The 283,294-nt window shown below is 46.3% G+C and overlaps 13 protein-coding genes across 29 annotated transcripts; 7 read left to right on the top strand and 6 right to left on the bottom strand.

Annotated features, from left to right (window-relative positions):
* Window positions 1-17,824: 17,824 nt before the first annotated feature.
* On the top strand, window positions 17,825-37,464 carry CD5 (CD5 molecule; the record flags this gene model as incomplete). The annotated part of the gene is made up of 11 exons (XM_080913198.1): window positions 17,825-17,876; window positions 26,018-26,056; window positions 29,601-29,903; window positions 30,278-30,340; window positions 30,807-31,148; window positions 32,832-33,119; window positions 33,984-34,109; window positions 34,733-34,786; window positions 35,658-35,777; window positions 36,353-36,444; window positions 37,361-37,464. 10 exons carry the CDS (start codon window positions 17,825-17,827, stop codon window positions 36,439-36,441), a joined length of 1,476 nt encoding a protein of 491 aa, XP_080769324.1. The 3' UTR covers window positions 36,442-36,444; window positions 37,361-37,464.
* Window positions 37,465-40,820: 3,356 nt separating this feature from the next.
* Window positions 40,821-65,503, bottom strand: VPS37C (VPS37C subunit of ESCRT-I). 6 transcript variants are annotated; one of them, XM_080912692.1, is made up of 6 exons: window positions 65,378-65,503; window positions 50,936-51,146; window positions 48,087-48,185; window positions 44,807-44,978; window positions 43,978-44,060; window positions 40,821-42,858 (listed from the first exon to the last, which is right to left on the bottom strand). In XM_080912692.1, the coding sequence occupies exons 3-6, from the start codon at window positions 48,177-48,179 to the stop codon at window positions 42,163-42,165; spliced, it is 1,044 nt and encodes a 347-aa protein (XP_080768818.1). In that variant the 5' UTR covers window positions 48,180-48,185; window positions 50,936-51,146; window positions 65,378-65,503; the 3' UTR covers window positions 40,821-42,162. The 6 variants fall into 6 exon arrangements, with proteins under 6 accessions (XP_080768818.1, XP_080768819.1, XP_080768820.1 ...); XM_080912693.1 differs by having other exon boundaries at window positions 50,936-51,116; window positions 65,378-65,486; XM_080912694.1 differs by having other exon boundaries at window positions 65,311-65,417.
* Window positions 65,504-73,735: 8,232 nt separating this feature from the next.
* LOC308417217 (pepsin A-5) lies at window positions 73,736-82,928 on the top strand (the record flags this gene model as incomplete). Its single annotated transcript, XM_080912375.1, has 9 exons — window positions 73,736-73,794; window positions 74,932-75,091; window positions 76,524-76,641; window positions 76,739-76,857; window positions 78,026-78,225; window positions 79,615-79,731; window positions 81,459-81,603; window positions 81,678-81,776; window positions 82,776-82,928. Exons 1-9 carry the CDS (start codon window positions 73,742-73,744, stop codon window positions 82,926-82,928), a joined length of 1,164 nt encoding a protein of 387 aa, XP_080768501.1. The 5' UTR covers window positions 73,736-73,741.
* A 3,473-nt stretch (window positions 82,929-86,401) lies between these two features.
* VWCE (von Willebrand factor C and EGF domains) lies at window positions 86,402-115,187 on the bottom strand (the record flags this gene model as incomplete). Its single annotated transcript, XM_080912882.1, has 20 exons — window positions 86,402-87,018; window positions 90,885-90,948; window positions 91,254-91,336; window positions 91,413-91,503; window positions 92,455-92,537; window positions 93,900-93,996; window positions 95,087-95,172; window positions 96,237-96,354; window positions 97,496-97,581; window positions 99,725-99,812; window positions 102,029-102,111; window positions 103,264-103,357; window positions 103,437-103,858; window positions 105,164-105,292; window positions 106,052-106,168; window positions 108,365-108,481; window positions 111,670-111,798; window positions 112,435-112,524; window positions 112,627-112,721; window positions 115,078-115,187. The coding sequence occupies 20 exons, from the start codon at window positions 115,185-115,187 to the stop codon at window positions 86,402-86,404; spliced, it is 2,799 nt and encodes a 932-aa protein (XP_080769008.1).
* A 3,769-nt stretch (window positions 115,188-118,956) lies between these two features.
* On the bottom strand, window positions 118,957-143,123 carry DDB1 (damage specific DNA binding protein 1). Its single transcript, XM_080912669.1, has 27 exons — window positions 142,954-143,123; window positions 141,735-141,883; window positions 140,847-140,963; window positions 140,323-140,544; window positions 137,980-138,094; window positions 137,131-137,228; window positions 135,842-136,000; window positions 134,738-134,821; window positions 134,078-134,194; window positions 133,420-133,522; window positions 130,105-130,180; window positions 129,895-130,003; window positions 126,892-127,070; window positions 126,629-126,792; window positions 126,447-126,554; window positions 126,132-126,339; window positions 125,205-125,300; window positions 125,001-125,112; window positions 123,801-123,924; window positions 123,370-123,534; window positions 122,897-122,991; window positions 121,966-122,136; window positions 121,517-121,626; window positions 121,094-121,263; window positions 120,889-120,991; window positions 120,207-120,330; window positions 118,957-119,677 (listed from the first exon to the last, which is right to left on the bottom strand). Exons 1-27 carry the CDS (start codon window positions 143,012-143,014, stop codon window positions 119,594-119,596), a joined length of 3,423 nt encoding a protein of 1,140 aa, XP_080768795.1. The 5' UTR covers window positions 143,015-143,123; the 3' UTR covers window positions 118,957-119,593.
* Window positions 143,124-143,263: 140 nt separating this feature from the next.
* TKFC (triokinase and FMN cyclase) lies at window positions 143,264-156,681 on the top strand. The gene is made up of 18 exons (XM_080911324.1): window positions 143,264-143,308; window positions 144,424-144,523; window positions 147,814-148,003; window positions 149,131-149,241; window positions 149,327-149,508; window positions 151,649-151,727; window positions 152,026-152,115; window positions 152,645-152,679; window positions 152,755-152,839; window positions 152,935-153,024; window positions 153,645-153,761; window positions 154,122-154,241; window positions 154,346-154,483; window positions 155,157-155,263; window positions 155,366-155,469; window positions 155,572-155,605; window positions 155,711-155,800; window positions 156,157-156,681. Exons 2-18 carry the CDS (start codon window positions 144,521-144,523, stop codon window positions 156,316-156,318), a joined length of 1,737 nt encoding a protein of 578 aa, XP_080767450.1. The 5' UTR covers window positions 143,264-143,308; window positions 144,424-144,520; the 3' UTR covers window positions 156,319-156,681.
* A 1,888-nt stretch (window positions 156,682-158,569) lies between these two features.
* Window positions 158,570-169,412, bottom strand: CYB561A3 (cytochrome b561 family member A3). Of its 4 annotated transcripts, none has more exons than XM_080911326.1 (7): window positions 169,294-169,412; window positions 166,315-166,398; window positions 164,418-164,616; window positions 161,971-162,179; window positions 161,213-161,367; window positions 160,249-160,405; window positions 158,570-159,839 (listed from the first exon to the last, which is right to left on the bottom strand). In XM_080911326.1, exons 3-7 carry the CDS (start codon window positions 164,599-164,601, stop codon window positions 159,816-159,818), a joined length of 729 nt encoding a protein of 242 aa, XP_080767452.1. In that variant the 5' UTR covers window positions 164,602-164,616; window positions 166,315-166,398; window positions 169,294-169,412; the 3' UTR covers window positions 158,570-159,815. The 4 variants fall into 4 exon arrangements, with proteins under 4 accessions (XP_080767452.1, XP_080767451.1, XP_080767454.1 ...); XM_080911325.1 differs by having other exon boundaries at window positions 169,316-169,410; XM_080911328.1 differs by having other exon boundaries at window positions 158,570-159,235; window positions 168,824-169,393.
* A 460-nt stretch (window positions 169,413-169,872) lies between these two features.
* On the top strand, window positions 169,873-176,547 carry TMEM138 (transmembrane protein 138). Its single transcript, XM_080911671.1, has 5 exons — window positions 169,873-169,913; window positions 171,372-171,643; window positions 171,865-172,036; window positions 175,597-175,672; window positions 175,927-176,547. Exons 2-5 carry the CDS (start codon window positions 171,516-171,518, stop codon window positions 176,037-176,039), a joined length of 489 nt encoding a protein of 162 aa, XP_080767797.1. The 5' UTR covers window positions 169,873-169,913; window positions 171,372-171,515; the 3' UTR covers window positions 176,040-176,547.
* Window positions 176,548-185,617: 9,070 nt separating this feature from the next.
* Window positions 185,618-186,329, bottom strand: LOC308417321 (PRELI domain-containing protein 1, mitochondrial-like; the record flags this gene model as incomplete). The annotated part of the gene is made up of 1 exon (XM_080912547.1): window positions 185,618-186,329. One exon carries the CDS (start codon window positions 186,327-186,329, stop codon window positions 185,679-185,681), a length of 651 nt encoding a protein of 216 aa, XP_080768673.1. The 3' UTR covers window positions 185,618-185,678.
* Window positions 186,330-194,123: 7,794 nt separating this feature from the next.
* TMEM216 (transmembrane protein 216) lies at window positions 194,124-198,999 on the top strand. 2 transcript variants are annotated; one of them, XM_080911431.1, is made up of 5 exons: window positions 194,124-194,216; window positions 194,763-194,864; window positions 195,278-195,370; window positions 197,551-197,752; window positions 198,461-198,999. In XM_080911431.1, the coding sequence occupies exons 3-5, from the start codon at window positions 195,325-195,327 to the stop codon at window positions 198,474-198,476; spliced, it is 264 nt and encodes an 87-aa protein (XP_080767557.1). In that variant the 5' UTR covers window positions 194,124-194,216; window positions 194,763-194,864; window positions 195,278-195,324; the 3' UTR covers window positions 198,477-198,999. The 2 variants fall into 2 exon arrangements, with proteins under 2 accessions (XP_080767557.1, XP_080767558.1); XM_080911432.1 differs by having other exon boundaries at window positions 194,175-194,202.
* A 3,377-nt stretch (window positions 199,000-202,376) lies between these two features.
* On the bottom strand, window positions 202,377-224,235 carry CPSF7 (cleavage and polyadenylation specific factor 7). Of its 4 annotated transcripts, XM_080912685.1 has the most exons (10): window positions 224,171-224,235; window positions 223,445-223,553; window positions 218,208-218,426; window positions 217,286-217,389; window positions 216,748-216,920; window positions 214,206-214,620; window positions 212,836-212,954; window positions 210,003-210,171; window positions 208,945-209,112; window positions 202,377-204,288 (listed from the first exon to the last, which is right to left on the bottom strand). In XM_080912685.1, the coding sequence occupies exons 2-9, from the start codon at window positions 223,496-223,498 to the stop codon at window positions 208,950-208,952; spliced, it is 1,416 nt and encodes a 471-aa protein (XP_080768811.1). In that variant the 5' UTR covers window positions 223,499-223,553; window positions 224,171-224,235; the 3' UTR covers window positions 202,377-204,288; window positions 208,945-208,949. The 4 variants fall into 4 exon arrangements, with proteins under 4 accessions (XP_080768811.1, XP_080768812.1, XP_080768810.1 ...); XM_080912686.1 differs by lacking the exon at window positions 224,171-224,235 and having other exon boundaries at window positions 216,775-216,920; window positions 223,445-223,646; XM_080912684.1 differs by lacking the exon at window positions 224,171-224,235 and having other exon boundaries at window positions 223,445-223,646.
* Window positions 224,236-224,332: 97 nt separating this feature from the next.
* On the top strand, window positions 224,333-248,114 carry SDHAF2 (succinate dehydrogenase complex assembly factor 2). 5 transcript variants are annotated; one of them, XR_013974926.1, is made up of 6 exons: window positions 224,333-224,438; window positions 230,293-230,510; window positions 230,590-230,699; window positions 243,673-245,351; window positions 247,693-247,798; window positions 247,965-248,114. XR_013974926.1 is itself a non-coding variant. In XM_080911605.1 (5 exons), exons 1-4 carry the CDS (start codon window positions 224,403-224,405, stop codon window positions 238,876-238,878), a joined length of 447 nt encoding a protein of 148 aa, XP_080767731.1. In that variant the 5' UTR covers window positions 224,333-224,402; the 3' UTR covers window positions 243,673-243,749. The 5 variants fall into 5 exon arrangements, 2 of the variants coding, with proteins under 2 accessions (XP_080767731.1, XP_080767730.1); XR_013974924.1 differs by having other exon boundaries at window positions 243,673-247,798; XR_013974925.1 differs by having other exon boundaries at window positions 247,693-248,114.
* An 18,343-nt stretch (window positions 248,115-266,457) lies between these two features.
* Window positions 266,458-273,650, top strand: SAXO4 (stabilizer of axonemal microtubules 4; the record flags this gene model as incomplete). The annotated part of the gene is made up of 12 exons (XM_080911762.1): window positions 266,458-266,566; window positions 266,947-267,064; window positions 267,332-267,485; window positions 268,999-269,127; window positions 269,638-269,701; window positions 270,025-270,137; window positions 270,544-270,603; window positions 270,707-270,793; window positions 271,005-271,118; window positions 271,199-271,293; window positions 273,052-273,216; window positions 273,581-273,650. The coding sequence occupies 12 exons, from the start codon at window positions 266,458-266,460 to the stop codon at window positions 273,648-273,650; spliced, it is 1,278 nt and encodes a 425-aa protein (XP_080767888.1).
* Between the last annotated feature and the right edge of the window lie 9,644 nt (window positions 273,651-283,294).

The raw sequence follows: 283,294 nt of genomic DNA on the forward strand, positions 1-283,294 counted from the left end.
CAAGCATTAATATTCATTTTAGACTTTTTTGTTTTATTTTATTTTTAGGCATGATCTAACTATGTAGACCAGACCAGGAAGGCTGGCTTTGAACCTATATAGATCTGACTGCCTCTGCTCCAGGAAAGCTGGGATTGAAGGTGGGTGTCACCACACCAGGCAAGAATATTAACTATAGAAAGACACCAAAAAGAGAACTATGGACAAGGTGTTTATATTACAGATGCCACCATAATTTCATTTTTACTAAATTTATTTTACTTTTAAAAATACCTATTCTTTTTTCACTACAAATAATAAACAGCCAGATGGTATATGAATCTAAAACCAATGCTTGGTAGGTTGAGGCAGAATAGTAAGTTCAAGGTTAACTGAGGCTACATTTCGAGACTTCCCCCGACCAACACACACACACACATACACACACACACATACACACACACACACACACACACAGTGAATTTTTTTGACCTATACAAACATGCCAACAGTGCCATTTACCCAACAGTGTCGTTTACCCAGCTAGCGCTGAAGCTTCCTTCACACGTGTAGTTAGTTGTAAACCCACTTCTGCACACAAACCTGGAACACATCCAAAAGGTGTTTCTTCCCTAGTCCTGATCCAAGCTAGACCTTCGCTCTGCATGAAAAGCCCCTTGAGCGTTGTGGGATGCATGTTGCTTGTCTGTTACCCAGTATCCTGTATGCTTTTCAGTCCTAGAACAGTGATTACTCATACGTTGATGCTGTTTTCCAAATAGAACTCGGAATCTAACCTGGCCTCCTCTTACCAGTGAGGCAGGAGAAGGGCAGAGGCCCCGAGCCCAAAGTTTTAGCCAAATATCAGATCCTAATTGCAGAGGCTCAGTACTGAGGCCGAGTCTCGTCAGGCCAATCCATAATTCGTGTAGATGTCCACCTCACTTTAATGTGTCCTGGTATTTTAATAATTGGGTGTATTTCAGCAGCTACTGCTGCTCATTCATGCACATGTGCACATTCGTGTGCACATAACACACACACACTGGGCACCTGTGAAGTGATAGGCCTGCTAACTTGTTTATGACCATTTATTTTACTATTTGTATGTGTCTCATGATCTCATGGTGTACACCTTAAAGATTCGCAATAAAATATAGTTGGAGCTAGAGAGATGGCTCGGTGGGTAAACGTGTCTGCCACCAAGCCTGACAACCTAAGTTCCATTCCCAGGAACTACACAGTAGACAGAACTGGCTCTTGGGTTTTTTTTTCTTGTTGTTTGTTTTGTTTTTGTTGTTTGTTTTGTTGCTGTTTTGAGAATCATTTCTTCAGGCTGTTCTCTGTTCTCCACTTGACAAATACACACACACTCACACACACACACACACACACACACACACACACACACACAATATAATTTAAAACTCGAAGATATATTCTTGCTATAAATGAAAATAAATCCAGGGGAATTTTGCATAGTCAGAAGAGATGGTAATTTTCTGTTGAAATGGATGATACTAAGCCAGGATAATGTCCCTCTACAGTATCAAGAATGTAGTTAAATTTAAAAGTTTACAGAAGCTAAAACTGTGGCCACCATTTTAGGAACAGGTTATTTAATAAAAGAAAGATTCCAGAAGAGAAAATTCCCACATTTATAAGGAGTTCAGTGATGGAATGGAACACCCCCACCTCTCTCCCAAACCTCTCACCTCACCCCAGTACCCCTGATCGAGCCTAAGGCCTTGTACCTGTTAGCCTGCATTATGTCACTGAGCTGTACTCCAGCCTTGTGTGATCCATTTCTAATCAACAGGGGAAAAGAAATGTTCAAAAAATGGGTTTGAAGCAATTGTTCTTCTCCTTAGAAAAATTTAAAATCTCAAAGATGGTTTGATATAATTAAACCAAGCCACATCCCACACCACTCTAAAGACAAAATGCAACTAGATTTAATATTGATCCATAAAAATGCTGGGGAAAATATTTCTTAATGTGAAGGCGGCCATCCCAAGCATGTTACAAAATGTAAAAGTCAGGGTGGTGGGAAGGCTCTTAGCTTAATACCTCACGAACCTGACTTCAGTCCCTAGAATCTGAGTAAAGTTGGGAGGAGAAAACCAGTTCTTAAAGATTGCCTTTGACCTCCACACATATACCATACCCTGGCACACATGCACACTTACAGGATAATACTAAAAGGCAACCACACACATACCATACCCTGGCACACATGCACACTTACAGAATGTAAAAAATTTCAAATGTAAAAATCATAAAGTTGAAAAAAATGACCAGTTAAAATTTAAAACCTATAAGCCATAAAAGTAAATTGTTGCAAACAAATCAGCAGGCATAATGGGGTGCTTGTGAGCACAAAAAACAAAATACCCATTATATAAAGAGCACCTGGAAATCAACTAAGATAACAAAAATGACACAAAATATAGACAGGGAGAAAATGGAACATAGACCCAACAAGGGAAAAAGCAACTCTCAATGCTTAAAAAGGTCTGAGCTCCTTTCCAGCTAAAGAAATTCAGGTTTAAAATACAGTTATATACGTTAGACCTGTACTACTAGTAAAAGTTAAAAACAGGTAGCACCCAGAATTGAGATGGGGCCAAGGGTCTCCTACACTGGTTCCATTTTCTTTTAATTAAAGAACTACTTAGAAGTGGGCTTTTGGAGCTCTCGGTGCTCATTTCCTCCAGCAAGTGTACAAGTGGGCTCCACCCTAGACACTCAAGGCTCTGAACACTGCTTAAAGTCTCATTCCCCTGCCTCTGCTCAGACCAGGAGGGCAGTCACAGTAAGAGTGGGAGGAGGACAAACAAGCCACCATGGGTTCCATCTGTGGACAGTCACTCTGGTCCTAAAGAAGACCCATCCTCCGGTGCAATCAAGAAAGGCCACTCACAACTGATCAGAAAGCAGAGGAGAGTATGACGCTCACATAGTAATATCTAAGACACAATGCTTTACAAGACTAGAAAAGGAACAAAACCTAGACTAAGCTGGATGTGTTTAACAGGGGTGAGCAGGACATGATGAGACACGGGAAGACACGGCTTCTAAAACTCTGTGCCATTATTCTTCAAGTATGCTTTGATGGAGCATGCATTTCTAAATACATATCCTGTATCTGTGCCCGCATGATTAAACACATGGCTCAAAGCAAAGCTGTGACTATTTTTATTTTTAAAATGAGAAGACAATCCTGGGTTGTACTACTTACCCAAGAAACTCACACCCTGTGAGCAGCAAAGAAGGGGCCCAGTGTCATTCCAGACCCACCACGGCCCACCCTCCCTATATGAAGAATGTGGCCACATGAAGTCACCCTGCCTGCCTAGGTGGTGAAGGGCCATGGGAAGCTAGAGACAGCAAGCCAGGCTCTGTACATAAGAACGTTTCTGACTGATTATGCCAGAACTTTAACTGTACATACACACAGTATTGCTAAGAAACAGGACTGAAGGGATAGTGAATGCCTTGGGGTAATCCCTATTAATAATTTGAAATTTTTCTGTTAATAGTTTTGTTACTTAGGACTCCCCCCACTGTGTGTGTGTGTGTGTGTGTGTGTGTGCACGCTCCTGCATGTGTGAGTGTGTGCACTCACACTCACTTTACTGGAAATTGAACCCAAGGCTTTATTCATGCCAGACAAGAACAGACCATGGAGCTATGGCTACAGCCCATTTGCATCTCTAAACACATTTAATGATGTAAGTTCTTATATTTGAAAATTACAGTGGACACTTTCTTAGCTCGCTAAACTGAAGTTTCCCTTCCCTCCTCACCCCTAGTCCCTTTCCCACCCTCCCTCCTCCCCCACCCCCATTCCCAATCCACTCCTCCTCCATTATCCTTCAGAACCCACAAAGGCGAAGAGAAGTCACTCCTTGAAAGTTATCCTCTTGGGGCACACACACTCTGTGGCACTTGTGCATGCACACACACAGACAAACTCAAAATAAATGAATAAAATGTAAAAATACTTTCGATCTTTATAAATACTAAAATGTAAAGGTATAGCAGGGCGGTGGTGTCATGCGCCTCTAATCCCAGCACTCGGGAGGCAGAAGCAGGCTCATCTCTGCATTTGAGGCCAGCCTGGTCCACAGAGCAGATTTCAGGACACTGAGATGCCCTCTCTCATTAAAAAAAAAAAAAAGTAAGTAAATAAAGAAATAAAACTTAAAGCTATATCATTCTTTAATGGTAGTATTTTATGTGCTGTTACATTCTGTTCACCTTTGATGTACCTGCTCACTGAACCAAAGCATCCCATCTATGGTAAAGCCATGGAGTCCCTCACCTCTGAGACACCGAGAAGCCTGACACAGGCGTGTCACACAGAGAAACTAATTCTGGGTGGATTAAAGGGCTGAAGGAGGTTAAAAGACTCACAGAAAGACTTGCAGAAAGTTGGTGAAAGCCTTCACCCAACCCTTTCTTTCTGCCAGGGAAGCCTTTCTAACTCTAACCTGCATCAGAAACCACAACAAATAGAAGGAAAAAAAAAAGATAACTTGATTTGGATGCCTAACATTTTGAAGTAAAGGTCAAACAGCAACCTGGGGAAAATATTTGTGACAGTTGTGACAAAAGATGGATATCCATAGTACAGAGCTCATACCGATCAATAATAATCATCCACTGAGACCCCAGTGTGCAAGGAAAAAACAAACAAAAAACAAAAAAACAAAAAACAAAAGAACAGAAAAACAAAACAAAACAAACAAACAAAACAAAAAAAAAACAAAAAACAAAAAACAAAAAAAAAAAACAAAAAAAAAACCAAAAAAACAAAAAACAAAAGAACAGAAAAAAAAAAAAAAAAAACAAACCTTAATATCCAAGACAACAACTGCAGCCACAGTGGAACAGCTAACTGGTAGCGACTGGATTTTCAGTATACTATCAAGTTTGATGTAAAAGCAGTTTTAGGTAACTCAGCCAGAGCGGTCACAAAGGCATCTACTCAACACTTGCAGACATTCAATTCACAAGCAACTGAGAATGCAAATGATCGTCTAATTCAGGGTGAACCAAGTGCTGCTAAGCTAAAGCACAGAGACGGAGAAATCAGCAATCAGTGCACACAGAGAGCTGCACGAACTCACAGGGTGAGCTAACACGGCCTTTAATATCAGCGCTTGTGGCAGAGGCAGGTAGATCTTCAAGTGAGGCCAAGTTGGTCTCTACAGCAAGTTCTGAGCCAGCTGGGAGTGGGGAACTCCCAGACTGGGAATCCAGAACAAACTTATAGAAGCAGTCATATTCAGGAGCTGGTTTAATATTTGAATTATTTATATATGATTTATAGATTCAGAAACCACTTCTGAAACTGAAAGTCCAACCCCAAGGAAGTGTGATAGTCATTAAAGTCAATAGGTGATCAATAAACTTGTATTGCCCCAAATGTGTACGCATGCACCCCCCACACACATATGCACAAGTGGGGCCGGATCATTCAGGCCTCCTCATCTGCAGGCTCAACATGCAATACCTACCTCACTAGGCCATGAGCCGTTTCCATTACCCAAGGCCTGCAAAGATCCTGGTCTATGCACACAGCAGCCCTTCTGGGAGATATGAGAACTGCTGTTTTCATCAACATGGGAATGCTTGTGTTGCACAGTTGCATAGCAAACCTGGGCCCAGAATCCTTTGCATAGTAGGCTCTTGACAGAGGGAGAAGACATGCTTTTTAAAACCTCCAAAAAGGACAGGAGGAAGCGGTTCCAACCTTCAAACAGTGGTTTACGCAGGGAGGTGGAAAGAGAAGTTTCCTTTTTTAGCTTAAAGAAACAAGAAAAGATCTTGCCCAAGGAACATACAACCTTGCCACCTTTGCAAAAAAAAAAAAAAAAAAAAAAAAAAAAAAAAAAGAAAGGAAGGAAGGAAGGAAGGAAGGAAGGAAGAAAAAAGAGACAAAGAGAAAGACGGAGAAAGAAAGAGACAAAGAGAAAAACAGAGAAAGAAAGAAAGAGACAAAGAGAAAGACAGAGAAAAAAAGAGACAAAGAGAAAGAAAGAGACACAGACAGAAAGACAAAGAAAGAAAGAAAGAAAGAAAGAGACACAAATAGAAAGACAGAGAAAGAAGGAGAGAGATACAGACAGACAGTCAGAGAAAGAAAGGAAAAAAAAGAAAGAAAGAAAGAAAGAAAGAAAGGAAGGAAGGAAGGAAGGAAGGAAGGAAAAAGAAAGGAAGGAAGAAAGAAAGAAAGGAGAGAGAGAAAGGAAGGAAGGAAGGAAGGGGGAAGGAAAGGAAAGAAGAGAGAGAAGAAGGGTAAAACGTTAAAGTAGAGTGAAGTTAAAGTGACAATCGATGCTGTAGTTAAGAGTGGCCATGGGGCCTTCTGGATATTGGAAGTCTAAGCGCAGTTCATTTTCTTGCCCATTAATTGTATGTAGTTTTCAAACTTTGCCCAAGGGTTAGTGAGCAATTTTAGAAGAAAAAAAAAATGGCATAAGAAAACCAACCTTGGATTGGCATATAGTGGCTCACACCTTTAATCCTAGCACTTAGAGAGGCAGAAGCAGAGAGATCTCTGGGTTTGAGGCCTGCCTGCTCTAGTCTACCGAATGAGTTAGTTCAGAGACAACCAGGGTTAAACATCGAAAAACTGCCTCAAGAAAGTAAAATAAGAGGGAGAGAAAATAAAGGGAAGGAGAGGAGGGGAACTGAACTTGAAGGATATGGTGCAACATGAAATCCCAGTGCCCAGGACACATGAGCCAAAGAATCTAGAGCTCAAGGTTATCCTACACAAACCTGGATCGCATGAACCCTGCCTCAAAAGAAAAACAAAGAAAGCAAACTAAACTCCAGGTCCTTGGATCTATGAGGGAAACTGAGTCTAATACAGACAGGAACTGACGGTTAGGGTTTATCGTTGTCAAAGAAGGTCACAGGAAGATGGGGCAGTGGGCAAGGGAGAATTCAGGCAGCCTGTAGATCTCTCCAATTCCCACTTGAGCCTCACTGTCCACTATCCAGTCTACGACCTGTTCTTTTCTAACCTTCTAATCAACCATCAATGGATTGTTTCTCACAGTCAGAGCAAAGAGGAGAGCAGTATGCTCTGCAGTGTGTGGCTGAGAAGTGCATGGCATTTATCTGACACTTGTAGATCGGCTGTTTCCTCTGAGAAACTGGGCCGTTTGCCCCACCCACCCCCCTCTGCCTGTCCACAGCAGACCCAAGAATTCAGTCTGGTCAAGCAAGACTAGTTCCAAAGCCCCTAGGTCCTATAGACCCTTGAGACAAAGAAAAAGCATTAAACACCAAAAGAGAGCCACAGCCACCCCAGGTTTGGTGACACAGGCCCGTAATCCCAGCACTGAGGAGCCAACATAGGACAACCATGTGTTCGAGACCAGACTGAGCCACAGAGTTCAAAACCTGCCTGGGGTAGGTAGTGAACCTCTGTCTCCAGATAAAGTGTAAACAAATAAAGAGCTGGGAATGAGGCTCAGTTATAGAGTCTATGAGGATCTGAGTTCAATCCCCAGTACCACAAAAGGAGTCCCACCTTAAGGGGAAGAAACACTTCTCAGAATGGATTGAGCCATCCCTCAGGCAGACCAAACTGTGGTCCTAATTCCCCTTATCGCTTGCCTCCTCAAATTCTCTAGTACCTCCGGCTTCTTTGTCATCAAGCTGGAGCAGGGTGTGGGGATAGCCATCAATACCCATTGTGTTTGGTCACTCTTTGGGGAGCTGGAGGTAGGTCTTGGCGTGGCACAGAAGTAGTCTATCCAAGGAGTCTGAGATGATGGTGCAGAAACATGGCTGGGGCTATAACTCAGCTGGTAGAGAGCTTGTCTAGAGCACATGGAGCCCCGAATCAGACTCTGAACCAGGCAAGTGGTGCATTTCTGTAATCCCAGTGCCCAGGATTCGGAGGCAGAAAGATTAGGAGTTCAAAGTCCCTCTTGACTACAGAACAACTTGAAAGCCAGCCTAGGAATACATGAGACTCTGTCTCAAATAAAAATAATTTCCCCCATGGGAACAAGATGAGCCAGAGAGGTGCATACACTCTGGGGTCAGACAATGAAGTTGCCACACACAGTCAAGATCTCCTGTGCATTCAAGGGTTGTGGGGAACTATAGGCTAAGTGACCACTGCCAGGAAAGTGCTAGAAAATATTAACTTCCTCTGGCTCTTTTGTTATTGTTGTTGTTGTTGCCACAGCAACAAAGAAGGCTGAGTTTGGGGGACAATAGGAAGAAAGGACCCAGAGGCTGAATCTGACTTCCCAGCCACCATCCTTTCTCCAGGCACTTGACCTTGGAGTTTCTTCACAGCAACCCTGAACAGGAATAAAACAGGCCCCAGTGGCTAGACCAAGGGATGCTTCAAGGCAACACTGGGGAGGGGACAAAAGAGCAGGCCTATGTCACCTCAGGGAGAACAAGTGGCAGCTCACAGGGCTTGGCAGTTTCTTGAGTGGAGAGCAAATGTGCTTTCTGCAGCAAACCAAGAAAACAGAAAACCACTCCCCCTCACAGAACATTTGCTGGTGTGAGAAAAGCACGGCTCTCAGACTCACAGTCTAGGCCTTCCATGTAGAAAAATGCCCCAGTGCACACACAGACTGCTAGGCAACTGGGGGAACCACAGAAAGCATGTCATGGCTGAGGGAAACCTGGAACTGTCCCTGGCCTGAGGCAGCTCTCAGAGGAAGCAGAAAAGAGCTGTGGGCCAGGCCAGGCGGTTCCCAACAGTCAACCCTGTCCTGGTTGATATCACCCCGACTCCTACAGGTCCCCAAACCCTGCACAATACAAAAACAGTTCTTCCACTAGTTCCAACAGCCTCACAATTAGAAGTTGATGGATAATGGACACCCCCCCACACACACACAACAAAAGCAGTTTTCTACCCTTAAGACCACTGAGCTCCCTTCAGTCTGAAGAATCCTCCAAGGAGTGGTTCCTGGTGCCTCCACCTCATTCAGAGAGGAGCTGCTTGCAAAGAAACAGCTTGGGAGTGGGTAAAGCCTATGACCTCAAAGGGCATCTGAACTCTAGAGCAAGCCTATCCTGAGGACCTCCATCAATACTCAGCATCCCCACCTCCACCCTCCTCACATGGCCCTGTCCTACAGAGGGCCAGACAAAGGAGCCAATGGCTCTCGCTGACCTGACCATCCTTGCTGTGTGTTTATAATCCGCATGTCCCCCTACGTGGATGGGCCCTCCTAACCTATGCCTTATGCCTCAAGACCGCAGGGTTGGGTGTGTCCTCACAAAGACTTCCTCTAGCGGGCAGTGCCCAGTGTGGCGCCCTTAGGTTCAGAATCAGTATCTTGGACCCCTGTTGGTTCCTTACCCTGTCACATGACAACAGAAAAGCTGTCTCGCTGTAACAACCAAGGCAGTTATGAAAGTCAGATTGACTAGAGAGGCCGAGGTTATAATTCACCGTCAGAGAGCCCCACCCTCAAGGCCACTAGGCCTCAGAAAAGTGGCTCTCTCAGTCACTGTGGCTTTGTGTGTTTTACACCCTCCCCAGTCACCAGCTCTCTGAAAGTCCTCTTCACTCTGTGATGTACAGATATCTGTGGGTGGCAGCAGAGACTCAAGGTTAAAACTGCGTGCTTTGTACAACACACGCACCCATCTTGGTAGAGCGTACCAATCAACTTTATCGTTTGACCATGCATCAAAATACTATGCAGCCATGAAGTACACAGCCAGTGAACAGTCTCTACACAGAATACTACAGGTAAGTTCAGAAGAGAAAGGATACAAGCTGTGTGATACCATTTAGAGAGACTCCAAGAACAGGTAAAACTAACCAACGACAAGAAAAGTGAGGATACCTGAGCGGAAGCAGCAAGAGGAAGCAGGGTGTATTTGGCTTGTGACGTCACCTGCTCAGTACAGTACACGAACATCTCTGGGAGCATCCTATATTTCAAGTTGTTTTCTCCTAACCTGAGCACTGTGTTCAAGTTTCAGCTCTATGGCTTGGCTGCACACGATCTCGGGTGTATGAAATGCTAAGTTCCTGCTCTGGGCTCTGTAAGACGCACAACAGTGCTGCTGGATGGTCAGAGATTCAGTCAGTAGAATTCGCGTTTCTACTCATGTCTCCTAGTTAGTGTTCTAATGCTCTAATCAACTCAGTGGAATCACAGTCTAAATAAACCAAATTAAAACTCTCCTTAACAACAAAAAAAACTGTTTGTTTTGTTTTTTTCTTTGAGAGATCTCCTGTAGTCAAGGCTGACCTATAACCAAGAATGTTATCTAACTCTTAATCCTCCTGCCTCATTTCTAAAGTGCCAGGACTCTGCCACCTTGCCTGACTTAAAAACAAAGCTTTCTATCACTTTCTATGCACAAATCATGGCTTTGGTATGTTGATTATTTGGGTTTTGGTGTATTGAATTAAGACAAATTAAAACAAAGTAATAAATACTAAGATTAAAATGTCCACTTATGAGATACCTCAAGCCATCTTGGAACTCCTAACACCACACGAGCCATTGTCACTGCCACAGTCACCAAGAGCATCATCACTGACATCATCGTTACCATCATCACCACCATTTTCAGCGTATTGTTCTCTGGACATCATTGCCTATGATGCTGTCTCCACCACCACCACCACCACCAGCAGCAGCAGCATGAATATCACACATGTAAAAGCAATGGATGAAAACTTCTGCACCATCCTTTAGGTCCAGCCAGGCATGCCCCTGAACTCCACAGAGATTAAAGAGTCAACAACACAGAACCTCCCGGAAGGACTGGAGCTGTGGAGAGTGCACATCCCGGTGAGGGCTCTGAGCAGAGAGGAAGGCAGAGTCCATTTTTAGGCCATGTTTGAGCCCCTCGCCCTCCCCAAGGCCAAGGCAAAGGCTCCTCTCAGATTTCACTCTGTTGACAGACCATGGCCTCAACCTTCAGAAAAGAATGCATAGTCTTCCAGGGAGCATCCAGACAGTACATCACCGAAAAGGTCTTCCTTCCTTCCTTCCTTCCTTCCTTCCTTCTTTGTTTTAATCCCAGCATACTGATTTTTTTTCTACTATTTTAAGATAGGGTCTCCACTTAGAAGGCAGAGGCAGGTAGATCTCTGAAGTGAGTTCAAGGCCAGCCTGGTCCAGTCTACAGAGTGAGTTTGAGGAGAGCCAGGGTTACACAGAGAAACCCTGCCTCAAAAAAAAAAATCATACACACACACACACACACACACACACACACACACACACACACAAACACACACACATACACACGGGGGGGGGGGGAGTCACTGTGGTGTCCAGGCTTGCCTTACCCTTATTTTGTAGCCCAGGCAGGCCTTGAACTTGTGATCTTCCTACAACAGCCCCCTGAGTGGCTGGGATAACAGGCTTTGTTGAAAGTTGTCCCCCAAATAGGCCCCTCCCTCACCGTCCTATGGAACCCTGCAATGATCCACACAAACCTCCTCAGGTCGTCCCTTTGAAAATAAACCAAGCAGATGAGCATTCATATCACATATAAAAATCATCAGATACTTTGACTCAAATGCTGTCATTTAAGGGAAATAACGATCTATTGGAACAAATGATGATCATGCAAAAAATAGCACAGGTATTTTAAGCACAAAAGAATAAACACAAATGTCCAATAATAAGGATCACTTCTATATGGGGTTGTGCATCAGCCATACAGACACGCACAGCCATTTGTATCTCAGAGGTATGGATGGACTGGGAATAAATCTCAATGGCGGCGTGTGTGAATTCTGGGTGTGTGTGTGTGCACAAGATTCATGCTAGCAGGGTGGCTCAGCAGGTAAAAATCACTTGTGACTCAACCCTGACTATCCAAACTGTATCCCTAGAACCCGCATCAAAAACCAAAATCAGATGGAGTCTGCAATGCCAGCCCTCTACAGTGAGGGGATGTGGAGACAGGAGAGTCCGTGGCAGCTTGCCAGACCTGCCAGCCTGTCGTGGGGGCGCACCCCTGGGATTCCTGCACTCAGAAGACTGAGGCAGGTGGATGTCTGGAAGCCTTAAGCTAGTCACGAATACACAGTGAAGAGCTTGTCTCAAAATCAATAAATAACAGAGACTCTTTCTCTACAAGGTGGAAAATGAAAATGGATTCCCAGAAGTTACTCTCTGTCTGTTACACTGGTGCTGAGGCATGCCTGCATTCACACACAAATATAAATAAATAAGGGCTGGACTATAGCTCAGAAGTAGAGTATTTGCTTAGCATATATAAGGTCCTGGCTTCATCTCCAGCACTAGAAAAATATGTATTTATATATACTTTCACATATATATATGATACAAGTATAAAAGATTATGTTACCTTTTATATATGCTGTCTGCTTTAAAATACAACATAACTGCCGTAATTAGGAACAGAAAAGAGAAAAACTAAAGCTTACATAAGGCCTACGATATTCGCCATGGTTATACCAGACAGTAGGACCGTGGGCAGTTTCACTTACGTTTTTCTTTGTGAGCCACTGTGTTCGCTGACTTTTCTCAATCAGTATAAATTAATCTTATTAGCAAGGAGGACCACATTGAAAAGATCTCAGATGTTTCGGACACAAACATACTGAACTGCTTTTCTTTAGGGGTTTTCTGCAAACCCCTTGGAAGTTGTCTCTAAACGACAGCTAGAGAATATACGTGCATATTTTTGAAAATAACTAAATGTCGGCAACACCCATCCGTGGAAACAAAAGCCTACCCACACTCTGCTAGCTTGCAGATCGTTCAAGCCCATCCCACTATTAATCTATCATCCTGAATTCAAACTTCTGCAAACTCCTTTATGTGGACATAGACACCCTATTTACTTCATGCATGTTTTATTCAAATGGATGGCGATGTGTAAGCTACAGTGGCATTTGCTTACCTCCACATCAGAGCCCTGGGGAGCATCCTTCAGATTTTCCTTTGCTCAATGAAAGGAGAGCATTGACCTCCATCAGGCAAATGCTCAACCACTGAGCTACATCCCCAGTCTTCACTTCACTTTTTATTTAAATACAAATATGTATGGGCTAGCCTTGAACTCACTTTGTAGTCTGGGAAGGCCTTGAGTTTACGATCCTCCTGCCTGAACCTCCTGAACAGCTGGGGTGCATCAGACCTGCTGTCCCCTCTGTGTGGGCTCTGTAGTGGGAGAGACTGGAGTTCCCTTGCCTTTCTCCTCCTCTTTCCTTCCACGCTGGGGGGCGGAAATAACTTACACAGGACTCATCTCCTGCCCAGAAGTCTCTCTAAGAAGACATTTTGAGTGAGCTTCCTATTTTTTAAGAACTATTAATTCTTATTAAGTCTCCCGTTTATTGTATGTTTGGGGTGTGTGTGTGTGTGTGTGTGTGTGTGTGTGTGTGTGTGTGTCAGTGCACAGGCATGGAGGTCAGAGGACAACTTGCAGGAGTCATCCACACATGCACCGTGTGGGTTTCAGAGATCAAATTCAGGGTGTCAGGCTTGGTGGTAAGGGCGTTTACCTGCTAGGCCCCTCAGTGGCCCTGTGTGTGAGTTTTCTAAAGAGGGTCATGGCTTTCATCATCTGGTCCTTTTAGGAAAACTTTCATGGATTACTCAGGTCCTGACCAATTTTCTAAAGGACACCCTGACCCCATGAGGTCACAGACTGAGGACTCTCAGTGACCATCTGGAGAAGGCTCTTTATATCACAGGGAAACTAGAGTCTAGGGAAGAGCCTCCATCTCAAACACACAGTGACAATGACTGAGCCAGGACTCATGTCCCAAGCTTCAACTCTGTACCCTTCTCACTTGTCCTAGACAAGCTACTACCTTGCAGGACCCAGAAGCCTTTGTGTTGACTCTTCCTTCAACCAAGAAAACTCATCCTGCCAGTAACTGGGAAACTACTCTTCTTCCAGGGCCCTACCCTCCTTGACTTCCTCACAAGATGCAATGGCTTCTGTCCAGTCTCCTCTCAGGCTGGCCCTTCCCACATCCTGTCCTAATGTCCCTTGAGAGACTGCCTTATGCTCTCAAGGAAAACAGGCCTGGGCTGGGTGATCAAAAAGGCAGGCAGCTTTGGGAGCAACTCTGTTCTACACACTGGGATTATCCACTGCTCTAAGAGGAAGGAACCCTGCCTCGGCTCTCTCAGAGGACCCATGACGTACATTCCTACAGGTGCCTTTGTCCACCTCACCACTCAGACTCTGCGTGTCTACCTGCTTTCCAGGTGGCAGCCAGACCAAAGTCATAGCAGGATCTGTGGCCTCATGGTCCCTGTGTCTCTAACCCACAAGAATTCCTTTTGGACAAATGGATGCAGCCATCTGAAGTAAGAGACAGGTGGCATGTAAGAAAAGGGACATCTACCTGCCGGGAGACCTGGAGGCACAAACCTCACTGTTGGTGAGCTGTGCAGCTCGGGAAATTCACCTAACCTCAGCGATCTTCAGGTGGTTCATCAGAAAAATGGGCTCAGTTATCACGAGTCCTGAGGCAGCCTTGTTTTCTCACGTTTACCCTGTGGTCAAACAGGCTCAGTGTCACTCACAAGAGCAACAGAAAAGAAAGCGTGAGTCGGAACTGTGGGCTGGCTATAGGGAGAAACAGCGGTGGTGGGGAAAGCTTGTCACTTCATTTGAGAGCCTCCACAAAACTTAACAGCCCTTGTGGGAAAGCATGAACCAAGCCTGGAAGACTGGTCTCACACTAGGGGCAGTCTGTACTGCACAAGCCCCTCATGTCGCCATCACGGCAGCTTCCAGAAGCCCTGAGATGCAGGAAGATGAATCTCAGAATAGGGAAGTAACTTGCCTAAGATTCCCTCTCAGGATTTAAGTCAACTTCTAGGCTCCGAGTTGTTTCTACCCAACTATGACAGTTGTCATTGGAAGCTAACAACCATGGATTCTAAAACCTTCCCTCTGAGCCAGCATTGGTTCTAATACTCCATGAGGAATGTCACAAGGTAGCTTTCTTAAACACATCCCACAGGGGAGTTTGGGTTATTTGCTTCATTAAGTGACTCAGTTTCACCGCCTGTATGAGCAGCTGCTGCTGTCCCGAGGGAGGCAATAGGGAACCTGCTGAGGACCTTCTGGTGCTCAGGGTAAGTGCCCTGGACGCCTCAGACCTCTGCTTCCCCCAAGAGTTCCAGCTGATGTCCTCCCAGCAAGAGCCAAATCCTTTAGGTCCCAAAGCAGAGAAAGTCCCTCCTCTGGAGGCACCTGGCACACCCTTCCCTCTACAGTCTCCATGGGTGGGCAGGTATCTGGAAGAGAGCTGCCCTGGGGTCATCCAACTTCCCTATGCTACACTGGAACCAGCTTAGGACCCCAGCTCAGTGACAAGAAGAGACTCACTTAAGGTCACAGAGCAAAGGCTGAATTCAAAGGGCAGGTGCTGGAGGGCCAGCACCCTCCTCTACTCAGACAGTCCCTTCAGCAGACAAGAGGTCTTCCCTCCCCCCATCCACGCAGGGAAGGAACAAAGCGAAGTCAGGGGTGCACTCCCTAAGCTGGATATGGAAGATAGAAAGCCGGCCTGAGCTGGCCTTGCTCAAGGCTACCAGTATAGAAATGTATCCTATATCTGATGGATATTCTACAGATTTCATTCAGTCATTCAGTGTTGATCTCCTGCTAAATGCTCTCGCGTTCCTCAGCCCCCTCCCTGCCCTCCTCCTGTCTTCAGCCCCCTGCCCCCTCCCCCTGCACCCCCTGCCCCGCCTCCTTGTGGCTCCTTTGCTGCCTTCTCCCCTATCCACATACAAAAGATCAAGGGTTAGAATCACTGAGGAATGACCCAAACCAGAAAAGTAGAGTACGACAACTCTCCAGAGGTTACCTGGTGTCGCCAAGGTAATAGGGCATGAGCCTGTCCCTCGGAGGCCGCCAAGGTTCTGACACCGGCCTAGGGGGCTCATTCCCCCCTCCCCCACCTTTGCCTTCACCAAGCAGCGGCATGGAAAACCCAGCCAGCTCAGCTGACTTCCTCTTGTGTCATGGAAAGTTCGGGTGATAGGACAGGAAACAGTCGCCTAGGGTCTGGGGTCCTGAGCAGGCACAGGGCCTGAGGCTTAGTGGGATGGGAGTCGGCGGCAGGGGAGGAGCCTGTGGACCTGGAGCACAGGGACCCCACCACTAGGGTTCCAGCAGGTACACAGCCAGTAACTGAGATAACACTTTCAGTCTTATACAAAGGATGGAACACATAGTGGAAGCCACCTCGTAGGTGACACTCAGGCCTGTGAAGGTGAAATAAGTCTAAAGCTCCGGGTTTGGACTGCTTTTGATAAAGAAGTGAGTCTAGAGGGTTTTGGAAGGGGGTGTCAGTTTTCTCGTGGGGTGGGGGGTGCATGCATATTCGTGCACACATTACTAGAAGCTGCATTCGGTTCCCATCCCTCCTGGCTGGGGTCAGTGGACAGTGAAGCTGAGTTCTTCCCAGTTCTCTATAAACTGGGAGGAAATAGGCTATGAGGGGCACTCAAGATAGGGGGCCGGAGATATGGCTCAGCAGCACTGCCTGTTCCTCCCAAGGTCCTGGGTTCAAATCCCAGCAACCATGTGGTGATTCATAGCCATCTGTAATATACTCATAAAAATAAATAAACATTTTTTAAAAAAAAGAAATAGAAAGGGATGCTAGAAATATAGTTCTGTTGATAGAGTGTTTGTTTGCCTTGTAAGCATGAGATAATGGGTTCCATCCCCAGTACTAGCAAAAAAAAAATAACTGAAGCACCAGGTAGGGACTGTCCCCACCACCCTATCCCCCACCCCAACTGACACACCAGACAGTTTCTATATGTAACAGCCCTGGCTGTTCTGGAACTCACTTTGTAGACCAGGCTGGCCTCAAACTCACAGAGATCACCCTGCCCCTGTCTCCCGAATGCTGAGATTAAAGGCATGTACCACCATGCCAACTGCATTTCTAGTTCTTGCATGGTGTCAATAATGTTCAATGAATGAATGAATGAATGAATGCATGAATGAATGAATTGAGATTCATAGACCATACAACATGGAGATCTCACACCTATCATGGAAATCACCCGACTCAACACACACACACACACACACACACACACACACACACACACACACACGTCAATTTAGATGAAGACCCTCCTCTCTGTACTTGCTGGTAAAATATCACTCCTGGACTCCTAAGCACAGTAGCTCACACTTCTAATTCTAACATTTGTGAGACTGAGGCAGGAGGATTACCACAGAATCAAGACTAGCACAGACTACCTAGCACGGCCCTGTTTTGTTTCGTTTCTTTGCTTAATTCCCCATAGGGATTCAACTCAGATTGCAGACTTCCGGTCCACCATCAGGAGTGAGCAGGGCTTGTGTCTTAGTTTTCCTCGATGATCCGCAGTAAGACCTGAAGTGCTCACCCGCACAGCCTCAGCCCCACAAAGAATCCTCTCTGAAAACTCCTGTCTCGGGCCCTTGCCCTTTCACCTCAGTGAGCTCTCCTGAGAGTAGGACGACCTCTCTTTGGGGTTCCCAGCCTCTCTGCCCCATAGTCCCATGCCACGAGGACACCCGGTTGTGCCCAGGCACAAGAATGGCCGCACTACCCCAGTTCCAGCCACCTCACACAGGAAGCTGACAGACTCAGGCCTCCATTCTAATTGGGGCAGGTGGTTTCACAGGGAGGAAGTTGACAGTTCAACTTCAAACAGGGTTGGCAGTGACACAGGCCCACACTGCCTGCTTCCCCTTCCAACCCCTGCTTATGCCCCCTCCCTCCAAGAGAGTAAGACACTGAGCCAGACACCTTTACTGGCCGGCCAGCTGAGCTCACTGGGACTGAGGCAGCAGAAGGCCATTATCCATGGACTCTCACCGAGCGCTGCTGGCTGCTACGTACCTGCTGGGAACACTGGGTGAGTCTCTGCTGGTACTGCCAGGCAGAATACCTGGGCACACTGGGCACAAGGGGATCTCAGTTCTTCCCAGGTCTGACTGTGGGCCCATGCGCAATATCAAGGAGGTTGAGGGTCACAGAGGCTAGGTCAACTCCCCATTCTCCGCTGGGCTGTGTCCGAACATTGCCACGCTGGATTCTCTGTCTCAGTCTACTACTAGAAGTCAGTGTGCACTTAGTTCCCAACCTATGCACTCATCTTCTCCAGTGTACCACCCAGAAATGCTTGGCCTTTATTTGGTCACCTCCAGGGAGGTAGAAACCTGATATTGAGGATGCTCCAGGCAGCGCAGGCATCCTTTATAAAGATGCAGAAGAACAGATAGATGCCATGCTCAAACAGCAGTCCTGAGTTAGTCCTAAAGGAGTCCCCAGCTCATGAGCCTTGCTCTAAACCTGAGACCCTGCTGGTGTGACATCAGAAAAGAAGGAGCTTCTTGACTAGCCAGGGGTATGCTGTGGGAGTTAGACCTGGAGGACCAAGCCCTGGGCTCCAAATTTGATCAGGAGATCTTTCCGTTCCCAGCATGTGCACATATCAGAGCAGAGGTGTAAACTGGTGTAGCAGGGTAAGGGCCGCTGGATGCCAGTGTGATGAAGAAGAAATGGCTTCCTACTTCACAGAGAAGGGCCTGGGGCTTCAGATACCCTCTCCACACTGACAAGAGCTAGTGAGTGCGTGAGTGTGGGAATGTGTGAACTTGGATATGGACGGGGTGTGTTTTGAATGTATGTATATATGAGAACTGTGTGTGCCCTCTCCTGGACACTATATAACCTCTTCATTCATGTTACCATGGCTCCGATGCCCATGCACACACCCCTTGTGCATAAGACAGCAAAAGGTACACCATGCCTGCTTGACAAATTTTGGCTTGCTTCCTGGACCCTACCAGGACACGAATGTGGCCCTTTTGGTCCTAAGAATTTCAGAAGCCAAGTCTCTAGCCCCTGCCCCAATCCAGCCCTTCTCTGCAGCCTTAGACCCACACACAGGGAGACAAGGACACGTCCATGCTCCCCACTGGGCATGGAGTGGGCTCCTACAGGACTGGCAAGTACCCCAGTCCCACGGGACCCAGAAGAGTCCCATAGTCCAGAAGAGATGGAAACAAACCCTTACCCCCAGTAGAAGTATCATTTGGAGGCCTAGGAGCACACAGTCTCTGTACGCTGCTAGATCGTTATAGGTAGAAAGCAGTTCCATGGTTGGAGGGGGAACAGTTCACACTTTTATTTTTATTTTTATGCTCCTATAATTGAACCCAGGACCTCACACATGCTAGGAAAGCTATGACTGAGCTACATCCTGCCAGTTTTTACTTTAAAAAATGCTTTTAGACATTTGTGTGTGCTTGCATGTGTGTACACACACACGTGTGTACCAAGCCTTTATGCCCAGTCCCCAACCAGCCTTGAGTGTATTATGCAGGAATGTCACTGGGTCAGGGGACAATTTGCAAAAGTCAGTTCTGTCCTGTGGGTTGCAGAGATGGAATCTGGCTCATCAGTTTTGGTAGAGAAAGCCTTTACCCACTTAGCCATCTTGCTGACCCCCGGCTTTTTGAGGTATGGTCTCCATAAATGACCAGCTGGCCTTGAACTCACTCCATATCTCAGGAGTGCCTTCAACTTCCAATCTTCCTGCCTTAGCCTCTCCAGTAGCTGGGATTACAGGCCTGTGCCACCAGACCTGATTTCCATGAAATTCTTCTAAATTCATTTTTTTTCTGTTAGAAATATAAATAGTGCAAAATGTATGTGGAGCCATCATCCCATTTCATAGTGAGGGAAAACTGAGGCCCAGGAGTGGCAAGCCCATAGTGGAACAGATGGTATACAGCATGGAGAGCCTGACCCACATTTTTACCCTCATACAGCCCAATGCCTCTGTAAGTGTAATAGGTCCCCAAAGCCATTCTCACACGGCAGAGCACGGCCGTAGGAGAAGTCTCCATCAGCAGACACACGAACACACATAGCACTGGGAATAGCCCAGGACCTGAGGAATGATGATCTTCACAACCTGGCTGTGTTGGAGTGTCAGCCAGGGGTTCCCACACTGTCTCCTCTTACCATTTTTCTGAGCCTCAGTCATTGAAGTGCACTGGGGACATGGCTCAGGCACCACCACAGTAACTCCAAAAAACAATTTGAGTTCCACCCTGCCACTTTTGGGTAGGTAACCCTGGGCTGTTTGGTAATCCTCCGTCTCCTTCACTGTAGGTGGAGAATAACAGTCCCCCATGGATGTTAATGGCAATGAAATGAACTGACTCATGTAGGTCTAGCCTATATGTGGAGATAGTGCTCAGTAGACATTAGGGTCATCCAGAAGCAAGGCAAGGCAGGATAGAGTCGGGAGGCATCTTACCAAGCGCTCACCACACCACAGCTCTCCCCCATTCTTCTACACAGGCTATCCATCCATTCATTCACTTATGCACTCACTCATTCATTCATTTACTCATTCATTCATCTAAAAATTTGTTTTGATCACGGGCTACTTAGCTCTTTACAGCAGCAGGAGCATCGAGAGCCAAGGCAGGCATTTTGGCCCTGGGCCTGCCCAGCTCACAGAGACCCAACAAATGAAGTATGGAAGCCAGCATCTGAATCCTCATGTGTCTGGAAGCCTGAGCACATCAGAGGGCCCCTACTCGGCATACAGACCTGGGAATGCCATGTCCTCTGTCGTCCCGAGCCCTGGTTGACGAAGAGCCAGCTAGGGCAAGGAGGGAGAAGGTACTGGGTAGAGGAGGCCACAGGGTAAATGCCACAAGGACAAGACAGGCTGGGTATGTGTGAGTTAAGAGCAGGCTGTGAGCTGCTGTCCCGGGATACGTAGCTGAGGTTTTCTTTGGCTCTAAGCACAAAGGAAAAGAATCCTGACTGAGCCACAGTTCCTGGAAGCCAGGGGTTGCTGTATTAGCTGTATGACCTCTCAGCATGGCTCCACCAAGGGGTCAGATGGTCTCCCTACAGTGACCAGGACAAGAATTCAGGGAGAGCTGATAGAGAGCCAAGAGCACCAATCCTCTGTGTGTATATGCATGTATGTGTGTAGTTAGTATGCAGTGCCGGCTGGGAGTTTCTCATTTGGTTTCTTCTTAGTCACCCTTAGTAACAAGAATGTCTCTGGCCCTTGGTCTCCTCATCCATCAAATGGTCTGGGTGTAATGGTAATCCCAGAACTAGGTAACCCAAGATAGGAAAATCACAAATTCCAGGGCAGCCTGTATTACACAGTGAGTAACCAGTCTTAAAAAAAAAAAATCAACCAAACAAAACAGACTATCAGAAGCCTAGAGCTGAGCTTCAAAAGACAACGTAGTAGTTTCTGTGGATCCATCCAGACAACAAGCACTGATTGAGTACCTACTATGTGCTGGACATATACAGAGAACAAAGAGACGAGGTCTTTGCCCTGGGAGGTCTGACCCAGCAATGAGAGTGAAGGGTGACAGAGGAGATAAAGACAGTGAGTCTGTGAGTGCTAGAACGTCACTCATGAGTTGGCAATCAATAAGGGAGGGCTGGGTGGGGATGTGGGACGAGCTGTTTTTATATGGGACGGGTCTTACAAAAAGGAGAAAATCTCACACCTAGGTGTGGGTAGTGAGCCAAATCTGCCACTGAGTGCCTGGAGAATGCCAGCCCAGGGGCCTTTGGCTCAGCAGCTCCAAAGGAGGGAGGCAGAGAGGGAGCCCATAGAGCCTCCTAGAGGACTGGAGCTCCCTTCCTATGAACGGGAAAATGGCACAGTGCAGAAGGCTTTCCTCTAGCCTCTCCAGATATCCTCAGCCAGATATCTACCCAGACATGTGCTGGAATCCAGATGTTTTCCAAATGTAGACGGTTCATTTTAAAGAGCTGCATGGTCCTCACAGTCTCATCTCAGGGCGGCACTGGGTTGCAGAACAGAACACATCTCCACTTCCACAGTGACAACTGGGCTATGGGGGACCCAGAGGAACATGCTATGTCAGATGGTAAGTGTGAGGCGCAACGCTGCTTACCTCCAGCTACATCTGGCACCATGGCCAAGTCATTATCCCCTTCGGTTTTCACATCTGAAGACGGAGGCAAACACAGTTTATATAGGCCTCTGATGGCAAGAACAGGCTGCAGCACCAAGCTTTGCAGTAAGTGAAGGTCTGCACATCTGTACTCACAACACTTGAGAGATGGAGGTCAGAGGACCGAGGAGTCTCACGGTCATCCTCCGGCACAATGCCTTCTAGGCTTACCTGGGCTATATAAAACCCTGTCATAAGAAAGAAAGGAATAAAGAACAAAAGAACAAACAGAAGGAAGGAAGGAAGGAAGGAAGAAAGGAAGGAAGGAAGGAAGGAAGGAAGGAAGGGGAAAAAAGAAAGTTGGGGTTTCTGGAACTTTCCAAATTAGCCAATGGAGAGGAGATGAAGGGAAAATAACCTAGAGTCCCACCCACCCCAAATCTGGCAGCCTCCAATGAAATGGGGAGTTCCATGAACTGTCACAGCGTCAATTGTTTATGGAGTAAAGAGGCCACCTGGTCTCTAAGTTACATGAAATGATTGTGGAGGGTGGTCTTTATGGAGCAAGATCTTCATTTGAGATGTTAAGCAAGAAATGGGCCTTTATGAGAGAGTCTTACTACTAGGGGCCTTAGCACTAGCAACTGTAACTATTCCCAAGGGTCCAGACCTTGCCTCTGACCCCAAGAGTCTACGAAATACTAAGCCAGTCTTACCTAACATATCCAGGCTGCAAATGAGCAGGTCAGAGGCAGAGGATTGAGTTTGGCTCTGCTGTCAGCTGCCCTGAGCCAGGTTCTGTCCTGCAGAGAACCTATGCCTGTGGACGGCCACAACCTGGCTACTGGTGAAGAAACCCGTGGCAGAGGATCATGAACATTTTCAGCCATTCCAAAATCCATAAAATACTTAAAATTCCTGGCAAACAGGTCTGGTGCAAAATGGCAACTTGAAGTCACAGGAGGCTATTTATAATCCTGATGCATCTCTTCAGGGTGGGAATGTGTGTGCTTCATGTGCCTTAAGCCTGGCAGGGCTCTCAGGGAAGAAGCAGGGCCCCTTGGCTCTGGCAAAGGAAAAGATAAAAAGTGTAGACTGCTGGCTGAGGCCCTGGTGATGGGGACACAGCCCACAGCCAGATTCCCTGATTTTCAAAACCACCCTTTCATTTGGATTTATTTCAAAAGAAAAAAATAAAGTCTCCAAATAGGTGGGTTTCTATCAGTGTGGAGACAAGGGACTGGAGCCACGGACGGTGGCTTCTTTGCTGAGATCTTTCTCTGGCTTGCTCAGTCCAAGCTGTGATTTCCAGAGCTTGGAGGATGCTGTAAGGGAAGGACAAGGCCTTAGAATCCTTCGATGCCGTCCAGCAGGAAGAGGAGAGGTATGGGTGGAGGAGAAGGAAATGGTGTAACACTTCCATGCCCCATGTCCCTGTAGCCTTCAGGGTCTCCAAGCGGAGTCCTGGGCTGGGATTGGCTGGGAGTTTCAGAAAGCACTGGGCATGGGTGAAGTGTGGCTCCGGAGGAGGTCAGGGAGCTTCTGAGCACCGCCTGCAGGGGCTCAAGACTCATGGTGCCTGTGAGAAGCGGGAGAAGCAACAAAATGAATGAAGACAGGTTGTGGACAAAGAAAGCCTGAGAGTACCCTCAGATAAGCGAAGAGGCAGCGTCAGTCTGGCTCGGCCAGACACTAAGACTCGTCAGAAACACAGGCCGGAGATTAGGCATGTTTAGGCCAAGAGGATCATGAAACTGAGCTTCAGCTCTTTACAGACCAGACAGTGTGAACAAGTTACCAACATCACACAATAGATTCAGCGCCACGTCTACCCATGATGTATTTGTTTTGTCCTGACTGCTGGAAATACACAGGAACTAATGTAGCACAGAGCACAGGAGACAGCTTGGCCCAGTGGGAAGGGCACAGCCTCTGTGCCCACCTCTCCGTTTCCTCTGTCAAAGAGCAATAATATCTATCAAGGGGCGTGGTAGAGAAAACTTAGAGGCTTAAACTAAGAATTCCCACAAGAGTGAAAAATAAAAATGGCGAATGTGACGGTGGCAGAGATGAAGGCAGTAGTAACGATGGGCAAGCGAGGTGGTGGCAGCAGCGCTGGTGGTGGCGGCGGTGACGGAGGTGATGTGAGAACAACGACCATGGTGATGTTGGACATGGTAACTGAGGATACTGGTGACAGGGATGATGATGGTGGTGAGATGGCTGTGATGCTGAGGATGGTGGTGGTGGTGGTAGTGATGGTGACGATGGCGATGAAGGTGGTAACGGTGGCGACGGTACTGAGGATGATGGCCGCAGTGGTGCTGGCACAGATAGAGGTGGTAGTTGTGAGAATAATAGTGATAGCATCAATACTGATGCTAACGGTAGTCATGTTGGTGATGGTTATAGTGACGGTGATGGAGAGAAAGGAAATACTACGGTTCATCTGAGGACCAGACAGGATGAGCCACACCCTGGAATGTACAGCCATCTCTCAGCAGATCACCTTCCTTTTAAAATGTATTATTATTATTGGTGTGTGTGTGTGTGTGTGTGAGAGAGAGAGAGAGAGAGAGAGAGAGAGAGAGAGAGAGAGAGAATTCAGAAGACAACTTTTGGGAGTCGATTATTTCCTTCCACTTTACGGCGGCAACGTCTCTCGCTTCTGCTGCTGCACTGTGAACTCCGGGCGAGCCGAACCTTGAGCTCTGAGCAATTCTGCCTCTGCGGCTCTTGCAGTGGGTGTGCTGGCGCTGCAGATGAACACGCCGCACCTGACTTCACAATGTAGGTTCTGGGACGGCACTCACCAGGCTTGCGTGGCGAACACTTTGACCTTACTTCCCTTTAGAATGGCAATTTGTGTTCATTGTTCAGTCTTCCCTAAGGAAATTCTCTGAGCGGGCTGCTCTGTGAGATGTCTACACACAGGACCTGGGATCATCAAACGCAGGCCCTTCTGTCTTTCCCTCCTTCCTTCCTTCCCTTTCTTTCCTGTCTGTCTGTCTGCCTGCCTGCCTGCCTTTTTGAACTAACTATATTGTACACGATGACCCTGATTCATGACTTTTCTGCTTCCACCTCCCCAGAGCTAGGACTGTAAAGAATGCACCAATCCATCCAATTTATGTGGTGTTAGGGATAGAACTTAGGGCCTTGTGGATGCTAAGCAAGCACTCTGCCAACTGAACTACATTCCTAGACCCTGACATTGCTATTTAAAAAAAAAAAAAAAAAAAAAAAAAAAAAGTGCTTCCTTGTGCATGGCATACCATAGCACGTGTGTGTGAGATCAGAGAACAACTCCTTTCAGCATATGGGACCCAGGGATTGAATTCAGGTCACGGGGCTTGGCAGCAAGCACCTGTCCCTGAGGACTTCTCTCAGAGCCCCCACTTTATTTTTGAGACAATACTTCTTACTGGCCCGGAACTTGCCTTTGTAGGCCAAGCTGGCTGTCCAGGGTCCCCAGGTATCTGCCTTACTCTAGCTACCAGAATTAGGATTAGGGTTACAAGTACATGCAAAATGTCTGATTTTTACACGAGCTATGGGAAATGTCTTCACGCCTGCAAGACAAACGCTTTCCTGACAGAGCCATCTCCTCGTCAGCACTGCCCCTCCAAACACCTCATGCCCTCCCCGTGCCAGCATGGCGCATCATCCTTTATTCTGCTCCATTTCCCTCTTACCAAGAGGAATGCTTGCATCACTACACAGGGACAGACAGAGGGAGGAGTCCCTGTGGGCAATAAGGCTGTGTGCATCTTATTGTGATGGAGGTCGTGCGTGTGGCATGTGTTAACATTCACGGAATTCAGCACTAAAGAAAAATCGATTCTACTTGTGTATCCGTTGAGAAAATACATTTTAAGAAGAGAGAGAACTGATAGCTGTAGCCCACTAAATGGATTCCATAACCATTTTGGGTTCTAAGCTACAGCATGAAAATCCTGCCCTGGAATCTCCTTGACAGTGGGGTGAGGAGACAGTCAGCCAGGGCCACGGCTGCCCCTCAGAGCAGAGGGAAATGGGGAGGGGAGCTTCACATTCTAATCTACTTCTCCCTTTCCCACAGCTGCTGTCTGCCATGGACAGTCTGGAAGGGACGGCCTAGGTAAGAAGGAACATGAGGAAGGAAGTGGCTTCCTAGGCTATGTGTTAAAAACCCGCCTCCTCCATCAATGTGAATCCCGCCTCTTGCAAACACGTCAGTCAGACCAGCACATGTGCAGACAGCACCTTTATCATCACTACGGGAATGGTACCTAGCATGCCCCCCACCCTATTCTGTGGGCAGGAAACATACCCACCCACAAATGCACCTCACAAAGCCTTGTTTCCTCTCTGGTCCTCTGTCATGGACATGTGCAGATAGGCTGTGAGAAAGGTTGTGTCAGATTGCAAAGAGCACCCCAGTCTTAGAAGCCACCGTTTCTCATGAGGTCGGCCACAGAGCATCTCCTACTGGAGACTGACAGTGTACAGTGGCTTAGTGAAGGCTCTGAGATGCCCACCTGTTGATTTAGTTCTCCACGCTTGGGATGACCCCAGGAGCCTTGTGAGTGCTGGGCAACTGATCTACAGCTGAGGTACGTTCCCAGGCCTAAACATCATTTAAGTTGACAGTCTCCACGTCCATTTAACCTGGACAATGCTGTGCTGAATGTATCTGGAGAGAGATGAGGGTCTTGTAAAAAATAAAACACCATACAGCCCCAGGGGCCTTAATAGGCCCTGGGTCAGGACTGGAGTCCTTGGATGATGTCCCAGCCTCGGGCTCTAGTAAGTCACTTGTTGTCTGAACCTCACTTGCCCACCTACAGAAGAGGAGGAAATACCTTTCTTTGAAGGACTCCGTGAGGTGTTTACCAAACCAGGAGCATGTGAAGCATCTACATTGATTAGACGTGGGGCCAGTCTTCTTCATCCAGCTAGTGGGTGACCTTGCTTAGCTACAGCCCTGCTCCCTGTGCTCTATACATCCCCATATGCAGGAAGAAAAAGAAAAGCAGCCTGGCCAGTGGCTCTCAGCCAAGGACAAATCTGAGAAGCCTTTTCATTTTTAAACGTGTTTCTTGAGTGAGCAATAAATCTGCTCAGCTCAAAGCTTCTTATGACAAGATCTGCTGCTGAATTCGCTTCTGTCTCTGCCCCTCACCTGCCCTTCCTGTCCTCACCCAATACCCCAGGTAATGACTGTATTACATATCTTCCCAGAATCTCTTTGTATATACACACACACACACACACAGAGAGAGAGAGAGAGAGAGAGAGAGACAGACAGACAGACAGACAGACAGACAGACAGACAGACAGAGACAGATAGAGATAGACAGAGACAGAGAGCACACTTCTGTGGCTTCAAACAAGTTAAGATAAAAAGTGAGACAGGATCTGGAGAGATGGCTCCATGTAGAATACTTGCTTTGCAAACAAGAGGAAGCAAGTGTGGTTCCAGAACTCAGAAACAAAACCCAGACACCATGGGGCAGAGGCAGGCAGGTTCCTGGGACACTCACTAGCCAGCTTCAGAGCACTGGAAAACATTGTCTCAAAAAATGTAAACAGTTCCTGAGGAACAACACACACACACACACACACACACACACACACACACACACACAAATGTAATGTAGTCATGCCTGGACTCATATAAATGCCTTTCTTGTTGATGTTCCCCCAACTGTAAAGAATCATAATCATTTACACAGTTTTTCACTGTGCTAGAATTCTAAGTCACCTAGAGATGACAGCATACAGAGGATGTGTAGATCAGATGCAGACGCTTTGCCATCTTGTTTGTTGTTACAAGGTTGGGTATGTAAAACTGTGAGCATGGGCCTTGAGCATGTTAAACACATACTCTTCTGCTGAGCTACATCTCCAGCTCCTTCCCACTTTGGGGTGGGGTGTGGCTTGCTTGTTTGCTTGTTGTTTGTTTGTTTGAGAGCTGTGTGGTCCAGATTGGTCTCAAACTTACCAAGGATGACTTTGAACTCCTGGTCCTCCATCTATCAGCTTCTGGGTGCTGGGCAGGCATGTGCCATCTTGCCTGGTCCTAGACCATATGACATGAGGAACTTGAGCACCTGTGGATTCTAGTAACTTGCAAGAGGTCCCAGAAGCATTTTCAATGGGTCCTGAGGGTTAGTTATCTCTACACATTATACAGTCTCCTCATCACTGAGCTTTATAAAGTCACAAAACCATAAGACTGCCTATAACCTTGGAATTTCTCTTTAAGGTGTTTACTCAAGAGAAATGGAAATATGGGCCTACGTGCTGACCTGCACATGTAAATTTATAAGCATTTTGATACATGGTGGGCAAACCCCAAAACAACCCACATGATGATGCATAGAAAATAAAGAACATTCACACAACGGAATATTATTATTCCACAGTAATTTTTTTAAGAAGACACAAACTACTGATCTACCAAGGAACACACATAAACCTCAAATAAACGTAGAGGGCAAGAGGCCATAGCAAACAATGCTCTGTGATTCAATTCGATTATGTGACCCTGTAGAAGAGCGGGGACTAATCTTTCATGGCAGAGAGCAGGTCAGTCCTTCCCTGAGGCTGGAGCCAGGGAAACGAACTGGCTGTTGAGGAGCAGGCAGGATGTGTCTAGATGACAGACAGGCTCTGTATCTAGATTACAGAAGAGCCATGTACTTGTAGATGTTCATCAACTTCCACCGAACAGAGTCCTTAAAATGAGTGTATCTCACCGCATGAAAAGTGTGCCTCCGTACAATGTCCCATGTCTTGTTTCATTGAGACAGGGTCTCCCATACCTCAGGCTATCCTCAAACTTGATTTGTTGCTGAGGGTGACCTTGAACTCCTATTTCTCCTTCCTCCACTGCCCGGTCCTAGGATTGCAGACATGTACACCACACCCAGCTAATACTTTTAAGATAAAAAGATCCTAGGAGAAGAGCCAGGGAGAAGGCTCAGTCCAGTAAAGACCTTGTGCATGAGGACCTGAGTTCAATCCTCAAGCCCACATTAAAAAAATAATAAAGATTAAAAAAGAAAAAAGGTGGCAGTGGTGGCACATGCCTTTAATCCCAGCACTCAGGAGACAGAGGCAGGCAGAGCTGTGAGTTCAAGGCCAGTCTGGTCTACAGAGTCAGTTTCAGGACAGTGAGGAGTACGCAGAGAGATCTTGACTTGAAAAACAAAACAAAAAAGCAGGATATGATGGCACACTTGTAATCCTATGCTAGGTAGGGAGAGATGGGCAGAGCTCCCTGGCCAGCAGACCTAACTGAATTGTTATGTCCAAGTCCTAGTGAGAGAGTGTGTCTCAAAAGGGAAGATGAACATCTAGCTACTGAGGAATGGCACTCAGAACTGACTTCTGGCACACATGTGCACACACATCTGCGTGCAGGCCTATTGAAACAGAACTTCCAAGGTTGGGGGGATTTTGTTGGACAGAAGGTGCAGGACACCTTGTCCACAGCCCCAAGGTTTCCTCTAGCTCAGAATCCTAAGCATAGGCAGCACAGAGACAACACAGTGGCTGCCTGAGTTCCTGAGAAGCCTCAGCAGTGCCCTAAAGGGGGGCAGGACTCAGAAGGGGACATGAGAGCCGAGCTCTTCCTTCATCACCTGATGCCTCTCACCAACTCTTTTGATGCTCAGGTGTTCAGGTGACGCTAATTGACTCCAACTCCAAGTGTCAGGGTCAACTGGAGGTCCAGATGGGAAACAAGAGAAAAACGGTGTGCAGTTCCAGTTGGAGGTTGAGTGAGGACCGCTGGAAAAACGCCGCCATGGCCTCTGTTATGTGCCAGCAGCTGGGATGTGGTGGCCCACTGGCCTTTGGCCATTTGGTTTTATGGAACAAACCTAAGAACCACATCGTCTGCCAAGGACCCCCATGGTCTTTCTCCAACTGCACAAGTTCACCAGCCCAGTGCCCTCCGCTGAGCCTGATCTGCCAAGGTGGGTGATGGTGTGTGACAGACACCCTGGGCTGAGACCTAGGAGGGTAAGTGGGTAGAAAGGGGCTTCACAGTTACAGAGCCCTGACCACAGACAGGTAAGCCAAAGGATGCTATATCCATCTGCCAAGATTGAAAAGTAAGACCTGACTCTACCAAATGCCAACTTTGCTGTTCTTTGAGCTTCCATATTTCTGTCTGTGATGTGTGGAACTGCCATCTCTTAGGGAGTTGAGAAGCAGCATGGGGGCAGGGGTCAAGTCAGCTTACTGACAAGTGGCACCAAGGTCATGAGCCCTGTCTTCACTTTGTCCCCAGCTCCCTTCCTCCCCTCTGCTCCCCACGTCCCACCTCTGTCTGTGTGTTTCACTGCAGAGCCCCAGAGGACAACACTTCCACCCACGACCACCCCACCCACCACCATGCCAGAGCCCACAGGTAAGAGGGTGCTTGGGCCTCATGGAGGAAAAGCCAGAGGATGGACTGATGCCAGCAATAAAGACCCAAGGACAAGGAATGACGTAACCACTGCACTCTTGAACTCTCAGGAGCTGTGTTTATCAGTGCAGATGAGGCTTGTCAACATTCCTTAACCAAGGGAGGAAGGGCTCATGAGACCTCACCCCTCCTTGAGAAAATAGACAGTTAATGGCTGTGGGGACAGAGAGACATTTTATTCAGTGCTGTAGCCACTGGTAAGGTACCCATGTTCCTGTAAATAGTCCAAATTAGGTTCACTCAATCACCAAAACAAACAAAAACTAAGAGGCCCAGTTACATCTGAAGGTCAGTAGAAAGGCTCAGGTATGTCCTATGTAGTGTTTGGGACCCTCACCTTCCCGAGCACTCAGTGGCAAGGAATTCTGGAAGGTATCCACACTCAGGCATGCCTTCCCCTCTCCAGCTCCTCCCAGATTGCAGCTGGTACCAGGACCCGAGGGCCTGAGGTGCACGGGTGTGGTGGAATTCTACAATGGCAGCAGGGGTGGCACCATCCTCTACAAGGCAGAGAACAGGCCCCTGGGCCTGGGGAACGTCATCTGTAAGTCTCTGCAGTGTGGATCTTTCTTGACACATCTGTCCGGGACAGAGGCAGCAGGAACACCAGCTCCTACAGAACTGAGGGACCCCCGGCCCTTGCCAATTCGATGGGAGGCTCAGAATGGGAGCTGTGCCTCATTACAGCAGTGCTTCCAGAAAACAACAACCCAGGAGGGCGGACAGGCGCTCGCTGTCATCTGTTCCGGTAAGCTAGAAGCTGACCATCAGGCTTTCTGTTCCGAGTAAGGATGTGGGATCTCCTGATCAGAGCTTTGTGAGAAACCTGGTGGAGATGAAAGAGGAGTGGAGGTCGAGCCTGTGGCCTCTAAATGATATAACAAGCGAGATGAGTTGGTGACACAGAGCGACTCCTGCCTAGCCCAAAGGAGCCACCATCTGGAGAAATGGAGTCAGCTGGGATCTCAGCAGGAAGAAGATAAAGGGAAACTGAGACTTGGGTAAAGGCTACGGGTACTTGGAGAGGTGGCCTTTGCCAATGGGGAGTTTTTGAATCTTCAGAAAGGAGGCTGGGGGATGGTAAGATTTGGGAGATCCCTAAGGCCTGGCTCAGAGCACAGCTATTTATAGAGGCAGCCCCTAAAGAGATGCTCTACCTGGGTCGTGAGCTACAAGAGACCAGCAATGCTGGCACAGTTGAAATGGGGAGAAGGGGATAGCTAAACATATGGGTCTCTATGGGGCCCAAACCAGGACTGGGTACAGATGGGAAGAAACCACAGTTCAAAGTAAGGCAGAATAACCACCAAGCCTAGGAAAGAGTAGGCAGGCCCATTTTGCTGGAGGTGCCCTTGGTGCATTCTGGATTCTGTTCCCAACAGACTGGTGCTAGCATCCTTCAGTTTTCATCCCCACCTTGGGGGTGGGAACTACTGTTGCCCTCTTCTTTAATGGGGAAGCCAGGACTCAAAGAAGCTCCACTTCCAGAATCACAGAGCTCGATCTGAGACTTGCCCTCAAGCAGTGTCAATCCAGAGCCTGTTGTCTAACCCTGGACTACTCAAGGTGTGGTCCCAGACAGGATTAGTGTCACCTGAAACAGTCTTACTCCTCAACACCCCACACCTCTAACAAGAGCCACTTTCAGCAGGTCCCCAGGATTCCTACACAAATAGAGAATGCATGGCTCAGCACTATAAGGTCCACAGCAGGGCAGCCTCCACTGGAGACCTGATATAGATTGGTCTTTCAGGCAGTAGCGGCCTCAAGGTTCTCAGAGGAGAGGCTCAGGCTGGCTCTAGCCCCACCCACTCCTCAAACTCCCATGCAGGCTACAAACCTACAAAGCCATGCCCGGGGTCTTGCTTTGAAGTTCTTCTTCCTAATAGAAGATTCACTAGGGCTTTGAAGGTGGGCGTTGCCATGGTAACCCGCCAAAGCTGGTAAGCTCACTATTGACTCAACCAAGCATAGTAGCTTCTGCCACAGATTCCCAAGCCTCACCCTGATTAGCAGATATAAATACTTCTCTAGGTACCTGGCCTCATGGCAAAAAGCCTAATCCACCAGGCTAGCCCTCCCTCCCACTCCCCTACCCACCCACCTCTGCCCACAGCAGAATTCCTAGGTTCTGATCCACCAGCTCTTTCCAGTCCCCAGGCCTCAGCTTCCTCTTCTAAAAAGCCCTCCTCTTCCTAAGCAAGAGGAGAAGAAGGCATGGCCATCAGTCCAGCTCCTTTGCCACTGTTGTCTTGAGATAGCTGTCACCAGATGCCCAGTGGTCCCAGGGACCAGACAAAGCTTGGTCAGAGAAGTGCTAGAGAGGGTGGGGTTGGGGGTGCTTGAAAGGGCAGCACCTACCCTGAAGTGCTCAACTCTGCCAGGGCCCCAAGGCCAGGCCTGCTGCCTCACCATCACTTCCTCTCTGCAGGTTTCCAGCCCAAGGTTCAGAGCCGCCTGGTGGGGGGCAGCAGTGTGTGTGAGGGTGTCGCTGAAGTGCGCCAGAGATCACAGTGGGCTTCCCTGTGTGACAGTTCTGCAGCCAGGGGTCGGGGACGGTGGCAGGAGCTATGTCAGGAGCAGCAATGTGGCGACCTCATCTCCTTCCACACGATGGATGCTGACAGGACCTCCCCTGGGCTCCTCTGTACCCAGGAGAAGCTGTCTCAGTGTTACCAGCTTCAGAAAAGAACCCACTGCAAGAGGGTATTTGTCACATGTGAGTCGGACTGCAACTCTTGGTGGGGGGAGGACAGTTAGAGCCTTTTCCTGTGGGACCTAGTCAGTGAGCATCTCTAAAGAGCAGACTTGAAAGGTAGAAAGCAGTTCTGGGAAAAGGACAGTAAATGAAGTTCTGGGAGCAAAAATCAGTAATGATGAATAGAGTAGGCAAGGCCTAAGTGGATCACGGCCAAGCTACCAGTAGATGCCAGAACTCTCCCTTCCCTCCTGTCTACTGCTTTCCCATAATTCAGGTTATAAAATTGGGGAGCAGTGGCGGTGTGACATGGAATGAAGGTAGATGGGTGTCTGGGTAGATGGGTGAATATATAGATGATTGTATAAACAGATAGATGGATGGGTCAGTAATACACAGATGAATAAATGGAGATAGATAGATAGATAGATAGATAGATAGATAGATAGATAGATAGATAGATAGATAGATGGATGGATGGATGGATGGATGGATGGATGGATGGATGGATGGATGGACAGACAGACAGATGGGTGACAGGTGGCTAAATTAGTAGAAGATTGTCTGGTTCTTGATATGTGGTCATGTATGGTTGTCTTCCTGACAGTAGGGAATGGGAAGTTGATTAGTCTAAGTAGTGAAGATAGAAAGTTAATAGCTGATAACAAGAATGGCAAACAGTAGCTGGATGGTCACTGAAGGTGATAAATGGTGGACAAATGGAAAGCAAAGACTCCTAGAGATGGCCAGAGAGACAGGCAGATAGACAGCTGAACACACTGGTGGGTGGGTAGGAAGTGCCAAGGTACCAGGGAAATCGAAGCAGTTGCTGCCCTCTGAGTTTCTTCCCAGGGCTGGGCTTGATTTAAGACTCTCCCTGTCCAGGTCAAAACCCAAACCCAGTGGGCCTGGCCGCAGGCACTGTGGCAAGCATCATTCTGACCCTTGTACTCCTGTTAGTGCTGCTGGTCATGTGCGGTCCTCTGGTCTACAAGAAGCTGGTGAAGAAATGTAGGTGCCAAACCCCAAGCCTTTCTCCCTTACCACCCATTCCCACCCCTGCTGTCCACTAGCCTTTCACTGTCAAAAGTATTAGAAAGTTAGGACAAATGGTACCCTCTGATTTGCCCTTGTCTGGACTTGGCAAAAGCCAACGGCAGTTGATAAAAGCCATGGCCACATGACATCAGCACAGCCTCTGATGTCATAAGATGTGGCCCAAGGCCAGCTCCATGGGTACCAATGACCGCTGACTGTGCTGGTACCTCCATCAGCCTCAGTTTCCCTGTTTACTGAAAGCTGCATACCTTATGAACAAGGAGGCTTGTCTACCTTGCCTTGCAACCCTTAGAGAAATTACCCAGAGGTGAAGGAAGGAAGGTAAAGAACAGAGGCAGTAGTGTTGGGTCCCTGGTGCTCTCTGAGGTTATCCATTCTGGTTCTAAATAAACCCTTGGTCATTTCTATGGGAACTCAATGGTTTCAATCTCTCTCCCTAGTCAGTTAGAAAATGAGGCAGTAGGCCTAGAGTGCTAGACCCCATTAGTCCTGCCTCCAGAGCATCTGTGCCTCCCCTCCCCCAACCTTCCCCTTCACTACCATCTGGCCTCACGAGCTTTCTGTCTGTTGCCCAGTTCGTCAGAAGAAGCAGCGTCAGTGGATTGGTCCCACAGGAGTAAACCAGAACAGTAAGTGTTCCCAGAAGCGGGTGTCCCTCAGCCCCCAGACTCAAGCCAAAGCAGAGTCAAGGTGTCTGCTGATCCAGCAAACCAGTGGCTGCTAATGGCCTCTGGTCTCCACCACATTTCACTAAGGTGTGACTGAAGTCAACAGATGTCCCCACACCAAAGAGGGGTGAAGCTTCTTTTAGGGGCAAGTGGTTCTGTAAAATTGACTTCTTAGCCTCAGACACTCCCGTCTCTTGCCTTGTGGCTGGCACGGCCCTTTCTTCCATGGTCAAAGAGCTCTAAGCAAAGCTCTGCACAGTCGTCTAGTTCAGGGCTAACCAGAGCCCTTTATGGCTCTTCTTCAAAGTAGGAAGGCACCACAAAGGACTGGCCAAGCTCGTTTTAGCACAGGACAGCTTCAGAGGTCGTTTTAAAATACGCTGACCCTGCCAGCCCTCCCTCTCCCCTACCCTGGCTCTCCCACCCACAGTCAGGGCTACACTAACGGATGGAAGCAAGGCTCTATTTCTCTCCCCTTTCCATGTGCAGGCCCAAACCTTTCTAGAAGATTCTCAGTTTTATTTCGTTTTAAAGACTGCAAAGGCCCTCAGCTCCTGATGAGCAGGACCATCTCCCTAGCACTTGTGTTCCTGCTTCCTGCTTGGGAAAAGCTTGGTGGCTGAGGGAGCAACTGGAGGCCCTCACCAGGCCAATCGGATTGCTGTGCACGCCCGAGGCTGACCCCTGGGGCCTCCGCATCTCCCCAGAGAGAAAGGAAGGGGAAATGCACCACCCTCTCCCATGACCTAATGGAAACAGGAAGCTAAGCTATGGGATCGTGCTTGGGAAGGACAGATTCTAACAATGCCACTGGTCTCCTGTGTCTGCTCAGTGTCCTTCCATCGAAGCCACACAGCAACTGTACGATCCCAGGTTGAGAACCCAACATCCTCTCACGTGGACAATGAATACAGCCAGCCTCCCAGGACCTCTCACCTGTCTGCTTATCCAGGTGAGAGGCGGGGCTGCTGGGCAGCCTGGTGGGAGAGGGGGCAGGGCTGAGTGCTGACCTTCAAGTGTTATGCTTTTCCAAAGAGGGAAAGGGAGGCTCCAGGGGGCGGAGGATGAGACTGCCTGCTCGACAGCTGGTCCCAGCAGGGCGGTGGCAGGGATGCAGCCTTCACAGGCCTCTGCTGTCCCTTGGAGACCTTGAAACCCTCATCTAGAGAGAAGAATGCAGTTGGATGGATGCCATTAACCCCAGCCTTGCTGTGACCTAATGGGCCTGTTTGCCTGCAGGCCTTGAGGGGCGAGATGATAAATGAGCTCCTCAGATCTCTCTGAGCCAGGACAGAGCCATTAAGTGGTCCACGGGAGCCTCCAATACTTGGCTCCTCAGAGGCACTCACAATTAAGTCCCAGGGGGCCTGAAGTTCAGCATCATTAGTGAACACTTGGTCAGTCTGATCAAAACTGGTACAGGGCTGTCACCATCTCAGAAAACCTCTGTGATCTTGCAACCCACTCATCTCCTGGGGCCTTGTGCAGCCTCCGGGACTTCTGTAATAGGCAATCTTTTCTCTCTAGCTCTGGAAGGGGCCCTACACCGCTCTTCCACACAACCTGACAACTCCTCTGACAGTGACTATGACCTGCAAGTGGCTCAGAGACTGTAATAGGTGAGCCCATCCCTGCCTGGTGCTTGACACTCAGGACCTACCTCCAGCCCAGGGGACCCAGCATGTCCACTGTCCATAATAGACAGAGGCCCTTATAATCTTCACATAAAGGGGGAGAATGAACCAGTCTGTCATCCCAACATTTAGGAAGAGTCACAAGTTTAAGGTGAATCTAGTCTACATAATCTAGTCTACACAGCCACCAGCCAGAGATACATAGCAAGCAGCCTGTGTTTCAAAAAATTATATATATATATATCACCAATTTCGACGATGGAGACACACGGTCAAATGTCATCATGAAAAGCCACTGAGAACAACAGTAAGAGAGTTGGGGAGAGCTGTCAGCAAAGAAGTGGCTTACAAGCAGGACAACCCAAGTGTGAAACCCTAAACCCATATTTAAAAAAAAAAAAAAAAAGCTAGGTATCATGGCATATATTTTGTAATCCCAGCCATGGTGTGATGGGAGACAGAGACGGACCATGTAAGTGTGCTAGCTTAGCCTATGTGGCCAAATTACAGGCCAGTGGCAGACCTTGTCTTCAACAGAAAGTAGAAGAGGCTTTCAATATAATACCCAAGGCTGTCCCCTAAACTCCACGTGCAAGTGCACCTATATGTACTCCCTTCACACACACACACACACACACACACACACACACACACACACAAACTCACACACACACACACACAAACTCACACACACACACACACACACACACACACACACACCCCTCTAAGGGTTCATGAGAAATCACAGCCTTCAGATCCACTATGCCTCGAAAAAGGAGAACTCCCTAGCACCACAACAACAGCTCAAACAGAGCCCAAAGCAAAAGCCCATGTCCCACCTTGGGTTCCCCTCCACAGAGCCAGTATCTGTGTTCTGATACGTGTCCTTTGCACCTCACAGAACTGAGGCCAGCAACAAAGGCCAAGCACAGCCTGAGGAAGCATTTACCACTCCGAGTGCTGCCCACTTCCACTTCAGCCAGAACTTGGGACAGAAGCCAAGGTCCTTTGGACAAGATCCTGGGCCCTGCAGTGGCAGGTCAGCTCCTATATGCCCTATGGCCACGACAGCCTGGCTGCTTCATCCAAGAGCCAACACTCAGCAGACAGAGCCTACAAGCAACCAATCCTTGCCATCAGACTTAAATATCCAGAGGAGTTCCAATCCTTTGGGGAGCAATGACCAGTGGGGTTGGCTTTCTCCTTGGACTCTTGACACCTGATGAGGCGATACGCCCAAGTGGGATACTTACAAGTACTTATTTCTCGAGTGTATTTTTAATATATTCTTTGTAGATAATGTTTTTTCTACATCTCAAGAACTTGAGTACTCCGGGCAGCTCTGTTCAGGGCCCTACCCTCCAGACCTTCTAATAAGCCCATAGTCACAGCTGCACACCTGCGCCAAGGAGAGGCTCATTTTCCCCGCCCTCCAGAGCACACGGCCTGATGGCCAGCAAGGGCACTGGTACCCTGCCCCCCCTCCCCAGAGCCCAGCATAAAGGGACACGCAGGCAATCCTCACCCATGAGTTTCTTACTCCTCACAATAGTTAGAAATCCCCAGAGCAAACACTGTCTGCTAACCTTCAAATCAAGGGGTGGTAGAGCGGGGATGGGTGTGTTCCTAGAGTCTAAATAATTCCCTTCAACTAAAACAGTCTCCTCCAGCATTCAGACATCCCTGACTATGGGCTAGGGGAAGACATCGACCCTACAGGCCCCACACCTATACTACCCTGTTCCCTGGTCTAACCCAGGGATATGTTGTGCCTCGGCCATGAAGCTTTGAGGCACAGTTTTCAGTGATCCGCACACAGCGGCCAACTCTGGGAGATGAGGAGTTACTAGAAGATGGGAGTGGGGAACGGCAGGGGGTAGGGGGCAGAGAATTGGGGAGCTAGGCGTCTGCTCATTATTTTGCCCCTGCCCTTCCTACAACACCCTCTACCCACCCAAGCCTCAATTCTTTTAATTTCTAGTTATGTGTGAGCGGGTCTTTGAGAATAGATGTGCAGAGTCAGATCCCCTGAAGCTGGGCTGTCACCTGATAAGGGTGTTGGGAATTGAACTCTGGTCGTCCTCAACTGCAGTATTCACTCATAATTACTGAGTTGTCTCTCCAGCCCTAGGTCTCCGTTCTAACTGCCCAGGTCACATATCTGCCATTAGTCACACTAGAAACCCAGCAACAGGGTCTACCACACGCCTGCTCATCCCTAATGGGGTGAAGGGGCCCCGTGAAAGGGAATTAAAAGGTTGCTACTAGAAAGAAGCAGGATCCAAGGCAGCTACTGCCTCCCATAGGTGTTTCTCTTGTAGTTCTTTTTGTCTACTGGTGGTTTCAAAGCTCCCATAACCTATTTAATAGAAAGATATGCCAAAATGCTTAGCAGAAAAAGAATCTAGAAAACTGTTTGTGGGGCTGGAGAGAAAATTCAGTCAGCAAAATGCTTGCATTGAAATCATGAGGACCTGAGTTCAGATCCCCAGCAGCCACATCAAAAGGCTGGGCATAGCAGCAAGCACGGAAAATCCCAGCCCTGGGGAGGCAGAAACAGGCTGAGCCCCGCAGTTCCCCGTCAGTGAGCTCAGGTGCAGTGGGAGACCCTGTCTAGGTGGAGGACTGAGGAAAAACTCCATATAGAGTACACAAAACACTCTCAAGCCATGTGGGCCTGGGAGATACGTCCCAACAAGACCTGCCAGGTCACACAGCCCAGGAGGAACAATGTCATTCGTTGACAGCTCTTGCCAAGTTCTAGGCTCAGATGCAGGGTCAGGTCCCCAGCCAGCACTGTTCCTCCCCTGGGAAGTTCGTGGTACACATCTCCTTCAGCCACCAAGGTTGCCCTGTTGTGACCTGGGCGGCCTTGGGGTCTCTATTTTACATCACTGGACCAGAGTAGGAACTGACCCTGTTCCTGGGTGCCCTACCTTCCTGCCGACTTCCCTGTCACTGGGCGACCTCTGAAGGCACCTGGATACAAATAATTTTAGTGCCTTCTCCTCAGAGGTCAGAGAAACGGAAAGCCTAACAGGAAGCTCCCTTAGATCACTAGGCAGCAGTTTGCCTCAGAGCTGGAGGACACTTCAGGACTCTCTCCAGCAAGTAGCTGCTGAGCTAGATCTCTTAGCTCCATTCCGGACCCAGGGCCTGCCACTGCTGAAGGGCAGCAAGAGGCCTACATGATCTGGTAACTATTTCAGGGGAGCGAGAAAGGATCTCTGCCAGTGTGTGCTGCCATGTTAGCAATGCAGCCGGAAGAAAGGCAGAGGGAGCCTCATGCAGCCCACGTGGCTCTCCAAGTCCTTTCTTAGAATGTCCTATGTCCCTGCAACCACTCTGGCATAACCCAAGGCAGGTGACTTAACTGCTGCAGGAAGAGCTACAATCTATTCTGACTGATCTCTCCTGTGCCCAGCCCGGGACTCCTGCCAGGCAACTCAAGTACAGCTGGGAGTGAAGGCGATGAACACCGAACTGAAGCTGGCTACGTTTGCTTGTGTTCTCGGGACTTCTAAGCACCACGGTGCATGGTACAGGAACCCCACAGCCCTGGGACTCTGTGGATCAAAACCCGAGTCCTATCTCCATGTGTGAGTTGGTCACTGTTGCACCGAAACAGGCCTGCCTCCTGTTTAAACCTGGGGCAAGGCAGGCTAGGAAGGCTGTGGAGAGGACTCTAGGAGACACATTCCATAATCCTGGTGATATTTAGCATCTCTGGGCATCCATCACAGGCAACCTACCTCTCTCACCTTGCCAGGAAGAAAGGGCAGAGAGCTGACTAGAGAAAACCGTCAGGAACCTGGTCTCCCTTCTAGGCTTCAGGACAACCATTCTGCAACAGTGCTTGAAGGAATGTTGTGGAGAACACAGCCAAGCCCACAGCAGGCTACTCAGTACCAGAGACAACAGACACACACGCACAAATTCACATTCTCTCATATCCCTCACCTCAGCTTCCCTGTGTGTGTCTGTCTCTCTCCCCCTCTCCCTCTTTCCCCCTCTCCCACTTTCCCCCTCTCCCTTTCTCTCTCTCTCTCTCTCTCCTGGTTTAGAAAATGGATAGACCATAACCATGCTCACCAGGTGACAGGAAGACTTACCTCCCAACCTGTACTGAGGCACTGGTGCCCCCTGGTGGAACAGAGTGGCTATGCATGTAGCCTAGAACAAAGCAAGCACTGTAGGCTCCAATAGAACGAGCCAAACCTTAGAAGTGGGGGAATCAGGAGGTGGCCACAGATGGACTCTATAGACTAAGGCTGCAGATGTCACTGCCCCACAAGTAGGCACATCTGCTCTCAAACTTATCAGAGACGACACACACCACGGAACTCATCAGCATTTATTATGGCAATTGCACAAACCAATGGGCGGTCATCATCCAGTTCAGCAGCAGTCTACCACAGACTCCATTAGTGATTCCACGTTATAAATAACTTAGGAGAAGCAAGCAGATTGGTAACGCACCGTGGCCTGTGGGCAGAGTGGCACCAGAAGATGGGGTTCCTCCTTGACCCCCAGCACCCTGGCCCATCAGAGGCTGGGTATCCAGGCAGGGGATGTTTCAAGGCACATACAATTTCCTAACCCATAGCAGCTCCATGGTCCACCCTGAGACCTGGTTCACATCTGGCCCAGCCACACATGCATCATCTGCTGCAACAATTAGTATAGTGTAGTCACTTTTATTACTGCACAGGCTTCGGCCCCATTCAGTGCTGGGGCTACACTCACAGTCCCTACCCTTTACATTCTGAAAGTGAGAGAGTGTAGAGAAACCACCCCCAATGTAGTGATGATGTCTGGGAAGCACCATGGGGACGTTCTTTAGGGTAGATCTGGTGTCTGTTCTGCAGGGACACTGGAAGAAGGAAGGAAGTACACAAGATAAAGAGGCTGCCAGCAAATAAAATTCAAGGCACTAAAGGAGTGGAGGAGTGGGTGACCCTCAGAAGAGCCAGAAGTGGGGGGCCCCAGGAGTGAAAAGTGGCTGGGAGGTAACCCTGGTCCTCCACTCCTGCGAGGGGCTGCAGGGTGACCCCAGGACATCCAACCATACAACTTGAGGCCTGGGTCTCCCTTGGCAACCCCAGCTCTCTCACCATACCACTGCTGCTGTGGTCCCTGCCAGCACATAGGACACACTTGCTTGACATTGGCACAGCAGCTATAATAAGGCTCTCAGGGTGCGAAGTCCCGGTTTTTCCTACAACCCAACTGTGGTAAATAAGATAGACCGTCCTTACTGGACAGACAGAGCTCTGTCATCACTTGGCATGTGGTTCCTCATCACACACACCAAGTTCCAAGGGACAGCCTGGATGAGCAGGTCTGAGACCCAGGGCCACCCTGCCATCAACATCCTCCTGCGCTGGCTCAGCCGTCAGGGATCAGGCACAGGAAGCTGTGCAGACACGAACACACCCGTTCATGCAGACACAGAGAGCCCTGGGCTCCCACCAGGCCTGGGATGTGCTGAGCCAGTCCCTGGCAGAAGGAGCTCCCAGAAGGACTCGTGCTGATCTGTTCAGGGCCTTTCAGGAGGCCTGTGTGCTTCCAACTAGAGGCTCCTGTGTGTCCCAAGGTTTGAGGACGCATCACCTCCACGTCCAGTGTTAACCTCAAATCTCAGTAAATGGAGGCCAAAGACTGTGGTGCAGGTAGAAGGAAGAAGGTGGACACAGACCAGGACTAATATCTAGGCCAGGCATGTCCTGGAGGGTGAAAGCCATAGGGAGGGGTTGTCCCAGGAGGATATGGAGGTTGAGGGGGCACTGGGAAGCCTGGGAGCTGAGGTTGTGTTGGGTAGGGAGGTTTGCTTCCTGATGGGAGGTAGGGGGACTGTTGAGGATAACCAGGACCCGGAGTTCGGCTTCCCATTAAGGGATATCCTGGACCAGAGGTGCTAGGTGGAGCCATAGGGTAGCCCGGCCGGGGCGGGCCACTCCTCTGTGGAGACCAAGAGTAACCTGCCATGGCCCTGGGTCCTGGCTGAGGTGATGGATAAGAAGGACCCAGAGGCCCACCATAGGAGGAAGGTTGGGCCACCACAGGGAAGGGGGCTGGCTGCAGGGCTCCCTGGGCTGTAGGGCCCACAGGCAAGCCTGGGGATGGGCTGTAGGGCAAAGGGTACGGAGGCACTCCAGAGGGCTGTGGAGTCTGTTCTTCAGTCTCTGGGGGTGTTGCCTGGGGCACTGGGCGTGGGGGTGGTGGGCGCTTTGGAGGGGCATCTCCAGCTAGTTCCGGCAAAGCTCGAGGCCGCCTCACCACATCCTGGAGCTTCTCTACGCGGACTCGACGCAGGTGCAGCAGTGTCCTCATGGAAGAAAAGGACTCTAAGAACGTTTCCAGGGGCACCTCACCTTCCAGGAATTTCTCAGCCATGGCCTACAGGACACAAGAACTGTTGACAACAGAGGCCTTCCATAGCCTTCCCTGGCCCCCATTCAGAGTGACTCCCTCACCAGAATGGCAGCTCTTTAACGGCAGGACCATGTCTTCCATAGTCACACTGCCTCTCTACCCAGCACTGTGCCAGGTTCTTGGTGGTCACAAGTCTGTCTGTTCTACACCTGGGCCTATGCTAGTGACCTGTATGCTGGCCCCTGTGCTGCACCCAAACCTCTGTTCACTGAGATAAAAGGCACCTCCAGAGGGAGGAGACAGCAGAGAGGGCCCAGGAGCAGGGACCTAGCTCTGTACCACCCCCCATCTGGGTGTGTGAGTTCCCTGGGGCTTCCTGTCAGTCACCCATTCCTGATTCAACTGGGTTCCTGGGGTAGTAAAGCCCCTTAACCATTATTTCAGATACTAGAGATTCTCTGATGATCCAAAAATACTGCATGGAAAATTCTAGAAATAATCTGTAAGCTTTAAGTAACTTTCGATATAAAATGTTATAACTGTTCTATTATTCCTTACTGTTCATTTGTGTGTGTGTTTGCATGTGTGAATACACATGAGTAAGGGTGAACACGCACACAGGTACATCTGGAGTTGACAGACCAGCCTCAGGTGCCACTCCTTGGGCACTGATCACCGTATTTCCTAGACCGTCTCTGTTACAAGCTCACCAGTTCAGCTAGACCGCCTGGGGTCTGCCTGTCTCTTCCTCCAGCACTGGAAAGACAAGCACTGGCTTTTTATATGGTGTGGGGATCAAACTCAGGTTGGCATGCTTGTGCAGCAAGCACTTACCAGCTGAGCCACCTCCCCAGCCTGTGGTCACTGTTCTTAAGTTCCCACTGAGCCTGCTTTATACATTATGGATTGTCATAGACGTTATGGACAGGAAAAACAGTACCGTCTACAGAAGCGAGAGCTTCTGAGGTTTCAAGTGTGTACCAGTGGCTCCGACTGAGTTCCTATACTGTGCTGCAACCAAAGTATGTCCACCACTGCTCCCCCGCCATCTACTCAGGCTACGCTCCGAACCCTCTCCCCTGAGCTCTGGCTCCAAGGGCCACTACCCTGCTCAAGGGATTAGGATGCCACTCCCCACCTCACCTCAGACTCCTCCTCAATCTTCATGCCTTCGATCTGCAGAAGGTCCAACAAGGTCCCAGGCTGCAGTGCTGAGGAGAATTTCTCTGGAAGGAGAGAGGTTGACATTTCAAAAGTGCTGCTTTAATTAAAGCCGAGGATGCTGATTTCAGGAAAGACATGTGACATGCCCTGTGTGCTTGGGGCCTAGTCACACCAGGGCCACTTTAGAGTCCCTGCAGCTGGTTCTGTGGGGTCCTTTTGGTTCATGCGGATATTCACCATCTTGAGTAGAGAAGCTCAAGGACAGAGCTCAGGTCTTGGCCAAGCAGCTCCCCGTGGGCACTGCCATCCAGGAAGCCTTCCTACCTCTACAGGCCTAGGCCAGCTGTGCAAGGCTCAGGGATAAATTGGCAGAGGCAGTGAAAGGTCCTGGCTGCCTACAATCAAATCCCAATTCCAGGCAGGAGAGATGCTCAGCTGTTAAAGGTAAACTTGCAAATTCCATCTCCACCCAACTCTAGTGGCATGACCTCAGGCAAGCCCTTGAGCCGCTCCAGCCTTGTTTTCCCCTTCTGTAGAAATAGTAAATTCAGGCCATTTTTAATACTATAAACAATATCACCAGGGTATACAATACAACATAAATACTCAAACATGCAGACTAACATAGTACCTACACCTTTGCTTATTGTCACATAAAACCACACAAAGTACGCTGCCCACAGCAGGAAGCACAGTGGCCACAATGGCTGCTGGCCCTTTCCTCTTCTGGGTATCATCCTCCCTGAACAGAAGTGTCAGTCAGCAGGGGAGGTGGCCAGAGTGCTTGTCTGTGCTCAGCCGTCCTTACCCAGCTTGGCTTTCTGCTCCTGACACCGCTCCACAAGCTTCCGCAGCTCCTGGTACTTGTCTGAGAGGTTAGAGCGACTGATTTCCAGTGGACCTTGGAACTCCAGGTTCTGCTCTGCAAGGCTCCGGTTGGTGGCCAGTGCCATCTCACGTTCTAATTGCAGATCCTGGACCTAAGGAAAGCAGGACAAGAGACAATAAGCTTATGTGTAACTGGTCAGCCTCCAGCAGGGGGCGCTCCTGGCCCAGCCCTCATCCAGTCACAGGAGCCTGGGTTTAAAGGCTACGCAGGGCAGGCATTGTGACCCAGTGCCTCACCTCATCCTGATCAAGAGAGCCTGTGAGAATGGCACATGGGGAGCAGGCACCAAAGCTAACCAACAACCCAAAGCTTCCCAACAGACAAGCACCTGCAAGTGGTTCTGTGCTGTGCAGGCCACAGGTGAGGGAGAAGATCCACTCTAGAGAGAGGGATGAAACCCAGAGTCCCCATCATTAGCCCCAAGTGCAAAGGACATGTGAACACACACAGTATGCATGCGTCCACATGAAAGGCTGCTAGGGAGAACACGGGCTGCCCAGGTCAGACCAGAAGCTAGAAATGTCATGGTAGGCAGGGTCCTGGGGTAGCTCAAGACACTGGAGCAGGACAAACACAGACCACAGAGCTATAGATAGTCCATCAATGCCCTCTGCTGAGGATGCTTCCCTAGCCAGCACTACTGAGCCCTCATTCAGGCCCCTATTTAACTGCCAGTCAGTCAAAAAAAAAAAAAAAAAAAAAAAAAAAAAGACAATGTTAAAAAAGTAAAGAAAAAAAGCCAAGGGCACTTGTGTGGCCAACTGTTAGTATGGGGCCTGTCCTTCCTGGCCACATACCCTTAGGCATCCTTACATATATGTCTATGGCTTTTCCCTGCATCTGAAGCATGACATCCATGCTGTACCATCCTCTGAGGCTTGTCTACACAGTTCCACTTCTCCCAGCCCTTGAGCCCATGTCTTACGAACACCCTTATAGGCCAGTGAGTCCCACAGCTCCCTGGACTCCCCACGCTGTAGACCCTGTGCTCATTCTCCACACAGATGAACACTCCCAACCACCTTTCTCTTCTGCCGGCTATCCTCACGGCCCCACAGTGACACAAACTGCCTTACCACTGTGACAGCCAGCCAGCCAAAGACTTTCTGAAAGACTAAGTCGTCCTACTTGGTTTCTGTCTGTCCCACAGTATTTTCACCTCCGAGAATTCAACTCAACTGCTCAGACATGGTTACACCAGAAGGTCCAATCTGTCCTTTGGCCAGGAAGCTGCATCCCTTACATTTACAGGGGTTATGCTTTTCCACAGGGCTGACGACTTGCTCAGCTTGGAAGCAGTGAACGAGAGCTGGGTACGAACTTGGTTTTGCTGAGCTCCACTCCCTTCAGGAACAAGCTTGGGAATCCCCTTAATATTCTGTTGCTCATTGCTGACTGGAGAAATACTTGGGGCTAACAAGATGGCTCAGTAGGTAAAGGTGCTTGCTGCTAAGCCTGACTGACATGTGTTTGAACCCTTGGCCCCAAATGGTAGGAGAGAACTAACTCCTGAAAGTTATCCTTTGACTTCCACACTTGTGATGTGGCATGCATGCACATGTATGTGTGTGCACAGAGATAGGACACAATAAAAAGAAGAGACCCATGGAGTTTAATGGCAAACATCCAACAACACAAAATCTTAAGAAGCAGACACCTCTCAGTGACACTCTTGTTCTGGATTTCAGAATGTCTCCGAATTCATGTTTTCTTTGTAGTAGTAGTAGTAAAACTATGCAAATTATTTCAAGATCCAAGACACATGAAATCTGAAATACTTACATCCCAAGAATCTGGGATAAGGGACACTCAGACTGTACGTGACTTTACTCCTGTGTCACTGAAACAAGGTCACCTTTCCTCAGGATTCTGAGATGAGTCACACAAAGACCTCTCCTACTCCCTGCCTGCAAGGAGGTCTTTCTACCCCAACCCTGAGTCATGGCCAATCCAGCAGAGAAGCCTGAAGCAGGGATGACTGCGATGTCACTGAACAACATCCTGTTAACACGGTGCATTCAGAGAACACATGCCACATCTGCCCCTCAGGAAAAAGGGCACACATGAGTGGCAATCAGAGGACCCCAGTATTACCTGTCCTCCCTTCCCTCCCTCAAACAGACGCTTCCAGGACAATGACCAGCTACAGATACTCTGGGGGCACCTGTGGGTATTTCTAACTGGGTGACCACATTGAGCCACCTGACCTCCAGCTCACAGGAAGGTCACGGGAAATAGTGACAGTGACGGCCAAGTCAAGCTCTGTAAAGACAGCGGGATGGTGCTTACTCCTGTAAGGACCCAGTGATTGGAAGCTGAGAGGTGGGGGGCTGGCTGCAGTGGGAAACATGAGTGAGAATATCACAGGTGGGAAAGATGGGCACCCCCAGCCCCTCTCTCTAATGCACCAGAGAGCTCTCTCTAGACCCACGCTGGAACAATGTGAAGATTCCTGAGCCATTTGGGTGCCTGGCTGTCCTAGTCCAAGATGGACCCAGCACTCCTATCATTCCCTGGGCTCCCAGAGGACCCAGGCCCTGGCTTGAAACCTCAGGGCTCCTCTAGTAAAAGCCAAGGTAAAATTCACTGCACAAGGTGAATCTGGCTCAAGCTCTTGCTAAGCACGAATTCTTGACAAGTGGTTGCAGGGTGGGTGGGATGGCTCAGTGGGTAAGGGCCCTTGCCACCAAGCTGACAACATAAGCTCAATCTCTGGGGCCCTAATGGTAGAAAGAAATAATCATTTCTTGCGAGTTATACCTGGCACACACAGACAGACACACACACACACACACACACAAACTACATGCAAACACACTTAAATAAATGTAATAAAATTTAAAAGACCTTAAGTGAAGCTGGAGATATGGCTTAGCAGTTAAAAGTACTGATTGCTCTTACAGAGGACCAGGGTTCAATTCCTAGCACCCACACAGCGGCTCACAGTAGCAATTCAAGTTCCAGGGAGTCCTTCTTCTGATGACCTCTCTGAGTTCCTGTATACACCCGGTGCACATTCATACATACGTCTCTCTCTCTCACACACACCCAAACACACACAAAGTAAAATAAATAAATTTGTTAAGGGTCTTAAGTGACTAATTACTTAAAAAGAGAGAGAGAGAGAGAGAGAAAGAGGAGGAGGAAGAAGAGGAGGAGAAAAAAGAAGCAGCAACAGCGTCTGCCAGCCTCCCTGTACCTCAGGAGATTCCAAGGCCAGCCGGGCAATGGCTTCTGGATCATTCTGCATTTCCTCCAGCTCCTGCAGGGTCTTGTCTTTCAGCCCCTCCATCTTTTCCTGCAAACACAAAGCAATACCCAGTTTAAGAAAAAGTCACCTGGAGTCCCTCCACAGGAGACATGAGGGTCCCTGGAAACACAGTGATGAAGCCCCAGCCATTTCTGCCCCCCAAAACCCTAAGACAGATGAGAAATCTGTAAACCTAGTTGGCAGCCACAGCACTAGATGTCATGGAGCAGACTGGAAAAGATGAGAGGGGCCAGGCTGCAGGGATACAGACTAAATTTGGCCCTGGACCTTGGTACATGACTACTTTTGTCTGAACCTGATCTAAACACCCATCCCCATCCCCCACCAAAGGGCTTTACAGGCCTCAACTGCATAGGCCCAGCTACGTCCCTGCTTGTTATACTTAGTGTTCTATGACCTCAAGTCTCCCCAGGTAACCTGCAACGGCAGTCCTCACCATATGTCACAGAAGGCAACTGTCACATCTATGCCCTCGCTCGAACAGGAAATGAAATCATCATGGGCAGTCAGAAGAGGAAAAAAACAACTGATCCAGGCAGAAAGTTGCTCTGACAGGGCAGGGGTCAGCAGTCTTCCCCCAGTCACTGTCCCAAAGGCCATTTGTCATCTGTGTAACAAGTCACAGACAAGCCTGGGAGCAGCCAGCAGGAAGCAAACACACCAGGAATGGCCTTTCTGCTGACAGAACCTTCCATGCTTATGTTCTCTCATCCTTCCTAGATGTGTTTTAGAGCATTCGTGCTGAGTGTTCTTATTGTAAAGGTTGCTAGTTTCCAGAAGGTTCTAGCTCTGCAAGATTAAGGGCCCTCTACCCTTGTTAGAGCTTGCCTGGGAGCCATGGTGATGACTCGGCCTAGAAGGCCTTTGGGAACTAAGAGCCAGGTGACAGACAGAAGCCACCTTCTCTGGGCCTCAGTTTCTCCATCTGTCATGGTAAGAGACTGCCATCCCTGGGTGAAAAGAAAAGGTAATGAGCAATAATGACAAGCTCCCTTTGCTGAGGTCTTCATCCTGGCTTAGGCCTGGCCTGTCTCCTTTCATGTTCCAAGAATCCTGGTTTAAAGAACAAGCAGTGTGGCTACCTGCTAATGAGGAGCTACTTAAAGTGGGGAGCACCGCCAGCCATCATCCCTTGAAGGCTCCACACTGCCCAGCCTCTAAATAAGCTTAGCAAGGCATCATGAGGTGCAAGCCCACCCCACTTGAGCCTCAGCACCAATAGGCTGAGACTGAGCCCAGAAACCCAGGTCTAAGAAAGGAAATAACTCCACACCTGTTACATCGTGCAGGACCAACAGATTCTAGGCATCATACTACAGTGTAACCTACACTGTTCTCCCAGACACCATGCAAATTCAGGCTCAGCATGGCTGCTGACCTCTAAGGCCAGTGCTCTAAAGATAAGAGTCAGGGGATGTAGGAGCCAGCTGGAGTCAGACTAGCCCACTGTGGTGAGCATTGGGTTAAACAGAGAGGTAGAGAGTGATAAAGGAAGACTTAACATCAACCTTGGACCCACATATGCATGCATGCACATGTCTATGAATCTGTACATATATGAACACCGCTCCCTCCCCCCCCCTCTCTCTCTCTCACACACACACACACACACAATTAAGTCAGAGGAAGGAAGGAAATTCTTAGAGAGAAATTCTTCATAATGAAAAGACCCAAAAGGAAGGAAACCAAACTCCCACCCTTCACTGTCTACACCTCACACTGCTACTCCAAACTCAGGTCTAGAAGTCAGAACAGAGGAGAAGAGACCCTGTGTTGGACCAAACCTCTGAGAAACAATATTGTTCCACCTAAACCCGACTGTAACTGTGGCAAACAGGACCCGCTATACCCTTAATCCCAACACTTGAAAGACTGACATTAGGAGTTCCAGGCTAGCCGGGCTCTATGAGTGCTGCCTTAATAAATAAGTAAGTAAATAAGTAAATAAATAAATAAATAAATAAATAAAAATCACAAAAGGCCCGAGAATGTAACTCAGTTTGTAGAGTGCCTATCTGCCGATCAAGAATGTAACCCTGGTTTCATCCCTGGCACAGTACAGGGATGAAATCTGAAATCCCAGGACTCCAGAGAAGTAGGAGCCAGAGGATGGTAGTTCAAGGCTAGCATGGGCTACATAGTTCAAGTCAGTCTCAAAAATATAGAAGATTTTAAAATACCCAAACGCACGGAGTCCAGGCTTAGTAACGCAGATCCAGCACAGCCCAGGTCTGCCACCTTGTCACCACTATGTCCTCACCCAAGTGGAAGCTCCCGGAGCCATAGGTTCATCTAGGAGATGGACCAAATGGCAGCACCTCCCTCACAGGCTCAGTGACACAACGCACGAGTTCAGCACAAGAACAAATGCTGGCCAAAGATTTCAACACCACAGAAATTATGCAGGATCATGGTGGCTTCTAGTGTGGCTGAGCCAAGAACTTGCTGGGCCACAACAGCACTGGGCATAGCCCCACCCACCAAGCCTGGTGCCTGCTGTTCTTGCATTTGGAGCCAAGTGCAGGAGACACTGGCAGCCTGGTAGGATGGTACCTGGCTAATCACACACAACTGGGTAGCAGCACCGTGTGTAGCAACCCCAGCAGTGCCAGGACCTCTCCCCACAGAGAAATCCATACAGCACGCCCTGAGCGGAGCTGAGAGTCCCTGGGGCAGCCTTCTGATGTTTTCCTCTGACACTTTCTCTGCCCCAAGAGTGTAATGAAGACCAAGCCATAAGGGAGAGATCACAAGCCCACAAAACAGTACAGGCTTACCTGAGTGGCTGCTGTTCCTGCCTCTTGGCTAGTGGGAGTTCCTAGTAGCAGTAGTACATCCCTTGTCCAAGCAGGCACAGGCTGTTCTGTGACAACTCTCACAGCATCACCCACTGGATGTTACAGGAGCTGGTCTCTCACAAGTCAGATATCACCTGCTTTTCAGAGCCACCCAGAGAGGCTGAAAGCAATAAGCACTTGTTCAGGGCCACTGTTTGGGAAGGTGAGAAAGAAAAACTTAAAACCGTGGCCCTGTGGCTGGGCCTCTGCTGCTACCAACTTCTAACTCCCAACAACCAGTCAACATGGTAGAATGACCAGGGGTGTCATAGGGGTATCACAGGGGTGGGGGTGGGGAGCAGGGCTTATGACACATTATTTAGGGACCAAGTCCTTAGGCTTTTGTTTCTAGAGGGCTGGCAAGTCCAATTTCCTCAGGCCTTGGTGCCAGGGCTCTGATAGACTTCCCTTCCCATGACCACTGTGGCACTGAGATGCTGGATGGTTCCCTGAGGACAGTGGAGTGGCTGCTGGGGGAAGGGAAGTGGGAGATGTGAGAACGGGTAAAGCCCTGGGCATTCACAGACCTGCTCAGAGGCAACTCAGAAATTGCCAAGCAAGGGTGGAGGAAGAGAAGAGAGACACCAGGCCAGCCAGGACAAGTTCAACAAGGTGCAGAAGCAGAACATCCCAGCTTCCCACCCACTCAAGCCTTCCTTCATGTCCATCATCTCTTTAAGGTACAGACATTTGTTGAGCAATTACTGTATACCAAGACCAATGCTGTCCCATATCATGGGGCAGAGAGAAATATATAAACAAAAAAAACTATCTTCTCCCTCTTCTGGAACTCCGTTTGTTTCTAAAACGCCTTTTTTTAAAAAAAAAGCAGTAAGTCCTCAGAAACGCATGAACACAGGTAAAGGAGAGGCATGAGGTGCAGACCAGTGAAGAAGCCAGTGGCAGGGAGGTGGGGGACCAGAGCTCAGAGCAGCAAAGGCCAGTGCTCATGCTGGGCGGGTCCTGTGGGGCACTGCAGAATCTTGGAGGGGAGCTGGGAGCTGGTGAGGCAGCTTCGGTGTCACAGGTACAACAGGATAACAGGTCTCCCAGAGGTGACACCGACACCTCTGCAGAGATGATCAGAAAGTAACAGCGCCTTCGCAGTAGGGGTTGAAAATGGGCTCCTGTAGCCTGCACTGACCTTTTATTTGTTTAACTTTTGCCTCCTCTGCAGTCTTCACCTTCACTAGAGGTCTCAACTACAGTCATGGGTGAAGGCCAGGCCCACAAGTCAGAGGCCAAGCATGGAATGAGGTCCGGGAACCCTTTTAAAGCCATGGACCCTGGCCCCACACTAGACTCAAATGCAGAAGAGTGGGGGCTTGCAGGCTTGCCAGCTCCCTGGGAAAGCTGCAATGCTCAGTTTACAAGCTGGTCCCACTTGGGGTGGGACACAAAACCCAGGGGCTGTGGTCTGTAACCTAAAACTGACACCATGCCCTTTGGTGACCATGAACAAAAGTTTATAAAGGAGGGAGACCCAAGCCATGCCACATGCTCTGATGCTCCGGTGGGGGTGGGATGGGAACACAGTGACAAAATGATGGCCTAGGTCTTGTCGACTGCTGCCGTCCACGCTGTTGCTGGCTTCACCTTCTTTTCATGACTTCATATCTTGACAAACCATTCCACAGGCTCTGAATAACGGCAGCACAATATGACCCAGATAGTGAGGCCGTAAACCAGATTAGAACCAGTGGATTTAAGCCAACTGGAGTGTTATTTCTGGCCACACACCAGCCCCCAGCAGAGGCAACTGAAGAACTGCTCAGGGAGAAGGCACAAGAATACCAAATCCTAACATCCCTGTGACGAGGCTCATCCTCCCCTCACCACAGCAGCCATCCCTCACTTGCCAGCCTAATACCACACTGCAAGAGGTGATGCCCCTCAGTTTCTCATAAAGCCCTCCATCTACTAAGAGCATGGGAAGAAGCTGCTACCATAGCAACCTACAAAGTGCATGCTCCAGGGAACTAGGTCTGACCTACCCCTAATAGCAAGAATACCTGCTGTTGCCTTGGAAACGTTCCTAATCCTGGTGCTTAATGCAGAAACGCTGGTTCACCTGCTCCACTTCTTGTTCCTAGAATGACGCCAGCCATGGCCCCAAGTATAAGAGTCCCGGGGGAGACCCAGCATCATGGAACTGATCTTCCCAGTGATTTGAAAAGTTGGAATATAAGCCATAGAAGAGATACTCTGGGGGAAGGGCTTTAGTTATCATTGCCATTTCTACCGTGGTGAGGATGGGACCAAAGGCCTCACCCCAATTAGGTGTGTTAGTTATGTCACCACTGAAACCAATACCTGACACCACACTTCAGGAAGGAGGGCTCCTGGCTCACACTCCATAGTCCATGTGGGTAGGAAGGTATGCTGGCAAGAGCATGAGGCATCCACACCAAGGACCACGAGATGGGACTACCGCATTTAGGATGTATCTTCCCAGCTCAATTAACCTCATCTAAATAGTTCCTCACAGACAAACCCAAAAATTTGTTCCTGGGACAATTCTAAATCCCATCAGAATGAAAACCAAAATGAATCATCAAGTTAGGAAAGAGCTTGACTTCTGAGACACCCCCAACCTAATCTTCATTGCTTTTTTTTTTTTAACTTTATTATTAGTGTAAATAAATTAGTGCAAGTGGGAGAGTGGTCAGACGACAACTTCCTGGAGTGTCATTCTTATGTGTGTCCCAGGGAACAAATAGGTCACCAGGTTTGTGCAACAAACCTGCTGGACCCCACCCTGCCTGCCCAGATTTTCACTCTTTTCTAGGCAATGCTAGGATCGGGGCAGGAGGCTCCTCCCCACCCTCAAGTGTGAAGGGTCCCCAAAAGAGATCAGAGCAAAACACATCTAAACTTGAATCCGCTGAACTTTTCTGGTGACTTACTCAGCTGTTCCTTTCTGATGCTGCCATCAACACGAGGCTGGAAGGATTTAATGAGAATGAAACTATTTCTAAAGGCGCTAGTCAGGACACAGTAACTTCAACACACAACACGTTCACACCCAGGGTTACAAATGCTGCCTGTCAGCCTTGCCAGGCCCCCAGCTAGGTCGCATCAGAGCAGAGCAACCAGGTGTGGCTTCCTCGAACTGGCTCCACATCAATTCGAACTAAGTCCACAAGAACAAGTCTGCAAATAAAAGCATGTAGACACATCAGGCATGGAATGTAATTGCTCAGGATAAGGCTTTGTGAAAGATACTGCGCCTTCCATGTAAATATTTACACAATTAGCCCACTGTTCTTTATGCCTACTGACAACTCCCCTACTTAGCCTGAAGCAGGGCCCAGCGTAGGGCATTGCTGGAGGGAGCGAGCAGCTCCCCGAGCCAAGTGTGGGGCCTCCAGAATGACCTCTGGTATCACCCAGGTTTGCCCATACCTGGGCTGTCACTAGCTGGCTGGGCACCCCACCAAAAAGGCAAGCTCCAGAGGCTAAGTCCCTGGCAGACTCCTTACTTTCCACTGATGGCCCAGCCTGTGTGCTAGTGAGATCTCTCCCAAACCTGCTGGATCCTCCTGCACTGCTGAGACACCCAACCCAAGGTTCTCTCTCCCTCCAGCAACTACTATTTACATCAGTTTCTCAAAGTCATCCCCAATACCTCACTCAGTAGGCCACTTCAGGCCAGAAATGGGCCTCACTTTCAACGCCCAACCACCAAGTTTGCTTCCTTCAGTTGGGGTGGTTCTGGGTCTCTGAAGAGCATCATCCAACCTCTGCTGCCTTGCCACAGGCTCTAAGATGATTTTCCACCTCCAGAGCCTCCTCCCCGCCATCACTGTTCAGGCCCTCTGGATGGATCTTTCTCTAAGCCTTCTGGGTTCCTCTGGCTTCTCTGGAGCCAGTTACCACTTCCCTTCTCTTGCCTGAAGCTGGAAGAAGCCTGGAGACTTGTCCTAAGTTCCTCCATCTGCTGACACTGACCTGCACTACCCCAAGCCCCACTCTTCTACTTCCTTTTGGCTGTGGTATCTTCAGTAGGACAAAGAGGGGTCCACACCAGGCTAAGCACATATGTCTTGGTTCCATGACTGTAAACCAGTGTCTGGCTCTGGGAAGAAACTTAATAAAGAATGGTTTACTTACTATAAAGTGCAGTGCCTGTTAGAGTATGTCAAAACCCAACAGAACACAAACTGTAGCAAGCCCAATATAAAGCCTGCAATGCTTTACCAGTGCTGAGGCTAAAGCCACAGTCAGGGCCGACTTTAGCGCCACATCACCCGGAGCCATTCCTCACCCAGATCTCAGCTCCGTGGGGTAGACATAACATCTGGGAAGCTAACAGCCTTTACTGGCTGGGGAGTCTGGGCAGGGAATGCAATCTCCCTGTGCCATAGTTTCTTCCCTTAGAGGGGGCTTTAGAAAGAATGAAATACGTTGGACCTGAAAGGTCTACCGCCCTGCTACTGGACAAGGCTCACCATGGCTAGGCTGGCACAGTGCTCAGTCATACGGTCACACAATCATACCTCTACCACTCAGCACTTCCCAAGTTCCTCTAAAAGCAGGCACTTGGACTCCTCCAGAGACATCATCTGTCAACAGTGATGGAACCGGATGACTGGATCTGACCAGATCAATAGCATTCATCATCAATCAATAGAACTGCCATAAAACAGATGTCTGAATAGACAGCCAGGCCTTCAGACTTTCTGAATGAGACACCCAGCCACTTGGCAGGGCCTCTTCCTTCTCTTCCTTCCTTAACTTGTGGCTCAGAGTTGAAAGAAAATTGTGCTCAATGACCACACACAGGCTTCCTTCCTTCCTTTCTGCTATGTCCTAACCACTGTCTCTAAAAGCTGTGAAGGTGGCTGTCCATCCTCCCATCCCTCACCTCTAGGCTACACAGAGCAAGCTGAGCAGACAGTCTATCATCCCTTACAGAAAGAGTAAGATGGAGGTCAGGCCTGGGTCACAAGGTACCTCTGTTCCAAGTCCACAACAACAGGATGGTGGTAGGTGGCTATCCCAGGCTGAAAAGATATGCAGTGGCTGCAAAACCTGCTCTCTGGTGCCAAGACCAGCCCCAGGAACTTCTGGGATGAGCAGAGTCATAAAAAGGCAGACCGGTCCACTAAGGACAACAGGAGAGGGAGGCACAGAAAACAAGAAGCAGTGTGAAAGCTTCCTCATACCCACCTGGCTCTGGAAGGACCACGAAGGCCATCATCAAAGCTAGAAGGTGGCAAATGTCACGAGCCAGCCTCTCCAGAAGCTCCTCCCTGGGTTCCAAAGGACTCAGCCCTCTTCCACCTCAAAAACCCCAGGGGGATACTCTAGTTCTCAATCCCCTGCTATGAAACTTCCCATGGCTCCCTAGTGCCCTGCTGTTTCAAACCTGTGCCCCTTAGCTTGACATATGATGGTCCGTTGACCCTGAACTTCCCTTTCCTTCTAGCCCTGGGTCCTCCAGCACCCACGGGCTGCTCTGCTCACCCCAACTCTCCATGCTTAACCTTCTCCCAGCACAGAAACACACTTCTAGTCACTCGGTAAATAATATTAGCCCTCAAGGAATTCACAGTATGTGTGGCCCTGCTTTTTTTTCCTACTTATCCCTCAAATATCACACTTCTATAAAGTTTTTCCTTGATCATTCCTAAAGAATCCAAGCCCTTTTATGGTTCTATGTAAACACCATGCTGCATTTACTGTGACAAAACAGCTCAGTTCCCCAGTAAGAAACTGAGCTCTCTGCCTCTCCTCACAGCTGCATCCCCAAATGCAGAACCAGACACCAACGAGTACCTAAGGGGTTTCAACTTTCAGAGTAGTTCCCCTACCATAACACACACACACACACTCTCTCTCTCTCTCTCTCTCTCTCTCTCTCTCTCTCTCTCTCTCTCTCTCTCTCTCTCTCTCTCTCTCTCTCTCTCATGACCTCAAAGAACTAAAAGGCTAGATAACATAAATGCTGAATCACTTTTAAATACTGGCTATTGGGAAGCCTAGAAGAATGATGCTCAGGGAAGCAGGACAAAGTGAGTTCTAGAGTTACCCCCAGCTTTCTTATTCTTACAGACTTCAAGATGGCATAGGGAGTTGGGAAGAGGGATTGAGAGTCCAGAAAACCAAGGGTGCCAGCATTCATAGGACAGAGAACCATGGGGATAGGAGTTACATAGAAAGAAACCCCAAAAATGCACAGGATCCCCAGGTCCCACCCAGCCCCACTCAAGAGAATCAGTGTTAGTGTGGCTGGCATATGTGGGAAGACCTTGTGTTTACAGCCTATTGGAGCACCACAGAAGACATTACCTCTGGATGTGTAATGAGTGGGGAAAACCTAGCTCTGCTGTAAGAGCTGTCTGATCTCAGTTAACAAAGCTTAGAAGCAGGCTTTCAAGGTTCTGTTTCTAGTAACAATATACATACCCCCAACCAACCCTAAGACATAAGACAAATGCATATAAATAAAATATCCAACAAGGTAAAACTTACATCTGATCTCCAATCAGAACTTAACACAGAAAGACTAAAACAGGATATATAGCAACCAATAAAAATGGACTCATAGGGCTGGAGAGATGGCTCAGTGGTTAAGAGCACTGACTGCTCTTCCAGAGGTCCTGAGTTTGAATTCCAGCAACTACATGGTGGCTCACAATCATCTGTAATGATATCTGATGCTCTCTTCTGGTGTGTCTGAAGACAGCAACCGTGTACTTACATATAATAAATAAATAAATCCTTTTAAAAAGATTTATAAAAATAGACCCATAAAATATATAGGTAACAGAATTAGCAAGCAAAGATATTAACACAGCAACCATATTTCATGTGATACACAATTTATGTTTGGTATGCTCAAGAAGAATGGGTTCTAAAAGGTTGAGTACAGGAAATATAGATTTGAACTGTAAATGCGAAGAGAAAAGGTGATTTCTACAGCAAAAATCAACACTGTATGAGATTAAATTATATCGAACTAGACATTAGATTAGATTCTGCAGGAAAAAAAAAAAAAAAAACAATGCAAACGGAAACTACTGAAATGAACCGTGAAGAGGAAATAAGAGAGAAAGAACAGGAATTCTGAGGGATACCTGGAAGCATTCAGTGCATATAATGGAAGCCCCCAAAGAGAGAAAGGGATAGGGATGAAACGACAGTTTTAAGAATTAATGGCTGGAAATAAAAGCTTTAAGCCACAGATCCAGAAAAACACAATGAATCCCAAATGAGAACCATGAAGAAAAGTAGGCTGAACACAATACAATTAAATTGCTGCACGAGGACTCGCTCAGTGGTAGAATGCTTGCCTAGTGTATGTGAACCCAAAGTTCAATGCCTGGTACCTCAAACATCTATACAATAACTGAAAAATAAACTGCTGAAGCCTAGTGACAAGAAATCAGCCAGAGGTGGGGAAGGAAACATCAAGAACAAAAGAACAGAAGACTGGCGGCAAACAGCGCCTATGAAGCAATGGAGCAGCTTCTGTAAAGAGCTGAGAGGCCCGGCCTGGGGAGGCTTCTTGAAAAAACAAAGGCTTCCCTTAGCCATCCGAAAGCTGAAAGAATCCATCAAGTGACAGTCTACAAGCAATGTTCAAAGAAATCCACAAGACAGAAGGAGCACACAAGGAGATGGAGCTCCAGGTCAGCATAGAGGAACACAGAATAGCAAAAAAAAAAAAAAAAACAAACAAAAAACAGAAGATTAGTCCTTTCTGTTTTATGTTCCTCACAATGCAACTGTGCAAAGCACTATGGGACTTGTAGCATGAAGCAGGATGGGAGGGAGGATGGGAGGGTGGGGGAAGGACCAACAGGGACACAGACACAGGCAAGGTTCAAGCCTGAAGGTAGAGGCACAGGGCCCTTGAGACAAGCTGTGACAAATGAAAAGCACACACTGTATAAGCTTTAAAGCAACTGCTAAAAAGAAGTGTTCCTGTGTCATAAGCCAACACAGAAGCACAAGGAGGCTGTGAGAACTACTCAGCGCCTAAGAAATCACAAAAATGGGAGAGAAGAGCAAAGACTGTGGGGTTGGTGGGAAAGAAGCAGCAAGAATCTATCTCACAGGAATGTGGTCTAAACACCCCAATTAAAAGGCAACTTCAAGGGTGGAAGACATGGCTCAATGGTTAAGAGGTTCAGTTCCTGGCACCCCCGCGGCAGCTCACTGCCATCTGTAACTCTAGGCCCAGGTAACTCTCGCACCCAGCACACAAGCAGTATATAGATAAACATGCAGGTAAAATATCCACACACATAAAATAAATTTTTTTTAAAAATTTAAAGGCAATAATTCTGAGACTTATTTTTTTAAAGACACACCCTTCTGTGTGCTGCCTGTAATAAATCCATTTTCAATATTAAAAGTTTGTAAGATTTTAAAGTCATGCCATAAGTTTCCATCTTTAATTGTAATATTTATAAAACCTATCATTTTGTCATTTTAATTTTTTTCATTCATTTATAATATGTGGATGCATATGGGTGCATGGGTGCCACATCACATGTGTTAAAAACCAGAGGACAACTTGCCAGAGTTGTTCTCTCTTCCCAACAAGTAGATCCTGGGAATTAAACTCAGGTCATCATTAAACTCGGAGGCAAATGCCTTTACCCATTAAGCCAATGGTTCTCAACCTGTGGGTCGGGACCCCTTTAACATTTACATTATAACTCATAACAGTAGCAAAATTATAGTTATACAGTAAGAGTCACCACAATATGAGGAACTGTGTCAAATGGTCACAGCATTAGGAAGGTTGAGAACCACTGCACTAAGCCATTTTGAAGTGTGCAGTTTTTGCCATTTAGATACATTTACTTGGTGATACAACCATCGCTATCCATCTGTCTCCAGAACTTCCCATGACCCCACGTCAATACACCTGCACCATTAAATACTAACACCTCTTTTCCCTGTCCTGACCCTGGCTACCACCAATGAACCTGACTAGTCTAGTCAGGTGTGACGGCTCATGCCTGGAGTCCCAGGGCTCTGGGAAGCTGAGGTAGACATTGCAGCCTGGAAACACAGTGAGACCCTGTTTCAAAACCAAAACAAAACAAAATGTTGTTCTTCCCTAGGCATCAGAGTACACACAGCACGTTGTCTCTGAGCTGCAACCATGTAAGACTGTGGGACTCTGGTTCTTCATTCGTGTCACTCTCCTTCCTGTTCATGAACACTGTGCAAGGGGCACGGCGCTGCTATGTTCATGCACAGATGGCTGCCTGAGTGCCTGCTTTCATTTCTTCTGCGCAGATACAGAAACAGAACTGCTGTGTCATACAGTGATCGGCTGCGGGATCACTGTGCTGCACATTCCCACAAAACACACACAGCCTTCGGTCCTCCACATTCTCACTAACACTTGTTTCCTAGTTTTATTTAATGTGTGACTCATGTGCGTGTGTATGGTGAGTGCAATGTATATTCCTATTGGTGTGCATATGTGTGTGAGTATATGATAAATGTGATATGTATTCTTATTAGTGTGTGCGTGTGTATGTGTACACGCCAAAGGTTGACTAGGGCATCTTCTTTCTATTCATCTTTGTTTTTTGTGACAGGCTCTCTCAGTAAACTTGAAGCTAACTGATTTGGCTAGATGGGCTGACCAATGAGCTTCAGAGAGTCTCCTGACTCCATCTTACCAGCAAAGGCTTATGCTACTATGCTGAGCCTTTACATGGGTTCTGGGGATCTTAACTCAGGTCCTCATGCTTGCTAAGTGAGGCACTTGACTGACTGAGCCACCACCCAGGCTTTTTTCCTATGTTTACTGGTCATCCAGCAAGTAAACCAGTGTGATACTAGGATTTTAATTTGCATTTTCCTGATGACTAATGATATACACATATCTTTTTAGGAACTTTTAGCATTCAGATATTCTTTGGAGAAATACTGCTTAAGTACTCTGTCCACTTTCTAAACGTCAGCTTTTGTCACTGAGTTGCAGGCTTCCTTGGCAGTCTTGGTCAACTACACTAACCCCTAACTTCAAACACAAAACTTGTGAGCATGGTGGGAGACTCCTTTAATCCCAGCATCTAAGAGACAGAGGCAGAGGCAGATAGATAGCTATGAGTTCAAGAACAGCCTGATCTACATAGTGAGTTCCAGGATGGCCAGGGCTATGTAGATACCCTGTCTCAAAAAAGAAAAATCAGTAAATAGAATCTTATAAGAGATCTTTATTAGAAGTGTCATTTTCCCCCTTTAAATTATAGAAGCTGTCAGACATAAGTAGGATTTAATTGGCCACCACTAGACCCTTCTTCCCAGCACTTCCAGATGCAATTGCCCAGAGTGGTACTTAAACAACTTGCCCTAAGTTGGACAAGGACAGAGATGGAAATCTTCCCTGACTCCCAGACTGAGAAGAGAGTTGTCAAGAACACTGTGGCCTCCTCCACTAGCCAGCTTAAGCAACCCCCATTTTCATAAAAATTGCATAAGCTGCCAATCTATTAGCCACGGATCCTACAATTCTGTAAACTGTCAATCAAGCTGTTAAAAACCCCTCTGGCTGCTAAGACTTCAATCTCCCAGAGGAAACCCAAGCCAGACACAGTCACTCCCCAAGGACTTTGCTCTGGCCAAAGGGAACCATACAACTGTCAAGGCCACTACCCAACAAAGGCTTTACTTGGAGGATTTGGTTTCTTGAAGCTACGTCAGCACAAGGATGCTCTTCAGATAGCAAAGACCATGGTTACTACTCTAGACTTCAAAATCCTCAACGTAGTCAGGGAGGAGCTCTGTCTCAACCTGGGACAGCTAGTGAGTTTGTAAGACTGACTGGCCAGCTAAGACTCTCTAGCTCCCTGTACTGTCCCTGAATGCTGAAGCACAGGTCCCAAGAAAACTTCCTTGCAGCACTCTTGATTGCCCAAGAGTAGAGGGAGCTGAGCTGACTGCTCGAAGAACAAGTAACTCCCAGGGCTGCCAGCTTCCCACACCCAACAGCAGCTATCAGGTGGCCAGGAACAGAGACTGAGAACAAAGATGGACGTGCTGGGCAGGTGGCACTGGAGAGCAGATTGCAGAAGGTGAAGAGTTGTGAAGAGCAAGATGAACAGAAACTACAAAAGGCAAGAGACACAGGGAGCTGGGACAGTGGAAGAGCAAGAGCTGCTAGTTAGTGGCCTCTGCTGAGAAGCAGCTCAGAGAGATAATGCTGAGAGCTAAGGGTCCCTCCCTATACCCTGACAAGAGCTGTAAGACAAGACACTGGGCACTAGGCCTCTTATCTAAAGCTATAATCCTAAGAATAAAGAATACCAGGGCCCCAAGCTCAGAGCAGTTCACACAAAGCGAGCTAGTTAGATTGGCTCATTCTTAGTCTCCATCTACACAGAGAAAAAAGAGCCCTCGCTTCAACAGACTGGTAACAGGTGCAACTGCCCTCCCTCAATGACAAGAGAAAGACAGTAAGGGCACAGAAAACAAGTGACTAGCACTACTCCCAACAGACTGGACTTGACCACTGAAATTTATAGAATGTTCCACGCAACCGCAGGACACACTTTTTTCCTGAAGTTTCCCTAAAACATTTGCCAAGATATACCACATCCTGAGACACAACACGAGCCATGGCAAATTTAAAAGTTTAAATTAAGGCCTGGCTCCGTTGGTAAAGTGCTCATTCCCACGCACTACATTAAGTCAGGTGTGGTGAGACACCTGTAACCCCAGCACTTGGGTGGTGGAAGCAGGAAAGTGAAGTTCAAGGTTCCTCTGTTACAGAGCAAGTCAAAGCCAGTCTGGCCTACATTAAGGCCCCGTCTAATGATAATAAAATAAAAAGTAGCCTTGGTGGTTTGACAATGAGACAGGTTCTTTCATCACCTAGGAGACCAGCCCCTCAGCAGGTCTGTGAGGGATTATGGAGAGGCACTTAATCGAAGGAGGCCTTCCTACCTCAGCTGTGGGCAGCATCGAAGGCTGAGGCCCTGGACTGAACAAAAGGAGAGCCTGAGCTGAGCAGCAGTGTCCTCGGCCCTCTGATTGAGGACAACGATGCAGTAAGATCAGCCACCTCAAGCTCCGGCCACCACTGCTCCCTCCCACAACGGTCTGTCCGGAACTGTGAACCAGGATAATGTCCTTCACCTTTTGATGGACTGTGAACAGGTATTTCTACCACTGCAACAAGAAAAGTATGCAGCACATTAGGTCCTCGGTTCACACAAATATTAAATGCAAAGCTGTTGCTTATGGGGCAGGAAATTAAAGTAACAGCCCAATCCTAGCCTGCTCCCTCTGCTGCTCGTGAACCTGGTGAGGAGATGCCTCGCTGTGGGAGTTAAAACGTTCACAGGTCTTCAAAGAGGCCTGTCTAGCTGAAGTTACCTTGAGGTTCACAGTGGAGACTCCCTTCTGTAGCCCATCCTAAGCCCCAGGGCCTCAACTCCAGCTCAATCAAGGCAAACCTGTTTGATATCTACCTTCTTCCAGACAGCCAGGGAGGGCAGGAAGGGAGAGAGTGAAGGGAGGGATTTACGGAACAAGATGCCAGAGCCTGCACAACTAAAGACTGTGGCCATCACTGAAACCTGAGTCACAGGGCAAGCTGGGTAGGGGCAGTTACGAACCTTCCAGGAACTCCAGATCCCAAGAGGAAACTTCTAACACCCCCCATCCCCCACGGTCAATCCAACTGCCCTAATACAGGTCCTCAATGACCTCATTGGTCAGTCTGGAAAAACCCCACTACTACGAGCCAAAAGTGTCCAGGAATGAGTCATACGGCTACTTATCTCAAAGCCCTTTTAATGGCACATTAACACATGTCAAAGCAGTAAGCAAAAGGCAATAAGAATCTTGAGTGGTAACCACCTCATGTCCAAGCTCCTGTGGCCCAGCAAAGCTACACATTCACATTAAGATCTGAATCCCCCAGTCAGTGTGTGTGTTAAAAACAAACTCCCCCGGCTCTGGCCAGAAAACATCACAAGACTTCCCAGAGATGGGGGCTCTGTATTTTTAACCAGAACTACCATAGGTAATTCTTAAGCTCCAACACATTAGGACCACTGCGGCATCTGGAAGGCAGTATTAGAGTTAAAGGCACATTTGCTTTGAAAAGAGACAAGAGGGTTAAAAGTCCTAACAGCCACTCACTAGTTGATACTAGCCAATTCTATAAACTGGGGTCACCAGTCACCAAGAGGAGTTCTCAGTATCCAGTATCCAGTATCCAGTTCAAAACACTCCAAAACAGTACTCAGCACAAGACAGCCACAGTTGCAGTCAGAACTACCTCTTGGCAAAACAGCAACAGCAAACAGCCCCACTGAAGCACTCCACCATGTTTTCTACTTAATGGAAATTACAAAGGCACTGGTCCAGATTTCCAAGCCGGTCTCACGAAAAAGGCTTTTCTAGGCACTATGACAGCCAAGAACAAAGACTCATTTCAGAGTACCCTATTTCACCCAGAAGCCCTCAGCTCCACATTCCCCAGATCAGGTCCCTCCCTGGGCCCCAAGCAAAGAAGAGGCTTGCCCTTCTAAGTCCCAATATCACCACCATTTCTAGCTGCAGGGCTGACAGTCACTGAATATAGAGTGACACACTATAGGTAGAGACACCTGGATAATAGGCAGGGAGCAATGAAGAGACCATTGTACTCTGTGAGGCTCCTTGGCTGAACGTGAACAGCCCAAATCTGATTGACAAGGTATAGGCTGGACTCAAGAAATGTGACCCTGATTATAGTCAACTCTACCAGTAACTCAAACACATCTGCTGGAATGTCTTGACCCACCCAAAAAAAAAAAAAAAGGGTGAAAGAACACCCCTAACAGGCTGAGAGGGGAGAAACAAAGCAGAACCAGACACATGCTGGGACCATACACTGCTGTCCTTTACACCTGGAAGGCCCAGAAATAAGGATGGCTCAGCCATGCTAGACAGTCGGGATCCAGAAGAAAGGGGAAGACCCCCTGACTATTGCTAACCTGGGAAAAACACAGGCCAGCAAGACAAAAATCAGAGTCCCTCCAACTCCACTATATCGCTGGGGCAAATCAGAAAACACACAGGCCTCAGTTTCCCAAACCGTACAAGGGGTAAAAAGGCCCTTAATAACACAGTGACCACAAGGTACTCCTACAGAAGGTGAAGGGTTGCGTGGCGTTAGCGGATAGGTGGGAGGGGGCGGAGCTGAGGCGACCGGCTAGGACAGCCCCCCACCCTCCATCCCTCCCACCTTGCTATAGGGGCGCAGGCCCGCGGGGAGTCACGCGCTTATTGCGCCCAATAGCTGGCCTCGGCCAGGAAACCGGCCGGCGGAGGGCCGCTGAGCTCACCGGCAACGCCCCCTGTAGGGGCCGCCGCTGCCCGCCGCCGCCCGAGACCCTCCGGAGGGGCGCTCACCTACGGGGGCCGCCGCCAGCGCGGGCAATCAGCCGCCGCCCACACTTCCGGGATCCACGAGCCCCGCCTCTTCCTCCCGCGTCCAGCCGGGAGCGTGCCGCACTGTCCCTCCGCCGCGCCCCGGGCGTCCTGCCTTGTGGATCTCGGAGTGGCCACGATTCCAGCACTCATACGCTGGTGGCTTCAGGTCCCGCGGAAGGCCACTCGGCCCCGCCCGCGCGGAAAAGGCCACACCCCTAACTCCGCCCCCGCCGTAGGACTCCGCCCATTGCGAGTGCGTCTGCGCAGACTTGCTTGCTTGTCTTTATTTGATAAGTCTCTGAGTGTCCTAAGAAACAAGCATGGAATCTCAAAAGGGAGGGTCCAAATGAGCTAGTCTTACACCACGGTATCCCTGGCCTGCTGCGCACACTCCTTTTTAGTTTGACCCCAGAACTAGAATGGCTGCGGTCCTGAGTGTCCCCTTCAGACCCTGCTAACAGCTCTGTGTCGGTCTCCTGTAAGTCACCCTTTGTCAGGACCCTAGATTGCACTTAGTCATCTGTAGTTGGGTAGTTCTGTGTAAGCGTCAGACCTGATCCGTCTTCATTCTCCCCAGAGTGACAAGCCCCAGGAAGGGATGGGAACAAACCAGCCCTGAGAGGTGAACGCCCGCCATTCCCCTTTGGCCACAGTGGTTATGGGGATGCTGGGAGATGAGCTTCCAGCCTAAGAAAACCATGCCAATGTTTTATCTTAGTAATGTTATACATTCTTTATTAATGTTATGCACTAGAACTTGTGTTGCTAGTGGCAGAGACCAGCACAAATTGGCCTCTGCAAAATAGTAATTGCTGGGTCATACAAGGAGAAGTCTAGAGACCCTAGTGACACCAGGCTCAGTGTCATGCAAGGCCTCCTCCTTCACTTGACTCTGACTTCTGTCCACACAAAGCAGCTCTCATCTCAACGGGAATGAGAGACACTTTGTTCTGAGCCAAGTAAGAGTGGCCATAACATGGGACACAGATTCAGGTTGCCTTAAATAAGCTGTTCCAATGTAGAAGTGCTTCTGCGAAATTTGTAAAGTAGCAGAACAAGGCAAACACAGGGCATTCTTCAGATACATTTCTGGGACCATCAGGTCAATAGGTAGTGAGAAATTAGGAGAAATCTCTGCTTGGGTCTGAGATACTATTTGATTACATTTTAGCTTTGGGGTCAGGTGCATCCCAAAGGTTTGCCTGAGAATCACACTGATATGAGGGAAAGCACGAAAGTGAGCAACGGTTATGAAGGAGACTAACAATAATTATGAGACAGTCTGACCCTGTATCTGCAACATCCCGATTCTCCACAATCAAGTTCTAATTAGTCCTCAGCCTTATAAACAGAGTCAGATGGGTTTTGGGGGGAGTGGGGGGTCTTCTGCTTCATGAGTTTCTCGTTTTGGGTCATTGAATTTTTCTAATTCATGTTCTAGATCTAAAATGATCATCATAGTTCCCATTGGTCAGAACTCCCTCCCCTTTACTACTTCATGTGTTACCTGATTTTTTTTTTTTTTTTTTTTGAGACAAGGTTCTCGGGTGGCCTGTGCTGTCCTAGAACTCTCGGAGGAGTCAAGGGTAGCCTCCCACCTCTGCCTGCCAAGTACAGTGTCATGCCATGCAGGAGAGAGACCCCAGGGCCGCACACATGCTAGACCAGCACACTAGCAGCTCACCCACATCCCCGATCTTGAGCACAGTTTCCACAGAAGGGATCTGGACAGAAGACAGCTATGCACACAGATGACTTGCTTGAGGTCCTACCTACCAACTCTCTGGGTGGCAGCCAACATGACTGAGCTCAATGCTGTTTGTTCTGCAAATATTTCATTTTGCAAGGATGCAAAGTCAGAGTGAGGACAGCAGCTTCCAGAAAGCCTGCTTGACGCTGTTTCTCCATGGTTGGGAGAGCCAGCCGGGGCAGTTTCTGTCATTTCTTATGTGTGTGATTTTTTTTTTTTTTTTTTTTTTTTTTTTTAGCTGACAAGCAGACTCCATTTTGCGCATCATTATATGCAGATGCTGGAAACTTTTAAAGCTAGAGCCTAAACAACCAGAACGAGAGAAACTGACAGAAGTCTGCTGCAAACCAAACACTGGGTCAGTCAGTATCAAGCTGTGGTGGTAAACCTTTGGAATAACCAAACTTGGAGCATGATAGGAGGGAGGGAGAGCAGTGACAGGACATGGCCTCTTGTGAAGGAGGTACTAGGAAGGATGCCTTGACTTGGCTTCACAGAATCCCCAAAGCAGCCCCAGCACTAATTGGAGGTCAAGAGACCTCTGGATCCACAAGTTGGGCCAGGAGACCACAAAGCTAACCTTTCAACTCTTGGGCTGGCCACTCCCAGCTACTAGACCCCACAGCTGGAAGACACTTTGCCAGGACTCGACCTGGGACTTTCCAGTTCCAAGTCCAAATTCATTCTGTGCCACTAAACAACACTGACCTTGGCCAAATCCCTTCTGTTTCCTGGCACATAGTTCCCCATGTGTAATGCCAAGGAGAGACCCAGAACTCATCCTCTGTCAAGATACTCCATGATGGGGCTAGAAATACAAACACCAGCTAAGTGTTTGTATTTCTCTCAAAGGGAACCCAAGTTTAGTTCTTAGCACCCAGGTCAGGTAACCCATAACTTCCTGTAACTCCAGCTCCAGAGGATCAGATTGCACCTCCCCTTTATGGCCTCTTCATGGATATGCACACACATGAGCGCACACTCGCACATGCACACACACACACACACTTAAAAATAATAAAACTAAAATATTTCAAGAAAGAAAAGAAACCATAACTGAAAGAGCATTCCAAAAAAGGGGAGTTTGCAATTGCAAGGACCTGAGGTATTCAAGCTCAATAAATGCCTGCTTGCCCATCTCTAGTCTTCCCTCTGTACTTGAATCCAACACTGTCACCCAGGGGACCTCTGTACCCCATTACCCCTCGTGACCTCAAGGCCTCATTCATACTTGATTCCTGGGCTCAGAGTGAATGACTGTCTGTGATCCAGGCTGTCAACAAAGCCAAGTTTACTCTGGGTTCAGGCCACATACATGGATAAGCTCCCGATCTCTGTGTCTACCTGTAACAATGGCTCTGCCCTCTTGGTTTGCTTTTGTCTACCCTCTCTAGTTTTCCTCGAAGGCATACCCAGCCTTTGATAGAGCTAGGGAGAGTGTAAACACTCTTGTCTAATCTTCCCCAATGTGACCATGTGGCACCCAGTGATGGCCCCACCCTTGGTAGATCCTGCTTCCTACATTCCTCTCAGTAGGTGAACAGGAACTTAGCATCAGTACCCGTCGCAAGGCCTATGCCTGGCAGTCACTAGGACAGAGAAGTGCCTGGCTTTCCCAGTGACCTGTCCTATTTCCCAGCTAGATCCCTGTAACAAGAACCTCAGGAAGAGCATGTATGGTCTCCTCCCCTCTCCAAGGCCCTCTATACTCTGAGGATGCTCTTGAGCAGCAGGGCAAAATGTCCTGAATTTCAGCCTCATCTGAACTGCTCAACTCAACCATGGGTTCCCTAAAGAAAGAACAAAATGTGTCTCCAACCCTAAAACATGATGTCACTTCGAAGTTCACATTCAAGAACTGTTCAATAACAACAACAACAAAACAAGTCTCATAATATTTTGAGTAAGTTCAAACTTCTGCATTGGGCTACACACATTCTTAGTTATCCCAGGGTGTGTGCGGACCATGGGGTAGACATGGCTCATTCAACATCTAGTCCTAGTTGGCAAAGTCCGAGTAGAAGGTTCTTGTGATTTTTATGAGCCATTGCCATGCTAACAAAGGAGAGGAGAAAACTCTGTGGGCTGCCAAGCTGGGCACAGTCCAGCGCTAACCTGTAGCACCACCTGCAGCTTCCTGCTGCCAGTTCAACTGCGACTGCTCCTATGGACCCTGCCTCCTTCTGCTCCAAGGCTGTGGGTCTGGCGAGCTGTGGAGACAGGCAAAGAACTTCAATGTGTGGCAACTGCAAACCTCTGAAAGCTGCCCACACCGTTGAACATCTCTGTCTCAGGAGTGCTGGGATCAACTGGTGATGTCTGCTTGGCACTCAGGATGGAGAGGGCAGACCAGGTGCTACCTACTCAAGTCACAACCCACCTCCCACCAATAACCAGAGGACTCATGTGTCCATAGGACGCTCTACCACTGGATTCTGTAAAATGTCATAAAGCAGAAGTCACCAACAGGAAAGCTGAGGACTCTTCAATAGAAACCTGATCCAGGGGGACGAGTCGCCTTCCTTATGGATGGAAAACAGGAAGAGGACTTTGGGTCCCAGTCATGGCAGCAGGGGACAGGTAAGTTTTAAAGTGAAAGATGTTCTAGGTGTTTGGAGCTTGGCTCTCTTCCCCCTATGCAGATATTTTCCCTCACCCTGCAGATGGTCCCAATGACAAGAAAGCCAGAGAGAAGGGAAGAACCTTCTTGAGAATTTGAGGAGAGTTACTTCTTAAAATTGCTCCATCTCTCCTACTTCAGAGTCCTTCCCTAAACACATCAAAGTTGTGAACTGGGTTAGATAACCCAGGAGGTGATGAAGCAGGGCACACAGAGCAACTTGGCCAGTACCAGCTGCCCAAGTCTGTCCTTCCTGCACCTCTGGGCATATCACTGAGGATAAAGACTTCAAGATGGACGCATTAACAGATGTGATAGCACACTTGTGTAATACCAACACTTGGGAGACAGAGGCAGGAGGGCCATCGCAAAGTCTGAGGCCAGCCTGGCCTACATGGCAACTTCCAGCCCAGCCAACAGAACCCTATCTCAAACAAAATTAAAGTAAAACCTAAAAACAGGAAGCATTTCGACTTATAACAAAAGTCATTTTAAATGTACAAATTGATCTTAATAGCATCCCATGACTCAGCAACAGGAATAGGGACAGTGCTCAAACTTTCAGCTACACCTTTTCTTTTTCTAGACAGCCCCATTTAACTCAGTTGGCCTCTAATTCCCAGTGTGGCCAAGAATGACTTTGAAATTCTGCTCCTCTGCCTTTACCTCTTAAGCTCTAGGATCACAGGTGTGTGCCACCACATGTTTTTGTTTTTGTTTTCTGAGGGGGTGTTTTGGATTTTTCAGTTCAGTCCTGGAGCTCCAACCTAGTGTTTCATGTGTGTTCTGCCAACTCAGGTATATCCCAAGCCCCCATGTTCCCCTTTTTAAAAGTTTATCTTTTATTTATTTTCATTGAGCTTTTTTTTTTTTTTTTTTTGCAGGAGTGTTATTTTTACTGTAAATGCCTCTGTACATCTTGAGGACCTAGGAACTTTTAAAATGCTTATACATAAGTCCCAATACTCTTTGCTTAAAGATTTATTTATGTATTTATTTATGTATTTTATTTATTTATTTATTTATTTATTTATTTATTTATTTATTATGTGTTTGTATACTGTAGCTGTCTTCAGACACACCAGAAGAGGGCATCAGATCCCATTACAGATGGTTGTGAGCCACCATGTAGTTGCTGGGAATTGAAACTCAGGACCTATGAAAAAGCAGTCAATGCTCTTAACTGCTGAGCCATCTCTCCAGTCCCCCTCCCCATACTCTTTTATTTTAAATAAATTTACTCTTTATTTGGGAGGATTATTATTTGTTGCTTGTTTTGCCTTTTAACTGGGGAAAGGGTTGGCAGGGACTCACTGCATAGCTTAGATTGACCCAAAACTTACCATGGAGCCCAGGTTGACCACAAACTCCTGCCTCTGCCTCCCTAAAGCTAGGAACACAAACCACCAACCTAGCTTCAAATATTCTTTGTTTGGTTGTTCCTCTGTCTTGAGAAAAGTTCTTATACAATCAAAGTTGGCCTCAAATTGGCTTTGTAATCAAGCCTGGTCTCGAACTCCTGATCCTCCACATTCCCTTTCCCAACCTCTGGTCTTCCATATCACACCTGGTTCATGTGGTACCAGACACGAGTGCAGTGAGTGCTAGGCAAGCACTGTACCAACAGCTCCAGTCCCAACCCCAAACGACTGCCTTTAACATCACTCAGTATCCATTCCCTGTTAGAGTTTCCTTGATTCTAAAATTCTCTTAAAGGGCTATGCTGTAGCTCAAAGGCACAGTGCCTGACAGCATGTGTGAGGCCCTGGACTTAATCCCAAGCACTACAAATAAAGTGGTTTTTAATCATTCAAATTGTGAATTGGGCTCTAGTGTACGCCCATATCCACTACATATGTTTTCTGGTTCCTAAGACATTTTCTAGGTAAGTCTCCCTTTTATGCCATGTCAGAGGTGGTCTAGTGGTTAAGAGCACTGGCTGTTCTTAAAGAGAAGCAAGTTCAATTTCCAACACCCACATGGTGACTCAAAGACATCTGTAACTCCAATTCTGGAGACCCAATATTCTCTTCAAAATCCATAGTACCAGTGGAAGCACATGAGGCAAGGACATGGGACCACAATGGCCCTCATTAGTGACCAGCAATGGATGGATTAGCATAGCCACTTGGGAAGATGGCTTGACAGGTCAATGTGCAAAAGGGAGACATAAGAAGCAGGGCTCCAATTCCACAAGCACCCAAGCCTTGAGGTCAGACCACGCTGCCTGTTGTCCCCAGGATGAGTAAAGAGAACAGGGATTCTGACCTCCTGGCGGGGAGGAGAGTATTATTCTGTATTCTATGCTGTAGTACCAGTTCTAGGAGGTAAACATGGGTATCTCAGGCCAAAGGCTCCCAGGGGTGTTTGCCTGACAAGATGCTTAAAAAGAATAACTATCTGCATGTCTGGATGGGCAGGCAAACACCGGTCCTATCAGGGGAGCTGTAATGGGTGCTCATCAAGTAAGAATTTTGTTTTAAGTCATTGCTTGGTGTCACCTGGAGGCTGCCTCAGGTGACACAGCTAGGCTCAGCCCCTAGACTGCAACATGCTCTAGATATCAGCCCACAGCTGCATGCTGCATTCTTCATGCCTCTTCCCCAGCTGGATAGAAGTCAGGGTTGCTGAGAACTGGATCATTTGTTTGAGTGGCTCAGATCTTGGGGGAACATTTCCATTATGGTTGTTCACTCATTTGCTGTGGGGGCCGGGGGTTGGGCTGGAGAGATGGCTCAGCTGTTCACTGCTCTTCTAGAGAGACCAGAAGAGAGTATTGGAGCACTGAATCCCCTGGAAATGGTGGGCTTCTGAGTCTGCAATGATATAGGGACCTACACCAGTCGGTAAGTTCCCCATCCTCAAACTCTGTCCATTTGCTTTCTAAGGAGACTTTGTCACAGTTGCCTCAACAAGAATGTCAAAATGTAACAGAACAGAAAGGGTAAAAGCCAAGGTTAGCAGATCCTCCATGGTGCCCTGCTGCACCCTCTGGGATGTCTTCTCACTTGCAGGGAGGAACTTAGGAGCCAGGGACAGTTTATGAAAACCAAAGTACATACATCATAATATCCCAGATGCTAACATTTAAAGAGTAGGAATTTCACATTAAAAAATCTAGGTTCTGACTCCTCTTGAAAATGTGGCCAACTTGGCACCATGGCTTCCTTCCAGGCTGGCACTGGCAAGTCAGAGCTGACCCGAGACTGCCTCCCTGTGGTAAGACAATGTGGCATCATACCCACCATGCCCCCCAAACTACTACCCACTCTGCCCCCTAGGTCCATCTTGGCCCAGACTGCAAACTCCATAAAGGCAAGGGCCAACTGCCTATCCTTTGGTTTTTGAAGATGAAACTTTTTAAAAAGTCTTCCATTAATCACTGATACATTTTACATTAACTGTTATATTTGTCTGTGTTTTATGTGGGTGAGCAGGTGGGAGGGTGGGGGCCTCTGAACCACCACAGAGGTGTATGCAGGTTAAAAATTGCTTAAGGAAGTCAACTCTATCTTCCCACCAAGTGGGCCCCAGATAGCAAACTCAGGTTATCAGACCAGGCCCTTCAATACCTCCCAGCAGCCCACTCTCTAATGGAGACAGTAGAGTACACAGTCACAGGCCAGTTAGTAACTGGTGGGATCTGACCAGCAGAGAGGCACCTCGAGCTTACCTTTGTCACTTTATCCAGTGTCTTTATCACCAAGATAGCAAGAGTCTCCCCACTCTGTGAAATCAGGTGACTTGGTTCACATTCTCAGCCACGAAAACTCCCTAGATTCTGAGAAATTTTAGCCCTTTCCCCTCCTGACTAGGGTAAAGATGTTATCGGGGAAGTTTGCATTTCTTATCAGAGCCCATTGGTGGCCCTCCGGGGCCTGATTAGAGCAGGTCAGACGTACTTAATAAGCAGCTCTCCACACAGCCCCAGGCCCAGAACTTCTCCCTAGCACCTTAAGCCTGGGAAGGGATTATGAAGTGGCTTTGGGTCCTCGGGCTTGTGGCTCTCTCAGAGTGCTTGGTCAAGTAAGTATAAACCGAGTGCTATCCTCTGTCCCCGGCCTCTTTATTTTTTATTTATTTATTTTTTGCTCATGTAAAACTCTCTGACCCTCTTATCCCATACCTACCCTGCACCTGGCCTTCATAACCTTCAGGTGTCTATTTATCGGAGATAACTTGCCAGGAACACTGGAAGGCCCAGAAGTCTCGGGGCAAGAGTGCAGGGTCACCCAACTCAAGAACACAAGTCACAGTATGGGCTGTGTGGACATCTCTCACCAGAATTCTTCAGTGCATAACTCATGCAGCTTTAGGGGCATAGCTTCTACATTGTCTTTTAGATCTCAGCATGTCTGTCTGTCTGTCCCTATAGATACACACACACACACCTCTGAGAGTCTGTGTCGATAAACCTCTATTTCCCTCTCTTTGGGCTCAGACCTCATCGTTTCTCACTTCAGCTCCCAGGCATTTCCCATTTTTCTCTCATCCCTCACTTCTGATTGAAACAAGGTGGGTTTGAGGGCTGTGTCCACCTGCGTGCAGTGGGATGGGCCTATAATTTCAGCTTTTGAGAAATAAGAGACCAGATGATAAGAAATGTAAGGTCATCCTCAGTTATCAAGTTTAATGCCAGCCTAGAACACATAAAACCCTGTCTCAAAAAGAAAAGTCAGAGGGGAAAGGGGCTATTTCCTAGGCCTAACTTTGATGGTAACCATCATGGTGACCAAAGCTGAATCACAAGAAACGGGGTTTGGGATATAATGTCCCATTTCCATCCTTCCTCACAGGCTACTTTGAGAAAGACAATACACTGGGAAAAGTGTTAGGACAGATAGTAGGTGTTCACCGTCCCTTATCCTCACCCTCAACAGTCTACGAGAAGCGGGTTACTATCCCATCTTCCTTACAGAAAGGGAAGCTGAAAAGTTCAGACCGGTCCCATGGCTTTGCTGGAGAATGAATACCAGAGCCTGGACCAGGCACTCTGCCATGGTCTTCTCACTGTGTTCTGTGGCCCTTTCCAGTAATTGTCTTCTGTGGAAAACCCACCGTGCAGTTGCAAAGCAAGGTGTGGTGGTCCCCCCCAACCCCCGCCCGGGGTTGCCTCTAGGCTCCCGCTGTCTCACTTAATTTCCTTCGGATGCTCATTTAAAGAATCCCTCTGATGAAGATTAAGTCCATGCGAGAAAACCTGCGGGAAAGCCACGTGCTGAAGGATTACCTGGAGACTTACCCTCGCAGCCGCGCCCACGTGCTTCTTGAGCAGCGCAGGAACCCAGCGGTAACTTATGAACCTATGAGGAACTACTTAGACGTAAGTGTGACCGGAACTGGGGCTCCCGAGCGCCCCCTAGGGCTTTTGCCCAGCGAAGTGGCCCCTCTGAAGAATACTGAACGAAGGCTGAGGTTCCTAAAGTCAGAAAGGGTAGGGAGCAGGAGCTGAGATGGCTCAGCAATTAAGAGCACTTGCTGCTCAAATGTGAGAACCTCGGTTCAAATCCCTAACATTCACATAAAATATAAGCAGGACGCAGCCACACACACATCTGACCCCAGCTGTGGGAGCAGAAACAGTAGAGTAGCTGGGGTTTGTAGCCTGCCAGTCTGGCTCCGTACTCAGTGAGATCTGATCTCAAAAGAATAAGGTGAAGAGTCACGGATAAGGATGCCCAGAGTCCTCCTCTGACCTCCACACATACACACACATACATGAAAGAAAAAGATTTAATGTGTGAGGAACAGGGACCTGTGTCCCCCATTGTTCCTCATCCCTACTCCTTCTGGAGCAGTGCAGGCTGGTTGAACTGAGCAATGGCCAGTTACTACCACACAGACATCCTGTTCTAAGCCGGTGGAAGTCACTGAGTTCCTAGACTTTTGTTCCTTTCCACTGAGGTGAATCCCTGGACCCCCAAACAAGGGTGAGCTGTGTCTAACCCAAGGCCAGCAAATCCAATTGCAAGTGAAGTTAGGTATCTCAGGCTTCCCACCCAGCAGACTCAGATTTCAACCAATGAGCAGCTAGTGAGCTCTGAGCTGGCCAGATGCTGGGCCAACCAGCAAGATGCTGTCATGTCTGAGGAGCAGAACCTAGTTTCTTTCTTTCTTTGGGCTTTTTTCAAGAGAGTTCTCAATGTGTAATTCTAGCTGGCCTGGAATTTGCTATGTGGACCAGGCTGTCCTCTGACTCACAGAGATCCACCTGCCTCTACCTCCTGAATGTGTGTTTCAAGGGTGTGCACCTGACTAAGCCTAGCTTCTTACAGGGAGCCAGAAAAACAGCCAAAGAACAAATTCCGCTGGGCATGGTAGTGCCTGCCTATAATCCAATCAATCAGGAGACTGAGGCAGGAGAATCGTGAGTCTGAGGCTAGCCTGAGCTACATAGTGAGACCCATCAAAAAGAAAGGGGAAGGAGAGGAGGGAGGAAAAGGCAGTGGGGGGGTGCAAACAAATGCCCAGTGAAAGGCCTGGGTGAGTGGTCTTGATAGTAACTACTTTGACTTTGTAGAAAGCAAAGAGCTCAGGGACCTGGAGTGACCCAGAAGGACTGCCTGGTGGAGGCACTCAGGCTAGACCCTCTCGGGTGGAAAGAATTTAAGACCTTTGGGAGAGGATGGACTGTTCCTAAAAGGTTTGAGCAGAGGCTTAGCATCATGGACAGTGCTCTGGAGACAGGCACCTCACAATCCAGGGGACAGGCAAGGCAGCTAGGCTGGCCCTAGCCACAACCCTTTTTCCTGCAGCTGGTCTACATTGGCATCATCAGCATTGGCACACCCCCTCAGGAGTTTAAGGTTGTCTTGGATACTGGTTCTTCACACCTGTGGGTACCATCCATCTATTGCTCCAGCCCAGCCTGTGGTGAGCATTCTGGTCTGACCTACCCCACCCCTGCACTGCCTTTCATTACCTCATATCTCAGCACACCGAAGGGTCACCTCCTGACTGTGTCCTGCAGCTCATCACAAAGTCTTCAACCCTCTTCGGTCTTCCACCTTCCTGGTCTCAGGCCGACCTGTGAATGTTGCCTATGGCTCAGGAGAGATGTCCGGATTTCTTGCCTATGACACTGTTAAGGTAAGCTGGGAAGCAGAGGCTGCCATGGGGCTGGCTCTGGGTGAGGACACTGCTGAAGGGTCAGCTGGGAGCTCCCTTCTGCTCCAGCTCACCGCACACCTTGTGGACCCTCCACAACTGAGTCCTTCCAGCTACAGGTGCCCAAGGCTCAGATCTGCAGCTCCTTCCCCAAGGGAAGCACAGGTTGATCCTGCTAGAAGGAAAAAGAAAGAGGTGTACAAAAAATAAGCCACTTGTATACTCCACCTTGTTCCAGACAGTAGACTGTGCACATTCTTCAGAATAACTCCATTAGTTTTCTCAATAAGCCCGAGGCAGATATTACTAGACCTTCATTCCACAGGCAAGTGGACAGAAAGAGCCAGGGCTTGTCTAAGGTCACACAGCTGGTAAGACAAAGAAAGAGCTAGGGAGTGACTTAGAATAAGTTCGCAAGTGGGAAGTGCTCTCAGTGCCTGTGGTTTAGGCCTCTGGGAGCAACCAGGGGGCCTAGAGCTCCCAAGCTGGAAAAGCAGAGCACAGGTTCAGGAGAGCCATGTTTCATCAAAAGACTGTTACCTAAAAGGCCTTGGCGGCTTTTGAGAATTAACAAAACCCCTGAGAATGCACGTGCATGAACACGCACACACACACACACACATACTTTTCCTAGTCTGAATATTTCTAAGAACCCTGGTAGCTTAATCAGGCATGGGGGTCTTTGATCCCAGCATTCCAGAAGGTAGAGGCAGGCAGAGCTCTGTGAATTTCAAGCCAGCCTGGTCCACATAGCAAGTTCCAGGCCAGCTAAGGACACTTAGTGATCCCAGTCTTAAAAACTAAACTCAACTGAACACCAGAACCTAAACAATGGAAACATCTGGGCTCCCACCTCCCATGGGTGCAGAAAAGACAACCATGGATGATGCCCTAAAGGAGATGATGTTCTCTCCACTCATCTTCAAAGGGATCCCTTTGGTCACTCTCAGCATCAGTATAAAGTCAAATGACTTTGGGAGTATAGAGATATAACCCTTAGCACCACAGGGGAGCTGCCTGTCCACTCCTGCCTGGGATTCACATCCAAGCAGCCTACAGCAGGGTGCTTGTGGGTCAGACCATCTCCCTACCCACAACCCAAGACCAACCATAGTACAGCCCTGGTTTCAGAACCCCTCTTCTCTCACAGATTGGGGACCTCACAGTTATGGCCCAGGCATTTGGCCTGAGCCTGGAAGAACTTGGAAGTTTCATGAAATACACTGTCTTTGATGGTATTTTGGGGCTGGGATACCCTGACCTTGGACTTCCGGGAATCACGCCTGTCTTTGACAACCTGTGGCTACAAGGCCTCATCCCCCAGAATCTCTTTGCCTTCTACTTGAGCAGGTGAGCCTGTGCCAGATCAGCCCTTTTTCTAGGCTGTTGGCTGCATTAAAAATTGTTGACCCTCAGATCTTGAAGGTTCCTTAGACATAGTCTAGTCTAGGTGTGTGCTGGCTATGGCCTGGACAACAAATCTGGCCCATCGTCTGCTTCTGTAAATAAAGTTTCATTGGTGCGTTTGTTTCCATCTTGCCTGAGGCTGATTTCGCACCACACCATTGAGCCAATCGGTAAAGAGGAATGTCTCCCAGTGTGCACAGTCTCCAGCGCTGACAGTCAGATCCTCTAGGGAGAACTTGCTGACCCTTTAGTCCCATCTCTTCAATCAGAGATAAGGAAAGCAAGGCTCGGAGAAGGGCTTTGCCCAAGATGGCCCAGTCTAGTGCTGAGAAAAGCAGGACTCAAGCTCAGCCCTCGGGATCCTTCCCCTTGATGGCCACCACTCCATCATCTCTTCGGCTACACTGAGATGCTGAGGGACTGAGGATCTGGAGGACAAGGGAAAAGGCAAAGCACAGGTGACAGGGTCCTGTTGAAACTTGTCTCTTCCCCACCAAAGTGAGAGTTGATCCCACATGTGAGAGTGGGGTCTGTCTGTGTCTCTGTCTGTGTCTGTCTGTGTCTGTCTATGGCTCTGAGCTCTTCGGGAACCTGAGTTCTAGGAATCCCAGCACTCTAGCATGACCAAGCAGCTCTAGCATTAAGCAAGTGGTTCAGTCTTTCTCTGGCCCTCGGGAACAGTTGCGTCTGCTCCACAATGGTTCCTTCAACTGCTTCTTATTAAACACCTGTTAAACACTCGGTGCCACTCTGTATACAGTTTGTGCGACACTACACCAAAAGGGGGTGTGTGTGCAAAAGACAAGAAGGTAGTAAACAAAGGAAAAGAGACCTCAGCTAGTAACTGTGTCTGTGACAGCAATCAGGCAGAAAAGAGAACCAATAGGCCTGAGGTGGGGCAGGGCTCCCTGTGATGAAGCTAGCCCAGGATAAGCTGGAAAACACATCCTTGGCTACCCTAGGCCTCAGTATTCTGGAAAATGACCGTCTAGACAGGTGGAAGTCACACCCTTCTGGACAAAACTCATGAAGTTGCTACAGTTTCCAGAGGGTTCCAAGTGTTTCACAGAATGGTGGGGTGTCCAGAGTCCAGCCCTGTAGCCAATTATCCACATTTGGATCCCAGCTTTGCCACTCATGAGCTGTGTAACATGGCCCTTCTTGCCTCAACTTCCCTGTCCATGAATAATGGTTCTCCTAAGGAGGGCTGCTAGGCAGGGCTGTGTGGGTGTGGCTGGGTACACCAGAAGCACTAAACAGTGCTGGCAGGTTCAGGAATGCTGATCTGTGTCCACCGGGCAGTAAGCCCCTTCCTCCTCTTCTTCACTACAGCAAGGATGAAAAGGGCAGCATGCTGATGCTAGGTGGAGTGGACCCCTCCTATTTCCATGGAGAGCTTCACTGGGTACCAGTGTCCAAACCCAGCTACTGGCAGTTAACTGTGGACAGGTAAGCACATGCCTGATTCCTGCCCCTGGATGCTAATTCCAACATGCGCACTCACACACACACACACATACACACACACACACAAACACACGGAATAACATAAACCCATGTTTATATATGACAGCATCTACACATACAGTCACACACAAGATGTTACAAGACAGTCACACAGAAACACATCTACATATGATATGTACAGTCATGGAGACACACGGTGCCACATACTGACACATACAGACATCCATTCTCTGACACCATAGACATACCCCTGGAGGCTATACCTGTAACCCCTCAAGGTCACCTCAGCAGAATCGCCACCAGAGAAGGTCAGGCCTGGGTCTCCAGTGCTAACTGAAGGGCAGGGCATCTGCAGACCTGGATGGTCAGGAGTCTCTGGAAAAGGCCCATGTAGGATGGATGGGAAGTATGGTCTGTAAACCCTAAAGTGAGATTAGGCCAGTTCTACCAGACTGAACAGAGGCATTTCAAGTGAGCACTATCCTGGTTTGCCCAGGACTTGGGGCTTCCTGTCCAAAGCAGGTAAAGTCCTAGGCCCACAGTAAGATCATCACATCAGAGAACAGACAGAAGCAGACACAAGCCTCCATCTGCTGATCTGAAAGCCACAAATATGTCTCAGCCAGGCAGCAGGCTAAGAGGCAGGAATAGAGACCCTGGGAACCTGGAATACCTAAACACATGAGGCTAAAAATTGAACAGACTCTGCAGAGTCACCAGATGGAAGCTTAAGCTTCCTTCAAGGACATCAGCAGCCTGGCCATCTGTGTGGGCTTCCTGAGGTGCTGCCTAGACAGGAGCATCAACACAGAGGCAGTCTGCTAGAGAGACGGCCTCCTCTGTAGCAAATGGCTGCTTTTCTCCATACTGTGGAGTGTCAGGCACAAGTGTCCCTTGTTCATTTCATTCCCCAGTTCGTTCATTCGTTCATTCATTCATTCATTCATACACACATTTGCTGAGGATCACTGTATGAGGTACATGAAGGAGGCACTACTGTGTCTAGTAGTGTATACACGGATACACAACCAGAGAGTCCTAGAACGAGTCACCACCTCACTGCTTGCTAAAAATGAGTAAAGGAACCAAGAGAGGGAGTGAATTGAATCTGTGTCTGGAAAAGGTGACAATTAGGCTGGAACTTAGGAGATGAGAAACCAATCAGGCAAAAGGTAATGTGCAAAGGCCCTGAGGCTAGGAACAGCTCAGGTCATTCAGTTACTGAAGGGAAGGTGCTGGGGACATAGCCCGGTTTGTAGAAGGCTTGACTAGTATTGGGAAACCCTGGGTTTGATCTCCAGCATCAAATAAAGCAGGTGTGACGGAGCACACCTCTAATCTCAGCACTTGAGAAGCAACGGCAGGAGGATCAGAAGTACAAGGTCATCCTTGAGTAGAAATGAATTTGAGGCTAGCCTGGGCTATGTAAGACCTGTCTCAAAACAAACAAACAGGAAGGAAAGCTAAACATGGTGGTCTCCAGCTGTAGTCCTAGCTTCTAGGGAGGTTGAAACAGAGGGGTCATCTGAGCTCAAACATTGGAGACCAGCTCAGAAAACATGCTAAGGACCTTTAGTCTAAACAAATAAATGAGAAAGGGGAAAGCGACCATGCAGGAGGGTGGGTGTGGAGAGCTGGCTGGCTGTTTGAAGTCAGGGGAGTGTATTACAGCGTGGTAATCCTGGTCTACTTTGGCTCCTGGCTCTCAGCATCTCCATGAATGGGGATGTCATTGCCTGTGATGGTGGCTGTCAAGGTATTATGGACACAGGGACCTCCTTACTGACCGGCCCTCGAAGCTCAATCCTTAACATCCAGAATCTCATTGGTGCCAAGGCTTCTGGTGATGGCGAGGTAAAGGGTCATACGGGAGGGCCACTCTGGGCTTTCCACACAGTACTAACCTCCAGCCAACCCCTCTTTGACAGTACTTCCTCAAGTGTGACACCATCAACACCCTACCTGATATTGTCTTCATCATCGACAGTGTAACCTACCCAGTGCCAGCCAGTGCCTACGTCCGAAAGGTGAGGAGTCCTGCAGTGGATGTTCTTTACCAGGCTTGGGCTTCTGTGGGAGAGGAAGGCACACCCCTGGTGGGGAGGATGTGCAATTATAGGGCTGATTCTACCAACAGGGCAAGCGGGGCCCACACAACCATCTTCAAAATCCAGTGTGGTGTTTCTTCCTCCTCCCATATTGAGGGATCAGCAAGGCACTGCTGTTTGCCATGTTGCAGAGGAAAGATGAGGGTAGTTTGAATTGCAGAGTGGTCTAGATGGACCTGGTAGCCCTTGCAGAGACTGCTAGATGGATCTGCAGATAAGGGACATGGAGGGGAGTGTGCCAGCAGGCAAGTGAATGGAACTAGAAAATACCATCCTGAGTGAGGTAACCCAGACCTAAAAGGGTGGATTCTTGACTCTCACTGAGAAGGGGAAATAGAAGAGCCATTGGAGGTAGATGGAGGGAGGGAGTTGGGTGGGAAAGGGGTGCAGAGGGGTGGAGAGGGGCATGGGTTGGTAGAGGGATCAGGCATGGTAAAAGTTGTGGAGAGAAGACCAAAGAGAATGAATGGGAATCAGTGGCTGTGTGGGAGGACTCTCTAGGATGTGCCAGAGACCTGGGATGGGCCAGGCTCCAGGGAGTCTATGAGGGTGACTCTGAGACTCCTAGCTGTGGGGGCAACACGTAGCCCTTATCCCAGCCATGCAAGCCACTTCTGCAGCAGCCAGAAAGAGCCATACAGTTCCATGGAAGGAGGACACAAACCCTAGTGGCAGCCCAGGGGACGCAGCGCAGTTGTTAGAATGCTTGCCTAGAATATATATAGGAAGGCCTGAGCACTACATAAAGTATTCTGCACACTTGGGGGGCTGAGATAGAAAGATCAGGAATTCAAGGTCACTCTCAGCTACAGAGGAAGTGTGAAGACACTGGGCAAGAACGACACCCTGGCTCGAAAGGGAAGGGGGAAGAAGCTGAGCATGTGGCTGCTGAGCTCATTCGTCACCCTTCTTCTCCAGGGTCATTCACACAATTGCCGGAGCAACTTCGAGGAAGGCACGGATGACCCGTCAGACCCTGAGATGTGGGTGCTGGGGGATGTTTTCCTAAGGCTCTATTTCACCGTGTTCGATCGGGAAAATAACAGGATTGGTCTGGCTCCTGCTGCATGAATGCCGGGCCTCCTGGGAATGGCCGGGCACACCCTTCAACACAGACTTGAGTACACACAGGTCATTTCACCCGGGGGGCTGACCCAGGCTATGGGGAGCTCTGCAAAGCCCTGTGTGTATAGGAAATAAAGATTTTATTCACAAAGCCACTGATGCTAACGTCTGCCCCCCTCCTCTCTCTCTCTCTCTCTGAGTTAATGAGATATGTTGAAATTAGTTTGGGTTTAGTTTAGTTTTTGAGACAGGGTCTCTCACTCTGTAGCTAAGACTAGCCTAGGACTCACTACTGTAGTCCAGGTAGATCTCAAACTTTCAGCACACCTCCTGCCTCAGTCTCCAGAATGTTGGGAAGCATGATTCCACCATGAAGTCTCCATGGTAAGAGAAGACGAGTCCAGCCAGCATACATGAGGAGAAAGCCTTTAGGATTTATTCAAGGAAGGTGCCGAAGAGAACAGCCATGGGCTTGAAAGCCAACACGTGTACGGCCCTACTCTCTTCCCCTTTGATTCCCTCCCTCTCCACTTCTTTCTCTTGTACTTTGAGGTCAACACTTTTACTGATCCCAGTACCAGGATTTTACATCCAAAGGGACCTGATCAGGAAAGACACAGATGACTTAAAAAAATCCTAGCACAGCAAGAGGACTCTTGGTTGATGTGGTGTGTCCATATGAGCCACATATCTTGGGCATCAGAGAAATAGAGTCTGTGATTGGCTCTGCTTGGTCACATGGTCTCATCTGTGACCTGGAGGTAGATTGACAGTTTTCTTTATAACCATGGGGCTGGGATAAAGAGTAGTTACTGATAAAAGTGGTACCCAATTGTGCTTCCCAGGTTGCAGAGGAAAGATGAGGGTAGCTTGAATTGCAACCCCATTAACCCAACACTGGATGTTGGGCCCCGTGGCACAGACCAGTAATCTCAGCACCTGGAGAGGCTGAGGCAGGAGGATCCACAAGCTCAAGGCCTGGCTGGGCTACATAGTGAGTTCGAGGCCTGCATGAGTAACTTAATGATAACCTGGCCGGCTTACTATTCTATCGGAAGACCAGAATTCAGAACCAGATCCCAGCACACAAACAACTGCGTTCCACCTCCTTGGGATCTGATACCCACTTCTGGCCTCCATTAGTACCCTCACATGTGTGCATGCACACACACACACACACACACACACACACACACACACACACAAATAAAACCTTTAAAAACAAAGGTAGAAGGAGGACTGGAGCTATAGCTCAGTGGTAGAACACTTGGCTGGGATAAGCAAAGCACTAGGTTCAATCCCCAGTCCCTGACCCAAATAAAGAAAAAGCTTGTTAGTGTTTTGAGGGCACAGCTATTAGAACACTTGATTTGGATTGTCAACTTTTGAAATATTTATGGGCTAGAGAGATGGCCCAGTAGTGAAGAGCCCTTGTTGCTTTTACAGAGGGCCTGAATTTGGTTCCCAGCACCCATGTGATAGCTCACAACCATCTGTAACTCAAATTCCTGAGCATCCAATATCTTCCTCTGACCTCTGTGGGCACCATGTGCGTATATGGTATGTATAAAAATCTTTTTTTTAAACAAAAGAGGATATGTTTGGTTTGGAATAGCTTTTCCTACTAGCCCAGGATGGGCAGAGAACAGAAAGAGCAAGAAGAGTGAAGTCCCAGTCCGAGCCCGTTACATCACACTGCAAAAGCTGCAGCTGCAGCGTCAGCTCGTGCCGTTCATAGTTACTGGGCATCCACATGTCAAGCCTGCAGTGCACCCTGGGTAGAGGCCTCCCTGGGAGCTTGCCTGTGAGTCACAGAGACAGATCAAGAAACAGGTACAGGGGAGACTAAACCAAGAGGGATGACACTGAAAGATACTGAGGTGGGGAAGAATGGGCTTCCAGGTCACACAGTGTGCATAGAGGCTACAAGTTCTGAAAGGACAACCCAAAAGGGCCACCCGGTTCCATGTTCTGCCTCCCTATGATGGTCCAGAGATCATCTGACCTTTGCCCCTATTTCCCACTTCCAGTGTCCCTCACAATGACAGCGGGTGGCCATCACAGGAGAGTTATTATCCTCCACTCTTATGTGAAGATGGTAAATTAATCATCCACAACCTTCAGGACACAGCCTGTCAGGTAGCATGAAGTATTGCTATTTAAAACCAACACCTGACAGACGGTGACTCTCAGCGTGTGGCAGGGATTCCAGAGAAGGCAGACCAGGCTGGCCTACTACTTACAGAGATCCACCTGCTTCTGCCTCCCAACCTAGGCTCTAAAGGTGTGTACCATTACACCTAGTCTTGTAGATACTTGTAGCCCAGGATGGCCTTGAACTCCTGATCATCCAACCTAGGCATCCTCAGTTCTCCAATTACAGGTAAGAGCCACCAGACCCTGATTAACGTTACTTAACAAAAGATAAAGATCTCTAATAGGAAGGAAACCTTACCTTTGCTGAGCTCTTTCTGGATTGAATTGCTCTTCTTAGAGACAGCCAGCCACGGGTGCGGGTCAGCTGAGTGCTGACACCTGCTGGCCACTGTGGGTGCTACACACAAACACTTACCTCTCCATCTTGTCTTACCCACTTCTACTTGAGCAGTTATTTGGCAACCCAAAGCCACTGTCCCATAACTTCCCTGCTTTTGGACCCATGAATCCCACTGTGAGAAATATATTTATTTACTTATTTATTAGCTATAAATTATTTGTTGACTGTAATGATTTCCCCAGGGAATCTACCTATAACAACCCCCACCCTAACCCAGATTCTAAAAGTAGGGAAAGGGGAAGGCATCTACTGCTATAAAAGTAGTAAGTGTGGGCTACATAGAAAACACTAGAGAGCAAGCTCTGGTCCTCCCTCTCCCGTCCCTGTCCCCACCTTCACTGGCCTCTCACATCCCTACTTCGCATTCAAAAGTGCACTTGTCTTCTGAGTTCCTGTCCCCTGCCCTGGGCTGTGAACTTGTGAGGAGTGAGGTTTAGCATCCCAGAGTTTAAATTAGAGATGGGGATATAACACATGCTCTGAACACATCTTGGGATGAATATTACATGACATCAGTGTTGGAAACAAAGCAGCGTGACAGATAACAGACCCTCCAAAACCATTCCTAGGACGGACGTCATATGGGGTCAATGTCAAGAGTGTGCACTGACAGGGTCACCCTAGGCATAGGTCTGCCTGAGTGAGGTGGGCACTGCTGACTTGGTGTGCCAGGGACAGTGGAGCCAACACAGACAAGGACAGGGACAAACCGCAACATGTTCTCACAGTTTTGGAGACTAAAGTCCAAAGCCAGGGGGTGTTTGGATTATTTCTTCTGCTGCCTCTCTCTGTGATTTCTAGATGGACCATCTGATTCTAATGTCTTCTCTGCACACCCCACCAATTTTACCCCTGCAATCACACACATACTAGGCCATCAGCAGAGAGTCCTATCTGGCATGTCCCAGGCACTGTGACCCACTCAGATGGTAGAGTCCTCCTTCTCTGAGGTGTCTGTTGTGGACTGTTGGGGAATAGGGTTAGGGTTAGTGGTGTCCAGAAGAGCTTCAGAGAGTCTTTGAGGCCTTGAGGACGTGGTGAAGGTCTCTGAGAGGTCAGCATCGGTCACTGAAGATGTTTCTGCCTCAGTCAAGTGGGTGGCAGAAAGAGGCCACTGGAATGCTGTCTGAGCCCCAAAGGTTGAAGAAGAGCTTTCTGGAGTGACAGGTGACGAAGGAGTCCCTGGAATGGCTGGAGGTAGAGTGGGCGGTCCAGGAGAGACAGGTGACCCTGCTGAGGGCTCAGGGGGCTGGGAGGTCCTAGGCTTCCCAAGGAGCGTGCTCTCTGTGTCCAACAGGAGTGAGGATGAGGTCTGGGCTACTGGAGGGCCTGAGGGTGCAGACTGTACATTAGACAGGTTTGTTCTAAAAAGCAGCTGCAGGAGCTGGAACATAGGCCTTGCAGGTGGTGTTGATGGAGGCCCTGGGCAGGAGCTACAGTTGACAGGGTCTTCAGTGTCTCCACGGGGGTTCCGAGCAGTTTTATCAAGATCTTCAGGAGGGGAGGATTGCTTCTTTTCTTCTGGAGGGAACAGGGAATCTGGACAGAGGTGGGGAAACAGTCACAAAGGTTCCTTCTAGTTGAAACGAGTCATTCTGGGGATAAACATCATACTCTATCCTCAGAGGAAACTTGACACACTAGGTAAGAACTATTGTGAGCTGCCTCCAGCCTCCAAGGACAGAAGGCTGAAAAGAGGCCATGGATGGAAGAGGGCAGTTCACCAACGGCCCTCCCAGGAACTTGCAGTGACTGTTGAAATGCACATGGGTTTTAGTTCCCCATATAGAGGAATACCAGGGAGCAATGGATATGGAAAGAGTCTAGTGCCGGGCCTCTGCTTTCCCATCTGCAAAATGGGCATCCCAACAGAGTTGAGGGTCAGAAGCAGGACTGCACAGGATGATTTAGCCTAAACCCTCAGGCCAGCAGGCATCAATGACAGGTCACTGTGAGTGCACCAATAACCACACATGTATATCACCGCACTGTGGCACGTTGCTAGTGGGAGAAATGGATGTGTGGAATCAGAAAGCAGAGGAACACTGTATATTCCATTCAATTTTACTGTAAATCTAACACTATCTAAAAATATACAATATATTTAGGTAAAAAATGGTATTCCATATGGTTAAGTCTAGCTTCAAACTCACTAGATAGCCAATGATGACTTGATTCTTTATTATTTATTTATTTTGGAGACACGACCTCTCTATGTAACTTTGGCTGTCCTAGAACTTGAAAGGAGAATCATTGGCTCAGGACCCCAAGACCAAGTTCTCAACACAAAGGAGATTTATTTGCCCAAGAGGAACAGTGGGAAGGCAATAAGAGTCAGACAGGAGATAGAGGATGAGGAAAAGAGGAAGGGAACAAGGGAGAGGGGAAAGAGGTATTTGTCCTGGACGGCAAAGGATGGCCTCTGGGCAGAGAAGAGACAAACTTGGCATATAGGAAAATGACTGTTTATAAAGGTAAAGGGGGAAGCCTGAGTTAGAATAGGGTATTTAATTTTAATTGGGCATGTTAATCGGATGAGCCAAAGGAGGCTTTTCATTGCTGAACTTCACTACTTTGATAGCTGGATCTTAGTAGTCAGCCTCAGGAGGAGGAATTGGCCAAATAAGGGAATAGCCTTAGTGGTTATAAGGAATATAATCTAATGGTTTTCAGCAAGGCAGAGGGAATTGAGGAGGTGGCCTGCCAGATCCACGCTTGCCACACTCAGGCTGGCCAGAGTCCCTTCAGAACTTAGTATGTTAGCCTGGCTGGCCTTGAACTCACAGCGCTCTGCTTGCCTGCTGGGTTAAAGGCTGGTGCCACCTAGCCCAGTAGACTTGAACTTTACATCCTCCTGCTCCAGGACTATAGGCAAGCACCACTGCACCTCATTTATGTGGTGCTGGGGACTGACCCTGGCATCGTGCACACAAGACAAGCGCAGTGAACTAGGTGCAATCCACCAGCTCCAAATGAATAATAGTCCAGACTACCACCTCTCACACTGTAAGGCTGTGGTTCAACGGAGGGGCGGAAGGAAGCTGAGCACAAAGAAAAGAGCTGGTGGAAAGCAAAGGAGAAATGAGCATAAGAAAGGGCCACTGCCATGCCCTCCTCCAGAGGACAGCTGCACATAGCTAAAAGTCATCAAGTCACATGCAGTATGTGAACCGGGTGGTATATGAACTGTGTCTAAAAAAATCAATTTTATTACATCGTGCGCGTGCGTGCGTGCACGCGCACGCGCATGTGTGTACGTGCCACAGCATACTTGTGGAAATCAGAGGACAAATTTCAAGATGCCAAAGGGGAGGGCATCTACCTGCCTCAGGAGACCCCTTCCTGATCTTTTCTCCTTTGCCTTCCACCAGCTCGTTCCTTTGTGCTTAGTTTTTCCCCTGTGAACTACACCCTTATGTATTTTCTGGACAACAAACTTGTGTCATCAGTCTTTGTGTCATCAATCTTTGTGTCATCAATCTTTGAAGCAAGTGCCTTATGCCACCTGTCCCTTCTGGGTTTTGGTGGTGGTGGTGGTGGTGATCTTTTTTTTTTTTTTTTTTGAGTTTGGGATTAAAGGGTGCACCACCACCAACAACAACACCAACAACCGGTTCTATGTAGTATTTGTAAGTCTTCAGATGGAAGCATTTCCCATTCTCTTTGGATGGAATGGTGGTATCCCGTTAATTTATTTATTTAATGTGTAAGTGTTCCTTCTGCATGTGGACCTGCATGCCAGGTCCTATCTAGATGGCTGTGAGGCACTGTGTTGTTGCCAGGAATTGAACTCAAGACCTCTAAAGGACGGCCAGTGATCTTAACCACTGAGCCATCTCTCCAGCCTGGTGGTATTCCTTTTCCAGAGGGCTATGCGTGGGGGGAATAGGGTGTGGTGAGCAGAGCTGAGGCACTGTTTCTGGCTCAGCATGTGTCCACTTTGGGTCTTAATCTTTGCACATGGAGGAGTGCCAGAGAGCAAAGGATAAGGAAAGAGAGGGCCTGTCTAATACCACCCAGGCCCCACGACCCCATCTGGGAAACCAAGATAACACCCTTGAGCCCAAGCATTCCGGCTGAGCTGTCAATGAGTGTTCCGGGCAAATGCTTAGTGGCTGTTGGGTGCACTGGTAACAGTTTCTGGAAACCTGAGGACATAATATCTATCCGTTGTAGAGGAGCCTGTGGTGGGCAGAAGGAGCCATTGATCCTCTAAGTCCCCAGTGGTCCCCAGCACTGTTCCCAGCCCTGTACTTCCCCAGAGCAGACCAGATCTCGGAGTGTCCTCGGAAGGTCAAAGATGTAAAACAAACACTTCCCAGGAATCTAGATGTTGAGAGCATATAAAGGAAACACATCTGTGCAATGAGTAAACTGGAAAAATTAGAAATGTAAACAGTTTTGGGGACTGTCCTGACGAGGACCACAAGTTCTGAAAAAAAACAAACATTGCCCCAGGATTTTCCCACAGGAGGTACATCACAGGTGTGTGGAAGGAAGGGAAAGAGATATGGAGAAGGGGAAGAAAGGTGGCCCAGGGAGATAGGAATACGAGGAAAAAAGAAGGGAGGGACGCAGGGACAGAGGGAGGGAGCTTGATGTAAGAAAATCTGCCCAAGAGAATAGGGTAGTTCCCCTTAACCAACATTGTGTTTTCTGCCACTGCAGTTAGCATGAGCAATTGCTGTTTTCAGAATTAAACAACTCACACACCATCCACCCTGTCCTGCGCAGGTGGGACTCACTTTGTCCAGTGCACCCATATGTCTGTGCCACCAGTCAGCCACCTAGAAAGCTCTCTGCTGTTGCCTTGTCAGTCCTTCCATATAGGGTTCAGTTCCAGCCAATTTTCAGACACATGTTGAGGTCTCACAGATAACGGGAAGCTTTCCTGGATAACCAGCTGTGGTCCACATTGAGACTTCGGTATACTACAGACCATTGGGTCCTGTGTTTAACTGTGCAATAAAGAACCATGTGGACTGGCCAAGTTTGGCAGCACATGACTGCAGTCTCAGCACTTGCTAGGCTGATGCAGGAGATTGCTTTAATCAAGAGTTTAAGGGCAACAGAAAACTCCCATCTCAGAAAAGGGGTGAGGAAGAGACGAAGCTGGGGATAGTTCAGGGCACAGCCCTAGCGTAGCCTTTGGTTCAGGAGTCTGAGCTTGATCCATAACACCACAGACAGACAAAAAGGGAGGAGGATGGATAGAGGGGTCAGGCAACACAGCACACTGTGTTATTTCCTACTAAACAGCTCAGAACTAGCAGCCCACCACACCTTTGTGACCTTCGGGACTCTGTCTGAGCCTGGGCTGTCTGGAAGCCCAGCTAAGGCTTCTGTTTATGACAAGTTTTGCAGTGGAAGATGACAACAAAAGCTCAGGCTCATGGCTTGCTTACCTGGGCAGGAGGGGTCAGTACAGCCTGGCTGGCAGGGGACCAACTCACAGCTCACCTCTCCCAGCTGAAGATGCAGAAAGACACCGGTGAGGAAACCCAACGGACAGTAGCGAAGCTTGCCAGGGCCTCTTGTGCCAGTAGTGGGACACACAGAAAAGTGTTGGGTAGAAGCCCAAACACCTGGGCACTGGTCTGGAGGACAGACAATGCCAGCCAGCAAGACACCTTCATCTGAACTCCCAAAGAGGGATGGGTGGCCAGAGACAGTGCATAAAACATGAACAGCAGAAAGATGGGCAGATTACCTCGGGGGCCCCATGTGTGACGTGCAGGCCTAGCAGGCAGCCCCAGGCCCTCAAGCCAGCTCACCTGGCAGATGCACCGGGTACAAGGCTCATCATCCAAGGTGAACATCTGACCATTCACCACCTTTCTCCCTTCGAAGTTACAGTCTACAGAGACAGAGACGGGATGATGAGACCCATGTCCACCCAGAAGACTTGGGCTCAGGTGGTTTCTCCCACTCACCGTGGCATACAGGGCAGCATTCGCCATCTGGGTGGAAAGGGTAGGTACAGGTGATGGGACAATCCACAGGTGAACAGGCCACCGAGCCCAGCTGTAGGACACAGAACACACACGCTCCTGAGGAGACCTAGTACAACGCTAGGGAAGGCACGAGGCAGACTCATCTAGAGAGCACCATCGGCCATCCATGGTGGGATGGGGATACAGGGGTGACACTTTCTTAGTTAGGGTCCTTCCTAACTTCTCAAGAACAAGGCCTGACTTTATCCAAGAGGTCACGTGGCAATGGTGATTCATTGACCAGAAAAGCTCAGCAGCAAAAAATGGGGGAGAGAGCTGGGGTACAGCTCAGTGGTACCTGCCCCCAGGTTCCATCTCCAGGATCATTAAAAAAAAAAGGAAGGAAGGAAGGAAGGAAAGAAGGAAAGGAAAGAAGGAAGGAAAGACCCAGAAACATTTCCTAAAGCAGGTGACTGAGAATATACAGAGTCAGTGGGCAGTGGGTCACTCGGAGACCAAAGAGGTATTTATCCTGCATTTCTCGATCCTTGTGTTGACCTTGTCCTTTTCCACACATAACTAGGGCTGAGGCTCACTGACACCCCAAAGACATACTGCCACTATACACAGCAGCTCCTACCAAGCATCAACTATGTCAGCATAAGTAATGAGACTTGGTCCTTTATTTTTTAAATATGAAAATCCAGTATGTACTAACCTAACACTATTTTTAGACTGGATCCAGGAAGTATGTATATACTAAGGCTCGGGGCCTAGCACTTTAACTAGCCATGAAGTCAGGAGCAAATGACTTGGTCACTGCTGGCTAGTTCTCTCAGAGACATGGTGAAATTCACTGAGTTCAGCAACCCAAAAGCAGAGATACTGAACCAGCCGGTGTTTTCAAATGATTCCCTGATCCTGGCTAAAGAATCCTGCTAGACAGGGCAGGGAGATGGTTTCCATCAGGACCGGGAATGACCCTTCTCTGAAGTTCAGGAGCTGATGCTGGGGGATTGGGGTCAGGGTGGGTGGTGCATACCAGGCAGATGCAACTCAGACAGGGGTCGAGCACTGACAGGAAGGTTTCGTTGTTGTAGAAGATTCTGCCTGTGTAGGTGCAGCCTGCCAAACAGAGCATGTGGTAAGCAGCAGCCAGAAGGGTGGCTGGTGGTGGCCGGGTGCCTGGCCAGGGCAAAGGTTGAAAGTTTATCTGGATAGCAAAGGTCAGGCCCAGCACCTCCCCAAGCAGCTCAGAGGTTAGGTAAGCAATAAGCATCCTTGGAATGGGTGCTGGCTGCTTTCTGTGGCTGGATTGAGCAAGAACATTGCAGTCTTGCTTTGGTGTCTTCATACCATGGGGTAGGGGTGTCACTGAGAACCTTGGGGGTAGGACAGGCAGATGGCTCATTGAAGCTCAAGGTAGTGCTGGAGACACACAAGATTTCTGTCCCTCTCTAGTTAGTCAACAACAAACTCCATCTGTGCACACCAGTCCCATCCCCCCCCACTAGCTCTGCCCTAGCCCTTGCCATGGCACATACCCCCAATCCCTGATGTCCCCAGAGACTCTGTGTAAATAAAACCACTTTGATGAAATTCTTCACAAACTGGTAACGACAAAAGCACATGGTGGCACAAGCCTGTGAATTCCAATATTCAAGAGCTGAGGCAGGAGCATGGAATTCCAGAACAGCTTTGACTCAAAGGGAAAAAAGTATTTTTTATACATATAGTATATATATTTACATATATATAATAAAATCGGGTAGGTGAGAGAGTAGGAAATTATTTTAACATTTATTTTATCTGTTCTGCTGTTGGTTGTCTGTATTTGAAGTGCCAGGGATGGTGCTCAGAGTCTCATGCATTCTAAGCAATCAGTCTCCCACTGAACTACACACCCTTCAACTTAATACAGTTGGTACTGTTTGTCTCATCTTATTTTTTGAGACTCAGTCTTGCTATCTGGCCCAGGCTTGATCCTCCTGCCTCTTTCTCCCAAGTGCATGTGCCAAAAAGCCCAGCCCTTAAGAAAAGATTTTTTTTTTAAATAACAAAATGCTCATAACACACATATATCAAAAGCTGTGCATGCAAAAAACAGAGATGGGCCTTTTTAATGCACAGCTTTCCAAGGACAAACTTACTTTTTAAATTGTGGAAAAGGTCAAAATAACTACGGGGGGGGGGGGGGGGACCCTAGCCTCATTTGTATCTCCTCTCACTTGCCCAGTTTTCCATGTCTGGTTTCTATGTCACCCCACAAGGACTGTGACCTCAGGATTTGCATATGTGAGTCTAGCTAGCATAGAGGCCCTGCCTCAGGCAAGCCACTTCTCTGAGCTGTGTGTGCTGTGCCGGGAGAGGGTGGGAAATGAGATTCCAGTGGTGCTCAGGGCTGAGGGGCCTGAGGCAAGGCAGGCCGGGACTCCAGGAGCCCTGAGAATTGCTTCAGAGGGTGAGGTGGGGCCTGGCCCTGGTTACCTGCTGAACAGTCAGGACAGCACTGTCCAGGGATCCGGATGGGGTGAGGGCAAGAGTCGACGCAGTCTGTCCTCTTGCAGCTCACGGAGCCATCTGCCTAAAGGAAGAAGAATTTCACCAAGACTTGGGACAGTAGTAGTACCTGCTTCTCCACACCACAGGAAAGACTACGCGGCCTGCTGTCTGAGGCTTGCCCTCAAGGATGACAGGATGAGGCCGTGATGTGGTGTCCTCCCCAACCCTCCCCCACTACAATGAAGACCAGCTGCTCAGCACAGGTGACAGAATCCTCGGGAAGGTTTAGGCCATCAGGAGGGGGAAGTCAGAGCTGGGTTTGTGCCTTGTCTGCTTCCTAGCCTATCTTTCAGCAGCAGCAACGGCCACACCATCACCCCCTCCACATTCTTCTCGCATTTCCCTGGAACCCTGGCTTACCCCAAACCTATGGAGAACAATAAAATCCTATTTTTATAGAAAACTATTCCACCGGAAATGCCTATTTCAGAAGGCCAAAATGCCATACGAGGTTTCTCTCTGTCTCCCCCCCTTCTTAAGAATTTGAACGTTTATGGCCTCTTATTTCACTCTCTTGTAAAATGAAGGCCAGAGTCAGTCACGAAGGAGGGGATGAGCAGAGGGTGGCTTTTACTCTCCCGTCTCCCTGCAGCGAACAAGCTCAAGTTGGCTTCTCACAAAGCCCCCCAAACATCTCTAGATTAATATGTGAGGTCAAAGGGTCCCTGATGATACCCCAGCCCCACCCTGCTTCATTGGATAAATACAGCCCTCAGGGACCCAAATACTCAGAGGGAAAAGGGAAGCACTATCCAGTTTCTTAATAACCCATATTTGACTTTTAAGCGCACACTCTTACTTAGCTATGACAAGGTGCAGGTCAAGATGAGACACCATATAAGATGGAAAAGGCATACCAGTTCCCTGAGCTAGCCTCCCGAGGCCCCAGGCAGACCCTCATGGCAGCAGCTCCCTGCCCGAGCAGAGTCACCCATGGTATCCAAGGCCACTAAGCTCTACCCTTCTCAGTCACCCACTGAAAGCAGAACAAGTGGGTCCCAACCCTGCCTAGGAGGGAGACTGAGGCCAGGCTGCCAGGGGTCCTGCCTCTGTCAGGGAGGCAGATGGGACAGCCCAGTAAAGCAGCTGAAGGCGAGCAGGTTGTCATTCACCTGGCAGACGCATAACTCACAGGGATCACCAGGCGACCAGATCTGTCCAATCGGAAACTCAACCCCATTGTCATCGAGAGAGCAGCCTGGCAAGAGAGGGTAGCAAAAGGAAAAGAACGCTTGGCAGAGAGCCGGGATGGAGCTCAATGGTAAGGCATGCTCAGTGGAGCCACAACAGCACAAAAGCAAACAAGCAAACAAACAAACAAACACAACAGGCGGGAGTGCCCCACCAGAACTACAGCACCACACTTCTAAAGATGAAACCCCAAGCTCATACACACCACACACACCACACAGTCAGGTGTGTGCTTAAAATATACGCATACTGTTAAAGCTGGCTGTGGTGACACTCTACTTTTATCCCAACACTCGGGAGGCAGAGGCAGGAGGATCTCTGGGAATTAGAGTCCAACCTGGCCTACATAGTGAATTCCAGGCCGACCAGTGCTACACAGTGAGCTCCAGCCCAAAAAATAAATGTATACAAACTTGTACACAAAGTTAACAGACAGACAGACACAGACACACATTCCCAAAAAATGACCTATACTCAGTCATATACTTAGGTACACACATACTTAAACACAAACTTATACTAACAAAACGAAGCCCACAGTCATACACAAAATACAAATGTATATTTGCATATATACAAATGGATACACACATACATCACACACAGGCATACTCACAGACACACTCACAGACACACTCACAGACCACAGAGATGCACACACACAATCAAACACAGAAATTCACTTGCACAAAAATATATACATCAAATTACACACATATCACAGGGAACTGGCACAAACCCACAGAGACGTGCATTTGCAGATGTATCACATAAAACACAGGCACATTCATACACAGATATTATTCATACACCAACACTTAAAGGCATATACAGCTATGCACACCTACAGGAACGCTGTTATAAAGCACCCTTCAAAGTGAGGACACACACAAACGTATATACTTACATAGTCACAACTCATACACAATACTATAAAAAACACATATGCTCATATCAGGAACACACACACACATACACACACACACCCCCACAAACACACACACACACACACACACCATCATTCCAAGTGCACTTGAGCCCTATGTTGGGGGCCACATAGCTGGACCTCACCTGTGGTGGGTGTGGACTCCCGACAGGTAAAACAGCACTGTCCTGGGCCCAGCAACCACTCCTCTCGGGGGCACTCCAGTTCTGGACAAGGTGCGAAGGAACATTCTACCTCCCCGTTCTGGATGAGAGGGAAGAGCATGCATCAGTGAAAGTGGCTCCCCAGCTCTGGGTCACTGAGAGCTGAACAGAAGGCTGGTGGGCAGCTATCCTCCAAACCCTCAAGTAAAAGTGGCAAAGAAATGTCCAGGGAGACAGAGAAGCAGAGAAGGGTGGGTCCTTTCAGGAAGCTAAAAGAAGGTCCTGGACTGTTCCTCATGTCCTAGCTGGGTCTCTACCATCTCTCGTCCTCCCTCTGAAATGTAGCTTCATGGAGACTCAATCCTACCACCATCCACTCCCATCCCTCTAATCTACTCTGCTCCATATTAGGAAACTGCCAGGCATCAATCAAGCTTATCTTGCCATCCACCACTCCAAGCCTTAGCAGCTTAGCCTAGTCCACAGAGTCTGCTGTTTGGAAGCCCTTCCCACATGTCAGTCACAGATACCCTCCTGAGACAGCAAGAGTGCTTGGCGCCTGGTGCCCAGGCATGTCTGATGCACATCTGTGAGAGCCCAGCTCCCTCCTCTAAACTAGTACTCTCTCCACAGTACAGAGCAGTCCATGGGATGAGATGAAAAAATGTCTTCCTAGAATCCTTTCTGTCTTCTGCTACTTCCCATTTCTCCTGAGGACACTCACAAGCTAGTATATTACTGTATAATGACCACCTCTCCCAGCCTGCTCCCTGGGGACCCCTCCCAAGACACATTCCAAAAAAGCCCACCTGCCTCTAGTCTTCTCTGCTCCACCCAGAGGACACAGCACCCTCAGAATTTCACCTGACTGGTCCTAGTCACCCCTCCACTGTCCCTCTCTCCTCCCAATAAGGCATGAGGATCCTGTGCCCAGCCATGACCACCTAAGCCATTGGCTGTCAGTCAGAGGGGACGGGCGCTCTCCTGGGCTGAGGATGTGTGTTCCCAGATCACAGTAAGTGCTGTGCCAATACAAAGCTGAAGACAAATGACTGGACCTCATGGAGACTGTGGTAAAGCATGGGAGATTCCTTACAGGGACTACTGCTTCAATCTCCCCCGTTTGCTACACAGCAGGTTATCTTTTCCACAGCAAAGCATCCTGGGTAAATTCCTATGCTGCCCACCCAACCCTTTTCCCACCTTCAACTGAGTCAACAGGTGCAGGAACCTCACCTTACCTGGCAGACACAGGTGGTACAGTCATCACCACCCCCACTGAACACAGCCCCGTCTGTGTACCACCGGCCATGGAAATAGCATCTCCCTGCAGGAGACAAAGGCAGAAGGGCTTTCCAGATGGAGCAAGTAGAAGAGTGGATAGATGGGTAGGGAGGGGTGGAGCAGCTGCCTCTTGCAAGAACTCAGACAGCTTGTCAATCTTCAAATCCCAGACCCCCACACGAGTTACTACCTAAAAACCTACAGGCAGAGGGAGCCCCAACAGCTACAGAGTAAGAATCTCAAGAGGACCTGTTTCAGACACTGGTCAAAGATAATCTGAAGATCTTCCTGGGGGTAAAACCAGCCCCAAAGTCTGGAAAAGTGTCTATAAATGCAGGCAGTCTTGGGTTCAAGTCCAAGCTACACAGCTCTGAGCTGATTAGGGCAAAGCGCATGACTCTCTTGAAGCTACTGTCCTCCACTGTGCAAGGGAGCTGACAATGCATACCTCACAGGTTTCACACTGACTGTAGGAAAAGCATGTGAAAACCAAAACCTTAAAAACAAAGTCCAACATGATATCTCCTGCCTCTTTCCCAGCACTAGGGAGGTGGAGACAGGTAGCACTCTGAGTTCGAGGCCAGCCTGGTCTACATAGTGAGTTCCAGGACAGACAGAGCTACATAGTAAGACCCTGTCCCCCAAAAAACAAGGCAAACAAAAAACAAACAAACAAACAAAAAACAGCTGGATGGTAGTGACACACACCTTCAATCCCAGCACTCAGAAGGCAGAGGCAGGTGGATCTCTGTGAGTTCAAAGCCAGGCTGGTTTACAGAGTGAGTTCTAGGACAGCCAAGGCCACATGGTAAATCCTATCTGGAAAAATCAACAAGAAAAGGAACAAAAAAGAATGTAATGTCTCAAGTAGCCTGTGTTCCCAGCTACTTGGGAGGCTGAGGCACAAAGACAGAAAGATGAAAGCCTAATTAGGTTATAAAGGAAGTCCTAGGTCAGTTCGGGCGACTTAATGGGACCTTGTCTCCAAATAAAAAGTATAAAATGGGCTGGGGATGTCGCTCAGTGGTAAAGTACTCGCCTAGTGTGCACAGATCCTTGAGCTCAGTCTCTAGTACAGCGAGGGAAAAAAAAACATTAAAATTTGTTTATTTGTTAGGGGAGGGACATAAGAGGTCAACTTGCAAAGGTCAGTCCCCTTGTACCATACAGGGTACAGGGATCACACCCATGTTATTAGGTATCTTTGCCAGCTAAGCCATCCCACTGGCCCAAGATGATAGATTTTTTTTTTTAATGACAGTTTTGAAATCAGGCAAATTTGAGTTCACGTTTGACGCCATCACTAGCTGCTGTATGTCTCTAGACAGTGACTTAACTTCTCTGAATCTGTCTTTTCATAAAAGGCAGCAGTGAGCAGATCTCCCTGGTTGTGACAACTCTAGAATTCAACAGAGCAAGAGGTGTCAGGTGCCCCAAACAGTAAGGGGTACATGCTGGCGGGGAGTATCCCCTCCCACTGATGAGGTCACCATTATTCTTAACTTGGAAACAGGAAGGAAGAAAGTAAGTAAGATTTTAGATGTTAAGACACGTTGTCCTTCCAGGTGGGGGGGGGGTGGTTGGTGTCAAGACAAGTTGTCCTTCAAGTGAGAACTTTGTTAGGGGGAGTTATGAATGCTGCAGCAAACAGACAGCCCCTGTGCAGCAGGGTTCCAAAGAGAGACAAAGAGAGGCGTCTGTTCTTCAGAAGAGAAGAACATGTCCATCTAAGGAAAGAGAGGCTGCCCCACCCCACAAGGCAGCAGGCTTAGTAAGCAACTGTGCTAAGACTCAAGGGCCTGGCTGCTTCCACCCTGAGCAACCTTATCCCTGTGAGGCTCGCTGCCCTGGTCAGCAGAAAGGCCGAGGGTCCTAACAGTCATAGGATGCCGTGATCTTATGTCTCTGTTGGTTGAAAGAGATCCCTCCAAATCCCTCCAGATCAGTGTCAGGACTGGGCCCACAGTGCCTCTGACTAATATTCAAGATGTGCAGTAGAGGCAGAGGCAGGGGCAGGCCAAGTCATGAGTGTAGTCTGGCCAAGGTGCACAGAGGAGACTCTAAAAATGAGTAATCCAGATCTATCATTTGGCCACCTTTCTAAGGCAGGAGTAGGTCTCCCCTCTCCTGCCTCAATACACACTCCCTCATACCTCAAACAACAAGATTCGACAAGAGTTACCTACCTGGGACACATGTACAGCAATCTGATTGTGGGGAAGCCTTGCATGGACCAGGGGGACACTCGGGAGAGATACAAGAAACATTTCCAGCCTGAGGAAGCAAAAGATGGCGATGGGGACAAGGGTGGGACCAGATTCACTGCCAACTGTAGGGAGCTGCACTGTGCCGCGCCCCAAAGATGGCACCGACCTCCGCCTTCTCAATGGCGAGCGCTCCCTGTGATAAACAACTCCTTATTTGGACGAACTTGCCTGGCTCCTTAACTTCCGCATGGTTACAACCTATCTGCATTGCCCACGTGGCAGCTTATGGTTTGCCAGTCTAGAGTATTTAGCCTGCTCCCTTCCCTTCCCCGGGAGTGGAGTCAGAAGCAGAAGCTGAAGAAGAAGCTTGTACAAGGTTCCTGAATAAACTGCTTGAAGAAGATCTTCCCCGGTCGTGTCTTCCTTGCTGGTGGAGGTGGGGCGCGACAGCCAACCATGCCTTTAATCTCAACCCATAGGAGGCAGGCAGATCTCTGTGAGCTTGAGGCCAGCCTGGTCTACACTGCAATTTTCAGGCCAGCCAAGGCTACCTAATAAGACTTTATTCACAAAAATAAATAAGTAAATGTCAAGTTAGGAGCTGGAGAGATGGATCTGTAGTTAAAACCCTTTCTACTCCTAGAATGAACATGAGTTTGGTCCCCAGAACCCACATCAGGCAAATAACCTGTAACTCTGGCTCTAAGAGATCTGATACCAGGGCTGGAGAGTTGGCCCAGTGGTTAAGAGCACTGGCTGCTCTTCCATAGGTCTTGAGGTCAATTCCCAGCAACCACATGGTGGCTCACAATCCATCTGTAATGGGATCTGATTTCTTCTTCTGGTGTGTCCGAAAACAGCTACAGTGTACTTGTATAAATAAAATAGATTTTAAAGAGAGAGGGAGAGGGGAGGGAGAGGAAGAAGGGGGAGGGAGGTTCTCTGAGAGTGCCTCTCTCTACACACACACACACACACACACACACACACACACACAAGTTGGTTGGGGAAATGGCTCAGTGGTTGAGAGTACTTCTTGCTCCTGTAGAAGAACCAGGTTTAGTTCCCAGAACGCATGAGGTACCTCTCAGACATCTGCAGCTCCAGCTCCAGGGTATCTGAACTCTCTCTTCTGACCTCTGAGGGCACCAGGCACATAAACAATGCATAGACACATACAGGCAAAACACTCATACAAATGAGAATATATCAATAAATCTTTTAAAAGTCAAAATAATAAAGTACTTTTTTTTGAGAAAGAGTCTTACTAGGTAGCCCTAACTGTCCTGTCCTGGAACTCAGCATGTAGACCAGGCTGGCCTCAAGCTCAAAGAGATATGCTTGGCTGTCTTCCAAGTGCTGAGATTAAAGACATGTGTCAACCATACCCAGTATACATCTCTAAAAGTAATTTTTAAGTTAAAATTGTAAAAGTGTCCAACATTAGAATCATCTAGACCTGATTTCCACTATCTCTGCATCTACACAGATTCCTCTTCTCTGCCTGCTTAACACATAGGAAGAGATGGATGAAGAGATACTGGCATTCTCTGTGTCCTTGATCAGACTCCACCTATCCACAGTTTTGGTCAGCCCCGGAGCCATATTTAAAGGTAGCCAGAGTATGGCAGCAAGGATTGGCAGGTAAAGCCTGAAACAGATTCAAACCTCAGTTCAAACCCCAGCTCCACTGGTTCCCAGCCTCCATCTTTGAATCTACAGATCCGGGACAGCTTCACCCACCAGCCCTGCATTTGCTGGGAGCCTCTGGTTAAAAAACAGGGGAAGGGCGTCAAGCCTGTGCTGGACACACAGTAGGTGCTCAGAATCAAATCCACACAGGCAGTACCTGGCACACTAACTGCTCACGATTACTTCTCTGAGGAGTGTCAACTTGCCAGAAGCAAAACTGCTCAAGGAAGGCTGGAGCTTAATGAGATTGCTTTCTCCCCAGTGTGGACACCTTTGTTGTGGTGGTAAATATTTGCCTGGAGAAAACAGCCTCCCTGGGGAAGTTCCTGAGAGAGTTCTACACTTCCCCTTCCCAAACAGATAGACCCTGTTCTGCCCTAGCTCTCTCATGCACAGCAGATGCCTCCCACAGCCATTGGCCAGAACTCGGATGCTTCTAAAGACCTTCTCAAGCTCAAAAGTTTTAGATCCAAAGCCCTAAAGCAAGCTCCCTTCCAAGGAGAAGTTCATCTTCAACATCCAGTCTGTTCCCCTCCTTGACAACCCCCAAAGGTTAAGAAAACATGCGGTGGCAAATCCTGGGTTGCTTACCAGACAGACACACACAGTACAGTTCTCCGTAGGAGGTGAAAACACTTCCCCTTCGGCTCGGACAGAGCCACTGTGAAAGCAGCCTTTGAAAGACAAACAGGAGGTGGGGACATTAGCCTCCTCAAAGGAGAGGAAAGTAGGTCTCTACTTTTCCAGGCGTAATACTTCTGGAACCTTCTCTCACCACCCTGGATGTGCCAGCAGTGGCAGACATAGTTCCCTTGAACTGGGTGGTCCTAGGACCGCTGGGAAACTGCACAGGGGACACATGCAAAGTTAGCCTTGAGAGTGTCCCTTGAAGTACATCCTGAGAAATCAGCATTTCACACGCATCACACAGGACATGCTAGGTTCCGAACCTAGCTCCATTTATCCAAGCAGCCCTGCCCTTGTCACACTGCCTCTCTGCGACTCAGCTAGTCTCACCTAGTCTCACCATAAGATGGGAATGTCAGGATTTACCCAGCATGAGCCCAAATCCAAAATCTTGGTTATAAAGAGAACTCAGCTCTTTCCATCAAGGCCCCATACATAGGTGGAACAGGATAGAAAACGGAGAGGGTCTCTAAGACAGAAATGTAGGCATTTCCTCAGCAAACCCTGGTTTTATGGTGTGGCAGATTGAATTAGGACTTAACTCACACATACTAGACAAGTACAATGTCCCAGCCCCAGCCTGGGAGGAAAGTGAAATGAGTGTCTTCCAGCCACGCAGAGGCAGCTAGGACAGGGGAAGGAAACAGTCAACCGAATGTATGTGCACTCAGTGAAGGAAGAAAGGAAGGAAGGAAGGAAGGAAGGAAGGAAGGAAGGAAGGAAGGACAGAAAAAGGGGGAAGGAGGGAGGGAAGGATGAATGGAAGGAAGGAGGGAAGCAAGGAAGAAAGGAAAGAAGAAAGGAAGTGGGTAGAGAGGGAGGGGAGGAGGGAGAAAATGAGAGAGGAAGGGAGGGAGAGGGGGAGGGAGGGACTGAGGGAGGGAAGAACAAAAGAAGGAAAGATGGCCGGCAGGCAGGGTGGGCCTAGCAGAGTGGCCTGATGAATGGTTTTCCTTGAGGAGTACTTCCGCATAGACAAGTGGTTCTCAAAGTGAGATTCCAGAGCAGCAGCAGCAGCAGCACAGGGAGTTTGGTAGTGTTGCCAGTTCTCAGGCCCCACCCATGAACCTCCAATCAGAATCAGCCAAGAGGCTAGAGGAAGAAAGAGCAGGGCTGTACTCCTCTCCATCAACTCTTACCTGTGCAAGAGGGACAGCAACCCCCATCGCTTGGGGGAATTGGGTGGGAACAGGTAGAGTCACACCTTACTTCTCCACAGGTCACCTCTCCATCCTGGATGCACAAGCAGGAGTTGCAGCCATGGGTAGACCCTAGACACTCCCCCGGGGCAGCCTGGGGACTTCCCACCTACCTGACACAAGCACTGAGAACACCCGGGCTGGCTCCAATGGCTCCCTGATTCATATGTGGCTCCCAGGTGCCAGCAGGAAGAGGGCCCTGCTCCCAGTTTTGGGCTTTCAGGGCCCTTAGGTGAGAAAGGGGTTCCTACAGCCTCCCCCTGGAGGAGTGAGGGGGGTCCAAGGGTCCCCAGTGGGGAGGAACTTGGCACTGGGGTGGATATCAACTGTGTGGGAAAGAATGTGAGTGGGGCCTGGGTGGTAGACGGCTGACTGGTTGTTCTAAATCCAGTGGGGTATCCTGGAGCCCCTGGAGGAGGGCTGTGTCCTGGGGATAGGGCAGGCCGGCCTGCCTCAGGAAGGAGCAGGGACATCTTAGCAGGATGTTGCCGGGGCTGCAGGATGGCAGATGGGGCCAGAATAGCCTTCGGGAAAGCTGAAATGGAAGCACAGGGTCTCCTAAGGGAGACAGCAGGGGCCGGAAGTGGGGTTTGAGAGTCCTAAGCAGGATCCACCAGTTTTCTCAGCAACACAATGTAACTGACCGTGAACTACTGAGGCCACAGTGACAGATGCAAGGGAAGAAGGCTGGGAAAGCACTAATGCACAAGAGAAGATCCTAAGCCAGTGACCCAAGATTCGGCTGCTCTCCCTCCCTTAACAGCTACAAGGGAACACAAGTTTTCCTGAGGCTAGAAGACCTCCAGGGTCCATCTTGGGAACAACTCTCCCCAACTGCTATGGGCTGGGGTTTCAGTGTATCCCCTGTTTCCCTCCTAGCTGTGACTTCCCTACAGGGGAGCTAGGACTCAGGATGAGGGGTCAGCAGGGGGTTTCCCCCAGCGGCACTGTAGACGGTCAGGTCACGTTGGGGTAGAAGACTCCTGCCCTCACATAAATACCTGGAAACTGAACAGGCATTTTCCCTACAGATGAACATCTACTGCCCCTCATCACAAAGATGGAGAATCCCCTTATTACTGTTTTGTTTTTGTTTTTCCTTTTTACCATTTGTAGGCAGTAGCTGGGAACAGTGAAAGGAGAAGGTGGGGCTGGAGAGCCATCCCAGAGGCTCGGGACACTCACTGGCTTCTCTTGCAGAGGACCCAGGTTCAGTTCCCAGCAGCTATATGGTGACTCATACAATCCATAGTCCCAGTCCCAGGAGATCCCTTCTAGCCCTTCTGGAGTGGTACACATACTAACAACCAGGCAAAACACTTATAATACACATAAAATAAAAATTTTAAAACCCCAAACCTTTTATTAAAAAAAAAAAAAAAAAAAAAAAAAAAGCCAGGATGGAGAAATGGCTCAGTGGTTAAGAGCACTTGTTGCTATTGCAGAGGACCCAAGTTTGGTTCCCAGCACCCACATAGTACTGTAACCCTAGCTCTAGGGGATCTAACAGCCTCTTCTGACCTCCACAGGCACCAGACACACACACACAAAAACAGGCAAAATATTCATTTGCATAAACATTTTTTGTAAATATTCTTTTTAATGTAAGGGAACAGAGAAAGTGGGGGTATTAGAAGTGATGAGCAAAAAGAACTGGGAAAGGGGAAGATTTAAAGGACAAGTTTGGTGTGAAGGGGGTCTGTGGTTAGGGGTGAGGTCTGATACTACAAGATCTATAGGGCATGGTTTGGGACCAGGAGAACAAGGTCTATGGAATGGGCTCTTGTACTGAGAAGGCAGAACTAAGAGCTAGAGGGCAGGGCTGGGGCCTGGTGCTCACCTTCACAGGACACACGGTCAGCCTGAAGCCTGAAACCAGGTCTACAGGTGCATAGGAAGCTGCCCACAGTGTTATGGCAGGTGTGATGACATACTCTCCTCTCCTGCGGTCGTCGACACTCGTTTATATCTGTGGGAGAGCCTTGCTGCCTTACCTCGGCCATGGAGACCTTTCTCCTCCCATTCTTGAACTCAAAGACCGGGAGAGCTCACCTGCCGGACTCTTACAGAGCCCATCCAGGGTACAAGATGTGACTCAGAATGCTGGGAGTGGGGCTGGTATCTACTGGTGGTTTTCTTGGGCGCTTCATGCACTCGGGGTGGGTGTACATCTCATCCCAGGACCATTAAGAGCTCAACCCTGGTGGGAATCTCACTTCCAAATCTGCTATCTGGCATCCCTTTGTAAACAGTGTCTCAATACTCACTGTGCTGCTCAAAGCAGGTTCAAGACAAATACTTAACCCACTAGTACAAGGCCTTTTTCATGCTCATGGGACCCCACTTTTGGTTATAGGGATTACCAAACATCTGGAAATTTCTAATGGACTGAGAAAACAGGAGTTTCCTTCTAAACCAAAGGAACCAGAACATAAAGTACTTTCTTTATCCCAGGAAGCAAACACAGTCAAGAAAAATGGGTGAGCAGAGAGAAAACCTTGATATGTATCTGGGAGAGCAGTGAAGAGACTCTAACAGGTTGAAGATGGCCAAGGAAGGATGGCTTGGGACCTTTCAGACAGAGACACCAACCATGGGATGGGAATGCTCTGAGCAAAAGTTCCAAGGACTAGAAGGTCTAAATGTTGGTCTTCCTAGGTTCCAGACTGACCTGTCCATCTTCCTGATTGACATCCTAAGCGTACCACCCACAGGCCAAAGAGCTCACCTATACAGGAGTGTCGGTTGCCATGGAGGTGGAAGCCAGCACGGCAGGAGCACTTATAGCTGCCAATGCTGTTCTTACATCTCTGCTGGCAAGGTGTTCGCAGGCACTCATCGGTGTCTGAGGGGAGAAGACAAAGCTGGCAGCCATCTCTCCACAGGACTTGGAATCCTCTCATCCTTCTCTCTCACCCAACTCAGGGCCATTGGGGACCAACTTCTAGACTCTTCACCCTCACCATCTCAACCCAGCCCAGTTTGCCTTGTCTCTAGGCTGAGGAACAGACACAGCCTCCCTGAGCCCTCTACCTCTATCAGTCGTTCCCAGCCCTCAGCTTCACTCTTGCTTAGTTCCTCACATCTAAGCACATCCCGTTTGTATAGGCCTCCTCTTGGATTCATGTTCTGTCTACCCTGAATGTCCTTCTCTCTTGTCTGGGTATAAAAAGAAATATTCTGCTCCCTTTAAAACCTTCTTCCTCAGAGCCCCTTATGTAGAAAATCACCCAGGCTGTTGTTTGAAGCTACAAGAGAACTAGAAATAACCCAACCACCCAACCCCCAATTGTCAGCAGAAGAACCCATACAGTATAGAACACTTGCCCCAGAGAACCAAGTAGAAGTTAAAAAAAAAAAAAAAATCAGGTCTGTAGACTCGATGTGGGAAGATCCTTAAGACCAATCAACTGTTCATGGGGAAAAAAACCAAAAAAGAAATGGAGATCAGACTCCCAGCTCCAATGTGATTTTGAGTAAATTATTTAATTTTATTAACCTTCTGTGTTCTTATCAATAAGATAGAGATAAACAGTACCAACTTTATAATCGTGCAAATAGGATGAAAACACACATGGAGAGTGCTTAGCCTGGTATCCAGCCTGTGAGTTTGGTAATTGATATGCCTGTTTATATGCATATGTGAGAACTTGTGGTTAAGGGAGGTAGGCAGGCAGGGCATCTAGACTGAAAAATCCACACTGAAAGCAAACTTCCCAAGGTACTTTGGAGGCAGAGTTTTGGGAGATAGGATTAGATGATATAACAAGGGTAGAGGCCTTAATGATGAATTAATGGCCTCAGTAGAGTCACCAGAGCACCCTCGTTCCTCCCTCTTGCCATCGTGGGAAGACACAGCAAAACCATCTTCTTCAAGCCAGAGCAACCCAGAGCAAAGCCAATCAGTACCTTGACCTTGGACTTTGGCTGTCCAAGGACTGAGAGAACAGATCCCTGTGGTCTAAGCAGCATTGTATTAGGACAGCTCAAGCAGACTAGGAAAGCCAGGTTCTCTAAGACAGGCAGAGAATGGTGATGAGGGAGGGGACATGAAAGTCCCAGCATAGCCCTCAAGCTTGTGTTTTGTGAAACCTCCTGTGCAGAGACCATCAAAATTAAGGTGCTTTTTTTCCCCTCTTCTGCCCTGTTGCATGAGACTGGGATGAGAAGCATCCTCACATATTCATGCACATCATTCACTTGGAAAGGATGACTGTGGTAAAAGATCTCAGCCTGTCGGGTGTAGTGGGGTTTACACGTAATCCTCATACTCGGGAGGGAAAGGCAGGACAGTAGCAGGAGGAAGACAGACTGGGCTGCACAGTAACACTCTGTCTGCAGAAAAGAAACCAAGGGAAGACATCTTCTCTCTGGGCATCCAACAACCCTAGTACCTTGTCCCAGTCTTTTTCTTTCCCAAACCACCAGACTGAGGGTGGGTCCTACAGATACCCACAGACCCTGGACCAGTATCAGGGCAGAAAGATACTACGTACACACTACGTGACAGAGACCATCACAGACTCCTCTAACAGTTCCTATGGAAACACTCAAAGCCTATGACCCTCCCTTCTCCATCTTGGTACCTCTTGCCCTGGGTGCATCTGCCTCTTGTTCTCCCTGAGACCATTCCTTTATTCCCCTCCTTTCCTATAGTACAAACAGAAGAGTTTAGAGTATCTTAGTTCAGAGCAAATCCACCATGAAAGCTGGGCATGGGCATAGTGGCACACGCCTTTAATCCCAGCCCCTGGGAGTCAGACAGGTGAGTTTCTGTGAGTTCGAGGATAATGTTGTCCACATAGTTCCAGGATAACCATGGATGTGTTGGGAGAGTTTGTCTCTAAGAAACAAACCAGAGTCCACTATGCTGAATTCAAAGCCTAACTCCATCTCTTCCTAAAAGAATGGATACAAGTAAAGTTCTGTTTTCCCCAGTACAGCAGGAGTGACAGCATCCTCAGAGAACTATGGCTGGAGAATGAACTGTAAGGGACCTGGCAAGGCATAGAAACTACTCCCAACACCTCTACCCACTCACCTTGGCAGCTATGACGATCAGCAGACAGTTGCATACCTGGCCCACATTCACATACAAAGCCGCCTTCTGTGTTCACGCAGTGGCCCTCACAGGATGAGCTTAAACACTCGTCAATGTCTGGGAAAAGAAAACCCTTTGCACAGCCCATTCTAACCATGGCCATGACTCCGGGAAAAGTGACCCCACATGAAACGTGTATGAGGAAGGTGCAGCATCAGTCTGCAAGGTGCCATGCCCATGAACCATGGAGCCCCAGAAAGAGGAGATAAATGGACAGAGGGACTGACCCATGCAGGCAAGTTAGATGGGGGGAGAGCAGGACTGAGGCAGAACCATTTGGATGGCCCCCATGTGACAACCTTCAGGTCCCCAGGCCCAGTGAACAATGTCATTCTGATATATGTTCACCAAACACCAGGTGTGAGCAGGAGATGCAGAGAGTGGCCACTGACCGTCAGACATCGTATGGCGACTCTAAAGCCCAGCAAGATGACAAATGTGCTGCTCAGAAATGACCTGCCACAACAGGTGCATCCTGAAAGGGTGTGGGACTAGGAGAACCAGGAGCATCAACAGAGGCCTGTCTGCATGGGGAAGGATTTGAGGGCTTAGGGGATAGCAGCTGGGTTCCAGTCCTCCACATGCACTTTATGGCACACAGGCATATAAGTAAGTGTGGGGGGGGGGGGCGGGGTGTGCCATAATGAAACGCATTGCTTTGAATACTAAGCTAAAATTCAGTTTTAAACTCTAGGAACTGTAGCTGGTCTCTGCTACTTTGTGGGTTCTTCTTTTTCCCAACCTTTATCCCCCAGGGTTCATCAGCTAACACTAGATAGGAGACGAAGAAGAGGAAGAAGGAGGAAGGAGAAGGAGAAGAAGAAGAAGAAGAAGAAGAAGAAGAAGAAGAAGAAGAAGAAGAAGAAGAAGAAGAAGAAGAAGAAGAAGAAGAAGAAGAAGAAGAAGAAGAAGAAGGGATCCCTAATTTCTTTCCCAGCCATCCCTCTCAGTTTACAGCTCAGTCCCTTCAAACATTTCTTCCAGCTGTTCCTCCCACAGTCCCCAGGAGTCTGCCCCAATAGTCCCTCCTCTCAGTTTCCCCATTCTAGCAGCTCCTCACTATAACAACACTTCTAGCCTCTCTGCTCAGCTCAGCTTCTCCTGAGTCAACCATCTCCTAACTATCAGCTCCGACTGCCTCCGTTCACTCAGCTGGTGCAATTCCCTTCTATTTCTTCCTCCAAAGTTTTTGAAAGAGAATCGTTCCGGGCCAGCTCTAACTCCAGGTGGTCACTTTGTCTCTCTGCTTCAGTTCCCGGGAATGAACCTATTTGTTCTCCCTTTTCTTGACATTTTTCTTCCACTTTTTGATCCCCAAGCCCCTCCATTTCCACCTGAATGTTTTTCTAGTTGCCCAGCCAGCCTTTCAATGTTTTTTATAAACAAAATAGCCCAAAATGAGGAAAAGGAGAGAAGGGGGGGATTGCTGCTGAAAACCATGTGGGTCACGTCCCAGCAACAACCTCAGCAAACACCATGAGTGAGAAGCAAAAGCAGCTGGAAGAGAATTGGGCAGAGAGAGAGCAGGCAGCTGGGGCAGAAAATATAGTTAGGGGACAATTGAGCCAGGAGAAGCTGACCTAAGCAGATAGGCTAAAACAGTTGTTACAGTGAAAGAAATTAGACTCAGGGATCTCCCTCCCTTCCTCCCTCCCTCCCTCCCTCCCTCCCTCCCTCCCTCCCTCCCTCTCTCCCTCTCTCTCTCTCTCTCTCTCTCTCTCTCTCTCTCTCTCCCTCCCTCCTTCCCTCCCTCCCTCCTTCTTTATCTCCTATCTAGTGGTAAAGGATGGAACCAGGGGATAAAGGATGAGAAAAAGAAGAACCCACACAGTAACAAAGAGCAGCTCAAGGAGTTATTGCCTCATTTTATAAAACACACATATAAGCCTTATATGTACATTTATACGCAAGAGCATCACACACCCAGATAAAGGAACAGAGAAAACATTTCACAGTGATCAGGACTCCAGAAAAACATTCATTTTCAACATTCAAAGCTTGCTGACTTTCAAATGCTTCCAAATGAATTCTCATTTTCTTTTCTACTCACTGAGAGAACAGTGAATGCTCCTGTTCAAACTTCAAAAAGGGCAGGTGGGGTGGTGATGTCTCTAAACCCCAGCACTTAGGAGGCAAAGGCAGGCAGCTCTATGAGTTTGAGACCAACCTGGTCTACAGAGTTTAATCTTCTCTCACAACAAACAAAAAACAAAACGGAACAAACAAACAACAAACCTCCAGGAGGGGACAAGGAAGCTGGTTCAGTTGATAAAGTGGCTGCTGCACAGACATGAGCTCAGACACCCCAGTGTCACATAAAAGCTGGGCACAACAATGCCCAGCATGGAGGATTCAGGGTATGGAGACAGCTGGATCCCTGGAACTCATTAGCGAACCCAGCCAAATCAATGAGAGACCCTGACTCACAAACTAAGTCAGAGGGCACTGAAGGAATCCAATGTTAATTCTGGCCTCCACATGCCTGGGGTCATACATACATGCACATGTATACACCACACATACAAAAACAGACAAAAAACAAAACCACCTACAACTAGGCTTTTGCCTCTGAAGAAATGGACAAGACACTGGTAGTAACCACCCCTGGTAAAAGTCACACACTCTGCCCATAGTGACTTTCAAAATCAAGAAAACAAATCATAGGGGCTAGAAAGATGGCTCAGCTGTTTAGAGCACTTAATCTTGCAGAGGACCCAGGTTCAATTTCCACCACCCACATGGCAGCATCAGCTCTAAGGATCTGACGACTTCTGGCCTCTTAGGGCACTCCACACATACGGTACATGTAGGCAAAACACCCATACACATAAAATAAGTTTAAACCATACCAATATTTAAAAGGACAAAACAAATAACACTTTGAAAAAATAATGACTGAGTTTTAATTCCCTCAGCTTTCAAATGTCAGCTGACTCCAATTCTGGTACCACGTTCCTCTGTGAGCCCAGCACCGTGGACTTTCTCACTCAATGCCCCTATTACATTGGGCATTTGTCTTGTCTCTCGCCCCGTATCTGGAAACGCCCTGATAGCAGCTACTATTTCATTACCTGTAACCTCAGTCCCAGCTCTGCTCCTGTCCACAAGTACATGTGTGATAACAGGAGGCATACATCCTCAGGTTGCATGCTTCCCTGCCCCTTGCTCCTAGGAGCTGGACTCCAGCTTGCTCAGGGGGGAGATACCATTCCACCTTCCCCTTCCCCCACTTCCTCGCCTCTCACCCGCACACTGGATACCAACAGCTGTCTCTGTCATCAAGAAACCCACAGGGCACACTCGGGCTACCTCCTGACAGCCACCATGGTTACAGGTGAGATCACAGCCATACTCCCCGCAGGATCCGTGGGCTTCTAAAACAAACAGCACAGCGGGTGTCAGCCTGATGTCTCAGATGTCCGGCAGCTTCTCTGGAATTCTGTTGCACGGTGGGACTTCCTACCCATTTCTACTAGGCACTAGCCATGTTCATGGTTATTTCAATTTCACAAAGTCTTGAATCAAACAGGAGAGAACCTCTGGTCATGTCTCTGAAGGGGTTTCTAGAGTAGGTTGAGATGGGGAGACACACTAACTGTGGGGGGCAAGAGTCCATAGGTGGAACTAACGAGACAGAGGGCCAGCACCAGGGTACAAATCATCCCCCTTCCTGACTGTGCAGTGTGAACAGCTGCTCATTCTTCTGACAGCCTGCCTTCTCCACCCTCATAGACTGTTCTCTTGAACTCTGAGCCAGAATTAACCTCTCTTCCTTTAAATTGCTTATATCAGTATCTCATTACAGTGGCAACAAATGTAGCTAATATATCAGGGGGCCCAGGAAAAGCCAAAACATCTTTGTCTCAGCAGTCAGATAGGTATGAAAATGCCTACCAAACAAGGTGTCTTGAAGATGCCAAGCTACAACCTATCTCAAGTCCCCAATGCCAGGCACAGAATCTTCATGTTATTTTGGTGGTCCCCCATCAGCCACTGTTTATCCCGGTTACCTGGGCAAGTGGCCCCTTGCTCTCCATCCTGGCAGGAGCAGACATTGGGAGCGATGCAGATGCCACTCCCACAGCCAAAGGAGCAGAGGGCTGAGAGGAAAGAAGTAGGTGAGGGAGGGAGCAGGCACTGGCAACGCATAGCACTGGTGTGTGCTGAGAAGGCTTGAGTCACGGGAATGGATAGGTACTTACGCAGGGTACAATGCCCACTGCCCATGGAAGGGGCCCAGCCAGGGCAACAGCCACTCCCAAAGCCAGAGAGGCAGACATGGGGGCCCAGACGACGTCTGCAAGAAAAGAGAGCACTCTCCATAATTCGTATGAAGAGAGCAAGAGACACTCCCAACTCATCCACTGGTCTACGACCCACAATCCCCCGTGGGGCAGGACCAGACAAACGTGTAAGAGAACAGATGTAAGCTATGAACACAGAGCAAAGGAACTCAAGGAGAAGAAAAGATGAAGGGAGACAGTTGAGCAGCCTGGGGTGGCTGCTTTGGGACCTGTCCTCTCATCGCTCAGATGGCTGAGACAGGGGGATCGCAAGTTTGAGGCCTGCCTGGGCTACCTAATGTGTTCAAAGCCATCTTGGGCTATATAACTATATTTTTGTTATTATTGTTTTCATTTGCTGGTCTTGCTATATAGACCAGGCTGGTTTGGAACTCACAGGGAGCCACCTGCTTTTGCTCCTTCCTAAGTGCTGGTATTGAAGGTGTTTCCACCACATCCAGAACTAAAATGTCTAACTCACTCATTCTTGTCCCTTACTAGGGTCTTTTGTTCACATCTTTTCCCCAAAGCCGCTGTCGTGGGCCTTAGCTTGCTCTACTACTCTCCACTGTCCTTTCCAGGACACTTGCTTACTTGTTAATTTTAGGACATCTTCACTGTCCACATCCTCTTTACTCCCCGAGGACAAGGGCTTCTTATCTGCTCAGTTCTACGTCTAAAGTACCTCATAACTGCTCAATTGGTAAAGGAAGAAAGCAGCTCTGAGTGGCATCCCCAAAGGATGTCAGCAAGGTACCCAAGGCTGGGCCCCACCCTCTGGAGCTTCGGGTGACCTAGAACCGGTGTCTAACTGCCAGACCGTAAGACCATGAATATGTTACTGCCCTCAGTTTCAAAGGACAGCCAGGACCCAGGTGATGGGAACTGAGCTTAATGGGGACCCTGGGAGGGCTTGAGGAGAGTCAGGAGAGGGTCACTGAAGGACATCTCCCCAGCTGCACGAGAAGGAAGACCAGAGAAAAGTGGTGCAAAAAGGAGGAAGCAGTGGGCAATACAGACAGATGGGGCAGCCTGGGCATCAGCTAGAGAGAAGATTGACAAGGGCTAGAACTCCCGAGCCATGGAGCAAGGACCACGAATCCAGGCAAAGCAGTAGGCACCAGATGACTTTACCCACATACTCAGAGCTGATGGGAATGTCATTTCACCAACCACTACACTCTCTATGCCTGTCCATGTATCAGACACAAATGATATAGGACAAGACAATTTTGCCTGGCTCTTAGGGTTAATAATCTGTGTCAAATATGGAAACCTAGGGGGGAACCACGGCAGTACAGAAAAGCTTGCTGGGAACTGTCCCTGGGGCCAAGTCCTTTTCCCTCTCAGAAGTCAAAACCAAGGAAGACAAATCAGACTGACAGTGACATCACACATAAAAATGATGATAGCAGCAGCTGAGGAGGAGAGTCTGGCTGCTGGGATCCACAGAACAACTACATAGCCTAGCGCAGGCTCAGTCTCCCACCACCTGTCTCCCTGGCATCACCATGCCACACACGCAAAGCTCTCTGGGGCTTTCTGGTGGGCACCCTACCCCTGCCTATCTGAGGGTGGAACTCCACCAGCTTTCACGGGCACCCTGCCATTTACCACTTCGATGGGACCCCACGTTTCTTTCAGAGCCCCCGTGGAAGCTAGCCTGGCTCAGTCTGCTGGAACTGCAAGAGATTGCAGAACCCACGTGCAGAGCTGCAGGGCTGCCCCTGCAGTGCGCCCCTGGGAAGATGTGGCCGTGGGCCAGGCCACCCGCTGACACGGTGTTCCTTTGCTATAAGCATCACGCACACACGATCACCACTCCCTCACCATCCCTCCGTGGTAGAGGACTAAGACACACTTTGGGTAAACGACTGGGTTTGGAAAGACACGCCTCCCGCCCGCCGCCTCAGGCCTCCCGTGGCCTGTGCACACATGCGCAGATACCAAAGCGTAACCCTGAGCCACCGGTGGCTCCAAGGTCCACCGGGTGCAGAGAGCAAAAGACACTGAGAAAACCTCCAACCCCAAAGCAACCTGTGTAGAAGCGGAGGAGGCCCCGCACAGCCAAGGAAGAAAGCCAGGCAGTTTGAGACCAAATGGCATGTGCTGGGGTTCCCTAGCCAGAGGGTCCACGCACTCTCTTAGTACAAGATTCACTTGGAGCCGGGATCTCCATCTCCTAGATTCCCTAGCCAGAGCAGTCCCCCGCCAGGGCCACTCAACTGGCACAAACTACTGTCTCTTTGTCCAGACCCCTGGTGTGCCCACAATACAGAAAATACAGGTCCAGCAGCTGCCCTCTGTCAGTGCCTTCCAGCTCCACGCCGAGGCGCTCCAAGGCTGGGCCGCTGAGAGGCACCGGCTTACCTCTCTGCAGAGTAGTGCCCTGGCGCCTTCCTCCCGGTGTAGCCTCGGGCCGAAGACCCCAGCAACGGGATCAAGATGTAGGCAACATGGAGCAACAGTCTAGCCCACATGACTGGCAGCAGAGATCCTGAACTCTACTGGGCTCAGGCTCCGCACCGGGGAGGGGGCTACCGACCTTGTCCCTCCTCCTGGAAGCGATCTGATTCCCCCCACAGCTGGCAGGGGGCTGAGGACGACGAGAAGAGGGCTGGTGTTTAGGGGAGGACTGACTAGTCGGGTGGGGTGGGGGGGTCCTTGCACCTTGGAAAGAAACACACAAAAGGAGCGCCGCCCGCCGGTGCCTCTCTGGGAGGCGTGGAGCCCGGGGCGGGAGCAAAGATCAGGGACCCCGAGGGCGGGGTTTCACCCTCAGCCCACACCCCCAGCCTGGGTTTGGGAGTCGCTTTCCACAGAATGACTTAAGGCTTCACACCAAGTTGGAAAGAAACTTCCGAACAAGGTTTTTGGGTTTCCGTGGACTCCAATCGTTTGTGTAGGTGAGTCTTGTGGGCACTCAAACCCAGGGCACTGAAGCTAGGCAGTTTTGACTCTCCCAAACCTACCAGATGGTCAGGGTCGAGTATTGGTGGCTTCCTTGCCAAAGGACATTAGCCTGTTTTGAACCCACAGGCTGCCTGATGGGAGTCAAACGGTTGAAGACAGCTCCCTAGCTCACCTGGGAGGTCAGAAAGCAGTGGGCAGTTGAAAGGGAGCCAGGGACACATAACTAGAAGACTCCATTTCGGCCCAGGCTGGAAAGAGGTTTAGGCAGAATGTAGAGCAGAATGATAGAACTGAGAAAGATCTAGCTGGGAGGAAGCTGAAAGAAGGGTCAAGTTTACCTGTTCTGGTGGCAAGGGCCCACCTATTACCCAGACTGGATAAGTCAAGCTTTTGTGTAAAGACTCCTAGGAATAAGAAACTCACTGCCTTTATTGACCACAGATGTACACTGTGACCTGGATACTAGGTGCCTTCCCACTGACACTTTTCTTCTAGTTTCTGAGCAAACATTAACTTGGGTGTTTGGTGCTTAATTTGCAGTAAGAGGAAAACTTCAAGTACTTTTGGATGTTGAGGTGTCATGGCTAATTGTTATTTTCTACTTGAATGAATTTAGAAGCACTAGGAAATAATGTTTTGTGTGTATCAGAGCTGTTTCCAGAATGATTTAACTGAGTTGTGAAGACCCATCCTAAACAAATAAACCCTTCCTTGCTTGCTTTTATGGGGGGTATTCTGCCATAACAACCAGCTGTTGGCATAACAAATTGCCAGCCATCTCTCTACCTGAACCTGTTGCAGTAAATATTAAAAAGAGAGATGGCTTATCTCTTTACACACACACACACACCCCACTGCACGGTCTCACTCTCGGGCACTACTTTAGAGCCGATTACAGACTCTCACTGGGTCCATGAGCTACACTCTTCACAAGATTCCCTTCCCAGGAGGTTCACTCCACCCGCCCTGGTGCTTCTGCCCTAGTGGCGTTTCTTTACCCCACCGCCTGACACAAACATGACTCTAAGGCCCGGTAGCTTTTCATATAGGCTTATATTCTCAATCTACAAACCTTCTATACAATAATATTACATCTAATTGACAAAGGCAAAAGCTCCCTTCTATATAAAATAAAATGACCTACAAAAACCCTTAAAATATTCGTATCTACTTATCCCCGATTATGTCCACCTAGGTCTACTTCCTCTAGTTCCATCTTGATTTTCCTCTTAATCTCTCCTCTTCCATTTTCCTACCTTTTCTCTGTTCAATGATGTATCAACTTAACATAAACCCACATGAACCCATGTGGCTGAACCTAAACTTACATTTGGACCTGTATCTCATCTTGTTTGGGCCCGTTCTATTATCTAGTCAAGCTCACAGCAAGCATACTGCCAAAGATGTGACTTCTTTATATGTACACATTCAGAGTCCTGGAAAAGGCAGAGGCTGCACTTACTGTCACAAGACAAGCATTCTTCCTTCCCATCCCTGGGAAGCTACCTCTGAAACCACTACACATGGAAACATCCCCTACTACAGCCCTCACAGCCACAACACTTGTTACTTAACACCCAGCATACCGCTGCCACTTCCGTTCACTGCCGTAGCCCCACTTTCTGCAGAACTCACTCCTAACAGGTGGAAGATCAAAGTCCTCATCTCCCCAGTGCAAATATCTGGATATAGCAAAGTAGGAAGTCCTGACTGGAGGACCCCTAAGCCCCTTTCTGAGCTGGCACAGCATTTCATTTTCTGGCATCTACCTTCCCATCAAATCAGCTATTGGGTTCTTCGGTTGCATTTGCTCTTCTTTGCCCTGTTCAGTCCTGGGGCTTTAGTTGAGTCTTTCTTGTATCTGCTCATCTCCAAGAACTAATATTTTACTCATTGCTTCTTTCCCATTTCTGTGGCTTAACAAGAGACCCTTCACTGAGAATAGGATCCAAGATGGCTGCAGAATTCAACTGGTTTGAGACCTTTCCACATGGTCATGTGATGTGAACCAGTGTTTTTAGTACTCCTTTGGAGGTTTGGCAATAAAGCTAGCTCATCAGTGCCTGTCCAGCTGGTTGGAGATTTCTGAAGATGACCTTTCACCCTGAGAAGAGATAAATGGTGTTTAAGAGGGGTTTTGGGGAGTGTGCAGGCAGAAAGCCGGCATCCAAATGGAATTCAGTCTCAAGTGAATATATACAATACACACATACAAATAAATGAGACAGAATGGAGACAGCTCAACAGTCAAGCTTTCATGTGTCACATTATAACCATGTTCAGTCCATTCTCATCCTGAAAAAAAAAAAAAAGCATCTTTACCACTTCTGTTTCTGTAAGGGACAAATGTGTGTGCAAATAGGACAGACTCCAAACATTTTGTCAAAGCCTGCCTGGTTTGTTTTTCAAGAAGGGGTTTCTCTGTATAGCCCTGGCTCTCCTGGAACTCACTATGTAGACCATGCATAAGATCCAAGTGCCTCTGCTGGGATTAATGGTATGTGCCTTTACCGCCTAGCTCATAGGAAGCCACCAAGTTTGTTTCGGATCAAGCCTGTACTATTGGGACAGAACATTCCTCATTCCCAAAGGAAAAATAGAGGCTCAGCCAATACAGGACCAAAGGGTAACTCAAACATGTACTATTCCTGTACAGCCAGGCCAAAGGCACTGCAGGCTCTACTCAACCAACCAGAGAAATAAGATGCAATGTAAGGAGCTGGAGATGCTCAGCTGTTAAGAGCATACATTGCTTTTGCAGAGAACCACTTTGGTTCTCAGCAACTTATCAGGCAACTCACAACCACCCATAACTCAGCTCCAGAATCTTCTGGCCTTCACAGACACCCACACTAATATGTAAAAATCCATATAATCAGACATATACACACACATACATACAAAGGTTAAAATAAAAACTTAGCAGTGTGTGGTAGAGCATGCTTTTATACCAACACTTGGGAGACGAAGGCAGGTGGATCTCTGTGACTAAAACCCTGTCTCAGCAAGATGCATCAGGAAGTAGGGGTACTGGGTCAGGAAAGAATAGCACCTGGGGCTGGCTGTGCATTATACTAAGTGGTATGTACAATGAAGACAGCAAAGGGAGCCCAAGTGGTTTTCAAAACTGCCTCACTGCTAACAGAGACTGTAATAACGGTTGTGCTCCTAGAGTCCCACCCAAGCCAATAATGAACCAAGGAGGGAAAACATCTACTCTATGAGAGGCAAGATCTGTTACTGCAGCTACCACTTCAGTTTGCACCCAATGCAGAGTATGAGAGACGCTGACAGCTGGCAGAGAAAAGCAGAGACAAACACAAGTTTCTTCTTAGATTCTACTTTATTTGGTAAAATTCAGAAACTAACAACCAATTCACAGCCCCCACCTCCTTCTCTGTGAAGAAGGGAGTTCCCCGAGACAAAAGGGCTGTGGCTTGGGAATTATCCACCATCCGAGGTTTCCACTCAGGCAGCCCATAGCCTGACAGGCCTCAGGCTGATGTTCTCAGAAGCAAGAGAAGAAAGCAAAAGGAAGCTCTCAAGACAATGAAACCCTCTTGACCCTCTTCCCCCTACCTCGACCTCCCCACACCCACAACCTACATAGACAGTAGAGGACAAAGCATGAGTGTGAGATATCACACACGGGTGCACAGAGCTGCTTCTTGGCTGAAGAGTGACAAAAGTCCTCCCCAGGAAGAGCCAACTGGCAACACCATTCAAGGCTTGGTGGTCCAAGTGATGGCAGGTAAAAATCCAGGGAGGAAAGACTCCACTTTCAGCCCATTCCTGGGTCTCTAGTGAACTGGTTTTAGTTATAAAAAGCCCTGCACACAGGTCAGCTGTGGCTCTAGGGGCAGGTGGCTTAGGGAAAAGCCTCCCATGCCAAGAAAACAAGGGTGGAAAAGGGAAGGGAGGATAAGAGGGCAGGGACTTAGAGAGAGTCAGGAAAAGAGATCCTGTTGCTTGGCTAATGGATCCGAGTTAGCTCCTCCACGACTTTGATGAGGTCATCTGCAGTTGCCTCCCGCTTCATACCACTGCCATCATCATACTGAAAAGAGACAGGGAGAAGGTCCGTGTAGACAAGAAGGTAACCTCACCTCAGCAGGCTGAGAGATACCCACTGTCCACCACTGCTACAGCAAGAAAAAGGATTTCAGCAAAAACCTGGCTGTAGCCCTTAGGGATCTGGTCAGTAAAGATAGCTTTGAGTCCATTACTGCTGAATATTTCCTCCCAGGAATACCTTCCCCTGTGAGCACTCCAGATTTCTAAACTCCAGAATTGGGAAAGGCTACTTACCATAGAAACCTAACTCTGCCTTCTAGTCTTGCTCTAGAGCCCAGGACTCTTGCTAAAGTGAAGGTACTAACTCAGGAATAGGTCCAAACACACAGAATCCAGAAAGTACCCACATGCCTAAACTACACCACCTTTCCCTTAGAATCCTCTTTATGTGGTAAACATTATGGAATGGCCACTGGCCCCATGAGTTCTACAAGAACTAAAACCTGGAGTCACCAAGTCTCCAGGAATGACACCTGTTTTAAAAGGCCAGGTACGAACACAGCACAGCTCACCTGCAAGTTTGCCACAACCTCCTGCATCTTGGGGCGGCTGATATCTAGGAAACTTTCAATCAGATCACCATCGATGAAGCCTGTGGCTGGTTCTGTCTTTCGCTCAGTGTGAAAGGATCTCCAGGTGAACAAGTGAGTTAAAGAACACAATTTATCTGCAAACACCTCTGACTCTCTCTCATCCCCCCAACTCTGAGCAAGAGGAAGACAGTCAGAAGTAAAACAAACAACAATCTGTTTGTATTAAAACTCATACTACTTTTGAATAGTTTTGGAATTGCAAGTCCTGCTTAATCCAATGGTTCTTGATTAGGGTAACCTTTAAAGGTATGGCAAAGCCCAGACAACTATGGATAGATATGGATGTTGCAGGCAAACCCAATGTCCATATCACCACTCATCCAAGTCTAGCCTCACAGCCCTGAATAAACTAATGCTTAGGGAGAGAGCAGGCTACCCAAAGCCCTTCAAGTGAGCAAAACACTCAAGAGTGCTGTTCCTGGGACAGTCACACAGGCAGGAGCTTTTCCAGGTCTTGCCTGGGAGGGCTTGAACTGCTCCTATACAGAAATGGATGGCTGATACTTAAAGTTTTGAGTTTCAGATTCTTCACATGATAAACAAAGCTCTCTGAATTCGCTGAAATGAGCTTCCCGACAGGCGCTCTGGGAAGAAAGGATATAAGGAGTGCTCAATCTTGCCCACACTTTTGATCACTTTATTGAGTCGGTTCTGCATGTCCAACAGGAGGTTATACCAGCTCTCTGACAGTGAGGTCACCAGCCCTGAAGAAGGAAAGGGGCAATTAGCTATAGAGCACTTCAAAACCTAGACAAGCCAGGGATGAACTTGCTGCAGCCAAGTGTGCCCTACAGGAGTGACCTTACCTATCATGCCGTTGACTGTGCCAAAGAGCACCGAGCCCTGTGTAGGGGTAGAAGTCTCGCCCAGATTCTGCATAACTAGGGAGCCATGGCAGAACACATTGACAAACTCGCCCAGGTGGAAGAGACCAACCTCCTGTAGGTGCTGCCGCTCCTCATCAGTGGTAGCAGCACTGAAAGACATGAGATGTCACTTTCTGAACCCATCTTCCTAAGGAGGCCTTAACACAGGACCATGTTTGGCAGGACATTATGTGCTGAGTGTCCTGGGAAGACCATCTGGAGGTCCATCTACAAAGCCTCTCAATCTTACAAATGAAATCTCTACCCATCAACGGGCATGCATAAGCCCACACAGCACTCAACATGCTCAACCCCACTGACCAGAGGCCTAGCCCTAGCCATGTTGCTGCAGAAGCCACTCACCTGTCCTTCTGACACACAAACAAGTTAAAGGCATTTTCAGCTCCCAGAAAATTGTCATCATCCAAGATCTCCACTGCACTCATCCAGTTGGGATTAAAGTCTCGGGCAATCTGAAAATAGACAAGAAACAAGTGTAGTCTGCAGTGTGGAATCCAGTTCTGAAATTAGTCAAGCTTTTGTGGTCAAAAGCCAAGGTCTCACCTGCAGAAGGTGCAGCCCTGTTTATAATAATGGTCACCTAAGAGATTACATCTCAGTCCCACCCCCTCCTCAACCTATTCCACCCCACTCTAAAACTAGCCAACAAAGGGCATTTGGTTGTAACTTCCCAGAGATGGAAGCAGAATGGGCAAAAAACTTAATGGACAAAGAATATGGCTCAGGGAGAACCCTCCCCACCAGCAAGGGGTTACTTTGTATACAAGTCTGCACCCAAGTGCCTGCACTACCTCTTCAAAGTTTCCTTCCATAGGCTTGTAGGCAAGCAGCAGCACTGAACGCATGAGGTCACCCACGAGGATGAAGTCACCCTTAGTCTTCAGGTATAGGGCCATGATGTTGTTGTAGTGATTACACTCAGTGCGAAGTTCCTTTTCTGTGGTCCATTCATACAGCCGCACCTGAAAAAGGCACAATGTGTGAGGCTGGGGAGGTCGAGCCTTTGGGGAAATCTGTCCTCCCATTCAACTGCAACCCCTTCAGCTCTCACTAACTGAATGAAACAAGGCCCTCCTTATTTATTAGTAGTGAAGGACCACCTTCCGTGCTGCCCCCTCAGCTGCTTGTTCAGATGTGCTCCCAGTGCTGAAGCTCACATCCTGACACACCTTAAATGTTACATAATTCTCACCCAACCCTATACAACAGGGTTATAATCCTTGGTGGGTTTAATATTCATAGAAAAGGTCCTTCTAATATTTACCACCAAGCTACACATTTTTTTCTAATTATATACTAGTATTTAAAGGATGCTAAGGAAAATATGGGTTGATTCATTTTGTTTAAATGAAATATTCTTTTGACATGGAACACACCTCACTACAGAGGCCACAGCCTATACCCTTTGCTTAACCTCCACCATGCTCAAAAAACTAATATATGCCTTTAATTCAAACACTCTGGTGAAGGCAGACAGATCTCTGTGAGTTTAAGACCAGCCTAGTCTACATAGTGAGTTCCAGGACAGCATGAGCTATACAGAGACCCTGTCTCAAAATAACAAATCCAAAGCCAAGTCCACCCAAGTCCAGTTCAACTTCAGTTCCCCAAGTCCCATCTTAAGAGTCCATTCTCTACTCCCACTATTCTGTTATCCCTAAAACAAACTCCCCAGTATCATTAAGAGAGATTCTACAAGAATGTGCAACCCATAGACCTCACCGTGCTATTGATGCTGGCAAGCAGCTTCCCATTAAACTCCACCATAGAATACACAGCCCCTTTTACTTCCTTTTCGGCCACAGTCTGTAGTTTTCCTGGAGGAGAGGAGAAGAGGTACTCTTTATAGTCTTCTTTATAAGCCCACATTTTACCTAGTCAAGAGCATCCCCTGGTTGCCCCAGTGGCTTAAATTTTGCCCCTAACCCTCTGGAAAAACCAAGAGGTACTGGGAAGAGTAGAAAGAGAATTGCAGTCAAGATGTAATGTATGAGAAAAGAATACAAGTTTTAAAAAAGAGAGTCAGCATATACTGAGATGAAGCACAAGTCCTAAGGCAACGATTGGAATGACTCTAAAGGGTACCAAGATCTGCCTCCTACTTTAAGCCATCCAGTTTAGGCTCTGGGACCTTAAGAGGCTAACTACTTTCCCAAGATTTCATATCCTTTATAATTCAAAGACAGACCACTCACCATCTGAGTACTGGAAGACCACAATACGACCCTGCTTGGGCTCGGCCTCTTCAGGATATACCATGGCTGTGCCCACAATGAAGTACGTGTTGGGGTCTTTACCCAACTTGCAGGAGACCAGGCTGAGAGCATACTCGTTTTGTAGAAACTGATGGGCATGAAGCACTAGGAGAGGAGAGATACTGATGAGCATGAGTCACTCCCTGCCCCTGCCTTTTCAGACTGTCCATCCCCACCAGCCTGTGCTAAGGAGAAGATGCCCAATGCTCTAGATTTACTGAACTGATAGTTGTCAGTGGTGTTTTCTCTGCCCCAACCCCAATCTGGCTTTTCTCCTTAGGAGAGCCTACCCCCCTGTCAGGCTCCAAAACATTTTGGACCTCAGAAGAGGCCAGGATGTAAGTGAAAAGGACAGAAGAGCTTGTCTGCACCTTCAAAGGTATGCTGGTCAATGATGAGTAGGTTGTGCACCTCCACCTCTTCTCCAAAGGAGGTCTCGTGGGGAGCCGTACTGCTAGAGAATAGTTTGCTGGAGCTGACGCTGCTGGACAGGGCCTGCCGACAGAGAAAAGGCATGCCGTCTCTCTTAAAGCAGAACAGGGTCTGAGTGTGAACAAGGCTGATGCTGGCGGAGCAGCAGAGCCCAATGAATGGATTGAGTGTATACTTGAACCTGAAGGTAAAGAGCCAGATCACACATGCAAATGATGATATGCTGGCCCAAAATCTAAAGACCATGGCAATGTTACAAGTCAATCAAGCAAAATTAAAAACATGAACTCAAGTAACCTACAGTGACAGACTCCACCATCAACAGTCATTTCAAATAAAAACAGGATTTAGAGGCTAGAGAGATGTCTAAACAGTTAAAAATACTTGCTGCTCTTACAGATGATCCAGTACCCACAGAGGCTCATAACCACCTATAATTCCAGGTCCAGGGGATCTGACATACTCGTCTGGACTCAGGCACTGCAGAAGCACAGCACACACATCTGTTCAGGCAAACACTCATACACATAAGAGTAAAGACCTCTGTACTCTGGATTAAAGGAGCTAATTCTATCAGATGTGTATAGCAGGAATTAAAAAAAAAACCACACCATCTCTCCAAGGAATTAATTATCTCTGAAAGTTATATTATCATAACCCTTGTTTCACAGACCAAAAGAAAAACAAACCCTGAGGGCTAGTTTTGGCCAGCTAAGGTCACATCAATAACCTTAAAATCAATTCTTCTAGGTTTCAATTATGATCCTGCTGTCTGTTATTCCTTTCCACTGTCAACTACACACATCGTGCAGAGCATTCAAACTCATAAAAGAAACTGCTGAGGCTGTGAGGTCACCACGTAATAGTTAAGTTTGGGTTGAGGGTTGTTTCAAATTGTTTATGTGGTGCTGGGCATGGAAGCCAGTATCTGTTCAAAGTAGTCAAGTATTCTACCAATGAATACATGCCCATCTCTCTATGTAAAGTTTTATTGTAGCCCAGCTAAGTGCCCTCTTTGAGGCTATAATGGCAAAGGTAGGTAGTTGGAACAGAGTCCATTCAGCCAGCAAAGCCAGATAATTTATTTCACCCTATGGAGAAAGCCATTTCTACTGCCATCCTTTGCTCATTGTCCTCACCTGGGTGCTGGCACTGGGCCTCAAAGCAGTGGTGCCTCCACTGGTATCTTGGACTTCAATGCGGCTGGAAAGGACCCCAAAGCACTGAGACACTTCCTGATAGCAGATCTTCCTGTAAAACAAGATTGAAAAAACAGTGCCACTCAGAAAGGTGTACGATACTATCTACCAGTTCCCTCTGCAGCTTCTCTGGCCTACACTCACCTGGGAGATTCATAGAGAGGAACTGTGCGAATATGGAGTTTCTGGATCTCATCGATGGTGCCAATGGTGAGAGTGCTGTTATTGGCCAATGCCAGACTGAAAAGAAGGGTTGCAGTTTAGGGTGACTTAAGGAAGGATTCTCCTAAGACACAATGACAACAACTTGTTCCAAAGCAAGGTTTTAACCCCACCTTACACCAAAATTCATTTCGGAAGACCTAACTCTGATGCCAGGATTCACCAATGACAATAGTCTTATATAACTGGTCTGGGTAGACCTAACAGCTTTTGCTAAGGTACAGCCAAGGTTGGGAATCACAACTCTAGGTAGGAGAGTAAATCTAACACACCAAGGATTCCCTGGCTGGCCCAAACCCTCAGTAGTTTTAGCAATACATTTCTATCAAGCACCTTCCCCTATGGCTGTTGAGTAGAACTAGGGAGTGCATAATACTCACTAAATCTGGGGTTCTAAATTAAAATGCCAACTGACACACACCTTTAAGCCCAGCATTTGGGAGGTAGAGGCAGATGGCTCTCTACGAGTTCCCTGCCAGCCAATGTTACAGAGTGTAACTTTTTCATATCCTATACTTGCAAAAAGACCCTGTCTGAAACTCTATTCATGTGATTCACCTGAAAAATTCTTGAAATATACAGATTCTAGAACCTAATAACCCCAGAATCCGAGGAATCAAAAACTCTATGCTGCTCTTCAGAATACCTCACTCATCTACTTCCAGTCTTGCAAAAGCTTTCAGATGTTTCTAATAAATGTTCCCACCACAGCGACTTATTGACTTTGACACTTGGGGTAAACATAAGCTAGGGGGGTGAGATGGGATAGGGTGGGGGAGAGTGAGGGAAGTAGGAGAAGCAAGATGTCTCCAGTTAGTAACTACTGCTTAAGAAAGAAAACAGGCTTACCTGTCAGGATAGCCATCTGAGTTGAGAGGACACATATAGTTCACCTCCTTGAGGTTGACATTAGAGAAGACCAACTTGTGGTTGCTGCTATAGATGACAGTGGGCCGGTCAGAGCAAGCAAAGACGTTGGTGGTAGAAAGAGAACGGAATGTCCTCAACACTGTGGGCTGGGTGCCCAAAGTCACCTTTTTACGGTCACTCAGTAAGCCTGCAGAAAGAGTGGCATAAGAAGAAGGAAACAAAACAGGACAATAGCTGCCAGGTTAAGGCTCAAAGCCATATTCCAAAGCCCCACACTCAACTGTTTTTCCTCACCTGTCTCGATGTTGAGCCCAAAGTAGAAAAGAGCCCCATCTCCCAAGGCGCAAAGGAGGTAGTGACTACTCTCAAAAGTGGTCATCAGGATGGATCGAGGAATGATCTCTGCGGGAAAGAAGAGCTTTAAATTCTTGTTCCACACCCTGACTGGAATCGTAACCCAAAATAACAGCACATACCTCCACCCAGCATCTCCTTGTGCAGTAGTTCAAAGGATGGGAGCTTCAAGATACGAGCTGAGATATCTGTCCAGAGACCAATGGCACAAAGCGGGGACAGGCCATTGCTATCCCCTAACGGGGTGATATCCAAGCAAGCCACTTCATGTTCCATCTCTGTGTGGCTGAACAAAGAGGAATGAATATGGCAGAAGAAGAAACCCAGGGACCAAACATGCCCCACAGAACAGAAGGATACTAAGCAAACAAAGACAGTAAGGCACCTGATTTGCCGGAGCTCCTGAGGATGGATCTGAAGATAGTATAGCGCCCTTCCCACAGCAACAACCACCTGGCTGCTGTTACAGGAGGCCACACTGATGTTCTTGCCTTGAGGCTCCTTCCATTCACTGACCAAGGCTTTGGGCTCTTGAGAGACCAACCTCACAGATGCTGAGGTGATCTACAGAAAGAATAGATGTCTCTAAGCAGCTGCAAGGATCTTTTCAGAAATGCAAAAGTGCTTCCCCTCCCCACCCTCAGTTAAAACACGAATAAACTACCATACAGTCAAGCCTCTGGTTCCAGGACCCTCAAGAATACCGAAATCTGCAGATGCTCAAATTCGTCATATAACTAGTATATTTGCATATAACCTATGCATGTCTTCCTATATCATTTCTGAATTACTTGTTCTGGAGCTAAAAATTAAACCCAGGACCTTACATGTTCTGCCACTGGACTGTGTTCCCTTCCTAGACCTTTAGGTTTCTTTATAAGACTAAGACTATGGGGCTGGAGAGATGGCTCAGTGGTTAAAAGCACTGACTGCTCTTCCAGAGGTTCTGAGTTCAATTGCCAGCAACCACTTGGAGGCTCACAACCATCTATGAGATCAGATGCCCTTCCCTCTTCTGGTGTGTCTGAAGACAACGACAGTGTATTCACATACATAAATTAAGTAAAGATTTTTTTCTTAAAAAGATTAAGACTATGTAAATGCTGTATAAATAGCTGCTATGCCACATTACTTAGGGAATAATAATACCATCACCCCCTGCCCGGACACACACTTGGTATAAACACAATTGTTTAACCCACAGTTGATTCAATACATGGATATGATTCCTTGACATGAAGATCAAGATCCATGTACTTTTCCCCAAAGTCTCTGAAAAATTAATTACAATAAACATCATTTTTACTGAAGGAAATGGGCTTAAAGCTGCTTATTATTATGGGGTGTGTGTGTGTGTGTGTGTGTGTGTGTGTGTACATCTGTCTGTTCTATTTCACAAGCTTGATGGGGCAATGATAACTACAACCTTCATAAGGTATCAATGGGCTCAGACACAGGGACCACCATGCTAACAGTCTTCTTTAACCCTAAAATCAGATCTCTAATATCCATGTACTTTACTGGGCAGGAGTCAGTAAGTTATTTAAGGTCCTTAGCAATGGCTGCATGCTGATTTACACAGTAATCCCGAGAATGTTATATAAATTTATTCTACTATTGAAACAAAAAGCAAGCATGATGACACTACTACTATTAATTCATCTTACTCATCATGACTAGGAATAAAAGCTTTTTATTGAGACAGGGTTTCTCTTTGTGTAGTCCTTGAACTCAGAGAGCCCTCCATCTCTGCTCCCAAGTGCTGGGATTAAAGGGGTGTGCTACCACAGCCCTGCTCTAGATTTTTACCAAACTACTAAAGGAAGCTCAGTGAGTAAAGAAGAATAGCTGTTCGACATAATATGCAGTCACTGATAGTGGGATGCTAACCCCAGAGGCTTGCACTCCCCCAGAAACAACTCACAGACTGTATGAAGTCCAAGAAATAAAGAAAACAAAAACTATACATATATTCACAAAACAAGAAGACTTTGACTATTTCCATGTTGCGTTTTGTTTTGCATGTACTTTACGCTTATTGCAACTAGTACGTTTTCAATGCATACTGTCAAGCCCTTGAAAAAAATCAAGTACTGACTAAAAAACATATTCACATGGCTTTATGTAAAATTTATTTTAATGTCTGAAAAAACAGTACTGACAAAAATGTATAATTTTAAGCAAAAAATGTTTAAAATCTTTAAAAAAAAATAATAAGCTGTTAGTCTTTTGTGTAGATGGAAATATCTCAAGAAACACTTCTTGTTATGATTAATAATTTGAGTCTTATTTGTAACAGATAAGAGACCAATGTATTTTCCATGTATTTTCATGTTAAAAAAAAATAAATCTTGTTTTGAAGACAAAAAAAAAAAAAAAAAAAAAAAAAAAAAAAGAATAGCTGTTCAATACCAAGGCATTCAAATATCTTGCCCACCAATGGAAAGACCCCTGAGAATGGCAAAAATGTACAAAAATTGGAAGGGCATTAGGTCACCACCAATCTGAAAAGATGGCTGTTATGAAGCTGCTCAGAAACCAAACTCTCATTTACAAGAAAGTAAAGATCAGCCTTCTAGAGACCTATGTTAAGCAAGGACCAACATAGACCAAGTACGTGTTAATGTATGACTAATTGGTTTTTATCATTCATTGTGTTTTTCTATTTCCCACTTTTTCCCCCCAAATATTCTTGTTTAGAGCTGGGCATGGTGGCTTTAACCCTAGCACTTGAGAGGCATAGGTGGAGGCAAGTGGATCTCTGTGAATTCAAGGCCTGTTTGGCCTACATGCTAAGTTCCAGAATAGCCAGGTCTATGTAGAGAGACAAACAAAAGTATTTCTGTGTCAGTGTTAAAATGAAAGAAATAACAGTATCTCAAAAGACATGATATAATTAATGCTACAGTTACATATTTTTAAAATATATGAACAGTGTTACAGCAGCCCATGGCTTTTTAAAGATGTATTTCATGTATGTGGGTACACTGTAACTGTCTTCAGACACACCAGAAGAGGGCATCGGATTTCATTGAAGATGGTTGTGAGCCACCATGTGGTTGCTGGGAATTAAACCTAGGTCCTCTGGAAGAGCAAACAGTGCTCTTAACCACTGAGCCATCTTTCCAGCTCCATAAATTATAATTCCAGTGTATAGAAAAATAGGTAAATTGATATATATCCAGGTGTCGAGGAAAATAAAGCTAAAAGGATCTACTTCAAAATTAAAAGTTATTTCTACAAGAAACCAGCCCCTTCCACCCAAGAACTTCATTATTTTTAGTGCCATAAAAATGGATTAAATTTGAAATCTAGTAGCAGCTACTCCTGCATTCTGAGTCATGGTCATTTGTGAAGTCATGGTCATTTGTCCCCTCAAACCCTTTACCTGGATAAGTTGCTGGTGAGCCACGTTGCCACAAAAGAAAGTCTGTTGATCATCCACAAAGCCCATCAGTTCAGTTTCTTCCACTTCTTCTCCATTTAGCATGAGAACTCTGTAGCAGAATAAAAGGAAGGTTCAGGTCAGCCTGGAACCAGCTTCCCCCAACCTTGCACCTTCATCCCATAAGTACAGCAGGACCAGACCTGCCCTTACCTTGTCTGGCCCACAAAAGAGAGTACCAAAGTGTCATCAGTTTCCCGATTGGGGTCAGACCGCAGTGGCCATAAACCTGAACAAGGAGTAAAGCATAAAGAAATACATCATGAACCAGCACCCAAGATGTGCTCTCATTCTAAGCCACCAAAGGGGCAGAAATTCTCGGGTTGAAATCCCTCCTGTTCCTTCCTGATATTTACACTCTGAAGTCAGATTTTAAAATTTGAGACATGTTTTTTATTTTTACCTTGACTCTAGGTTGAGTATTATTTCTATGACTCAAAGTTAAAGTTTTATATTTCAGGCTATGAAATGAAGCTCAATGGTACATTTTCCTAGAATATGAAGCCCCAGTTAAATCCCCAGCACCAATAATTTTCAAGTATACATGAAGTCTCACTTTACACCTCTTCTGACCTCCCACAAATTAGTAATCAGCAGGAATTATTGTTCAGACTGTTACTAGAGAAACAAGATTTGTATTTCAAGTAAATACAAATGTGAAACCGTATTTGGCTTTTAATTTAACAATATATGCATGCTTTAGCTCTACCAAAAGACTGTCTACTTTTCTGTACCCACAGACTATTTAGTCATTATCAGTAAGAAGTAAGCTTCCATTTCCCACTTTATGCATATGAAGGTCATGGAGAAGCTGTGGAAGAATCACTAAATCACTCTGGTGAAAAGTCTTTCCCTCAGGAGTGCACAAGCATGTTTATTTCCCACTGCTTTCTTTTGGGAAGAGCTTGGGCATACCAAGGACAAGATCTTACTGTGGAGCCCAGGCTGATTTCACATTCTACACCATTATGCCACACCTAGCTCATTTACTTTGATTTATATTTTTCTTTGTGAGTGAAGCCTGTTAGCCATCTTTTGCCAATTTGAGGACACCAAAGAATTTGGTGTTCTTTACTGCAGATTTAAATTAGGGAGACAGGATTTCTGACTAAGATGAAGTTCAACTATTTTATCTAGACTATCATTTCTAATTTATCAAATGATGTTTTTGGTTTTGCTTCTGAACAAGTCTTAATGTTTCATAGAGCTGAATTTATCAGTTTTTTGTTTCTGCATTTGTTGAATGTGTGCACACTTGCAGAGGTCCATACTAGGTGCCTTCCTCAAGTCACTCTTCAACCTTTTTCTTTTTCTTTCTTTCTTTTTTTTTTTTTTTTTTTTTTTTTGAGACAATATCTTTCAAGAGTGAGAATACAATCAAGGGGTAGACTGCCTAGTAGTATAGGTGAAGCCCAAGATTTTAGTATTGCAAGAATAAATAAATAAATGATCTTTTAAAACCACTCCAAAATTAAAGATATCTGTATACTTTTCCTAGCTCTTCATAATAGATCCAAACTTATCTTTCCTAAATACCTGCAGCCATCCCAGTCTTATCTATTGAAGTCAACATAGATGTTACATTTCAGTGGAATGCCATCACTGATGATACATTTTCATGTGGAACTGTGTCTGTGTCTAGACCTTTGAATAAGACTGCCTATCCATGCAACAAACCAACTATTTTAATGGTTCTGCTATGTTGCCCAGGCTGGCTCTGATAACCCAAAACCAAGCAATCCTATCAAAGCCTCTAAATAGCTAATGCACTATTACGTATTATGTTATGTATCACCTTTTGCAGTACTAGGGGTCAAAACTAAGGCCTCATTCGTGCTAGTAAATGCTCTACTAATGAGCTGCATCCATCTCCAGCTCAACTACACTTTCAATTGAAGCTTAGCAACATGTTTTAGTGTGTGAGAGTGCTAGCTTTTTCTCACTGGTCTTTTTAAAGTTTTTCCTCACTATTCTTTTTCTATGTGAACTAATTTAAGTTAAAAAAAAAAAAAAAAGAAGAGCTATAGGTATCTCTATTGAGACATATGAAGGAAAACATAAGTCAAAAGAACATTTTTATAATTTTTAATTGTAGACTTTGGCATGTTTTTTTATTTGATTACTGTGTGTAGTCAACAAGAGTACTTGGTGCATCCCTGTGCCTTTGGAAAACTGATGTTGACACTGGTATCTTTCTTAAAAGCTCTCCACCTAAGTTAATGAAGCAGTCTCTTATTGAACCTGGAGCTGGCCAATTCCAGGTATTTAACTAGCCAGCTTGCTCTGGGAATCTGACTCTGCCTCCTGTCACACGTGGGTCCTGAGGTTATGAATCCTAATTATCACACATGTAGTACAATGCTTTATTCACTGAGTCATCTACCCAGCCCTTTGATCAATCTACTTTTAAATAAATCCTTTAGGAGTATTTAAAGTTCTCCTTGTGATAGAATCCACATGCTCCTTGGTTTTGGGGATGTTCTTGCTGGGGGTGGGGGGGTGTTATTGCAAGTTGCCTTTTTCCCAATTCTATTTCTAATTAACTCACATAAAAGCTGTTATCTGGGAACTGGAAAGATGATGGCTCATTGGTTAAGAGCACTGACTGCTCTTCCAAAGGTCCTGAGTTCAATTCTCAGCAACCATATGATGACTCACAACCATCTGGAATGGGGTCTGATGCCCTCTTCTGGTGTGTCTGAAGACGGCTATTGTGTACTCACATACATAAAATCAATAGTTTTTTTAAAAGCTGTTATCTGAGCCTGTTTCTCTTACAGCCTATTTCCTTAATCCATTTGAATTGTTGGTAGTGGTTCACTTGATTCTTGAGTTCTGCAGTTAAACATTCACTTTCTCTTTCAATGCACACAGCTGTTTAGAGTCTGACTTGTTTTTCTAAAGCTTTCCCGCACACAAATCTGAGCTGGTTTTGCTGTATGGTTCAGTGTTACCATTTTTCCTTCAGAACAGGTGAGGTTAGCTCACTCACACCTGCTGATGAGACAGCTGTTCACTATCATTTCTGTCATGGTTTTAGGTTATATTCTGTCTCTACAGGGTTTCTCTGCACAGCCCTGGCTGTCCTGAACTCTTTGGAGAGCAGGCTGACCTGCCTCTGCCTCTCCAATGCTGGAATTAAAAAAGTTCATCACTATGCCCAACCTGCTTAGACTTTAAAAAGCTTACTGTATAGCCTTTCCTTTCCCCACCAATTCCCTTACATCGAGTGTCTGCTTCCACATTCCTCTAAATCAGTACCCAATTTTGATCAATATTTTAAAGTTTTCATCTGTCCTTTAAATATGCACTTCTTCTAAGCATGTTCTGTCATTACGGCTTTTCTTACTCCTCCTCATTTGATATTTTCTTCTAGCTCTCTCACCAAAATGCCTTCACAACATGTAATGAAGCCAAAGGCCAAAGTCACTCAAGAAAGAGCTGCATCCTTTGTCCACCAGAGGCTACCTTTGATGCCTGGTAAGTCAATGCTGGCATGCTCATGGATTCCAATTCCGTTCCGGATGATCCGCAAGGAACCTTCCTTGAAAGCTCCAGAGCAAGTGACCAGCTGCAAGTAGAGAAAAGTTTCTCAAGAACCCCTCTAGAGACCCGGGCAGTTATACCATGCCAGCTCTAAATCCCATGACCCACCCTGTGGAATCAGATTTGAGGCTGCAAACTTAAGCTGTCTCCAGAGCCCCACAAATTTACTAAGCAGATAAGATATCCTAGTCCAAAAAGCAAAAACTTCCTATCACTCTTCTAGCAAGCTTGCTTAGATCCTGGAACCTAGTTTACTAGAAAGAACTAGATAGAGTCAGACATAACTTGCTACTTACAAGGTGACCTTGGGCAAATTAATCTATCTTTTTCAGTCTTAAGTTTCCCCACTTCTGGGATGACCAATATATACATGTAACAAGGTGTTAATGAAATGACAGGAAATGAACATACAGTGTGACACCCCAAGATAGGAACACTGTAACAGTAGGAATCCTTTCCTAACTCACCAGGACTAGTAAAGAGGCTCTCAATAGTATCTTCAATGCACACTCCTCATTCTAGATAAGCAATCAAGGACAGATGAAGAAAGCAAGCCTCCATTCCCAGGACTTCCTCTTACCTGACCCTGTCCCTGCCTCTCCAGGTCCACCACACACATATCCACAATGGGTCCTAAATTGGTAAAGGTTTCCATGGCCACTACATAAGAGCCTTGTTCATTGCTGTCGACATTGAGCTAAGAGGAAAGAACAATGTTAATCCCAGAATATCCTTAAAAGATCACATTAGCTTAAAAACAAAAAAACCAAAAAAAACTCTCAATCCTGCTTTTGTACTCCAAATGATACTTCTACAACAGGTAGCCTGGTCTACAGAGTGAGTTCCAGGACAGCCAGGACTACCTAGAGAGACCCCTGTCTCAAAAAAAAAAAAAAAAAAAAAACGAACAAGCATATAAATTAATTAAATTAAAATACTTAAAAGCATTTTTCTAGGAGGAATACCCAAAGTTTACATATGACAGAAGGGAACAATCTATTACAGGAGACCATGACCCACTTGAGGGTGAAAGCTGGGTCTTATTCATCATTAAATGTATATTTACATTCTTCACTCTGCCAGACATATTTACTAAAAAACCATCAAAACATAGATAAGAAGTTAATAAAGCAAAGAGGTAAACAGCAGAGATGTGAAGAAACAAGCCCAGCCAGACTACAAATTTAATGAAAAAAATTATAAGCACAATGAAAAGGAAACCGAGATGTTGCTTTCTCACCTTTACAAGCTGGGAGTCACCTAGACGAGACCCAACAAATACAACACCATTATCGAGATATGTTAGGCACTCTGCAATGGAGGTCTATAGAGGAAAGTCAGCAGATCAAGGAAATTAGGATTAACCCTTTAGGGTTAATATTGCCCTACTCAACCAAGTGACACCTGAGGCCATCCCCACAAGCCATAATTCAGCAAACAATTACTGAATTATTCAGCATCCACAGGACACATGGATCACAGGTCTTTACATCCCTGAACTCTGTGACTGTCCACTTCTCACACCAATCCACCCAAAGCCCCACAACTTATTTTGTAGGTGCTAGTTCCAAACAGTAACTTTAACTCAGCATCTCTTAGTCTGCACAATGTAATTAAAAACCTCCCAAAGTCACTGCATAAGTATTAAACTTTGCCAGAAAAGGAGAGACTAACTGGCAAGGCACAATGACAGTTATGAAAATGTCAGTAATTACAAGTAATAAATAAAAATGAAAAAGAAGCATTAAGTCTTTTAGGAGATCCTCCCAGATTTCATTATTAACGTTGGTCTGTTGTCTAGTCTTGTGTAGTCTTTGGTTTCCTTTTCTCCTTTTGTGCTCTTGCTTTTTGATATTGATTCCCCCCCCCCCCATAAAGGGTCTAAGAGATGTAGCTCAGCTGGCCTTAAATTTGCCACTAAATTTGCCTTAGCCTAAGTGCTAGGATCTCAGGTGTACAACACCACATCCAGGGGTTTCACATTCTTTTTATGCTTCAGATGTCATCTAGCAACATGTGAAATTCCCCAATAGCTAACTCATCCAGAAACCAACTTCTTGCTGGATGGTGACAGCTCATGTCTTTAATCCCAGTACTCGGGAGGCAGAGGCAGGCAGATATCTGTAAATTAAGGCCAGCCTGGTCCACGGAGTATGTCTAGGACAGCCTGAAGCACATGGAAAAATCCCACTCAAATAAACAAAACCGACTTCCACAGTAGAAGTGACACCCTCTCTAAAGGGGCTGTGCATCCTACGTCCCAAAGTCAAAGGACTCTAAAGCACACACATGTGGGCTAACTAAGCACCGAGGAGAGTAAGACAGGAGCAGGAACAAGTCCTACCTCTCCGAGAAGTTCCACTCGAAGGTCCTTGAGGGTGACAGTGCCATCCATCTGCTCCTCCTTCTCTAAGAGCAGCATGAAAAGCCGTCCTTCCATATCTCCCAGAAGGTACCGTGAGCCATTAGGATCCACCCGGTTATGGCACACAATAGTGCTTTGCTGTCAACCAGGAAGAAGCAGCTATTGTCAGGATCTTCCAAACCAAAACCCTTCCTTAATATGCCTTCCAAACCTATCGGGACACTGCATTATCCAAACTCAGACATTTAATCCACAAAGAAATCAGTCAAATTATAAAACAGGCAGTTATTGGAGATAATTTTCTAAAGAGTTCAATCAATAAACCTTAAATTTTACTCATATATTTTATGGAGAACAAAAACTAGCATTGAGTACACTCTAGACCTGGAGCAGAACTGAAGATGTAGCTCAGTGTGGCTAGGATATGTAAGGTGTACTGGTTCAACCCCCAGCATACAAGAGGGAAAAAAACAAAGACAAAAGTAAAAAAAGAAACCCACATATGTACACATAAAGATACAATAATAAACAGTTACAAGTACTCATTTACTACAAATACTGGCAGATCACTCAAAAAATAAATAAAATTAAGCTCTTATGCTCTAACTTTGTGGCTTAAAGTGGTAAGACCTAAAATTTTTATAATTTGAGTTTTTAATTTTATGTGTATGGATATTTTGCCAGCATGCTTGTATGTCACCTACACACCCCATAAAAGCCTGAAGAGGCATCAGATCTCACGAACTGAAATTACAAACAATTGTAAACTGCCGTGTGTGCTGGGGAATGAAAACTTGATCTTCTGGAATAGTAGCCAGTGCTCTCCACTGAGCCTTGTCTCCAGCCCACTTTATGACTCATTTTTAAAGTCTATATAATTTATCAATTTGTATTAGAGTAAAAAATGCTACGTCCAGTAGAATTTACTAAAATTCCTTTTTCTTTTCCTTGGTGGCTGGAATTAATTAAACAGAGGCTCATACATCCTAGGTATGCATTCTACCACTCAGTACACTCTAGACCTCAAACTTTCCTTCTTAAAGTTGCCATGTTTCAAAAGAGTAAACAGTATTTCTCCTACTTAGCAAGCAAGCTAAGCAAAACCAAGCTACTCTCCCACTGTGCTTCCCAAGAGTAACCAATGTCTTATGTACACAGTGACCAGTGCGATAGATGTGTGTAAACCTCTTCCTAACATGGAGAAAGGGGGAGGAGCACAGTCAAGAACAAAGAAGTGCAAGGAAGAAAAAGGTAAAACACTTGCTCACCTTAATAATAGGAGGAGCAATTGCCAGGTATTTATCACCATTATGATAGGTGATTGATTCCTGTCCAATGATGATGGCACCTCCAAAAGGCTCTGGGACTGCAGAAGAAAAACAGCACCATTAAGGCTCGATACTTTGAAACTACCACTGAACTACATTCCTATCCCTGGAACTCATTTTTTTGTTTTGAGATGGGACTCTTACTCCACTGCCCAGGCTTGTCCAAACTCCTTCAGCCTCAGTTTACTTGGTATTTTAACCATTCTTGGTGCTTTGTAGCTCACAAGGGTAGGGACGTTCTCACTGCTCTTCCACATATACTCCTACTCAGTTTTTCTCCTACACTTCTGACCTTTTCTTTTACTTGCTTCCTTGTCTCTACTCTTGTTCCTTAGCTTGATTCTAAATACTCCCTACATTAAGACCACTTGTAAGAAGAGTTAATATTGTTTTGGGATTTTAAACTTTCCTGTTGGGTGAGATGGACAATGTAATAAGGGGGAAGAGAATAAAATGAAGCCTGGACAAGTCCCACTGACCTACTTCTAATCTATGAAAGAAGTCAGATTAAGTAAGCTCCACTGGCTCCCTTCAGTTGCCAAATAAAAAATGAGACACATTTTCACATGAAACTCTACAAATTCATCCCAATGCTTTAATTGTGAATGCCTGGGGAAAAGAACAAAACCAGAAAAATCCCAAAATCAGAAATCAAAAAGCCATTCAGAAAGTAAACTTAGGGGAGACAAAACCACACAGGCTTATTTAATACTGTGCACTGAAATGGAGGATGGAGATGAGGAAGAGACAGATCACACAGGGAATACAACCTCCCCCAAACCCACTGACCTGCGATCACCATCGAAGCTTCAGCTTCTACATTCTCCTGCTTCCAAGGGCCCTTGTTGAACTCCTTCTCCCGAAGAGACACCTCATAGGTTTTCACATGTCGCCCCTGGGGATCCTTGGGTGGAAAGAGTGGAATGATTAGTTAAGGTGGCCCAGACTGTAGGGGTCCTGTAAGGGACAAACCACCACCACCCAAGATTTGACAATCCCGTCACACCAACTTTCCTGTCCTTATTTGTCAGTCACCTGCTGAGCCTGTGATTACTTTCTGAGTAGACTGCAGGGTCTAAGATGTGCTGTTTCTAATAATTCAAACACCAGCAACGTTTAAATGGAAAATTGAACCTGCCACACTGTGGCACACAATTGAGAGAGAAACCCTGTATGTTCTTCACGTGACCTCAAGGAAGGTATCAAATAACCAAAGAGCTAAAGAGGGAGAGGCACTGAAGCTAAATCTAAAAGATTAAAAAGAATTGCGCTGACAATTCCTTTCCCCTCATTTTCTATGTGTGTGGAAGGGAGTGAGGGGTGCACACACACGTGTGTGCAAGAGCATGTGGAGGCTCAAGGCTGAGGTTGGGAAACATCCTCAATTCCCGGGTCTCAATCAAGCCCAGATTGTACCTATGTAGCTACTCTTTCTAGCCAGCTTGCTTCTGGGGAGCCTGACTCCACCATCTTCTAAGGCTGGAATTACAGGCAGGTTGCCACACCCACCAGTCCTTTAAGTGGGGTCTGGGGATAAGAACTCTGGTCTTCATGCTTACACAGCAAGCTCTTTAACCACTGAGCCAGCTACCCAGACCCTGTTTGACACATTCTCAAAGAGTACTCTGAAGAGGTAACCGCAGAGACAATACAACTTATTGCTCCCTTAAAGGTAGTCAAAAATGCTCCAGTCCCGCCACTGTCAACTCCATCTTCCTCTCCTTTTTCTGAATCGTGACTCTTCCCCTCCTTTTTTGGAATCATGACTCACATCAGTCTTGGGGCTGCCAAAGTCACCTTTAAGAGGCTAAAGAGCAGGGGAGAAAACGACATTCAGCCAACAGAAGATGGCTTCAATCAAGCTCAGACCAAAGTCTAAGACATCACGGAAGGAATTTAATCACGTGTTTCAAGAAGCACATCTCAGCCACTGTGACAGCCCATGAAGTGCTTAGCTGGAACACCTTTCACATACAAGGTGACTAATGATCAAATTAAACTGTTGGCATAAAACAGTCACTTTCAGTTGATAAAAACCTTTTCGTCAACAAATAAGGGAAAAGACCCATCTTCACAAAAAGTTCAAGTGAACATGGATTTGGGTCTCTGGGCCCACAGAGAAAAATGAAGAACAGTCACAACTGGCAGCCCTGGTCTAGGAACAGACAGAGCCAGAGCTGGCCCCATGTACTCAACACCATTATTTTAAAGATCTGATATTTACAAAACTAAAAAAAGGGAAAGAAATCCAAAGTTTCAAATTTCAGTTCTGATAGCTAATAAGATCAAATAAAATCATCCTCAACTAGTTTTGGCTTTATTTAACCTTATGTTAACCAGTCTCAGGACTATAGCATTTATGGTGATCAAAAATATCCAAAAAGCACCACATACATTTCCATTACTCTGCATGCACAGCTATGTAAGTGTTCCCAGGCCCACACTCTACCATTCTATGTAGAAAGGGACCATCATTTATTTGACTTCAGGCAAGTAACCTGACCTCATACAGTCTGGCCCTTTGTTGAAGTCTGAGATTTTACCAAGATGTTGGCATGTTAGTCTGGATCTCTGTGCCCCACCCCCACTTAACAAATCTGAACCAGAGAACAGCTGCCCAGGATCAGCTCTGCTAAAATTTTAGGCACAGACTAAAATAGAAGTCAAAGCCAGCAAGTCACCAGAAAGTGAGTGCTAGACAAAACACGTACGGCTTTTTCAAAGACTAAAGTAAAGCACTACCAAGATAATTTCCCTTGGCCTGTAAAGGCAAGTTTTGAATCTTTCCTCTACAGCTAAGTTTTTATAATCCTCTAGGCATGCTAGTAAGAGACTCAAACAAAGGATAAACTAGGTCACCCTATGAAATCCCCCAAGGCCTACTACTGGAGTATAATCTCAGGATTAAAACCTGCTATAAACCCAACAGCATTTGCTGCCCCCAAACAAGTACTAGTATACCCAAAAAAAGCAGGGAGTGGGGTCAGATCTGACCCTTATTAAGGGTTTTGTTCAAAATATCTTAGAAATAGTCAACACTTCTCCCTAGCCTACTACCAAATCCAGACAGACATTCCTTTGGCAAAAATCCCACTCCCATCATTCCAAACCCTCTCTTCTCAGATCATGTACCTGGTAGACAAAGCAAATGGTAGGTGCTTGACAACCATACAGGAACTTGACATCAATGACATGCAATTCCTCTAGGCGGATGTTAAAGGCCTTGAGCTCTTTATTGTCTCGGTCTAGTGGAATGACCTTGAAAAGGCCGTCGTAGAGTCGAAGGCCAATCATTCGGCACTCAGGGTCAATGATGCCAATGATGCCAGTCTCTGAGGGGCGACCAATACGGTCCTGAGGGAGGAAAACTGGAATTAGGTAAGAATCTCATTCAAAGAAGCAGAAGATACTGGGTACAATGCTTTCCCAGGCAGAGGCTGTAAGACCACCCGACATGCTAGGAGCCCAAACATGAGTGCATTTGCTTTTCCCCTTGAGTGAATTATTCACTTTCCTTGGAAAACAAATTCAAGCCATGTGGGCTTTCTCCATTTCTCTCATCACACAAAGTGATGCCCTGACAGCTCACTGCTCACCACTGCATCATGACAACAGCCCTAGTAGAAAAACTACCGAGCCCTTAGCAGCCACCTCACCTGGACATTGCCATGAGCTCTTGTGATGATGTCAATGCTTTCCCCACTCTGCTTGTACTCCAGGATGCAGGCATTGTACTTAGCAGTCAAGATGAACAGCAGGTCTTTGCTCTCCCCCTGCAATCCAACATCAGCTCATCAAAAACAGGAACAACCTGTTCAGCCTTTTAAACATCATTCTTTAAGTATGCTAAGCTTTTAAAGAATCTTCAAGTTCTACTCTCCACACAGGAAATACTAAGCAAGCCTGTAACACTCACAAGACCCTTAGGGGATGTACAAAAGACCAGGACTGAGGCTGGAAAACATGTAGGCCTTGCAATCACAATTCTCTCTGTGTTTGACAAGCAAAGTCCTCTTAAATTCACGTCATTCTATTCAAGTTTTGAAAAAGAATGAAATATTTCTCCTTCACCTAAATATGTGGAGAAAAAATAATCTATAGTAATAACAAAAACCACACAAGATCTTTAATCTTACCAACAGTCCTCAAAAAGTTTTCTTGTTTGGTGTTTTGTTTTTTTGGATACAGCTGAATTACAATTGCTCTAATGCAATGGTGAAACTATTAAGATAACAGGATTATTAAGCTCTGCGCAGATGAATCATTTTATCTTCAAAGTAATAATCTACAGGACTGGGCACCGTTACTCCCATTTGTAAATGGGCAAAGCTAAGACTCACACTACAACCTACCCTCTGCACCACTAACAATGTAGTTACCAACATTCAAACTCTTTCAAGGTCTCTTCCCTAACTCTCTCCTTCTGGAAAACTTGTTACAGATTGCCACACCCAAATTAGAGTTTCTACTTAAACCTTCACCCATCCCATATAAACCATGGGACCAATGTTCTTTCACTGCCTGTCCCAACTAGGAACACTCACCTTGGGCCTGAAAAGCTCCATGACTGCAATCTTCCCATACATTCCCACCTCTTTGACTGGCCGAAGGCCCTCCGCAGTGACCACATAGATCTCTAATCTTGTGTTTTTAGCAATCAACAGGTTCAGATCTTCCGCTGAAGTAAAGTGTCCTGAAAGAAGAGAGTCTCTAGCTTTTGAAGCTGGAGGATAGGCCTTTCAGGTACTAATGATGCTACCTAAGTACCTTGCCTCCTCACCAAATACAGCACCTCATTGTCTTGCTTCACATATTCAACAAAGCTACATCCTTAATCAGACTTTTAAAAATGTACTGTCGACTGGGCAACAGCCTGTCCTTCAGCAAACTGACCTCAAAAATTCTTCCGATGGTTGTTGAGTTTTCCTTTCTAATTTACAACAGCAGACTGTTATTGACGCTAATGGAGAAAGCCTGTGTTTCCTTGAGTTCCCACCCAAAACCTCCCAGAACTTTCACCAGAAAGATAAAGTAAAGAAAATTTCCCAGAGCCTTCTGCGGTGTCCTTTCCCCTCCCAAGCAATCTACCACTCAGCCCTCTGCAACTCTCTCTGAACAAGAAACGTTTGTTCTGAAATGGTTAGCATTTACGTAAATACACGAGTTTAAGTAACTGAAAAATATGAGTTCAAGATGAACGTTCTTTGGTTTGGGACGTAACACCGATAAAGAACCATGCACACAAAACAAGGCAATGCTTGCACGCTGACCGGCCAACCAAACCTTGCTCTCCAGCAGCGGCCTGGAGTAAACAACAGCTCCAGGCAAAAGGGTGGGTCTGGAGGGGGGGGCCGACATTGCTCAAATTCCTCAACCTCCTGGACACCCACCGGAAATTTATGACCCCAAAGTTGCCCCATTATAATCTCCCCTTTCCTCTGACCACATGGGGCCAGTTTGGAGACTCAATCAACCATGCACACAACTCATACTTCGCTCTCTGTCCCACCAGGCCTGGACCAATCCTCAATACCAACTGACCTCCTATAAGCAAAAAGGACCCCTGAATAGCAGATTCCGCTGCCTAAAAGGCGCGTGGTGGAACAGCTCCTTTGAGACCGCGAGCTGAGGGGGACGTTCCGCGGCTGCCAGCGCCTTCCATTCCCGGAGCCCAAGTTTTTGCTCCTGCCGCCCCCCGGGCCGCTGGCCTCCCTAGGCCTGGAATCCCTCCCTTGCCCGAGTCTCCGGCCGGGGCAATCTCACCGGTCACACAGCCGTTCACTGCGGTAGGCTTCTGCGCCGTTACGACGTAGTTGTACGACATATTGAGGTCCTTGGGCCAGCCCGTGGGGCGCCTAGAGCGACGATAAGATGGGCACGAGCGAAGAGACTGAGAACCCCCACCCTCACGCAGCCAACTCCGTGGCTGCTGCCTCCGCCCCTAAGACACGTTGCAGGCCAGAGAGGCCAGACGCAGAGGATCACGGGACAGCCTCACCTGGCCTCTTGGAGGACTTACGGAGCCCGAGGCGGCCAACCAAGCGAGACTCCGCCCCCGAGGCCCCGCCTTTTCCTAACCGCCAGAGGCCGCAGTACCCGGATGAGAGCGAGAGTTCGGGTACGCAGACATAACCGGCCTCTACTTGGGTCAGCCACGTCCTAGAGAGGCTGCCTGATGGCTCCCCTATCTCGATCCGCGCCCCTTTCCTAGCTCAGATTCTGCCTCCTTCCCTCCTCTATAGCTCCAGGAGTCCTCGGGATTTTCCCTCTTTTAGAACATGGAGGACTACACTGGGGAGAGGTGACCATCTATACACATCGCAGAGTAGAATCGTACTTTCCTTTGCTTAACTCTTCTTAACTGATCCATCGAATACGCTCAGCTGACTTTAGAACAATTATCCCAGGGGTGCCTGATGCTCACCTCCTTTAACTTCTCCAGAAATGAAAGGGCTCCCTACTAAATTACTTGCTAGCACTATTAGTGCCTCTACTGCGATACAAATTCTGAGCTCAAACACAACGCTGGAATTTCACAGAGCCTTAAACGCACAAATGCAATCAGCCCTGCAGATCCAGGCCCTGGGTTCAATCAGACATCCTCCACGACCCAGCAAAAGCTGAGGCCTGAAGCATCTGGAGAATGCCAGAGGGGAGCTAACTCCCTATTTTACAAATGAGGCCGAGGCCTGAGGAAGTCAGTTTAAAAGTCTCCCTAGTAAGCTGAGGCAGAAGCTAGGTCTAAATCAAGGTCTTAAGAGCTAGGTCGGAACCAGGTGGAACTGAAGAATGATTTATCCCTCCCCAGTTGACTCTGGAGAACTGGTTGACTAATGGGAACATTAGGCTTTGTAGCATGGGTTCAAGTCCTGACTCTTAGCAGTGCAGTCTTAGACAACTCACTAGAGCTTTCAGTCTGTGTTCCAAAAGTAAAACAGAATCACAGAGCTGACTCACTACTAGTGTGGCCCCCCCAGAAAGGTAAAGATCTTGGTACATGTTCTCTTTCCCAGCTTCAAGCTGGACACAATTCCAAACACTGCCTCTGGCCAAGTGTGGGTGTGAACTTTGTTCAGCCCCATGCTACTCTCCATTCCTAGACCACGAACTAGAGTTTGGACTTGGATCAAAGTCTGAGGCAGCTCCCTAATTCTTAAGGCACAGGAGGCATGAGATTGATTGTCAATCTGTTGCCTGCACCTTCAGCAGCTCAAGTCCTTTCCACCCCTGCAGGTGCTGCTGCTGACTCTACTTGAGACCAGGTAGCCACAGTCAGGACCATCCACCCTCCGGCATCTCAGAGCCCAACTTGTTTCTGAGCTTTCCCACCATGGTGAGTCCTGTGGGGCCCCAGTAGAGGGAGGACCACGGGGATCCCCACTGAGCACCTGGAATCTCTCTATTCCCCAACTGAGACAGTGCTGATGCCGCCTCCTGGGTTCCAAGAGTTTCATTTTGTATCTCCATTTTAAATCCCTGCTCCCTTTCCTGTGGGTGGGGCACTGGGCCCAACCAGGTCCGAGGTTGACCTGAGGCACTCTGAAACCCCTGTGGCTAGGAGCTCAGCCGTGCATTTAGATCAAAACAAGTCACTTGCTGTGTCATAAGTCACCTTGCTAGTCAATGAGAGAACAGGAAAGAATGATCTAGCATCTGATTCTCAGCCTAGGCATGTGTGGGCCGCTCCCAAAGCAGGGAACTGCACTGTGGGGGGCTCTCAGTGTCCCCGGGCTTTGCTTTAAAACTGATCTTGAACAGATCTGGGCTCGATTTCAGCCTCAGCCCCCACCAGTGTGTTACTACTATGCCAAAGGCTTGACTCCTCTGAGCCTCTCCTCTCCCCACCCCAATCTGCAATATGGCAGATTAAGACTTGCTAGCACATGGCTGTGTGGTGTTGATCAGACTGGAATCCTAGTGGCCTCTCACAGTGCCTCCCTTTTCTTGCCTTTCCTTCCCCTGGTGTGACTGGGAAACAGGCATGGCTCCAGTGCAGGAGAGGTTGGGAATCTCTTGAAGGGTGTCCGTACTGGAGGCTAGGCTTGGAGTTGGCCCCAACCCCACACTATGCAGTGATCCCTCTCTCCCCACCCTGTGCCTATGGCTTCAGCCACTTGGGAAACAGCATGTGGCTGGGATGAATCTGGTGGTTCTAGGCACTGGTTGGCCATGTGACTTTGTGTAAAGTCATTTTGTTGTGCTTCAGTTTTCTGTTGTTTGTGCTAATCTTACCTCCAAAGGGTTATTGGGAAAATCAGACATGTTCATAAGTACTTAGAAATGGACCTGGCTCTTAGTGCTTAAGAAGTGGAGCTCATCTTATTCTGCTTGTTGTCTATTGACCAGGGCTACTCTGGTCATCCTTAAGTGGATGTTATGGCCTTGGCCCTAGTTAAATGAAGGAAATCCTGGCAGGAAGACACCAGCTCTTCATTTTGCATAAAGGCTCAGAAAAGAGGCAGGAAGTGTGTTTTTGCTGAGACCTGGATCAGCTGTGACCACTAGGTGGCGCCAGTAGCCTCCTCTGGATCCACTCTTCCTGCCTCCTGAGGACAAAGGCTGCATCCCAGCCCTGTTGTTTACCTAGCTCCAGTTTTTCAAAGCCTGTCCACAAAAGGGGCTGTAGCACCTTTTTAGTGAGCTTTCCCCCCAAAACACTGGTATAAGCTCTAGTAAATCACTGTTTCCCAGAGGAAGAACTGAGCCCCAAACATGTTTGTACATGCAGGCAGGCATGGTGTCTTGAGCCTATCTTGGAACTCTGTGGTCCCACATAGCTCCCCTCTGACTACACACCTTGTAAAGACTCAGCTGAACCCAGAGGTATTCTCCAGGGTTCTTAGGCCAGCCCTTGCACATCCTCTCTCCTTTTATATTTTTGGTTGTGCGCCTTTAACAGCGGAGCCATCTCTCCAGCCCAGCCCTCTCCCCTCAGTAGGCCCATAGCTCACAGTGTAACTGCCCAGGCAGGATGCAGACGTTCTAAAGAGAAATTTCACCCCTTCCTATTAGCTAGCTATCAGACTGCTGAAACAATAGCCTGCAAGAAATTAGAATTTTCCCAGGAATCTCATGCTAGGGGAAGTAAGAAGCCCTGGCACTAGCCAGGAGAAACAGCCAGAATAAGTTTTCACGTTTCTGATAATGTTTCAGCCGCCTGCAAGAGAGGGATGGGTCAGTGTCAGGCACAACCACACCTCGGCCAGGACTAACTAGGCTTTTATTTGTTTCAGTGTTTTTGGTTTTTGGTTTCTTTTTCTTTTTTTTTCTTTTTCTTTTTTTTTCTTTTTTTGGTTGTTTTTTGTCTTGTTTTGTTTCTGCCTCCTCTGAGTTCTAGAATTAAAGACATTCACCACAACCTGGTTTGTTTCAGTTTTTATGTGTCAGTTTGAGACACATGGGTCCCCTGTAGCTCAGGCTGGCCTCCAACTTTATGTGTAGCTGATGCTAACCTTGAACTCCCGACCGACCCTCCAACTTCCACCTCCCAAGGCCTGTGCTGCCATACCCAGCTAGAACTATTAGATTATACAAACCTCTTGCTCTCTCCTTAAAACCAAACCTCTTATCAGTGCCCTGAAGATGGCCTTGGACATGGGAGCATCCCTGGACCTCTTTGTTTCTCTTCCCGATGAGAACATATTGATAAACTGATAAATAATGAACAATTTGATAAATTAGTAAATTATTATAAAACATAAATAGTAAATAAATTGATAAATCTTTTTCTGTTTTTACTGTTGTTTCTTTAGTTGGCCTGTTGGGGACACGTGGCTGAGGATAGTTTATTAGGATCTGAGGCTTTGACCCTAACAATTCCTGTTAACAAGGTTCCCCCTGTGGTTTGTGAGGCCCCTGCCTACCTCTTCCGCTAGCCACGTTGCTTGCCACACTATGTCACCCTGATGTTTCCGGGGCCACTATTGTATTGCATACCCCATATCTTGGCGCATGCTTCCTTCTGTCCAGAACACCTCCCATCACCCCCCTTCCCAATGCCTACACACCTCTTACTTGTTCTTCATAAAAATTTCCCAGGTCCCTTCAGGAGACTGAGGTCCCTTTCTTTTGTGCTGCCATGTACATATATGTCCCTCTCACATAGCATCCGTGTTCCCAATGGAGAGCAGGAATAGCACTGGGCCCCACCACCATGCATGGGCCCTAGTCATGAAAACCAGTTGTGGTATCAACTAGGTGGGTGTGGGGCCTGTCCAACTCTTCCCCTCATAGGAGCCCCAACCTAAAACCTACCTCCTCTATCAGAAACAGACAGGGTCCCAATTTTATTATTATTTTTTCTAGTGAGGATATCAACTCCCCCATTTGCTTTACATTGAAGGTGTTTTTCAGGATACATAGAAATCATGGTATAAAGGCCTAGTAGTTAAATAAGCACCGAATAAAAAGTTGAAAGTTGAGAAGTCACAGGCACATCCACCTGGTAATGACACAACTCAAGGGACCATTGTGTCCTTAGAATTCCTAGGTGCTTTCTGTAGTTCCTTTCCCCTGGCATGAAATCCCTGGGGAAATTTGGCACAGTAAAGTTGCTGGGCAGGCAAGATGGGCATCCTTGCTGACCACACTCTGAACCTCTTATTTTGTGCTCTTCCTCTACAGATCTCCAAGAAGATGGTGAATTCTGTGGAAGGGTGTGCTGATGATGCCCTTGCTGGGTTAGTAGCCTGTAACCCTGACTTGCAACTCCTGCAAGGGCACCGTGTGGCCCTACGTTCTGACCTGGACAGCCTCAAGGGCCGGGTGGCCCTTCTGTCAGGTGGAGGCTCAGGCCATGAGCCTGCCCATGCAGGTGAGTATCTTGTGTGAATTGTGAGGGGTGCTGGCCAGAACAGAGTAGGGATCCTGGGAGATGCTCAGTGCCAGTGTGAGGTACCAGACAGCAGGAGTTAGGCATGGGCCCAGTCTCTATCCTCCCACTGTCCCCAGCCACTCTATGCCCAGTCGCAGCCTGTCTCTGTGCCTAGATTCTTATAGCTCTAGAAATGCAGGGTTGAGACAGATAACCAGCCCCAAGAGTTGGTGTCTCCCAGCCCCAAGAGTTGGTGATTTCAAAAGTCTTCCTGGCCTGTTTTCCAAGTCCAGCTGACCCGACACCTCATGAAACTTTCTTAACCTTGCAAGCACAAATTAGGACTTCTCTTCTGCAACCCTGTCATGCCTTTTCCCATAGCTGAAACATCCTAGCTGGTTTCCTGTTTGATGCCAGGGATATGGTCCTCATTAGGAGCTCCTACAGCAGGACTCAGGCCTTATATCAGTTCACTTTTCCTGTTCACCCTCGGTATTTATTCAGCACATACTAGTGAGCCCACTGTATACTTGGCCCTGTACAGAGCACACATGTCAATCAGGGAAGATCTACCTCTGTAGAACTTCACTCTGGGAAGACAGATGTGAATAAGAGCAGTTTAGAGAGCCTTATGGGCTATAACAGACACTAGACTAAATGGTGAGGAGCAGGAGAGATGACTCAGTACTTAAAAGTACTTGTTCTTGCAGAAGACCTGGGTTCAGTTCCCAGAACCTACAGAACAGCTCCCAGCCATCTGTAACTCCAGTTTCAGGGGAACCACTGCCCTCTGCCCTCTCTGACCTCCACAGGCACTAAGCACACATGTAGTACCATGGTGCACATATACACACTTGCAAAACATTCAAATAAAATAAAGCAAATCTTTTTTTCAAAAGCTTTAAGGAAGAGAAGAACAGGAGGGAGAACAGAAAATGGTGGGAGTAGACAAAGTTCTTCAGGGTGGGAGATTAGGGGAAGCTCCTTCAAGATGGCTCCTGTGTAGGGGTTAGCCATAGCACAAGCACATAGTAGGGCTTACTTAAACATAGATCTCAGGTATGTGAGGAGCTCCAGGGATAACAGACATGGGTTCTACCCAGCATCTTTATTTCTCTTTTTTCCAGGTTTTGTCGGGAAAGGAATGCTGACAGGTGTCATTGCAGGATCTGTGTTTTCCTCTCCTCCTGTGGGCAGCATCCTGGCAGCCATTAGAGCTGTGGCCCAGGCAGGCACAGGTCAGGCTGTGGGAGAGAATGCTGTGGGTGGGCACTGTGGGGTGGGTAAGAGCAAGGCTTAACGATACCTTGCTACCCTCCACAGCGGGCATCCTCCTCATCGTGAAGAACTACACTGGGGACCGGCTCAACTTTGGACTCGCCATGGAGCAGGCCAAGGCTGAGGGCATCTCCGTGGAGATGGTGATAATTGAGGATGACTGCGCCTTCACTGTCGTGAAGAAGACAGGCCGGCGTGGCCTGTGCGGAACAATACTTATCCACAAGGTTAGCCTCCCCACCCTTCCCCCACCAAGTCTCCACCATTACTGCAGCCATTAACCCTAGAATGCAGGCATTCTACACCAGTTCTCTTCCCTCCCCTTCATATGGGGAAATGTAGTCAATTGCCCTTCCTAGCACTTCTTCCAGTGCAGAACAGTTCCTCATATCCTGCCCTAACTACCTTCACACTGGGTCACAACTGCACTTACCTTCTTCTCACTAGGCTACTGTAGTTGCTTTCTGCACTCCTGCCTTGACAGTCAGTTTCCCACACTAACCCCAGAGGTATCTTTATGAAGTACAGAAGGCTGAGACTAGAGGGTTTTGAATTTGAAACCTGCTTGGACAACATAGTGAGACTGTGTCAAAACCACAAAAATAGTATATATGCCAAATTTTCATCTCACTGAGAATACCTTGGGTTCCCACAGTCAGCTCAAGCCCCTTGGTTGGGGTGCCTACCACACTTTTTATTTATTTGAGGGCTGGAAAAGTGGTCCAGCATTAAGATCATTGGCTGCTCTTGCAGAGAACCTGGCTTCAGTTCCTTTCACTTACATGGTAGGTCACCACTATCTGTAACTCCAGTTCCAAGGGAGGCCAGAAGAGGGTATAGGATCCCCTGGAACTGCAGTTAGAGAGAATTGTGAGCTACCATGTGGGTGCTGAGAACCAAACCTAGATCCTCTCCAAGAGCAGCAAGTACTTTTAACTTCTGAGACAGCTCTCCAGCCACTCCTGTTCCAAACACTCCCGTCCCCCCACACTCCTGACCACTCCATTAACTCCTTCACTGTGCCACATCTTTACTTCCCCCAGTGCTCCACAAACATCAGATCCCTCCCTGTACCTGCTGGGCTAGCGCTCATCTCTGTGACTTTTGGATGTCACATGTGTGTACTGCACAATCCTTTCTTTGGCCAGCCTTCTGTGGCCTGGCTCACTCCTGACATTTTGTAGAGGCTGATGATGCTCCACAACCATCTGCCTGATACACGTGTCACCTTGCCGTAATTTTCAGTTGATACACGTGTCACCTTGCCGTAATTTTCAGTTGATACACGTGTCACCTTGCCGTAATTTTCAGTTTGTGTCTTTGCTTCTCTTACCCAGACTCTGAGTTCCTTGGAAGCAGGACTGTAATTCAGTCATCCTTTTTCCTTTCCTGCTCACTAGATTCTTGGTGAAAATGGAGTAACAGGGTGGATAAATGAATGGAATAGGAGTAAATTGAGGGCTGCAGAGATGGCTCAGTGGTTAAGGGCACTGACTGTTCTTCCAGAGGTCCTGAGTTTCATTCCCAACAACTACATGGTGGCTCACAACATATCTGTAATGTGTTCCGATGCCCTCTTCTGGTGTGTCTGAGGACAGCAACAATATAATATACAAATAAAGTAAAAAAATAAATCTTAAAAAAAAAAGAGTAAGTGGCGCTATGGGAGAAAGCTCTGTGAGTCAGAAAAGTGATCAGCAGTAGGCTCTGGGATGCTGAACAATCACCCTTCTCTATGTCAAGTTCTCTCTTTAAAGGTCCGTTCCGGGCTGGAGAGATGGCTCAGAGGTTAGGAGCACTGACTGCTCTTCCAGGGGTCCTGAGTTCAAGTCCCAGCAACCACATGGTGGCTCACAATCATCTGTAATGAGATTCGATGCCCTCTTCTGGCATACAGGCATAGATTCAGGCAGAACACTGTATACATAATAAATAAATCTTTAAAAAAAAAATTCCATTCCATCTCTACTAGACTAAAGAAACGGAGAAAAGGGAGGAGGTGAACGGGGAGAAAGGGAGAGAAAGAACAAATAGCTCTGTGTGTGTGTGTGTGTGTTTTTCTGTGTGTGTGTGTGCGCACGCGCGTGCGCTCGAGTGTGGTTTTGCTGGTAATGGGTCTTATGCATGCTAGGCAAGCCCACCACGGAGCCACACACCCATTCCCCAAACAAACTCTTGAAGACTTCTCTAAACAGATATTGTTGAGAATAAGGAGAGGACATTCTTCTACCTTAAATGTGGTGAATCGGGTTTAGTGTAGAAATTCTGAGATTCTCCCAACAAGAAAATTCTTCCCAGCCTCTCTTCTGCTCCCACTGATCCAGTGACTCCTTCACCTACCATCCCCCCCTCTCTGGGTGGTTGCAGGTGGCAGGTGCTCTGGCTGAGGAAGGTATGGGGCTGGAGGATATCACAAAGAGGGTGAACATGATCGCCAAGACCATGGGTAAGTGCCAACCCCAGGGATGGGAGGATTGTGATAGACATGGGGACTCAGAGCAGGCTCCTACCAGCTGTAGCAGGAGCCTTTCCAAGTTATTCCCTAGAGGCTGGGGGAAGAGCCTCTGGAGAGAGCCTTGGGTTCCAGAGTTTAGACTCCTCTTCCTAAGATGAAGAGAGAGTTTGGGCAGCCTGCTTAGAGAAGAGAAAGCCCTTGGCCAGGGCATCGTTGGCATTGCTGCTGCCCTCCTGCCACCTGCTGCCAACAACAGAACCACCGTCTCCTTCATGCTTCTTTTTCCTAGGTACCTTGGGGGTGAGCTTGTCTTCCTGCAGTGTCCCTGGCGCCAAACCGACCTTTGAACTTGGAGCTGATGAAATGGAGCTAGGCCTGGGTAAGCCTGTGGCCTCCACGCCATAACTGTTCTTCGCCTTGAGTTTTGCCTGCCTCGGCGGTCTTGGAGTTGTCTAGCTAGTCCTTCCTGATTAAGTTGTGCACTTGAGGCATAGCCTAGACTTTATCTGCTTGACTTTATCCAGTTAGCCATCTGTGCCCAGGCTTAGGACACAGAGAGAGCCATGTTCCTCCCATCTCACTTTCACCCATATCATTCCATGTTCTCCTGCTCCAACCCCAATGCACAGGACGCTTTTGGTCCCAAGGACACCTTTTCTGTGTCTGACATTTTCCAGTTTTTTCCGTGTGTTTCTAACACAATATGTTTTAGTGTCCTTCAGTTTCTGTGACTTCTCAGCAAGCTCTACTGCCGCACCATCTGCTGCAGTGGGTTTCATTATTCTTTTCTATTCATTCTCCATACCCATTGTGCCTAGTCTAGTGCTGAACACTTTGTGTGTCATTGATAAAAGCATGGAAAGACAGCGGGCTGTGAGCCAGTCAGTAATGACCACATCTCTCCATAGGGATCCATGGGGAAGCTGGTGTTCGCCGGGTAAAGGTAAACAGACTCCCTGCTCAGCCTAGACCAGCCCCAAGGGCTCCCAGACATGGCTCACTACTGCTTCTTTGACAGATGGCACCTGTGGATCAGATTGTCAGTCTTATGCTTGACCACATGACAGACACCTCCAATATATCCCATGTTCCTGTAAAGTCAGGTGAGTAGCCTGTTGTTCCCATTCTCCAAGCTTTTCCTGCCCCCTTTCACAGAAGCCACCAAAGGTATCACTGAGGGTGTCACATCTGTCAACAGGCTCTTCAGTGATGCTGATAGTCAACAATCTGGGTGGCCTGTCATTCCTGGAACTGAGCATCATAGCTGATGCTGCCATACGCTTGCTGGGTGAGCCTACCCCCACAAGAGGACCCTTAGCCCTTAGTTTTTTTCTTTGAAACAATGTTTCACTATGTATCCCGGGCTGGCCTGTGCTTACTATGTAGACCAGACTGGTGTTAAACTCACAAATACCCTCTTACCTCTGTCTCTATTCCTAACTCCCTTAACTCTTTGATCCTGGTTTGAAACTGAGCACAGGAAAAGTAGCTGAGGCAGTGTCCTGTCCTGACCCAGAACATCAGCTGAGTAGTTTGTCACACAAGCTTGAGTTAAATTGTCACTTTTGCCACTTAATGGCTATGGTCCCGATTCTGGAAGTAATAATAGCAACACCTGCCTTACAGGGTGGTTATGAGAATTGAATGAGATAAGTATAGGTAAGACACCCGGCACCCTCTGAGGACTCAGTAAATAACAGCTATAACTCACATCAGTCCCTCAAAAGGGGTTACATCCAAGGAATGTGGCAATGGGCCGTCACTGAGGAATGCTCTAAGGAAATCAGGCCATTTCCCTACTCATCAAAGTCTTCATTCATCCTCCCAGGTCCTTGATTAACTGTTTAGTTTCTTTTAAGATGCTGTGTGTAGTTCCCTCCCTCTCACAGTCTTTGCTTGGCATTGCAGAGGACCGTGGGGTGAAAATCGCCCGTGCCCTGGTGGGTACCTTCATGTCAGCGCTGGAGATGCGTGGTGTTTCCCTTACCTTGATGCTTGTGGATGAACCCCTGCTGAGGCTAATAGGTAAGAGCTGGACCCTGAAAGCATTGCTAGAAGGAATCATCATCCATCCACAGGTTCTGTCTTAGACACCACCTGAGGCTGATTGTGACAGTCTGGGCTCTAGACTTATGAAGAGGCCTTTTCTGGTTTTTCAGCCCTCAGCTCTCACCCAACTCTGGAAAGTTGATGTTAGTGTCTTCCTCACACATGCCTTACCCTCTCTCCAGGGCATATCTTCACCTACGTATGCAGTACACACTTAGTATATCTTTATCAGTTTGGACCCACTTCTTGTAGACAGTTTGGGGAAGTAGTCTTTAGGGCCAGGTGGGGAGTCTAGGCCCCACTTGATTTTGTCTGAAAGTTATGTGCTGCCTCTAGATGCTGAAACTACTGCAAATGCCTGGCCTCACTTGGCCGAGGTCTCTGTAACTGGGAGGAAGCGGATTCGGGCAGCACCTATAGAGCCTCCAGAAGCCCCTGAAGCCACTGTAGCAGAAGGTACTGGGTCCTGTTGGTGAGGGTCAATCATCCTTGGTGGCCAAGACCTTGCTACTCCTACTTCCCACACTGGTGAAGTCTGACATACTGTCCTCCCTTTCTAGGTGTAGCATCAAAGCAGGTGAAGCTTGTGCTGGATCGGGTGTGCACCACCCTCATCGGACTGGAGGAGCACCTGAATGCCTTGGACAGGGCTGCTGGTGATGGGGATTGTGGTTCTACCCATAGCCATGCTGCCAAAGGTTGGCCTCTTTGGAACACGGGCTAATATGGCAAACTAGCTCTTAGTTTGGGTATTCCATGAAACAATTTCAAGAACATTCAGGAGCTTTCATGGAGTAGCTGCTTTCCTTCACCAAGTGAGCCATTTGCCATCCATCACCTTGTGTTCCCAAGTGAAAGGAGTTTCCTACACTATACATTGGGAGAATGGTTACAGAAAGAAACTCTATTCTGCTGCCCTTAGCATTCTAAATTACCCACATCATCAAAAATCCTTGTTTGTCCAGATGTCCAAGAAAGACATATTCAGCTGGGCAATGGAGATCACAACTATAATCCCAGCATTCAGGAGGCAAAGGCTGGTGGATCTCTGAGTTGAAGGCCAGCCTGGTCTACAGAGTTGAGTTTCAGGACAGCCAGAGAAATCGTGTCATGAAAAAAGTCAGTACCTACCTGAAGCCAAGCAGCACTCCTATCTTATCTCCATGGTTACAAAAGTGAATGAAGCCAGGCAATGGTGCCTCATAAGAATTTCCAGGCCAACATAGGATGATAGGAAAGAGAAGAGAAACAAACAAGCAGGCAGAAAACATTTTTCAGGAAATAAGACCAATCAGGAGAATACTAGCAAAAACCAGGGAGAGAAAAGGAAATGGATAGCACCTCTGAAGGGCCACCTGTCTCTACTTACAGCCATTCAGGGCTGGCTAAAAGAAAACCCAGATCTAGCCAGCCCCACCAAAGTACTCTCCAAACTGTCTTTCCTGATGCTAGAGAGGATGGGAGGCTCATCTGGGGCGGTGAGTAGAAGCAGATCCTGAAGGGACAAACCGATGGGGAGGGATGCAGGCTTGGCGGGGTGCTGGTCAGCCCCGTGTAATCACCATTTTGGTCCTCCCCAGCTATATGGCCTGTTCCTGACTGCAGCTGCCCAGCCCCTCAAGGCCAATACTGACCTCCCAGCCTGGTCTGCTGCCATGGATGCTGGCCTAGAGGTCATGCAGAGGTAAGCCAGTGCCCATGTCTTAACACCAGGGGTGAGCGGGGAGGTGATAGATGGTTCTGCTCACAGCTAGACCCTGTCCTTACACCTTGCTCATTGTATCAGGTATGGAAAGGCTGCACCAGGAGACAGGACAATGGTATGTACTCAGGATGTAGCTCCCACTCCCCTTTTGAGCCTACAAGCCCTAAAGCTACCCTCAGTGTCAGGGCTTCTTAACTCCCCTTCCTCTGACCTTGTCTAGCTGGATTCTCTGTGGGCAGCAGCACAGGAACTCAATGCCTGGAAGAGCCCTGGGGCCAGTCTCTTCCCAACCCTGACTAAAGCAGTCAAGGTGAGTGACATTCAGCTATATAATCAAGAAGCCACCAAGTGCCAATCTCTAGGTGGCCTTAAGCAAGCCAATGGTCTCTTTTCACTGTCATTTCCACCTTTATAAAAAGGGGTGAGCATCTATCTCAGAAAGTACTTATACTGCTAGGAAGATGCATCGAGCCTAGCCTAGTACCTGGGCTGAGGCTCAGCAAATATGGGCTCCTTTCCTTGCTAGAATCAGATAAGAGGTGACCTTCCACTGGATGGTGGAAGGTAGCGATTGCTGGCAGAATGGGACAAAGGATCTAGGCTCAGATTTCAGGGCCCAAGGGGCCTAGCATCAAGTTCTGAAGCCAACTTCCCACTATTCCTCAGAGTGCTGAAGCTGCAGCCGAGGCCACCAAGAACATGGAAGCTGGTGCTGGGAGAGCTAGTTATATCAGCTCTGCAAAACTAGATCAGCCAGACCCCGGAGCAGTCGCAGTTGCTGCCATCTTACGTGCCATCCTGGAGGTCTTGCAGACAAAGGGAGCATGACTGCTTTTTTACTCCTCTGCTCCTCTCCCTGTGTGTTGCTTCCTCTTGCCTTCAGATGGCCACCTCCTTCTCTCCTTCACCCTAACGCCCATCCTCTGCATGGAGCAGGGCATCATTTACACCTCTAGAACTGTTTCATGAAGATAGTGTCTGACTGGGTGGGTCACATGCCCCAGCGGCACTGTTCTTTCCCTCCTCAGGAAGAGGATTCCCTCAGATCTGTCCACTCTAGCCTAATCAGCTCTGGATGTCAGTGATATGTTTTTTTGTTTTTTTTTGTTTTTTTTTTTCCTGAGTACCACACCACCTCTAACTGGGTATACCCATTTGGTTTCAAGATTCCAGGCTTCTTCCTCTGGAAGGCCTCCTATTCCCAGTCAGCATATGAAAGAAAGCTAATAAAATCCATTGAAGCCATAGGACGTTATCTCTGGTTACAGTGACCATGAGGCATCTCTTGGCAGGCAGTTTATCACCTGTGCTCCATACAAGTTCTGCTCAGCTGGGCTGATTCCGTGGGGGCTGCCTCCCCGAGGTGCTCTTTCCTTCCCCAGCACACAGCATGCCAACGTACAGCAGAGTGGCACAAAGCTTTTCTCTGCACCCTATCAACAAATGAGAGTCTTCAGAAATGACATGGGCATTGGGCTCTCAGAAGACATGGACTTACTGTGCTTTGAGGCTCTGGAATAGCTCAGAAGCTGTAGTCATGCCAGTTGCAAGGTCTCTTCTAGAGCAATTATTGCCTGTGCCCTGAGCAGGTGAAAGGCAGATGACCGGTGCCTGGTGGAGACACCATACATACAGCTCATACTGGGCATGATCCTCAGTGTAGGGAGGTGATTCAAGGTACTAGTAGGTCCTGTCTATGACATGAAGTCTGGTTCTGTTTTAAGCCAGCTATGGGAACTCATGCCTATATTTACAAGCAGAGGCCTGTAAAACTGAATAATACCCAAGACAGTTCACTGGTTAGTAGCCTGAAGGCCTAACAACTTGAATTTGATCACCAGATCCCATTAGGTGCCAGGAGATAAAGTTGCCTTCTGGCCTACATGCCTTCTACATGTGCTGTGGCATGAATGTGCCTACACACAGATTTTGGTTTTCAGAATGGTAAACATCTCAGGGATATAAAAACTCAGCTGAGGAGAGGATCCTAAGCAGCCTAGTGTTACAGTGCTGTCACCAGAACAGGCGTTGGTGTCAGGCACTCACTCCCACTGATCTATAACCAATCATAATAAGAAAGAGACCCCATCATCTGTGTTGCTCAAATTAGGCACTGGGATTCCTTGGCCTCTGAGCCTAGAGTCCCCTCTTAATCTGTTCCATCAAAAGTCCCTGGCAATAAAACTGGGTGTCAGCATGTACAAATACATGTGTCCAGCAAAGAAAAAGGCTAGTTGGTGTCAAACACCGATCCCAGCTCTGTCACCCAGCAGAGTGACATCAGGTAACTACTTGCCTGCCCCAATCCTTTTGGAGTCTCGTTTTCCAGACTTTAAGGCAGAGATGAGATCTTCTGGTGCCCTCTTCTGGTGTGTCTGAAGACAGCTACAGTGTACTTATATATAATAAATTACCTTTTAAAAAGATGGACACCCATACAGATTTAAATAACCTGCAATTCCAGGAACACAATCATGGATTCTAGTTGGCCTTTGTTTCTATAAGGGTCAACCCTGCCCTGAGGCCTTTGTAAATTGTCACAACTCTGACTTAACCATAGTGCAGTGTCAGCAAAGAATGTTTCTGTGCTCCAACAGAACTCTATTCATGAAACTTTATCCCTAATGTGATGGAATTAAAGGGTAGGATCTTGAGCTCAGCTTGGTGGCTCACACCTTTATTTTGGGCATTTTGGCAGCAGATGACAGGCAGATCTGTGAGATGGAGGCCAGCCTGGTCTACATAGCAAGTTCCAGCTCCATTGTGAGACTCTGCCTCAAAAATAAAAAAGAAGGCAAGACCTTTGTTAAGTGATTAGGGGTGCTGGTGGGACCAAACCCTTCTAAATAGGATGTAGTCATCATCAGGGCCTGGGAGTAACTTGTACTCTGTACCTCGCACAGTACAAAGATGGCAGGGGAAGTGGCCCTTACCAGACACATGTTGTCTTCTTGATCTTTGACATGTGGCCTAAAAAGTATGAGAAATACATGTTTTGTTTTAAATTATTTTTTTAAAAAAGTCTGAACAAAAGAGACCTTTAATGTTTAAAAACACATTTAATAAAAATCAGATTCATGAAGTCAAACCCCCCCACTCATGAGGGAACCAGGAAGATGCTAGTGCAGGTGCGAAGCAGTCATCCCAGTGGTGTTCAGGTTTCATTTAGTCAGCAAGTCCATGCCAGCCCTCCTCCCAGTCTCTGGCAGCTGGGATGAAGTTCAGCCTAGTCACTATCTGCAGAGAGCGCAGAAACCCAACTCTTCCTACCTGCCTGCTGAGGGACCTAGCAGGGCTTGTCTGAAGAAGGCAAGAAGTGCCACAGACTAACACAAAGGAGTGGGGCAAGGCTCATCTCTCTCCACTTTATATTCCAGAGAAGAGCACAGCTCACATTCTGGTATACCATGGAGGGGGCTGGGTGACCTTTTGGGGAACAGCAGCGCCCACTACTCAGTAAGAAACACCTCTGAAGGCAACAGCAGCGAATGGCTCTCAGAACTCTGCCCAGCAATTGCTTCATAATGCTGGGGCCCTGTCAGGGGAGAGCGTAACTAGAGGAGGCAGGAAAACCCATACCCACAAGGGGACAGAAAGGAAGGCCAAAGAAACCTCTCACTTATCACTAGGACTCTAGGGACAGGACTTCTGTTCTTGGGAGAACTGTTTAACAGGGCTACCGGAGGGGGACAGGCATGTAAGTCACAGGGAAAGGGCGGGATCCAGGCAGCAGCTGGAGCAGCAACTGGAAGAGGGGGAATCACATGGTCACAATGCACACAATACAGCACAAAGTGAGAAGAGCTAAATATCTGGCACCCAACTTTACAGCAAAGGCTTCTCCGGCTGCCACTGTCCCATAAGTTAGTTACCCTTCAATGCCACTGCCCACCCAAATGCACATCCAGGACAGAGCAGAGGAGGACGCCTGCCTAACAGAGACAAATGCTCCCACAGAGAGCAGATTTTATATTTTACACGTGTGGACTACATTTGAACCCCAGCTTTGGCTTCTACCACATCCCTAGGAGTGGTAAGAAAAGCAGCCTGAAATCTGCAGACCAGCAGCAGAGACATGAGTGACCAAGGCAAGGTAGTCCTTGTGCAAATGGAGAACCTGAAAAAAATGGCAACAAGTCAAAGCCATCAAGAAAAGCAGATGAACAGCAAGTGGCTGGAGAGAGCAAGCCCGGAACTGGAGTAGCAAGTCTGGTCTCTGGTCCAAGAGAAGTCTGTTGCTGAAACCAGCCAAGGAGCCCCAGTACAGCAGAGCTTCTGAGGGAGCAGACTGCATCGCCGACTGCTCCCAGGAGCCCCTGCCCGCTTCACTCCCTGTCATGTAACAGGGGCTGGAAAGAAGGAAGATGCACAGGGGTTAAAGACAAGAACTCAAAAGAGCCTCAGGAGGTACACCAGGCCCAAGCTGCTCAGATAGACCCTCAACCTGCAGGGTGAACCCAACCAAGCCACCAGATCTTTCAGGGAAGCCCAAAAGTTCCTGAGACTTGTCCACAGCATATCTTGTCCCAGTAATCTTTCCACAGAGCTGGCAGAACCTCACCAGGCTCAAGCCCTTCCACATATCTTGCAGAGGAGGGGGACCTTGAGAAGCCACTCCTGGGTTGGACTGCTCTGATACCAGAGTCCCCGTCAACCCACTCAATCTGTACCTTCAAGCTGCTTGGCTTCCCACCTGGCTACAGGGTCTTTCTCTACCCCGGCCTTTCCCCACCTACAATGGGAGACAAGCAGCCATACCTGTCTGTCAGTCAGAGCTCCTGGTTCTGGACGTTTCCATGAAGAAGCCAGAAGAACATAGAGAACCAGCAAGCCAAAAATAACCACCAAGATCCCTGTGCTGTTGGCAAAGACAGCCTCACCAGGCAGGCTGGAGTAGGGCTTGGTGACATTTTTCCTGGAAATAGCAAAATAATGTGGGCCTTTGGAAGAATTGTCTACTTTTTTTTTCATAGCAAGAGATTAGATTTCTACAACCCGAAATTAATATACTAAGTCCCTATCATAATGACAGGCAGGAACTGTGTAATGTTTTACCCATAGGAAAACTGAGGATCCCAGTGAAATGTACCACCTTTACATACTAGGACATAGTACAACCAAGATCTAAGCCCCCGAGCTGATTTCCAATCTTATTTGCTATTCATTCCACCAAACTGCCTCAAAACCCAGGACAACAGTGGCTAGACGTACAGGCTCTAGAGGCAGACAACCTAACTCAGTTCCCACTTCTGCCATTAACTTGCTCTGTGTTCTTAGGTAAGTATACTTTTTCTTTTTTGATAAAGCCTCAGTATGTAACCCTGCCAGGCTTGGAACTCACTATGTAGAGAAAGCTGGCCGTGACCTCAGAGACCTGCCTGCCTCTGCTGTTATGATTAAAAGCAGGCAGCCACTATGCCTAGATCATTACATTCTCTCATGCTAACAACACCATATGTTGCAGAGTGCTTAAGAAAAGGTGAGATGCTTTGAGCAGTTTCTAAACCAAAAAAAAAAAAAAAAAATGGTGTTGTACCACTTGGTTCTTAGTAAATAGTGCCAGTTTACCAATTTCAACCTAAAGACCAGGTAATTCTGCCACCTTCTAGATCAAGAATTGGACTCAAGCCCTCCATTGGCTGTCCTGTGATTATAGGATGTATTTCCTGACACCCCTACTCCCTCCCATATGCCTTGGTGCTAGGGGCCCCTTGAAACTTACAAAACAAAGAAAAGCTTCTCATTGATGCCAGAAATAACAGATGTGATGGACAGGGAAAGGATGCAGGCTCCAAAGAAGACATGCACAGGTTTCAGGAGGCTTCGCAGCCACTGGGATGCCCAGGGCAGGAGAAAGACGGCAAAGCCCAGGAACCACTGTGGACACAAGGGAGAAGTCCATGGAGCTCCAGTGTAATGACAATTGTACCCATTTGCCTACAGTGCCCCCTGCTGGTCACTATCCTATTGCCCCTCATCTTTAACTCAACTATTCCCACCATCACAGCCCTGACCATACGCCACACATTACTGTGGTCTGCCTATTTCTATTACACAAGCAACAAATGTGTGAAGGGCTTGTAGCAAAACACTCAGAAAACTCAGCTGTCCTTGTTAGCCTTGGTTTCCGGCCAATCCTAGCCCATAAACAATTCAAGTACAGAACCAGCACTGGAATACTGCAATTACTTTTAGAACTGCTTTTGTTTCCAAGAGGGAAGAGTGGAAAAAGCAGAAAAGAGGCTGCATTGGCATCAGCATGATGTGAGATACGAAGTCAGGAGGAGAGATGAGCGGTGTGACAGGTATAACACGATAAAAGCCGGACACCAACTCTCACAGGGCTTAAATAGCCGAGTCTACAGGCTATAAGGGCCTCTCCAGGTAAGGGGCAGGGAGAACACTGGGAGCTGAGGCTAGTGAAGCCATGCCCAAAGCACACAGTGCCCACCGGGCTCAGAAGAGGTAGAGGGCACCTACCTGGCAGGCGTAGAGGATGACAGTGGTGATGCCCAGCCAACTATGCAGGGAGTAGAGGTGTGTGATGTTTGAATGGCTGTGAAACCGAAAGACAGCAACCAGCCCGACCACAGTGAGGGTGAAGGCCAGCAGGTGCAGCGCTGCATGGAGGACTTTCCAGGGCAGCTTGGGCCCCGCCCATGACGAAGGCAGGCGGTACACCAGTGAGGCTGCAGAGAGAGCAAACCCATGGCATGGCCACGTCACCTTACTTTTACTTACTTACTTATTTAATGTATGTGAGTACCCTGTAGCTGTCTTCAGACACACCAGATACGACGGTTGTAAACCACCATGTGGCTGCTGAGAATTGAACTCAGGACCTCTGGAAGAGCAGTCGGTGCTCCTGACTTCTGAGCCATGTCTCCAGCCCCACCACATCACCTTACACTCCCCTGATGTGACCCTATAGAGCCTCTCAACAGGAAGAAGTGCCAGTGCATTGATACAAACAAAAAAGTTATCTGAGAAGAGGAAATATAGGTGAAAAAATCCCCCCTCATCAGATCGCCTACAGGCAAGTCTGTAGAGCATTTTCTTGATTAGTGATTGCTATGGAGGGCCAAACTCACTTTAGGTAATATCATCTCTGGGCTGGTATAAGAGAGAAGGCTGGAGAGATGGTTCAGTGGTTAACACTAGTTGCTCTACCAGAGGACTTGAGTTCAATCCAACATGATGGCTCACAGTCATCTGTAACTCAAGTACCAGGGGGATCCGACACCCTTTCTGGTCTCCAAAGGTACTGGATACACATGGTACAGAGACATATATGCAAGCAAAACAGCTATAGACTAAAAAACAACAATTAAAAAGATTCTTAAACAAGAAAGAAAGGGGGCTGGAGAGATGGCTCAGTGGTTAAGACCACTAACTGCTCTTTCAGAGGTCCTGAGTTCAAATCCCAGCAACTACATGGTGGCTCACAACCATCTGTAATAAGATCCTATGCCCTCTTCTGGTGAGTCTGAAGAGAGCTACAGTGTACTTATATAATAATAAATAAATTTTTTTTTTAAAAAAAAAGAAGGAAAGAAGGAAGGAAAAGAAGAAAGCAGGCTGAGGAAGCCATGAGGAGCAACCAAGTAAGCTGCCTTCCTCACAGCTTCTGATTCAGTTCCTGCCAACTTCTCTTTCATGCCAACTCCTCTTTGATACTGGACTAAAAGTGTCAGGTGAAATAAATCCTTTCCTCCCCAAGTTGGTTTTGGCCATGTTTTATTACAGCAAACCCCCTAGCTAAGCCTGCTTAACACCTGCCACCTCCTGTTATTTGCAGGAGGCAGTAGTCTAGAACAGAGGCAAGAAGGGCCTCTAAAATGGGAGGAGTGTTTTTCCAACTGCCCTGCCTCAATGCTGAATGCAGCTCTGGGGGCTGATGAGCACTGTCTCTCCTGGCCTCATCACAATGAATCCATCTAGCCAGGGTTGGTTAAGGACCCAGGTATGAAAGCTGAGGATGTAGCTTGTGAAGAGACCCTGTCACAAAAAACAAAGTCGGGCTCACAAGATTGCTCAGCAGGTAAAAGCACTTGCCACATAACTTCAATTTGATCCCTGGAGCCCTCAGTTAAAAGAAAAAACTGACTCTTAAAAGTTGTCCTGATTTCCATATGCATGCTATGGCATGTCGTGCCCATGTTCACACACACACACACACACACACACACACACACACACCATTACCACCACCACCACCACCACTACCACACCAACAATAACATAGCGAAGAATTTAGGTCAGAGCATAGTAATACAAGCCTTTAACCCCAACACTGTGAGTTCAAGGCTGACCTGGTAGAGTTACATGTTAACACACACATATGTGCACATGCATATTCATCATAAGAAAACAGTCAAGAACCAGAAGGGACGATGTGTGAAGTATACAAACTGAGCGGCTTTGGCAATGCTGTCATTCCCATCCTGTAACCAGGAAAAACAGGGTTCACACAGATTTGAATGCATGGGGCAAAGATGGGTCTTCTCTAGTGCAGGGGCCAAATCTAGCCTGCTGCCTAATCCTCTGAGTAAAACTCCACTGACATACTTTCCATGGCTGCTCTCATTATATGATGCCCGTACCCACATTCACAATTCTCTCCCCCCCTCACCTCCCCACACCCCCAATAAATAATATAAAAGCAGGGTGAGCAGCTGCAATACAGATTACAATCATACCATTACAAAGCTTGGAAAAAGTTATGCTCTAGTCCTTTACACGAGGTTTTGCTGACCCTGTCTCAGAGTCCCTGTCCTTTCTACTTCCACCAAATGAGAGCTGGTCCCAGGAACAGCCCAATTCACCCTGCCACGGTACCCTCAAATGCAGCCCCTTTTGGAGAGGGTAAGTGTTGCCAGGCCCAGGCCATAGCATGCCCCCCCCCACACCGTGAACTTACTACTCACCAGCTCCATAGAGCACCACCATGCCGGAAACCATGAGCACTGGGTGCCAGTTAAACATGTGCACAGTGCCATCCCAGGCAAAGCCACCGCGCCAGTGCTGCATCCAATAGGTAGTGAAGAGGATGCACATTGATCCCAGGGATCCCAGCACCATGCAGGACAGGTAAAACCACCCTGAAGCCATTCTGATCAGGAACTCCTAGAAAAAGAAGAAAACACATGTCCTGGCTAATTATGGTACTCACATACCAGCTAAAGGAAGTAACAATGACCTCCCTTTCTGCCTGTGGTATGGAATCTTTTGCTTTAGTTCCCCTGTCCCCAGATGGTTGAGGGAACTCACAATGAGTGAGGCCCCACCCCTGCACCTGGCAGAGCACAGACCGAGTATAGCACTCTTGTGAGAGATGACAAGGCCCAGGACTCACAGTCATGGTACTCCCCCACAGAACCAGAAGGTAAAAAGTGACTGCCACACCCAACCCAGTTAAGGGACAAATATTAAAACCCTAACTGCTTAGACCACAAATTCCCTGGGTTCTAACATAAGGCAGCAAAACCACAATCCAATGGAGTAAACATGTTCTAGGTTGGGTATGCCTTGAACAAAATGACTAGGTGCAGGGGCTGGAGAGGCAGCCTAGCTAAACCAGGCTGGCCTCAAACTCAGAGAGACCTCTGCCTCCTGACTGCTGAGATTAAAGGTGTGAGCCACCACTACCTAGCCACACATATAATTTTTTAAATGGTTGGAGGTGAACGAGTTGTAAATGGCAAAGGGTTTTGGATTTGGGAATATTTGACCATTGCGTGTTTGAAGGGATCATTTTGGTGACCAAAAGGTTTTAGGTCTGGCCGGGCATGGTGGCACAAGCATTTAAGCAGAACCCTCTGAAGGCAAAGGCAAAGATCTCTGTGAGTTTGAGGCCAGCTGGTCTACAAGTTCCTAGCACGTTCCAGGACAGGCAGGGCTACAGAGAGAACCTATCTCAACCCTGGCTTAATATAAAACAAAACAACAAAACCAGAGGCAGGCAGATCTCTGAGCTCAAGGCCAGTCTTGTCTACAGAGTGAGTTCTAGGACAGCCAGGACTACACAGAGAAACCCTGTCTCAAAAACCAACCAAGTTTTAAGTTTCAGAATCTTCTGGACTTGTACCTAGGGGCGCTCCATCCCATCTATTATGTCACCAGTCAAGAGCTCTATGTACTCCCGTTTCTGTATAAAAAGGTCTTCCTTGCAAAGGATGGGTTCCATGGGTCAGACTTTGATGCCAGAACCCTTCTCTCCTCTCCATGAACAGAAGGCATCCCTTGGCTGTTTGTACATCTGAGACTTACTTCTGCTTTCTCTTCTCTGGGGAAAGTCCAAAGGAAAAAAAGAGGAAGCAAAAACTCGTGGTCTAGAAAGTGATTTATTTTTAGATTTCCACCTACTCAGCTTTCAGTTTTTTTTTCTGGTGAGTATTTATGTCACGAGAATTACTCTTTAAAAAAAAAAAAAAAGATTTATTTATACTTTTTTTTAATGTATACTTCAGACACACCAGAAGAGGGCATCAGATCCCATTACAAATGGTTGTGAGCCACCATGTGGTTGCTGGGATTCGAACTCAGGACCTCTGGAAGAGCTGTCAGTGCTCTCAACCACTGAGCTATCTCTCCAGCCAGACGATTATTTTTAAAAACTAGGGAAAGGGCTATATTTGTAGTTCAGTGACAGGGGCAGGCATGAGTTAGTTTTCTAGTACCATGCGCACAATTTAAAAAAAAAAAAAAAAAAAACCTGGCAAGTGGAAAAGACCCAGTAAATACACACCAAGAAGAGGGCCATCTCTGAACCATCTAAAAGAATAGCCAATAATGCCCAAGAAGGGATAATACTCAAATCCTCACCTTTAGACCCAGCAGAAGGCTCAAAGAAAGATGGCCTGATCCCTGATTTTCACAGTCTGAGCACCCCGAGGAAAACACTTAAAACTGCATGAAAAAAAGCACAGAAATAAAAATTATTAATTGCACACCAGCTCTAAACACTAGAAGCTGATAGACAGTCCCACTTATTCCTCTTGGTAACTGTGTGAGGACTACCACCCCAATCCTATATATGGGGAAACTAAAGTTTAGATGCACAGTAACTACCACCAGGACCCGGCAAGTCCACAGAAATTTCAAACCCTTGTCTATTTAGCTTCAAGGTCTTAAGATATTTTTCCTTATCCACAGGTTATAAGATCACAAAAAACAAGTGCAAGGACATTATTGAGAATCGATTATTATAACTTCACATTTTTACTATCATAGCATTTGAGAGAAAGAGAAAGTGTGTGTGTATACATGTGTCTGTGAAGGCATGCCAAGTGATATATACACAGGTATCCACAGAAGACAGAAAAGGTTGTTGGGTTTTCTGGAGCTAGAGTTATAGTGTCAGTTGTGGACTACCTAACTTGAGTACAGGAAACCAAATCTAGGTCCTGTGAAAGAGCAGCAAGCATTCTTAAGCACTGAGCATCTCTTTAGTCCCTATTATAGGATTTTATCCTAACCACCAACAAAACCTAAAGCTATGCCACTAGCTATTTGAGAGGCTGAATCAGATGGATTATTAAGTACAGGAGTTCAACATTAGCTTGAACAACATAGTGAGACTGGCTCCCCCAACAAACAAAAACCTGAAGCTCACAGTCCCCATGCCTGCCCAGGCCTCTCTGTAGCCTACATCTCATGACATGCCAGATAGTCATCCAACCAGCAGCAGATGCTGGGTTCTCATAGGTGACTCTGGTTCGTAGAAATCTCTGAGAAAGAGCTGAGGGCTGGGGGGGGGGGGCATGTTTCATGACTGAGGTACTGGGTCCAGGGATTTATTACCCAGCCTCAGAACTGCCTCCTTGATTCATGCAAGAGCAAAAGAGGTTTGGGATTATCAGGTGTCCATTGCCGAACACAACCCCCACTTTTACAGTGAAATGTTCCAATCATCTGACAATGTTGATTTCTGCATTTTTTTATTTTTTAATAAAAGGAAAAAGGAGACAATTCATCCCTTGAGAGTGAGTTATATACAATGTTCTCTCTGAACACTGTCTACATTTCTGGATCGTGCCCCATGTTTACCTTATAATAAACTCTACGTATCTTCCATCTTGAAACTTAAAACTGAGAGTGCTGGTATATATCTACAATCCAGCATTGCAAATGTAAAAAGCAGAAGAATCAGAAGTTCAGGTCATCCTCAGCTATATGTATATAGCAAGTCTAGCCTAGGCTAAATACCCTAGCACTCCCCACCCCACAAAAAAAAAAAAAAAAAAAAAAAAAAAAAAAAAAAAAAAGAAAGAAAGAAAAGAAAAAGAAAAAAGAAAAAGGCAGGGGTGTGGGGGTGGCTTATGAAGAGAAGGATCAGCAGTTAAGTTAAGAGTACATATTGATCTTGTACCACACCACAGGTGAGTTCCCAGCATCTGCATCAGCTCACAGCTCCAAGGGACCAAATACCTACTTCTAGTCTCCACAGGTACCTACACACAGAGAACATTCACATACAGACACATCTGAGGAAAAGAAAGGGCAAAATATTCCAAAGGGACCTGCATCGCTCCAGTTACAAGTCCTGACTAGCACTTTGCAGCAGTTTCAGAACAGACAGTTGGGACACTTTTCTAACAGAAGGCAGGAAAGTTAGTTACAGTGCTATCTACAGTTCACAAATAAGCCCTCTCTTTTCCTAATATAGCAAAAGCAAGGAAAAGAACACAGGCAAAGGCTGAGACTGTGCTCTCACTTGCACTAAAAGAGCAGTTTGGAGCAAGACTTCCAGAATCAATGCCAGCTCTCCTGTCCTTGCTTCCCATTCTCAGGAAGGGAGTCCACAGACTCTTTAGTCTGTGTAGGGCTTGTAGCCTCTGTCACAACTATGTTCATTCTTGGCTGGTGTAATTTTAGAACAGCCAGGAAGGGTATCTTAACAAATGAACACGATTGTGCCTCATTAATACTATACACACCTATGTCTAAGTTTTATATGATTTTTATATTTCACATAATATGATCCCCCCTGACCTGATAGTTTTAATGTGTAAAAGCCATGCAGGGTTAGATGTGGCCTATGGGTATAGTTTATCTATTCTGATTTAAGAAGTGTACCAAACCTCTATTTAATGTTTTCCTCAATTCTCTGGCTAAAGAATTCTCATAGGCTAAGCTAAAACAAAATCAGTCCCAGGGTTATGAAATTAACCTTCCATTACTCTCAGGAAAAAGGCTGTACTCCAAACACAGTTACTTTTAGAAGTTAGAGTTACAAACAAACTAAGGGGCAGAGTTTGTTGCTCTCTCATTAAAGGCGGAGGGACACTAAGAATCCTGGGGACCAGATTTAGAGTGCAAACCTGTATCTTACAATTCAAAAGTACTGCAGCGCCGCGATCCAAAGAAGAGTAACTTGGTCAGGCAAATGGCAAGTCTGGTACAGGCAACAAGTTCCTGTGCTCAGTTTACAGAACTCATTTCCAAAGGCAGGACTCAGAAGTGACATATAAGTTTCCACTCAGTAGTGTGAATAAAGTCCACCTTAGCACAGTGATCACAGACCGGTCCTTCGTCTTTCGGACAGTCAGAGATCTATAGCAGGTGCACGGGAGTATGACGTTGACTCCTTTAGTCAGAATAGCAAGTCTTACACATGAGGCCTTTTGAAAAGCGTGAGAGCCTCTACAAACACCACCTGCGGTATGGAAGTGGAACGGAAAGTGTCCAATTCTTAAAAGGAAAAACAGCTGAACGCTGAGTTATGACAGAGCGAAGCAAGGAAGCGGCGCAACCACCTCTGGAACCCATATCCCAGCTCTCCCAGTCCGGGTTCTATCCTACCCTAAACCACACAGTGGGACACCTTGGAGGCAGGTCCTTGAGACCCGCCGGTCGCCGCCAGGCACTCCCTAGGCTTCTCCTGGACGTCGGAGAAATGACTTTCCAGCAAGGCTGCAGACCACGGGATCCGCTACAGAGGGCGCTACCTTGGCTTTTAAAGGCTCGGCCACTTCCGGTGGTGAGCTAGGGTGTCTGGGAAATGGGGTTTACAAGCTAAGGGGCGCGTTCCTTAGAGGTTTCTGGTCCATTCCTAGGAGTGTTACGTCCTGTCAGCCTTGTCTCTAACCACAGAACCCATCCAGAGACAGGCGAAATTCTAGGGCTAACAGCCTCTAGCTAGAGTTGGCCCTCAGCGAGGAACGATGGAAGAACCGGTCACAGGAAGAACCTGGGAAAGCGAAGGCCGTGACATGTCGGGCAATTTGCAATCTACTTCCGGAATTTAAAGCCGACTTCCGGAAGCCGAGAGGGTGTTCCCATGACAACCGACGTGGGCTCTTTGAGGTGAGTGTAGATGATGCCGATAATAGCCTGGTTGAAAGTCAGAATTTTGTGTTGCTATTGTTTTTGCTGTGGGTCTTTTTGACGAGGCATTCCGGTCTGTGAGAGGATTGGGACGGGTGAGGAAAATCGTAAAATTGGAGGATGCTTGTCCGCGTAGCTAGAGCGAGGGGCGTTTCTATCTAACGGATGCCCTTGATGGAGCCTTACAAAGTGGTGCATTTGGTTCTACTCACTTGCGAGCTGGAGGAAATTACTCTATGTGTCCTAGCCTGTAGTTAGGGGATAATTCTTTCCTACCTTAAAGATTGTTATGAGGATTAAAGTAAATTCTCTGGGATAATAAGATTATCATGGCGCTGGTACCTACGAGTGAGATTGTGTGAAAATTTAAGCCCAGAGTAGCTACATTTACATATCCAAAAAACATGGGGCTTTTCCACCATGGAAGGTGGACGGACCCTGGACCCCTCAGAACCTTTGTAAAATAAGGGTTAAATGCAGTAAAATGGCTGCTTTTCAACATAGGAATTAAGTTATAAATAGGAATTAACATAAATATGCTCCCCTTGCTCGCTGCCACCGTGTTTCTGTCGTAACCTTTATAATGGGAGAGAACTGTGTCCTCTCAACTCTTTTCTGCATGTGACGCTGTCCATATCTATGAGAACATATTCCTTACCTACTTAGATCTATCAGTTATGAAATAGGCTGGTTGTATAGTGCCTCTCTTAAAATACCACTCTGCCACCTACCAGCTGTGTAATCATGGTCAAATTAACTTTGCTGAGCCTTGGTTTTCTCTTCTACTAATTGAGGGAAATAAGAGTTTACTTTCTACCTGAGGAGGTTATTATAAGATTTAAATAACATCTGTGATTGAAACAGTTCCTAGAGCACTGCGTGTAATATATAAAGGTTTATTTACTACGATTACTACCACCATGTGACCAGGTTGTCACTTCTCTAGAGTAACCATAAATATTCTTGCTAAGACTTGTGCATTTGTCAGGTGTGGGTACATTCCTGTGAAACAAGTTCTCAGAGTGAGGCAGGAGGATCAACAATTCAGGATGAGCTTGAGCTACTTAGCAAGATAGATCTGGTTTAAGGGGGGGGGAGGGAAGGAGGGAGGGAGGAGAGAGAGAGAGAGAGAGAGAGAGAGAGAGAGAGAGAGAGAGAGAGAGAGAGAGCGCTGTGAATTTAGAAGGGTCTAGACATGGAGAAAAGTCTGCCAGAAAGAATTAGTCTCTAGAAAGAATGACAAGTTATGGTGTAATGGGGTGGAGTTAAGGTGGGTTTTTGGTTGGTTTTGTCTTGTTTAGTTTGGTGAAGAATCTTGGCTATTATAACCCAAGCTGGCCTCAGACTCTCAATCCTCCTGTTTTAGGTTCCTGAACATTGTTATTATAGGTGTGCACCACTACACCTGGCTTTAGTTGGGTTTTTATTTTTATAACTGGTTCTAACTAATATACCCTGATCATCCAGGATGGTGTTTTGCATACTGATGCTCAGTAGATGTTTGTTGCTAGACTTCTAATATTGCCTTTCTCGCTTCTCTCCCCTCCAAACAGGTCCTTGCATTAGAGCCAGGGAAACAGCTCTGATTTGGAAAAACTAAACATCTCACCCAGAGTTCTGGGCAGAGAGAGAACCAGAAGTTATTTTCTCCAGAACTGTGGAATGTACCATTGGGAATCCCCAAAATTAGAGAGAAGATGCTCCAGACCAGTAACTACAGCCTGGTTCTCTCCCTGCAGTTCCTGTTGCTGTCCTATGACCTGTTCGTCAATTCCTTCTCAGAGCTACTCCGAATGGCTCCAGTTATCCAGCTTGTGCTGTTCATGTGAGTATGAGAGGCAGGCCTGAAAAGCTGACCCCAAAGAGTGTGACTGTCACAGCTGAGCATTCTAAACTTATTAGTGTGTTTAGAAGTCTATGCTGTCTGGGGGTTTGGGGTGACAATATCATAGAGAAAACAGATCTCTTGATTGCCCTTAGAGTTTAGGGCCATCTAAGTCCTCATATAGCCCTCATTTGGCTATACTTTGTTTTATGTGTCTTCAGCATCCAGGATATTGCAATCCTCTTCAACATCATCATAATTTTCCTCATGTTCTTCAACACCTTCGTCTTCCAGGCTGGCCTGGTCAACCTCCTATTCCATAAGTTCAAAGGGACCATCATTCTGACTTCTGTGTACCTCACCCTCAGCATCTCCCTACACGTCTGGGTCATGGTAAGAATGAATGTTCTGAATTTCTACATATTTAGTTTAAAGAAATTACATATAGCTATTATTTTATGTCTGAGTGTAGGTGGGTAAGGTGTGGGTACCAAAGGCAAACTTGCAGGAATCAGTCCTTCTACCAGCAGGTTCTGGAGATTGAACTGCAGTTATCAGACCTGGCAGCAAATGTCCCCAATCACCAAGCTTTCTCATTAGCCCTTTCACATTTTTAAATGGCTGCAAGTAACTAGGCATGGTGACTAACACATGTAATTCTAGCACCTAGCAGGTCAAGGCAGGAGGATTATGACAATTCAAGGTCATCCTGAATCTACACAGTTCTAGACCAGCTTAGACTTTATAGTGTACGATCCGTCTCAAGGCGATCTTACAAAATGTAGTAGCATCTACCTGTAATCTTAGTTCTCTGAAGGCCATGACAAGTTCATCCTGGGCTACATATAAGTTCAGTAGCAAGAACCTTGAGGCCAAATGAGTATAATGGTCTGGAAGATGGCTCATCAGTTATGAGCACTTGCTGCTCTTGCAGAGGACCTGGATTTGGCTCCTAGCACCCACTTCAAGTGGCTCACAACTCCTTGTAATTCCAATCCCAAGGGATCCAGTTCTTCTAGCCACTACTGGCATTGGCACATGTGTGGTGCACATATACACACGAAGGCACACATAATACATAAAATAAATCAATTGCCACACATAGATGGTATACACCTTTAATTCCAGTACTTGGGAGGCAGAGGCAGACAGATTTTTGTGAGTTAGAGGCCATTCTGGTCTAAAAGATAATTCCAGGCTAGCCAGGACTGCACAATGTTAAAGTGTGTGTCTATAATAAATAAAAATAAATAAATCTTTTTTTTTCCAAAAGGATATGAAAACTCATGAGATACTCAAGAGATGGAAGAATTAGGGAAGCAGAAGTCAGCAACCATGAGAATCAGATCTTATCTGGGGCCTATGTGAGATAGGTGCTTTATGTTCAAGTTGTTGGTCTGATTACATCCTATGTGTATTGTATGAAGGCTTAACAGAAAAACAACCAAAAAACCAGAAAGATAATGGTAAGGGCTGGGAAATATAGCTCAGCAACAGGGCATTTACCTGGCATGCTCTGTGCCCTGTGTTTGATCAAACCCTGTCCTATTAAAAGAAAATCCAACTAGAAATTTCTATCCTCAGGAGACCCTGCTATTCTTCAACGTGGTTCAGAATCTTTGGTAAAAAGTAGGTAAAATGAAGGTGTTCTGGGCTGTGACAATTTATAAGGTACTTTTGCATAGCAATCTGTGTTCAAAGATCCAGGGACTTTTCTATTTGTAACAGTTTACCTTTGCCTTAAATAGGCCTACTAGTGTTGAAACAGGAAGTCTGGTCAGTTTTGCCGTTGCTATGTGGGTAGGTGGGTGTTGCAGAGGGTATGTTTAGGTGTTAGTGTCCCATGGTTAATGTTACATCTGGGAAACAGCTATGCAAGAGTGTTACTTTCCTGTATGCCCTGTATAGAGTGCCCATCTTTATACATGAGTCTCTTTAGTTTTCCTGTAGGCTTCAGACCATATCCAGTCCTCAGCCTGTCAGATTGCTTTTAAGAATATAATCTGAAGCTGTGGTGTTACACGCCTTTAATCCCAGTACTCAGGAGGCAGAGGAAGGTGAATCAGCCTGGTCTTCAGAGCAAGTTCCAGGGCATCTGTCTCTCTAAAAATGATTTGAAGGTTTATAGTTTATGATCGTGTGTGTGTGTGTGTGTGTGTGTGTGTGTGTGTGTGTGTGTGTGTGTAGCTGGAGTTACAGAGAGTGTGAAACACACCAATGTGGACACTAGGAAGTGAACTCTTATTTTTCTAAAAGAGCAGCAAATGCTCTTAGCTGTTCTGGGGAAGTCCTGCAAGCCTTTATTTTCTATTTCTTCAGCTTTACAAATTCTTCCATCTCTTTGGATAACTCATGTCTCCTATATGCTTATTTTGATGGAACTCATTAAAATTCCTGACTCTGAGCTAGAGGTGTGGCTCAAGGGTAGAGAGCCCTTCCCTCATCTTGGTTCTCAGCACCACCATCAAAACAGCAGAGCCTTGGTCTCTAGTCACCTTTTTCACTGTCTCTGGATCCACTGTGTGGGTACCCCTGACCTACCACAGGAAAGCAGCAGGACAGTGTGCAGAGGTCAAGGGGCTTCCTCTGTCAGAGCCTGTGCTCCGCTTCCTGGAGTCCTGGATTTAAGCTGTTGAGGTCATTAAGCCTGAGGCTGAATACACAAAAGTGTGGAGCCTGAGATTTTGCAGGCTTAACAGTGAGCAGACGCTTTTGAGATCATTTCTCCATGACAATAAATTCCCCACTTCAGGCTTAGAGGAGACCCCTTTGAAGCAAAAAATAAAAAGGAGCAGGAGGCAGCTAGGAGCTGGCAAGATGGCTAAGCAGGTTAAGGGATTTTTGCTAAACTTGATCCCTGGGACCCATATGATGGAAGGAGGGAACTGACTCTAAATTGTCTTCTATCTCTGGATGCATGCTGCTGCACACTTGACACATACACATATACATACACACACTGGTGCATACACATGCACATGCACATATACATACACACATACACATGCATTTTTAAAAATTATTTTGAAAAAAAAAATATACATAGTTCTGGCTGGCCTGGAACTCACTATGTAGGCCAGGCTAGCCTTAGACTTACAGAGATCTGCTTATTTCTGCCTCTTGAGAACCACTGTGCCTAACTAAAAATCCTATTTATTTTATGCTTATGAGAGTGTTTGCCTACATATGTGCATCATGTGTGTGCCTAGTGTCCGTAGAGGCCAGAAGAGAGCATTGGATCCCCAGGAACCAGGGTTATAGGAAGTCGTATGCTATCATATAGGTCCTAGGAACTGAACTTCAGTCAATGTGCTCTTAACCACTCAGCCATTTTTACAGCCTCATAAAGAAAAAAAGTTTTGAGGGGTTTGAAGCTTTCTTGAGACTATACATGGAGCTTATGAGAAGGAGTGAGGCCTAGAAAAAGGGGGAAATGAAGGAAGTCCCAGTGAGAAATTCTCTACCCCCACCTGTGCAGAAAAACAGTGGCCCAGCGGCCTGCCCTGCCTTGGCCTAAGGGACTTCCTTGAGTAAATAATTCTTAGGAGAATCATAAAACAGATGACTGATAGCCATCTGACCCTCTGAAGAATCCCAGTTAGGTCCTGACGCATATGCTCACTAACCAACAGGTTTAAAGGTCAATCAATTTGCATAGCCAATGAATTTAAATTATAACCTTGCTGTTGTAACCTGTGCCCCTAAAAAGTATAAAAAACTGCTTGTAACAGCCTTTCAGGGTCACCTCTCCTCTGGATGTAGGCCACCCCAGTGCACTGAACTAATAAACCTCTTGCTTTTGCATCGATCCCCGATCTCTCGTCTCATAGGAGCCTCAAATAGATAAGACTCAATTTGGGTCTTACATTGGCTTTGCTGCAGCTAAGCAAGTTAGAGATATGACAGCCTCGTGGGTCCTTTAACCTTTTCCTTTGCACTTATGTCTCCTCTAGAACGTGCGGTGGAAAAACTCCAGCAGCTTCAGATGGACAAATGGCCTGCAAACACTGTTTGTATTCCAGAGACTAGGTGAGGATGGAGTGGCTTCAGGCGCACTCACAGCCAGCTGTGTCTCTGGCAGCACAGCCATGATCCTGCTTCCCAGATCCATCAGGACAGCCTGGGATGAGGAGGACAACCTCACAAAGGAAAGGGGCAGGACTGCCCTCTGCCCTTTCTGGGAGACAGCGCAAACCCCTGGGGCAGTGCTGGGGCTGGCTGGGCTTAGTTTTCCCTGAACACTGAGGACCACCTCTGAGGCTGCTCTCTGCTTTTGTCCTCAGCCGCAGTGCTGTATTGCTACTTCTACAAAAGGACGGCTGTGAGACTGGGTGACCCCCGCTTTTACCAGGACTCACTATGGCTGCGCAAGGAGTTCATGCAAGTGCGAAGGTGACCACTTCATGTCACGCTGATGAATTCCTTTCCTTCCTGATAGAAGGTGCCTGGGTTGCTCTCCAGGGAGGAGCAGCTATTGGCACCAGGAAACAGGTGGACTTCCTAGGACACATTTATGCCAGCTGTGCTCAGCATTCAAGAAGGAAGACTTACCAGGCATGGTTGGAAACAGAGGCAGGAGGATTGCTGTGAGTTTGAGGCCACCCTAGGCCTACCTAATGAGTTTTGGGTTAGCCTATAGAGGGAGACCCCATCTCAAAAAAGAAAGAAAAACAGACCTTCCCTATTGCCAGTTAAAGTGTTTCCCTGCAGACTGTAGTAAGAAGTGCAGTCTTGCCTCCCTCAGTCCACCCACTTCTTCTCTTTCTAATCTGTGTCACCCTCTCCCTCCTCCTTCCTGATGATCTGCAGCTCTGGAGCTCCCACTCTTTAAAGCTTATGGTTCAGCTTTTTAGGCAGCGGCATCTTAGCTCAGGCCCTGTTCTGCTGATCCCATACTTGAGTGACTGGAGGGTGCAGATAATGATGGCCATGATCTCCTGACACCTTCGTCATTTAGATTTTATATCCATGTACTTTTTTACAATTCCAAAAGGACATAAATTGAATTCTTTTTTAAATAAACGGTAGTGTCTGTCTGTCTTGGAGTCTTCATGGTGAAGTGGTATACCAAGTCAGAGAGTCTCAGCATCTCTTTGACCCTTAGGGCAAACTGAGCTATAAACTAAATGCACACTGTGTCCCATTATGAGTCAAAGTACTGATTGGGGTGGCTCACACCCGGGGAGGCCTCGGCAAGAGGGCTACATAGTGAATTCTAGGCTTGCCTTGGCTATAGTATGAAGACTCTCAAACAAAACTAATCAAGAGTTCTGGTACTTACTACTTTGTTAGTTCAAGGCATGATCTGATGTCTGCCTCGAGTCCTGAAGTTTCAGATTTCTGTGTTTCCTTTAGATTCTATGTTTCCTAGAAGCTGAAATCACTCTCAAGAGAAAAAAAATTCTTCATAGCCAGTTTAGCAAAGGAAAGTTTAACATATTTGCTACTTTCTGTTGCTAAACTGTGATGGTTGGTTATGGCAAACCATCACCAAACTCAGTAGCATGGATTCCTGTGCGGTCAGCTGGCACATAGTAGGAATCAGCTCATCTGGGCTGGTCAGGATGATTGCAGCTGGGCCTCCTCAAGGCTGTCTGTGGTCAGCCATGATAATCTTGGGCCTTTAACTTGACTAACCTACGGTGACCTCAGGAGGAATAACAGCTTACTGGGCTGTGGGTCTTATGACTCATCCACCAGCAGATTACCTGGGTCTGCATGATGATGACCTAGAAGCAGGAGAGAACTTGTCCCCATCGCATTCACAGGTCAGTCCTCTGTTTTGATTCCCATTGGTCAAAGCAAGTCATGTGACCAAAAACAAGGTCAAAGTAGGAAGCAGTTGTCAAGAAGTAGGAAAGATAATCACATTGAATTGTATTTAAAAGTCTGATTTTTTAAAAGAAATTCAACACTTACCCTATTAAGGTAAACTCTCCTCCCCTATTTTTTCACATTTGATTTCTTAAAATTTTCTGTTTCAATACATGGCGATTTCATGCATGCTTCTTAGTTTTAAATCACAACAACAATGTTCCTGAGATCTTACATAGAGGAAATGTCAGCTCAAGTTTCAGGGCAGAAGGTTTGGAAAGGGCTGGGAGTATGGCTCAGTGCTAGAGCATGATTGTAGCATGTGCAAGGACCTGGGTTCAATACCCAGCACCAAAGAGAGAGTGAATAAAAGAAGGGAAAAAGAACCAACTATTAATCAAATCAGACCACACCTCATAGCTGTGTGGAACATACAGTGTTTAAGCACAGGCAGACATTGAAATGCCAGGTAGCGAATGCCTGGGACTAATGGGCTATTACACTGGGAGAAGGGGAAGCCATGAATTCTACAGCATCTGAATAAAAGCAACTGGATTCAGAAATGGAGAGGTTGGCTCAGGGCTTAAGAGCTCTGGTTGCTGTGCTAGACAGAAGTCCAGAGTTCAATTCCCAGCAACCACATAGTTCATAGCCAATGAGATCTAGCATGCAGGTGTACGTGCAAATAGAGCATTCATACATGAAATAGATCATAATTTTTAAAAATAGAGAAAACAGCTGAATTCTAGTAAAACTAGTGTGTACGCTAAACTTTTGGGTTCTTTCTCTTACTTGGATATTACAAAAAAAATGTTTTGCATGTAAAAATGTTGCCAAGCTGGGCAGTGGTAGTGCATGCCTTTAATCCCAGCACTCAGGAGGCAGAGGAAGCTGGATTTCTGTGAGTTAGAGGCCAGACTGGTCTAGAGAGATAGTTGCAGGACAGCCTGAGCTACACAAAGAAACCTTGTCTCAAAACAAAACAAACAACCACGCACCATCAATATATCAACTAAATGGACAAGTAATAGTGAGAAGCAAAGATGAGATTATTCAGTGTGGCCACAGTGGAAGAGGACATATGAAGGGTTCCAGTAACACATTCTCTCCAGTTCCATCTTCTGAATATTAGATATGGGTTTAAGTGTAGATAGAACAGGATAGCAAGATGGTTCAGCAAGTTAGAGGGCATCTGGTTCTTCCAGAGAACTTGAATTCTGTGTCCAACTCAACTGCCCATTATTCCAGCTCTGGAGGCATCCAGCACCTCTGGCCCCTGAAGGAATGTGCACACTCCACACATATGATTAAAGTGTTTTTTTAAGTTTAAATAGAGAGCAAAGAGTGTATATAACAAAGCTGTCTTAAGTCAAGGTGTGTCCCATGCATCATTGGTCTTTGTCTTGCTCCAATTGTCATGCATAGCAGGTTGCCAAAGCTGTATGCAGTGTCTTCCTGGGAGGCAAGAGTCTCCTCTGAGTGACTCCAGGCTTGCATCCCTTCTTTTCCCTCTGCATGAGATCCCTGGAGGAAGTTTGATTCTTTGGGGTTCATAGTCTGAGAGCACAAATGTCTCTTTAAAATTACTCTCCTGAGCCAGACTTTGGTTGTAGATGCCTTTATTCCCAGCACTTGGAAGGCAGATGGATCTCTTGCGTTTAAGACCAGCCTGGTCCACAGAGCTAGTTCCAGGACAGCCAGGGTTACACAGAGAAACTTTATCAAAAAAACAAAAAGAAAAAAGATTCCTCTCCTGTAAGATGGTTACAGAACTGTCAAAAGCCCCATGTCAGGGGCTTGTACATCTGTAACTCCAGCTCTAGTGGAAGCCAATGCTGTCAGGCCTCTGCAGGCAACTGCATGTAGGTAGCACAGAAACTCGTGTGTGTGTGTGTGTGTGTGTGTGTGTGTGTGTGTAGTGTGTGACCTTTACACATGCACACACAAGCCTATTAAATAAAGAGACAAATGCTAGAAATAAAAACAAAATTGCTATGTCAATAAACCTTACCTAACTACTTAGAGCCTGATCCACATCTTCTAATGCCTTTATAGAAACGTCTAGAACTTAACACCTAGTGACCCATGACCCATGGCTTTACCCCAAATGTCCCAAGAAAGATAACTAATAATGTAAAATTTACTATTTAACAAGACCAGAAAGTATCTACATAGACGTGGACCCCACACAAAAGCACAAGAGATGAGGCCAAGACAACTCCCCTTACCCTCAGTCTGGTTCCCTCTGGTGGGAATTCACCCACATTTCTTCCTCTTACACCTTTCTCATGTCAGTGAACATAATGGTGCACACTTGTGTCTGTCACAGTACTGACAGTTGGGAAAGACCAAGACAGGAGGATTACTGAGTTCAAGATCAGCTCAGTAGACACAGCGGGTTTCAGGCCAGACTGAGCTAGCACTGCAGTAAGACCCAGTAGGCCTAGTAATTATGGATTCTCTGCCTGACTCAGCAGCATTCAGATGATGATAGGTGCTTGCTTGGATTAAATTGGAGTAAATAATCTTAAATGCCAGCAAAGCTACCACCTGCCTTGTCTGTCCAAGGAAAAGAGAGATGAGAAAATAGCCTGATTTTGAGTCTTTTCATTATAGCTTGTAGCTCTCCATGCAGGAAAAGAGAAACTCTAAAGACAGACAATTGTTGTTCCCCCTCCCATGGGCTATTAAGACAATGACCCCAAAGAAGTACAATTTCCTTGGGGATCTGCAGCAGAGGGAAGAGAAGGGCTGAAGCCAAAGAGAAAGTGAGATTTCAGTTTTGACAACTTGTCAGATCACCTTGAAGGATAGACTGGATCAGAGACAATAATGGGCCAGACCACACCTTGACCAAGACTGCTTAGTTAAGTATACCTCTTACCCTCAGTTTAAACTAAAACCCCAAATCAGACTTGGGGGTCATAGACCCCCTTATTTATTCCTTTACTCAGTGGGCCACATTGAACATTGTGATGGCTTAAGTAAGAATAGCCCTATAGGCTCATGTATTTGAATGCTCAGGAAGTGGCAGTATTTGGAAGGATTAGAAGGTGTGGCCTTGCTGGAGGTACTATGTCACTAGGGATAGGCTTTGAGGTTTCAAAAACCCAAGCCATGCCCTCTTTTCTGCTGCCTGCTGATCCAGTGGTAGAACTCTCAGCTACTTCTCCAGCATGGTGCCTGCCTGTGTGACACCATACTTCCCACCACGACAATGGACTCAAACTGTAAGTAAGCCCCATTAAATTCTTTTATATAAAAACTGGAACCAATTCTTGGCAGTTCCCTGGAGAGTCCTGGCTTGTGCGTGTCAGCACACCTCTCCGCGGCAGCTTATAAAGGGTTATGGAGTCGGGCGTGAAGTTAAAGTTTACTCTTTATCTTGGAGGTCAGTGAAAGGTTGGATCGTGGATGTATAAAAAGATAGATGCGTCTGTTCTAGAGAAATGAGCATCGGGAGATGGAGTCTTGTGTTAGTTTCGGCTCTACAAACGTTCTGGAAGCATAGTCTCTGAAGAAAGGACTATGATACTCTGGCCTGCCTACTAATATAGATGGCGCAGTCGCCAAAGGAAATGATTCGGGAGATGATTTTTAAAACGGTGCTCCCAGGGTGCAGAAGAGAGCATTTGATTCTCTGGAGCTGGAGTCTCAGATGGATCTGAGCCTCTCTGGATGCTGTGAAGTAAAACCAGGTTCTCTGGAAGAGCAGTACTTCCTCCTAACCACAGAACCATCTCTCCAGGCCCTGCAAGTCTTCATACATAATTAACATATTCCCGGCACATTTTACAAGCCCTTTCCTTTTCTTCTTTTTGAAAAGAATTTACCTGTAGCCTAAACTGGCCTTGAGCTTAATTACTTAGCAGAGGATGACTTTGAACTCCAGATCCAGTGGTCACTTTTAAAGACGATTTATTGTGTGGAACGTGACAAACAATGTTTGTGTTCTGAAACATCAGCTTTGAAACGTAATAAGTAAAAATTTTCACTGCTTTTCAAAAAAAAAAAAAAAAAAAAAAAAAGAGTTTCCTTGGTCAGTGTCTATTCACAGCAACAAAACACTGACCAAGACAGATATATCTCTGGTTTTTTCTTGACATTTTTGAGATTTAATTTTATTTTATGTGCATGAATGTTTTGCCTGCATGTATGTCTGTGCATCACATGTGTGCAGTGCTCACAGAAAGCAGAAGGAGTACACCACAATCTCCTTTATGGTCCCCAATCCATTTGAGGTTTTTTTGTTTTTTTTTTTTTTTTGTTTTTGTCCCCATTCTTCTTGACAAGCTGTATCTTCTTATGTAACCCTTTTCCCTTTTGTAAAGATAGTTTTTTCTCAGAAGTTCAAGCTGGCCTTGAGCACAAGATGCTCCTGCTCAGCCTCATGAGTGTTGTGATGACAGGCACATACCACTACACCAGCTCTATTTATAGTCTTCTAATAGATAATACAAGAATAATCAGAAACAGCTTACAAAGAAAACATTACTATAATGCTACTTCAGTTATTTATTTCAAATCCTTGACGCTGCATAATTTATAGACACTTATGACAAAGAGAAGGGTCCAGAAAATATATTTGTCTCTGCCCTGTTTCCTGACATTTAATTCCTAAAATTCTTAGAATATCCAAAGTGGTGTGAATTTTGGATGCTACTGAGCTGAGGGTGTCTGGGAACTCCTAAATTGCTTCACTGGTGGGGCTAGCTGCTTGGGGAACTCTAGTGATTAGAGGGTTGGAGCTATCAGCCCCACCCAGACCCCTAAGGAGGAAAAGAAGATGAAGCCAGTCACCAACCACCAATAATTAGTCATGCACATGTGCTGAACCCCCCCCCCCCACAGAAACAATAAAGGATAATTTGGAGAGCAACTGAATTGAAAGGCACAAGGCTCACACCACTGGTCTGCATTGTGTTGTATTTTGTTCTGGTTTATGCCAGTCTTTGTCATCCAAGCTAGCTTGAAACTCACTGTGTTAGTTTCAAGTTGTAGCGATTTCCCTGCCTCAGTTTCCTGGGTGCTGGGCTCATAAGTGAGTGAATCAACACACCCAGCTTCTGAGTTGTACCCTTTATACTCAGCCCATATGGAGTCAACTCTTTGCCTGAGTTCTATAAAGGCAAGCACACCATGACCAAGGCAACTCATATAAAAGACAACAGTTAATTGGGGCAGGATTATAGTTTCAGAGATTCGGTCCATTATCATCAAGATGGGAAGTATGGCAGCATCCAGGCAGACATGGTGCCGAAGAAGGAGCTGAGAGTTCTACATCTTGATCCAAAGGTAACCAGGAAGAGTCAGACAGCTATAAGGATGGTCTCAAAGCCCATCCCCACAGTGACATACTTCCTCCAATAAGGCCACATGTCCTAATAATGCCATTCCCTGGGTCATGAATATTCAAACCACCAGTGGCACAGCATGTGCCTTGCATGCAAAGGGGACTGTGCATTCAATCCCCAGTGCTGGTGCCACCAAAGACAAAGACTACAGCAGCAGCAACAATAAACATTACATCAGAACTCTCCAAGCAGGGACCAGTTAGGCAAATCAGAAAAATAAGATTATAAGCACTGGGACACTTATGAGTGAGATAAGGGCTAAATGGAGCCTTTAAGTGAAAAGCCACTCCAGCAAGATAGCTCAACAGGTAAAGACACCTACAGCGAGATATGAAGACCTGAGTTAGAGCAGATCTCCAGGACCTACATTTTGGAAGGAGAGAACCACTCCCACAAGCTGCACTTGCCCCTTGACCCACATACATACATACATACATACATACATACATACATATATACATACAGACAGACAGACAGGTAGATAGGTAGATAGATAGATAGGTAGATAGATAGATAGATAGATAGATAGGTAGGTAGGTAGGTAGGTAGGTAGTGTTTAATGTGTGCTTTTTGAGCATGTCCAAAACCCTGGGTTTGATCTCCAATTCCCAGCACTCATAAATTAGGTAGAGTGGGCCTTTGCCACATACTTTGAAAAAGAATCAGAAGCTCAAGGTCAACCTCTGTTTTATAGTTGGAAGCCAGTCTGGGATACAAGAAACCCTTTCTTAAAAAACAAAAACAAACAAGCAAACAAAAAAAAAGGAAAGGTGTTTATCTAGTTCTACTTTTGGTAGAATGGTGGCCTTTGCTCCAGGAAACAGATAAAACACATAAATATAGCTTTCCCAACAGTCTCAGAGAGAGGGGAGACAGTAGCTTGGTGGTAAAGTGTGTGCTCAGCATGTACGAGCCCTCGATCATCCCGGAAAGGGACAACACAGTCTAAACAGACACTCTGTCCCCTTCCTGCTGATTATCAGATTATTGAAACAATAGGTTCCAAAATACTAAATTTCTGTAGGAATCCTATGCTGGGGGAGGAGAAAGCCTGTAGTGCTGGTGCCAGCCTGAAAAATGTGCCTTCCCTATAAGGGTTTTGGACAATCCAATTTGAAGGACAGACTAAAGCAGAGCAGCTGATGGCAGGAGCGCACCTCACCAGTACTGCTTGGTTATACAGCTCCCATGCTCTCTAAACCCAAACGTCATGGGAGAACCTGGAAAATGGCCTTTGGCAGGGGAATCACTGAACCTGTTATTTTTGTTCCTCTTGTCTATGTAGCCACACTGAATGTCTCCTTTTCATTATTAACCATCCCTTCAGTTGGTGTATTAAGGATGGAGGCCCTGATGTACTTTGTTGGGATTTCCAGAGCCCAGGATGTGACCCTAACAACTATAGTACCATATACACATATGTGTATGCATGTTTCCAACTGATGCTGAAGTCAGGGGTATCACAACCTACCTTTGCAGAGTAAGGCTAATCACAGAAAAGTGATCCCACAATGGCAGGAGCTTTTTCAGGAGGCTTATTTGCTATTCTGAGTTTAAGCAAGAGGCTTGGAATGAATCTAAGAATGTACCTAGGCACCAAACAAGCCAGTTGCACTGAGTGGCCCCAGGACTCTGGAGGGACAAAACTGGGATCTGAGGAGCTCTGAAACATAAGGCCAGATGCTAAAAATATGGCAGCCTCGGTCTCTGAAAAGCAGAGGAGGGAGAAGGCTCAGGTCTCCTTACTGGGAACAAGAGGAAGCATGCAGTGAGCTGTGTTAAAGCAGCAGTGGTGGGCTAGGGAGGAACTCGGGGCAGCGTGCTTGCCAGGCACAAGAATGCATGAGGCCCTTGGCTCAACCTTTGGAACCACATCTTAGGAGATGATGTTGTATTGTAGCTTCCATCCTGGTTGGGTTAAAGTGACTAGTTCTCATCTAGTAGGAGTAGGAGTCAAAATAAAAAATAGAAACATTCAAAGTTTTTATGTATTTAACAAAACTATAAGTGTTTAAGGTGTCTAATAAAGTTTTGGAAGGTTGTGGAGATGGCTCATTGGGTTAAGATGGAAACCAGCTTCACACGTTTCTGAGAAAAGCTGGCTTTTATCTAACCACCTGAAATTCTCCTATAGTCCAGTTTGAGCTTATTTCTGAATATTTGGACAGCAGAATACTTGAGATCTAGATTGCCTTTAATCCCAGCACTCAAGAGGCAGAGGCAGGCAGATCTCTCTGAGTTCAAAATCAACCTGGTCTACAGAGTGAGTTCCAGGATATTCAGGGCTACATAGTGAAACCCTGTCTTAAACCCAAAGCAAACCTAACAGAAAGAAATGGGTGAGGGTATGGAGATTTGAATTGGGGTCTAGCTCACCAGCAGAACCCTTGCCTGGTGTGGGTTCTATTTCCAGCAAAGTAAAACTTAAGACTAGGGGACCTAGTTTACGGTTTACACTGTTACTCAAACAAATTAGTTGTCTAGTAAAGGAAACATTACTTTTTTTGGAGAAAAATAACAGTAGCCAGAGGATATAGAATTTAGCATTTATTTTATTTTTTTATTTTTTTGGGGGAGGGAGCTAATCCAATCATGTGTTTATTGAGTGCATGTTATGTGCTAAATATTGTTCAGGGTACTTGGGACACAGCAGAGGATAAAACAAGGAGTCCTGCCCTCATGGAGCCTACAGTCTATCACTGCAGTGACCTCGGGAAAGTCACTGCACTCCTGCGCCCAGTAGACAGAGCTAGGTGTGGTGCAGATGCTGACCCGGACAGGGCCCTGACCCACCACCCTAGACAGCAGAGAGGGCTGCAGGTTGAGCTTTAATAATCAAGTACACTGGGGAGAAGGGAGCAAGTATGCTATACGAGCTGCTGCTGCTGCTTGGTGGCGGCCTTGTTGGCCAGGTCCTTGGCCTTCTCTGTAGCTGCCAGTGCCGTCTCCTTTGCTTTCTCTTTGGCCTCTTTGGCTGTCTCAACAAGTGTTTTGGAAGGGGCCTCACCTTGTAGCTTGGCCAGGATGTATTCAAAGCCCTTCATTGTCTTGGTCACATTGCTTTTGAACCGGGCAAGACCAAATTCCTGGACAGCTCTGGAGACGCCAAATAAGTTAGAGGAGACCCAGGCTTCCCTACGGATTTCCGTCCAGCCGCTGTTGTCAGAGTTCACACCGTAAACACATCGTTCCTCCACCACCATCAGCCGGACGTGGTTGATGTTCCAGGTGAAGGTGGTCATGGTCTGATTCTGCGGGTCCACAACGGAGTCCTCCAGGATGTACACCGAGTGAGCAACGTTGGCAGGAAACAGTCGCTCTGCCCAACGTGGCATCCTGTTGGTCTTGGTCAGGAGTCTTCGGGACAGAAGCTTCTGGTCAGGGGTCACCTCCCGGTGCACTATGTCTTCGGTTAAGACATGTTTGCTATAGGGATTCGGGTACCGTTGCCAGAAGGCAGCGAACACTTGGTCCCAGGAACTTCGGAGCACGCTCTGGTCCAGGAAATACTTCACCATCGTCCCGACTCGGGCTCAGCACCCGTGCAGCATCAGGGTGAAGAGCCCGGGGCGTGGGGGTGGGATGGGGTGGGGGACACGCGGCAAGGCGCGGGCCCGCTAGGCTCGCAGCTCAATCACCGAGGCGCCGCGCCCAGTCCCTACAGCCGCCATGAAGGACTATCAGAATTTAGCATTTAAAACTGCTCTCATATAGGATGATTTGGATCAGATGCTGAAATTAATGAAGATAATAGAGCTTTGGTGAAAGCATCTTCTGAGCCAGTAGAAAGGTAGACACCCATAGAATAATGGGTGATTCTTGAAATCCTGGAAATACAAGTTACAATGGCTAAAACATCATATTTCTTTCTCTCTTAGGGGACAAGGTCTTCTTGCCCTTGCCCTATGATGGCCTTATACCATTAAGCTTTGATCCTACTTCTACCTCTCAAGTGCTGGACTTACAGCATCAGACAACATATCTGGTTTTATGCAGTGTTGGGAACTGAACTTGTGGCTTCCTGCATGTTAAACAAGCATTCTACCACTCTACTGAGCTATAACCACAGCCCTTCTCCTCCTCCTCTTCTTTCTCCTTGCATTTTTTAAAAGACAGGGTCTGTCTATATATCTCTGACTGTCCTGGAACTCTATCTGTAGACCAATCTGACCTTGAACTCACAGAGATCTCTGCCTTCATTTACTTTTTAACACTCTTATTTGCTGTATTAGTTAGGATTCTCTAGAGTCACAGAACTTATGGGTAATCTCTCTCTCTCTCTCTCTCATATACATATATTTGTTGGTAACTTACAGTCAGTAGTCCAACTCCCCAACAATGGTCAGCAGCAGCTGTGAGTGGAAGTCCAAGGATCTAGCAGATGCTCAGTCCCACAAGGCAAAGCAGGCAAAGAGAGCAAGCCTTTCTTCTTCCAATGTTCTTATGTAGGTCTTCAACAGAAGGGGTGTCCCAGATTAAAGGTGTGTACCACCACACCTGGATCTGGGACTTGCTTTGTGCCAGATGACCTTGAGTTCAGAGATCTCCTTGCCTTAGTGTCTTAAGATTCATAGCCTCTATGCCTCATGATCAAGATCAAAGGTGGGCCTCTCAATTCTGGATGTGGTTCATTCCAGATATAGTCTAGTTGACAACCAGGAATAGCCACTACATTTGCAATATTTCTCAGAAAAGGCAGTATGTTCATTTATGTTTTCTGTTTCCCTTTGTCTCTCTATGTATCCTGGAGCTTTCAAATTATTTTGAAAAAATTATTTTGAGACAAGGTCTCATGTAGCCCAGACTGAGCTCAAAGTCACTCTGTAGGTGGGGGTGACCTTGAACTCTTTAGTTTATGTATATGAGTGGTTTGCCTACATGTATGTATTCCTGGTATCAAAGGTGATCAGCAGTGAGCTTTAGATCCCCTGGGACTGCAGTTACAGTAGTTGTAAGTCATCATGTGGGTGCTGGGAATTGAACCCAGGTCATTTACAAAAACAAGTGCTTTTAATCATTGAGCCAGCTCTCTAGCACACATTGGTGCGTTTGTATGCCTGCATTGTGGAGGAGGGGCGATGCATACACACCATGGAGTACTATATGAAAGTCATAGAACAACTTGGGGTAGTCAGTTCTCTCCACCCTTTACATAGATCCCAGGGATGGAATTCATCAGGTTGATAGCAAATACTGTTACCTCTTGAGCAATCTCACCAGCCTCTCTTTGGTTATTTTGTGAGAGGCTAGTACAGTCCAGGCTAGCCTCAAACTCCAGCTATTCTTGCCTTAGCATCCTGAGCTGTGAGATTTCAAGTAGGAGCTGCCTTTGGCTAAAGAGGTGTTGTATTTGTGGGAGTTGCCCTTGGTTAAAGGGGTGTTGTGTCTGTGGGAGTTGCCCTTGGCTAAAGAGGTGTTGTATTTGTGGGAGTTGCCCTTGGTTAAAGGGGTGTTGTGTTTGTGGGTACTCTTTGTGGCATTCCCCTTCCTCCTGTCTGCCTTCTGAATGCTGAGTTTACAGACAAGCCCACCAGGCTAGTATTCTCCACCAGATGAGGGTGTGTGGGTGTGGAAGGCCTTCTTTCTCTTCTCATCTCCTCTTAGCTTTTCTTTCTATCTTACCTCAGATTGAACAGTAAGAGGAGATATAGTAATGGTTAGTGAAGTGGAAGACAGACAAATTGTTCAGGACAAAGAACAAATAGGAAAAATAAAACAGTCTGGTTTCAGGAACTAATCAGGTAATATCAAGACTGTCTAACATAAATGTGATTAGAACATAGAAGGCAAAGAGAAACAAACAGGCAGGAATTTTTTAAGAAGATTTATTTATTTATTTATTTATTTATTTATTTATTTATTTATGTACTTTATAAGTACACTGTAGCTGTTTTCAGGCACACCAGAAGAGGGCATCAGATCTCATTACAGATGGTTGTGAGCCACCATGTGGTTGCTGGGATTTAAACTCAGGATCTTTTCAAAGAGCAGGCAGTGCTCTTAACCACTGAGCCATCTCTCCAGCCCCAGAATCTTAAAATAAATAACAGTCAAGGATTTGGCAGGATTTACCCAGATTTGGTAAAAGATAAGTATATATTTGAGATACCTAATACGTCCACCACAACAATTAAGTTTATATCTAGTCAGGCATTGTAGTGCATACCTCTAACCCCAGCACTCAGGGGATGAGTGGATCTCTGTGAGTTCATGGCCTGCCTGGTATATATATTTCTAAGACCAGCTAGGCATACACAGTGAAAACAAAAACCATATCTAGGTGTATCACAGTCAGACTACAATCAACAGTGAGAACATTTGTGCTGCTTTATTCTTGGTTTTGGTGCAGGCATCTAAGCCAGGGCCTTGCATATGCTGAGCACAGTTCTACCCATTTACCATAATCCAACCCTGATAGCAAAAGCCACACAGCACACACAGAGGACTTGAAACCAGCTGTCCTCAGGAGTTCCCAGGCCAGAAGTGAACTCACAGCAGTTTTGCCATACAGAAGCAGATAGAACATTCAGAATTCTGTGTTCATCAAGAACAGGCCTAAAAGCATGAAGCTGAAATACATTTTCATATACAAGAAAATAGAATTAACTGCATTGGGAGAGAAAACAGGAGGGCACTTTTTCATCTTAAAGGGTCTTGGCATTCACATTTGTGACAAAAGACAGATCAACCAGACAATATACACAAGATCACCTGGCCATGTTTTTTTAGGGCACAAGAGCCTTTGGGTTGGAGACCCAAAGTCCCTGATGTGCTACCATTTTTTTTTTTCTTAAGTGCAGTGGAGTAGGGACAGGATGTAGAAATGTGGTAGATTGGATGTGACAAGTCTGAGTAACAGACAGCCTGGGGCAGAAATGCAGCAAGGCCTGTCTGCTGATCCTGAGTCTCTATATTGCTGCATTCCTTTCTCCCAGCTATGAAGCAAGGCCTTTGGAACAAGGGTCTAAATGACCAGCTGTTACAAGGAAAAGCTAGGGGTAGTGAGAAGATTAGTTTTCTGCTTTATGGCTGGCTTTGGGGAAAAGAAGTTCTGCTTTCTGTAATCTATCTTGGGGAAGAAAATTCTAGTTTCTGTGGTCTGCTTTGGGGAACACTATGAAAGGTGTGAGAGAGAAGAGAGGGCTAAAGAGACATTTTGATTTTGAGGCCTTCATTACGGAGTCTCATTTTTTAAACCCTCCTGTTATTGTTAGCGGCTCTGCCCAGTAAGCACCGAAGGTTTTATTTGGCCAGACAGGAAGTGAGAACTGATAAAAATCAGACCCCCTTGGAAAGGAATACAGCAACACTGAGTCAGCGTGAGGCTCTGTGCTGTGTGACTGGTCTATGGATATGTAAAATAACATCTGTCCCCTCAACTCCAACTGATTTATTCAAGTTTATCTTAGTTTGTTTTTAAACAGTGTCTTTCTACTGTAGCTCTATCCAGAACCTGTTATGTAGACCAGGCTGGCATTGAACTCAGAGAGATCTGCTTGCCTCTGCCTCTGGGGTTCTAAGATTAAAGGTGTGTCACAATTTTTGGTCCTTAAACTCATCTTGAATGAAAGGAGTTTATTAAGGGTCACCTATGGAGACCTAGAGGCAGCTACATTTTTCTGAAGTCCTCAGCCCCTTTTCCTGGAGGAAGCACTATTTGTTTGTGTTTTTAGTTTACGTATTTTGTGTTTGTGCATACATACTGTGTGTGAGTACACGCTATGGGTTTGGGGACATAGTGGGGGCATCTCAAGCATGGTGGTGATCAGAGGACAACTTTCGGGAGCCGAGTCTCTCTTTTCACCATACCAGTCTTGGGATTGAAGTCAGGTATCAAGCCTGGTAACAAATGCCAGCCACTGAGCAATCTCGATGGCCCAGAAAGGCCTGTTTTATGTGGGTCTAAATGGTGAGATGGCTGAGCAACTGAGTTTCATCCAGGACCACAAGATGGAGAAAAATGACTACTAAAAGCTGTCCTCTAACTATGTTAAGACAAGAGAGAGACCTGGCATGCATTAAACTTAGGGAAGAGAAGGAACAGGAGTTTACCACGTGTAAGATGAAGATAAGATTAGGAAGCCTAACAAGGATGGTGGGCAGACCTGAGCAGTGAGTATGATTGGGATATGATTATGGGATATTTCCAAATAATCAATAAAAATATTATGTTAAAAATCATCATCTAACCTCCATATTCTAGTGGTGGTATGGGCACCCCTCCCCATGCCCATTAGTGCTTACACACATGATGTATGCACCAAACAGGTTTTTTAAAAAAGTGCAGCAAATGGCTGCAAATCTAGGTTCAGAACGCAACCTAGTGTTAAAGAGCTAGAGGTGATTGCAGGCTCAGACAAAACCAGAGACTGGAAGTCTCAGCAATTACTGTCCTACAGAGGGAGGGATGGCTGCTTTGCTGCCCCCTGGCACATGGGAAAGTTAAGTGACAGCTTGCTGTAGGAGCTACTCCGTTAGAATTCAGAGGAGTCTCATGAGTCATGGGTTCAATTTCTAGCACCTCAAAGCATGACGATTTCAAAATACAAACGGCATCAGGAAGGAAAAGGGGATGTCCCTGTAACTATTACAAATAATAAAAACCACAGTAATGCGTGAAAAACTTCACAACCGTATTTAGAATTTTATTTTAAAGAATGGAAAGCTCTTTGAAAAACAAGAGTATCTTAACCTTATTCAAACAGTAGAAAATCTGAACTGTGTCAACTACATTAAAAAGTTTTAGAAATGTTCACATAAAAAATTCCAGATTTGTCTTTACCAGTGAATTTTCTCAAATATTTAAGGAATGATACCTACCAAGCTTAATCTCTTCCATAGACTAGAAAAACGTGTAACTTTTGCTCATTTTATTTATTTTTTTAAAATACTTGTCTTTATTGTTATTTTTAATTGTGTGTAGGTGTATGTGTCTGCATGTGGATGTGAGCTACCTGACTTCAGTCATCTGGAAAGTAGCAAGGCCCCTAACGGCCTAGTTGTCGCTCCAGCCCTCTTTGTTCATTTTGAAACAGATCATCACCTCGGCCTCCTGTGCACTGGCGTTACAGGCAGACATCATCATGCCTAGCGGTGCTTCTTTCTCCTTATTCCTTGTCTCGTGCCTTTTGTGTGGCTCAGGATCAGACCCAGGGCTTCACCTCTGTCAGGCAGTCACCGAGTCACTGAGCTGCCTTCTCAGAGCCTTGCATCATTTTAGGAAGGTAATTTAACCGTAATACCCAGTTTGATACTGTCCTTACCAGAAAGTAAAGTTATAGACCAGTTTCTCTCATGAACATAAGACCCAATAAAACATTAGGAATGAAATTCATCCACAGGTACAGAAGAATGAATCAGGCTCACAACATTTAACTGATCCTCTGTAGAACCCAGATTCCATTCCCAGTACCCACATGGAAATTCAGAAACATCTGTAACTCCTGTTCCAGGATATCTGATTGTGGGACATAAAACCATGCCAGGAGGTTGGTAAGGTAGACCCGGAGACTTGGTGGGCATGCACCTGAAGCTTAGGTGACTTCCAGCTCCCTGCCAGACTCCTGACTTATATTTACATTTAAAAAAGTTTGTTTGGGGGCTGGAGAGATGGCTCAGTGGTTAAGAGCACTGACTGCTCTTCCAGAGGTTCTGAGTTCAATTCCCAGCAACCACATGGTGGCTCACAACCATCTGTAATGGGATCTGTAATGAAGTCTGGCGCCCTCTTCTGGCCCACAGACACATATGTAGGCAAAACATTATACATAATAAATAAATCTTCAAAGAAAGAAGAAAACAGAAGCTATGAATTTGAAAGACAGCAAGGAGGGGCATATGGAATGGGGTGGATGAGGAAAAGGGAAAAATTATGTAATTACAATCTCAAAAAATAATAAAAAGGGGAAAAAAGAAGTGAATTACCCCACTTGAAATGATTTAATGAATTAAAAAAAAAATCTATCAAGGCCTTGTGGGTTTCAGTCAATTACAAATACAGTCAAGTTGACAACCAAGAATAGTCATTATAATGTGTTAATTTAGTAAGGTCAATGGGGTGGAATAAATTTGTCTTGGGTCCTAAAAGTCCTTGTATTTCTTGCCAATGGTGTATGGCCCTGAGTACTTAGGCAATTAAATAGGTCAGCCTACCACAGTGAAATTTTGTTCCTCTGTAGAGGTAGGGGCTCAGATTTATTTGTGGCTTACTAAAGACAAGTATATAAAAAGTACAGCTATAGATGAAGCTCCATGGGGAGTGTTTGCCCCGCAGTCCCAGGCTTTGGGTTAGAGCCCCAGCAAGCAGGAGCCCAGGCTATATTCTGAGGTTCTGCAGTTTACTCATTCAGTCTGTGTCCACTTTTGGTACCTCTGCTGTTGTGGCATCCTGACATAAAACAGCATCATTTTCTTAACCAGCCAGATGATATTAAGGCTGTAGACTATATAATCTCTGTTGACAATGGATAAACTTTTCACCTTAGCACGAGAGCTACGTGTGTACATGATATCTAAATATGTAGGCAGGGAGATTTAAGACCTGTTATACACAAACAAGCATCTGGCCCACCTTCCTTTCCTCTGAGGCTCAGAGCAGGAGTGTGTATAAAGGTAGTGCAGCAGATGGGGTGCTGGAACCAGGGTTCTTTCCATCACCTGATCTAGACCTGCCAGAGCAGAGCGTTGTGACACTGGAAACCCCAGTACAGTACTGGACAGTTAGCAGAGGCAGGAGAATTTGAGGCCTGCCTAGCCTACATAAAGAGACCTGCACAAGCAGAAAGTGAAGGAGGCAGGGGAGCAGAGGTGGAGGTGGGGAGTGATGGAGGGAGGTTTAAGTTATTCTCTCCAGGTGAGGAATTGCTTTAGTTTTTTGTGAAGCAACTATTACTGCCTTTACCTATACTCCTACGAGGTAGGGAAATAACACTTTTATTACAGATTACTCTCTCCAGTTATTCGTTGTCTGCCTGCCTTTGGTAAGCCTTGTTTACGACAGTGGCATGCGGTGCTTTTTTTTAAACACAAGGCAGGAGAAAAGAGAATGGTGGGCTCAGGGCCGATCCTCCAACTATTCGGCCACACCGGGCCACTAAGGCTCAACACCCTGACGCTGGAGATGGAGAGTTCAGTTCGAGAGGTGCTCGGGTCTCCTGGGCTCTCTCTGCCTTCGTATAAACCCTTATCCTCTCCCCCTAGACCACAGTCGGCGGTTGACCGAGGGCGCGGTTCCGTGCACGGGCGCGGCTGGCGGGGTAACCATAGAGTAGCACCGGCAGGCAGAGCGGCCAGAAGACCCGGCGGCTCCGAGCCGCGCTTCCGGCAGCGCAGCACAGCTCGGGGCGCTGCAGTGTACGCAGTTTCCATGGGGACTTAACATGGCGCCGCGAGGTGAGACTCTGGAGGTGTGTGTCTTTGCCCTTTTATATCCCTCTGGTACCTGCCAGCCCCTCCACATCTCTGGTCTCCAGAGCGCGACCTAATCCTCCATTTCTAAAAGTTGGGGGTCTTACTCTTCACTAGTCCGAATCGGGTTTGGGTTGCTCTGACCACCCCAGTGCCTGCATGGATACTCGGATACTGTACCTTTAAAAATCACCGGCTGGCCCTGTTCTGGGTTGGCACAGTTACGAATCCCCCGGCCTTGGACAGAATTAAGGTAGTTTCTGTACCCCAATTTCCCCTTCAGTAGTGACAGGGTTGAATATTTGAGGTGCCTCTCAGCTGTGATTTTAGCTGAATTGTCAGAGAAATCGACCTCAAAGTGATCCCTTGAAAGGAGGTTGGAGGCGGTTCCCTTCACATCAACACTCCATTAGCAGTGAAAATTTCTCCCTCATTCACAGTAACCTTGTATTTTCTCCAGATTACACAGAACCATCACAAATAACCGAGCAGAGCTCCAGCTGCCCTGCCCATTCTTTGTGTTTTGTTTTGTTCTGTTTTTTCAGATAAAAGATTGTCCTCAACCCCCCTGGAAGTCCTGTTCTTTCTGAATGGGTGGTACTATGCTACCTATTTCCTGCTGGAGCTCCTTATTTTCCTGTACAAAGGTAAGGCTGGGCCTAACTGCTTCTGCCTCAGCAGCCTTTCCCACTTTAGCCTACTCCAAGTTCTGTCTTCTGGTCCCTGCAGCATCTCCACTGCAAGGCAGAAGTCTCTCCAACTATGGCTTAGGATGATCAAATAGGAAGTCTTTCAGCACGTCTTGAGTTTGAGAAATGTGGGCTTTTTCCTTGAAACTTTTCCCCATCTCTTGTCACTGAAATATTCACATCAGTGTACCTTTATAATAAAGTCGTTTGGCAGAGTCAGGACTTATAGATTTAAAGCCTGCAGCTGTTAGCAATCTATACCTTGCTAACTGATTCCTGAGAAGCTAAGGGTGTGTGGCAGTCCTTGTGGGAATGCGGAGGCTGTTACGTGGTGTTTGCATACTCTCATACTCTGGCTTCTACACCTGTAGGTCTCCTGCTGCCATACCCAACAGCCAACCTAGTCCTGGATGTGGTGATGCTGCTCCTTTATCTTGGCATTGAAGTGATACGGTTGTTTTTTGGTGAGTGTTGTTCAGAAAATATTTCCATTGCTTATGAGACATGCTGGAGCCTGTAACTTGATTAACTGGGCAGAGAACCTAGGCTCACTGCCAGAGTTGGATCTGTGGATCTGTGTAATGTATACCATTTAATGGTTCCTTCCCGAGGCTTCAAGCTGCTGCTTTGTATTTTTGGTTAAGATTTACCTGTGTGTTTCTGAATGAGGCTAGAAGCTGGCAGTATAGCATTTGATCGTGGCCCATTCCTTTCCAGTTGGCTGACCGCTACAATAGTGCCAGTTTCTTCTTGGTTTGTTTGAGAGAGTAAAGCAGTACGTTCCTAAAGATCTCTAAGATTCCCTCTACTTCTCTAAACAAGGATTTCTCTAGAATCTTTTAAACACCAAAGACACAGAGCAAAACTGCTGATTACTTAGAACATATCATCCTAGTGTTAAAATACAAACCAAGGGGGAAAAATGGGAAGGGACAGTAACAGTCAGTTCACATAAGTCATTGTAGAAGACCAAAAACCTTGCTAAGGTGAGCATGGTGGCACATACCTTTAATCCCAGTACCCACAGGCAGAGGCAAGAGGATGGCTATGTGTTCAATTAGATATAATGAGTTCCAGACCAGACCAGACAGGGATGACAGGGTTGCATAATGAGATACTAGCTAAAAAAAAAAGGACAAAACTTGCCAATGTGATGATCAAACTTAGTAAAGAAAAGCAACAAAAACAAGGGAAAAATGCAAACAAAAACAAGGTAACATTCTTTTTCTTTTACATATTGGCAATAGCAAAGATTTATACAGTACAGTGTCCATATTTGGCTTTTGGAATACATATTTTTTAATTAAAACATTATTTTACTTCTCTTGATATTTTGCCTATATTATATATATGCCTATATAGCACATATATGTCTGGTGCCCACAGAGGTCAGAAGAAGGTCTTGGGCTAGAGATGGCTCAGAGGTTTAAAAGGACTTTTAAGCCTCCTGCTTTTACAGTTTAGATCCTAGCATCCACATCAGGTAACTCACAACTGCCAGTAACTCTAGCTCCAGGGGAGCCAATGTTATCTTCTGGCCTTTGTGGGCACACACAAACACACGAGTGAGAATTAAAAGCTATTAAAAAAAAAAAACCACAAAAAGGACATCAGATCTTCTGAAACTGGAGTTACAGACTGTTGAGCTGACATGTAGGTGAGCCTGAGTTCTCAGGAAGATCAACAAGTACTCTTAACCACCAGTGATCCATCTCTGTAGCCCTAAAGAACAGATATTTTTAATACACTTAAATTATTTTCCATATTAATTGAAGTTTTAATGTACATATATTTACATACACACATGTATATTTTAGGTATACATATTTTACATATACAGTTTTTATGTCTATAAATTGTTATGTGGATATAAATATACATGTGTATACACACAAAGATATATACACACACAATTTGGTTTTGGTTTTTTTGAAGCAAGGAGACCAGGATGAACTTGAACTCTCAATTCTGACCTTAGCCTTTGTGAGTGCTGGATTATAGTTGTGTGGTTCCATGCCTGGTTCATATGTTACTTTTTTTTTTTTTTTTTTTTTTTGGAAACATGGCCTCTTTATGTACCCTTGGCTATCCTGGAACTCTCAGTGTAGACCAGGCTGGTCTTAAACTCTAGAGACCTGTTGTCTCTGCCTCCCAATTTTCTTTTTCCTGACACAGAATCCCATTGTTTCCTGGGTAGAGTCAGAATGGCAGAGCCTCTGGAGTAAATGACTTTAATCATGTAATGCCTTGAACCTACAGAGTTTTAGCTCAGTGGGACTTAAATTTTAAACATGATATTTCCTGCTAGAGAGATGGTTTAGTGGTTAAGAGCACTGGCTACTTTTCCAGAGAACCAGGATTCAAGGCCCAGCATTACATGGTGGCTTACAACCCTCTGTAACTCCAGTTCCAGAGAATATATGTGTTCTGACCTCCACAGGCACCAGGCCAGGCACACACACAGTACACACTCATGCACAGAAAATAAGCAATAAATTAATAAAATGTTTAAATATGACATTCCCACTCAGGGTAATTTTTCTCTGTTCACACCGGATATTTCCTGAGAAAGAAACTGGCTGAGGCCAGGAAAAGCAGTCACCATTTGGAGGTGACTGTGAGGGCTGTTTCCTTTTTTTTATAGGTACAAAGGGAAACCTCTGCCAGCGAAAGATGCCCCTTGGCATTAGTGTAGCCCTGACCTTCCCATCTGCCATGATGGCTTCCTATTACCTGCTGCTGCAGACCTATGTGCTCCGCCTAGAAGCTATCATGAACAGTATCTTGCTCTTCTTTTGTGGCTTAGAGCTGCTGCTTGAGATACTCACACTGGCCACCTTCTCCAGGTATTACTGCTGAGGGCTGGATTCCCCATCCAGATATGGATGCATTGCTTTTTGAAGGCCTAGAAGATGTGAAAACTGAATTTAAGGGGGTGTCCATGGGGATGCTTTTCTTACTTCCAGTAGGTAGAAAGATTCTGTGTAAGTGTTCTGCATCTGTGTATTCACTTTTGTGTATACATAAGTGTTCAGGTGTTTGTGTGCAGATCAGAGGCTGATAATGTCAAATGTCTTCATAACTTTCCACTTTATATATTGGAGAGTCTTTCACTTGAAACCAAAGGTCTTCAATTTGGTTAGAGCAGCTTCCCAGCTTACCTCAGGAAACCTATTTCTTCTCCTTCTATAGGTGCTGGTCCTTATGCTTGGGTGGCAAGTACTTTACCTACTGAACCATCTTCCCAATCCCCAAAGCTTCCTTCCTAAGGAAGATAGTCTTCTGGTTTTCTGGAATCAAGTGACTTCTAAAATGCAGAGTCCAAGCGAATAGTTGTTAAGTCACTGGTCTTTTTTTTAAATGTCCAGTAGATGTTTGACCTGCCTGTATCCTGTGTGAGGGAGTCAGATCCACTGGAACTTGAGTTACAGACAGTTGTGAGCTGTCATGTGATACTGGGAATTGAATCCAGGTCCTCTGGAAGAGTAGCCAATGCCCTTAACTCTCTAGCCCTACTTACTGGTCTTTTAACAGTTTTCTTTCTTTGTCTTTAGTATGGACAGGATCTGAAGTACAGGAATTCCAGCTGGTAGCCCACAATCAGGACGACAACACATCCGTCGGGTATTTCAGCCACACTTGTGAAAAGTGGTAGGTTGAGCTGACCTGGGAAAGGTTTGTGTGGTTTTTCCTCAGCACAGACACTTGGGCATTGAGCACCTACCTGAGGCCAGTGGTACCATCTTTAAAGCAGGATGGATCATCAGCAGGAGGGGCAAGGCTGTCCCCATCTTGGTGTTTCTAGCATTCCTAATGACCTGAACTTCTCTCCTGTGGTCCCTGTGGTCAGAGCTCCTTGTGTGGCTTATCTAGTTTTGTTGGGCTTCCAGCAGAACCTGAGCCATAGCACCCTGTACATGTACCACACATGTCCTACATGACCATGGTGGGTTCTTGGCCTGATTCCAATGTATGTTCCCTGCACCCTCCCCCCATCCTGCTCAGAGAGTTGGTGATCTAGGACCCATTGTAGTTCATAGTATTTTTCTAATCTGATCATGAAGCAAACACAAATTTTTTAATAAAAAGTATTTTCTGGTATGGGGCTGGTTGTCCTTTCCCTGTGATGCCTCTTTAGGTTTTGTCTAAGTGAGGGCAGAGACTATTCCCAACAGTGTATTCTGAGACTGTGTTTAGTGGTAAGCTGTCACACAAAGAAACTCATGGGGTATCCCACCAATCCTTTCCTCATGCCCAAGTTGCAGCCTGAATTCCAAAGGCACTGTCTTTAGTTCTTTAGAAAGACTGTGAATGCGCAGTCTCTGCAAGTCTCCTTGTGTATACATTCTTTCCAGCATAGGCTGGTAATTAGAAACTGAAAAGTGTATTCTAAACCTGACCAAGATCTTTAGAATTAGCTTAAAAAAAACATGTATCAATCAAAATCTTACTAATTATTGCATGTATTTTATCCCAGGAAGCTACTATGAGTCATGAAAGATTCTACTTCAGGAGGCCTGAGGTCAGTCTCTGTGTCAGGAGGACCTGGAATATGTTTTCCTGTGTGGCTTTTTATTTTTATTTTTTTTAAAGCTTTCTTAAAGCTGCCATTCTGTGGGTTCCACAGCCTGAAGCACTGTTTCTGTTTTCTCTGCACCCTTGCTTCCTAGTTGTCCTTGAGATTATCTATGGTGGACAGAAAAGCCATAAAAAATACCAAAAGGGTCTAATAGGTACTTCCCTTGTATTTCCATCTCCTATCTTATCAACACTTGATTTTCTGCTTTTCACACTTGCTTTCTCTAGCTTTGCTCTGGTTAGTGGCATAGAATAGAGAGGAATCTACTCTTTGTGACTTCCGGACTTCAATTTCAACTCCTTTCCCAGGAGCACTGATGAACAGAAAGCACGGTGGTGGCACATAGCTGTAAGCCCAGAACTTGGGAGACAAGTTCTAGGACAGCCAAGGCTATACTGAGAAACCCTGCCTCTAAAATTACAACTAAACAAATGAACAGAAAACTCTAAGTGGAATTGACTTATACATCCAATTTCTAAAATGTACAGGGGCTTTAGAGACTATACTTCTCCACTTTACAGGCTTAGAGGTAAGTAAGTAAAGGTACCTGTGGACATACAAGCCTGTCTAAATAAAGTAAACCCAGCCAGGGCATGGTATTGCATATCTACTTTGCCACTGAAGATGAAGTTTAATGAATGAACTTGGTTAGGATAGGATGTCATTTCATCTCAGTTATGTGGAAGCTTAGTTCAATGGTTCCCATGGGTGGCTCCTTGTTTTTGAGGCTGTGGAAGTCACTAGTTATGCACAAGAGAAACCAAGGCAGTGGCTGGATGTGGTGGTATACCTTAGTCTCAAGTAGTTTGGAAGCAGAGGTGAGAGGGTCACAGCTTTGAGACAAGCTTGGGGTCTTAAGACAGCTCTAGGAGCCTTTCCATAGATCAAGCATTTTGCTATCATTCTGAAATAAAAACTATAATACATACATGTGGGGCTGGAGAGATGGCTCTGACTGCTTTTCCAAAGGTCCCGAGTTCAAATCCCAGCAACCATATGGTAACTCACAATTATTTGTAATGGGATCCGATGCCCTCTTCTGGTGTCTGAAGACAGCTACAGTGTACTCATACATAAAATCAATCCATCTTTAAAAGATACATGCTTTTATATTTAAGATAGGGGTGTGCCTCATGTTTATGGTTAGTCTCAAGTGATTCTGTTTCAAACTCCCAAGTGCTGGGACTGTAGGTATACCCCTGTCTGTTTCATCTTTTTCAATGTTAAAATTATCTGGCCTGGAAAGTGAGTATGGCTATAAGCTGCCTTGTAAGAGGCAAGCTACTATACAGACGCAGAGGCACCAACATCCTGAGACAGCACATCTTTGGAGGCATAAAAAGTATGGCTAGAATGTTAAAGAGGTGGAGCAAACCAGCACTTAGCAAACATAGCAGGCAACCAAGACGCACACGACTGACTCCAACATGAAAACATCTCAGCAGTAAGGCATTAACCATTCTAGCCCTTTTAAGGAAAAATATTAAGTTTACCTTCTTTTCTTGATATCAACACACAATCATCTGGACTGTCATATAATTCTACCCTTCACTTAAAGTTTAGGGCTGGAGAGATGGCTCAGTGGTATACTGCCTGCTCTTCTAGAGATCACGAGTTCAAATGCCAGCAACCACATGGTGGCTCACAACAATCTATAATGAGATCTGATGCCCTCTTATGGTGTGTCTGAAGACAGCTATAGTATACTCCTATAAACAAATAAATCTTTAAAAAGTTTAAAAGTGACTTAATTGGGCATGGTGGTATATGCCTATAATCCCATAGGTATAATTTTTTTTCTTACAACTTTATTTAAAAAAAAAAAAAAAAAAGATACACCATAGGTATAATTTTGTAGGTGAAGCAAGAGGCTTAGGAATTCATTGCCAACCTGGGACAAAAGAGACTGTCTTTAAAAAAAAAAAACAACAAAAAAACCCCTAAGAGCTGGTGTGATGACTCATTTACCTTAAGGTGCCAAGCCTGACCAGTTTGCTTATCCAGGAGTACCAAGTGGAAAGAACAAACTTTGCAAGCTATCCCCTGGCCTCTAGACATATGCCTGTGTACACACATGGAGACAGGCAGACACACAAGCACTAATAAGTGTATATAAAAACAATAACTACAACAACAAAACAGGTGATTGTTTTTATGGATACATTCAGGACTTTTGGATGCTGAATTTGGTTTTTCCATTTAGGTTTAGACACAATGTTGTTCTAGGGACCAGCTCAGTAAAATCCTTGGTTAATGGTGACATTTTAGTACTTGAATCCCTCTGTCGTATTTGTGCAAATGATAAACTGGTAAGATGCCACTGCTTTGTCAGTAAGCTCTTCTGGAAATCCCTCAGTATTTCTAAGCTTTCTAGTTTCTACTTCTCAAATTTAGATGGTAATTCTGTCCACAAATCATACCCTTAATATAAAGGCAGAACAGCAATTTTCATTTTTGAAGAGAGACTGAAGTCACACTGCTTGTCCATGGAAAAGGAAGCAGAAGACTTAAGTGTTCTTCCCTAACAGGACACTACCACAACTCCACAGGGTAGGAAACACAATCTGCAAGTAAGACTTGGGAACTGTGAGTGGTTAGGATGACTTGGAAGTGCTCCTTAACTCGGAGAGGACAAACTGAGAGGCACAAGGTCCACATTGGCCTCCTAGGGGCCTCACCATGTTAGCTACAGCTGTAGAGACCACTGCCATTACCAAGTTACACTGTAGAACCCGAGGTTCCCTTTATCACACAGGACCTGTATCAGTCCATTCCCATGCCCAGACACCTCAACAAATCTATTCAATGCAGAATCCGTAAACAGCTCACACCCCATTTATTATTTAAAAATATTTTGTTACAAAAGGAAAAAAATACAATGCAGTATAAAAGATTGACATCGTCATCAAGTTTATTACACAATTTCAACCTATCAGAAAGACAAACAAATCACCGACAACAGGGGACGGGGGCCTTGGCCTTTTGAGGATTGGGATTTTTTTTTCTCCTTTTGCTATGAGGAATAAAACTAAAAATTATGTCACTGAGTAAAAATAAAAATGGGGAGAAAATAATTCTCTGGTTAAACAGCTTTTCTGATATTTTATGTTGTTTTTCCTTAACTGTCACTTTCTTCCTCTACATTTTAAAAAGACACCCCGAGCTGCTTTTAAGAATAAGCATATCACTTAGCCAATTAGGCAGGATGCTATGTTGGTGGAGTAGGGATTGGTTTAGGGGACAGAAAAATAAGCCACAACTTGTAGCCTCTGTCCAAAGGGAATGTGCCTCTCCAACCTTGGGGGTACTCCTTCGGTGACTGAGGGTCTATCAGAAGTATGCTGAGAAGAGAGAAAGCTTCTTCTACAGTCTTCCCTCTGAGTTTGAAGTCTCCAATGACCCCTATGCCTCACATACCAAATCCCATCTCACATGTCATGTCTCTTTTCACATTAGATCTCACAGGCCCTGCAGATGGATGCAGAAGGAACATCACCCTATGATGGACTGTGGCTACCTCCATCAGGAGCAACCTATCACAATTTGGATGCTTAAAAAAAAAAAAAATTCCATTTGTTTGTGCAGAAAATGGCCACCAGTGTGCTAGTCCTTATAACTCTGAGCTGAGTTCACTAAAGTCTGGCTCCAATTCTTTTCTGCTTCTTGTTAAAGGCCGGAAACCCTCCAGGCAAAGGGGAAGTATCAGAGTAAAAGGAAAAAAAAACCCAAAAAAATCAAAACCCAAAACCACAGTCTTGACTTTACCTGCCTATTAGTGCTGAGTTATTCCAGAGTATGTACCTTGGGAATGCAAGCCCATGCTTACATCAGACCTGAAAAAGAGCCCATGTGAGTAGGCTACATTCTGCTCAAATTTCTTCCCCACACTTTTGGTACTTTACTAACTAGGGGGTGCTTGTTACTGAAGTTCCGTGACATCCCTAAGTCCCAAAGGCAGTACCTTCCTCTAAAACAAGGAAGAAGCCTTCTGGGAAAGGATTCCATGTTAAATGGAAAGTCTCAGGGAAAGGAAACACCTAAGAGCTGGTTATTGCAACAGACGGACAAGCCTGAAGCAGCAAATGGTGGTATCTGGCTGGCATAGGTTTCCAGCAGACAGAAACCTCCCGGGTTCTGCTTCGGAGGGGCAAGTCCACTGAGGAGTCAGATAGCAAGGAGTCAAAAGGATTCAGCCCTCTAGGAGGCCAGGGAAATAAACTGTCAATATGTGAGGAGAAAACTGAGAACACTTTCACAGGTAGTTTCTGTTCTCATGGTCCCTCCTCAACCGGCTAGGAAAACAAAGGAGTTGAACAAGTGGTATGTTAGCAGGGTTTGGACCCTCTTGGCCCCATCAAATCTAGTACTGAAGGCAGAACCCTGGGCATTTTTGGCACACCCAGTCACTTTCCTAAGATCTCACATAGAGGATCCATTCTCTCTGGGAAGGAAGTTTTCTCTCAGTAACCTCACCACTGACTGCTCCTGGGCAATCAGAAACTCAGGGTTCCTTGGACAAAGCACCATTCTCTATGGAGACTATGGGCTGGACATTTTGCTGTCTTCCTGTCTGCCCTCATTCCCTACCCCAGCAAGTCTTTACGTTCTTCCCCCTGGCAAACAGGAGGTGTGGGATTGGGAGGGCTACCAAGCCATCTTCAATCCTGCAGGGCAGAGGGTTTTGCCTGGAGGAAGTTAGGGGTTTGGAAGAAGGGGAAGGGGTGGAGCGGCCTCCGTCCTTTAGTCCTGATCGAGGTGAGGAGATGCAAGTCCATTAAAAACAATTTGCTTCCACCCAGACTCCTGCAATGAAAGCACCAGAAGAGAACACCGGTTAGAGGCCACTCTCTTATCAGTGTGGGCTTATATGAGATAACTGGCAATTCCTGAAATCACAACCTCAGTCAGAATGCAGGCAGTGAAAACAAGCTAAGGAGTGGCTGCACAGAGCATTAAAAAAAAAAAAAAAAAAAAAAAAAAAAAAAAAAAAACCCCAAATGGTGGCATATTTAAGGTTAAGAGGAAAAAACAGACAACGAAATAAGATTAATGTAGTTTGAGAATAATTTAGCTGGGAAAGGTCAGGAACTAACATTTCAAGAATTGATGCTTTAAGGAAAGAGGAGGTTGAGAAAATTTATTCTGAGCAAGTCATAGCTTACCTTACGGGCAAGAAGAAGAAGAAGAAGAAAAAAAAAAGAAAAAAAAAAAAAAAAAAAAAGAGAAAGCAAGAAACGGGAGGGACAATAACAAGAAAACAAGTTTCGTATTTAACCAAATTCACCAGCCCCTAGTACCCAAGAGGCCCTAGCAAGAAGCCTGCACTCTCACTGCAAACTCCTCTATCTCTGTTGTTTCCAAGCAGTCATGGTTAAAACAGACTATACAAGAACAAAACCCAAAGAAACATTCCCACCCCACACACTCCAACAAAAACAGACTCCAAAACAGTGTACTTATGCATGTGCACACAGACACACAGCACAAGAGCCATTCCAGGCTGTGATGAATAAAATGCAAATGATTTTAAGACTTTTCCCATATAACAGTTGTGGGTGAGGACTCAAAAATACAAGAACATTAAACCCAAATGACTTGGCCAAGAACAAAAGCAGAGCATGTAAGAAGGAAAGAGTAGTCACCATCAAAAACATCTGACAGCTGCTAGGCCTTTTGCCACGTTGCTGATCTTAAGGTCCCTAGCAACCTGAAACATGTAGACGGCAGTATGGTCACTTGATATAAAACAGAACCAAAGGTCAAAAGGAAAGGGGAGAATTAAATTTAGGTGTAGACTATTTACTAAACTGAACCTGGAATTGCAGAAATACACAATACCTTTGTAAAGAAGCTTCTTAAGCCTGGCAGTGGTGGTACAATCCTTTAACCCCTGAACTTGGGAGGCAGAGGTAGGCAGATCTTGGAGAGTTCAAAGGCCAAAGCAAGTTCAACTACAGAGCAAGTTCCAGGAAACAGGACTGTTACATATAGAAACCCTGTCTTAAGGGGGAGGAGATGGGGGAGAGAAAGAGCCATCCAAAGGCACACACATGAATGCTATGCAGAAGAAATCTGCATGCTGCCTCCTGAGCTAGCACTGTTCTCAGTTGCTACTCAGAATCAGAACGATTTTTACCTTGCTGGTTTCTCCAAACATATATGCAAGTATTTGTCTCAGTTTCTATAAAGAAAAACTGAAGCCTTCTTTGTTTTGTAACATTCAGGTTTAGGTTTGCTTTGAAATCATATTCCCCCTACCTTAGTCTCCTGAGTGTTGGTATTACTGGTATGTACCATCACAATTGGCTGATCTTTTTAAGCTCAACCAAACTTGAACAGAAAGCTCAGTTTTCAATGGATCAAGAGAATACGGATGAAATGAGAATGATTCTATTTCAAGTAAGAAACACCCTAAAATATTAGGACAATTACTGAGAGTTGAACACACAGAGTACCTAGGTTCACCCTCAAACCTCAAAGCATACACATACATATCTTGAAGAAATGGACAGGATGACTGGTACATCAAGGGAACTGGTGTTGACAGTAGTGTCTCAATGTATACAGAAGCCAAAGACCCATCACTTCAGTTGGCCTGTCAGCCTCAAACCCCAGAGCTGGAGCTCTCTCCTGAGAGAAGAGGATGCTGCTGTTCCATTGAGGCCTCTGCACAAAACATACCTTTCCTGATCAGGGAACATGTATTCACAGCACAGAAATACAATCATTTTTAAGTAAAGATGCTGTAAATGCTGTTTAAATAGCTTGGAGGATTAAGTTCTTTACAGAGATCGGTATATCTCTTCACCAACATGAAACCTTCTAAGCTACAACTTAGTAAATGAAGATTTAATCAGACTACCAAGAAAATTCAAGATGATTTTTTTTTTTTTTTGTTCTTTAAGGAGAAAAAAAAAATCTCTTTAAAGTGTCTGATTCACTTGCACATATGTCAGGGGAAACCAGGAAAGAAGTAATGTGGAAAGCTTACCCATGAGTTTTCCTTGTTTTGTCATAGGGCTGTACCAATCAAATAGATGTTTTTTATAACTACCAATAGAGGACTTTCAGATGGATCAACAAGTCTTAATGGCAATTTCACTATCAAAAGGCTGTCAAAGAATAAAGCCACCAGGGATGGCGACAGGCAGTCATCTATGCTAGTAAGGTACACTGAATAGGCTCTAGAGACTACAACTGCTGCTTTGCAAAGAACAAGTGACAGCTCCCCTTCTGGATATTTTTCTTTTTGCTTTAATTTTTCTTCTTCAAGATAGGGTTTTTCAGTGCAACTAGCTGTCCTGGAACTTGTTCTGTAGACCAGAGTAGCCTCCAACTCTGAGATCTGGCTGCTTCTGCCTCTTGAGTGTTAGGATTAAGTGTGCACCCATCCTGGCTCTTCCAGGTCACTCTTATCCCAACCAATTCCAAAAACCACATGTGAAGTTATTTTTTTGTGGGTTGGGGGAGACAAAGTCCCACTATGTAGTTCCTGCTGACCTTGAACTTGTTATTCTTTTGTCTAAGCCTCCTGAGTACTAGAATTACAAGTATGATCACAACACCCAGTGTTGGCAGCTTTGGATTTTAAGTAATGCTTCAACTGTTCTAACTCAGAAGAGAAGTGATTCTGCTACTTAATGAAGGCATAGACCAAAACACCCGTGCCCACCTTGCTCATCCCCAACAAGAAAGCCAGCCAAAGCCACTTGTGGGTTCTATCTTCATTAGCTTACATTTTACAAGCTATTATGTGTTAATTTGGACATCTTTCAAAACTCAAATCTGTTGCAAAAATCTAGAAATACAAACACGGAATCCATTCAGAGCTTAACTGCTGGCTCTATGTAGGTTATCCTACATTTGAGAGTTCTGTGAGATAAGAACAGTGAAAGCCTGTTTATTTTTTAAAGAAAGAAAGAAATAAGGCACAGAATTTGATGGGTAGGATGATCTGGGAGGAGACAAATGAGAGGAAACCATGATAAGAATATACTGTGTGAAAAATATTAAAAAGATTAAGAAGAAAAAAGAAACACTAAGCTTAAAAGAAAAAAAAAAAAGGAATAGAGAAAGGTATAGATTAAAAGCATTAGTAATTTTTATCATTCCATTTACTTTCTGTAAAAGATGACAAAAACACTCAGCTATAAGTCTAAGTGCCAAGCTGCTTTTAATATTGCTTCTTGAGGCAGTGGCAGGAGGATTTTTCTGAGTTCCAGGCCAGCCTGGTATACATAATGTACACAGGACAGCCAGGACTACATAAAGAGACCCTGTCTCAAAAAACCCAAAGAAGTTAAGGCAGATAATGCTAACAGCAACTCAAGGACAAACACAAAGGAATGCTTTCTTGTCTGTTAGGAGGCTGTCCCCTATGCAGAGTTTTACAGACTTTTTAAAAGGTTTCAGTTTACCAAGACCTATGAAAATGCACAAGAGGTGAGGGTTCCCAATCTTCCCCATTCAGTAATCATCCATAGTTAGTAACTACAGAGCCAAGGCTGGAGAGATGGCTCAGTGTTTAAGAACACTGGCTGCTCTTCCAGAGGACCTGGGTTCAATTCCCAGCATCTACCTGGCAGCTCACAACTGTCTGTGACTCCTGTTCCAGAGGATCTGATACTCACACACAGACATACATACAGACAAAATACCAATGTACATAAATTAAGAGTAAAAAAGAACTACAGGGCCCGTTCAAGTATATTACTTCAGAACAGCCAATCAGACAACAGACCGGGTAGGAATCCTCCTAGTCATATACTGGTCTATTTTCCACACCTCCACAGAAACAGAACCAACATCCATTCTTTCTTACACTACAATCCTTGTTAGCAGCTTTCAGTTGGGATTGTAAAATAGTGGGATAAAACTCAAGAGCTACAGGCACATCCTCTAAGATGGAGATCTTTCTGTGAATGAAATTAGAGAAAAGCAGAGCTGAGACACAGGAAGGCCAAGTCCTGCTGAGGCAGTCCCCAAGTCAGAAGAGCTGACCTACCTTTTCAATCATCCACACCAATTCCTCAAAACTCCCACTTTTAACAAACTTTACTAAAAACAAAAATATCACAAGATCTCTAAAGCTGTTAAAATTTTCCAGAATAGTTTTCTACTCTAAAGCTTTAATGAATATTCTTGAAGTCATTAAAATTTTATCGTGAAAACTAAGTTTTCCCTTTTACTTGAAAACTGGGATAATAATGTAATAATACATGAAATTATTATTGATGACAGTAACAATGGCTTTCCTTTATTAAGAATTTGAAGGAGGGCAGAACATTTCTATTACAAATCGTTTTGTTTTGAGACAGGGTCTTACTCTGTAGTCCAAGCTACCCTTCAACTCATGGCAATCTTCCTGCATTGGTTTCCCAAATGCTGGGATTACAGGCATGAGCCACCATACCTAATTTACATACAATCCACTGGCCAGGAACAGGGCTTCTTTCCCACCTTTCTCAGTGGTGCCGGTCCCGTTCTCTATCCCGGTGTCTCTCATGCTCCCGGTTCCTCTCTTGGAAATAATCATCATGACGGTCTTCATTATGAAGCAAGTCTCGGTGCCTCCTGCTACTCTCCCGGGACCGGCTGGGTGACCTCTCCCTGGACCGATGTCTTTTCCTGTCAGAAATATCTTTTAGTCTCAACCCAGCTGGCCTATGCCACACGAGGTTTTGCATCTCCCAATGCTCACCTAAAATATTCTCTATCATAGGGGCACTGTTGGAAAACCTTAGCTTCCTAAAGCTTAAACTTTTTTTTTGGGGGGGGGGGAATGGCTGACAGATTTGTCGAGATCTTACTAATATATATTGAACATAGTATTTAGAACTTTCCAAGTATTATGATTTAACCTTTACAGCAGGTCTGTAGGCAAGTACTAGAACTTTTCCTCTTAAATTCTCAGAAAGTTGCTAACTTCCACACTCAAGATGGCCATACAGTTGGTTAGCAACAGAACTGAGACTCAAACCTAAGCCCATTGGTTAAAATCCCTATGTGCCCACCTAGGCCCAGCCTCCCCATTCCCTGACCCCAAGGAGTTTAAGACTAAACCCAGGACCTTGTGTGCTAGGCAAGAAGTCTGGTCACTGAGCTATGTCCCCAGCCCTTGAAGCCTATGTTCTTTTTTAGACTCTTTTTCCTAAATGAGGCCACTGCTAACAATACTCATTGAAATGTCTCATTGATTTCTTCTCCTTAAAGAGGTAAATGATGGGTCAGCAGTTAAGAGCACTGACTGCTCTTTGAGAGGTCCTGAGTTCAATTCCCAGCAACCACACGGTGGCTCACAATCATTTGTAATGGGATCTGATGCCCTCTTCTGGTGTGTCTGAAGAGAGTGACAGTGTGCTCACATACATAAAATAAATAAATAATTTTAAAAAATGTGAATATGAGGTCCCCTCTTTATCCAGACAATATTAGATACCCTAGGTTTTCTCCTTTTCCCAACCAAGCTTCAGAAGAGTGTTGCTCAAGGTCAATCAACCCCAAAGCAATCAACTCACCTAGAAGAGCTTCCACTGGCACCCACACTGTATGACTTGGCCTCTATGCCATGAAGACAGTCCTTAAGAGAGGAGATGAGGACCCGGCAACGCTCATCATTGGCGACTCGGGACTGTTTGATAACTGCAATGGCTGTGAGTAGTGTCTCAATGGCGTCACTGTAATCCCCTGATAGGATGGAAGGAAAGGTCAAGGATGAGCAGAGGCAGTAACCAAACTGGTCCAAAAGGAGAGTGCAGGAGGACATAAATTGTCAATAACTAGCTGTTTTAAAAAGCCACAGTAAAATGAACAAAGGAGACATAGCAGGTATAAAACTGAGTAACAGCTACAGTCTAGTCTGAAGTCTGACATATACTAATGGACCTATAATTAGTGCATACTTGTTCAAGGCTTACTTGACAATACTGATTAAACTGCCCTGGAGCTGGAAAGATAGCTCGGCTTTTAAGATCACTTGTTGCTCTTTTAGAGGACCTGGGTTTGATTTCCAGCACCTACATGGCTCACAACCACTCATAGCTCTAGTTTCAGGGAACCAAATGGGCCCCTGAATCCCAAGAATGTATATGGTGCAAAACATACGCATAAGTCTTAAAAAATAAACTATCCCTATATTTAAGCCAACAATTCTAAAACTTTTCTGTTCATAGAACTATGTATGTTTAACTATGTTTTAATAATACTGTTTATTGTTTTATCTTTGCTAGGGCCTTTGCTTGCTACATAAATTAAGCATAGATTATTAAGTTGTTAAAACTCATGAGATAAATCTTTAAGCAAAAAAAGTCATCTTATAAAAGTTTAGCACAATGCTAAACACACAGTAGGTCTCAACAAATAACAGAAGTTAAGCTATACTAATAAGATAGGTGTCCAAAATATAGAAAGCAAAAGATAAATATACTTTTTTTTTTTTTTTGCTGTGAAGTACTGGGTGTTGAACTCAGAGCTTTGAGCATATTAGGCAATTAATCTATCACCAAACTACACATATCCAGCCTTGCAGCTAATTTTTGTAAGGAACAACCAAAATTATAGATATGTTGTAATATCTGTACTCATCCTTCCAAAATGGAGGAATACCCACCATTCAAAAGGTAGTCTTGGTAGTCTTCACAGAAAAATTTCAGTTTTTTTCTTAAACATAGTATTGAGTCTACACATTTTTTTTTCACAAGGTCTTACTGCATAACTCAGAGACTCATCCAATTCTGCCTTCTGAGTGCTGGGATTAGATTTGACACTATGTCTGAATCTACACACTATTTTAAATCTATAATCAGGCACACACACATACGTGTGTGCATTTGTGTGTGTTTTGTTAACTCATACACCTCTATTATATGTATTTATAATACTCTCTATTATATGTATATGTAATATACAGCTTTCAATGATAGGCTAACATGAAAAATTTGCTGATGTAGCTTCATCATTGTTGAAATACCACAAAGTGTATTTATATAAAACCAGCTTTCATTAGATAATATACACAAACACACCATATGTATGTATGTGTGTGTGTGTGTGTGTGTGTGTGTATGATCACTGTGGTGTATAAACTGTCTAAAATATCCCCCCTCTCTTTCATATACGTACTCTTGTAGATTTAAGAAAAACATCATGCTGCCTTCAATAATTAGACCTTTCATTTCCCAAATGTGCACTGGACTCAACAAATCCATACAGAAGTCTGGTGAAAATTATAACTGGGTGGCTTCCTTTATGCAAAGTACCAAGAACAGAACGAACAGGAACTATGAAGGAAGCATGGCACTGTGAAGGACCAGAAACACTGGCATATCAGCTCCATAAAGGCACGGAAGTTCTGTTTTAGAGGCACAGAGAATAAATATAGTTTCTATGACTGGAATAAGAAAAAGAGAGGGAGATAAAAGATTTACTTATCTGCCATCTTAGGGCGGTGGGACTGACATTGAAAAAGGAACAAAGATGATTTCCTCTAAACTTCTTTGTGTATTGTTTAACAATGAACATGTATTATTTTTTAATTTAAGACGTCAAGTTCTGGTGAGGGAAGAACTGACAAGAACACATACTTTGTTTTTAAACTACCCTAGAAACAAATTGAAGCCAAAGATCAGAATTATGGAAAACAGGTTAACAGTCAATTTGAACTTACAGTCTATATTACATTTAGATTCATGTGGGAAAACCCCAGTAAGGAAGTGAGAATGGCTTGGACCAGAACTCCAAACCTTTCTATTCTAGTATGCCAGGCCATTGCTCTACCCACTGAGTTACAGCCACAAACTTTCCATTCTACATCCTCTTCTTTTATGTCCAGGGCTTTCCAAATCCTAGTTGCTGATTCTGCATGCACTGCTGAGAGCAGGGCAAGTTAGCTGAAAGGGTAATATGCCTTAGGATGACAACAGACTTGCATTTAGAGGACAGCCTACCTACAGGCCACCAGCTTTGCCAGACTTCTTAGTATAACAAAGCACCATCTAGTTGGGGTATCACTTCTAAAAACCCCAGGGCTTTTAATTCTACTTGGAGTTGGAGCTACTGCATAGACACAAAGTCTAAAGATCACTTCTGAAATCAAGATCTTTCAGAGACAGCAATTACATTCTATAATACAAACAGGAAATAGTATCTATTACTCAGTCAAGGCACTGAGTTGTTTTCTACAAAGCAAGTCTTGACATTTGACTGGAGTTTTCTCAAAGCCAAAAAATCATACTGCTTTTGAAGTGCATTATCTTCTGACCTCTAACAGTGCTCCAACTCAACTTTTCAAAGTTTTCCACATGGAAATGACAAAGGGGAAAAATTTAAGGCAATAAAGCAAGAGTTAATCACCTGCACTGGCTCCAGACACTGCTTTGGAAATGGCACTGCTGGAAATTGCTCTGTTTCGCTTCATTATCTCTTCAAATTCAGCTTCACTCACTGAAGAAGGTGGAGGGCCTGAATCTCGGCTGCAGAGACAATTACACAGCTGACTGCCCACAACCTTTATTATTTTCACCACATTTTATAGTACTATTATTCAGTTCTTCTCTAGGTATGTCTTAATGTTCATTCTTTTCTTCAAGGACAGAATTTGTATCGTATGTGTTCCTAATTTTGGTTTAACTCAACAGCAGTAATCATTGTAGCATTTGCAGCAGCCATTTATGGCACTGAGTGTAAACAAGCTGCTAAAAGAGAGCTATGAAAGACATGTTTTGGGTCAAGTAGATAAGATGAAAACAGAAAACACTAAATAAAAAACAACAGCAGAGCTGTGGGAAATAACAGCTCATAAAGCTCTTGCCATGTAAGCTCGAGGACCTGAGCTCAAATGTCCAGAATCCACCCAAAAATATCAGTCATGGTAGAACATGCTTATAACCCCAGTGCTGGAGACAAATGGATCCATGGGGCCCACTGGCTAGCCAGTTTAATCTACTTGGGTGAGCTCCAGGCCAATGAAAGACTGTCTTAAGCAAGGTGGACGGCATGTTTGAGAATGAGACCAAAGGTTGTACTTTGGCTTCCACACGCAAATGCACACAAGCACACATGTAGCTAATACACATGTGCAGTTGCACATATGGGCATGCAAAACTAACCTCTGGTAGACACTAACTAATCTATGCCTCAGAACTCGACATCACAGTGAGAATATAGAGGAAAACTACCAGCATTCAGTACCTATTCATGGGAAATGTCTAAAACACCCTCTGCTTTTTAAATTATTATTTTGCCTTGCATATATGTCTGTGTGAGGGTGCCAGGTCTCCTGGAACAAGGAGTCATAGACAGTTGAGAGTTAACACTTGGGGGCTAGAAATTGAACCCATCCTCTGGAAGAGCAGTCAGTGCTCTTAACCACTCCACTGCACCACCTCTCTGGCCCCTTTGTTTTTTTTAAGACAGGGCTTTTCTGTGTAGCTCTGACTGTCCTGGAACTCACTCAGTAGACCAGGCTATTTTCAAACTCAAGAGATTCACTCACTCTGCTTCTCTTACTGGAACTAAAAGCATGAACCACCATCACTGTCTTGCTTGTTGTGATAGTATATGCCAGAAATTTAATACCAGCATTCAAGAGTGGAGGCAGATGGATTGCTGAGTTTGAGGGCAGCTGGTCTACGTAGTGAGACCTTGTCTCAAAACGAACACACACACACACAGAGTGTACTCTACTATCCTGGCTCAAAGCTGCAGGGAAATACAGTTTTTACCTGCCATGGTGGTTATAGGGTGTAGAGGCCTTCATGTAAGTATCTGGTGGAGGCCCCACTGTAGCATTTGGTGGGGGGAAGAAGGCTGGATTGAGGTGAAGGGCTGGTGGGATGGCCCCAGGGGGAGGTACAGCCAGATGAGGAGGTAATCGAGGAGGGGGGGGCATGAGATGCTGGTAGTGGATACCAGGAGGAGGAGGAGGGACACCAAAGCTTGAGGAGAGAGGTGGTGGGGGTGGAATTGGGGGTGGGGGCAGACCCATTAGGGGAAGGGCTGAAGGAGGACGGTTAAAGTAGGGCAACACGCTGGGGGGCTTATCCACACGAGCAGATGAGGGTACAAGATTCTCAGAGGGGGTAGCCCGTCCGTCAGCAGAATCACTAGAATCTCGGGAGTGGGCCCGTGGAGGTATTCCTGCAAAGCAAAACAGAGCTAATGTTACTGCCCAGGCATGCTTTGAATATAGCAATAGGACCAGTTCATCTCTCAGCAAGTCTGGTACCATATAAAAGAACACAAGTGAAGTAGCTAAGAGAGAAGAAACGAATCATTTGGTACCTTTCCATTGGCCCCAGAAAAAAGATCAGAAGTATTTTGGTTAAGACAACTCCAAAAGCAACAGAACTCTTAAGTCTTGTATGTTAATAGATGCTCTCATCTAGGATTCTCAAAGTGCTTAAAACATATTTAAGAGAAACCTTATTTCCTATTTTCAAATAAATGTATATGCTCCAAACAACCCATAAGCAAATGATGATATTCTGCTGAATTTTACCTTCAAGAGTTCAGAGACTCAAGACCAACTATGAGTTATACTTTATTGTGCTGAACTCTAGAAACATTCTTTTTGCCATAGAGCTCTAGCCAGAGAATTGAAGAAAGAACAGGAAAAGCAGGAGACCGTCATCCTCTACCTACATTTTATTCAAAGAGCTAGTTCAGCCTAGTTAAAGCAGACCCCAACAGATCATGACATTATGGGCTTGAGACTTGCAGACAGAAAGATGTTTAGCAAATACAGAGAGGCAGAGTGCTTCTTAAACTGGAACTTACATTTAGGGTTAATGCTCAAGGCAAGCTTATGCTGGGATTAACTACATGACTTCTTCACTATCAGATATGGCCAGCCTGTTCCTTATGTTTCAAATACAAGACTACCTGTTTTTTTCTCAAGTTGTTATACACCAAACAGGTTTTAAAGCAAGTGCAATCCTTTGTAACAGTTAACAACGTTGTCAGGTACTGTTCCAATTTTGATTTGTATATCTGGTTACAAGTCCTCAGAGAAACAGCCATTTTAAGCAGACGATTCCACTGGCTTTATTTTCAGAAAAAAAAAGAAAAAGAAAAAGAAAAAAGTAACACACACAAGGAAAAAGCTGAGAAGAGGTAAAGAATACTACTCTCAATATAACTGCAAAGAGATGTATCTTGGGGAAACCAGGAGAGGGCTGAATTATACAAATACTCTGAAACAAGGGACAGGAAAATGTTGAGTTGTCAAAGAAGTGTGTGCCTTTTAACCCAGGGCAATTATAGAATATAGTTCATCCACCTAGGCTGTCAACAGAGAGGACTGTTGTTTCCATTAAAGAGACTATCTTCACAGGAAGGACATATCCCATCAACACAAGGAACTACTGTTTTAGAGCTAAGTACAAAGTAGTGACAGCAGGTATGTGATGAAATGCTTCTGCTATCATCCATTGTGAAAGAAAAGGAGGCTGACTGTTTCAATCAAAGGCAGGCCATTGCAGGGTATCTGTACCTGTGAAGTCAGTATAAGCCAAGGTTGGTCCTCAGGTTTAGAAATCTGATTTTAGTAGTTCACCAGGGTATAATCAGACCCTAAGAGATTGAATTATGCCATTCAAACTGATACATGAACCAAAATAGTAACTTATTAGTTGATAATGACAAGAATGATGGACAGTCATATTAAAGGGAGTAGATGAACTTAAGGGAACAAGATAACAGAATGCTGCATTTTAAAGAAAAACTAATGTGATATACTTGCCAAGCCAACTAAATATTCATTAACTGTAAGTAATCCCTTTTCTCTAGAACAACAATGGAGAAACAACACTGAACTTTTATTACCTAATACTTCTTATGGTTGATTTTTAACAGAGAATACCAAATATATACTCATAACAGGATATTAGCCACCTCTGTATACCTTAATTACACTTTAGGGTGTCTGGTTTTTGAGAACCCCATTCATGGTATATCCATTTATGGAAGAATACAGAATTGACCAATGATAGGAACTTTAATCATTTTTTAGTTCAGATGGGAAAGAGGCCCCAAGAAGTGAACTGAATTGTTCAGAAGGCCAAACAGAAGAGACAAAGGCAGAACCCACTGACAACCTAAATCTGACTCCCAACACTGTCCTCTTTACTCAAATCTCATTCTTAGGCCCACCCACCAATTGTGCCACCAAACCAGTACTAACAGCAAGCACCCTTGCCCCAAATCCTCCACATCACAGCAACAAGCCCACAATCTCCCCCCATCATACAGATGGTCTCGACGTACCCCCTCTTGGGACTCGGACGCACTCACGTTTCCGAGCCTGAGCCTCAAACTGTGATAAGTTCTGCCGGGTGGCCGGCCTCACATCTACTTTTTCTCCATTAAGAACTTTTCCTGGTAAGAGTTCCAGCAATTTGTGGACAGAATTTTCAGAGGCTACCACCACCTCAGCATACCTTAAGGAACAAATTAAAAGAGGAATAAAATATTTAGACACTGAGCTAAAGAAAAGGCATCTTGCTAAATTATTTAAATACCCTTCCAAACCCATACCCCCATTCCCTATCAGCAACAAGAAGGTGCCACCCTATAAATTTCCTGTTTTTCCTTACTTTTTGGAATTTAAAATTAACATTCTTTCCCTTCAACAGATGGATGTTCAATTTCATTCCAGCTAGGTCCCAAATCTTTGGCAGTTTGTCAAAACCAAGGTAGTAAGCTAGGCCAGGGTGGAAGGGGGTTAGAATCCAAGTTCAAACATGTAAAATCTGTCACCCAAATAGCTACAAACTTAGAGGGGCTCCCCAGCTCTAGATCTCACCCTTTAGACTGGCCATTTGCACGATTCTCTGCAAATTTCAACTCCACCACATCATAGACTCCTATAGAGCGAATAACCTGGATCAGCTGCTGGTCTGTGGTCCACTGGGGCCGGCAAGATGGAAAAGGGAGAAATGTCAAGAGCTACATGCCTGTTACCCACCCACCCAGATGTTCCAAGTCCTGTTCCCAAATCTAGGACTCCAGCCACAACCATAACCACCCACAGGAAACCCCAAAGCCCAGCAATATTTCAATCACTGCAGGCTTTTTTTATTGTCCCAAACTCTAAACCCATCTAACCCCACAACCCCTATGTTTGGGAATTAAGATTAAAATTTATTTTAATTTTGACTGACATGTGGGCTGGTTGATCATCAGTTCAAACAGATTGCTAACAACTTTAATTATAGATCTGACAGGGTTGAGTTGACCATGCCAGGAATATTCCCATCAGTGTATACATTTCCTGATTTGGCAGTCCCCACCACCAGCCCCAAAACATGTCACACCATAATTTTTACAGAATAGTCAGCACATATCCCAAATACACTACAGCTATCAAGGTCTTTGATCCCCATCACCCACCATTATCACAGGACCATCTAATGACCACCAAGAGTTCAAGGTGTTCACTCTGATATCTCGTCCCATAGATGACCCTGCTAGACATAAAGCCCCAGGGTCAGGGGCAGTAATAAGATGGCAGAAAAGGCAACTACCCACTTAATCAATGTTTTCTTCGGCACCAGTACGTCCTCAGGATAGTTCTCTTTCAGAGATCAATCCAACCTGATCCCAGGAAAAAGAAATCCAACCCCATCAGAGCACAAAACAGTGCAACAGTGGTTTCTGAAAATGCCATCACCTCCCAGTGCTCTCCCTCCAGCCCACCCTTAAGATTTTTGGTTATCCTTGCTCACCCAGGAGAAACTGCCTACATAGACAGCCGCTCGCCGACTCCGCAGGCCACTGTATGTATACAGAATTGCAGGGGTCTTGTTGTTTGGTTTGGGAGCTGGCTCCTGGCGAACAGGAGGGGGTGGTTCTGTGCTACTGCTTCTGTCATCTGAGGGCTGTGAGGCAGCCGTCAACACATCATCATATAGGTCAATCTGATCTGTGTTGTTGAACTCCGAGTCCTAAAAGATGAGGAAGTGATAATGAAGCCTTCAAACTTTTCAGTTTGTTTCTTCTGCTTCAGTCTAGCTGATTTAGAACCTATAGTTAAATGCTTTGTAGAGTAATGTACAAGACCTCCTTCTCCCACTCTAGGAAAAAGGGTACAGAAGACTCTGGATTTGAAACTCTTAGTATTACTTATGAGATTTCTAAGATTTTATTAGCAATGGGAAAGTATGAGTTTAGCCTCCTGTGAGGATCAAAGAGATAGTAAATAAGCAAACAAACCAATACGAATGAGATACATCTCAAGACATGCATGAGATCAGTGATGTCAGATCCAAGACCACATCTCAGATATATTAATAAAATGTACTTTTAATATCAAGCTATATATTATTGCATATAATAAGAGTACATTTATCTAGAAATATAAAACAGAAGAATGCAAAAGCGAGTAGGCAAAATGAAACAAACCAAAACTGGGAGTTATCGTTTAAGTTTATAGAAATGACCTGGGGAAACTTCCAAGCTCACAAAATACAATCTCAGTTTTCTAATAGCCACCTACAAAACACAAAAAGAAAGGAGTAGAGGGCTGGGGATATAGTTCAGTTGTAGTAGAGTGCTTGCCTTGCACACACGAGGCTCTAGGTTCAAGCTCCAGTATTTATGTGTCAAGTACAGTGATTTGCCCTTGTAGTCTGAGACACAAAAAGAACTTGAAGTGGGCATAGTGGCCCATGTGCCTGTAATCCCAGCATTTGGGAGGTAGAGGAAGGAGATCAGCAGCTGACAGCTAGCTGAGTTTGAGATCATAAGTACTGGACCATCTTATAAAAAACAAATAAAACAAAAAGTTATTGAGATGATTTAGTAGATAAATACATTTGCTAACAAGCCCGGTGCCTGAATTCAATTACCAGAACTCACATGGCAGAAGAAAAGTTTTGTCTTCTGACCTTAACACATAGGCCATACATAAAACAAATGGAAAAATAAAAATCACCCAAATCCCGAACACCCCACCTCCCAGAAGACTCAACAACTCTATCCTGTCCAATACTCTAATCCTCACAAGCCATTCTTAGCTCTCTATATCTGTCAGTTTCCCATTCAGACTTAACCAGCTGAAAACATCCTTTACATTTTTCTTTAAGATGGGAGCAGGAGATATGGCTCAGTGGTTAGAAACACAGGCTACTCTTCCAGAGGACCTGGGTTTGATTCCAAGCACGACTGGCAGCAGCTTACAAATAACTAACTCCAGTCCCAGGTGATCTGATGCCTTCCTTTGGCCTCTAAAGGCAATGCACACACGATGTATAGACATACATACAAGCAAAACACACATAAAACATAAAATTAAAAATACAAGGGTCAGGGGTAGATATTTCTCCTAGTAAAAGGCAAGCCCTAGATTTTGCTGTTAACAAAGCCAAAACAATCATTGTCATTATCTAGAGATTTTTTTTTTAAGTATGTGAAAGGAATGCATAGAGATTTTGCATGGAATACCGCTACTTATGCTAGGCAACATCTGTCTTTACCACTGAGCTATAGCTTTGATTTTTTTTTTTAAATAAATTATTAGATAGGGTCTGGCTAAGTTCTCAAGTTGTCAAGACTGGTCTTGAACTTGTGATAACTTCTGCCTCAGTCTCCTTAATGGCTGGGGTACAGGACTATACCATTAGGCCCATTAACTTTTTTAAAAAATAGACTTAAGCACCTAAAGATTTTGTTACAGAGGAGACCAATCCCCAAAGGATATTAAGGATAACTAGACTTTATACCTCCCACCAAGGCTTTCTGAAGAGGGAAAAAAGATTTTCAAATGAAACTTAAAGGCAATAAGGAAATAATAGTATTTTATATACTCAAAGTTGGCAAACCTTTAAGATTCCTTTTATGCAGTATCTGTCATTCAAAGATATATCTAAGAGTTCTAAGGTAAAAGTCATTACTGAGAACTGGCTAGTTAAAAAATAAGTAAATAAATAAAAGGGTCAATGAACCAGTATGAAGACTTCAACTTGGGAAGCAAACACAACAGTAGGAACTGTTCATACTGTTAACTTAAAGGCAATCAATGGGCTCTTTGAAAAATTCCTGAAAGAACAAAAAAGGATCAATCCTATAGGAGGGCCTTGTTTGTGTAGATTACCACTTCAGAAAGAAAACACAATGAATTTGAATGTTCCAAGTATCAATGGTCTATCCAAGCCACGGGACCTAAAAAAGCTAGCAGTAGCTGGGCATGGTGGCATATGCCTTTAATCCCAGTACTTAGGAGGCAAAGGCAGACAGATCTCTGAGTTTGAGGCCAGCCTACTCTACAGTGAGTTCCAGAATAACCAGGTGCTACAGAGAGAAAGAAACCTTGTCTTTCCTGACTGAACTGTAAAAAAAATTACAAACAAACAAGCAAACAACTCCCCCAACCCATATGGTCCCACAAAAGAAGCAAAAATCAAATACACACCCTGTTTTGTAGGTGGCAATGCTAAAATTTTTGTTAAGTTTAAATTTAAAATATGTATTCAATATTGAATAGTTCAATAAGAATTTTGTTGTTAAGGGTACACACAAAAAGCTACAGTATGTCATGAAGCTTCCTAGTAGGATTTGATTTTGCCTTTCAATATGTTCACTATCCCTATTTCCTATTCAGTATCTGACCCAATGAAGTAACTAACTTGGATATAGTTTTCTCAGTAAAACCATCGTAACTGTTGGTTACCTTTTCTCTGGTTTTTAGAAGGCCACATCAATTTTGGGCCTCATACTCCTATCTCCACAGTTCTCAACACCTTCTCCCCCATCACCATTGCCCACTGTTCTGCACTGTTACTGTTGTGTTTCCTGACAGTCTGACATTGTCTCTAATTTGGCCTCCAACTTGTAGGAATCCTGCCCAACCTCCAGAGCACTGGGATTATGGATGTGTACCACCATACCCAGCTATATCACTTTTACTTAGTCACCACAAATGGCACCTATTTTCCAGCACAGGGATTCACTCTTTCCCAATACCTCGATAGCTCGGGCAGTAGTAATCCTACAGGAGTAGTTCAAATCTTTCCTGATAGGCATACTTTATAAAGCCTATCTTAGCATGAGAAGGAATAAACAGAAAATTCAGGAGAGTAGCAGTTTTCAGTCACCCTTTTAGTTTGCTCCTGTCTGACTGAGTAATATGAATCCCAGGACTCCCAATGTAACAGCAATAAAGTAACTCTGCAAAAGGTTCTTTTAGCATATGCTGCCAGAGTGCAGAAGCAAATACCATAGGGTCCTACATAGTAAATGTGTTAATTTTTTTCAAGGATGAAAGTGCTCTTGAGGGAGTTCTATGTGGGGCTAGCTAGGAACAAACCAGTAACTGTGCTCTAAGACATTCAAAAACCCAATTCCTACAGGTTGACTTCCATCTAAGCCAACTTTTAACCACTCTACCAAGACTTTTAAACAATTTAGCAGCTTCGGGATTACACAAAAACCAGCTCTGCCAAAAATTAACTTATGGGGATGGGGTGCCCCCTTTTCAACTTTTAGAATGTAAAACATTCAAAGTCTATATTTGCTTCGACTTTCTCCATATCAAACACTGCCTGCTTGGTATAAATGTCCACACACTAATTTTGGCTTTAGACCAGAAAGTCCCTTTTTATAAAAAAGTGAATTAATGAACAAATCACTGAGGGTAATAATGTGTACCTTGACAAAGTAGTGACTACTGGACAAGGACTATGTCTTGTCTATGACTCGTAAGTTATAAACCATTTATTACTTTTTCTTTAGACCAAACATGGCCCGTGGTTAACAACTGTCTATTCTCCAATGTGAATTAGTTGCAGTACCAGTCAACAATATAGATTGAGAATTGGGGGTCTCTTTCAGTAATACAGAATTAAGAAAGTCTTGTTAATGAAAAAGCCATAAATTTAAAATGACCAAAGTCTGATTCAAACAAACACATAAAACCCAGGAAACCAAGACTAGAAAGAGGGCTCAGTAGATAACTTTCTTTGTCCAGAGGACTTGAATCTGGTTACTAGGATCTACATCAAGAGGTTCGCAACTACCTGTAACACCAGTTCTAGGGAACCCCACACTACTTGGGTAACTGCAAACCACTCAAACAAAATTTAAAATAAAATTATGGGATGTATGAGTCTCTCTTGTTGCCTATCAAGGTCAGGCTACAACCTAGGCATTCTAGTCCATTCTTTCCCGGTCCTTACGTGTACCTACTGGAATACAATGACAAGAACCAGCTAGCTCAAGGATAACTACTAAAAAGAACCCAGGTAAGAGAAAAGTTTTAAATAGAAACTTTCCGTTGAGCTTTGACCTCAAGATCAAAGAACACAGCATCATAGATTACTATTTTAAAGGACATTTAAAATGTAAAAACACAAATTCAAAATAGGATAACCAAGTCTTTGACTTGCCTTTAGTTTATTCAATGGTTTTACTTTCCTTCCCAACCATACCAAAAATGCCCACAGAATTCTCAAGAAGACAGTTAAGCTATTTAAAAGATTGAAAACACCTGGAGTGGAGCTGGAACGCCATCTTTAAGGCAGTTGGTATACTCTGTCTTTCAAGTTATCTCTTGTACTTTCTACACCATTGGGAGGGAACTAGCAGGGGGAGAGAGACAAACATTCTGGAGCTGCAAGCTGAGAGAACAGCAAAGTAACAAGTATCAAAATTATCCCAGCAATACTGCAACAAATGTAATTTTCAGTTTTAATTATGGTTAGTCATTCAACTCTGGAATGACTTGGGGAAACAATTCCACAGGCTGATTCACCATTCTATTACACTTGGGTTTTTATTTGCTCTTAAAGCAAACCCTTTAAAATTGAAGCCTGGAGGTTCAAATTAACATAAAGAGGAATGGTCAGTCGTCTTCCAAGTCTCCGCTAGGGGGAATTCCTTCGATACTAAGGAGAATTATTTTGAGTTGAGAGAGAAACCACTGCCAGTAGACGATGGAAGAAAACCCAAAACTACTAATTCTTCTCACCTGATTGAACTCTTCATCAGCGTATATATCAATCAAGTCCACTCCTTCTGACATGGCTCCGGAAATACGCTCTCAAGCCCGGAGAACGGACAAAGTAAGAAAGATGCCACTACGGTATTCAGAAAAGGGTAAAAATTTTTAAGGCACAAGGGTCCCAGGCTGGGAGGAGGACAAGGGTCAACAACCTCTTGTCTCCGGAGAGGCAGCATCCCGGCAGCCCTGAGCCTGGCCCCACCCGCTCCGCCCCGCCCCCAGCCTCGCGCCGCCCCCAGCTCTCCCAGGCCGCTCGGGCTCGCGGGGCTCGCTGCCCATCACCCGCGGGCCCGACCCGAGACGCGCCGAGTCGGCGCCCGTAGCTGCCTATGGCGCCACCGCCAAGTCCAGGCCATGACTCTTGAGAGGGCCTGTGAAGAACCACTGCGGCGAGGGCAGCAAGCTCAGCCCGTCGCACCTGCTAGGCCCAGGGGGCGTCCCAAGCCGGAGCCCCGCGCGGGCCCGGAAGCTCCCGCCGCCTCCAGTCCAACCGGGCCCCGGTCCTCGCTCTCGGCTAGGCCTGCCCTGCTCCCTCCCACAGCTCTAGGATCTCAGCCCCTCCCTCAAAGGCCCGCGCTTCCCTCCACCCGCCGTCTTCCGCCGCCGTCACCCCAACCGACCCCCTCCCCTCCGCGGCGCCAGCCCCGGCCCTCTTTCCGGCCCCGACGGCCCCCGGCCGCGCGCCCCCGTTACCGGGAATATGGCGGCGGCCGCGGAGAGTCCCGACTAGGCCCGAAGCGCGCGAACCGCTCTCCGCCCCAGGTCCCGCCCCCCCACCGGCGGCGTCACACGCACCGCTACTTCCGCCATACGCTGGGACGCGCCTTCCGGCGTGGGGTCCACCTCCACTGGTTAAGTCCTCCGATCCACTGACCAGAGTTCCCGGAAGTGGACAGATTGCTAGCTTCCTGTGCTATAGGGAGAAATGGCGGTGGTCACCTTGATCCCGACGCTGGTGCGGGTGAGAGAGCAGAAGTTTTAGGGTTCGGGGCGGGCGGCAGTTAGGACTGTTTCGTTCTCTGTGCTGTGGAGACTGTAGAGAGCTCACCTGTCCCACAGAGCAGGGAAAGGTCCCTTCAAGGCGAGGCGCATATTGTCGCTGAACTTGCCGGTCATTTTCCATTAGTTGCTGAGCCCACAGTGTGTTCGAGAGAGAATACTGGGTACTATGTGTTTAAGTGACCAGTCACCATGCGAGACTCAGCGCTTATCTTATGTCCCAGGAACAGTTACCGAACGTCCCTTGAAAGCTTCCTTTCTAGCTACTTTTGTTGATTACCTACCCAGTCTCCCGTTTTTTAAAGCCGGTTTTAATTTGTTACTCAGGCTGGCCTCAAGCTCGAAATCCTCTTGTCTCATCCTGGTTTTAAATGTCTGCATGTTTGAGAATTTTCCGGTTTTATTCCAGTAGTGTTGAAAGCTAGTTGGTATGGTATATCTTAAACTTATCAAGGCATGTTTTGTGACAACGTGTGATCTCCTGGGCATATTCATCCGTACATTTGAGAGGAATGTATGATTTCTTGTGTGGGATGTCTGTATACCTCAGTTAGATATACTTAAATTAGTATTGCTCTGGTTGTCAAGTATTGATTCCCCCATCTGGATGTTCTATTCCTTATTAAAATGTGGCATTAAAATCTGTTTACCCCCGTTCAGTTCTGTCAGTGTCTCTTTCATATATTTAAGTGCTTTATTAGATTCACAGGTATTTATGATTATTATTTTTTCCTGTTGACTCCTTAATACTATATAATATTCTTTATCTCATATGACAGTTTGTTGTGCTAAGTGACTAACCCAGAGCCTTGCATGCTAGGCAATCTCATCTTTTCTTACCTTTTTTTTTTAATTTAAAAAACATGTACATATGTACTGTCTGTCTGTCCGTCCGTCTATATTCTGGAGATAGAACTCAGGTCCCTAGGCTTGGCAGCAAGCCCCTTTACCCTCCTGTATCAGTTCATAATCAGTAACTCTCCCTAGTGCCGATGTGATGCTATAGTTTCTTTGTAAACACCCTTAAGTTGTTCAGTGTTCCCTCCCTCCTTTCTTGCTTCCCTGTTTTTCAGGTACTATAGTCCTTCAGCTTCATATTAGTCCTCTCTAGCCTCTCAAGTGCTTGGATTACAGGTATGAGGCACCATGCCCAACTGGTTGCTTTGCTGTCTTATTCTTAGTGACTACTGGACTTCAGAGTATGCTGGCTGTACTAGTGTTGCAAATTGTTCAAAATAGAAACCAACCAGTCCTTTAGGCAATGCCAACCCCATGTTCCAGAACATTAATATACATTTGATTCTTCCTTGAGCCATGGGGAAGAGGCTCCTAAACAATACTAGATTTTATCTTGCTTTGTCTGCTATGGTCCTTTTGCACCAAAACTAAGCAGCTCTCATGGTCTCCATGGTCCCTAAGCATCTGGATTGTGCTGTGTCCTGTTGTTGCTCTGAGACAAGAGAGACAAAAACCAGCCCCGTAGGCCACCTCTGAGAAGCTGGAGCCTTAGATGGAAACTTCAGCTCTGTATCCCCAGGGAAAAGCTGGGAGGTGTGGGATTTTTGTTTTTGTGTTTTCATTCTGCAGTAAGGCAAGATGGGGACCATGGCAAGTGAATGACGTGGTACAAACCATCATCTTTGCTTGCTACAGCTTCAGAAAGGTGCTCTTTTTTATAGCACATAGATTCAGCCAAAGCAGAAGCTGTCTGGATGATGTTCCAGGAGTCTTACCTTTCCCTCTCAGGTTGAAGCCTAGTGCTGGGACATTCTCCCCATCATCTTGTTCTTTGGGGATTTGGGGGAAGACAGGACTGTGGCATGTACAGTCCACAGCTTTTCCTATTGGTTCCAGTGCAGCTGGTTTTGCACTAACCTGGGGAACAGCAACCTGTTTTCCAGACTTCTCATGAGGGAATGAATCTGTGAATTGTCAATGTCTCCATTTGCTTGTGCTTTCTAAAGCACTTACTGTTTGTAAAGTTACAAATACTTACACTCCTCCCTCATACTTTTCTTGTTCTAAGCCTAACTATGAGGTTAATTCTAACCCTAATGTCTTTATGCAGTTAAACAATATCACACTTGAATTTCTCATATGCTATGCTTTCTTGGAAGGGTTTGGTGGCAAGGAAGATGTGGATCTTCCTATTCTGTCATTTTGCTGACATTACCACCTTATTATAGTGTGTGTGTGTGTGTGTGTGTGTGTGTGTGTGTGTGTATGGGAGAGGGAAGGGAAGGGTGGGAGGTGCTTGCCTACCTTTATGTGTGGAGGCCAAACATCAGTGTCAGGTGTCTTCCTCTGTTTTCAGTACGAGTCTCAGGGATCCACCTGTGCTGGAGTTACATATGCATGATGTCATTCCCAGCCATGGGTTTATGTGGTTCTGGGGACTGAACTTAGGTCCTCATGCTTGCACAGTAAGCACTTCATCTACTGAGTCATCACCCAGTTCTTTTCATTGTATCTTAGAGCTTTTAACCTTAGGTTTAGAGTCTAAAACTGTCTTTTGCTACTTTTTGATCCTTCCCTCCTCACTTTTCTCTTCTTCCATACTTTCAACCCCGACATTAAATAGGAGAGATAAAAGGATAAAAAACAATAGATAGGGGAAGAGGGGTGATGTTAGACTACTCCTGCTGATTAGGGGCAAATATGCCACCAGAATATCTATCTCTTCTCCTTCTTCCTCATTTCTTCTTTGTGTGTTAACAAACCATGACCAATGACAATCAACCAACCAACCAACCAACCACACCTCTTGGGACCCTAACACTTAAATATTTTCTGAAGAGTCCCCAGAATTCCAAAGGTCACACAGTCACAAAAACTATCTGCAGCTGGCAAGATCACACTCATAGTAGAGTATGAGGCTAATCATAGTTAGCTGCTGTGGACAATCTGAAAAAGCCTAATATTTTACACCTGGGATTAAAACAAAAACATATTCTCATAATATTTATGTTTTTCAAAGAAACCAAAATTATCACCACATTTCCCCTTTGTTTTAAGCCATTAATTGTGCTTTGTGCTAAGTGTCTCAAGAAGTTATAAACAAGACATTTTCAATGAATTATTTTTACTAATGTAAAATTAGTAGCCACAGTTTTCAGGAGACCTCTCCTGTTCACTTCTTTTTAGGTTTTGATGCTATCCTCAGCTTTTCATTTCATGTGAAGACATAAGCAAGCCCATGTCCCTAACGCAAACTTTTGCAGGTCTCCTTTCTGATGTTAACACATCCTTATAGGATATAGACTGATTTAATTCTACAGTTTGTTTTTTTTTTTCTATAACTTGGTGACTCTCGGCTACCCTTTTCTGAAACGCTTTATAATTTTTGCTGCAGAGCCTTGAGGCAGGCCCCCAAACCTATTTCCTGATGGTAAGAAATTGCCTTGGATATCTCTCTTGGACCTACATTTATTGCTCCAATGGCAGCCCACGTCACATTGTCTGCATACCCTGGAAGCTTAGGCCTTATTTCTGGTTTATATTTAGAAAATCTATTGCTGTTAGAAATGACTTGTTCATTTTTCCTGTTCACAGCACACTTAATTTCTCACAGTTAATGCACCACACATTTTGAGATCTGAAACTTAGCTGCTTGGTCACAGTTTTTTTGTTTTTCCAAGTGGTCAAGTTTCCCACAGCTAAAACATGGGACACTGTGATATCAGAGACCTGTAGTGATTACTTGTCCTATGATACTAGCCTGGTACAGGTGAGAACTAATAGCAATCATATCCCTTATCCACTATTCCATGGGTGCTATGTGTGCCTTTACTGGTCTAATAACTTTTTACACTTCGTATTTGCATTTTTCATATGTTAAGGTTCCTATCAACACCCTGCTAGGTGAAGAACCACACTCAGGTTAAGAGCACTAGATGCTCTTCTAGCGATCCTAGATGCATCAGGGTTTGATACGACTTTATTTACAGCTGAGACTAATCTTTGAAGATTAATCTGAATTTCTTCACTGAAGAAAAATCTGTGAAGGCTTTTCCAGAGCCATATAAAGATTTATTTTATTTATGTGAGTACACTGTAGCTGTCTTCAGACACATCTCTCCAGTCTAGGATCTATTCTTGTATGTCTTTGACAATATTCATTCTCTATTGTTCTATTTCCCTGTTCTGTATTTGTGGTTTCTTCCCTCTGCCACGTTAATCATTGCAGTTTTAGACTGGCATCTAGTATAGCTATCACTAATCCCTTCCAGTCTTGGGGAATAATTCTATTTTGAGTAGCTCGATAATTTGGAATTTGTTTCACATAAGGCAAATGCTTCCCATATGAATTCATGGCCTCTTTAAAATGTGTTAGATCTTTTTATTTCTATAGGATGCTATCCTATGTTGTCATAACCTTGTTCACTCCATTAGCAGTCATATGCTGTAGGACTGGGAAGACTGATGGTGAAGTCACCCCTCCTCTAACTCCTCTGGTGGCACAGTTAGTTCAAGATTAACCCTTTCTTGAAACAGGCTGTTCCATTTTTTTCTCTGACTCTGCTGCCCTGCACAGCTTCCTCCCCTTGGCTACCCACCTGGCTTCTTGCCCTGTCCGGGGCTTTGGGAAAACTAAAGGTGCATTGCCAGGCAGGGCCTGGATCTGCCTTCCAGCACAGTTTATTTCCTTCTTTCTCCTGGGGAAACTTCTGCTCTCATGCTTAGTCACTGAGTCTGGGTCTTTCCTGGTGCTCCTCTGCCTCCCAAGAAGTAGAAACTTCTACTTCCAAGTTTTCCAGTTGCACAGCATTCTTCCAGGTTTGTTTTTTGTTTTTTGTTTTTTTGAAACAGAATATAGGAAAAAGAAAAATAACAACAAGAAAATCCCCTCTGAGAGCAAAGTGGGGAATATCCCACTTTGAAAGGAGCTGCAATAATTTTTTTGCTGGCATATTTAAAAGAAATATTTGTTCCTTTGTCCCCTGCCATTTTCTCTATGGCATTTGAAATCAAAGTTCCCATTCTCCCTAGCCTGTTGTTAGTACCACTTGTAGTCAAATTTTTGACTACTTTGTGGGCTCTTTTTTCCCCACCCTTCTCCATCCATTTCCTACTCTTTCAACCCCTAATGCTAGATGGGAGAGAAGAAAGGATAGAGGGGAAAGGGGGAGACAGTATTGCTAGGACTACTTCCTGCCAATTGGGGCATCTAGTTCCTTGGGGCAAGTTTGATCTTTGAAGTCAGATTATCTAATTTTTTCTTGTTTCTTCTTTGCACACAGACTACTTAACAAATAGCAACCAACCCTGCCTCTCAGGGTTCTAGCCTGTATATACCCTCTGAAAAGTCCCCAGAATTTGAAGCATCATACACTTGGAGAAATCATAGCTGCTGTAGACAATCTGAAGTAGCCCCATATCCCACTGGAATTAAAGTGAAAACATGTTTCCATAATATTTCTGTGTTTTTTCAAAGAAACAAAATTCTCACTACAGGGGTCTCTAAGGAAATGTAGGTATTCTCAGGATTTAACAGGTGAGTGGCTGGAATACAGCTGTGCTGTACAGTTTTAAAGGAATGCAAAAGGAGACTGTTTCAGTTGTGATAATTTCTGGAAAGACTGTTTACTGTTTTTTTGTCTAGAGGGAAGTATTGCCTAATTTAGGAACATGAGTCTGTGGTGTTTAGATGGCTATGTTCTTTTCTAAGCTTTAGATTCACTGGTTTTCGGTTCCTTGACTATAAAGGGAACAAAATCAGCAGGACTATCTAATGCATTTAGCACCTTATGTGTTGATTAAATAACATTAATAGTAATCATTGCCTTATAAAGATGTTTATGATTTGTTTGTTTCAGGTACTGTCAAAGCACAGTCTGCTGTCTCCTTTGCTTAGTGTGACATCATCCAGACGTTTCTACAGAGGTGACAGCCCAACAGATTCTCAAAAAGACATGATTGAAATCCCTTTGCCTCCGTGGCAGGAGAGAACTGATGAATCTATAGAAACCAAAAGAGCCCGCTTACTCTATGAGAGCAGAAAAAGGGGGATGCTGGAGAACTGCATTCTGCTTAGGTAGTAGGGAAGGAGGCTCTGGGTGTTACTTCTCTTTGACAAGGCAGTCTGGTCAAGCTCATTTTCCTTTTCCTTCCAGCCTCTTTGCTAAAGAGTATCTGCACAGCATGACAGAGAAGCAGCTGAACCTCTATGATCGCCTGATTAATGAGCCTAGCAATGACTGGGATATTTACCACTGGGCCACAGGTATTCTACACGATGAGCTGCGTCTTGGGACAATCGAATAACAAGCCTATTTGGGTCTAAAGCAGCAAGTGTTTTCTTCCCTTTATTTATTTAATTTAGGTTGTAAAAACAGAACAAAACAAAAACAAAAAACCTGGGACTTTCTCTGTTGCCCTGGCTGTTCTGGAAGTCTATGTAGACCAGGCTATTCCTGAAATCACAAAAATCTGCCTGCCTCTGCCTCCTGAGTGCTGGGTTTAAAGACCTGTGCCACTAAGTTTGGCCCTGTTTTCAGCCATTTTATTCATACAGTAGACACGAAACCCAAACACTTCAATTTTTTCCAGAATGTGCAAAATTTGTTAAATCAGTTGTTTCTTTTAAAATTTTTAAAAATTAACTTATTTATTTTGTATATGTGTTTAAGTGAGCATACATGTGCATGGGTATTGAGGACAAGACAACTTGGAGGGATTGGTTTTCTCCCACATGGGTCCCAGGGATTGAACCAAGGTCATCAGGCCTTGCAGCAAGTGCCTTTTCTGTCCTCAGTAAAGTTTTTGTGAGACAGATGAATACAGTACAACTTAGGTGGGAGGGGATGTGCAGTAAAGCTCAGGAAGTTCCCAGGATGGAAGGGAAGATTGAAGAGGTTGGAACAGGGTAAAATGCAGGAGGCTGCACCCTGCAGGTCAAGCCAGTTCAGTTGTCAAAGTAAAAACTGGGTTGTTTTGTCTTTTGAGACAGGATCTTACTCTGTAGCCCACACTGGCCTTGAATTCATAGAGATCTGCCTGCTTCTGCCCCTCACACCCAACCCCCAAAGTGTTTGGATGAATGCTAAGCACAAAAACAAACCTGTTTTGAGACAGTGACTCATGGTTTGGGTCAGACTGGTTTTGAACTCATAATTCTTTCATCCCAGCCTCCTCCGGGCTAGGTTTACAGAGTGTTGGAAATACAGACATGCGCTACCATCCCTAGCTAGGATAATCACTTTTTATTCTAAAAGTCAGCTTAATGAAAAGATGGAGGGCTCTTAGCCAAATTTTACCTTTATACCAGTGAGGGGCTCTTAAAGGGAAAGTTTAAGAAAGTAGGAACAGAAGTCTGCAAATAAATCAAGTGTTTTTTAATTGGAGCCTACAGGCATTATGAAGATTAGCTTTTTCAGGGTAACGCTCTCCAACTTCTGAGCTCTCTGTGATTTAAGCAGTTTCATGTTAGCATAATGTCCATCTTAAGTTGTGCATTAATGGACTGCCTACTCATAACTGCCTGTAACTCCAGCTTCAGGGCTCCAAAGCGTCTGGCCTTCTGTGGACCTGTACACTCACTCAAGTGCACTGACATATAGCCACAATTAAAGAGAAAGTAAATCTTTTCTTAAAACACAGGAGTCTAGATGCTTATTTGGTTCTTTGAAAACCCAGAAAATCTTAAATATTTACTCTCTGGCCCTGTGTAGAACAAGTTTAATGCTGGCTTTAGTGCAGGACATCTGAGATTGACCTTTATAGCTTATGTCAATACTTTGTTCTTTTGTATTGTTGAATATTATTCTAGTGTGTGCATTATACAGTTTATTCATTGGCCGGAAAAGGGATTTTAGGGTTTTCAGTTGTAGGCAGTCATGACTACAGCCTCTATAAACATTTGTGTACAGATTTTGTGAACATAGATTTCAGGTTTTCTTTGGATAAATACCCAGAAGAATCATCGGGTTCTTGAGTATGTTCACTTTCATGCCATATGGGCCAGACAGTAAATAGTTTTGGTACTTCAGGCCATGTGGTCTCATAACTCTAGAATTTCACCTGTAGCATGCAGTCAACCACAGATACTACTACAAATAACTGTGCCTGTACTTCAGTAGATATCACTCATGCACACTGGATTCATAGACTTCCCAGTCATGAAGCACTATTCTTTTGACTTTTCCCCCTCAACCATTTAAAGATCATTCTTGCTGGGCATGGTGGCACACACTCTTAATCTCAGTACTTGGGAAGCAGAGGCAGACTGATCTCTAAGTTTGAGGCCAGTCTGGTCTACATAGAGTTTTAGGCCAACTAAGGGCCACATAATGAGACCCTATCTCAAAATAAAAAATAAAGTTCAATTTTCACTTTTAAGCCATTATAAAAACAGACATCTGGCCATAATTTCTACTTTTTAAAAAATATTTATTTTTATTTTATGTGCATTGGTGGTTTGCTTGTATATATGTCTATATGAAGGTTTTAAAATTCCCTGGAACTGTAGTTGCAAACATTAGTGATCTGTCATATGGAGCTGAAAATTGAACCTGGCTCCTCTGGAAGAGCAACTAGTGTTCTTAAGTACCGAGCCATTTCTCTAGCCCCTAGTTTTCACTTATGTTGACTTGGAGTACCTACAGTGTGCTTCTATTTTTGTGATATTGACAAAACAACAGGGACAATAGATACCAGTGATTGCCACAGACAAGGTATGAGGGGACACATTGTCATGTCAACATGACAGCCCTGTTGGTGAGACTTCAGGAGTGTAGCATCTGACATTGCTAGGAGATAGAATCTTAACAGCAAAACTTCTTGGTCCTCTGGCTCTTGAAATCTTTCTGTCCCCTTTTCCACAATGATCCCTGAATCTTAGGTATAGGAGTTGTGTTACAGCTGTATTAGTTGGGACTGTGCTCCAGAACTGCATTTTAATCAGTTGTGTTTTCTGTAATGGTCTCTGTTGCAAAGAGAAATTTCCTTGGAGGGTGAGAACTATTCTTTCTGTAGTATAAGGATGGATATTTAGGATGTAGTTAGGGATTTTGCTTGATTAGCAAAGTGGCAGTATAGGTTCTTTTTACAAGATCTATGGTTTCACTACCCCTAAGTAGTTGGCTAGGTTTTTAGTACCAGGCATGGTTTCCCTCTAGCTGAGCAGCTCTTCAGTCCAGTTAGAGAACTGTTGGTTATTGCTAAGCTGTGCACGCCATTATTCCACCCTTACAGTTACCTTGCCATGTTGGTTGTTGTGGTTCACTGATGTCATAGATGACTAGGAGTGTTGATTGCCTCCACCTTGGGAAATTGAATGGTACCCTCTTCATTTCTTATATTTGATGAAATAACTCTCCAAATCATGTTTATTAATATAAGTTATTTGACTTTCTTTTTTTTTTAAGATCTATTTATTTATTATGTAGTATTCTACCTGCATATATGCCTGAGCACCAGAAGAAGGCACCAGACCTCATTACAGATGGTTGTGAGCCACCATGTGGTTGCTGGGATTTGAACTCAGGACCTCTGGAAGAGCAGACAGTGCTCTTAACCACCGAGCGATCTCTCCAGCCCGTTATTTGACTTTCAAATCCTGTACCAGGTTTATATCCCCAAATGAACACTATATAGTCTTGATTTGTTAACAGTTCAAGAATTTTGTCTCCCTGTATATTGGTATATAATATTCCACAAGTTGTCATTTGGTTTTGATCACACAGGTTGTGAAGTGCTCTTTTTTCTTCCATTTTCTGGACAAATATATGTAGAATTGATGTTATTTCTTCCATAACAATTTGCTAGTAATGTTATCTGGACTCTTGGATATTTTAAACTATGAAACTAGTATATTTTAGTAGATACTGAATGATTATAGATAATTCCTCTGGGGTAGGATTCAGTCATTTGTCTGTCAGAATATTTGTCATTTCATCTAGTTGTCAGGAATGTAGATAGGGTTTATTTGCAATGGATCCTTTCCTGGACCTCTGGTATGATTCAATTAGTGATGCCCCTTGCTGCCCCAGCCTGCCCTCTGGCTTCTACATGCATGCTGTGGCATTTGTATCCCTTCCCATTACTAAGAATAAATAATAAGTCAAGCACAGTGGTACACACCTCTAACCACAATACTTGGGAGGCAAGGTAGGTAGATCTCTGTGAGTTCCAGGCCAGCTTGGTCTACATGGGGAGTTCCTGAACAGCCAGAACTACATAGTGAGACTCTGCCTCTCCCTCCCCCCCCACCAAATAAATAGTTACACACACACACACACACACGTATAAATTATATCTGTTATTGATAATTTGTAATTTTTCTCCTTATTTTTTTTCCTTGCTCAGGATAGCCAGAAGTTGCCATATTTTTATTTTCTCTTGCAGAGGGCTTGTCATGTTACTTCCAGTTTTCAGTTCCAGTGCTTTCTCTTACGTTCTTTGTTTTTTAACCATAGTTGGCATTTCCTAGTTGTTGGAAGTAAGAGCTAAGCTCATCAGAAACCTTTTCCACCATAAACATTTGTCTAAGCCAATGGCTCTCAACCTTCCTAATGCTGTGACCCTTTAATTCAGTTCTTCATGTTGTGGTGACCCTGACCATAAAATTATTTAACTGCTACTTTATAACTGTAATTTTGCTACTATTATGAATTAATTGTAACATAAATATCTGATGTGACCTGCAAGTTGAAATCACTGCTTTAAGCACTATTTTAACTTCCTGTTACATATTTTTACATTTTCATTATGTTACATTATCATTACATTTTACATTTCAGATTATTTTATAATTTCCTTTATGACTCCATTCATCCCATGTTTAAGTATTTGGTAAATTGCTAGAATTTGTTTAAGTTTGCTTTTGGGCCTGAAGTACAAGTATGCTTGGTAAATATTCCCTGTAGATTTGAATGTGTGTCTTTTGTTCTTATAGGCAGAGCATTCTATAAGTGTTGGCTAGGACAAGGTGGTTGATAGTATTGTGTTCTTCATGGTTTTCATTTTTTGAGGGCCTGGTCTATCAGTTACTGAGAGAGGAACATTGGAATCCGCTATAATTGTGGAGTGTCTGAGATTTCAGTAATCCCCTTCCCTTCCCTTGACCTTCTCTTCAGATTTTCAAGGGTCAAGTGTTAGATGCAAACATGTCTGGGAAATTTTTGTATTATTTATTTACTATTTACTTTTGTGTGTGTTTGTGAAGGAGGAGGACCTGCATTCCACAGTGTACATGTGGAAGTCAGAGGACAAATTGTAGGAGTTGATTCTCTGCTTCCACCTTGTAGGTTTCATGGTTTAAAGGCAAGCATCATGATAACTAAGCCAGCTTTCTGGGCCTTCAGATTTCTTTTAATTCGTGTAGTTTTCTATTCAGATTGTTTTCCTCTTGCTTTGTAAAAAAATTACCAAGTTTACTAAACTTGGAGCCATATTAGTTTCTTGGGTCAGAGTTCTGTGGGTCAGAAGCTCTGCCCAGATCTCACATTCTGAAGTCAGTGAGTCCACTGTTCTGTGTTTCTGTCTGGAGACTTGGGGAAGAATCTAGTTCTAAGCTAATTGACATATTTTTCTGAAAATTTGTTTTCTTAATATTGGAGGGCTGACTTCCCTAATTGACCTGCCAGCAGTGAGTCTTTCTCAGCTTGTGAGGGTCTTGCTCCATAGCCCTCTCCACCTCAGGAGCAGCTGTCTCTCCTCACACTTCACATCTGTCTGACTTCCTCTTCCATTACCATGTAGAGTACTTATGTTATAAAATCAGACTGCTTTTGTCTTTATATCTAAATTGACGTGTTCTGTAGACAGAACACATGCTCTTTCATTTTACTCAATCTGTTAGTCTTTTTTATTAATGTGTGTAGATCTTTCATATTTACTGGATTCTCAATGTGTTTGAATTGAACTCTACCATTTTGTTTGTTTCTTCCATCTGTTCATTGTCTCTTTCTCCTCTGTTTGTTTGTATTGTGTGTGTGTGTGTGTGTGGGGGTGGGGGGTTAATGTTGCTCCTGGTTTATGTATGTCCTTATAGGTTTTTAATGACTGCTCATGGGTTCATAGTATATCATAGTAATTAATCAGAGGCTGCCTGCAGGACGCATGAGCAGCATGTATAATGTGAGGCCTGGACAACAGGGTGTGCCAACCCTGCCCTGCCCTGTCCTCAGCTCTTGTGCTGCGGCCATTCTTTTTACTTTAAGCTTGGAACTAATTTCTCCTGTTTTACTGTGGGCAGTAAAGGAGAAAAAATGAAAATGTATGCTCCTCTCTCATTAATTTTGGCCATTTCTGGAGATGGTTGTTTCTTTATATAAATCTCTGTTCCTATTCTACCATAATCCCTCTGCTGAGCTTCCCCTTTCTATTACTTGTAGCACAAATTGGCTGCTTTGAATTCTGTGCCTTGGATGTGAAGCTGAAGGCTCATGGGTTTGATTGTTTTCTAGCATTTGTGAATGTGTACTTCTTTTGCCAGGTTATCAGCATGTAATTCCAGTTCAGGGGGCTCTGGCATCCACTTGTAGGCTCTGTAGGCACCGGGCATTTAGGTGGCACACACACACACAAGTGAAGCATCACACACGTGAAATAAACAAACAAGTCCAAGATTAAAAAGCCATTTTAAAACTTGAAGAGATGCGATCATATTGTGCTGCCCAGGCTGACCTCAAACTCCCAAGCCTCCGTCAGCCTCGTGCCTCAGTGGTCAGAATTACAGACTCATACCACCATGCCCACTTTAGAAAAGGATTGTTTGGCTCATGTTTTGAGGAGCTCAGTCACGAGGGGATGGCTCCAGTACTTGTGCAATGGAGGTATGTAGGTGAAGCAGCACCTGATGCAGCAAGCTCATGGTGAGCAGGGTTCATTTCGTGGCCAGGAAGCATGTGTCAGGTTGGTGGGGTAGGAAGGGAAGGACTGGATCCTGTTGTTTCCTTTAAGAACATATCTCCAATGACTAGAAGACTTTTAGGTCCCTAAAATTTTTACTACCTCCCAGTAATACCGAGTTGCAGATACATGGGGGACATTGTCCTTTCAGGAACATTCCTCATCCTAACAATAGCAACATGTCTAGGTCTTTGTTTTGGTGTTTCTCCTGTTTGGGGTTCTCAAGATTTTCATGTCTTTGACTATTCTTGGAAGATTCTTCAGTCTCCTTCATGCTCTCGTTTCCTTTTGTGATTCTGATTGTACCTTGAACAACTTGTGTCCACAGTTCTTAGCATCTGTTCTCTGTGCTTTTCTCTTTGTAAATCATTTTGGGTCCTTTGTATTTGACAACATCTCTTGGCCTGCAGTTCACCGATTCTTGAATTGTGTCACAATGAACCCCTTGAAGTCATTTTGCATTGCTGCTGCTGTGATTTTATTTTTAGCATTTCTATATGACATTTAGACTTTCTAGCTCGTTGCTAGAATTCCTCATCTGTTCTTATATTTTGCCTGCTTTTTCCACTGGAGCTTTTTTTTTTTTCATAGCAGCCATATTTATAATAGCCAGAAACTGGAAACAACCCAGATGCCCCTCAACAGAGGAATGGATACAGAAATTGTGGTACATTTACACAATGGAATGCCAGTCAGCTATTAAAAACAATGACTTCATGAAATTCTTAGACACATGGATGGATCTAGAAAATAACCTGAGTGAGGTAACTCAGTCACAAAAATTCTACATGGTATGTACTCAATGATATTCCATCAGAGCATTGATATTAGTCATAATTACTTTCAGTTCTTACTGAGTTCTGATGAAAGTTATCCCTGAGTCTGTTTATTTTTTGCTTTCTTGTTGTAGTTTCCCTCCTTCTAGGTTTATTTTATTTTTCATCAGGTATCTGTATGTGCGTCTGGATGCCACATGTGGGTACAGTGTCAGTGGAGGCCAAAGGTGCTGATCAGGTGCTACCTGATCAGGTGCTGGAATCAAACAGTACATGCTCTTCACTGCTGAGCCAGCTCTCTAGGCCCTACATCAGAGAGACAGACAGACGGACAGTTGTGTGTGCATGCTGTGCAGTGTATATGTGGAGGTCTGAGTGTGAAGTTCTTTTTTACCTTAACATGAGTTTTGGGGGTGGAATTCAAACACAGCCAACAGCTGTGCCTAGGGGACTCGCCTGTCTTGGTGAAGGAGCAGGAGCACTGGGATTACATATGTGTGCTTCCATGCTCTATATGTGAGTTATGGGCATTCTAATGCAGGCCTTCATGCTTGCATGTCAAGTGCTTTACTTACTGGGACATTTCCTGAGCTAGCTTTTTGAGATGAGGTTTCTTTGAGTATCTATCCTAGGCTGGCTTCAAATTCTCTTCCTTTCTCTCTGTCCCTTCCTCCCTCTCTTTTCTTTTAAGACAGGATCTTACTGTGTAGCCCTGGATGTCCTGGAACTTACCGAGATCTGCCCACTTGTACCTCCAGAGTTCTGGGATTATAGGCAAGTTCTACTTGACCTAGATTTGTTTTTAAATTTTCGATTCTTCTGCCTCAGTTTTGCTAGTGCTGGGATTAATAGATATGTGCTAATACTCATGTAAAAAGCTCATACAGTGGAGTGTGTCTGTTTTTTTAATGTGTGTTTGTTGAGACAGGGTTTCATACTGCTCTGGATGGCCTGACATTCACTGTGTAGCTAGAGTGGCCTTGAGCTCACAGAGATCTACTTTTGTGCTAGAATTAGAGGCTCATACCACCAAACCAAGTGGTTCATATCTGTGATGCCAGCACTCTAATAGCAAATACTCTGGAAACTGGTAGGCCAACCAGCTTGAAACATCCAGCACAGAAACAAGGTGGGAAGGGAGACCTGTCCTCCAAAGCCATACTATAGCATGCATGTGCCTGCACACAAACACATACACACAAATACAGTTTGTAAAACAGTATTTATTTATATGAGTACACTGTAGCTGTCTTCAGACACACCAGAAAAGGGCATTGGATCCCATTACAGATGGTTGTGAGCCACCACGTGGTTGCTGGGAATTGAACTCAGGACCTCTGGAAGAGCAGTCAGTGCCCTTAACCTCTGAGACATCTCTCCAGCCCACAAATACAGTTTAAAAAAGTAAAATAGGGGCTGGGGAGATAGCTCCATTATTAAGAGCACTTACTATTCTTAGAGAAACCAGGTATAGTTTTAAGCACTCACCTGGTTGCTCACAAACAACTAATCCCAGTTACTGGAGAGCTGATGCTTTCTTTTGGTGCCAGTCATGCACATGTACACATATATACCTGCAGACAAACACACACAAATAAATACTAGGAAAAGAATTGTTATAAAGATTTATTTATTAATTCAACATATATGAGTACACTGTAGTGTCTTCAGACACACCAGAAGAGGGCATTACATCAGATCTCATTACAGATGGTTGTGAGTCACCATGTGGTTGCTGGGAATTGAACTCAGGACTCTGGAAGAGCAGCCAGTGCTCTAAACTGCTAAGCCATCTCTCCAGCCCCCCCAAAATTTTAAATCCTCTAAATCACAAAACACCCAGAACACTCACTGGGTGCTGGCATCACAAAATCTGTCTTAGTTCAAAGTGATCCTTTTTAGTATTTTATTTAGTCCTCTGGAGACTGTCACCTAAATTTTGTTGGTGGGAGGCTTTGCTTATAGTTGGCATCTTAGACAGTTATCTCTAGGGTGAATGAGAGGTTGAAGATGATGAACACTGCTGAACTCCTACCACTAGACAAGACTGGCATTCTTGCTTTTTGTCTTATAGCACTGTTGCCTGTCTACTAATGTCTCATTCCACGGATTTATGTTCATTCTTTGGGCCTCTCATTTCTTCCCAGAAATTCCCATTGGCTTAAGTTTACAGTAGTTAGTTTTTGTCCCTTGCAACCAAGGATCTCGAACTGATAAAGAGAAGAAGCAGAGCTTTTGTTTCAGAAAGTTTATAGCTTAGAATGGGAGGGCTAGAAATGGAGCCCTCAAAACATGAAAGAATAAAAGAGGAAACACTGCTGTAGTCTCCCTTTATTTGCAGGAAATTCATTCTAAAATCCTCAGTGGATTCCCAAAACTGGATGATACCAAGCCCATGTAGCCCATGCTTCACACACACACACACACACACACACACACACACACACACACACACACACACACACAGTGCCACTGTGCCTTTTTTGAATTACTACTATGCTTAGGGTCTGTTATTGAATTACTGCTATACTTTGGGTTTGTTATAGATTAAAAAGAATATGGTTATAGGCCTTTAATCCCAGCACTCAGAAGGCAGAGGCAAGCAAATCTCTGACTTCTAGGACAGCCAGGGTTGCACAGAGAAACTTTGTCTCAAAAACAAACAAAAGCAAAAAATATTGCTACTTAAACATAAGCTTGCAATATTTAAACGTTTAATATTCCCAAAGCAGAGGTGTCTGAGTGACTCATACACTGGTAGCATCCACAGTGTGCATACCTGGACAAGGATGACGCAGACCCAGGACAGAAACAGCAAGATGGCTTAAGACTTTATCAGCCTATGACAAATAGTTTAAATAAAACTCACTAATTATTTCTGGAACTTTGTCAAACTGTAGAGGACCCAAGGTGAATGATATTGTGGATGTAAAACCACAGATAAGGGGAAATTACTTAGTGTATACAGAAGACAACTGAGGCCAAACGCAAAGCTAAACAGGACAGCCAGGATTGCACAAGCCAAGGTCATCCGATTTGTTCCTTATGGACCAAATAGTAAATATTTTAGTCTTAAGGCCATATGAGCTCTGTTGTGATTCCTCAACTCTGCCATTGTAATACAAAGTAGCCTGGATCATAATGCCAGCCAATGAGAGCAGCTGTACTAACAAAGCTATTTACAAGTACAGGCCAGCACAGTCTGCCAGCCCTGGTATAGCCTAGAGCATTTGGAGGAAGAACAGAGATGGCCCATAATCTGTTTACCCATCTGTGGTTCTTGGCCATTACCAGAGTTTCAGCTTGCTTTTAGATTAAAAGAAAAAAGAAACTTTTCTTTAAAGAAATATTTTTATGTTGTACAAGTGTGCGTGCGTTCAGGTTTACTTGTGGGAAGTGGTTCTTTTCTACCACATGGATTCAGAGATTAAACTCAGGTTAACAGGCATGGTGGCAAGGGTCTATCCATTGAGCTGGCCCTTAAGGTTTACTTTTTGTTTTTATTGATATATGTGTTTTGTTTTTAGATATATTTTATTTGCGTTTTGAATGTTATCTCCTTTCCCGGATTCCCCTCCATTATCCCCTGTCCCATCACCCTTCCCCCTGCTTCTATCAGGGTGTTCACCCACCCCTCCCACCTCCCCACCCTGACATTCCCTATGCTGTAGCATCAAGCCTGGGCAGGACCAAGGGCTTCTCCTCCCATTGATGCCCAACAAGGCCATTGCATCTGCTACATGTGCAGCTGGAGCCATTGGTCTGTCCATGTGTGCTCTTTGGATAGTGGGTTAATCTCTGGGAGCTCTGGTTGGTTGGTATTGCATCCACCTCTGTATTTGTCAGTCTCTGGCAGAGCCTCTCAGGAGACAGCTATATCAGGCTCCTGCCAGCATATATTTCTTGGTATCAGCAATATTGTCTGGGTTTGGTGACTGAATATGGGCTGGATCCCCAGTGGGGCAGTCTCTTTCCTTCAGTTTCTGCTTCAAGCTTTGTCTCCAGTTTCCTCCTGAGAATATTTTTGTTCCCCCTTCTAAGGAGGACTGAAGCATCCACACTTTAGTCGACCTTCTTGAGCTTCATTTGGTCTGTGAATTGTATCTTGGGTATTCCTAGCTTTTGGGCTCATATCCACTTATCAGTAAGTTCATACTATAGGTGTATTTTTGTGATTGGGTTACCTCACTCAGGATGGTATTTTCTAGATCCATCCATTTGCAACAGAATTTCATGAACTCATTATTTTTAATACCTGAGTAGTACTCCATTGTGTAAATGTACCACATTTTTTGCATCCATTCCTTTGTTGAAGGACATCTGGGTTCTTTTCAGCTTCTGGCTATTATAAATAAAGCTGCTATGAACATAGTGGAACATGTGTCCTTGTTGTATGTTGGAGCATCTTTTGGGTATATGTCCAGGAGTGGTATAGCTGGGTCCTCAGGTAGTACTCTGTACAATTTTCTAAGGAACTACCAGACTGATTACCAGAGTGGTTGTAACAGCTTGCAATCCCACCAACAATGGAGGAGTGTTCCTCTTTCTCCATATCCTAGCCAGCATCTGCTGTCACCTGAGTTTTTGATCTTAGCCATTCTGACTGGTGTGAGGTGGAATCTCAGGGTTGTTTTGATTTGCATTTCCCTGATGACTAAGGATGATGAACATTTTTTTAGGTGCTTCTCAACCATTTGGTATTCCTCAGTTGAGAATTCTTTTTTTAGCTCTGTACCCCATTTTTTAATAGGGTTATTTGATACTCTGGAGTCTAACTTCTTGAGTTCTTTGTATATATTGGATATTAGCCCTCTAGCAGATGTAGGATTGGTAAAGATCTTTTCCCAAACTATTGGCTGCCACTTTGTCTTAATGACAGTGTCCCTTGCTTCACAGAAGCATTGCAATTTTATGAGGCCCCATTTGTCAATTCTTGATCTTAGAGCATAAGCCATTGGTGTTCTGTTCAGGAAATTTTTCCTAGTGCCAATGTGTTCAAGACTCTTCCCCACTTTTTCTTCTATTCGTTTGAGTGTATCTAGTTTTATGTATTGATCTTTGATTAATTTGGACTTGAGCTTTGTACAGAGAGATAAGTATGGATCGATTTGTATTCTTCTACATGATGACCTCTAGTTGGACCAGCACCATTTGTTGAAAATGCTGTGTATGATATATGTGTGTGGGTGCCTGTGGGTGGCCAGAAGAGGGCATTGGATCCCTAGGAATTGGAGGTAAAGGTAATTGTGAGTAGCCCATGTCGGTGCAAGGAAGAGACCTGGTCTCCTTCAAGAGCAACAGTGCTCATAACAGCTGAGACATCTCTCCAGCTTCAGTTTTGTTTTTTGTGATAGGGTTTTTAACTCTTGCCCAGAACTGAGGAATACTGGGCTAGCATGGAACACGCGCAGGCCCAGGCTGGCCTTGAACTTGCAGCAGTCTTTCTGCCTTAGCCTCATAAATGCTGAGACTCTATAGGCATGAGCACTGTATGCAGCTTCGTAGCCTCTCATCTTTCACATGAACCCTGACTATGCACAATTCTTTCTTCCCACCCTTCTGTTGCAGAAGCAAAACCAGCTCCAGAAATATTTGAAAACGAAGTCATGCAACTACTGAGAGAATTCACCAAAAACAAAAACAAAGAGCAGAGACTGCGTGCTCCAGATTTGGAATATCTCTTTGAAAAGCCTCATTAAGCTGGGTGCCACTGCCTGTCATGGTGGCCAGTATATAGATAGAAACTGCTTCTGGTACTGACCTTTGGCTTTCTGCTTCTCCTTAGACACTTGAACCTCTCCCAGACAGACATGTAATGTCTGATGTGTAAGATGATTCATTCTAACCTGTGCTTCTCTGTACAACACAGTTCAGATGCCCTTACCTGGCTGCTATGTGCTATGCTGCAGGTCCGCCACAAGAGGGCACTATAGGGAAGGATTCTGCTGCCTCAGCCCCAACAGTACAAGATACTGCTGCTGTAGGAAGAGCTGACCCCATCCTCCTTCACCCAGTGGCCCTGGGCTTTAGTAAGATAAAACTGCCCCTTCCAACCTGATAGTTCTGCCAAAGACCACCAAAGCAAGAATATTGTGGGCATATTGCTTAAGTCAATGTCTTCATCAAAGTTTCACAACATACACGCTTTAAACTGAATGAGTCAAATATTGAGGAATATCAAGAGAAGAGAATTGACAGTTCTCTCACTCTCACAATTATCTTCATTTTGTGTGTTTCTATGCTACCTATAGTCATGCAGATAATGGGGGTTTTACAAGCTTATAGTCATAAGTCCTCTGACTTTGTGGCATTGTGGCAAACTTTCCCTCTTATTCCAACAGCCTTTCAAAATTATTTTAGTTGACCAAATAATAGTGACATATAAGAAGTAATATATTAACTGTGTGTCATAGGTCATGCCTGTATTCCCAGCCCTTGGAGAACTGAGGTAGGAACATCACTAAGAATTTGAGGCCAGCCTGGACCACAGGTTAGAATGAAGTAGCTAGGAGGGCTGTGCATTCCTAAGGTATTCTTTCTGCGGGAGCTTTGCCTTCAGCTAAGAAGAGGCAGTTACTCTGGCTGGTATGTGAAAGTGTTGGATAGAGAAAACAGGCAAGAACTGAGAAGCTTGGGTGCGTAACTACAAGAGCTATTGGAAAACAGCAAAAAGTTCCTTGGCTAGAATGGGAAGAGGGGAATCAGCCTTCAGTTACCTCATAGCACTCCCACAGACAGATAGCATTGGGCCTGTTTATGGACAAGAGATTGCCTTGGAAGGAGTCAGTAATACATCCATGGTCAAAAAAATTAATTTGGGGCTAGAGAGATGGCTCAGAGGTTATGAGCATTGGCTCTGGTTCTTCCAGAGGACCCGGGTTCAATTCCTAGTACCCACAAAGCAGCTCACAACTGTCTATTCCAGTGTCAGAGGATCTGACACAGACATAGATGCAGGCAAAACAGCAATGAACATAAAAATATAAATCATAAAAAAGCAAATAAAAAGATAAAAGCTGGAATTTATTATTGTTTAATTTACATCCAAAGCTCATAAATTTTCTGCTAGACAAAACAGCTTCTCTGTTAACATTTAGTAGCAGCTTCACTTCTGGACCGTTGAAGGCAAGAATGACAGTCCTGAGACACAGCTCTGTACTACTCTATGATAGGTAGGAGTCCACCGGCGACTTTCCACAGCGAGGAGATTCTACCCACAATCACCCAAGGCCCCCATTGTGGCTCTGGTAAGAAGAAACGGTGTATCGTGATGGTTATGAGTTCAAGCCTTTGTTTTATTGCCTAGATGCTGGATAAATTTACTGGTCTAAGCTTTGGTTTCTAACTAAGGGTGATAGTCACTTAGGTCTCAAGATTGCTAAAAGCTATAATAGGTAACACTGGATGGCATCTAGTACCCAGGATAGCATAGGAAGACAGGAGCCTTTGTTCAAAGCCTCATGTTGAGACTTCTGTCTTCTAACAGATTGCCTATTGTCAACTGCACATTATACACACAGGGCAGTCTCATCTGAAAGTCAAGAGGCTGAGCCTATTAAAATAACCACAGAGTGCCTTACCAGAATGCAAAGTGGAAGGAAAAAAATCCTACCCTGGTGACAAGTCCTTTGATGGAAAAGTTTAGCACTCACTTAAGCAAGGAATAGGAATGAGACCTATGGAGTAAAAGCAGGAGCTTACAGAGATGCTAGCCCTTTGGGCTTCTGATGTCCTAGAGGCAGTGGGGGTGCTAAACGGGCAGGGTTTATATATAGAAACATCTGGACTATAAGGAGTGCACAGGAATTACGTAGCACCTTCCCCATTTATCCTGCACATGTTATACAACAAGCCCCAGAAGCCAAGTATGCACCTCAGTTCTGATCCCCTCTTACCCTCATTTCATCTTATTTCACATGGTGTTCAGCTAGCACCTGGGAATGGCATGCTTCTAAAGGAATTGTTTTCCTTCCAGGCTGCTGGCTTGTGTCATCTTTGAAAGTGAAGGATTTTGCTATCTTCAGCTGCTCAGTGTCAAGCCCAAGGGTGCTATGTAAACAGTTTTTTCTTTTATTAGACATTAAGTAAAACTAGGCCGGCCACAATGCATTTTCAAAAAAATTAATAAACATATTGCCAGGGCCAGCAGCTCCCCGGGACCCACGAGAAACAGCAGCTAGACTCATTGTTCTTGGTTTGACAAGTTGCTGCTCAGTGACCTCATTCAGAGCCTGTACTGGGCACATGACCATTTGACCTACCCTGTGAGTCCCCTTGTACAGGCTCCTCCAGACACATCAAACTAGGTCAAGGCTGCTTCCTTCCCTCGGTTCTTCACTTCATTGTTTTAAGTTGTACCTGGCTTCCCATGACAGCCGAGTGTCTCCTGTGGCTGCCATTGGAGAGGCACCTCTTACTGGCTTGGAGCACCATCTGGAGTTCATCCAGCCAGTTTTTTCAGCTCCAGACAAGGTAACAGTGGCTGGCATAACCCAGCTTACATTTTTGTGCATCAGTGGAGGAAGGAGCCTGCTGAAATAGTTGAGCTTCACATTTATCTTTCAATCCATCTTTCACTTAGAGGCTAGACAGGAAGGAGAGCTTTATAATAAGCCCAAAGCCAGGTGTGGTGGCACCTGTCTGTAAGCCTGGCATTCAGGAGACTGAGATAGATAGCTACAAGTTCAAGATTACATATGGGGCTACATAGTTAATACTATCCCATCTAGGGTTATGGAATAACATGCTGTCAAAAAATGAGGTGATGGATAACTGAAAAAGACACTAAATGCCAACGTTTGGCCTTCACATACATGTGTGCTTACCCATCCACACAGACAAAAACATGTACATGTACCAATGAGCACACAAATTCATATACAAAACTAAGCCAAGCAGCCTTATGTAGTAAGCAGGTCAGTGAAACTGGAGGCAGAAAGTGCCCCTGTTAGTACAGACCATCGTTTGTAAGATGCTGAACTTCAACTAGCCACTTTATGATCTGTTCAGATGCCAGCCAAGGCACCAGTGACACTTGAGTTCGTCTTCAAGCTCTCTGGGGATGAGCTGCCCATGTCAGCATCTTTCCTCCATCTAGTAAAGCAGTGAGTGGGATGGGTAGCTTCAGACAGAGGTACTCTGGTTTTGAGAAACAAATATCTAGTTATGTCTGGTAGTGTGGACCTGTCTTCCTTTCTACTCAACAGACTGAGGGAAGAGAAATGCTGGAGTCTGGGGGTCCTAGGCAACACAGTGAGAGCCTGTGTGAAAAGAACTTTTAAAAAGCAGTCCATCGATTGAAATGTAGATATCTAAGTTGTGAAAGAGCTATCAATCTTGAAGAGTGGAGATGTGCAGAGGAGAATTCTGACCCACCATGATGAGACATTAAAGCTGGGTCCTGGGCTGCACCTGAATTTAGAGTAAAATGTGAGCTAGGTACATCATTTTATGTAACTAGCCAGCACAGCATGTGATTCTTTGTTTTTGTTGCTAGTATTTATTTAAAGTGTGGTTTCACATAGCCAAGGCTGGCCTTCAGCTTTATATAACCTAAATCCCTGATCACCATGCCTTTACCTCCCACAGGTTGAGACTACTCGTGTGTGCTAACAAAGCCAGTATGATGGTTCAGCTGATAAACATACTTTCCACCAAGCCTTAGAACCTGACATCAATCTCTGGGAACCAAATGGTAGGAAGAGAGAATTGACTCCTCCAAGTTGTAAATATGCACACTATAGTACTCATAAAATACAAGGGTGTGCTACATACCTAGCTCGTTAGTATTTAATAAGGATATTCACCTATGAGGTTGGTGAGATGGCTCAGTGCTTACTACTCTTGTGTTTGGTTTCCAGCACCTGTGTTGGGCAGATCACGGCTTCCTGTGACTCAGTTCCACAGTAACCCAACCTCTGGCTTCTATGTGCATCTGCGTGCACACGTGCGCGTGCACACACACCCCACAATGACCCATAATTAAATGTAATAAAAATGTGGCTCAAGAAGGATGTCTCAGTGGTTAAGAGCAATTGCAGAGGTACTAAGTTCAGCTTCCAGTTCTCACCAGGCAGCTCCCAACCACCTGTAAGTGGCATCTGACTACCTCATCTGATGTTAGAGAGTACCTGCATAAGTGTGCATTTGAGCACACACAGGTCACAATATGTTTTTAGACCCAAAAAGTGTCTATTGTAGTACCCTGGAACACACGGGCAAGAGCAAAGTGTTCAGAGCAGATATTGGGGAGGGGGAGATAAGGGTATGGCTTAGTGGTTGAGCACTTGCCTAGTGTGCATGAAATCTTGGGTTCAGTTCCTAGTCCTATAACAAATCTATAAGGCTGAGAGCAGTTCTTTAGGAGCTCATGCTCAGAGTCCTAGAACTACCACTGATCAGTCAGGAGGCCCTGGCCACATCTCCAGCTTCTGTGGATGTGAACCTGAGCCTAACCTTGTGCAGAACTAAAGGAAGGAATGCATAGGAAGTGCTCACCATGGTACTTGGCATCCTAGTCACACAATGGTAGCCATAGTCAATGACTAAATCTGGTCATGTGCCAGATTGTGAAGGGTTTTGTGTGGATCTGCTCCTTTAATCCTTGTTTACCTTCCCTCCTGTTGGTAGGAAATAAGGGTTGGTAGGATGGCTTGCTTGCTCGGAGTCACAGGCAGGAAGTTATAAGACCAGGGTCTGAAAGGAAGCAATGGCCCCAGAGGTACCGTGTGCCACACTGCAGTGTGGCATAAGCTCCTTTCTGCTCTTCATCTTGCCCTTTATGGCGCCTGCTGCAGTATATGGGACGGCTCCTGATCCTGATGACTCGGTCCCGGTAGAACTGTGTTAGTCACTTCCTGTACAGTAATGCCCGTCACTATGAAAGGAGGCAAGGCTTGTTTTGGCTCATGTTTTCAAAACGTACAGTCCACAGCTGGCTGACTGTTGCTTCAGGGCTGTGGAAGCTGAGAGCACCACAGCAGAAGGATATGGAGGGGCAACATCTCATCTCATAGTGACCAGGCAGTAGAGAGAAGCAGACAGAAAGGAACAAGATGCATCCTGGGTATGTCCCCAGGACCCATTTTCTCCTACTACCTGTTTTCAGTACCACCAATTAATGTCACCATATAGCACCATAAGGAATGCATTCTCAGGAGCCAGTTACTTCCCCCAAACCCATCAGTTGGCAATGCTATCCCCACAGTGTAGGAGCCTGTGGGGGACATTTTATATTCAAACTCTAATGAGTAGCCTGGGGAGTTGATTTTCACAGAGAGGTGGCCGCAGCCTTAGCCACTGCAGCCTTAATTACTTAAGCCCTCCAAGTAGGACACACAGCCAAGCTCTCCCTGACAGTTTGAGCTCAGCCTTCCTTTGGGCTTGGTGGAAGGGGAGCAGGAGGGAAGAATCAGTATTCCCATCTTACTCTGAGTGTTTCCTCCTCTCCTGGGCAACAGACAAACTCTGAATCTTACAGGGTTGTCCTGTCACTGGCTGGCTATTTCCTCAGAGTGGGAAGGGGGGTTGGATGAGTGTTGTCAGGAAGCACAGAAGGACCTCATCCCAGGGCCCCCAGATTGCCTTTCACCTCATCACAGCTCCTGCCCTAAGGCTGTTGCTGAAAAGCCAGCAGTGATCCTGAGGCTGGAGACCCTTAGGCTAGCCCTCTTTTGAGCCAGACCCAGGGTCCCTGACCCTTGCTGCTCCAGGCTCTCCCATCTCTCAGCAGAATCATGCTGTGGGAGGTTTTAGTGGATAGTGAATTAGATACCATGTGTCCTGTCTAAGTAGAAACAGGATGAGTGATGCTCAGAAATGTAATTGGAAGGATATACTGTAATGGTTTTCACTAGACACTGGGGGTGGAGAAGAATGTGCCTGCTCTTAGCTGTTTTCCTCTGTGCTTTATTTCATTGATTGCCAAGGAGTGTGCTAGACTCAGTACCAGACACACAGAAAAATCAATGAATGAGTTACAGCTTACACCCCAGGGACCGCTGAAGGACAGCTGAGTAAAAGGCATGCAAGGCCTCATCTGTGTGCCTCAGCCACTGACCCCCAAAGGGAGCAGCAAGATGGAAAAGCTAGCCTTGGGTGGGAGGTGTGCCTTTGCAGTAGCTATGCAGGCCACAGGACAGTTAAGATTATACATAGGATTTCCTTGTTCTGCATTCAACTCACCGATTGGGATTGCCAGACAGACTCTGAGCCCTGGCAGCCTTCTCCTTTGCTGTGCAGCTGTGATGAGATCAGCCATATGCCTGAGATTTGTTAGTGGTCATAAAGCCCTCAGGGTGAGTGGTCACTCTAGTTTGCATGCTTCCGCTGCCGTCCGTCAACCTGCCCAGGCCACACGTGGAGAGTGAAGGACTTATGTCTAAGCCACCCCCAGTCTCAACGTGACTCTGGTAAGGTCAAGAAGAATTAGGCTGAGCAGCTAAGCACAGTCACTGCTCTTGAAGAGGACATGAGTTGGGTTCCCAGCACCCACATGGCAACTTACAACTGTAACTCCAGTTCCAGAGGATCCAGTATCGTCTCACCTCCTCAGGAACTGCACCCGCATGGTATGTAGACATTCATGCAGGCAAGATACTCATGCACATGAATTAAAAATGAGGAAATCTGGGGCAGGAAAGATGGCTCAGAAGTTAAGGGCACTGACTGCTCTCCCAATGGTCCTGAGTTCAATTCCCAGCAACCACATGGTGGCTCATAACCATCTGTAATGGAATTCTATACCTTCTGGTGTGTCTGAAGACAGTGTACAGTGTACTTACATTAAATAAATAAATCTAAAAAATAAGGTAATCTTTTTTAAAAAAGCAATCAAAATTAGCCACATCCAGTCCTCACTGATACCCACAGACTCTGGCATATTGGTCCATTCCACCAAGTTTTGGGGTAATTTGTTGTGTACCATTATGGCCAAAGTTGGTAATTGATGTAGGTGGTAAGTATCCTTGCTTACTGGGAGAAAAGTCATTGATTGGCCAGTGTGAAAGGGAATCTTGCCTCTTGACATGGAGAACTTCCCACTTCAGTTTTTGTTTGCCTTAAAAAATGTGTGTGTGTGTGTGTGTGTGTGTGTGTGTGTGTGTGTGTGTGTGTGATGTATGACAATCTATGTATGAAGGTCACAGGATAGTGTGTGGAAGTTAGTTCTCTCTCTCCACCATGGGGATTCTGGGCAGTGAACTCTCCAGGCTCAAGATATTACTGGAGCAAGCAAGCACCTTTACCAACTGAGCTGTTTTGCCAGTTCTCAATTAAAAAAAAAAAAAGTAGCTACTTAGTGTCTTAGTCAGGGTTTCTATTCCTGAAAAAGCATCATGATCAAGAAGCAAGTTGGGGAGGAAAGGGTTTATTCAGCTTACACTTCCACACTGCTGTTTATCAACAAAGGAAGTCAAGACTGGAACCCAAGCAGGTCAGGAAGCAGGAGCTGATGCAGAGGCCACAGAAGGATGTTACTAACTGGCTTGCTTTCCCTGACTTGCTCAGCTGCCTTCTTATAGAACCCAGGTCTACCAGCCCAGGGATGGCACCACCCACAATGGGCCAGGCCCTCCCCACATGATCACTAGTTTAGAAAATGCCTCTCATGGGGGCATTTCCTCAACTGAGGCTTCTTTCTCTGTTATAACTCCAACTTGTGTCAAGTTGACACATAAAACCACCCAGTACACTTTGTATCTCCAACTTAGCACATCAGTCTTATCTGAACACATACAATTTCTATTTGAATAGCAAAGGACAAGTAATACTATTGAATATCTACTCCAACCAGACACTGAGCTAGCACTGGGGACAGTATGCTGTTCCTAGGGACAGCTTGTTCTGCCACCCTGCTTTCTTATAGACAAGGACTAGTGTGGCAAAGGAAGACCCCCCCCACACCTATCCAGAGAGGCAAGCTGGGCCAACGGGAAGAGTGAAAGTGTCCAGGAGCTCAGCAGTTGCTATCCCAACCCCCACTTCCCACCCCCAAGCAGGTGGCCAGGTCTTTGGTGGCTGAGTAGCCACCAAAGAAAAGCCATACAGCATGAAACGACTACTTTATATCACCATAGACTCTGGACTTTTCAAACATAGAGGCTGGAGCAAAGGGTGCCCCTACTGTGGTTTAAAGGGGGCCACACAAAGCAGAAGGGCAGCCTATATTCTTTCAAACTGAGTGTGAAAGAAACACCTTTCCTGAGATAACCTAGAGATTTGGCTCAATAGTCACTTCCTTGTCATCACTTGCTGCAGTCTCTCTGACACATTCATGGACAGTTGGATCATGATGTGTCACCAGCCCAGCTTAGTAGGACAGACTCATTGTGCGTCACCAGTACAACTAGGGACAGTAGACTCATGGTGTGTCACTAGCTTTCCACCTCATTACTCTAGGGTAGCGTCTCTTCCCAAGCATCTCTTTTCAAGTGCACCATGACCTCTGTATACTTAAACTGAGTGGACCTCATCTGTTACCATTGCTTCCGTCCAGTAGAAGAAAGCTCTGTCCTTGGCTTTATGATCTGTTGTTTCCTTGGACTTCCTTCTGCTTCTCCAGTTATACCTTTGCCTCTATGAGTCACATCTAAGTCATGGAAAAGGATGCTGTTTGTGATGCTAATATCCTTTCTCTGGATGCTGTCAGTGGCCTCATTCACACCAGGGTTCCCTCACCACCTATACGTGAGTGATGCTCCTTCAGACTGTACATATGAGTTCTAGCCCGCTAATGTGGCACCTCTACTGTGCCTTGAAGGTTCGAAAGAAAGGAAGAGGGAGAGAGTGAAGGAAAGGAAAAAAGAAGAGAAGAGGGGAGGAGAAACCCTTAAGGTGACCTCTAAGAGTTCCTTGCAGTTGGGATGGTTTGGATGATTATTACCCAAAACCACATGCTAAAGTGACATTGGTCTCTGATACTGATTAAGATACTGGGAAGGGTTAGAATCAATGGAAGGTGGAGCCTTCGAGGAGGAAGGACATTAGGCCACTGGGATACTGTGCCTCAGCCCTGTCCTTTCTCCCCTTTGCTTCCTGGCTCCTGTGAGGTGTGTGCCACCACATGCAGTCTACCTTGAACCTTGTCACATATCCAGGAGAAATAGGGCCAAATGACCATGGACTGAACCCTATAAAATCATTAGCCAAATAAACCTTTTCTTCTAGATTGTATATCCCAGGCCTTGCAACAGAGATAGAAAACTGAGTAAGACAGAGGTTATGTGTCATATTTCTTCTTTAGACTTCGCTAGGCTCACTCTGGCTTTAGCTCTGTGAGGCCTTGAATTTGCAGTCCACATGCTTCTACTTCTGGACTGGTCAGCATTACAGACCCGTGCCACTTGCCTACTATAATCTCCATCTTAAACCAATCCCTCTCAGTTTCTGTGCTTTAGCTTCTAAGTTGCACCCAAAAACTTCAGTGCTTCCTACCACAGGGCCTTTGTACAGGCTCTTCCCTCTCTTCCCTGCTTCCTTCAGTTCAGAGTTCAGGTCCTTTAAAGACCCCTTCCTCATCTCTCGTTTAAATCTAATGATTCTCTAACAAAAACCTGCATCCCATTTGGATTTTAAACATCACAAAACAAGGGCTAGAACTGTTTTGTTATGTTGTTGTTTGGTTTTGTTCCCTTTCATTATATAGAGCCAGGTTCAGCACCTAGCACATAAAAGGAATTCTTAATTAATTAAGAAATTACCAGTTGAGTCGGTGAAATGACTCAGCAGGCAGAGCCGAATGCTGCCAAGCCTGACGATCTGAGCTCTATCCCCCGGTCCCAGGTGGTGGGAGAGAGCCGACTTCCACAGATTGTCATCTGACTCCTATACATATAAGGTGGCACATGTGCCCACATACGTACACAAGATTAGTTAATTGATTAAAATGAAATGACTAGGGGCTGGAGGACTGGCTTCGCGGTTAAGAGTGCTTGTTCTTGCAGAGGAGCCCAATTTGATTCCTAGCACCCACATGGCAGCTTACACTCTTCCTATGGGAATATGACATCCTTTTCTGGGCAAGAGGCTTACACAGGGTGTGCCTGTATACAGGCAACATGCTCATACACATTTTTAAAAGACAAAAGAATGAACTGACTGATAGAGGTAGCTCAGGTCTTAGAGTACAGACCTGGCAAACCAGAGGTCATAGGTCTCGCCTGCAACACTGCATGAATAGGGCATGGTGGCACATGCTTGTAATCCCAGGGATTAGGGACCAGAGGCAGGAGGGTTTCTAGCTAGAGGCCAGCCTGGGCTACTGAAGGAGACTCTTGTCTAAAACAAACAAACAAACAAACAAAAGTCTAAAGATAGGGGAGTCTGATTTGATCCCCAAAGTAAATCTCGCAGTATCGAGAATCAAGAGTCTCTCTGTGACTGCTGGGATGAGGAACTTAACCCTTCTCTAGTTACCGTGGTTCATTGTGGGAAAAGGAGCTCATTGCCCTCCACTTCCATAGGGAGAAAGGCTAATTTCACGGGTCTTGTTGGGCATCAATGGGAGGAGAAGCCCTTGGTCCTGCCAAGGCTCGATGCCACAGTGTAGGGGAATGTCTGAGTGGGGAGGTGGGAGGAGGTGTCTGGGTGGGGGAACACTCTCATAGAAGCAGGGGGAGGGGGTATAGGATAGGGGGTTTATGGAGGAGAAACTGGGAAAGGGGATAACATTTGGAATGTAGATAAAATATATCCAATTAAAAAAAGAAAGGCTTTAATGAATGAGACCTGTCTTTCTTGCCAAGTAAAGGGCCACACTTGATTGTCTCCCTGACTTCTGAAGATCAGAGATGCTAAAAGAAGACAACTCTGAGTTCCAGGTGTGCTTGAGGAAACAGATGCTACTCCATAAAGCCCGGGAGCAGCCAACCTTGCTAAGGTTAGGCAGGATGCTTCTTAGGTGGACACAAATGGCTGGCTAGCCTAATGACAGGAACACACACACACACACACACACACACACACACACACACACACACACTCCCCAGCTTTCCCTAAGTCATACACTTTCTTGGTCTTTCTCCAAAGGCCAGAAGGAAGGGGCTGAGTACTGCAGCCTCCCATCTGTACTGTCCCGGGTCGTCTTGGTCAAATCACCAGCCAGAGCCCTGTGTACGGAGGTGAAGAAAGCAAACTGTTCAAAAGATTTCCATTGTTTGCTCTCACACAAGCATCAGTTTGTCACCAAAGGGAATAAGATGGTGGTTAGTGTCCAGAATTTTTTTGTTTCATTGACGTGTGCAAGAATAGTTTCCAGAAAACCCGAGACGACCCCCCGCCCGCCCTAACAGGTCCCGTGCAGCTTTTTTGGAAGGCTCTGGAGATGGGATCCTGGGTCACATGACCTGCTGCCTGGTCAGTGTCAGGAGAACAGCCAAGGAGTACCTCCTCCCCCTAATTTGGTTAGTCAACAGCTCAGCCTGAGTCTGAGACCATAAAGCCGAGAAGCGCTTGCCATGTGTGAAGTGTGCCGCTGATAAATCTCACTCATATCTTATACAGAAAAGCAGGAGCACTTATCCCCACTTAAGCTGAGAAGCAGAGGCAATGAGACGTCCTGCAGTTTGCCCACAGTGTCTCTCTGGTTTGTCTATATCGCTCCTAAAACAACAGCAGGGAGCCGTCGTTTCCCATTGGCTGTTTGGAGCCTGCTGCCTGCATCCCGACTCCTCTCTCTTCTCTGAGGCTACTGTTCAAGACCTCAGTTGGTACGGGGGCTGCAGCTTCCAGGGGAGGTCCCGTTGGACCTCGGGACTAGCCTCTTGATTTTTCTGATAGCTGATAGCACACAAGATCCCACTTCTTAAATACGGCCTTCATTTCTCCAAACAACACAAATGCAGCTGGAGAGTGATCTCTTGTTGTGACTGCCAGGAACCACCAGGGAGCTCTGTGCAGGGAGGGACTTTTCGGGTCTGTGCCTCGGAAGGGGTGCCCCAGCAAGGAGAGGGATTGCAAGGGGAGGCACTTGTGCAGGCAAAGGCAAGTACTTGGAGGGTTCAGGGTGCGTCTGGAGAGGGCTGCAGTGTTTATGGCAGGGAGAGAACGGAGGGTGTCTGGTGCATAAACGATAGTTTGGGGCTTCAAGGGAATTTGGCAGATTATATATGGCTTTCTAAAACTACACTCAATCTAAAGTGAAGCAGTGGTTTTAAGTTCTCATTATTATGATGAAACAGCTGGGATAATTAACTTACAAACTGAGAAAGCTGCTTGGGTCCCAACTTCAGAGGTTCTTGTCTAGGGCTGGGCAGATCCACTGCTTTGGTTTCTGATGGGGATGTCAGCCGACTAACGCAGGAAATGTGTAGCAGAGAACTGTTCACTTGGTATCCAGGAAGCAAAAGTTACCAAATCGCCTCCAAGAACTTGCTTCCATGTAGAAGTAGACCTCTGGTGAGGCTCTACTTCTTAAAGGGCCTCAGCACCTCCTAATAGTCCTACTGTGGAGACCAGGACTTTAATACACTAACATTTGAGAGCTATTTAACATGCAAAGTAGAGCAATATAGTGTTTAAAAATTATGATGCTTAACCACAGACTTATAATTCAGTGGTAGAGCACTAGCCTAGCATGCCTGTAAGGCTCTGGGCTCCATCCCTAGAACCATAAAAGAAAAGCAAGTAAGTTAATGGGCCAAGGCATGCCATAATGGGTAAAAGCGTTGTTGGGAAGGCTTGATGACCTGACTTCAAGTCCCCAGAGCCTGTGTAAAGCTGGTTTCAGCGAGGGTATATCTGAAGCCTCAGCATGCCTATGGCAAATGGGAGGTGGAGACAGGAGAGTCCCCTAGAGGCTCTCCAGCTGGGAGCCTGGACTGTGGGGCACAGGTGCACAGTGAGAAAGACCGATGTGGAGGGCTGACACCTGAGGGGTTTGATCCCCACATACCTGCTGTGGCCCACAGGCATCCTCACACATCAGTCACTCAGTCAGCCAGTCAGCATTGAAGAAAACAATTCACAAGAGTCAGGATGGGCTGAGTTGTGTGTAGTGACACCGGAACTTGATGGCTCCTGGCAGCACATGTCTGCTTCTTGTTTCTGTCATGTGTCATCAGGTCCAATTGTAGGTTTGGCAAGACATCGTCCCCCAGACAGAGCACTCCATGTGGGAACACTGCAGGTGACAGACAGGAATGTTCTAGTGGGGTTCAGGCTGTGTTGGTGTGTTTCTGCTGCTTTCACAGATTACCACAGACTAAAGTCACTTAGAAACAGAAGTTTATTTAGTTTACATTTCTGGAGACTGGGAAGCCCAGAGTAGGGTGCAACTTTGCACTAGTCATTCTGTGACAGAGGGACAAGCCAGTACCTGCTAGATAGAAAGGGCATCTGCTCAGGGATCCCCACCTCTTCTTGTAAAGCCACTAATCCTGCCCTCATGGGCCCAACCTCTCTGACATCATCGAACTCTAATCGCATCATTATACTACCAAATGCATGGACCTGGGGGTTAAGTTTTCGATAGATGGACTTTTGGGGACACATTCAAATCACAATAGGTTGCCATGGTGTAGTACCAGGATGCTCCCATCTGCTAGGTCCCACATTTACTCTCCACCTCTGTCTGAGGCGGCCCTTGTACACTTCACACTGTAGCTCCTCCCATAGCACCAGCCAATCAGCTACAAGGCAGTCTGGGACTGTAATACTGCTCAACTTACTTCCTGAGTCCTGTCAGTGTGGTTGGCTTGTGCTCAACACTTGAACACTGCTTTTTCTGGATCTTCCACTCTACTCTGAACCATTTCTCCATGATTCCACCATGAAGCCAAGGAAATAGGCTTAGGGAGGGGAGGTCTGGGTTTGGGCTATGAGCCAAGATCAGATCCCTGGACTCCATCAGACCCTTCCTCCAACCCCTTCCCTGAGTGTCTGTCTTGCTGATGGCTGTGGAAAATCTCCCATGCTGTGTGAACTTAAGGCTGACTCCTACTTGCTCTTCCATCTTGTGGCATCTTCTGAGGGAGTCATAAAAATTTAAGTCTTGCGCAAGATAAACAAGTTCACGTGGAGGAGACAGCGAGAGAACAGAACAGGCAGAGCCAGAACAGCCATCAAATCAGGGCTGTAGCATTCTGCTAGATGTTCATGGGGGCTGGAAGGGAAGCAGAGTTAAGCTAGGAGTGCAGAATGAGAAAGCCACTACCCGTCCTGGGAGTCGGTGCCTTTAAGAAGAAGGGAGGGGGAGAGTGTGCGTTTAAGCTAGTAGTCTCATGCCAACTAAGTTCCCAGTGCTGTCACTCGTGTGTGTGTGTGTGTGTGTGTGTGTGTGTGTGTGTGTGCCTCTGCAGTTGCGTGTGGAAATCAGAGGACAGCCATAACTGTCATAGCTTAGACACTGTTTCCTATGTTTATGTTCAATTGTTTTTATGTGTCTGTATGTGTGTTGTGCATATACATGAGTGTGCATGTGTGTGAAGGTCAATGCCAGGTTTCTTCCTCATTCACTCTCAATCTATATTTTTTAGATGGAGTTTCTCTCACTGAACTTGAAACTCACAGATCCGCTAGATTGGCTACTAGTGAGCTGCAGGGGTCCATCCTCCTGTCTCTTCTCTTTCCCTGCTGGGATTATAGGTGTGGGCTGCTGTCCTCAGTCTTCATGTGCCTTCTGGGAGACAAGCTCAGGTCCTCCTGCTTGCATGGTAAGCACTTGCATGTTTGCACAGTCAGCTTTGTGTTTTGAGACAGGGTGTCTCATACCCTTGAAATTTGCCCAGTAGACTGGGCTAGCTGACTAGCAAGCGCCCGGCATCCTCTTATCTCTGCCTTCCAAGTGGTTGGATTTCAGGCACATGCCATTACACCCAGATTCTTTTTTAAAACATGAGAGAGAGAGAGAGAGAGAGAGAGAGAGAGAGAGAGAGAGAGAGAGAGAGAGGCTGACTTATTGTGTAACAGATTCTTCTGAGATGGAAGCATTCCATTCTTCAGGGAAGAGTCCTAATCACAATGGTTAAAGGACTCAAAATAGCTTTAGGAACTCCCTAAAACTGACCAGATTCACTGGGCCTCTCTCTGCCAGCTATAAAAGCTTAGAGTTCCTTTCAGACAAGCCAAGCTGCAAAGAAGACTCTCAGATGAGCCAACCTGCCAACAACACTCTGAGTCCAGACCAGGTTCCTGGAAGAAGCAGAAATTAGCCAAGCTTCCTGGAAGAGGGTTAGACCAATGGAGACACTTGGAAAGAACATTCTTCAGCTTTTTGAGCTGCCTACAGCCTGTGCTCCAGGTTCCCAGCTTTTGTCACCCATGCTGGTGTGGGCCTTGGTGATGCAGCTGTCTTGGGTCATATCTGCTCCCGTAAGCAGCCCCTCACTCACACTCCTGCAGTAGCACCAGTAAAACTCACTGGCTCACCAAGCTGGACTTTGGTGGTAGATATCTATCTGGTACGTTGGTCTGTCGAGGGCTACCTACCCAGAGCATGTCTGCCACCCAACCCAGGAAAAGTTTGGTCACTCATGTCTGTGGTGCCCATGGAGGTCAGATGGCATCAGGTCTCCTTGAACCGGAGCAGAGATGGTTTCAGACCATCATGTGAAGACTGGGAACTGAACCTGGGTTCAGTGAGAGCAACAAGCACAGAGCCATGTTTTTATTCCTTCCTTCCTTAAAAGAATGTGTAGGTTCTGGGAATAGAACCCAGGTCTTCATGCTTGCCTGGCAAGCATGCTGCTGGCTGTCCTGTCACCCCAGGCTTTCAAGGCACTTTTGAAAGGGTTGGTCCTGTGCTGGCATTCCTGCCTAAGGCTTATTTGTCCCAGTGCCAAGAAACTAAAGATGGAGCCCTGTCCACTGGCATCTCTGGACATATGGCCAGTCTACCGGAACAGTCACATCGTCTGCCACTCCCCGGAGTCTATCATTCAGGCGCTATTCAGACTTCCCCCTCTCTCTGGCTGTCATCTCTCTTCTCTCCAGCCCAGGAAGTAGCCACCTCCCACTGTCCTGATTAGAACAAGTCTCCTTGGCTAGTTTGTGACAGATGCAAAAATGCGTCCCTGAGCCTCAGCTAGGGCTCTTATAACCTGCACTTATTTATTTTCTTTTTGGATTACGGTTTTATGTAGCCTAAACTGGCCTTGAACTCACTATGTAACAGAGGATGACCTTGAACTTTTAAGATCCTCCTGCCTCAGTCTCCACCCCTACCCCCAGTGCTGTGATTGTAGGTGTGTGCCACTGGGTACTGACACCACCAGTTCTATACAGTGCTGGGTATCGAACTCAGGTCCTCAAGAATGCCAACAAGCACTCTACCAACTGAGCTACATCGATATCCACCCTGCTTCCCACTTTCCATGCTTTTCTTTTGTGAATTGTTTGCCCAGGGCATTTGAAGGTCTAGGAAACAGGAGAAGAGTTAAAGCCAGTTATAATGGTGTATACTTTCTAAAAATAATTTATTCTTATTTTATGTACATAAAATAAAAACGTACATGTGGGCGCTGGGAACAGAACCTGGGTCCTCTGGAAGAACCAGTGCTCTCAGGTGCCAAGCCATCTCTCCAGCCCCTGGCATGCACTTTTAATCCCAGCGCTCGGGAGGCAGAAGCAGATGAATCTCTGAGTTCCAGAACAGCCAGGACTATACAAAGAAACTTTGTCTTGAAAAACTATTTGAAATCCAACCAAACAACCAGCCATACAAACACATAAAAGGATTATACAGCATGTGGTCAGAAGTAAGATTCTTTTGGTTTTCAATTTTATTGGATATTCTCTGTATTTACACTTCAATATACTCCCCACCCCCACCCCCAGAAGTAAGATCCTTAAGAGTTTGGCAAACTCCTGACACAGTCTAGGAGGTGCTTTCAAAGTAGTTAGCAGAATGGCCTTGGGGGCGGTCGAACTTGTTTCTAACAGTGGCTACTTCCTTTACAAACTGTATGACCCTAGATAAATCAGACTGCCTCTCTGTGCCTCAGATTTTTCATCCAGGAAATGGAGGCTCTGATCCTTTCCACTTGCATGTGGTAAGGTTTAGATGTGCTAAGGTGTGGGAAATGATGAGGATGGTGCTGGTACCCAGCAAGCCCGGAGTCAGTCAGCTTGTGAGCCTCTTACTTGGATGCCCCTGTTGGATGGTACCCTTCCATTAAGCTGGGATCTATTGGCCTGTCTCTTCTTAGAGCTCTGCACTCTGAGACCAGCTGTTCAAGATGTACCAACCAAGGTCAAACCCTGAATGCTTGGTGGTACGACATTTTACATGCTCCATTTAACCCTCTTAGGGGGAACCTGCTGCCAAGAGCATAAATATCTGAACTGAGTCAATATGGAAAAGGGAAGGATGCTGCCCTCCTGCCCAAGGCAGCCATTACTTTGCAAAGCCATTAGATGGAACCAAGTGGTGTCAGAGCTCACTGCGGCAGCCCAGTGCTCTGCAGAGTTACCCGGCAGGAAGGGAATGGATCCTCCAGTTAAAACTGCATTCTGACCCAAGTCCCACCTCTTCCTGCCTGTGAGACTCCAGTTGGCCCTCCCACCTGTAAAGTAAGCTTATTAGCCATCATTTGTCGCTAGCAGGGCTGAAAGTAAACATTGCAGCGGAGAGAGGACTGGGAGTATAACTCAGCCGACAAAGTACTTGCCTGGCATAAGTACACAACGTCCTGGGTTCACTCCCCCCCCAGCACTGTATAAACTGAGAGTACTGTAGCCCATGCCTGTGGTCCCAGCACTTGGAAGGTGGCCACAGCGGTCAAAAATTCAAGGCCATCAGTGGCTACTTTGCAAAATAGACCTGAAGCCTTGTTTCAAAAGTAAAAAGCCAGGAGACAGTTCCTAGGTTGGTGCCCTGCACGGTGGTAGCAGTTAATAAACATTAGCAATTATGGGAAGAAAGTGGGGTTGATGTGGTCCTGGATTTTCAGTTGGTTGTTAGCTTCTCCATAGAGTTGGAGAAACCTGGGGATACAGATGAGAGGACGAGGTTACACACTTTGTTACAAGGACCTGCATCCATGTGGGTGTGAGCAGCCCTTAGGCTTCAGCCCCTCATGATACCCAGGCCTGACCAGTTTGCTTGGAAAAGCGGGTGTGTAGGAGTGTATAGGTAAACCAGGTTCTAGGCATTCATTGTCCACACCGCAGACTCGTCCAAGGAACCCCAACTGCAGTTCTACATTACAACCATTAGATGTCGCCACACAACAAAAAACAAGGGCTGCAGCAATCTGGGTTGGACAGCCCTAAGTGGTGGCCACTTTTGTTGGCTCCAGCAGCTCAAGATAGTCTCAGGGCGATCTAGAACTTCCCTCCCACCTTGCTTCCCTGTACAGGAACCAGTCACACAGAATCAGTCCCAGGACCGGGCTGAGGACCGCTTGCTCACTCTTTGCCATTACCTTCCTGGTGGAGCGTGTCCCTCCTCCTCCACCCCAACTGTGTAGATTGCCAGATGTGGTCTTCAGGTTTTTCACCTCATCCAAGACCTTGACCCTGTGAGTCACACGTGTCATCTCAGCTTGCAGACACAGAAACAGGCTCCGAGAGGTCTTACAGAGGAGAGTTTGAGCTCAGTCTCAGGATCAAACTTTCTTTCAGTCCATCACATGACCTTGTCTGAAATCCTGTGGAATTCCTGTCTCTGTTTGGCTCAACCTTTTGCCTACTAAACTGGGAGATGGCTCAGTAGGGAAAGCACTTGCCTCATAAGAAGGAGGGACTGAGTTTGGATCTTCAGAAAACTACGTATAAAGCTGTGCGTGAAGGAATGGACTTACAGTTCCAGCCACGGCAGGATGGGAGACAGAGACAGGCAGGTTCCTGGAAGCTCAGGGGCCACATAGCATGACTTACGTGGCAAAGTTCCAGACCAATGAGAGATGGGGTATCAAAAAAAATGTGGAGAGAGAGAGACTACAATGGTTTGTGTTCGTTGTCAACTTGACAGGGCATAGAATTTACTGGGAGATGGGCCACAGAGTACGCTTATGGGGGATTATCTTGTTTTGTTTTGTATTGCTTTTTGATACAAGGTCTCTCTCTCTCTCTCTCTCTCTCTCTCTCTCTGCTGGCTTGGCTGTCCTGGAAATAGATATGTAGATAGGACTTCAAACTCACAGAGATCTCCCTCCCTCTCTGCACCTGGATTATTAAAATTAAGGACGGGACCATTCCCTGACCAGGGAGGGTAACCTGGATGGTATAAAAAAGAGAAAGCTACTTGAACAGTAAAGTGTATTCAGTTGCTGTCTTAGAGGGCATAGGATTTCCTGGAGCTGGAATTACAGATGACCGTGAGTCACCTGAAATGACATTTGTTTTCAGGAGCAGAAAGTGCTCTTAACCACCAAGCCACCTTTCCAGGCTCCTCTTTCTGCTTTCTGCTCGTGCATACAATGAGATCAGCTACTCCAGGTTTCTGTTACTTTGACTTCTCTGCCATGCTGGACTGTACCTTGGGCTATTAGCCTAAATAAGCCCTTTGTCCCTCAAGTTGCTCTTCTTAGAGTATTTTGTCACAGCAACAGGAAAAGAAACTGAGACAGTGCCTAAATTCATACACTAAAGACTAAGCCTGACATACGCATGATACATACATACACATACATACATACATACATACATACACACACACACACACACACATACACACACACACACCACCTGTGATGGTTTAAATATGCTTGGCCCAGGGAGTGGCACTATTAGGAGGCCTTGTTGGAGTAGGTGTGTTCCTATGCTCATGGTCTTTAAGACCCCCACCCTAGCTGTCTGGAAGTCATTAGCAGCCTTCAGATGAAGATGTAGAACTCTCAGCTCCTCCAGCACCATGCCTGCCTGAATGCTGCCATGCTCTCACCTTGATGGTGATAGACTGAACCTCTGAACTTGTAAGCCAGCCCCAATTAAATGTTGTCCTTTTAAGAGTTGCCTTGGTCATGGTGTCTGTTCACAGCAGTAAAACCCTAACACAACACTCTCCAGAGTTTTCCCCTAACCCAGAGATGGCCTTTGTCTCCACTGGTGCTTGGCTAAGTGGTTCATAGCCACTGTCATTGCTTCCATTTTCCAGGAAGGGCTGTTAAGAGACACGTGCCCTGTACCAAGTCTCACGTGTATCCAGTGGCAGAGCCAACGTTGGTGCCGCCTGTCTTCAGAGTCTGAGCTCAGGCTGTGACTTCTTCTCCAGGGGTGTCTAGAGGAACACTGCTCTCTTCCTCTGTCTTTGCCCTTTGTCCTGAGTGAACCCCACCAGTGTCAGTCTCAGTCCTCTTGTGCTTCATGATAGAGTGCCCATGAAAGCCTCTGTTGGCAAGCTGGGAGCTGCTTGATGGAGGTGAGGCTCAGTGCATTCAGTCCTCTGGCCTGATGGCCCCCGACTCTGAGCAGAATCATGACTTTGAAGGGTAAGAATCCAGTGAGCCTCAGTTTCTCCTGAAGCACTCCCAGACCATAATAAGATCTGAATCCAGAGTACAATGTGCTCATGATCCCTGGTGCTGGCAGGGCTGATGTGGGATGTAGTGGGATTTATTTTATGTGCCTGGCCCATCTATGTGCATATATCCTAGGCAGTGCAGCCCCCTTCCCTCCGTGTTTCTTTTCTTTATAGGTCACTTGTCTCAGAAGCTCAAATACTCATGATAGCTAAAGGCCTGAAATCTACAGGCTGGTCGTTAAACCCTGCTGTGTTAGAAATTAAATTATTTAGCTGGGTGGTGGTGGTACATGCCTTTAATCCCAGCACTTGGGAGGCAGAGGCAAACGACTTCGAGGCCACCCTGGTCTACAGAGCAAGTTACACCAGCTAGGGCCACAGAGAGCAACCCTGTCTCAAAAAAACAAACCAAAACAGTATTTAAGGTTCCCATTTGGGAGACTGCACTGGCTATTTTCAAGTAGTCATGATGGTGGAATTGGCAGGTACTGAGCCAAATCTCCCTTCACAACTGGAGATCCAACTGTCACGGTATCTATCAGACTGAAATCCACCTTGAGGCTTGCATGCTGCTACTGAAACCTCCGTGGAGCTGGCCGGGAGCATTTAGACCACAGCTTGCAAGTAAGTACCAGTGTTGCCCCTTCCTTCCGGTAGGGGTTAAACCCGTCCTTTCTGTCAGAAGTCACACGTGATTAAGATGAGAAGTGACAGTGTAAAGAGGAAAGACACCTCATCACAGCCAACAGGCCTTGATGTTAACTGCTGTGGTTATTGGCCGTATACCAAGAGCCCAAGCTCATGGGAGAGGCTGGGAAATTGTGAGAGGTAATGTGTGTAAAAGGGCTTAGCACAGATTTAGCTGGAGCAAACATAATAAACATTAATTTACCAAGAGGCACAAGAGTGGGGTCAGGATCCATCCATGTGGAATTTCAACTGTTTTCTTTCTTTTCTTTGGGGGGGGGTTGTTTTGTTTTGTTTTTGTTTTGTTTTGAGATCTCTGGCCAGTCCAAATGCTTTGTCTGTCTAAGCCTCTTGTTCCCCAGTGCAGAGAGGATAATAATAGCTACCTGGAAGAACCACTAGAAGGATGGAGATAAACTATGTCTGTTGAGAAGTGGATACTTTGTAAATGAGAGATTGTCCAGGATTATCTTTTATTTCACACCAGTTAAGCAACTCTTTGTGGTCTCGTGCAGGCAGCATGGGTCAGAGCAGGAGGCAGGGCCAAATTTGTGCTATGCCTGGACAGGTCAGCCCCTCAGTGGGCCATGGCTTGAGAAGGACTTCAGAGGCTTGGGACGCTGTTGCTAGGTGCTGGTTGCTAAGCAACACTCTGTTTCTTCTAGCTTGGCTATCTCCGCCTCAGGAGGGCCAGCTTCTCTTGAGCAGCTCCAGCCTCTTGTGGCCTCTGCCGACCTCAGAGCTAGCCTCAGAGGGTAGGTGAGGGTGGGGCCTACTGTCTAGGGCCCCAGGAGAGCACAGTCAACTACCAGAGGGAGGTGGGTGGGGAAGGAACTGAGTAAGAGATGGGGTGGTGGTGGGGCATGTTTTGTAGGAGACAAATCTCAGGCAGATGGTCATTTAGTCATGTACTCTCTAAGAAGCACATATAAGAGATTAGACCAGAGGACAAGGGGTTAGATACTCCAAATCTGAATCCCAGCTCTGTCCCTTGTTAAGAGCTTCAATTCATTTCTTGGCATTGTTTCTTGCCTCTAAAGTGGGAGCATTCGAAAGCTGGTAAGAGACACACTAGTATGAGAGTTGAAGGTGGATTCTTTGTTAGGCTTGGGATGTAGTGTCCAGAAACGGGAACAGGGGCCTGTGAGGATGACTTGGGTCTATGAGGGGTGACTGACCGTCACTGCTGCGGCTGACGCGGAGGATCAGGACTCATGAGGATCTCCTGGGTTTCTTCTCAGGCCCGTGGGGCCCTGCCCCACAGCATCATGATGGGAAAGCTACCTCTTGGGGTTGTCTCTCCTTATGTGAAGATGAGTTCGGGGGGATGTTCTGACCCTCTGAAGTTTTATGCTACCAGCTACTGCACATCCTATGGTGAGGACTCCTCTACAGGGGTGGGAAGAGGGACCAGGAGAGGCACACGCTCTGGGTCAAACCTAGCAGAGAGTGACGTGCCACACAGAGCAGTTCTAGTTCATGAGCCCAAGGGTTCACACTATCAAGCTGGCCTTGTCTGGCTGCCACCTTCCTTGGTCCTGTCACCAAAGTGTCTGCCACATGGTTTCTGTGACCTTATGCCACTGGCTCTGTTTCCCGGCATCGTAGCCAGGCCTACACAGCTCCCATCACCTGGTTGTTAGGTGTTCCCCTGACTTCGTGTTCCCTACGCCCTGGTGGATGCTGGCCCTGCTTGGGAAGCTACTCCTCACCCTTCTGATGACCTTTGGTCCTGTTTCCTTCTTGCCCCTTGGCAGGTCGGGAGGAGTTCAAGCCCCGCACGGGGAGCCATGTAGGCACAGGCTACAAATCCAACTACCGACCCCTGGTCTCCTACCAACCAAACTTGGACACCCTCGACAATCCTGCCATGGGGTACAATTTCAATTACTCCTTACCTCCCTCCTCTGCCCCGCTGGATCGTAAATATTAGAGATGTCATTGCCCCAGGCTCCAAAGCAAGGCATGAATGGCTCTGGGCATGCTGCCCAGTTTTGGCCGCAGGGCCAAGAAGGACTCTTGAAACATTTGGGAGAGGGATGGGAGAGATAAAAGCTTCGGGAATAAGTAATGCAGCCCTCAACCCCAGAACAAAGAACGTGTTCCTGAAGGTCCCATCTCTTGCTTCCTCCCACCCCTTAGGGAACAAATCCGTGACACTTCCAAGTCTGTGACCAGTCAGAGCTACGCTCCCCTAGAAGTACCGGATGGCAAGCAACCTCTGCCCTGGAGCCTGCACCAGACAACCTCTGGCTATGGGCGAGAGAAGTTCAACTCTGGACCACTTTCCAAGGAGGTCAGTGCTGGGCCCATGCTGGAAAGGAATGAGCCCAGGATGTGGGCAGGAAGCCAGGTAGGGCGGGTTCCTTCCAGCAAGCAGGACTAGCACCTCCATCCATTGCACAGAGCTGAGGAGATGTGGCATGGGAGAGCCAGAGTGTAGGGTGAGGGGCCACTCCCCCTGTGGTCCTATCATCATCCCAAATATTCCCATTGTTACTCTCTGCAGCCCTGTCCCCACCCTCACCCCTACTCCATCCCCACAGATACCAGGATCCTAGTCCTATGTTCAAACCCTTTGCCACCACCCTCACTGCCTCAAGGTCACTGAGGCCTCTTCGCTTTTGTCATCACCATTACCACCATTCAATCACCACCCTGGTCCTGGGGACCAGTAGCCGTTCATCCAAGCAGTCTACCTTGAATACATTTTAAATTTGGAGGGAGTGTGCTTAGGCTGTAGCTCAGTAGGTAACGCGCTTGCTGAACATTGATGAGGCTCTGGGTTCCATCTCCCAGTGCTTCAAGAACCAGGCATAGTGGTGCACACATGCCTGTAACCCCAGCACTGGGGAGAGGGAGGCAGCAAGGTGGGAAGTTCAAGGTTATCCTTAGCTACACATCAAGTTTAAGGCCAGCCTGGGCCACATGAGACTGCATCTCAATTTAAGTAAGGACCACGATGATGGCAGGAGATATGGTTCAGAGGTTAGGAGTGTTTGCTGCCCTTCCCGTCAATGCGAGTTCTATTTCTGGAACTCCAGCTCCTGGGTGTCTGATGCCCCATTGGTCTTTGTGGGCACCCATCCCCATGTGGCATATGCACGCTCAGACACATAAAATACTAACAATTTGTTTCCCTTTTTTGCGTCCTTTTTCTTTCTTTCTGTGTTCTTGAGACGGGGTTTCTCTGTGTAGTCCTGTCTGCCCATGAACTAGCTATCTAGCTATGCAGACTAGGCTGGCCTCGAACTCACAGAGATCTGCCTGCTTCTGTCTCCCAAGTGCTGGGATTAAAGGTGTGAGCCACCACAGGCTGGCTCATAAAGCTTTTAGAATGTAAAATAAAATTGAAAAGTTTGGAAGGGGTAAGAGCAGAGGGAAGTACAGCACTGGAGAAGGAGGAATGAAGCAGAAACCCAAAGGCCGAGAAAGAAGTTAGTACGGAAACACTGGGTGAGGGTGGAAAGAGGCTGCCATCCCTCTAGCCACAGCTACATAAAGGACATGTGTTCCAAGCAGTATCAGCTATGAGTTCAAGTCCCTGGGGCAGGGGTTTCTGGTTAAGGAGCCCAGCAAGGGCTTAAGTGCTTACAGCAGTCTGAGGACCCAAAGTCCCATGGACTGTTCTCAGGGTCTGTGGGTCACTATGGTCAAGATGTTGCAAGCTGTGATGCAGGAGGGGCCCCACCGATGTCACTGTAATAGGGCCACTCAGACTGCCATGAAGGCGCTCTGTAGGAGTGGAGGACGGAATGTGACTGGAGCTCTCTCACCTGCCAGGATGATCACGTGTTTCACTCCTCCAGGTCAGGAAGGTCCACTTTGACACCCAGGATCACGGGCCTCAGACGATCACAGGACTGGAGCCCAAGGAGGTTCCCCTGATTCACCAGCAGCAGGGCAAGGGCTCCACGGAGTGGGAGAACTCTCGATATGTGAGTAGATTATCTGCTAAGGCTGAGGAGGGAGCACATCCACCTCCTCCTCCTCTTCCTGCAGAGGTTGGGCCTGGGATTGCTCTCTCAGGGGGCTATGGCGCATGACCTCGGGCCCTGAAACAATGCAGAGTGAGGCATTTTCAATTTGATAGTTCTCAATCTTGCATCAAAGTGGCCACCACACCCTGCCCTGTCCCATGACCGAGCAGATGTTTTTTTTTCTTCTGTCAGCTTATCCTTCATCACAACCCCCTCACTTCTGTCTGGGTTCCTCAGGGTCATTTCCAGGAACTCAGCATGCTGTGTTATTTAGAATTATCATGGAGGCATTTGAAGTACTGCCATGCCTCATCGGGGCATCTTCAGTGTCTGTTGGGGTGCTGTGCTGGTCCTCTCCTTCCAGGCCTACTGGGTGCTCGCCCATCCAAAGAGCTACTGTGCTGGTTCACAGAGTGCCTGCCCCGGCCCACTGCCTTCCTATTGTTTGTTCTGCCTTGTACACTCCAGGGCCCGCGCTTCATGACGTCTGAGTACAACTCCAAGTATATCAAGGAGCCTCCAAACCACCCAGGTAGGCCCTCCCAACGTCACCTTCCTTCGCCAGCCCCTAGGGGAGACTCCAGGCTTGGAGCTGGTGTAGTTCTCAGAAGCTACCAAGGAGAGAAAGGAGAAGGTTGTCAAAGGGGTGGCTTGAGGGAGGAGCTGTGTCCCTGGGCTAACCTCAGTGCCCTGTCCTGCTGTTGTAGCAGGGCCACTTGGGTCTGAGCACAGCCACTCCTGCCTGTCAGTCCCTACCCTTCCTTCTGCTTTCCTGGGTGGCCCCTGGAGGCCATTCCTCTCCTGCTGGGACACTGAAGTAGCCCCATGGAGCACAGAGAGCCGTGGCTTTTGCAGATCTCTTGTTTAAGAAGTCAATTGGTTCCAAAGAAGAGACTGGCTTCACGGAGGAGTCGACCAAGAATCCCATTGTCTTCCAGCCGCCCTCCCAGGCGTTTCCTGGGGACCCTGTAAGTGTGGGCTCAGGAGCATCAAAATTCTAAAGACTGAGGGGTGCGTGTCTGTAGTTACCTTTAAAGCTTTAGACATAAAGCCTTCTAGTCAAGTATGGAATGAGAGAGATAACACCACTGCTGTGCTTAAGAGTCCCACTCTATAGATGACAGTACTGAGGTCCAGGTAGGCGAAGGGCAAGGCCAAGGATGCTCAAAGCTCACATGGGAACCTTCCTTCTTGGCTCCCATCTGGACCAAGGGTTGGTCATTCCACCCAAATTCTACCTACTCCTTAGTTGCCCCAGTCACATCTGTACAGAACCATTCTGCATGCTTGACACATTGAAGGCTGAAATAGGGTGTGGGAGCCACTGAGGGCAAGGGAGACTACGCTGATTTTCTACTCTGCACCCTTCCCGAGGCCCTCCATCCAGGACGGAGTATCACCAAGTCAGACTACGTCCCTATAACTCACCCTCAGGTAAGCTCTGTGCTGCTAGGGGGCCAGGGCCACCTATGGGGACATTTGTATATGGCTTGGAATTGTGAAGGAGTGGTACCCACAACTTCTTTGCTCCCTCCAGGGAAGTGAGTTCCTCCCTGTGCTGGCCAGAGGCTCTGATCGGGACACTGGATACAGCCGAGTGAATGAAAGGGCCTTGAACCCCAGAGTAAGTGACAGGGGCCCAGTAGGGAAGAATGGGAAGAGGCAGAGATAGATAAAGGGTGTTGCAAATGGAGCATAAAGCTTGGAGCTGGGATGGAGCCTGTGCTTTGAAGTCTGGGATACTTTGGCAGGGGGTGGGAGGACCTCCGTCTGTCCCTTCTCCACCATACAACCTCAGGAAGCCTCGCAGCCTCTTGACGTGTGTCTTGTTACAGATGCCTACTCCAGGCCCGCAGCCGGCCAGCATGAGCCACAGGTCCTACCAGCCTCCCCAGCGGATGCAACAGACAAATGTTGCCCTGCTTGGCAGGGAGTCTGTGGGGAACAAGGTAAGGCTGCTGCACCCATCCCAGTTCCTAACTATGCTCTGAGTCCTGACCTTCCATTCCCCTGTCCTCATCTTGTACAGGAGCCCACAGGGTTCACTCTTAACAACCCCAGCTATGTTCGGAGTTCCTATGAACAGGACAGAGATCAACGGTACCTGACCACCTACAACCAAGGGTGAGGCTCCCTTCCTGGATGAAAGTTGAGACCCATTTGACTGACTGAAATCAGAGCACATAATAAGGATACAAAACCTCCCACTGAACTCTTCTAGAAACTCACCCTCAGCTGAGCATCATGGGTTGCCCCTTCAATGGGAGAATGGATTTTCAGGGGCACGTGGAAGTTGCAGGGAAGGAAAGCAGATGGTGGTGAGGTGTTATGAGGCCAGCTGTCTTGTGAAAGAAATGCTAGGCAACAGTGCAAGGCACACACCTCTGATCTGTCCCAGCTCGAGGGTGAGAGAGCCAGGGCAGTCACTGGTTAAAAAGCTGTCCCCAGGGTGACATTAAGTCTAACGGGGACTCCTTACTCAGAGAAACAGATTCTAGCAATTCAAGGGGAGCTCTCTCACACAACAAGCAGAGCAAGATGCCAGGGCCAGGCTGGCAAGCTTGGGAAGGGTAAATGAATGCGGAGCTCGGCAGAAGTAAACCACCAGTCTTTAAGGCACTGCACCCATCACATGCCAGAAGGGAGCACTGTCTGAGGCCTGGAGGAGGCTTGGAGGAGGGCTTCTGGGGGGAGGTAGCCCAAGAGCCATGGGGACAGCTTCTGAAACCAGGGCTGGGTGGGAAGGGCATGAGAGGAGCAGCAGAAAGGAAGTGTGATGCCTTTGTTTTTGTTTTTTCTTTATTTTGAGACAGTCTTCCTGGCCTGGAACTTTCTCTGTAGATTAGACTGGCCTAGAACGTGTGGCAATTGCTCCTTCTGTCTCTGCCTCCCAAGTGCTGAGATTACACGTGATTTAACCCACTCCAGCAGGAAGTGAGGACAGAATCCTAGAGCTGGAAAACCAGGTTTCCTCCCAGTACACCTCTGATCTATCCTCACACGCACAGCACCCCTACCCTGAGTATTCCAGGCTTCCATCCTCCTACCCCAGGTCTAGGGCACTTCCTGCTTTTCACTGAGCCCTGACTGAGGGCAGATACTGACCTAGGCCCCAGTGGACAAACCCTGTGATTACATGGGGGTGTAAGGGGTGTGGTGAGAGGGAGAGAAGGATCCCGGAGAGCTGGGACCAGGGCACTTGATATAAGAAGGCAGCATTGGAGTTGAGACGTCAGAGTGTCTGGCTGAGAACCAGCTGGCAATTGAGGTGGTTTGGGGGCCTTGGTGGCTTTGGTCCACAACTCTTAGGGCTTAGCTTGGGAACACAGTGACTGCTCTCTTTCCACAAGGGCGATGGGAGAGCACTCTGGGTATTGGCAGACAAAATCTGTCTCTCTTTAAGTGACTGCTTCACTTTTGAGGCCCCCCAGGGGTCATAATCACTGATTTCTGAATGGACCTGTAGGTATCCTGTCATTCTGTCTTCATAAGCCAGGGTGGGGCCCAGTCTTACTCATTTTGTGTCTCAATCCGGCCTAAGGCTCAGTTCTTTAGGTGGAAGGAAGGGAGTCAGAGACTTAGAGGAGACTGAGGGTGTAGGGCTCTTTTCTGGGTGCTGTCAGGGCCACAGGTGGGAACTCAGATCCTGTCCTTTGCTCTCCACACCGTTCTCTAAACTTTGGAGTGAAGTAGAGGCACTTGGCTCCAGGAATAGGGACAGGCTTCCTGAGTGAGTGTCCTAGGTGGACAAGGGCTCAGGTGTGACAGGCAGAGAAGACACACGGACAGAGGCAAGGAGACTGGAGAGATAGTTGATAGTGAGGGGAGGGATGAGCTTCAGAAAAAGGTAAACTGTAACTAAGAGCCCTTGCACCATCCTAGGTACTTCGAGAATATCCCCAAGGGGCTGGATCGAGAAGGCTGGACGCGAGGTGGCATCCAGCCCCAGAAATCAGGAGCCTATGCCCTCAGTGAGCAGGTGAACCACATGGACTCCACCCCAAATCCCACGGAGACCCTGAGGCACCTGCACCCCCATGTGGGAAGGTAGCATGCCCCCTCAACTGTGCCCCTGCTACCCCTCCCTCACTCTGCAGCTCTCCTACGTGTCCAGATTCATCCCCTCAGCCCTACCCTTCCACTGCATGTCTTAACTCCACTATGGTGACAGAGGCTGTGGGGAATGGATTTGAAGGTAGATGAACTGTGGGGCCCATCCCTCCTGTGATTCCTGCTCAGTTCTTCAAAGCTTCCACTTGAGTAGTGAAGGCTCCAGTGAGCAGACAGAGAATGTCTGTGGCTTGGCTGTCCTTTGGGCCTGGCTAGCTCTTGGGATCTGGGGGTGGGAGGTAGAGGAGAGAAGCCCAGACCTGGTCATCCTTCCTTCTATCAGCTCCCTTTTTTCCTGCAGAACCTTGACTTCGGTTGACCCCTTCTATCGAGACGTGCCTCATAGCAACCGCTACACAGCTTCCAGCTGAGTCTCAGGGGTAAGAGGCCAGGATGTCCTTCTACACCCATTCCCTCCCCAAGCCCCAGGTTAAGTACAGCTTGAGGGATGGGAGTCAGGAGGCCTTTTGTTTCTGTTGAAGAGTGTTTATAGCCACCACCACCCTCAGAGTTCTCCCTCAGACCTGATCTTCATCCTTTCTTAGGTTTGCCATGATGGGACAAGCTCCTCCTATGCTCCCCGAGATTCCCTCTGTTACTTTACTAAGGAAATAAAGAACACTGAACCAGCATGGTATTCAGTCACTGCTGGGCAGGGTGGTGCTATGGGAAGGGTTGGACTAGAGTGCATCTGGGTAGAGGACTCAGGGCCAGATTTAGAGTCAGGGGACTCAGAGCATCTGAGTCACAGCAACTCAGCCAACAAGGGGCATCACTCAGTTTTCTGCCCTGTTGAGATATGCCCCTCAGCTTGTGCTGTCTGAGATAGTGATTAGTCAGGTCAGGGTGGAGTTTTGATACAAATGGGAACATGGATTAAAGCAGGACTTTTGGGTCCCACTGATAGACTCAAAAGAGAGAGGTCTATAGGGATAGGTCAGGAAAATGCCAGGGTGATGGGGATGGGGTCGTGATAGATGGGCATCTAGGCACCAGCACAGGGTAGAGGGCTGAAAGCAAGGCTGGGTTCCCCTCTGGCCAACCAACCACAGGAAGGCATCTTTTGTGAGAATGAGAACGAGTTGTCTGCTAGAGGGATGCCCCACCAAGCATAGCGCCCAGTGAGCAAACGTGTAGGAAGATGGGGCAGCTGGGCACTGCTGCTTCTCCTCTGTAAGGCAAAATCTAGCCTGGCTCTCAGCACCTGCTGTCACTCAGCCGGTGTTTGGTATATATGGCTCTGTAAGCAACAACCCCTTACCTTATACCTCAGGGCCCTAGATCCTTAAGAAGCATGTGAGTTGCTAGGGGTCCTGGAGGGCATCCAGATGGCAGTCCTGAACTTGGGGATGTCTCCTACAATTTCAGCCTGGTAGTGAAGTTATAATGAGACTTTGTTTGGGCCCAGGCCTGTCTGTGGGTTAGTGACTCACACGCAGTGTTGGAGGTCATAGACCAGCAGGTCCTCATGCACAGTCATCTGCCACCCCTGTGTTCATTTGGGCATCTCAGTGATGTCCCTGCTGCAGCTTTGCTGGCCCTGGAGTGCGGTCGTACCTGGTGAAGCCCTGTGTAACAGGCCTGGGGCTGTCCATAGCCTCGCAGGGGCTCCATGTGGGCTGTGGGAGGCTCCAGCTGGTCCCAGGGTTGGAGGAGGGGAGTCAGGGACACAGCGTCTCTGGGCTCTAAACCCAATCAGACTCAGAGCCCAGTGACAGCCTCACAGGCTGTGCGTGGGGACCTGCTGGTCCATGGCCTCCAACATTAGGGGTGAGTCACCAACCCAGAAATGGACCTGAATCCCCAAAATGTCTTGATATAACTTCATAGTGGAGTGATGGCATCCACACAATTACTAGCCCCTCCCTGCCAACACACACACACACACACACAAACCACAGCACATCACACACACACACACACAAACCACAGCACATCACACACACAACACACACAAACCACAGCACATCACACACACACACACACACACACATACACACCATAGCACATCACACACATATACACAGACAGACACAAATAGATGTGTATATAACAACTTGCATAGCAAACACACGCACAGGGACACATGCACATGTCCATATCCTTGCTCACACCCACATACATTCACCACCCTCAACCCCATCTCATTTCTTGGGTGTTTCCCCATGAGAGTCACTTCACAGCTCATGTTTCCTACTTGTCCTATCTCTCTACCTGGCCTAGCAAGGGACCTGGTGTCTGTGTCACAGGCACTGGAGTCTGATAACACTTTTTCTCCATTGACTCTCCTTATTCTGTACCCTGCATGTCAGGCTTCAGAACACGTGAGGGGGCACCCAATGATTCTTGAGCAGAGGCTGCAGACTCTGCCCTTGAGGAGGAGTGAAGAAATTCTGTTTGCTTCTTAAAATTGTATCTACCTACAGCACAGACGGCAGCCTGCTTCCAAGTAGATGGTCCATGGGTCCTAGTTTGGTTCCTCTGTCCCAGTTTAAGGAGCAGTGTGAGAAAAAGATAGCCTAGGGCCCTGGAGGCAGGAAGGGTATCTAGAAAAGTCAAGGCTGAGCCATGGTGAGTTTTGGAGGGTCTCTGTTTGGTAGGCCCGAAAAGTCCCAGGTCACACAGCCATAAGAGATGTGAGTTAAGCCTGTTGGTAAGGGGTAGAATTGGGACCTTTCAGTGGTAGCTATAGACCAATGGGATGACTCAACCACAAGCCAAGCTTGTCTCTTTGGAGACCTTTGCAGTGGGCCTAAAGGGAGCTGAAGTATCAGAGGGTAGAGGGGATGGGTTGAGGCTGGGCCATTGGCATGGAGAAAGGGCCTTCTATAGGGGCACCCTGCATAAGGCAGGCTGCTCAGATCTGAAGACCGTGCTCGGGGAACTTCTATATTCACTTCCTGGCTGACGACCCTCAACAGGGGCACACACAGCATCTCTCTTGTTCACAGCTGATCCACCAGAGCCTAGCACAGGGCTGTCCAGAATGTCTGAAAGAATGTGATGAATATAGTTAGACAGATAAATGGGCTGGTAGGTGGATGGAAAGGTGAATGGATGGGTGGATAATACTGTGTGCCTGGGGAAGTAGCTGATGTGAGTCTCTGGATGTCACCCGCCATAACGCAAACAGGGTGTTGGTTAGTAGGTACCCTGCATCTGTGACGCAGACAGCTGAGGCTCTGTAGTGCTGCCTCTTGCCTAGTCACCTGTGCGGCTCTCAGGACAGCTGCAGTGTTCTTTTCTATCCAGCTACCCCTTCAGCCCCCCCTTACCTTCAGCTAGCCTCAGACCCTAGTAGCTTTCCTATTGGGGTGAAGAAACCCTACATTCTAACTTGGTGGGTGAGCGTACAGTCTGTACAGCCTGGCAGGGAGGCTTTCCCTCAGCAGGGCTGGACCCTCACCTGTTCCCAGGGTCACTCTTTGCCAGACCTTTGTGTAGCAGCTGACTACCAGAATGCTTCCTTCCTCAAGCTCAGATATCTTAGAAAAAGTTCTAGGGGTGCCATTGCTCATGATTAACCTTTATTAAGCTCCCACGGCTTGCCAGGTGCGGAGAATATTCTGTGGGCCTTCCCCTCTGCAGACAGAGCACAGAGCGTCTCCCTGTGGGGGCATGTTGAGGACACATGTAGGCAGGGTGGTGACGGCATTGGGGTGGGGGTGCAGTGCAGGGCAGAGAGGGAGTGAAGCCAGGTCAGGCCGTACCTTTGACGCACAGGGATGTGCGCGAGGCTGCTGCTTGTCATAGCAGTATGGCAGCTGATGTTGACAGGTACCATCTGGCCTGGAGCACGTGACGACATAGAACCAACAGCTCATGGGCTTGACAGCTGGCCAGCTGGGAAAGCAGGGCTCCCAGGAGAGTGATGGGGTGGAGGGTGTTGTTCAAAAGCATCTGTCTGTGAGAACTGAAGGCCCTGGGCGGCTTGGAGGCTGAGGATGGTGGGCATGATACGCACAGGCAGATGGAGTACATGCAACTTCTCCGATTTCCTCTCTGGCCATCTGGAGAGCCACCCATTCACCAGGAACTGTTCTCCAAACAATCACACAGGCAGAAGGGAAGAATGGGATCAGGAGCCGCCCACTGGGGGTTTCTTTTAAAGGGTCAGGGCAGGGCTGGGTATTCCTGCCTTCCTCCAGGTGCTGCTCCAAACAGATCTGCCAAGAAAAGTTTTTGAAGGACATGTGTCCTTCACCCAATTTCCCAAGACCTTTGGGGTAACCAGGCCAACCTGAACTAGAGAGAAGAAACCACCTGCTCAAAGTCATGTGGCTTAGTGAGCACATACCATCTCTGGCCCTTCTTCTCAGGCTACTTAATTAGGTAGGGGCCTGGGGATGGGTAGGAGGCAAGAAGCTTCCTATTTGTAGCCAGTGACAGTAAGGGCGTTGCTTATTTTCTGCTAAAGGGAGGGAATGTGAGTGTGTGTTAGAATAAGAAAGTTGTTTGTGTGTGTTTGGGTGAGGTCCTAGGTAAACAGTCAAGTCAGAGAGGCATCTGCCCACGCAGTCTAAGCTTGGATGATGTCCAGCTGTTTTTAAGGAAGACGGTGAGCTCCAGTCAGTGTCCAGTGAGAGGGTGTGGACCCTAGGCATACAGCCTTACTACAGAGTCCTCTCCCAGTGGGTCCTTGCACCACAGGCAGGAGGCTCATACTGACCACCCAAGGCAAAGCCTGGGCCCACAGAAACAGGAGCTGGTAGTCCAGGGGCTCCTTGGTTCACAGTAGAAGTAGGGTAAGAGGTGGGTGGGGGTGGCTCATGTGACTCCCAGAGTGACAGCAACCTGGATCTCAAACTTCCTTGAAAGACATAGAAACTTATTTGACGATGGTTTATTTTTTTTTATTTTAAAGTTATGCTTTATTCACTTGTTTTGTGTGGGAGGCAAGGTAGGAGGAGGTGAGTATGAATGTGCCATAGCTCTCCGAGGTCAGAGGACAACCTGAAAGAGTGATTTTCCCATCTACCATTTGGATCCAGTACATGTCATCAGGCTTGGCTGCAGGTACATTTACTCTCTGAACCATCCTGCAGGCTTGAATACCCTATTTTATTATTTCTGAGGGGACAGAGTCCTACTGTGTAGCCCAGGATGTGTCAAACCTATGACAATCTTTTGGCTTCTATCAAAAGATAGAATTGCTGGGATTACAGAAAAGCCATGACACTTCAAATGCAGGGCACCCTGAATGAGCAAACCACTTCCTTCCCACCACAAAATGAACAAACATAACAAACATTTGAGAAGTTCTGGACTCACATAATCCTCAAGTGCGTACCTGGACCGGGCTCGGCTCACACAGTCACCACATTTAGTGATGTGTCTCCATTGCTGTGCAGAGTCACGGCTGACACCCATCCCTCATGCAGGATTCTGTTTGTCTGCTCTCACCTCAGATTCAAAATCCATGCAGTGCTTGTTGGGGACGACAGGGGCATGTAAGTCACATACCTGTGTTCAGTTTTCAAAGTGTGCTGGCTGTTTGAGCTATCTAGTACTATGATAAAACCCCATGACAAAATCAACTTGGGGAGGAAAGGCTTTTCCTCTTCCTCTTCCTCTTCCTCTCCTCCTCCTTCATTTCTTCTTTCCTCCCTTTCTTCTTCTTCCTCCTCACGTGAGAAAATACACCACGAGCTTTCTCACAGGACATGCTGGTGGGGGCATTTTCTCATTTGAGGTTACCTGGTTTAATCCTGACTATAGGTTTTGCAAGTTGACACAAACTAGCCAGTACACTGGGAAACTGAGTTGCAAGTGTTTTCAGCTTCCAGAGTCTGGATGGGGGTGAAGGGTTTGCAAGGCCAGGGGAATTCCCCAATATAAGAAGAGACTTCAGAAGCCGTGAGGCCCTGGAGAATTCAAGTACCATTCGCATGTGGGATGCCATCACACAAAGGGATAGGCATTTGTGATGTCTTCTATGGGCCTGAAACAACACCCAGTTGCTGGTGTGGGACTGGAAGGATCTTCTGGGAGGCACAGAAAGACACGCACAGAGTGACTCACCTGACTGTAGGCTCCTGTACAGACAGGCATAAGGTGGGTGCAACTTCAAAGGGTCCTCAGAGACCGAAAGCCATATCCTTAGCCGGGCTTATGGTATGAATCTACAGATAACATAGTAAGACCCTATTTGTTGTTTAATTGAACCTGGCGTGGTGTACATATCTCTACTCCTGGCATTTGAAAGAGTGAGGAGAATCAGGAGTTCAAGGCTAGCCAGAGCTACAAGAGACCTTGTTTCAGAACAAAACAAAACAAACAGAAAAGTATCTTGGGGACCAGAGAATATAGCTAAGTGCTAGCACATGTCCATGTACCAGGCACTATGTTTAGCCCCCAACATCAAAAGAAAAAAAAAAGTGCGTTGTCATGCCACAAGCTTACCTGGTACTTGAGGAGGCCAGAGAGGGCATGTAGCTCCCTGGAACTGGGGTTACAGATGGTTGTGTGCTGACTTGTGGGTACTGAGAACCCAGTCTGGGGCATCTGCAATTCACAGTCTCACTGTGTAAGTGAGGATATAGCTCAGTTGATAAAGCACTTGCCTAACGTGCAGAAAGTCATGGGTTTGATCCCCAGTTGCCGTTGGTGCACATACCTGTAATCCCAGCACGTGGAAGATGGCCACAGGAGTATGAGAAGATCAAGGCTATCCCACATAGTGACTTTAAAGTCAGCCTGGGCTATATTACACAAACACCCCTCCCATTGTGTATGCATGTGAGAGAGATGGGGGAGGGAGAAGGAGAAAACTTGGTCTGTTAGTGGCTAGACTTAGCAAAGATATCAGTCTAGTTATTTCTGGTCGATTTCCAGTGAATGAATCTGTCCTTAAGGTCTAAAATCCAGTAAGGTCAGAATCTTTGTCTTCTTGGCATTTCCTTCTCCCTGGGGAATAGACTGCCTTCTACACAGCTTGTGAGTGGAAGAGACATACCTTTTCACATGTTCTTGTTTTGGCTTTTTAAAAGCCTTTTATAAAAAGGGCATGGTGGTGCATACCTTTGATTTCATCACTTGGGATGCAGGGGTAGGTAGACGTGTATGATTTCGAGACCAGTTTTGTCTACATAGCAAGTTCCAGGCCAGTCTGGGCTACATAGTTAGATTCTGTCTCAAAGAACAAAAATAAATAAACATATACAATAAAAGTTATTATTGGAGCTGAATTGCAGATGACCCAGACTGAGTTCTTAGCACCCACAAGGCAGCTCAGAACCGTCTGTAACTCCAGTTCTAGGGGATCTCATGACTGATCTCTGGCCTCCTCGAGTACCTGGTGGTGTGTATAACATACACACAGGCAAACACTCCTACATAGGAAATAAAAATAAACATTTTTAAAAAGTATTAGTGTGTTGTATACATCTGCATAGTGTGTGTGTGTGTGTGTGTGTGTGTGTGTGTGTGTGTGTGTGTGTGTGTGTTGTGTATCACAGCATGTGGAGATCAGAGGAAAATATTGTAGAGGCAGTTCTTTGTTTTAAACCTGTTGAGCCACTTCCTTGGTCCAGTATGGGCTTTCTTGAGACAGGGTTTCACGTGTATCAGGTTATCCTCAGATTTGTTATGTAATCGAGGCTGGCCTTAACTCCGGATCCTTCTGCCTCTACCTCTCAAATGATGGGATGGCAGGTGAGTACCACAGCATCTGGCTGAGTATTGTTTCCATGCCTCCTCCAACTGCCGCCATGACCTGAGCCATGGTTTCTAGGATCACAGAACCATCCCTGCAGCTGCCTCATGTCTTCTACTGCTCAGCCTGCCTCTGCTCCAAGGCTTCTGTGATAGGGAGAATCAGGTCACATTCTCAGGCCACAAACCTGGTCCTGTGGGTGCTGGAGCTCATCCCATGCCATAGAGCTGGGGCTTCTTTCACGAGCCCTCTAGCCCTCTTTCCCTGGCTTCTGTGAGACCCAGGCCGCTTCCCTTCTCTCTCACGGGCAGGTCTAGCCTGGATATTCTTTTGGGTAGAATCCTGACTTCTGTGATGCTGCATGCTGTCCCTTTCCAGGGCTTATGGTCTGCTTTTCAAGTTCAAAGGCAGGCTTTTGGACCTACAAAAATTCTCTTTCTCTTTCCAACCCTGGCTGTTGTAAGACTCTGTAGTCTAGGCTCTGGATTTCAAAGCTCTTTTTCGCAACTCTGAGCCGAGGATTTGCCTCTTTGTTCTGTTCCCCTAGAGAGTAGTAGGCTGGAAGGCCAGTTCAGCTCACAAATGGAGGGGAATGGATGTAGGGAAGTGTATTCTGAGGAATGGCTAATCCTGAGGTAATGCCTCTCTTGACCAGCCACCCAGCCCTGAGCTTTATGTAGATCCCCAGGGCAGAGCAGCTCTGCCCATTGTGAACTTGACATGGGAGGCCAGGAGAAGGACACCATACTTTAGAAAGTGCCAGAAATCGGGTTGGTAGATGGCTCAGTAGGTAAGAGCTTGCTAATCAAGCATGAGGTCCTGAGTTCAAATCCTTAGAATTAGGGGCTGGGCAGATAGCTCAGTGGTTAAAGCATTTGCCTCAAAAGCATGAGGCCTGGAGAGTTTAGAATTTGGATTCCCAGAATTTAGATATTTGCTGGGTGGTCTGGTAGTTTCCCCCTGTAATTCTAGCCTCAGAAGGCAAAGACACAGGATCCCTCGAAGAAGTTCTGGGCGTGAGTGAGAGAGACCTTGCCTCACTGAATAAAGAGGAAGAGTGAACAAAGATGATTCCCAGCATCAGCTGTGGGCCTCTGCATGCATGTGCACGCAAATGAACAAACACCTACCCACATGTGTGCCTTTATACATATATATACACACAGAGAGAACGAGAGTGAGGGGGAGAAAGGGAGGGAGAGGGAGAGAACCCCAGAATCTGCATAAATAACTGGGTATGAACCTATGCACTCGACACTCCAGAGCCTCTCTCTCTCTCTCTCTCTCTCTCTCTCTCTGTGTGTGTGTGTGTGTGTGTGTGTGTGTGTGTTTGTGTGTGTGTTTCTGGAGGTCAAAGGACAACTTGAATATTGTTCCTCAGAGGCCATTTGGCTTTTTTTTTTTTTTTTTTGGACAGAGTCTCTTGCTTACTTGGAACTTGCCAATTTGTCCTGGATGGTGCATTAGCCCCTGGCTCTGCCTCCCCAGTGCTGAGGTTTTTAAGCATATACCACCACACACAGCTTTTTACATGACTTCTGGGGAGTAGATTCAGACCCCCCATGCTTTTGAGACAAGTATTTTACTGACTGTTGTCCTTTCGGTTTTGAGGCCAGCCAAGTGCCCCCCACCCTGTTTAGTTGAGGCTCATCCTCCAGGTGGAAGAACTGAGGTTCAGGGAGAATGAGGAGCTCAAGTGGACAGGTGATTCTAAGAGAACAGGAAACCGAGAGGCTCCCTCCTCTACTGGAGCTCACATCCTTAGCAGTCTTCAATCCAACAAGCCACGACTGGCTCACCTGCCCAGGAGCTCATGTGGCAACGTGGTGACCCACCAGGATCCACAGAGATAGCCTAGAGTACCGAGTCAGCCACTCCCTTCATCTCATGACCTCTGTTCTGCGGCCCGGTTGTCTGAGGGGGTGGGGCCGGGTGGAAGGTGGGATGGGAAGGAGAAAACTCATCTTTCAACACTGTAGGCACGTGACTGGGAACTAGGGTGCCATGGAACGTGATCCGAAAGCCACACCTAGGCTCTTGTTTCATTGGGCTAGAGGAGCTAGGTAGCAGAGACTGACCCAGCACTGTGAGCATCTTTCCATGATGTGTGCACCTCAGATAACAGTAGGGTAGAGAGTGCCAGTATTTTGGTACCAGGAAATCCTGAACCGGGGTCTCCTGGACTTGGGGGCCTCTTGTTCTTCTGAAACTGCTTTGGGATTCTGAGGTTTGTCCTCTCGGTTGTAGAATCATTCCATCCCTCAGTTAGGCAACTGTACTGAGCCCTCGTGCTGTGGCGGTGGTGGTGGGGTTCTGTTTCTCTACCACTGTAGTCCTCTCCAGCAAAATCTTCAAGTGTGG

This window comes from Micromys minutus (assembly GCF_963924665.1).
Source record: "Micromys minutus genome assembly, chromosome: 2".
NCBI lineage: Eukaryota > Metazoa > Chordata > Mammalia > Rodentia > Muridae > Micromys > Micromys minutus.

Excerpts from the sequence above, each read along its gene's own strand:
- VPS37C (XM_080912691.1), bottom strand. Across the intron at positions 44,979-48,086 it reads TGGCCTTGGAATCTCCTGAG|GTCCAGGATCTGCAATTAGA; the intron begins GTACAGGGAGGC and ends TGCTTTCCTTAG. Across the intron at positions 44,061-44,806 it reads GGAGCAGAAAGCCAAGCTGG|AGAAATTCTCCTCAGCACTG; the intron begins GTAAGGACGGCT and ends CTCTCCTTCCAG.
- DDB1 (XM_080912669.1), bottom strand. The coding sequence starts at position 143,014 with ATGTCGTACAACTACGTCGTAACGGCGCAGAAGCCTACCGCAGTGAAC. Across the intron at positions 136,001-137,130 it reads TTGCTCCTCCTATTATTAAG|CAAAGCACTATTGTGTGCCA; the intron begins GTGAGCAAGTGT and ends CCTGGTTGACAG. Across the intron at positions 120,331-120,888 it reads GGCAAGATTGAGCACTCCTT|CTGGAGATCCTTTCACACTG; the intron begins ATATCCTTTCTT and ends TCACTTGTTCAC.
- TKFC (XM_080911324.1), top strand. Across the intron at positions 153,762-154,121 it reads ACCCCTGCTGAGGCTAATAG|ATGCTGAAACTACTGCAAAT; the intron begins GTAAGAGCTGGA and ends TGCTGCCTCTAG. Across the intron at positions 155,606-155,710 it reads CACCAGGAGACAGGACAATG|CTGGATTCTCTGTGGGCAGC; the intron begins GTATGTACTCAG and ends GACCTTGTCTAG.
- CYB561A3 (XM_080911328.1), bottom strand. The coding sequence starts at position 164,601 with ATGGCTTCAGGGTGGTTTTACCTGTCCTGCATGGTGCTGGGATCCCTG. Across the intron at positions 160,406-161,212 it reads GAGAAGCTTTTCTTTGTTTT|GAAAAATGTCACCAAGCCCT; the intron begins GTAAGTTTCAAG and ends TGCTATTTCCAG. Across the intron at positions 159,236-160,248 it reads GAGCTCTGACTGACAGACAG|TTGCTGCTCCAGCTGCTGCC; the intron begins GTATGGCTGCTT and ends CCCCTCTTCCAG.
- TMEM138 (XM_080911671.1), top strand. The coding sequence starts at position 171,516 with ATGCTCCAGACCAGTAACTACAGCCTGGTTCTCTCCCTGCAGTTCCTG. Across the intron at positions 171,644-171,864 it reads ATCCAGCTTGTGCTGTTCAT|CATCCAGGATATTGCAATCC; the intron begins GTGAGTATGAGA and ends ATGTGTCTTCAG. Across the intron at positions 175,673-175,926 it reads GTTTGTATTCCAGAGACTAG|CCGCAGTGCTGTATTGCTAC; the intron begins GTGAGGATGGAG and ends TTTTGTCCTCAG.
- TMEM216 (XM_080911432.1), top strand. Across the intron at positions 194,865-195,277 it reads CCTTATTTTCCTGTACAAAG|GTCTCCTGCTGCCATACCCA; the intron begins GTAAGGCTGGGC and ends CTACACCTGTAG. Across the intron at positions 195,371-197,550 it reads AGTGATACGGTTGTTTTTTG|GTACAAAGGGAAACCTCTGC; the intron begins GTGAGTGTTGTT and ends TTTTTTTTATAG.
- CPSF7 (XM_080912685.1), bottom strand. The coding sequence starts at position 223,498 with ATGTCAGAAGGAGTGGACTTGATTGATATATACGCTGATGAAGAGTTC. Across the intron at positions 217,390-218,207 it reads ATGTAGGCAGTTTCTCCTGG|TGGACCACAGACCAGCAGCT; the intron begins GTGAGCAAGGAT and ends TGCCGGCCCCAG. Across the intron at positions 210,172-212,835 it reads AGTGTCTGGAGCCAGTGCAG|GGGATTACAGTGACGCCATT; the intron begins GTGATTAACTCT and ends CCATCCTATCAG.
- SDHAF2 (XM_080911604.1), top strand. The coding sequence starts at position 224,403 with ATGGCGGTGGTCACCTTGATCCCGACGCTGGTGCGG. Across the intron at positions 230,511-230,589 it reads GAGAACTGCATTCTGCTTAG|CCTCTTTGCTAAAGAGTATC; the intron begins GTAGTAGGGAAG and ends TTTTCCTTCCAG. Across the intron at positions 230,700-243,672 it reads TATTTACCACTGGGCCACAG|AAGCAAAACCAGCTCCAGAA; the intron begins GTATTCTACACG and ends CTTCTGTTGCAG.